We start from the raw sequence: 282,649 nt of genomic DNA on the forward strand, positions 1-282,649 counted from the left end.
GGCACAAGTAAGGAGGGTGCTGGGTGTATTCTCCAAAGCATGGTCTCCCTGAGGGAAAGTGACGGGGGGCTTTCTGGGTGATGGAGAGGGGAAGGGGTGCATCACAGCATACAGAGGAGGGGTCCCAGTTGCACAGATACAGTGAGTCATCATGCGGCACATAGGTCTCATGTGCTGGTGATGAGGCTACAACTCCTTCTGGGCGGGAGACTTCAGCATGGTTGTGAGAAAGTTCACTGGGGTTCATCCGTAAGTTGCCGGTGTCTGTGGGGTGCCCGTTTTAACCAACTAGGCGACTGCATCCCACATAGGGGTTTTTTTTGAGACGGAGTCTTGCTCTCGTCACCCAGGCTGGAGTGTGATGGCGTGATCTCGGCTCACCGCAACCTCTGCCTCCTGGGTTCAAGCGATTCTCCTGCCTCAGCCTCCTGAGTAGCTGGGACTACAGGTGTATGTCACCACGCCCGGCTAATTTTTGTATTTTTGGTAGAGATGGGGTTTCACCATGGTGGCCAGGCTGGTCTTGAACTCCTGACCTCAACAGATCCACCCGCCTCGGCCTCCCAAAGTGCTGGGATTACAGGCGTGAGCCACCGCACCCGGCCCCACATAGGGTTTAGGAGGAAATGGGCTGCAGAGTGGGAGGCTGTCCAACAGGCTGACTGCCAAGTTGATCATGAAATTTCTATCGTCCCTGGAACCCTCCCTGTCTGTGTACAGAGACTTTTCTGTTTTTATGTGAATGTGTGCACACACCCACATACACACCCATGCATACCCTTACACTCACACACGCACACTCAGACTCACACTCATTCACTCACTTATATACTCACACACATGCACAACTCATAATCTCAAAATCGACGCTTCGTACACATCATTCTTCATGTGATGAGTAAATGCCTCAATGCTGCAGTTCTTGGAGGCCTCGCCCACGATGGCTGCTCCTTGGGGGCTGAACCTTCTCCAGGATCTAGAGCTGCCACCCAGCTACTCTTTAAAGGAGCAGGAAGACATGCATGAGGGCATCCTGCCTGCCCCTAACAATGTACTGCTGCCACCAGACAAAGGAATGGACAGCCATCCCTCTGCGGTGGAGCAGAACTGTCTCCTCGGGCCCGGCTGGGCTGAGGGGTCATGGCCACAGGCTGGCAGCCCAAGGACGGGGACATGGGACATGAGGGCACTGAGGAGAGTGTGGGGACAGCTTTGTCCTCAGAAAGAAGCCACCCTTGACCTCATTTTCTGGTGCCACTTCCAAATTTCACATGTGCTCAACTCCTGTTAAGCATCTACTGTGTGGGGGGCACTGGGGACACTAGAGTGAGGAAGACCCCCCCCCTTTCCTGTTGGGACACGGATTATTCCTCTACAGCATGGATGCAGCTTCTTGTTAGCTTATCCAGCAGATTAGCTGTCCTGAATGCATACCCACTTCTCTGTGCCAGCCAGGCAAATCTCACGGGAGAGTGGGCAGACGTGGGAGAAGCAATCCAAGATGGCTTCCTGGAGGAGGGGGTCTATGAGCCCAGGGCCAATCAGGACCTTTGTGTTTGGAGAACAGGACCCTGTTCTCTGCCTGAGAAGGCCTTCCCCCAGATGGAATGCCTCTCCCTCAGGCTCTGCTTAGATATCCCCTCAAATACCCGGTCACCCCTGGCCTACTTTATCCTCTGATAAGCCCTGACTTTAGATAGGATCGGGCTAGGGGAGGGAAGGTGGCTCATGAAGGTGCCTGGGCACACAGAAAGTTCTCACCAGTTGCAGACACTCCATGGGGTAGGTCGGCTAGAAGCCTGGCATTGCCTATCACCCACAGAAGGCAGTGGGAAGGCAGGGGGCGGCCGGCTGACTCAGCCTATGCCCTGTCTCACGGCAGCCTCCTGGCCACGCATGTCCAAATCCTGGTCTCCAAAAGCATCTGGGAGCCGCTGTCCTGCCTGGTGAGCCAGGGGGCCTTTGCAATTCCACTCATTCCTGTTGAGCCCAGAGAGGCTGAGCCATGGCCAGGGGTCATAAAGCACACTGGAGAGTGCCCGGCAGGCCACCATGACCAGGGACACACTCCTACTTTGCCCCGGCTGGTGGTGCTGCCTGTGGGAAGAGAAATATCCCAGGACCCAGAAACTGCTTGAGGCACCCAGAGGCTGTGCTCAGTACCCCAGAATACTGCAAGGAAGGAGAATAATACTGCAATGGGCTGAGCAGTGCCCATTATTCAGATGAGGAAACTGAGGCTCAGGAGGTGATAAGGATCAGGTGGTCTGGGGGCATGGATATTTTGGAAAGTAGGGAAACTGAGCAGACCCAGGGGCCCAGGGATGTAGGCAAAACTCTTGCTCACTCGCTCGGTTCTCAGGTGGGAAGAGAGCTGTGCTTTGTGTTGGTGGCCTGGCCTAGCACCCTACCCCCGTTTCCACAGAGTTCACAGCAACACTGCAGGTCAGGGCAATTGCCCAGAGATGGAATGGGACCAGGCAGGGGCCACACAACAAATCAATGGTAGGGCCGGGTCCAGGTCTCAGCCCCATCCTGGCTCCACCGTTCAGACTCCAGCCCTGTCTCCGGCCTCCTGAGCCCCTGGCTTGAGGCTGGTTTGGGGAGGCTTGGGTGTGGGATCCCTCTTCCATGGTGGGCTTGTCCTGGTCTGGGTGGGGCTAAAGTGCTGAGCTGCAGGGTCCAGGGGACACCAAGCCCCCTTTCCACCCTCTGGTTTTCTTGTCAGTCTTAGGGAAAGAGCTTAGGATCTGGGGCCAGCAAGCCTGGGTTCGAGTCCTGGTTGTGTGACCTCAGGTCAGAGACAGCTCCTTGCTAGCCTCATCTGCAAAACTAGGGTGGCAGTACTGCCTGTCTCATGCCCGTTATGCCTGGGCATGCTGCCTGGCACACAGCAGCTGCTGGGGAAGGGCCGTGAGGTGGTTTCCCTTCCTCCCAGTGCCATGGGCAGCATGGGGTGGGTCAGGCTGCAGGCTCCAGCTATCCCTTTGAGGTGCTGTGGGAGCCCTATGAGGCCCTTCCCTCCCTGAACCTCTGTCTCCCTAGATGGGGTACCAGCAGGTGGGGGCCTCTGTGCTCAACCGTGAACCAACGTGGGCATGGGATGGGGGTGGGAGACAAGGTGGGAGGCCCAGAGCGGGAGGTGAGGGGCTGAGGGCTCAGCTGGGACAGGGAGGCAGCCACAGGGTCTTTGGAGTGCCCCCAGTGAGGCAGGAAAATAGGGTCTGAAGGCAGGGAACATAAGGCCAATTCCCACTTCAGCTAGGACAGGAAATATCCTCTCCGTGGGGTGTAGGCCAAGTAAATAACTTTGTAATTTTACTTCATCCTCTCTATTTACATAGGGTGTACCCCAAGTAACCAGTGGAATCCTCTAGAGGGTATTTAAACTCCCAAAAATTCTATAACGGGGCACTTGAGCCGCTACGCTCGGGCCTGCTCCCTCACTGTGGAGTGTACTTTGATTTTCAGTAAATCCCTTCACTCCTTCCTTGCTTTGTTTGTGTATTTTGTCCAATTCTTTGTTCAAGATTCCAAGAACCAGGACACTCTCCACCATTAACGCCATCTCCCTGTCCTGTTCCACTTCCTGCCTCTCTTTCCCCCATCTCTGTGTCTCTAGCTGTGACTCTGTCTTCCTGTTTCTCCATCCATTCTCTTTCTGCTTCAGTCTCATTGCCTCCTGTCTTTGGCCTTGTGTTTTCTCTGTCTCCACTTCTTTGCTCTCTCAGGCACTGCTTCTCATCCTGATTCTCTCTCCTCTCAGGAATCCCAGAGTTCTAGTGTTATCGGCGCCCTGGGTCCTTGTAATCTGCCAGGATAGAAATCAAGAGCGATCACCAGACATAGCAGCAAAGAGAAAGAGCTTTATTTAGCTTGTGCACGAGGGAAGTCAGCAACATGAAAGGAAGAGGGCAGGCTGCTCCCCAGGGGAGTGTGTGGGTTAGATTTCTAGGGCCTTTCTATGGAGAGGGGTTTCAGGGTTTCTCCAGGGGAGTGTGTGGGTTAGATTTCCAGGGCCTTTCTATAGGGAAGGATTTTGCCAGGGCATGTATAGGAGGAGGGGTTTCTCTAGCACTTGCACAGTGGCTCAACACACTTTTTCAAACATTGCATGTAACATCAGCATTTTAAATCTCCATGCTTGGGCACGATTTGCAGCATTAAAATGAGGAAGAGGGTAAGTTGAAGTTTAAGTCTAACTGCACATGCGGGGCCCCAGGGAAGTCCCTAGCCCCCTAGAGCAGGAACTCGTGGTGAATAGTTTCCTGGGTCTTTGGCTGCTGATTGGCTGGAAGTTAGGTGAGCTACAGTCTGATAAGGGGTTTTTGTACTTTTTCTCTAAACCACATCAAAACCAGGAAACCAGTCAGCCTGCCTGTCTCACGAGCCCCTATTTCCTGTTGTAGATGGTGACCAGCTTGTCCTGGTTTGCTTGGAACTGTCCTGGTTTTCAAATGTAAGGTTCCACATCCTGGGCACCCCCCAGTCCTGGGCAAACCAGAATGGCTGGCCAGACTGTTGCTGTGACTGGAGTGGGGCATACCCTGCCTGCTTTTTTCTGGGCCTTACCTGCTAAATGGTGTCCAAGGAGAGGCCCTGGGGGTCTGGGTGTGGGATGGGCTGGTGACTCGTCCCTCTGTGCCCTTCCCACCCACTCTTGCCCTCAGTGCTGGTGCCCACCTGGCATCCCGGACACCATCCAGGGCACCCTGGCTGGATGGCCTGTCTTCATGGGCCATGGTGCAGGGCTCAGGCTAGTGATGAGTGGGGGATGGGGGCCCGAAGCCCCTGCTGTGCCTGATGTGCCTTCGGTATGTCCCATCCCCAGGTGGCTCTGCACTTGATGTCAAGGAACACAGCCATTGCACCACAGCTTGGTCCTCTGACAGTGGCCCAGCCACGGCTCTGAGGATATGCGCCCTCCCTGGGCATTTCCAGGCCTTCCTGTTGGCTGTGTTCTTTGTCCTGATCAACGTCCCCCCGCAGATCCCTCCCTGCACGCAGGAGTGGGTGGTGAGGGACTGGCCCTGCGCTTCGGCCCCTAGATTCTCCATGCAGCAATCACAGCCCAACCACCAACTCCTCACTCATCAGGAGCTCACACTTGCTGCAACCTCAGGCTTCTAGACTTCGGCTGGGGCCATGGATCGTGGCCTCTGAGCTCCACAGGTCCTCATGCATGATGTAGGTGAGATGTGTTTTAAGTCCTCTCTTGGTGCCAATTTACTCAATATGTTCACAAGTTCTAACCACCTTGGATACGGGTTTTTCAAAGCTCAGAGCATATTAGGCTGGTGATGTAATATAACTGTTAAGGGCATGGACCCAGATGGCCTGAATCTGAATTCAAATTCTGTCCTGTATTAGACCCTTTTTTCTAAGCCTCAGTTTTCTCATCTATAAAATGGGTTCAATGATATTACCTACCCCATGAGATGTTGTGAGTATTCAATGAGATCATCACAGTGCCTGGCATGGAAAAATAGCAACTTTTTATTGAGTAGTTGTTTTATGCAAGGCAAGACTACATTTATCCCCCACACCCATGGGATTCAGAGAGGTCGGGTAATTGGTCTAAGGTCACACAGTTAGGAGGAAGCTACATCCCTAACCAGCAGGCTATCCTGCCTCTGCAGTAGTAATGACTAACATTTACGGAGCACTTGTTATGTACCAAGCACTATTCAAAAGGCTTGATATGTTCTAAAGATTTTACTTTTAATCCTCACAATTCTGAGAGGTAGGTACTAATATTATTCCAATCAGTTAGGTAAGGAAACCGAGGCAGGGGGAGGTAAAGTCTCTTGTCAAAGGGTCACATAGCTGGTTAGTGGTGAAACTGGGATTTGAACCCAGGAAGAAGCCTAGCTGCAGAGACAGTTTTTCTTTTTTCGTTTTTTTAGGTGATGTTTTTAACCACACTGTTTTTTCTTTTAAAACAGCCTGTGTCTTTATCTTGATCCTCTGAGGGTATCTAATGCCCAAGAATTATGAGCTGTTATTGTCATTATTATAGACAAGAAGCTGGAAGAAGGTGCAGGAGGCTTTGAGGGTAGGGGCATGCTGACAGCAGAGCATGGAAAACTAAGAGCAGAGCTCAGGTGCATAGGCTGGACATGGTCCCACGGCTCAGCAGGTGAAGGGGTTAACAGCTCTTCTTTATGGCTGAAGGAGCTAAGTCCTTTCTGGAAAGACTTCCATCAAGTTAGGGAGAACAAACAGAGCTGTGACACCATCAGAGTGGGCCCATGAGGACAAGAAATTGACATGGGGGACGTAGCCATGAAGTGGTGACTGCCAACGCCCCTCTGATGTTTGCTGAGAACTTTGTGCCTCTTTCCATAGCCTCATGGCTGCAGTCCCATTTGAGCCTCAGAATGGTCCCTGTCAGGCAAAATGACTGCTCTGTTTTATAGATTAGAAAACTGAGGCTCAGAGGGGAGCTGTGACTTGCTCAATGGCACACTGGCTCCTGTGCTGAGCTCCAACCCCAGGCTGGAATGCTCACACACCCAAAGGTGGGCACTGTGTGTCAGGCCTCTGAGCCCAAGCTAAGCCATCATATCCCCTGTGACCTGCACGTATACATCCAGATGGCCTGAAGTAACTGAGGAATCACAGAAGTGAAAATGGCCTGTTCCTGCCTTAACTGATGACATTACCTTGTGAAATTCCTTCTCCTGGCTCATCCTGGCTCAAAAGCTCCCCCACTGAGTACCTTGTGACCTCACCCCTGCCAGCCAGAGAACAACCCCCTTTGACTGTAATTTTCCACTACCTACCCAAATCTTATAAACGGCTTCATCCCTATCTCCCTTCGCTGACTCTCTTTTCAGACTCAGCCCGCCTGCACCCAGGTGAAATAAACCGCCTTGTTGCTCACACAAAGCCTGTTTGGTGGTCTCTTCACATAGATGCGAGTGAAACTGTGATCCTGGTGTCACAGGCCTGGGGTGTATAGAGAAGTCAAACATGGCTTTCCGTGTAAACTGTTAGTGTAATGCGCAACCTTGTTTTTACTAACCCTATTTTTAGACTCTCCCTTTTCCTTTAATCACCCAGCCTTGTTTCCACCTGAATTGGCTCTCCCTTAGCTAAGAGAGCCAGACAGACTCCATCTTGGCTCTTTCACTGGCAGCGCCTTCCTCAAGGACTTAACTTGTGCAAGCTGACTCCCAGCACATTCAAGAATGCAATTAACTGATAAAATACTGTGGCAAGCAATATCCGCAGTTCCCAGGAATTCATCTGATTGATAACGCCCAAAAAGCCCTGCGTCTATCACCTTGTAATAATCTTAAAGCCTCTGCACCTGGAACTGTTTACTTTCCTGTAACCATTTATCCTTTTAACTTTTTTGCCTACTTTATTTCTGTAAAATTGTTTTAACTAGACCCCCCTCCCCTTTCTAAACCAAAGTATAAAAGAAAATCTAGCCCCTTCTTCGGGGCCGAGAGAATTTTGAGCGTTAGCCGTCTCTTGGCCGCCGGCTAAATAAACGGACTCTTAATTCGTCTCAAAGTGTGGCATTTTCTCTAACTCTCTCAGGTACAATATCAGTATTGACGCCGAGACAGGGTTTGACTATCAGGGCCTGGCATGTTCAGTTTTCAGAGCTGCTGAATCTTTATCCCAGTGGTAGAATCACAGGAAGAAAAGGCCCATGGAGGCTTGCACTTATGCCCATTTCTACCATAGACACGCTGGGTACCCTTAGGCAAGACCTTGCTCCTCTCTGGGCCTCTGTTTGCCACGTGGGACTTGAATTAGATCAGCGTTTCTTAAGATGAGGATTCATTTTTCTCAACATGAGATGTCAGGATGGGGAGGACCCTAGAACGGGTAGTGTCTCAGGGTTGAGCTGATGCTCCACAGAACGTGGGCTCCAGACTTGAACTGACTGACTTGGGTTCAAATCCCAGCTTCTCTACTCACTCCTGGTGTGACCCTGAGGAAGCGTCTAAACCTCTTAGAGCCTCAGTTTCCACATTCATAAAATGGGATGAATGATTGGCAGCTGAATTCCCTGGTGGGGAGAAGACATGGGCTGGTGGCGGGGCCTTTGGGCTCTCACAGGGCTGAGGACAGCCGCAGGTACCCCACAGTGCTTACGGCCGCAGGCACCCCACAGTGCTTACAGCCGCAGGTACCCCACAGTGCTTACAGCCGCAGGCACCCCACAGTGCTTACAGCCGCAGGTACCCCACAGTGCTTACAGCCGCAGGCACCCCACAGTGCTTACAGCCGCAGGCACCCCACAGTGCTTATCAAACTCGCCAGCAGTGACCTTGGGGCTAAAGCTGACTTGGGCACACCCATGGTGCTGTTGGAGGAGGGCCCGTGGATGGTGGAGATGTGCACCCTTGCGGAGCTGCTGCTGTGTGGACCCAATGGTTCGCTGCCTCCTGCTGCTCGGACTCAAAGAGGTGAGTGCTGCATGAGGCACCCTCACCCTCCAGCTCCTCTTCTCACTGTCCCTGTGCCATAGGCCCTGCCGGACTCCTCCCCACTGAGGGGTGAGTGACTGAGAGCAGCACAGACAGGGACAGAGCTTCAGGCCAAAGGCACGTGATGGGAATGGAATGATCTCAGCAGCAGGCCCACAGGAGCTGCACTTCCAGGCAGAGATCACAGGTGTGGGGTGGGGGTGGAGGCCTGGGAGGGCCCTGAGCGGTGGGGCGACTCCTGGATGTCATCTGCACGGACCTTGGGGGACCGAACAAAGGATGACAAACGTGGGAATAAAGATAAAGACAAAAGAGTATATTTGGAAGAAGCGGTCAGGGGGCTCCTTGCTTCTAGTGAACAAGGGCTCTGAGCTTTAGAGCCCTTCGCATTTGATTGGGTAAAGGAGATAGGGAGAAGGGGGGGTGGTTGTCGATCAGGGGCTTAATTTACAGCAGGCTTGCAAGACTGCATCCTTCAAACAATAGGTTCTAGATGTCCCAGTAGATAACCTCAATGAGCACGGTGCCAGGGCCCTCAGCAAACCTTCTGGCAGTAGGCGCAGTCGTGAGTTTGCCCACATCCTGCATTCATGATAAACAGTTTGCTGTTTGATCATATAGCCAGTGGAATGCTGAGTTGGTCACGATTCCTTTGGCCTTTTCAGCTCCAAACACCTGGGAGCTCCTCTTTGCCTCACCCCCCATCCCCCTTGCAGGATCTCATCCTCAGAGCCATGTTTGTGGTTGATGGATGCAAACTCACTGTCTCTGTGGACATGAAGAGATGAGCAGGATGGCTGCAGGCACAACCCAGACTTCCTGGGGAGCAGAGGTTAGGCAGCTGGCAGGCTCCACAGTCACAGTTGCTCAGGGAGTCCTTTCTTATTGCTGTTGTTCCCAGGAGGCTGCCTCTCTTTCTGTCCCTCTTTCCCTGTGGATCCAGGGACTGGGTCCAAACCTAGCAGGGCCAGAGCTCACTCCCTCCTTGCTCCCATGGCGTCTGGTCACATTGATGGAAATGGAGGCTCAGAGAAGTTGAGACTTGCCCTCAGCCACACAGCAAGCGACCAGGGCTGAGTGCTGGATTCCTGTCCCAGGCTGTTCCAAGGCAGTCCCTCTTGGGGAGAGCCTCAGAGATGCCCTGTCTCTCTGCTGTGCCTCCCTCACCGGGTCCTCACCTTCCATGAGGAACGTTCCCGTAAGTGAGGCCAGGGCTTGGGGATTCGGGCACATTCTCTCTGAAGGATGAAGGGTTGCTGGTGGAGGGAGATCTGCTCTGATGCTTCCTCCCTCACCAGCCCAGGTGTCAGACCTCAGCCTATGAACTCCCAAGCTCCAGTGTGACCTCCTGGTGCCCAGCACTGATGGTCAGCTCTGACCTGGACTTCCTGGTGGGGTTGTGGTCGATAGCACTGCCCTGCCTGCCTGAGCCCCACGGCCGACCTCTGAGCTAGCTCCACCGGCTTCAGGACCCCACACAGTGCCCAGCAGGCCACTCAGGCATCCACACCTGAATGGAAGGTGAGGCGTTGGTCTAGTCCTTCCTGCATGAACCAAGGCCCTGCGAGGGATAGGGACCGGTGAGCGGTCACATAGCTGGGAGGTGGTCGAGCTGAGGCGTCACTTACCCAGCTTCCCCCTGGCAGTGCCGGAGTGCTCATGTCCTGCAGCCCAGCAGCCTGCATGTGGCAGGGCTCTTGTGATCACCGGATCCTGTAGCGACCTCTGGTCTCGGGAAAGGGGGAATGAGCTAGATTTGCCTGGTGTGGACACCGAAGGCAGAACCTGGACTCGGTGCCTCAGATACTGGCTGAGGCCCCCCAGCTCATGAGGGCGAGGGAGAGGCATTTGGAGGGTGATGAGAAGGGTGGCCAGTGTGGGTCTGATCTCAGTCTCTCTGAAGGCAGCTAGCTGGGAGCCCACTGGAGACATAGCCCAAAAGAGTGCAGCAGAAGGCTCTGATTCTTTTACGCAGATTAGCCTGATTTTGGCCTTCTACCCCATAATATAATTTAATATGGAAACACTCCTTAACAGCTGGGAGCAGTGGCTCACGCCTATAATCCCAGCACTTTGGGAGGCTGAGGCAGGCAGATCACTTGAGGTCAGGAATTCCAGACCAGCCTGGCCAACATGGTGAAACCCTGTCTCCACTAAAAAATACAAAAATTAGCCAGGCGTGTTGGTGCATGCTTGTAATCCCAGCTACTTGGGAGGCTGAGGCGGGAGGATTGCTGGAACCCAGGAGGCAGAGGTTGCAGTGAGAAGAGATCACACCACTGCACTCCAGCCTGGGCGACAGATTGAGGCTCCATCTAAAAAAAAGAAAGAAAGGAAACACTGCTTAAGTACTTACAGGTAAATTTCTTTACCTTGCTCTGCATGAGATTGCCACCCTGTGTCACTTCCCAACTTGCTGGCTTGGCCAGGGCATTCCTAGAATGTTTTGGGGGCCAGTGTGTATCATGGCTTGCTTGGACATGGTGGGGATAGGTTCTAAGTCTTGATGACTTTATACTTTTTTTTTTTCCGAGATGGAGTCTCGCTCCGATACTCGGGCAGGAGTACCATGGCGTGATCTCAGCTCAGTGCAACCTCTGCTTCTCGGGTTCAAGCGATTCTTCTGCCATAGCCTTTCGAGTAGCTGGGATTACAGGTGTGCACCACCATGCCCAGCTAATTTTTTGTGTTTTTAGCAGAGACAGGGTTTTGCCATGTTGGCCAGGCTGGTCTCAAACTCTTGGCCTCAAGTGATCTGCCGGCCTCTGTCTCCCAAAGTGCTGGGATTACAGATACAAACCACTGTGCTGGCCGACTTTACACTTTCTAACTCTGGCCAAGATTAATAGGGTTGGTGTTTATTTCTTTCTTTCTTCATTTCCCCCTCTCTCTCTGCCCAATGTCCTGGGTGTCAGCTGGTGGGCACCATTGTGAGGCCGATAGAGTAGGAGGTGGTGTGCCCATTGTGTAGATGGGGAAACTGAGGCCCAGAGAGGGCCTTGGCTGGACTCCAGGGCTCCCACTTCTCAGCCCTTGCTTTTCTCCCTGTCCATTTGTGGACGAGCCACCATGAGATTGTCACCCTGAGATTGTCTTGTCCAGGGAATGCTGCTGGTATGCTTGTGACCCTGACCCTAGCCTCAGTGAGGACCCTCAAGGAGTGTCCCCTGGGGACTTGGGTGAGGGCAGGCTGTGCCAGCCCCCTGCCCATCCACAGCGGGCCTTATGCTGCAAATAAACGTCGCTGTTTGCTCCAATTCCTAGAACCTGAACCTGTGCCGTCTCCTGTGCCGTCAAGAGCCCTCCTGTTCACTCACCCGACTTCTATTTATGGGGCAGTTCTTGCATGACAGGCTCCGTGCTAGGCTCTGGGGACCCCACTTATCACACAGCTGGCAAGAGCCTTTCACACTGGCATCCTGGGGGCCTTAGGCCACTTCTGGCAGGGAGAAGGTGAGGACAGGCATCTCCTGGTGCAGATGAGGAAAGTGAGGCTCAAAGACTGACTCCCTTGGGCACTCAGTGAAGGGGCACAGGCCAGGGGAAGGGCCTAGGCTCTGTCTCATCACTGGGCCCTTGCCACTGTCTGTCCAGGGGTCTCGTGCAGGGGTCTCTGAGTCTCATCACTGGGCCCTTGCCACTGTCTGTCCAGGGGTCTCTGAGTCTCATCACTGGGCCTTTGCCACTGTCTGTCCGGGGGTCTCTGAGTCTCATCACTGGGCCCTTGCCACTGTCTGTCCGGGGGTCTCTGAGTCTCATCACTGGGCCCTTGCCACCATCTGTATGGGGTCTCATCACTGAGGCTCTTGCCACCATCTGCCCAGGGGTTTCTGAGTCTCAGAGAAGCAGCCTGCCCCAGCCATGCCTGGTCTGGCCTCCAGGGATTAGCGGATTAGCTAAAACCTCAGGGCTTGAACTGGGCTTAACGGAGGCGCCACTCTGGCGGCCCTGTGGGTGGTTGGCACTCTGCACCTCTGGTTCTTGTCTTGGTCGCCTTGGATCCCACCCTGGCTGGCAGCCGACTCCTCTGCTGCAGTCCAGTGGGTGGGCTGAGTGGCGGGCAGGCGGCCAGCCTTGTGCATTGTGGACCTGGACTGGGGGTGGGTGGGAGGGAGACTTTTGTTCTCCTGCTGTCCCAGAAACGAGCCCCTCCCCCTGCTGGGCTGAATCAAAGTCCTATTGTGGGACTTGGGTGAGACTGGGTCCCTCGCAGGGCCTCAGCCTCCTTGTCTACGCAGAGAGGCTATTCAACTGCACTGTGAACTGTAATGCTCCATCCAGGGACTGCTGACCTTGGAGGACAGGAGGGAGTGTGCAGAAGGGGTGGGTGGATAAAGGGTACCTGATCATCTGGTCAGGGGGCTGAGCTGCATGCAGTGGGGCTCCTCGGATGTATGACAGAACTCCCATTCATTGAGCGCCTGTCCATTGTTTGTGCGACAGTCTCAGCCATCTGGGTTGGGGGAGGGGGTGGGCCACCATCTGCTCCCTTGGGCATCACTGTAAGAACCAGGGTTCAACCCTCTACTCACGGCTCCGCGGAGTTGGCTCAGCCAAACTTACTGGGACCTGAATGGCTGTGGGAAGGGTTGAGGGGGGGAACCAAGCATTTTGGGGCCTGGCAGGTCTGGATTGGGGGTCAGAGCATCACTGTGACTCACTGTGTGACCTTGGGAAGCTGCCACATCTTTCTGTGCCTCGGTTTCCTCATGTCTAGGGGAATGTTCAGTCCCCATAGTCGGGTGGAGATGTGGTGACAGGTGTGACACACCGTGGATTATGTAGTGTTTGTGGACCGGGTGTCCCCCTGGGAGAATTACATGAACCCTCAGGAGGGTGGCATGGGGTTGGGGGCAAGTGCCACATGAGTGTCAGGCAGCAGGAGCTACCTCCACCACAGCCCTGACCACAGAGAATGTCACCAAGGGTAAGGATCCCATTCATCATAGTCCTAAAACTGGTAAAGTATCCAGGATTAAATCTCGCAAGAAAAGCGCAGAATTCATATGAAAAAAGCGAGGATACCTGACTGAAGGACGTTGAAGGAAAACCATAAGAAATGGGAGAAGAATCTATGTTTTGAGAAGAGCTGACATGGCCAAGAGATTTGTTCGTCATGCATAAAACCAGGGCCAATTCAGCAGCATTTTAAAAATGCAAGTTGACAAGCTGATTCTCAAGTTTGCCTGGAAAAGAAAGTGGATGAGAATGGCCAAGGAGGTTTTGAAACAGGAAGAAAGAGGGGGTGCTGGTACGTACCAAATATATTCCAAAGCTGGAGTCACAGAACATGGTGGTCATGCAGGACGAGACAGGGCTCAGTGAAACAAAAAAGAGGCCAGGCACTGCATGGAGAGTGTTTCCAAGCTCTGGGAAAAGACGAACCATTCAATGATGATCCCATATTGTGGTCTTTGGGTAGTAATACACAAAAATTAAATTAGATTCCCTACCTCACACCATGCACAAAAATAAATTCCAGATGCATTAGGAGCTTTTATACATTTATATATTGTGTGGGTTTATGCACCAACAAGTGTATATATATTCATATATATGCATGTATAAAATGCGTGTATAATAAAATTAACAGAGGACCAGCCTGGCCAACATTGTGAAATCCCGTCTCTACCAAAAAGTACAAAAATTAGCTGAGTGTGGTCGTGGGCACCTGTAGTCTCTGCTACTCAGGAGGCTGAGGCAGGAGAATTGCTTGAACCTGGGAGGTGGAGGTTGCAGTGAACCGAGATCACACCACTGCACTCCAGCCTGGACGACAGAGTGAGACACTGTTTCCAAAAAAAAAAAAAAAAAAAGATTAGCAGGAGAAAGTACAGGAGTATATGTCTATAAACTTGGAACTGGGGACGTCCTTCCCAACAATGCACACAACTTAGATGCCATAAAGAAAAACATTGAGGTGATAATATTTTCAAGAAAATCTGTTGAACAAAAGACACTTAAAGACAAATGATTGGGAAAAAACACAGACCAGCTGGAGGAGTGAGCCTGGGAGGGGCATGTGGGGGTGGGGGAAGTGGGGTTTTTCAATGGATTCGCTTTTTAGCAAACCTCAGTTTGATTTGGCTTTTTAATAACAAGAATGGTTTACAGAAAAACTACCCTAATGATGCCAGGCTGGACGTGTATGGCTTCCAGGTGCCCTGATTGCTTGGAGGAGCAGGGAGCAGCAGGGATGTGAGGCGACCCCTTGAAGCCCATTCCACTGTGAGGCCCATCAGAGATGGGCCTGGGTCAGGTGCTGGAGGAGCCCCGGGTGCTGGCGTGGAGGCCTGGCAAATGGCCAGAATGGCAGATTCTGCAGCAGGACGGGCTGGTGCAGGGTGCCCTCCCTGGAGACAAGCATATTTCCGATCTGTCCACCCTTCTAATGCCCAGCTGGCCCTGTGCCAGAGTCTTCACTTCCCTGCCCTTGCCTGCTAGGAATTCCCTCCCTCGAAGGCTCCAGTTCCTGCTGCCATTCCAGCTGGGCCAGCCTGCCCTATTCTGGAGCTCAGCCCCTCCCAGAGGACTAGGCCTCCTATCACTTGCCTGGGGCCAGAGGTTGACAATAACCTTGAGGGTCATTTACCCAGCACCTATCATGTGTCATGCTCTGTGCTGAGAGCTTTGTGCACACAGCTCCTGTAGGTACCAGGAATAGGCACTGTTTTTAGCACCTCTATAAGCTCTCAAGACAATGCTAGAGCAGGACGGACCTCAGTTATGGCAAAGATTACACAGACAAAATATGAGTGACTGAAGTTTGGGAAACACTACTTACATACCTGGAAAAACTGAAGTCCAGAGAAGGTGTCTGACATGCCCAATGTCACACAGTAAATTGTCAGTATGATGTTGAAACACTCCATAGTGGGTAGGGTTGGGACCTCTCATCTATCACCTTGTCTGACTCGATAGTCATAATCCTGTCCCTATTTTATGGCTGGGAAGACCAAGGCTCCTAGAGGGTAGGGTCTTGACCGATGTCACACGTAGTTTGGGGACAGAGCTTAACTTGAAGCAAGAAAGGCTTCTCATGTGCAAGAGTCAGACTGCTTGGGTTTGAATCCTGGAGCTGCCATTTGTTGTCTGTCATCTGCAGCAAGTCAGTTTGCTGCTTGGAGCCTTCACTGTCCCCATCTGTGAATGGGGTCTCCTGGGGCTGCTGAGAAGGTGTCTGGGCACCCGGAATGGGATCAACCATTGCTAACCATCAAATGCTCAGATGTGAAAGGCTAGCCTACTCCCTCTTTTTGGGGCCAAAAGACGCTCAGACTTGGTCTGGGGGTAAAGAATAAATTTTAATCTCTCTCAGGGTAGGGGTTCTGGTGAGGCTGCTCTCTGGGCGGGGCCACAGAGCCATGCACTCGCACGCGGTACAGGCAAGTGAAGCCTGGGTTCCCCCAGTTGCTTGAGATCTTCACCTTGACCGCACCGAAAGCCCGGGCCGGCTGGTTCTGGAAGAGAATCAGTCACAGAGGCAGCTCACCCATAGACTCCCACCCTGCCTTTCCAAAGGTGGGGAGTGGAAGGGAAGTTTCCCATTTCATAGGTGGGAAAACTAAGGCCCAGACAGGAGGATGGACTGTCCCAAGGCCTCACAACAAGTCGATATTCAGGAGCTCTTACTGAAGATGCTGAGGCCAGAAGGACAGACATGCTGTGGGTAAGGAAATGTCCTGGCCTTAATGCTGTGGGATCTTGGGCAAACCTCCACCCTTTCTGGGCCTCAGTCTCCCACTCCTGCCCTGCCCCGCCCGTAAGATGGGAGTGGTAATATCTGCTTCCCAGGATTGCCATGGGCATGAAATGAGATTTTGGGGCCAGGCGGCCTCTAGAAGAGAATCATTCACAGAGGCAGCTCATCCGCAGACTCCTGGCACATAGTAAGTGTTCTGTAAGTGAGGCCCCTCCCCGTTTTTGCCAAGCAAGAGGGAGTGGAGCCTGTGTTTATTACTCTCCCTATCTAGTGTAAAAAGTGGGGCGGGCTTGGCCTTCACTGAATGTTTTCAACCTCCCAGGGAATGACAGAAGGGGAAAACTGAGGCTCCAGAGAAGCAGGGCTTGGCCCAAGCTCACACATAATTTGTGGTTGGGCAGAAATTCGGGCCGGTATGGGTTTGATTCCCAAGCCTGAACATTCATCCTGTCAAGCCCCAGGGCCATTCCAGTGGTCACTCCTCCGGACCTGCTTCTGTCTCCAAACCCCTCTCCTTCAGGCCTCAGTTTCCCCACCTGTGGTTGGATCCAGTGATAATTATGGGGCCACCCACTATGGAGACTCTACCTTTGGAGCCAGCAGCCCCTGCCCAATGGGAACCTCTTGCTCAGCATCTGCTGTCCCCGGGAAGAAACACAGCAAGAGGGCTCCTGGGCTCATCAGGGAAAAGGGGACATGGCCACAGGCGGTGGGATCTCCCTGGAGTCCCATTTGGCCCTGGGTAGTGGCTCCTACTCTCTGAGCCTCAGTTTCCTTGCCTGTCAAACAGGTTAGTCATGACTGGGCACCTCCTGGGGATACTGGGGGATGAAGAGGGGATCCCTGGGTACAGACTGCACACTGTGCATTCAGCAGGTGCTCAGCACAGGCAGCTCTTCGCAGGTACCTGGAGTGGGAACATCTGGATGATGTTTTCTGGCTGAAACTGAAATGCCCCCAGGAACACCTCCTCCTTGGGGGAGCCCTCCATGCCCTGTGGAACCAGAACCAAGGTGAAGGTGTCAGATACAAGCAGGGCCTTCAGAGGGTGTCTCCCCTCTCCAGTGGAGACAGAACCAAGGTGAAGGTGTCAGATACAAGCAGGGCCTTCAAAGGGTGTCTCCCCATTCCAGTGGAGACTTGCACACTCCCCAGGATGGGAGCTCACTACCTCTTTGGGCACCGTTTCACTGTGGTACAGTGTAATGAATAGGAAAGAGCACTGGCCTGGGAGTCAGAGCCTGGGGGTCTATGACTAGCTCTGCCATTGACTTGTAGGATTAGGGTGTTTCCCTGATCCTTCTCTGGACCTTATTTCACCGAGACAGTTCAGATAATGCTTCGGACCTTCTTAGCAAAATGGGGGCTCCATGGTCTCTGAAGATTATCTTGGCTCTGAAAAGCTTGGTTTAAAATAGAGTAGCTGTTTATCCCCTACCCTTGAAGGCTGAAATTGGACCCCAGCCCTGGCCACTTCCAGCCTTAACCAAGCTGCATTCAGCCCTTCCAGCCTGCAAGCGTTGTGCAGACACTGTTTACCCCAGGCCTGGAATATCACCATTGGAAGGTGGTCCCTTTAGCTAAGCATAGCTCCCTGCCGGGGAGTGCTCACATAGATGACGAAGTCCTTGGGGGCGGTGTCCAGGCTGCCTGACAATGAGATGGTCTTGGGGATGTGCTGCAGCGTGACGTTGGACAGGTAAACCTTCTGAGCCAATTGGATGGTCACCTGGCCGCGGTCACCCTCAAAGGCCCAGCAATTGCCAGGTGTCACGTTGGGCTAGAAGAGGCAAGTACAATAAGGGATATGCTGGGTGGGTAGGGGGATCATCCCACCTTTGATCCCTTGTACTTCCTGGGCCCTCCTGGGTGAGCCAGTCCTTTCTTGTCTCCAAAGCTTGGCTCAAGTGCCACCCCCTCCAGGAAGCTCTCCTGACTACCCATGCAAGGGTAAGCCTTACTTCAGTTCAATGCAGTAAGGGAGGGGCCTGCTTGGGACCTCCCAGCCTCCACCCGCTCCCCATTGGCACCCATTCATTCATTCATTTACTCACTCACTCATTCATTCATTCACTCATTCATCCCTCCCATTATTCTTTACATGGTCTTACAATCACCCCATGACTTAGGCATCATCACTATCCCCGTTTTGAAGGTGAGGAAACTGAGTTGGGGGAGCAGGACAATGACTGGTCCAGGGCCATGCAGAGCTGGAAGTGCAGCCCAGGGAATCTGACCTTGTAACTTGCCATTAAGCACCACGATCTCCTGCCCCACAGAGGGGGAAACAGGCCCAGGGAGAGAAAGAGGTTTGATGGAAATCCCCAGGAAAGGCGATTACTTGGTCGGTTCTGAGCTTCTGGAGCCATGGCATGGACAGTCCTTATCTGAACAGTGAATGCTAGCCCAGGGGTGCAGGGGGCTGTGGGTGTCAGGGAAGGCCTCCTGAGGAGCTGGGGCCAGGGGAGATGAGGAGCCAGCTGGGAAAGGGAGCTAAGGGAACAGCACGGGAAAGGACCAGGGGCGAGCCAGGCTTGATGATGTGAGGACCTGGAGAGCTCAGTCAGGCTGGAGCTGGGAGAGGGCCCAGGAGGGGCAGAGTCTTGGCTGGGCTGCTTTTCACTACTGCTCCAAACCTGACTGCAGCCAGCGCTTTGCAACCCAGCCACTGCCCGCCGCGTCCCCCGCCCCAGCCTGGATGTGTGCACCACCCCGCACTCCCCGGCCCTGTGCTTGGCCTGTGCCCCTGGGTTCTGTCTGCCTGCAGATCTGCTAGTCCTCAGCTGCGGCCACCAGGAAGCCCCTTGCCCTGTCCAAGCTGAGCAAGGTCAATGCCCCAGCTTGACCTCGAGTGCCAAGATCTTGGAGCTCCTTAAGGTAGAACCCACGGATGAGTGGCCTGTGACCTTTTGGCATCACCCAGGGCCTGCCACTGGGATGACACTCTCAGCCAGTGTTCACTGAATGAAGACACCTGCTTTGTGACCAGGACAAGGCGTTTCCTTCTCTGGGCCTCATTTTCCTTCTCTGGGCCTCATTTTCCTCATCTGTGAGGCAGGATCCTGGAGGGCTGAAGAGCTCAGGTTTGAACTCTGGCTCTGCTACATACTAGTGACCAGCTCTGTGGCCGCAGTCAAGTGACCTGGCTCTTTGAGCCTCAGTTTCCTTTTCTGCAAAATGGGTCTATGATGGGCCCATGCCCAGTGTAGTCCTGAGGTTTCTCTGACCCCAAATCTTAAGGGCTGAGTGGTGGGGTCCCTTGCAATGCCAAAGCAAGCTGTCCCTCTGTTTCGCTCCTACCCTAGCCCCAGCAGCCCCTGCTGTCTGTTCTCACCTCCTGCCCCCTGCCTTCTCCCCAGCCCCCGCCTTGTCAGTAGCCCCCTCCTTCTGCTCCCTGCCTTTGCCCCTGCTCTGTCTCCTGCTCCTACCTCTAACCCTGCCCCTGCCCCCACTCCCTTTGCTCCCACCCCCTACCTCTTCTGCCAGCTCCTGTCCCCAAACCCTGCCCAGACCACTCCCCTGCCGCTGTCCCATCTCCCGCCATCCCCCCTGCCTCAAGGATCACGTCTGGGGGCTGTGCGTAGTTCCACAGCTGGATCCAGTTCCAGTAGGAGTGGGCCTTCTCATGGTTATAGGTGGCTGACGTGTGCTCAAAGTCAATGCTGGCCCCTGTATAGGAGAAGGGGGTCTCAGCCAAGCAGCCGGGCTTCTGCCTGGTGGAGGGGACGCCACTGATGGGCCCTGACTATGTGCCGGGCGAGCATTTTGGATGAGTCACTGGCCCTGTTCTCCTCTAGGAAATGGGATTACAGCCATGTTAATAATGGTAATCATGGTGGCTATTATTTTTTATTTTATCTTATATTTTTTGAGATGGAGTCTTGCTCAGTCCCCAGGCTGGATTGCAGTGGCGCGATCTTGGCTCACTGCAACCTCTGCCTCCCAGGTTAAAGCAATTCTCATGGTGGCTATTATTAGCAGAGCCATGGTGGTGGCAACGGTCCCCACGTCATAGGGCTGCTGTGGCGCTGAGATGAGTCATCAGAGCACATTTCCCAAAGTGCCTGGCACAGGGTAAGCGCTCCCCACGTAACAGTCTTGTGATGACGACCGACACCCATTGTGCAGAGGAGGAAATTCCAGCTCTGAGAGGCTAAGTGAGGCCCAGCGTCACTCAGGGGCTGGGCTGACACTATCTGACCCCGCGTCTCACTGATCCTGGGGGTGCCCGAGTTGGAGGTGCTGCCTGGTAGGGGTCTGCGTTGGGGGCAGCCTGCGGCCCATACTTTGCCTCCTCTCAGCTGTCCCTGAATGGCTCTCACCGGCCTCCTCACAGCCTCCCTTGGTCTGGAGTACTTTCTCTCCTCACCAAGTCTCAGCCCAAACGTTCTCCCGAGAGGGAGGCCTCTCTGCCCAGGTCCCCTCCCTCCTCGCCACCTGCCTTATTCTTCCGGAAGCACTGATTATTATTTATTTATTTATTTATTTATTTATTTATTTATTGAGACAGAGTCTGGCTCTGTTGCCCAGGCTGGAGCGCAGTGGCACGATCCTGGCTCACCGCAACCTCCACCCCCCAGGTTCAAACGATTCTCCTGCCTCAGCCTCCCGAGTAGCTGGGATTATAGGTGCCCACAACCACGCCCGGCTAACTTTTGTATTTTTAGTAGAGATGGGGTTTTACCATGTTGGCCAGGCTGGTTTTGAACTTCTGACCTCAGGTGATCCGCCTTCCTCGGCCTCCCAAAGTGCTGGGATTATAGGTGTGAGCCACCACGCCCAGCCCTGAAGCACTGATTCTTTTTTTTTTTTTTTTTTACTTTTTTTATTTTTTGTGAGAAGCAGTCTCTCTCTGTCACCCAGGCTGGAGTGCTGTGGCGCGATCTAGGCTCACTGCAAGCTCTGCCTCCTGGGTTTACCCCATTCTCCTACCTCAGCCTCCCGAGTAGCTGGGACTACAGGCGCCCACCACCACGCTCAGCTAATTTTTTGTATTTTTAGTAGAGACGGGATTTCACTGTGTTAGCCAGGATGGTCTCGATCTCCTGACCTCGTGATCTGCCCGCCTTGGCCTCCCAAAGTGCTGGGATTACAGGCGTGAGCCACCACACCTGGCCGAAGCACTGATTCTTGACTGCGGGTTGGAGATGGCTCTGTCTTGCTGACCTGTGTGCCCAGCATCGGGTTTGGAGAAGAGTGGTGGGTGGGGGTGGTGGAGAGGTAAAGCCAAGAACAGCCTAAGCACATAGTAGGGTCTTTATAGATCTTCTATAATGTTGAGGGCCTGTGGATTCCCGTGTTCCCTCCCACCCCACCCCACCCCTACCCCCATACCCCACCCCATCCCAGAATCCCTTGAGAGAAAACAAAATTGTAGCAAGAAAACCAGCTTGGAGCAGAGGTCAGCTCTGAGGATGAACTTCCCAGTGGCAGAGGGAGTACCACACCAGAACTGAAACCCACCCTGTGTACAGCTTCCGAGGACACTTGAGGCAGTCAGATGGTGGGGAAGGGGGTCACCTACCTATAGACTTCAGGGCAAAGTCTGGCTTTTCGATGTAATCTCCGTGTATCATCTTCATTATTTTCTGGGCCATTTTTTGCTGAAAAGGCAGAAAACACAAGTTGTGCCCTGGTGTGTTGTCACGGACTGTGATCCCCACGTGTCCACGGGAGGTAACAGGGGGCTGCAGGACGCTGTCCTCTCCCTAACAGCCCACCCCTGCCTATGGAAGCCTGTGGCTCTGTGAAAGCCCAGGTGACACAAAGCCATCCTGACCCCACCCTGGGTTCACTGGGTGCTTTCAAGTCCACTGTGACCAGATGTCATATGGAGGTCCCGGAGTCTCAGTGAGGTTCAGGCAGGGGCTCTGACGTCAGGCCAACCTTTACTGTTGTGGGGCCTTGGGCAACTTACTGCCCCTCTGAGTCTCGATTTTCTCACCTGTAAGACGGGGACAATAATCGTGTCTACCTCCCACTGTGGATCTGTAAAGCCCCTACTATGTGCCAGGGCTATCCTTGGCTTCACATATGCTCACCCTATCCCCTCCCAGCACCCCTAAGAAGTATGCACTATTATCATCCTTGTATTAAAGATGAGAATACTGAGGCACAAAGGTGTAGCTTGTTCAAGATCACCCAGCTGGTATGAGGCAGAGCGATCACTGTGGTTCCAGAGTTCAGGCCCTTAACCACTCCACTCTGCTGCCAGATGCGGGTGGCAAAGCACTTAGCACAGTAGGTGCACAATAAATACCAGCTGTTCTTTTTATTAGACTCTTCACAGTGGTGGAAGATTCTGTATTCCAAAAATGGCTGCAACAAGGTCTCCCATTCCAGGCTCTTCTTTCACTGTGACCTCCCACTGAGAGTTGGGGTCTAAGCTCCCTTCCCACCAGTCTGGGCTAATGACTTGGCAGAAGTGATGCTGTGTGACTTCTAGGGCTAAGTCCTAAAAAATGATACAGCACTGCCTGGTTCTCTGGGGACAGCCACTCCTGGAGGCCAGCTGCCATGTTGAGAGGAAGCCCAGGCCACACGGAGAGGCCACAGATGGGTGCTTTGATCAACAGCCCTAACTGAGTCCCAGTTGATAGCCAGCATCAATCTCCAGTCACGTGAGTGAATCCAGATGATTCCAGCCCCAGATGTAGAGTCACCTCCAGCCTTCAAGTCTTCCCAGCTGAGGCCCCAGATACCATGGAACACAGACAAGCCATCTCCACTGTGTCCTGTCTGAATTCCTAACCCACAGAATCTCTGAGCACAAGTGGTTGTTTCACACCACTAAGTTTTGGGATGGTTTGCTATGTGGCAATGGTAACTAGAACAATAGCCAGGGTGTTACAAGGCAGTGATTATGATTCTATTTTGTTGATGTGCAAACTGGAGGCTCAGGGAGGTTGATGACCTGCCTGAGGTTACACAGCTCCAAAAGGCAAAAAAATCCCCAACTCCTCCCCTCGTTGACTGGGGACAATAATCTCACCTATTACTTTTCAAAACTGGGTCGCCAACCCCAAGGAATTTCCCCGATGGCCCCCACTCTTTCTCTGCCCCAAGGCTGAGTGCAGTCTTCTTCTCTGGGATCCACAGGTGCTGGAACTGCCTTGAGGGCAAGGACGAGCCCTAGTTGATCCCCGATCCTGGATTCCCAGCACGCAGTAGGCACTTAATGATTGCACAGTGATTAGTGCATGCCTTTGGATTCTGCCTTTGTTTAAAGGCAACATACATTTAGGGAGCACTCACCATAGGACAGACATTAGTCCAAGTTTACATGAATTACCATGTTTAATCCTTACAACTCATCTTCTAGATGAAGAAACTGAGGCACAAAGACGGTAAGTAAATTGACCAGAGTCACACAGCTTATAGGTGGTGGGGATAAAATTCAAAGCCTAACAGCCTGACTCTAGAGCCAGTCCTTATAATCACTATACCTTACTGCCTTTGTAAGTCATAGCGGGGCTTCCCTCCCCACTGCAGAGGAAACACCTGCCAAGAGCCTCACTTGACAGTGAGTGACTGACACGGTCTCTCCTCCTGGGTCTGTCTGAACAGAGCTTAGAGGGGAGATTCAGGGGCACTGGAGACCTAGGACTTTGGGACAATAAAAGATAAAGATGAGTTTTAGCAAATTTTGCTGAATCTTGCACAATGGAATTTATCTTTGTGAACTCTTTTAAAAATTCAACTTCTAGGTAAAGTTGATGGATCGAAGACATCATGTAATTTTAGTTTCTCCCAACACTCCATTACAGCTTCAGTAAAGGGATTTGAAAAGACCCAAACCCATATGAACAGGAAGCACAGGAGAGGAGAAAACCAGGCTGCTGCGTATGGTTGTGCACGTTGTGCACAGCAGAAAGGTTCCCAGTTGAGGGGCCCTGTGTGGGTGCTGAAACCCAGCTCTTCACCTATTCTTTGATTTGGAGGAAGGTGCATTTTGCAAATTCATCTGCCCAGCACAGATAGCTTTTCCCAGTCTGCAAAAAGGCACAATGTGTCCCAGCAGTGGCCCTGGAGACAGCAGCAATATTCTGGAAGTTGTCCTACACCTTGTAGGATGTTTAGCAGCATCCCTGGCTACCCACTAGATGCCAGTAGCGTCTCCTCCTCACATTGTAACAACCAAATATATCTCCAGACATTGCTGGATGTTCCCCAGGGGGCAAAATAATCCCCAATTGAGAACCATTGATTTAGCAGAAATGAGAAATCTGAATCCGAAACTGGCCATCCTCAAAAAGCTCAGGATTGGTGGCCTTAGGTGCCCCTGAAATTGGGGTAGAGAATTGGGTGTTAAGACAGTTAAGAGGAATCTGCATATTCCCTGGGGACTCCCTCTCACTCTGAGAAGCTGAGTGGACTTCTCTGTTCCCCAGTAGAAGACTAGAAGTTATTCTCTGGAGAGGGTAAAACAGAAGGGCTCTGTTGGGACAGGTGAAGGTTTCTCAAATAGGATACCCAAAGCACTGCACAAAAAACATAGATACACTGGACTTAATTAAAATTAGACATTTTTGTTCATCACCATTGAGAGTGAAAAGCCACGCTATAGCCTGGGAGAAGATATTTGCAATATGTACATCCAATAAAATATGTTTACCCAGAACACAGAAGAACTCCGACATATCAATAAGAAATGGCATTCTCCCCCAAAAGGCAACAGACAAAATCCAAATGGCCGCTGGATACATGAAAAGACACTCCACATTATTAACAACCAGAAATGCAAATTAAAGCCATAGTGAGATACCACTTCTCACCCTGCAGAATAAAGTAAAAAAGACATATGACACCAATTGCTGGTGAGAATGTGGGACAACTGGAATTTGCATATATTTTTCATGGGAGCGTAAATTGAAAAACTATTTGGCAGCATCTAATAACATGAACACACTCATACCTCATGATCCAGGAATTCCACTCCTAGTTATATCTACCGCCAAGATCAATAAGTATATATGTTCACCCAATGATATGAAAAAAATTATAATTGTTCAGGAGCAGACATTCAAACAACAGGAGCTTCAAAAATAAGAATAGAGCAAATGCTGCTGTGGGAAATCATCAATTTAGTCACATGAATAAATAACATTTCTTAGGCCCAAAGGCCAGGAGTTTCCAGATTGACGGATTCCAAAGGGTGGCCAGCCCATAGGCACATCTGTGGAAGCAACAAGGACCAGATGAACTAAAATTCTGCAGAGCAGAAAACCATTCTGAGATGTGCTGGCATTTTTTGTCCGTTTGTTTTAAATCTCTGGGGGTACTTGACGATTCTAGGCATGGGCTAAGGATCTGGGCTTAGGCCAGACAATGGGCTGCTGCTACCGGTGAAAGAGAAGGAAGCAAAGTTCTTAATGGTGACAAAGAGCTAAAGTAACAAAACTGGGGACTTGAGGAGCCTCAAATATGGCCGCTTTTCTTCACAAGGTATTAACTGAATTTCAAGACTATAGGAGGCTATAGGCCACTTCAAGCATTTCTGAAAAGCAGAATAAAACTTCATATCTTCACAGTGCTTAGGAAATGAAGTCCCTTTGAGGGAGGGCACCGCAAAACACAACAAGCAAGAGATCAAGGCCTTAGAACAGTGATTCTCTCTGGTATATGTCAGAACCACCTGGAAGGCTTGCTGGAACACAGATGATTGGTTTGCATCTTCAGAGCCTCTGATTCAGAAGGTCTGAGTGAGGCCTATTAATTCGAATTGTTAACATTTTCCCAGGTGATACTGATGATGCAGGCACGTGGGCCGTGGGCCGTACTTTGAGATCCATTATCCTAGAAGGGGTGGTGATGAGTCAATACTGTGCTTCAGCTGCACTTCACCTGGGGGCACTAAACCAATCCTGGGCACAGTTAGAACCCAGGAATCCAAGTTTGCTCCTGGCGGAGAAGGCTGCCACCAGGCCCAGAGATTTTTGCGTTCATGCAGGGGTGAGAGACACATTTGGAGACTTGTGAGGCCTCAAACATACGGTAAGTCTGCCACTAAGACAGTTGTCAAATTTTTGAAGCTGCATGGGAAGGAGTCTAAAGAGTTAAGCTTAAAACCTCTGGATAAAGTTTTTTAAAATTGTGATCCAGGTCTGTCTGAACTAGCTTAGTGCATGTCTAGATAGAAGTGACCAGTCTATTTCATCCTCCTTATAAAGAAAAGGGGAACTTTCTCTAGTGGAATTATAATTATTTGGAACAGCTACAGTTCTTTTGTATACAATGTTGAGAAACCACTAAAAGTTACTAGACTTGAAGAGGCAAGACCATATCATTGATACCCAAGATAAAAAGCAGAAAACAGAGGGAGGCCACAGATGATCCAGACATTGGAGTTAGCAGACAAGGATTTTTAAAATAACTGTTGCTAATGTGTTAATTAAAATAAAGGAAAAGATGGACAACATAGGTGAAATGTTGGGGAATTTCATCACAGAATTAAAGTCTGTGAAAAAAATCAAATGTATATCCTAGAACTAAACAATGCAGTATCTGAAATTAAGAACTAAGGCTGGATGCAGTGGCTCACGCCTGTAATCTTAGCACTTTAGGAGGCTGAGGCAGGTGGATCACTTGAGGTCAGGAGTTCAAGATCAGCCAAGTCGACATGGTGAAACCCTGTCTCCACTAAAAATACAAAAATTAGCTGAGCGTGGTAATGTGCACCTGCAATCCCAGCTACTCAGGAGGCCGAGGTGTAGGATTCGCTTGAACCCAGGAGGCGGAGGTTGCAGTGAGCTGCCTGGGCGACAGAGGGAGACTCCATTAAAAAAAAAAAAAAAAAAAAAAGAACTAAATGCATGGATTTAATAATAAATTGGAGAGACAGAATGATGCAAGATTATTAGTAAACCTGAAGAAAGGTTAATAGGAAAATATCAAAACATAAGCACATAACAGAAAAAGAATGAAAAAACAAACCAGGTAATAGCGTAGGAATCACATAAAGCACTCTAAAGGCTTTCAAAGCATAGGCCTAGCATAGTTGTAATTAGAATCCAAGGAAAGGAGACAGATAATGGAAAGAAGAAATATTTTAAGAGATAAAAGGTAAAAGTTTCCCAAAACTATTGAAAAATATCAACCCACAGATTTAATAAGCTCGGCAAACCCCAAACCAGGTTATATGAGGAACATTAGAGACAAAAAGATTTTTCTACAAGCTCCCAGGGATAAAAAATAGATCATACTCAAAGGATCAATAATAAGAGTGCCATTAGACTTCTCATTAGCAACAGTATAAACTATAATAGAGTGGTGAGCTTCCTTCAACATTCTCAGGAGAAACTATTTCATATTTAGAATTCTGTACCCAGCCAAACTATCAACCAAGTACAAGGATAGAAAAAGATGTTTTTAAACATACAAGCACTAAAAATATACTTCTTTCACTGTTTTCCTGAAAGTCACTGGGGGATGTGCTCCCTCAAAATGAGAGATACAACCAAGAAAGAAGACTTGAGGTATAGGAAACAGGACATCAAACAAAGAGAAATTAGATGTTTGGGGCAGAATGGCCAGCGTCTCACCTCATCGGACATGGCTTCCATCTCCTGGAGCTTGGCAATGAGCTGGTTCATGCTACCTCGGAGGTCCTGGATTTCCCCACTGTGATGTCGCACCTTCTCCTGGTACAACCTTATCAGGAAGGAGTGATAACAAGAACAGGTTGATTTGTGATGCGTTGTTGTTACCCTCAGATTTTCCCTTTGCTAGTTGGCTCTCAAAGAATGAGTTTCAGATTTTCCTAATCTCTTGGGCCCATCCCTGGACCCATTCATCAGGTTATTATCTCTAAAACATTACTCATTCTCTTCTTTCTGCTTGGAATATCTTTATGCCCAGCTCATTCCTTCCAAATATTCCTGAGTATTTTGTCTGCAATTAAGGATGCTGCCATCAGGTGGTGTCTTGGTTAAAATTTCTTCTCAGCTACCATTTGCTGAGCACTGACTATGGGTCAGGAGCTATTCAAGACACTTTGCATCTTCTTTAGCACCCATAATTGCCAAGAGCAAGATGGGTGTTATGCTTCATCTCATAAATGAGGAGTCAAAGGCCCAGAGAGAAGAGGTGACTTGCCTAAGGTCAGCCATGTAGAAGGCATGGGAGTTAGGATTTAAACCCAGGTTGATCTGACTGCAGAGCCTATATTTGTAGCCAATACACCCCAGATTCTGGCTATAGCTCTGCTTTTTAGGTAATAATATGGTTACCCAGAAGATTCCTCTTACCTCAAGCTCTGCAGTGGGCCATTTATGCTGTCATCCTGGTGGAGTATTGAGAAAAGTAAGGGGTCTCCTTCAGATGGCTTAATCTGGCCCCAGGAGAACTTCATCCATCTATTCTCCCACAATTATAAACCCATACATTCATCCACTTTCCTGTTGACTCTTCCACCCGTCTACCCACCTATCATTTCTCCAAACTCTAATTTACTGCCCTTTTTATTCATCCATCCAGACTTTTATCCATCCATCCACACCTTCATCCATCCACCCTTATACCCACCTACCCTCCCTTATCCATCTGTTCTTCCAACTCCCCAACTTCCCCCATCTATTTACACTCCAATCCATATACCCTAACCCATCTACCCACTCTTTCATTCATCCATCTATCCACCAACCCACCCACCCACTCATCTATCCCATCTGCTCTTGCATCCACCCATCATTTCATCCACCTATTCACCTATTCATGTATTCACCTAGCCTCCTATCTCTTTCCCCTAGTCCTACATCCATCAAATCCAACCTTCCATCTGTCCATCCTCCCATCCATTCTCTCTCCATGCACACTCCCATCTGGCCATCCAGTCATCCAACATTGATAGTGGCAACCCTGTTGCTGGCACCAAACTAAACATTGCTGGGGTGAATAGGACCTGGCTCCTTCCTTCAAGAAGCTGCCAGTACAGTTGGAGAGACAGTCATGACCACAGAAAATTATAGGAGGAAAGAGGAATGTGACAACTTCTGCCTGGGTGTTTCTAGAGGAGGTGATATTTTAGCTGGACCTTGATGGACCTTGATGGATATGAAGGGGTTCATAAGGAGGAAAAGAGGAGAGGGAGGGACAGGCCTTTCAGATTCCCTTTCTGAGGTCCTCTGAGACTTTTTGCAGACCTCATGTAGGGAGTTTCGCTACTTATTTCCTCCTCCTTCCTCCTCAGAAACCTGAAAGCAAATGAGTATCATTGCTGTTAAGCAGAAGGACAAGCTGCCTTAAGTACAGAAATGTGTTCCCTGTTATCACCACCCCACTTTAAGTGGGGCCTTGAGAAAGGAGAGATGGGTCATCTCTGAGAGTCAATACAGGAGAGCCATCTTGGAGGAGGGACTATCGCATCCAATCTTTGAAAGTCACCTCTGGCAGAGAGATGGGTTCTAGGTGGGTGGTATGATGAAGGGTGAGATTTGGATCTGGGTCAAGTCAGGAACTGATGGGGGGCCCGATTTGGTGAGAATGAATGGAGCTGTGGAGGTGATATTGACTGGTTAGGGTGAGACCTGTCAGCCGTGGGGCCTGAGGAGGGTGCACACTCACCTGCCAGACTTTCATTTTCGATGGTAAGTGAATAGAAAACATCCAGAATCCTGTGAGGCCATGAGAATAAGAATGAGCCATTTAACATGCAAGATGAAGAGCCTAGGTGCTGGAGTTAGGACATCTGGGTTCAAATCCCAGCTATGCCACTTGCCAGCATTGTGCAACACTGGGGGAATTACTTAATGCTCTATGCCTCTGTTCCCTCCTCTGTAAAATAAGAATAACAATAATATCCACTTCATGATCAGATGATATCAAATGTGTAATACATGGCACATAAACCAAGTCATCTGTGGCTCCCCCTTCCCTGTTCCAACTCTACTGGGGATAACTGGCAAAGAGAAGAAGGCGCTCTGCATTTTATGATCTCCATGCTGGCTGAAAAGCCACCATTCAAGCCATTATTTAAAAGTCTTGGCCGGGTGTGGTGGCTCACGCCCATAATCCCAGCACTTTGGAAGGCCGAGGCAGGCAGATCACTTAAGCCCAGGAGTTCAAGACCAGTCTGGCCAATGTGGTGAAACCCCATCTCTACAAAAAAAAAAAAACCAAAAATTAGCCAGGTGTGGTGCACGTCTGTAGTCCCAGCTACCCGGAGGCCGAAGTGGGAGGATCACTTGTGCCAGGAAGTCGAGGCTGCAGTGAGCTGTGATCCACTGCACTCCAGCCTGGGCAACAGAGTTGAGACCCTGTCTAAAAAACAAACAGCTTTTACTGAGGCAGCAGAATCGCTTGAACCCGGGAGGCAGAGGTTGCAGTGAGCCGAGATCATGCTGCTGCATTCCAGCCTGGGCGACAGAGACTCTGTCTCAAAAAACCCCAAAAACCAAAAAACAAAAACAGCCTTTAAAATTTATTTATTGTTCTTGATAAAACCCTCAACGAACTAGGAATAGAAGGGAAACTCCTCACCATGATAAAGACCATCCATGAAGAGCTCACAGCTCACATCCTATTTAATGGTGAAAGACTGGGCGCTTTTCCCCTAAGATCAGGGATGAGACAGGGATGCTTCCTCTTGCTAGTTCTATTTAACATGGTACTGGAGGTTCTAGCCAGGCCAGTTAGTCAAGAAAAAGAAGTAGGCCAGGCGTGGTGTCTCACACCTGTAATCCTAACACTTTAGGAGGCTGAGATACGATGGTTTGAGGCTGGGAGTTCTAGACCAAACCGGGCAACACAACAAGACTCAATCTCTCCCAAAAAAAAAAAAATTAAACAAAAATTAAAAAATTAGCTGGGGGCGATGGTGCACGCTTATAGTCCTAGCTACTCAGGAGGCTGATGTGGGAGGATCACTTGAACTCAGGAGTTCGAGGCTGCAGTGAGCTATGATTGCACCACTGCACTCCAGCCTAAGTGACAGAGACAGACCCTGTCTTAAAAAACAAAAAAGAAGTAAAGGTCGTCCAGATTATCATGCAGAAAAGAGTTAAACTACCACTATTTGCAAATGACATGATCTTGCATTAGAATTCTAAGGGATCCAAGGTTAGGTGTCTTGCCTTGTGTTATAACTAAAAATCGGGTTCAGCAAGGTTGCAGGATACAAGATCAAGGTACAAAAAGTCAGCTGTATTTCTATATACTAGCAATAGATAACCTGAAAACAAAATTAAGAAACCCATTTCTAATAGCATCACAATAAAGGTGTTATTTAGGCTGGGCGCGATGGCTCACGTCTGTAATCCCAGCACTTTGGGAGGCCAAGGTGGGTGGATCATGAGGTCAGGAGTTCAAGACCAGCCTGGCCAAGATGATGAAACCCCATCCCTACTAAAAATACAAAAATTAGCAGGGCGTGGTGGCGCGCGCCTGTAGTCCCAGCTACTCAGGAGACTGAGGCAGAGAATTGCTTGAACCCGGGAGGTGGAGGTTGCAGTGAGCCGAGGTTGCGCCACTGCACTCCAGCTTGGCAACAGAGTGAGACTCTGTCTCAACAACAACAAAGGTGTTATTTATCGAAGTCCTAGTTGTTGGATTTTAAAGTGGGACGGTTCTCTAGGCTTCACTGTCTATTTTCCCATGGGGAGCTGATTCTCCCTCCCTACCCCACCCCCAGCCTCCACTCCAAAGCCAGTATATGTCAGTGGAGGGAGGAGATTCCTTTGCTTGGGAAAGCTAAGCTGTGTTGTGCGAGGTGGGGGTGGTGGCTGGAAAGAAGCCATGGAAACCCAGAAAGCGGAAGTAACAATGTTCATAACACGGTTTGGGGAGAGCTTTATAACTTCTGAAGCATTTCTTGGCTTCTACAATATTTTCATGGTCATCATTTCATTTCATAATTCTCACAGCAACACCTATCAGGCAGATGGGGAAACTGAGTCACGTGGCGGTGCAGTGTCTTGCCCAGTGTCCTATAATCAGTGCCAGGGCCCAGGGATACCTCGACCTGGGACTGGGCAGGGCCCTGGGACACACCGAAAGCACAGAGGAGCAGAATGCCTGTCTTCTCCATGAGCTTCTGGCACAGCAGCTTGCATCTGGAAGGCAGGGAGTGGTGGTCAAGATCAGGTGGGCAAGGCCCTGCCAAGTGTTCACCCTCCTCCTCGTCACTCTCTTTCTCCGTAGGCATGCTGTTTGCCCTATCCCTTCTTCTCTCCCTGGTAAACGTGTCCTTCAGGATTCAGCTCAAATGTCCCCTCCTCCAAAGACCTCCACAGGCAATGCTCCCAACCCTGTGAACTTGGCAATGTTTTGGTGCCTGCCTTTCCCACCTGACTGGGAGCTCATGAGTGGCAGGGCTGAGCTAGGCTCAGAATAGATGTTAAGAAAACATTTAAAATTTAAACTTCAAATGAATGAATGAATGAATGAGGTGGATATGTCTGCTGGAGTTTGGAAGAATTTCCAAGGACAGCAAAGGAAAAGGGAAGGAAAGAATGGGGCAGGCCCTCCAGGCAGGAAGAAGAGCATGTGCTGGGCTGGGTGCGGTGGCTCATGCCTGTAATCCCAGCACTTCGGAAGGCTGAGGTGGGAGGATCACTGGAGTTTGAGACCAGCCTGGGCAACATGGTGAAACTCTGTCTCTACAAAAAATACAAAAATTAGCCAGACGTGGTGGTGTGTGCCTGTAGTCCCAGCTACTTGGGAGGCTGAGGTGGGACGATTGCTTGAGTTCGAAAAGTAGAGGCTGCAGTGAGCCGTGATGGCACCACCGCACTCCAGCCCTGGTGGTAGAGTGAAACCCTGTCTTTAAAAAAAAAAAAAAAAAAAGTTAACAGCACGTGCAAATGTGTGGAGGTGGGAATAGGAATAGGAATGGTGTGCCCAGGGAGTGAGAACCCTGGCCTTGCTGGCCCAATGGGTCCCTGGCAGGAAGCCAAGTGAGAGCAGCTTGGAAAGGAAGGGTGGGACAAGATTCCAGGACACTGCAGGCTGAGGGGCTGGAGCAATGGGGGGCCACAGTGGGTTCTGGGGTGGGAATGTTTGATAAAAGCCAGGTTTGGGATAGCTTTTCTGGTCTGGCTACCAAGGGGAGATCCAAACTGATGGAGGGGCTGTTATGGTCCCCAGCTGCCATTTCCCACTCCCCATCCACCCTCCCCCCTGCCTTCCCTGCTCACCTGCATGTGTTAAACAGAACCTGCTGGGCCTGAGTTCTCAGGGAGCAGGCAAAACAGGTGAACCAGGCTGCACGGGAGACAGAAAAGCAGTGACTCACTACACCCTCATCTTTGTCCCACTACAAGGACCTGCTGACCTTTCTGGGGCTAGGGGAGGCCCTGGAGCTGGGAGACCCTCTTGACTTGTTGGCCGAGCCTGGGACAGAACCAGGCTCTGCTTATGGGTACGCACTAGCCTGGAGTGAGTACAGGTCACTACAGGTGGGCACTGCTTGCCACTGGCAGTTAACAGACATATCTTTCTTTCTTTCTTTCTTTTCTTTTCTTTCTTTCTTTTCCTCCCTCCCTCCCTCCCTTCCTTCCTTCTTTCCTTTTTGACAGAGTCTCACTCTGTCACCCAGGCTGGAGTGCAGTGGCATGACCTCGGCTCACTGCAACCTCCGCCTCCCAAGTTCAAGCGATTCTCTTGCCTCAGCCTCCTGAGTAGCTGGGACTACAAGTGCGTGCCACCACGCCCGGCTAATTTTTGTGGGGTTTCACTGTATTGGCCAGGTTGGTCTCAAACTCCTGACCTCGTGATCTGCCCGCCTTGGCCTCCCAAAGTGCTGGGATTACAGGCATGAGCCACTGCGCTTGGCCAATAAACACTTAATCGTGACTCAGGAGCACAAAAGGCCTGGAATGTAACAATGCCCATTTCTAGACACTGGGAGCTTGGCAAGAGCTGGGGCCTTGTCTGGTTCATCCCAGAATGCCCACTATGGAGCTAGGCAAAAAGTAGGGGACTCAGAATTGACAGGAAGGTGAGAGGACACAGGGGTGGATGGAAGAAGGAAGAAGGGAACGGCTGTCTGGCTTGGAAGGTGGATGAATCAGGAGATAGATGAGAGAATGGGAGACTGAAAGGATGGGTGGATGAACAGAAAGAGGGATGACTGGATGGATGTACCTATGAAATAAGGTCTGGGAGAACTGATGAACTCAACAGGTGGATGGATGGGTGAAACCAGCAGCCAGACTGGTGGTAGAGGAGGGTTGGCAGTTAACTCCTCCTCCAGACAGCAAGTCTCCCTCCCAGTTCCCCTCTCCAGCCACCAAAGACTTTGGCAGGAATGATACCTCCAATGGGTAGAACTCCAGAGTTCAACCTGCAGCTCCCCACCACCCCTGCAGTCCAGGGCAGGCATTGCCACCCCCAGGTCAGCCTGGGCCAAGGCTGGACCCTCTCCCCAGACCCATATTGATGACGAAGGTGATTATTCAGTATATACGTACACACACATCCCAGCACGCACTGAGTCAGGCCTAGGGCTTGGTCATTGTTGCGGACAGGCAACAGGATGTTGTCATCTGCAGAGAGCACAGGACTGTCATGTCACTGCCAGCCTCTTGATTTGGTGCTTGCAGAGACCTAGGGAGCACCCAGAGCTTGGTGCGAACATCCCTGCCCCTGCCCCTTGCTGGGTAGCCCCAGGTTGCCCGTTTGACATCCCTGAGCCTCAGCCCCTCAGCTGCCCATGAAAATACCAGGGCACCTGTCCTTGCTCACTCATGTTTGGGGAGGTGTCCTCTGCCATCCTGCTGGTGTTCCGGCCTCGCTGGGCAATCCTGGGGATGATAAGATTCATAGTCGCATTTTACAATTATGAGGAACATAGTGTCCTTGGAATGTGCATACCACGTTCCAGATTGGGAAACTGAGGTACAGAGAAGGTTTCCCAACACCACCAGCCTGTGATTCAGGGACAGACCCAGGTCTGGCTGACCCCAAATCCAGGTATCCATCAAGGAAAAGACCCAGGTTGCTGTGGCAGTCACAGGCGGTTGTCGCCATGTCCCCGAGGTTGGCAGAAGCTTGGTTTTGTTCCTTTGTCTGCTCCTACCCCATGTGATTTTAGGCCATTTTGATTGGTCGAAGCCTGCTGTTGTGCTCCCATTCCCTGTGCTGTGATTGGTTCAAGGGTGAGGAAGTCTGCAGGGGTGAGGTAGGGTGAGGTAGGGGGGTGGTTATGAGGTAAGGGACTTGGGGGAAAAGTTAGGTTTAGGATTAGCTAAATGAGACCCACAGAAAACGATGCTTATTCTCCTTCCCCTAGACGCCACATTTCTGCGTGACACCTGAAACTGTGGTGGCCATCTTGTGACCACGAGACGGGGCTAAAAGAGCAGAATGATGACAGGAACCTGGGTCTTGGGTGGCAGAACTGAGGAATTAACACACTCCGGAGCCCCCTGCACCTTGGGACCGCTTGATATGTGAGATTTAAAATTTTCCCTTATTTCTTAAGTCAAAGGTCTTTAAACATTTTTGTTTATACCACCTCAGAGTATTTATATTGGTTTATTAATAAATTATATATACACCCAATTGTACTAATACATTGTTTACCCTTCCCAAATGTACAGATTTATGATAACATTCCTGAATAATATAAATTAAAAGAGGATGAAAGACATACATTCTAGCCTGGTTATTTCTTTTCTCACCCTTGGGGATTGTTTGGTATACTCTCTTGGGATATACACCCAGATTTGGGTGCCCAGAGATAGGCATCATTTTAAGTTGGAATTTCTGTCACCTGCATTCAGAGGCTTTCTGACAGATAAACATGGCGAAATACTTGTTTCCTTGTTTCATACCAGTCTCCTGCACTAGACTGTGAGCTCCATGAGGGAACGGAGCACATCAGACTGGTGCCACACCGTGTTCCCCGTCCTCTGTGCATTTCCCGGCACACAGTAGATGCTCAATAAATGCGTGCTGGAAGGATGGCTGCTTCACCACTTCCTGGCTGGGAGACTTTGGGAATACCACTGCCAAACCTCTCTGGTCTTGGTGGCTGTCTCTGTACAGTACAGTTGACAATGCCACTCACCTCCAAGGACAGGGTGGAGGGGCAGCATTTTGTAAACTGTAAAGGGCTGGGAAAAGGGAGGGGCTGCCATCCTCACCTCCGGGGTCTGGGATTGTGGGCCACATCTTCGAGTAGGGCGCCTGGGTCCCCAGGGCTCCTTGAGGACCGTGGCATCGATTTCCTTCTTTAGGATTGGGGATGGAGGCGGGGATCTCTGGGAGCTGGTGAGGAGGAAGTGGCTGATGCCTCTGAATGTCCCCTGAAAAGTGCCAAGTGGAATCTGCCAGGATCAGTGGAGCAGTTGGCATTGTGACCTCACAGAGCAGGTGGGTGGAGAGGCAGGGGATGGGGCTAGTCTCCAGCTTGGCCCTAGAACCTCCCCCAGAGGAAGCCATTGTGACCCACTTTCCTTTCTTAAGATGGGGAAATTGAGGCATCAAGACAGGAAGGGCCATGCTGGGGTCTCAGAAGCTGGACAGGGGCGAGAGCTGAAGCTCCAGTAACCCAACCATGCTTTTCCTTGTTTCCTAGATCCCTTCCTGCCCCAAGCTTCCCAGGCTTTTCACCTTCTTAGGTTGCACCTGAATGCATTTTGTAATGCTGAGCTTCTCACTGGTGGACATTGTGCATAACACAAAATAACATTGCATGTGTTGTTGCTTTAATAAAGTTCTACTTTTTGTTGGGCGCGGTGGTTGATGCCTGTAATCCTAGTACTTTGGGAGGCAGAAGCGGGTGGATTGCCTGAGCTCAGGAGTTTGAGACCTGTCTGGGCAACATGGCAAAACCCCTTCTATACTAAAAATACAAACAATTGGCTGGGCGTGGTGGTGTGTGCCTGTAATCCCAGCTACTCGGGAGGCCGAGGCTTGAGAATTGCATGACTCGGGAGGCGGCAGAGGTTGCCGTGAGCAGAAATCGCGCCATTGCACCCAGCCTGGGCAACGGAGTGAGACTCTATGTCCAAAAATAAAGTTCTACTTTTTTACTGGGGAAAATAAAAGCATAACCGAGTGGAAATGTCGGGCTAAGTTTTTTCTGTTCGCCCTGCCTGTAGGGAGCTTGACTATTTGGATAGCAAAGCTAAAATGAATTCACTTTTGCCCCCTGGTGGCAGTTGCTTAAAATTGCAGGCTAATTACCAATGCGAAGTGGTACGATGGTCCCTCAAAGAGGCCCACACACTAAAACCTGAACATGTAAATATGTTAAGTCACAAGGCAAAAGGGAGTTAAAGCTAGAAGAGCAATTTAAGTTGCTAATCAGTCGATCTTGAGATGGGAAGAATACCCTAGATTACCCATGTGGGTGCAATGTAATGACAAGGGTCCTTAAAAATGGAAGAGGGAGGCAGGGAGATGGCAGCACAAGAAGCACTCAGCCCAACATGCTGGCTTTGAAGATGGAGGAAGGGACCAGGAGCCAAGGAATAAGGGCAGCTTCTAGAAGCTGGAAAAGGCAGGTGGACAATTCCTCTCCTACAGCCTCCAGCAAGGAACACAGCCCTGCCAATACTTCCTTGATTTTAGCCCAGGGAGACCCATCTGGGACTTCAGACTTCCAGAATGGTAACATGATAAATTGTGTCTTAAGTCACTAAGTTTGTGATAATACATTATTGCAGCAACAGGACACCAATGCAAAACCCCTGAGAATATTCAGTGAAGGGGAAACTCTGAAATGCCACCACTACAATTGTTACAAGGGTCTTTCAAATGTATACTCATTCATTTATTCATTCAACAAATATTTATGCACCTAGTATGGTCCAGGTGCTGGAAACAGGGCTGAGCAGAACCAGCTCCCATCCCTGTGGATGCAGGCAAAGTGGCTGGCAGAACATTCTGCATATAGCAGGTGCTCACCAAACGGTGCTTGCCATTGCTGTCAGGAGCCGGTTGAGATCTGGGATGGGCTGGTGAGAATCTCCCTCTTTTATGTCTACTGGCTGTCACCCAAATGGCTCTTGTGCTGGAAATATTTAAGAAAAGGAAGTGTCCAGGCCAACAGCAAACACCGAGAGTGGGTTTGGTCAATATTTGCGCCTCTGTCCACTGAGTCTGCTGTTTGCATCAGCTATGGTGTGGGCGCAGGAGGGCCCAGTCTTGGGCATTGGTGGACAGACCAAGGCCAGGAGCAGGGTGTCAGGGAGCTCACAGCAGGCTCTTCTCATTCCTCTTTGCATCTAGAATAGGGGCAAGGGAGCACTGGTTGGGAGGCAGGGCTGGTTCAAGTGAGCTCCAGCTGCTCAGGGGAGGGCTTGATGGTGTCTGTGGTCAGCTTTGTAGACACTGGTGGAGGCCTAGCACAGGGTGGGCCTGGGAGCTGGGCCTGATATTTGGGCTGGTGTGGGGTCAGTGGGAGTCAAGGAGTGCCCTGGAGTTGGGGAAAGGCCCCAAGTCATCCTGTGCCAATGAAGAAAAATGGAAAGGCCATCGCCTGCTGTGCACACATATATGCACACACACAAGAACATATACACATGTACCTCCCCATCCCAGGAAACAGTCCACTTGCATACACACATGCACCTAACACCACACACTCACAGACCCACAAACACTCAGTAGGCCAAGCCCACACATGCATACATGTACACAAAACTCCCCACCTCTGTGGTCCTGTTGGATTGTGTGAATAGACACGCAACACCATAAACCAAGATGCCAACGTGCCCATTTCATGTCCACACTCACACATAAGAGCACACATTTTCCCTGTACATGTGACTATGCACACACACTCACATGCATGTATCAACACAACCCTCATCCACACATGTGCATATGCAAATTCCTTCATGCGCACACACAGTTCCTTGGGTCCCATCCAGCCAAGGTGGAGGCTGACGTTTGTAATGTGGAAAGAGACCGTGGACTAATCCATTGTGAGTGGAATGTGCATTTGGAGAGAGGCTGGGATGTTAAGCTGTGGGGACAGGTCACGCACACTTTCTCTTCTGTTCCCTTCTGAGTTAGGGCTCAGTTTGTGACTGGGATCAGGGCTCAGCATGTGATCAGGGTCAGAGCTCAGTAACTGGGGTCAGGGCTCAGTGTGTGAATATGTGACAGGGTCAGGGCTCAGTCAATGACTGAGGATGGTGCTCAGGTAGCCTTCTGCCCCTCCTAAAAGGGTCATGTTTCCGAGAGAGCTTGGAGGTACCAGGCTTGAGGGGTCATTGCAGCCATCCCCTTGCCTATGGGAGGGGGGATGGGGTCCTCATGGGCCCCATCCTCCCAGGCCTTGGCTGGGCATGATAAGATACCCTCCTAGAAGCAGCTTTCCTTCCAGAGATCTCCTGGCCCTCACTAAGGCCATAGCTGCCTAGCCCCAGGGGCTTGTAGTGGTTGGGAGCTGGGCCTGGCTACTGGCTACGTGGCAGCCCCAGCGCACATGTGGGATGAGACACTTTGGCAAAGGCCATGTTTGCAGGGAAAACACTTGCAACCACAAGCAAACTCGCCGCTCCCTGGGTCCCTTCCCAGTGGACTCTGCACATTGGGAGCCTTATAAAGTAGCCTCTGCATCTGCCTGCCTGGGGCAGAGGAGGGCTACCCTGGGGCTGAGAGTTCACCTGTCTCAGGAACCACCTGAGGTAGGCATGGGGCTGGGCTGGTACACCACTTCCAAGGAGGCTTGGCTTCCCTATCTGTTCAGTGGGGATGCTACCTCCAGCCACCCTCTGCAGAAGGGTCCTTCCACTCCTGGCCTTGCTGTAGGACCTGGGCAAGTGCCGCCATCCTGGGTCTCAGCAGACCCACCTGAGCAGCAGTCCCTCATTCCTGCCTGGCTCTCTCTCCCTGAGTCAGACACAGATCTGCCTATTTGGCCAGACTGAGTCAGGAGAGGATGGGGGCCATGTGAGAGGCCTACTCTTAGGCCATTTATCACCTGGCCAGGAGGGGATGAGGACAGGAGCCACCCTGGGTCCTCCCCTGGCTGAATTTGGTGGACAACTGGACACCAAGCTGGCTGTCACACGGGGCTGGACTCCGGCATCAGGTGATACAGTCCTGGGCATCTTCTTGGGACAGGAAACTACCCGCAGTCTCCCCATTTGGGAGTCTCACCATCCTTCTATGCCATGGCTTGGGTCCTGCACCTGGTCCCAGTCCACTGTGTGGCCCTAGGCAAGACCATTTCTTCTCTGGGCATTGGGGGTCATTTCCAGAAGGGACTCCCCCATGATTCCTGATGAAGCAAGCAAGGCAAGGTGATGGTTCCCAATGCAGAGATGCAAAAACTGATGTCTGTGGGCCTGGGGTAGGGCTGGGATCACCAGTCAGGGCTTGTTCCCTCCAGGCTGGAGTGGGGTTCGGGTGGCTCAGGGGTGGGCTGTTTTGGCTGAGCTCCCTGATGCTCATTTCTACCCCAGCCCACAGATCCTGTGGGCAGCGGCCAGGGCAGCCATGGCTTGGGCACGTAGGCTGGGCCTGCTGCTGGCACTGCTGCTGCCCGTGGTCGGTGCCTCCACGCCAGGCACCGTGGTCCGACTCAACAAGGCAGCATTGAGCTACGGTAAGCGGTGTGTTACCCAGTGAGTGTCTGTGAACCTGTACATGCGTGTGCAATCCTAAGTGTGTGTGCGTATCTGTGAACTCAAAAGCCCCATGAGGACCCAGATTTTAATTGGAAGTTGTGTGCCTGGCACCCAGACAGTGCCTGACACATGGCGCTGCTCAACAAATGCTTATTACATAAATGCGTGAGGGGGGAGTACGTCATGTGGCCAGTGTGCAAGTGTGCACATGTGACTTGCTCACATGCTTTGGTGATGTGGGCATAGGTCGGTTTGAGGGGCTATTTTTACCTGTGTGTGTCTACTTATGAGTTTGAAATTTCATAGAGCTGTGCCCACGTGTGTACTTAAGTGTCGGGGAGGGTGCAAGCCCATGATGCTGCCTGGATGTGTGTGCACAGGTACAGCTGTTCACCCTGGGTGTACACGTTTGTGTCTGTGGTGTGTGCACGCACGTGTGTTCTTGGGAGAGGTCTGTCTAGCACCGTGATGCAAGGAGTGTTCTAAAGTTACATCCCTTCTGAGCTCAGCGTGAGAGAATCATCCGCTCTCTGGGTCCCACTTGTGCGAGGGCTCTGTCTTATGGCTGTGCTGCTAGATCCTTCCAAGTCTTGCCCCAATCCCCTAAGGAGGGCACAATGAAGAAACTTAGGCCCAGGGAGGGACAGACATTGCCAAGGTCCAGGACGCCAGCACAAACATGTTTATTCACCTCGAGTTGCCTCCCGGTGAGAATTTGGTTTCCCACCAAAGCCAGGAGATCAGAAGCGGTTTCCCCCAAGGCCAAACTCAGATTACAGTGTGAGAAAGTCAGGTCAGACAGTAGATGGGACTTTCAGTGGCCCAGGACATGAAGCAGTGGCTCAGGGAAGTAGCAGGTTTCCCCCACCCCTGGGTAAACACAGCCTTCCGGGACCTCATATCCGGGCTGATGGGCAGGCAATGAAAGGGGTCAGTGATCCGTGCCAGAGCATGACATGGAGCCATTCATGGATGCCTGCAGGTAGGGCCATGAGGCCCGCGCCCTCCGCCGCCTTCCTGCCCTCTGCCCATCCTGTGCAAGCCTCCTTTGTCCCCAGGGAGCCCTCCCCAGCTTGCCTGCCTGTGTTTGTTTTTGGCAGAAATCTGGCTGGAGGCCCACGCTGGACGCATTGCTCCCCAGGCTGGGCTGAGTGGCTACTTCCAGTGTCCTCCCCACCCCATCCTGCAAGCCCCAGAGTTCAAACCCTGCGTCAAGGGAGCACTGTAGATGGAGTCTGAGGTCTGGGTGTGAGTCCCAGCTCAGCTGCAGATGGTTAGGTGGGAGAGGGGTGCTGGGAAACATGGAAACCACCGCCTTTATGCTTCTTGTTGGGGGAGACTAAGAACCAGAGAGGTGCAGGGACCCCTCAAGTTCCCACAGTGAGTCTGAGCAGTGGGCAGGCCTCTTGACTCCTCATTTGAAGCTCCCTTCCAGCACCATTACCTCTTATTCTAATTCAACTCCTGCTTAATTAGCACCTCTCTGGGGCTCAGCAGCACAGGTGAGTGAGGATGCCCAGAGGCTCGGGAGCCAGGTCCCTCGGTCCAAAGCCAGCTTTCCCTGGCCAGGTGCCCTCACCTCTCTGTAAACTGGGCACGATAACAGGAAAAGTAAAGCACTCAGAACAGGGCCTGGCACTACAGGATCACAACATAAACGATTGCCGCTATTATTACAAAAATAAATAGCAATGGTAGAAGCTAGCATTTGCTGTGCACTGAGTGTTTACAATGATCCTATGTGACAGATACCATTAGAATCATTGCAGATGTATAGATGGGGAAACTGAGGCACAGAGTAGCCACACAGGCAGTGAGTAGCAGTGAGCACTGCGGTTTGAAACCAGGATCTGAGAGACTCTTGAGTCCTCAGCCTCCAGGTGAGGCTGTCCCCTCCCCTCCCAAGGGACGTCCCCTCTGCTCCCATGGGCGCCTCCACAGCAGGCCAGGGATGACTGGGAGATGCCCCTTCTGCTTGGGAACTTAGGGAAGGCTCCCAGAGGAGATGGGATCTGGTTGGAACCTTGCAAGAGGGCAAAGGATTTTGTTGCTTTTGAAGGACGGGGTAAATCAGCAGGATTTTGAGAGGCAGAGGGGGAGAAGGAGGTCATGCCCAGGTAGAGAGGGCCTGATGCGAGTGGTGCACCCAAGGTGGGCTCATGGGGAGTCAGCTGCCCTCCCCATATGCTTGGAGTAAGCCTACCCCTTCCAGTCTGAGTACCCTCTGCCCAAGGTGCAGGGTAGATGGCAGGCAGTGTGTTCTTGCTACTTGGTGGTTCCCGAGGGCACCCTGACCTCACTCTACCCTGGCCCCACAGTGTCTGAAATTGGGAAAGCCCCTCTCCAGCGGGCCCTGCAGGTCACTGTCCCTCATTTCCTGGACTGGAGTGGAGAGGCGCTTCAGCCCATCAGGTGAGTGCTCCCCTCCTCCAGAGAAGGTGCTCCTGCCACCAAGTGGAGTGTTCCTGCTTGCCAGGTGGGTGCTTCAGTCCACCGGGCATGTGCTCCTGCCTGCTGGGCAGATGCTCCTATCCATGGGGCAAAGTGTTCCAGTCCACCAGATGAGCACTCTCCACTGAAGGTGAGTGCTCCCTCCCACAAGATGAGTGGTCACAAGATGATTTAAGAGAGGGACTCAAGATGGAGAAGCCGGGGCCTGGTGCCTCTGAATTAGTGAATTTCTGCCCTCAAGGGCTAAGACTGGCTCCTGGGTCCCCAGGGCTGGCAGGACCCTCTGTTTCTAGAAACTGGATACTGAATTTAGACGTGAATCTGAGCCTCCTTTACCTCCACCCTACTCTGCTTAATGCAGAAACTAAAGGCATAGGGATGTGGAGCATCCCAAACTTAGACACCCCTGGGCTGGTCAACAGTCACCTTCCACATAGGAACTAGGGCTCACTACTGTCAGACCTTTGGGTTTCCAAGAGAAGATATACATCTAGAATCCATCAAATTTGGAATGATAGCAACTAATTAAAAAACATTTAAAGGCCAGGCGCGGTGGTCCACGCCTGTAATCCCACACTTTGGGAGGCCGAGGTGGGTGGATCACCTGAGATCAGGAGTTCAAGACCAGCCTGGCTAACATATGAAACCCCATCTCAACTAAAAATACAAAAATTAGCTGGGAGTGGTGGCGTGTGCCTGTAATCCCAGCTACTCAGGAGGCTGAGGTGGGAGAATCTCTTGAACCTGGGAGGCAGAGGTTGCAGTGAGCCAAGATTGTGCCATTGTACTCCAGCCTGGGCGACAAGAATGAAACTGTCTCAAAACAAAAAAACAAAAACAAAAACAAACAAACAAAAAATATTTAAGACTTTAAGACCCTGGAACAATGGGTGGATGGTGAAAAAAACATCTGGCTTGGGGGCCACCAGTTTGAGATCCCTTAGGAAGAGCTGAAATGCAGTTCATGGCATGGTTAATAAAGGTGGAGAACTGGACATAAATACCCAGTGACCAAAGATGCCTAAATCACTTGTGGTCTGGCCACACAATGGACACCATGGGGCTGTTTGAAAACAGTGCCCAGGGCTCTTGTTTGTAGACGCAGGATTGAACCCAGGATTGTTGAGTGCACAGAAGCAGCTTCTGTACGGGGACCTGAACTGTACAGTGCAGAAATGACTTTCATTTAGGAAATAAAATAAATCACAGGTTAGCTGGAGAGTGCTTGGAGCTTTGAAGTGGGGGAGTTTGTGTTGCTGTAGGCTACGAGCTGCAGACATTGACTAGGATACCAGAGAGAGGATTTCTGCCTTCTGTGGTTCCTGAAGTTTTTCTTTTCCAACCTTCCCAACTTTCCAGGCAGGGGTCGGAAACTTTCAAAAACCTGAGCAATCATCTCACCCAAGTCCTGCCCGAAGCGGGGGCCCTTCTGCATGTTCTCCCTACCAGCTGGTGTCCAACCTTGGTTTGCATGCCCCGTGGTGATGGAGAACTCACCATCTTCCCCTTACCTCATGGTTCCAATTGTCAGAAAGCCCTTCTTTATAACATCGTGTGGGTATGGCTCAGAGCACCCCCCCCCAGAGTTGATCCCATGGTTTAATGGGGGCCACTCTGTCACCTTGATTACTACCCTGCAGGATCCGGATTCTGAATGTCCATGTGCCCCGCCTCCACCTGAAATTCATTGCTGGTTTCGGAGTGCGCCTGCTGGCAGCAGCTAATTTTACTTTCAAGGTCTTTCGGTGAGTGGATCTCCTTGTTAGGGGGTGAGAAGGGTTTTGGGGATGCTCCGAGGGGTACAGTGGGGGGACGGGGGATAGCAACTCCTCCAGGGCCCTCATCCAGGCCTCTTGACTCTCTGTCCAGTGCTCTCTCTCCCCTCATGCTTGGAGGGGAGCAAGATAGTGAGAACATTTCTGAGAACCCTGCTCAACAGCTCTGCAACTGGGCAGAGTCACTTGGCTTGTTTACCCCTCAGCTTCCTCATCTGTAAAATGGGATTAACTTCTGTAAAGTGCCAGTGACGGTTTGGTGAATGGGTTCATTGCTGTGATTATAATGACTGTCCTCTCTTTCCCAGGGCAAGGCACATGAGAGACGCTCAATAAGCATAACGATCAGAGTTATTTTTGTGTGCCTGGCATCTTGTATGTTACTGCATTTAATTTTCACACCATGAGCTGTGCAGTCAGAGGGGTCTCTTATCTAGCTTCTCTACCCTGACACTATGATTTTATGATTGCTTCCTGTGGGCCAGGCTCTGTGCTGGGTGTTTTCACATGATTATCTCACAGGAAACTCAGCACAGCCCTGCGAAATAGGTCCCACCAACCTTATGTCCATTTTACAGAAGAGGAAACTGAGGCTCAGCATGGTAAATGACTGGCCCAGGGTCTCACAGTGAGAGGCTCCGGACAGCCAGTGCTCACACCCACTGCTGCAACGTCTATGACCCCAAGTGGAGTCTTGAGGCTGGGGGCTGTGGGCCTGCCCCAGGTAGGGCCATCTCACTCTGGGAGTGGGGGGCCTGCCTGGGCCAAGTGGAGGGCAGGCAGGGGCTGGGGAATTTGTAAGATCTATCATCAGTCATGGTGGGCTCTGCTGGGCGGTGCTGCTCGGGCTCAGGACTGGCATCCCTACAGCGCCCCAGAGCCCCTGGAGCTGACGCTGCCTGTGGAACTGCTGGCTGACACCCGCGTGACCCAGAGCTCCATCAGGACCCCTGTGGTCAGCATCTCTGCCTGCTCTTTATTCTCGGGCCACGCCAACGAGTTTGATGGCAGTAACAGGTGGGTGCCTGGTGAGGGCAGGGTGATAGGAATCCCAGATGCCAAAGCTGTGCTGCTGTTTCCTGAGCTGCCCACTCAGGACTTTAACCAATGGCCACAAGGGCCTCAGGGGCCCCCATTATTGTGCTTGTTTTATGTCGGAGGACACTGAGGCTCAGAGAGGGGGAGAGGCATGCCTGAGGTCACACAGCAAGTGAGCAGCCAGAGCCTGGGACCTTTCCATCCCCTGCACCACTTGACAATACACACTAGCTATTAGCATACTCTTTGGGGAGGGATTTTGGGTGGATCAGACTGGCTGTTAGGACCTCGGAGACCCACCCCTCCTAGCAGAGATGAGGGAAAGGAAGCCAGGGAGGGCCTGGGACCCACCAATAGCCAGCTCTCGCAGGCCGCTCCCTTCTGCATAAAGGCTGATGGCAGCTCCCGCCTCCAGAGCACTTATGTGTGCTGAGCATTTGTTCAGGCCCTTTCCGTAGATCATTTCGTTTGATCCTCACAGTATCCTACCAGGTAGGTGTTAAGTATTTCCTGCATTTTACAGGAGAGCAAATGGAGGCCCAGAGCAGTTAAGTGACTTGCCTAAGGCCACCGGCTGACAAATGGTGTAACCAGATTCAGGCCCAGGCAGCCCGACTAATCCCATGGCTTGCAAATCCCCCTAGACCATGTCTGCACCTTCCCAATGTGAGCGGGGCTTGCTGAGGTGTTGAGCATCTTGGAGGCTTAGAAGAATGCAACGTATGCATCAAGACTGAGCTTTCTCCCCAGAGAGGGATGTGGCTGCGTAAACCCATTCACACTTGTGTCCCATGATCACCATGTGTGACTCATGACCCCTCACTGTCCTTATAGGCAGGGGATGCTCACAGCTTATTGAAGGGGAAATGGAAGCCCAGAGGCTTTGGGAACACAGAGGCCACCCTCCCACCTCCCCAGGGAGCTGGTTCAGCAAGGTTGGGCTGTGGCTTGGATCGACATTTTTGCAAATCAAGGAACCATAGGTGCCTATGGAGCACTGTTGAGTTGTTTAGAGGGGAAACGGAGGCCCAGAGGCAGGAAGGGATTTTATTAGGTGTGTCACAGAAAATTGGACCCAAAGCATGAAGCAGACCCAGGATCCCAGCTCTACCCCCTAACCCAACCTTTACTGGGCTTAGAGTGGCCACGAAGCCAGCTGGCCAAGGTCATGGCCAAGTCTGGCTTTTGCAACGCCCTCTCTGTCTCACGCGCCACATTCTTGGCCATTTCCAAACCTTGAGATAAATGACCCTCTCTTTTGAGACTCAATTTCCTCATCTATGGGGCCAATTATGCCAGCACTGTGTCTGGCAGATGGCAGGGCATCGAATGGAATTGATTGGCCTCCTGGCTGAGGATAGAGACTTCTCTTCCCAGACATGCGACTGTGCTGAATGACGGGACCTAATATGTTTGGGAGCCCGGGAACTCTTTCTGTGTTTCTCCCTCAGCACCTCCCACGCGCTGCTGGTCCTGGTGCAGAAGCACATTAAAGCTGTCTTGAGTAACAAGGTAAAGGGCTTGCAGATTTCTCAGAAAGGAGGGCATGGCTTCACCAAGAAGGCACAGTGAAGAAAGAGTGGGATTTCAGGCAGGGGGTACTTTGCTTGGGATTAAAAAAAAAAAAAAAAAGATGCCCCTTCATGGTCCCCATGAAGGCAGGGAAAAGGCTGGTGCCAGGTCCAGGGGAGTGATGGGGAGGCACAAATGAGGGCAGAGTTTATGGGGTTGGAGGGGAGGGGGAGGTTCATCCTCTTAGGGCAGCCCCAATTTCATGCTAGAGGGTGGATGGAGTGGGGTTCATGGGCCTGTGGTTTGTGAAAAGAAGACAGAACGAGAGTGAACGAGGGTGTGGGCATGGGGCCACCTGTGGCCTGGACGGGTCCTGGTCCTTTCCAGATGTGCAGTCTCTGCTCCTGGTTCCACATCTGTACTGAAAGAGACAAAGCCCCTCCTCCGTGGGGTGGTTGCAGGCATGAAATGCATTAACATTTCAGAAGAGTTCGGGACAGTGGTTGGCAGAGTGGGTGCTGCTATTATTATTACTATTTTAGCTCTTGTCATTGTCTGCATGGAGCTGACTTGGTGAGAGAGGGTAGCCCAGGGGCTAGGGTCCTACTGCCCAGGGGGAGCTCATTTTCTCCCCGCCCTATCCCATCCCAACCCCACTACTGCTTTAAGGGGCAGTAGTAGAGACGAAGTCAACCTCCTGCATGCCACCCCACACCCCCCAGAGGGCGACTGCAACATGCCCACCTTACAGATGAGAAAACCGAGGCTCAAGGGGTGAAGGTGGGGCAGCTCCTCTTGAGAGTCCTGCGGGATGCCCAAGTGGACAGCTTAACTTTGTCTGTTGGTCCAGCCTCTTCCTCTCCCTGTAGTCCCCCTGCTGCCCTCATAGCCAGTCTCTTCTGGGCAAGGGGCTTCAGGCAGCACTGCAGGAAGGAAGACCCACCCTCTCCTCTTCCTCTCGACCTCGCCCTGCCCAGTCTCGCCAGCTCTTGCCTGGTTAAGGCTGCGAGTGCCCCTGGCCTTGCAGTTCCTCCTCTGCCCCCATCTTCTATCACACTGATCCCAACATAATGTACTTCTCTGGCTGCCCATGGTGCCCAGGGAAAACCTCTGTAGCTCCCTGGCCTGGCATCTGAAGCTTGGCCTGGTCTGGCTTGCTGATCACTGCCTGCCTCTGCATGGGCACCACCCTCTCACCAGCTGAGCTTCAAGACTGAGCTCTCAGCCCCGTTGCAGCAGATTCCCTGCCTCCGTTGCTCAGGCCCAGCTATGACCACCTGGGCTGGGCTCCACGGCCTCTGTTCTTTCTTCCGTGCCTGGGGACCTATGCTCACACTGCCATCAGCCTTTGGGTTGCTTCTCCTCTGTTTCTTCGGTGCCTGGAAGGGGTCCCAGGAGATGCCCACTGGCGGGTGGAGGAAGGGATTCCAGGCATGGTGTATGGGTTGGGGAGGCTTCTAGACAGGGACTCTAGACCCCTCTCAGCCTTGTGCCCTCCAGCCTGAGGGCTGCCCTAACCCCAGCCTCCTTCTCTCTGTCTTACCACAGCTGTGCCTGAGCATCTCCAACCTGGTGCAGGGTGTCAATGTCCACCTGGGCACCTTAATTGGTAAGATCTGGGAGCCAGGGGAGGGGGCTGGGGCCTCTGGGACCCCCTGGAGCCCCTAGAACCCTCCAAAGGCTCCACTCTGGATCACGGTCGACCTCTAGGAGAGTCAGTTGTAGGGTGACTGAATTGTGAGCTCCCAAAACAGTGTAATTATTCATGAAATCTGGGAATCTCCAAATTCTAGAACCAAAACCAAGTCTTTGATTCTAGAATCTGTGTATCTTAGATCAAAAAATCTGAAAAACAAAATACAATTTTGAAATCATGAGTCTTAACATTGGAGAATCCAAGGACCATTGACACTTAGAATCTGGAATCATTCTAGAATCTAGAATCATCATTCCAAAGACCAGCTCTTGCCTCGGCTTCCCAAAGTGCTGGGATCACAGGCATGAGCCACCGCGCCTGGCCTCGCCCTTTGAAACTTCCCTGCAAGAGTATTCTGAGGCTCAGAGGAGTTGGGCTCTGAGCCATGCCTCCCTGAAGGCTGCTCGGAGGGTCTGTTAGGGAAGCTGGACTTCTGTGATCTTGCATAACTGGCCCCAGTGGGGTGTGCTCTTGGAGTTCTCATAGGAGACAGTGTGATGAGGTGGGAAGAGCATAGCTTTGGGGTCAGACTGACCAGGTATTACACTCCTGGGCAAGACTGAACCTCACCAGACTGCGTGTGCGTGTGTGCATACGTGTGTGTGTGCATGTGTGCATATGTGTGTATAAAATAACCCTACAGGATTGTAACGAGGATTGAATGAGATGCTGTAAGTCAAGCATCTGGACCTTGATAAGTGAGAGTTCTCTTCTTTTTCTGTGGTTGCTTCTCACCTTTGTCAGGGGATATTTGTGCCTGGACTGGGCCCTTCTCCTTCCTTCTAACTTGGGGTCAGTAGTCTCCCACCAAGGGGGAAAGCAGAAAGCTTACCTGTTAGAATTGTGCCTAAACTAAGAGTCAGCAGGCTGTGAGTAGCTCAATCCTGGCCATGTGCACTTTGCCACTTAAATTTGCTTATTCAGAGGCTTGCTCTGCCTCTTTTGTTTCGTGGCCTGGCTCTGGCTAATCAGGGTAATCAGACAATAAATAAACTTTTCTGGATAGATGAAACGTTGGTGAGCAGTGCTAAATATGCCATCTTTTCTTCTCTACCCTGGTTTCATGAAGGCCTCAACCCCGTGGGTCCTGAGTCCCAGATCCGCTATTCCATGGTCAGTGTGCCCACTGTCACCAGTGACTACATTTCCCTGGAAGTCAATGTAAGTGCCTCCTGGCCAGCCCAGAGCTGGGGGCTTGCTGCCTCTGGAGTCCTTGGTGTTCCAGAAGATTCCTAAAGGAGCGGGGGAGTGGGAAAGGAGAGGAGGAGCTGGAATAGTGTCCCAGCCGGGAGCATGCCACACAGGCAAAAGTGTGAACTACACATGTGGCATCTTGCAGGGGCTGGGGGGCAGGGAGTGGCATCTAGGAGTCCAGGTTCTGCCATGGAGCCACCTCCGTGCTGAGGCCCTGCTGCTTTTCTCCCACTTCCCCCTCCCACCCCTACAGGCTGTTCTCTTCCTGCTGGGCAAGCCCATCATCCTGCCCACGGATGCCACCCCTTTTGTGTTGCCAAGGCATGTGGGTACCGAGGGCTCCATGGCCACCGTGGGCCTCTCCCAGCAGCTGTTTGACTCTGCGCTCCTGCTGCTGCAGAAGGCCGGTGCCCTCAACCTGGACATCACAGGGCAGCTGGTGAGGGCCCAACCTGCAGCCCAGGGCCTGTGGGGCAAGAGCTCCCTGTGGCCCAGCCTAGGGAGACCTCCCAGAGGTCAAATCATGGGTGGGTGGGGCCGCTGAAGCTGGCGCCACAGGGTGGCTGTTGGAAGGGTTAAACGGGGGCTATGGGGAGCGATTGCTCAGGGGGAAAGTGGTGATCTGTCTTGGGGAGCAGCTGTCCTAAAACCTGTTGTGGCCTGGGGTGCTGATTTCAGAGGTCGGATGACAACCTGCTGAACACCTCTGCTCTGGGCCGGCTCATCCCGGAGGTCGGTGATGTTTCTGATCATTCCAGGGACTGAGACAAGGGACTGGGGTGGGGGTTCTCTGGGTCATGGGATCTCTGCTGGCTCTTATCTGTCCCAAGTGAAGTTCAGCGTCTGTCCTTAAACCTACTCCTCCATCTTGGGGAGGCTCTAACTTCTGCCCAGACATCACACTCTGTCTCTCTGTGCCTTTGCTTGAGCAGTGTCTGCTGTTTGGAATGTCTTTCTCCTCCCTTTCCCTTATCCTTCTTCAAGACCAAGCTCAAGGTCACCTCCTCGGGGAGATCCAACCCCCTCGTCTTGTCCAGCGGCCTGTAAGACCCACTGGCTTACACAGAGGGGGGACCCACCTCTGTGCCCAGTCACATACAGCGCCATGGTGGCCCAATCAGCATTTGAGGAGTGACTGACCAGAGAGCCCGCCAGCCGCTGCCTCAGCAGGGCCTCCTCCGCCTCTGCCTCCCCAGGTGGCCCGCCAGTTTCCCGAGCCCATGCCTGTGGTGCTCAAGGTGCGGCTGGGTGCCACACCTGTGGCCATGCTCCACACAAACAACGCCACCCTGCGGCTGCAGCCCTTCGTGGAGGTCCTGGCCACAGCCTCCAACTCGGCTTTCCAATCCCTCTTCTCCCTGGATGTGGTGAGTGCGGTGGGGCCGGTCGGAAGGCAGGCAACTGTCACAGAGACCTCCCTCCCTGCTTCACTGTCCCCTCATCTTTGCTCTACTCACACTATTGTCTTCGCTGTTCCTTGAATGTGTCAGGACACTCCCGCCCCAGGACCTTTGCATGTGCTGAGCCCTCGGCCTAGGACTCTCCCACCCTGGCTCTTGGCATGGCCAGCTCCCCCTCCTCTTCCAGGCCTCAGCTTAAATGTTGCAGCCTTCCTGGTCTACCCTGAGTAAGAAGGTCCCCATCAGCCTTCTCGGCACCTCCTCTCTGCATTTGTGGCCCCTGCCACTCTCTGAAAGGATGGCGCCTGGTTACTGTGGTTACGGTCCCCCTCTCCCACAGCTGGCAGCTCGTTCCCAGGACAGGGAGCTGGTCTGCCTTGTTCACACTGTGTTGTTGCCAACATTCAGCGTGGGGCCTGGCACATAGCAGGGGCTCCACAGACACCTGCTGCCTGAATGAGTCGGGAGATGGGTGGGAGGCTGGGTGGCTGGTGCCCCCCTCATGGCTCTGTACCCTCTGACCCTGCTCTCCCCATGTGCCCAGGTAGTGAACTTGAGACTCCAGCTCTCTGTGTCCAAGGTGAAGCTTCAGGGGACCACGTCTGTGCTGGGGTAAACGAGCCCACCTGGACCCAGCAGCCTCAGTGTGTTCTTCTGTGCAATGGGTCCATCACCACCCTGGGTCACGGTGTTAGCCAGGGAGCCTGGGCGTAGGGAGGTGCCAGACCCTGTCCTGAATTCTCCTGCTTCTCTTTCAGGGATGTCCAGCTCACGGTGGCCTCCTCCAACGTGGGCTTCATTGATGTGAGTGGGGGGCTGGGGCCTCTAGAAACCCCCGTCCTGGGTAGGGCACACCTTGAGCCTGGGGAAGGGATGGCTGTGTACATGTGCTGACCCGTGTGCCTGTGTGTGCCACTATAGTCAGGCTTCCCCGGGCTGCTTGGGGACAGTGGCCAGTCAGTCCATCTGCCTGATACTCTGCCTGGCAGTCGATGACTTGTCACCCAGCCCTCACCCCAAAAGTCCATTGGTCAGTTGGACAAAGAATGTCAGCTGTCCCTTCAGCCAGGTGATGTGATTGGGTCATCGGCCACCATACATCCACTTGTCAGCTGGCATGCCATCAACATGCCCCCCTTCTACCCAGCTGTCAGTCTGTCTGTCTGTCGGTCATCTGCGTCAGGCAGTCTGCTGGCCAGTCCACCTGTTGGTCACACAGTGCGTGAGTGTCCACAGTCAGTGCCTGTCCCTCAGCCTCCACTCCGGTGAGCACTGCTGCTGGGTGTGATCCTGCGAAGGCTGAGCCAACCATGGGGGTATTTCTGGGCCCCACTTGAACCCAGGACATGGGTGATCTGCCTTCCTCCCTGTGCCTCAGCCTCTGCCATCCATCTGTTGTCTGTCTGTCTCTGTGTATATTTATGTATGTGCCTGACTGTCCATCTCTCCTGGCCCTTCGGCTGGGACGGGCCCATCTCCCTGGTTCCGTGGCCACAGACAGATCAGGTGCGCACACTGATGGGCACCGTTTTTGAGAAGCCCCTGCTGGACCATCTCAATGGTAAGCCCTGCCCTCCACCCCAGCAGGGCCCCTCTGGCCCCCTCCATACCCCACATCTGCTCAGTGCTCAATCCCAGCCCCCTTCCCACCTCCCAGGCTCACAGGGTGAGAGGGGGCCTCTGGAGTCTAGCAGCCCATGTGTGCATGCTCCTTGGCACATATCTGAGTAGCAGCTGTGTGATCTTCACCAAGCAGCTGTGTGATCTTCACCAAGTTCCTTTTTCTCTCTGAGCCCCAGCTTCCCCTTCTGTAAAAGGGGTATAACAATAATGGCATCCATCTCCCAGATGCCTGCGAGGACTCAGTGCTGTGATGCACATGAGGGCTTCAGCACAGGCTGGCTCCAGGGGACGATCCTTTCTTCTTTCTCGCCTGCAGCTCTCTTGGCCATGGGAATTGCCCTCCCTGGTGTGGTCAACCTCCACTATGTCGCCCCTGAGATCTTTGTCTATGAGGTGAGAGCCTTTGGGTGTGACCAGAGGGGCCTCCTTCACTCAGAGGGACTGATTGAGGTGGGGGTCACCTCTCTCCCTCCCCCTCTGTGGCTGCCAAAACCATGCCATGAATCCTTAACTGCAATGAAATGAAAAGTCCGGGATGCCAAGAGATGCTGGGTCAAAGGTTTCACCCTTACTTTAGTCCTCATAAAATATCACACCAGGCCACACTCGGACAATTGGGGCCTTCACTTGTCCCGTGATCCTGTGCCCTGGAATGGGCACAACCCCTTTGATATCTGGAGCAGATGACAGTGGGACTCCTTCCACTTTGTAGACAAACTGTGCAGGCTGGATGGGAGTAGGGAACTTCCTGAACTTTCTAAAATTGCTTTCCCTGGATCTGAAATTGTGGGCCCAGGGTGAGATTCAGTCACAACACTGCCCAGGGTGAGATTCAGTCACAACACTGCCCAGGGTGAGATGCGACAACTGCTTTCTTCTGCACCTGGGATATAAAAGGAAATTCAGTCAGCAAGACATGCCTAAGACAGAAAGCTGAACCCAGGTCTCTCAAGCCCAATGTCTCACGTGCTGTTCATACCCGATGAGTGTGACCTGCTGATGTAATTCCAGGGAGGATGCCCTTGTTCCTTAAGAACTACTGTCTCAAGGCACTGGGGTGATCATCCGCCCCCACGAGAAGGAACGATTGGTACACAGAGGAGCAGGGCTCTGTGGGAATTTCCCTAGGACTTCCCAAAACAGGCAGTTAGTGGCTGACCCACCTTGACACTTGACCCAGTCACTGGGTCAGAGGTGAAAAGTCCCTAGTCCAGTACTGTTACCAATGGAACTTTCTGCAAGGATGGAAATTTATACTGTCCAAAGCAGCAGCCATGATAAGCCACAGGTACATGTGGCTACTGAGCACTGAAATGTGGCTAGTGCAACTGTGGACCTGAATTTTTTATTTTGTTTCATTTTAATGAATTTCCATGTAATTAGCCATAGGACTAATTAATTAGCCATAGCCACTAATTGTGGCTGCCTTATTGGACCACAGAGCCCTAGACTACAAGCTACACTGGGGCAGGAACTGGGTCTGGCTTGTTCTCTGCTGGCTCCCCAGCACCTGCCACAGGGCTTGGCTTATAGTAGAGGCTTGATGAAGATTTACTGAATGAATGAATGAATGAATGATCGGCAGCCCTCCAGAATGCTCCTGCAGTGGAGTGTAGCATAGGGGAGCTGTGGGGGGTGCCTGAGTCTGCTGGAGAGAGTTGGACTTGGAGAAGATGCTCCACGGTTCTGGGCTCCCATTCATAAAGCATCAGTGGTATCCACCATCGGAGCAGCAACCAGTGCCTTCCATGGGGGTCTCACTGCATCCTCACAGTGACCTTGTGAGGTGGAGGCTGTTACTACCCCCAAAGTGACAGACTGGTAAACTGAGGCCCAGAGAGGCAAAGGACTCTCCTCACAACCCACAGCAAGAATGGCAGAGCAGAACTCAGAGCCAGGCTGAGGGGGCGGCTGGGGTCCTGCCTGTGCCTCCTCTGACCTGGTCCATGGTTTCCTTTGCCCTTCAGGGCTACGTGGTGATATCCAGTGGACTCTTCTACCAGAGCTGAGGCAAGACATGGGCCAGCTCGCTGCTCAGGCGAATTTCTCATTTCAAGCCACTGGGGAAACTGAGGCAAAACCATACTTAGTCATCACCAACAAGCTGGACTGCTTAGCTGGGCTGTTTTATCTTCCCTGAGTGCCTGGGTCTCCCTCCCTCACTTCTGCCCTTTCCCTTCCTCCTCCTCTTCTCCCTCTTCCCTCATCTCCCCCCTCCTTCCTCTGCCCCACCCCAGTGTGGAGCAGACTGCTCCTCCAGGCTGTATAGACCTGCCCTCTTGCATTAAACAACTTATCTTGAGCTGCAACTTTCAGCCAAGCCCAGCAAACTCTTTGCATACCTAAGGCCAGTTCCCTACATGCAGTCTCCAGGTTCTGTCTGTCCCTGGAGCCACCAACGCTGCCTGGGAGAAGAAGAAGACATAACCACATCTCTGTTGATGACATCTCTGTTGATGACATCCATTGACTGTGTCACCTCTTTGCCTGGGGGAGCTCCTGTTTTGAAAGAGGACCCTGGAGAGCCGCATGGATGAGCCTGAAGTTAGAGCACCATGGTGGCACTTTGGGCACAGTGCCCCTTGCCTGGCAGCTTGCCCCATCTTGTAACTAGAACCTCATAAGAGCCCCATGAATCAGGCAGGCAGAGACTGGAGTTCCACTTTATGGATGTGGGGACTAAGGTCCACTGAGGAGGGGAATGCACGGTGCCTCAGAGCTGGATGGTGACATGACCTTCCTTCAATCCAGACATGAGATGTCTGGTTCCCTCTGCCATTCTCCGGCTCCCAGAGCTGGACCTTGTCCCTGAGTCATGAACTTCAGGTGATGGGGAGTTCATTGCTCTTCTAGGCAGCTTCTCCATCTTTGGTTTCTCTACCTTTGGTTTTACGAGCAAGTTTTTTGTTCTAAAGAGGCAGCATCTGCTTCCTGGGCCTCTGCCCTTCTGGTCACACTGAACATGTCTAACCCCTTTAGCCTCTGAATGCCCTTCACACCCAGTGAATCACACAGAACAAGATGACCTAAGGAACACCAAGGGATGTAAATGCTGGCAAGTCAAAGCCATGTGATTTTCTACCTCTGATAAGCTAATCTCTTAGCCAGAGATAGGATTCCTTCCTGCCTAGATATATGGGGTTTATGTTCTGTTTATGTTTCCTTTGGGGAGTAAAAGGTGCCTCAGTTTTTACCACCAGTAAGCAAAGCCTTTGGCACGGTGTGACCCTAGCCACTCTTCCTGTGAGGGTTCAGGTTCATTCCTAAAGTTTCCAGCATGAGAGATCGAAGGTACTGGACCAAGCCCAGAGTCTTGGTGGTGGAGAACAGGTTGGGGGTGGTACTGAGAGAGTGGCAAGGGGCAGGTTGGAAAATCCACCCCCATGATTTTGCTCAGGACAATGTGACTCGTATTTCATTTGGTTGTTTGGTTAATTAATTCATTCATCCTACTTTTATTGAGGGTTAAAATAGGCTGAGCTCTAGAAGTGAGGGAGGGAGACCCAGGCACTCAGAGTGGTCTGCAGTATGAGAGAGACAAAAAACTTAAGACAGAGCCATAGTCCATAAAGGAAGTTAATAACCTAGGAAAAGATTATGAGCTCAATATGTCAGTCCAGTGATCCATCTATCTATCCATCCATCCATCCATCCATCCACCCACCCACCGATCAATCTATGTAACCATCCATCCATTTATCTATCATCCATCCATCCACCCATGCATCCACCTACTCACTACCCATCAATCCATATAACCATCCATACATTTGTTCATCCATCCATCCATCCACCCACCCATCAATCCGTATAACCATCCATCCATTTGTCCATCATCCATTCATCCATCCATCTACTCACTACCCATCAATCCATATAACCATTCATCCATTTGTTCATCATCCATCCATTCACCCATGCATCCACCTACGCACTACCGATCAATCCATATAACCATCCATCCATTCGTTCATCCATCCATCCATCCACCCACCCATCAATCCATATAACCATCCATCCATTTGTCCATCATCCATTCATCCATCCATCTACTCAATATCCATCAATCCATATAACTATTCATCCATTTGTTCATCATCCATCCATCCATGCATCCACCTACTCACTACTGATCAATCCATATAACCATCCATCCATTTGTCCATCATCCATCCATCCATCTACTCACTACCCATCAATCCATATAACCATTCATCCATTTGTTCATCATCCATCCATCCATCCATCCATCCATCCATACATACATCCGTCCGTCCGTCCGTCCATCCATCCATCCATCCATCCATCCGCCCATTTATTCAGTCATTGTTTCCAACCAGCCAGGCTTTGTTTGTACCCATGATGTACCTATTTCAATAATATATGTTCTTTTAGGTGAAGGGGGGATGAAAATGCCTCAGTCAAGCTCCTTGCCCAGAAGGAAGATGGTGGTCTGTCTAAGGAGAGTTGCCCTCATCCTAAGGGACACCCTTTGGTCATTCAGTTAGGTGCCTGCTGGGCTCTGGCTGCTGAGAGGGACAGATGGGTGTAGCAGTTTGAGTCCAGTTAGAAGATAGAAACCACACAGGAGCTCAAACAGGGGAAGTTTAATATGAAGAGTTATTAACTATGATAAAAGAGTCGCTGCAAGACATAAGGAAACTCTATATGGTCCTCTAGGGCTGAGGTAGAGTACCCAAGGAAAGACAAACTCGGAAGGGCTTCAGGCCTTATTGGAGAAGGCATTGCTCAGCCTAGTGGATAGCACAGATGTTGGCTGGTGTGGCCAGGTTGGAGATGGCCTCAGCTGGCCTAGAGTTGCTAGAGTTGCTGGACAAACAACAGGAAACTAAGACCTTGGGATCCAGTGTGCAAGCAGCATGGGGTGACGAAAGAGGGGAGCTCTGGGGTGTGGCTTGCACATGGAGCAGCTCAGGGTGTGGCTTTCTGGACTATAGGCGACTGGATAGAGGTAACGTGGGGCTACTTATGGAGGAGTCTGGGCACTGGCATGGGCAAGAGGCCTTCAGAGGGGTTGGGCCAGATGGGTGGGGGCATGGAGAGTAGTTCCGATTTCTGTTTGGAAGGGCTGGCCCCAGGCTGAGGTTGCAAGTTTGCAGAGGGATTGAGTTCTGGACCCATGGCTGGGATAGGCTTCACCTGCACACACTCACATAGCCAACTCCAACCCACATTGGAAACTGCAGGAAGCCTCTTCCTCTTGTACTGCCCTCTCGTAAGAAAGGTTGACATCATGCTCACTTTAAAGGAGAAATACTTAAGTGAGTCCCATTGCTTATCATGGAACATACACTGAAGGGTGCTTTTGGAGCTGAGAGGCAGTAATAAATTGCTAACTGACACAGTGGGGCAGAGGAGAAAAGGACCATGTTTTCCCAGGTCAGGTGCCTTTGCAAATCTCTCACTTGTCCACTTGCATGGCCACTCTTTGCCCTGAATGTCTACCCTGCATATTTCCTTGCTAGGCTCTTTGCCCAACATGCGATGTCTTTACCGGAGCCTGTTTACCCCCACGCAGCAGCTCAGATGCAGTCTCCCCTGGCCACAGCATGGGGAGACCTACCTGCCTGGTTTCAGTCTCCAAACCCCTCCTCCTCAATCACTGTGTTGCCCTTTGATTGCACACCATGGTTATTGGTGTCCATGACTTCCTTCCCCACCGCACCTCCCTGACCCTTCCCAGAGCCCAGCACACAACAAATGCATAATAAATGTGTGGTGAGCGAGCTGTTTGCACACATACATGGTGGAGCTCTGGCCCAGGCTTGCCTCAACCCTAAGCCCTGGGCAGGCCATGTGGAAAGCCCCATCCTCATAGGCAGGTGGGGGCTGCTAGACTTGGAGTCCCCTGTGTTGGGTCCCCAGAGGGTCAGTGGGGAAGGGAAAAGATGACACTGAGCTTCAGGACTGGCCCAGTCTCTAGCGTCTGAGAGTTAGAGAGGAAAGGAGGCTAGGGAAGGCTCCCTGGAGGAAGGAGCCTCAGCTCGTCCTGGAAGCATGGCTGAATTTAGAGCTGGGGGTTGGGAGGGCATTATAAGGAGCCAGGCAGGGCGATTCTGGGGCCCGGAGGAAGAGAGGAGCCCTGTTGAGTATGCCTTGGCAGGTGTTGGCCTGGGCTCTGGAGCCCTTGGATCCACATTCAACCCCTAGCTGTGCCATTCACTTGCTGTATGACCTTGGGCAAATGACTCAACCTCTCTGAGCCTTAGTTTCTCTAGCTATAAAATGGGGAAAATTGCTGAAGTGCCTGCCTCATAGGGTAGTTCTGAGGATTAAATGGGTAAGTGTAAATAAACACTTAGCGTGATGCCTGGTACAGGGGGAATGCACAGTAAATGGGTCCTACTGTTATTGTCAGCAGCATAGAGTTCTACCCTCTCATCCATCATAAAGAGGATTAAACAGAAGTGGCCCAGAGAGGTTGAGGGAGCTGCCCAAGGCCACACAGCTTGTGAGGGAAGTGGCTGGGACTGGTGTTCAGGTCCCTAAACCCATTCAAGGGGCTTCTCCTCTTTCACCCACCCCATGTCCTTTCTGCTCTCCACCCCAAATATGCTCTGCCCTGGTGGGAGGCAGGGAGAGCCAGGCAACTGCAGTCAAGGTGCACTGGGGTGGATTTGTGGGTGGTGAGAGAGGATGCAAGGCCTGCCTGTCTGTTGGGGGCAGGTCAGCAGGGATAAGACGATGCTATCTGTGGATCTGGCTCCTGCACCTCAGGGCCTGGATCAGAGTAGAGACTATCTGGCCACCCTGGGTCCTGCTCTTGCTCTTCCCAGCCTGGCTTCAGCCGCGGCATGTGACCTCGGGCAGGCCCTCACTCCCCTCTGGCCTCAGTGGCCCCAGATGCACACGAGCACAGTGGCTTCCTCCATCTTCCTGGACGTGTGGAGTCCGTGTGGGGTGGGAAAGGAAAACCCCAGGCCCCCAGCAGCCTCCCGGGGACTGTTCCTCAAGCACAAAAGCCCTCAAGGGGCCTCTGAGCCAAGCCTCCCCAAGAAGCTCATGATGGGCAGAACAGAGGCTGGAAACCCCAAGGCCCGGTCCCAGGTCTGTGGCCGGCTCCCCCTGTGCCTCTGAAGTCACCTCCGCCTTCATTTCTCCCAGATTTGGACCTTGAGAGAAAGCACCCCTCCACCTGGTACTGCATGGTAGCATCTTCAGGGGGTCCCTTTGAAGACACCTTACTTGGCCATTAGCTCCTTGTGTCCCCTATGAATGAACCTTGGGGGACACAAGCCCCAGTGGGCTTAGCCAGCATCTCCTAAGCCTTGTGCACTTGCTGGCCCCTGCCTGAAACACCTTGCCCCTGTATTGCAGAGCTGGTTTTGTTCACCCCCTGGCATCAGCTCCAACAACCCTTGCTCACAGGTCTCCAGGTTCTGATGATCACCCTGTTCTTTCATCTCTGTCCCATCTCTCTGGTTTAGTGGCTCTCATCACCCTTGCCTCCCTCGAGAACGATAGGCTTTGTGGTTGTTGACCTGCACAGTGCCCGTCTCCCCCTTTGGCCTCCAAGAACTCTCTCAGGGCAGGAACCCCAACTGCCTGTTCACTGCACAGGCGTGGCACACAGTAGGTGCTCAATAAATGTTTCTTGAAGAAACAAATGCATGTCCTCTGTGTGCCCAGACTTGTGGGAGGTGCTGGGTCTAGGAAAAGGGACAGTGTGAGCACTGACGGTCCCTTGGGCAGCCACATCCTGCCCCTGGTACCCGCCCTCATGTGGCCACCAGGATTCCCAGCCACTCTTGTCTTCCATACTATTTACATTGGAACAGACTGAAACGTCACGTGAGCAATAGGGCTCCTGTTCTTCAAGCCTCTAGATAATTATCTGGGCCTTATTAAGCCCTTAATTATTCCAAGCCACTAATCAGGCTCCCGAATATAAGGGCTTCTTCAGCTCAGGGTCACGAGGCAGGGGTCAGTCATCTGCAGAACTTCCCTAAGCTCAGCAAGGTAAGGACAGTCCCCCAACTGTGGAATTCTCCCCAGAGAGTGTCTTTTCCAGCTTTGTCATTTTACAGATGAGAAAACTGAGGCCCAGAGAGGGGAAGAGACTTGCCTGAGGTCACACAGTAAATGGGTGGCAGGGCCAGGGCTTGGATCTATGTCCTGACCCCCATCCAGTGCTTCCCACCTCACAGGTGATCACTAGGCATTGCAATTTTCCGATGCTGTAGGAGTAAGGAAAGATCAAGGAGACAGCAGATCCAATGGGTCTCCTTGGTCTCCATCTGAGGTTGAAGGGAGACTAGGGAGGGAAACCCCAGGCTCTGCTTCGTAAGAGCTCAGAGCCAAGCTGGGCACCCAGGAGTGGGAGTATGTGCTAGGCAGAAAGAGGGAGGAAGGGACTTCTGGTGGGGGAAACCATGAGCAAAGGATGGGGGTGGTTGGGGGTAGCAGGAAACACTCATCACAGGTAGGGTGGATTATTTGCACGGTCAGGTTCAATTTGTGATTTTTGAGGCTCAGGGCAGTCGGGGGTTGAGGAAGGCTTCCTGGTGGATGAGGCAAGTGCTGAAATTAGGACTTGAGGGTTGAGTCAGTGATAGATGGATGGAGGGAAGGCATTCTAAAAGGGAGGGGCAGCTTAGGACAAGCACATTCAGAAACAAAACCCTAGCATTAGCCATTTGTCCCAGAGACACCCGCATGACCACGTTACCTGAAGCCACTTATTATTCTGAAAGGGCAAAAAAAGACCCTGCCCTGAGTGACCCTAACACCTGGCATCAGTTCTGGCCTGGGGACGGGAGACTGGGGTGAGGCTCAGTCACCCCGTCTGTGAGATGGGGCTGGGGCTGGAGGAGACCTTCACCAAGCCCCTCCCAGCTCTGTTGCCTGGCTCAGAATTTCACAGCCCCTTTGGGGATGATTTTTAAAGAGATTTGACATGGGGTGTGCAGGGACATGAGCACATGTCATGGCACGCACCTGTGCATTCACAGTGGTCGAGAAGCGCTACTGTGGATTATTTTAAGCCCAGATATATCTTCCATTTAGTGAATATTGACTATTGGCTTGAACGCTTCTCGATACTTAAGCTCCTTTTCATCCCTCAGGTCTCAGCCTAAATGTTTCCTCCATAAGGAGTCTGTCCCTGACCCCTTTATCCCATATCCCACCCTATTGCTTCTCGTTCCCTGCCAGACTTTAGGATTTAGGAGGAGCAGGGCTGTCTCTGCCACCGAGATAAAAGAGACAAGCCCGGTCTGCTTGGCACAGAGAAGACACCCAATAGATGTGAGCCGAATGAATAAATGAGTGAATGAGTGAATGAATGCAGGCATTGGCTTGGACTGGGAAGGCAGGCCCATGGTAAGGGCCCATCTTAGTTTGTGCATTAGGTGAGCCCTCAGTGACTTAGCCCGCTGAGAGCAAGAGAGAGTCTGGTGGGAACCTCCCCTCTCTGGGTGGACATAGGCCCTGCTCCCATGGGCCCTGCCTTCATTCTTTTCAGCCAAAGCTCAAAACTGAAATATACACTTGGCCCTTGGTTGGAAGAGTTTCAGATCTTGGTAAGTAAGAGGGAAGGATTTCTATGGGCCCGGGGTGGGGTAGGGCTTTCCTGGGAACCTGAAAAGGTCTGGGGTGGGAGGTCCTTATGCTAGGAGACCTAATGTCTCTGCCTCAGTTTCTCTATTGGAGAGGTGATGTCTCAAGAGGCCTTTCAGGGCTCAGAGTTGAGCTTTCTGAGTTCCACATGGAAGTGAGCTGAGCTGGAAGAGGTGGGGAGGGACCCTGGCTGTAGGGTCAAGGTGGGGACACAGGGCTCCCCACTCCCACAATGCAGTGTGGGGCTCAAGGAAAGTCTGGAACTCTCTCTGTGGCTCCAGCATTCAGCCGTCCTTGAACCCATGAAAAACTGCAGTTGAACCTTCCTCCAACCCCATCTTGCAGGCTGGTCAGAACACACCATGTCCATGGGGAAACTGAGGCTTACAGAGGGAAATGAGCTACCTGGGGGTGGCTGGAGGCCCTGTGTTTAATCTGGGGGTTCCTCAATCCCTTGGAAGAGGGCAGTGCTCATGTTTGCTGAACTGGCTGGAGTCTAAAGGCTCTTGGACCCCAGAAACATCCAGGGGGCTCAATCTGCTCTGAGACAGAAGGTCCCCAAGAGGACCAGGGTCTGGTGGGCTGCACCCAATTCAGGCCCCTTGGCACAGGTGGTGCCATGCTGCGGATCCTGTGCCTGGCACTCTGCAGCCTGCTGACTGGCATGCGAGCTGACCCTGGGGCACTGCTGCGGTTGGGCATGGACATCATGAACCGCGGTGAGCTTGTGGGCCCGGGCGTGCGGCTGGGAGGCGGTGCTTGGGGTAGGTGGTAGGTAGTCACTGCTCTTGGTTGCACATCCTGGAGCATCCCGTGAGCTCCAAGTAAACTTATAAGCAAGTGTTATTATTATTCTCCCACTTTACAGAGGGGAGAAACCAAGGACCAGAGAAAATGGGATGATTTTCCCATGCTCCCCCTGCAAGTTAGAGGCAGAGCTGAAAATCCTGCTCCTTTGGAGTCTCTCCTTGGCCCTGATGGCAGGGGTTTTAGCCACAAGTGGGCTGTGGGAGTGACAGACAAGGGTCAAATCCCAGCAACAACTTGCTGTGTGACCTCAGGCAAGTTACTTGGCCTCCCTGTGTTGCTGTTTGCTCATCTGTAAAGGTGAAATGTAAAGAAATGTAAAATAGGGTGACCAGTCTGTCCCTAGCAGGATAGAATAATCTCTTGGAGGAGACCTTAGTAAAATGTGTTTTCCACCTCCATCCCCCACTCCACTAGCACAAGGGAAACCGAGTCACATCCAGGTACAAAAGGCTAATGACTGTTCTACCAACTCAGTGTTTGTGCCCTCTCTGGAATTAGCTTGTGACCATAATGGAGGTGTTTCTGGTGGGGTGTTACTTGGGGTTGGGTCCTCTAGGTTTGGGGAATCAGAATTTCTCTGCTTCAGGCCCAAAGTCTGCATTCAAGTCCCCAGAGGAGTCCCCTAATCACCTAGGCTTGGGAGTGGCTGGTCCACAGGATAAAGTCAGTACCCTAGGGTTCAAGAGCTTCACTACATGCCCCCTGCAAACTGCTCCAGTTTCTCTGTCGTGTCTGTCCTCACCCTCCAGCCATGCTGAAGCTATCCTCTTCCCCCAACTGTGCCACCTTCTCTCCCACCCACCTTTGCACTTGCTGTGCCCTCTGCCCAGACTGATATCTTTTATCCCTTTGCTTCCTGCTGAAAATTACTATTCCCCTTTCAAGTACCAACTGATCTGTCACCTCCTCCTGGAAGCCTTCCCCAGCTCTTCTCTTCCTGCCTAAACCCTCGTGCGGCTCCTACAGCTTGTTACTGTCATTGCTGGTGACTCCATCTTCCCCCATTAGGCTGGGGCGCTGTGGGACTCATCTCTGGGTCTCTGCCATTGTCCAGCCCAGGGTGGGGCACAGTGACTGTGAGTGGCCTGGGATACCTGAGTGATTGGCCCAGGGAAAATCTCTCCAACTAAGTGTCTCCACTCCAGAGGTCCAGAGTGCCATGGATGAGAGTCATATCCTGGAGAAGATGGCAGCTGAGGCAGGCAAGAAACAGCCAGGGATGAAACCTATCAAGGGCATCACCAAGTGAGTAGGGGAGGGGAGCTGGAGGGTGGTGGTTAGGGCAGAGGGTGGTGGGGAATGCTGTGCCCAAGATCTTAGCAGGCCAGGTAATGGAGCTGGTGAGGGATGTGGGGTCTCTTCCCTGCCTTGTGCTGTCTTGCTGTGTGGCCTTGGGTGGGTCACTGCTCCTGCCTGTGCCTGGACCTCCTCAGCCATTCACTGGGGACAATTTCTGCTTTGTAGTGAGCAGGGTCATTTTGAGGAGGAAATGAGGTTGGAAAGTCAAATTTCAACTCTGCATGCAACATGAGCTCATTGAATGTACGTGAAATTAAATGAAAACATCCTCAAATGGTAGAGCTGGAAAGGCATCAACAATCATCTAATGACAAGAGGAAACTGGTTCCTCTGCCAGTGCCACGTGAGATTGATCAGTAGGGGCTGCCTGAAACAATGCACTTGGGAGGGCTCTGAGGCACTGTCTGCACTCGGCAGGAACTAGGACTGTGATCAGCTAGCAATGTCTGCCAAGAGCTCAGGATGGGCAAGTGGGGGTATGTGTGCCACATCTTTTTGTTACTCTGGATCTCAACTGGTGACTCTCAAACAGGGGTGATTTTGCCTCCAAGAAGACATTTGGCAATGTCCAGAGACATTTTTCATTGTCACAAGTTGCGGGGACTGGGGGAATGCTACTGGCATCTAGTGGGCTGAGGTCAGAGATGCTATTAGACATCCAATAATGCACAAATCAGCCTCATGACAAAGAATTATCCTGCCCAAAATGTGGATAGTGCCACTTTTGAGAAACCCTGATCTAAGCAAGCCTCCCATTTTGTTGATGGGGAAATTGAGGCCCACATAAGGAAATGACACAGCCCAAGGTCACACAGAGTCAGCCATGTGTCCCACCTCCCATATAATGAGTGCTTTCTATATACAAATTGATTCATGTCCAGCCTTTTGTTTGCATTTCATAATGGCCCCATGAATCATGCTTACCCCCATGACATGGGATAGGGGGCTGGGGTTATCGAAAGTCTTCCCAGTAAAGTGGTGAAGTGGGTGGAGGTCCTGGGTCTTGCCTGCTCAGATCTTATTGGTGTGGCTGCCTGTCCCTTCCCAGTTTGAAGGTGAAGGATGTCCAGCTGCCCGTCATCACACTGAACTTTGTACCTGGAGTGGGCATCTTCCAATGTGTGTCCACAGGCATGACCATCACTGGCAAGAGGTGAGTGTGGCAGGGGAGGGGCAGCGGGGAGGAGAACAGCCTTCCTGTCTCATCCTTACATGCACATATATTGAGTGCCTACTGTGTACCATCTGAGTGTTGTAATCTGGGATGATGTAGACTTGGTCCCTACCTTTGTCAGGAACCAGACCTAAGCACAATCACAGACTGAGTGACTGGTCTAGGACAGAGGAAGCATTGAACAGTGGTGGGGGATGGTCAGAAAAGGTTATGGGGAGGCAATGACAGCAAAGCAGATTTTAAAGGGTGTGTAGGGGTTCACCAAAACAAGGAGGGAGGGAGAAAAGCTGGTTGTGTCACGTGGGGCAGGTCCCATCCCCTTTTCTGTCTTGTAGGGGTGGTCTCCTACCCTTTCCCCCTCTCAGCTGCTCAGATTGTGAGCAAAGAGAAGGCAAGGAGAGCGGACACCATGGCAGAGATGCCCATGGTGCCCTCCTGCTCTGTCCTCCAGCTTCATGGGAGGGAACATGGAGATCATCGTGGCCCTGAACATCACAGCCACCAACCGGCTTCTGCGGGATGAGGAGACAGGCCTCCCCGTGTTCAAGAGTGAGGGCTGTGAGGTCATCCTGGTCAATGTGAAGACTAACCTGCCTAGCAAGTGAGGGGCTCTGTGGCTGGGGAGGAAGGCCGGTCCATATTGCTATACCCCCCAGCATATCACTTCCTGAGCCATGGAACCTCCTTAACCATGCCCCTTCATGTCCTGTGCCTAAATTCCTGCACTGGTGCACCTGCCCACCTATCCTCGGTGCCGGTGTCCATCTAGCATGCTCCCCAAGATGGTCAACAAGTTCCTGGACAGCACCCTGCACAAAGTCCTCCCTGGGCTGGTGAGTGACCCAGAGAAAGCCTCCACCCCTCGTTGCTGGGACTGCTTCAGGGCTGGCAAATGCATTTCATGTTGGGTGCTGACCCTGATTGGCTGATAGTGGCTGGGAAGGGTTCTGAGACTGTGGCTGGCTCAGTGGAAGAAAGTGCCACAATCATCTAGTGATGTCTGCCATGAACAGAGGAGGAGAAAATGACAGCCTACATGCACAGCTTGCCAACCGTGCTTTGATGTCCAGTCCCAGGGAAAGAGTCCCGGCTAATTTTTGCAGACTTTGATTTGGTCAACAGATCTGGACTCTAGTCCGAGCTCTGCCATTTACTTTCTGTGGGACTTGGGACCTCAGTTTTCTCCCCAGTCCCTGTCCCACCAGGGCTCTTGGGATGGCCCGTAGTGTACCATTCAGCTGTGTGGAGGCTCTCCATGCAGGGACCCTCTCAGCCCAGTGCCTTCTCTGCTTCCAGATGTGTCCTGCCATTGATGCAGTCCTGGTGTATGTGAACAGGAAGTGGACCAACCTCAGTGGTGAGTGTAGCCCTACCCACACCTTGCCCCTACCTAGGGATATCAGGATAGATGGACTTTGATGTCCCATTCCCCTTCCTAGTGCCTGCTTCCAGCCCAGCCTTGGGACTAGAGGAGGCTTGAAGTCATGATGTTTATCCCCCCACTGTCCCGATGGGAGGCCTGAAGTCCCCGGGGAATCTGGGTTCCTTTTCTCTCATCTCCCTATTCAATATTGCATCCCGAACCCCACAAGACTCCAAAGACAGCAGCCCTTCTTTGCTCGTCCACAAGCCTCGTGCCTATGTAGTAATCCCGATGGTAGTAATGCCTGAATCGCCTTTGCTGAGGGGATATACTGCCTCCATCATTTTGTGGTCCCATTTTGGGTCCCAAAGCAGGAGAGAGGAAACCTCAGTGACTGGAACTGAAGAAAACTCATTCATGTCCCCAGCAGTGTGGAATGGGAAAAGTCACTTCACTCTTCTCAGCCTCGGTTTGCTTAGCTGTGAAATAGAGCTGATAATCCTGACCATGCCAGTCTGTTGCAAGGTCCAAGCAGTGATGGCCTTTGGTGAACTCTCAAGCTCTGTGCTGGCTGAGTGATGTGATTTTCCAGGCCAGGAACCATGGCCTCTATTCTACAGATGAAGTTACAGAGGCCCAGAAGTGCTAAGGAATTTGCCTTGAGTCACATGGAAGGCCAGGTGCAGGTAGCAGCTGGCTGGTGCCAGCTTCTCTGGGCTGTTCCTGGGGTTGGTGCCTCTTTGAGTGGAACCTCCTTTTCACACAGACCCCATGCCTGTGGGCCAGATGGGCACCGTCAAATATGTTCTGATGTCCACACCAGCCACCACAGCCAGCTACATCCAACTGGACTTCAGTGTAAGCGCCTAGGGCCACCTGGGAGCTGGGGTCTCAGGCTCACTGGTCTGGGTAGTGGGTGATGCTTCTGCCAGGACAGGTGGCTGGACTAGGGCTGTGGAGGGAGGGAGGCCCCTCAAGCCGTGGAGGCCAATGCCATGTGGGTGTTTGTGGACCCTGGGCCTCTCCCTCTTTCTGCTCTAAACGTGAACCTTCAGTGCCCCAGCTGGCTTCTGGGGCTGCTGACTTCACACTCATGATCCCCGCTAGGCTGTTTGCTTCTCCTAGTGAGTGAAGCAAATATTGTGCCCAGTGAATGGCTGAGGAGGTCCAGGCACAGGCAGGAGCAGTGACCTACCCAAGGCCACACAGCAAGACAGCACAAGGCAGGGAAGAGACCCCACATCCCTCACCAGCTCCATTACCTGGCCTCCTGAGATCTTTGGCACAGCATTCCCCACCACTCTCACCTCACCCTCACCCAGTTGTATCCTGCCATTTTACGGATGGGAACATTGAGACCTTGGGGGAGGGTAGGGCTGGGCTAGGGTCCTGCAGTGAGTTGGTGTCAGAGTTGGGCCCTCACCCAGATCTCCAGAGCTCCAGGCGAAGAGGTGAGATGCATCTTCCAGGAACATGAAGTAAAATGCCAAGATGTCACCTCCCTGTGAAGTCTTCCTCCAGCAGGATTCTTACATGCCCCGTGTCGATTTCCGCCTGTCTCTTTCTCTTGAGAACAAGGCAGAAATCATGTTCTGAATAAATGAAGCCTCCAACCACTCAGAGCAACTGAGGCTACTAAAGCAGTGCTAGGAGAAAGTGCCCGTGGTTTAGTGACTGACTCCCTTATCCTCCCAGGCCTCAGTCTACCCACCTGTACACTGGGAGGTTTGGCCCACTGTAGCCCATTGTGGTTCTCTTAATAAGATTTAATGATTTGCTGACTTTGGGTTTGGCTGGAGCCCCATTTGCTTGGAGGACTGAGACACTCCTGGCCAACATCCCTCTCGGCCAAGGCTGAGTGTCTCCCTCCTGCTGCCCCATAGCCTGTAGTGCAGCAGCAAAAGGGCAAAACCATCAAGCTTGCTGATGCCGGGGAGGCCCTCGCGTTCCCTGAGGGTTATGCCAAAGGCTCGTCGCAGCTGCTGCTCCCAGCCACCTTCCTCTCTGCAGAGCTTGCCCTTCTGCAGAAGTCCTTTCATGTGAATATCCAGGATACAATGGTGAGCTGTCCAGTTCCCCATTTCCATCTGCCTCTGTCCATTACAATGCAGTCCCTGCCTAGTTTTTCTGTCATGAGAATTATCCTGGCCTTGTGGGCAACACTAGGACTGGAAGATGCAGGACCGATTTGAGTTTCTCTCAGCAGTTCATCTCACTATCCACCATCCCTCTGTCCATGTAACTACCATCTACTCATCTGTACATCCATCAGTCCGTACAACCAACAATTTATCAACCTACATCTCTAATGTCTTGGCCATCCATCCACCTTCCTTTTATCCAAGCAACACCCACCCACTCATCTTTCTAGCTGTCATGTATTCATCATACCCTAGGTTCTATCCTTCCAACTAGCATCCATCCATCCCTTCATATCATCCACATAACACCTACTACAAAGTCTGATACTGTTGAATGAATGAATGTATGCACCTGCCATGTACCACCCAAACACCACTACATCCACCCAACTTTCCTTTATCCACCCTCCTACTCATCCACTCATTCAGCCATCCATCCATCCAACCATCCATCCACATGTCCATTCATTCCCCACTGATCTATCCATTCATCTTCCCAACCATCTGTTTACCATTCATCCATGTACCTTTCCATCCATCCTCCCATCCATCAGTCCATTCATCTATTTTCCCATCCATTTATCATTCTACTCCACCATATTCCCATCCACTCATCCTCCTATCCATCATTCCTTTCATTCATCCACCCACCCATCTTTCCGTCCACACATCATCCATCCATGTATTCTTCCTAGATTTCCACCTACCCATCCATCCATTCATCATCCTCCCACCCATTTACCCACTCCTCTGTTTATCCATTTCCCCATCCATCTGTCTATTCATCTCCAAATATGTCTACCCATCCCCTTTACCCATCACATCTACCCATTCTCCCATCTATCTTCCTGCTTTTTCATCCAACAACATTTTCTTAGCATTTGACCTTGTGCTAAGAGTTATGAGCATTGAAATGTGTAAGTCATCACCTGGGCTTCCCAGAAGGCACAATATTTAGTTAAACTCAGAGCGTTAAGTATTGTGATGAAGGGAGCCTCAAAGGGTACACCTTATTAAGTCAGTGGAGATGTTTGTTAGGATGGGCCAGGGAGGACTCCAGCAACCCTAACCTTGACTTTTATTCTGTAGATTGGTGAGCTGCCCCCACAAACCACCGAGACACTGGCTCGCTTCATTCCTGAAGTGAGTGCCTCACCTCCCCATCACCACTGCACCCTGTCCTGCCCTATTGTCCTCCAGTCTGTCCTGCAGTGGGACTTGGGAGACAGCTTTTCATGCCACATATTCCTTGTCCAATGCTGAAACACCTTTTCTTCTTTATAAAGTACTTTTTGGGTCCAACATAGAAAACAGCTCTACTTTTGTGCATTGTACTTTCTGTCCAATAGAGAATAGCCAAATTGTGTATTTTGTTTCTTTTATTTCCTGATAGACACATCCTGGCCTTTGCATGTTGTACTTCCTGTGTCCAATGTAGAAATCACCTATGTCTTGAGGGACCCCTTATTTCAACTGAAGCCACCAGTCTAAGGACTGGCCCTGAGTGAAGTGTTCTGGTTTCTGTAGGCGGCTGTAGCTTATCCCAAGTCAAAGCCCTTGACAACCCAGATCAAGATAAAGAAGCCTCCCAAGGTCACTATGAAGACAGGCAAGAGCCTGCTGCACCTCCACAGCACCCTGGAGATGTTCGCAGCTCGGCGGCGGGGCCAGGCTCCAATGTCCCTCCTTCTCCTAGAAGTGGTGAGGGAAATCGTTCCCTTCCCCATTTATTCCCAATCTCTTGGATATTCAAGGCTGGGGGATGGGATTTTTCGTTGACAGCCAAGTCATGGATCAGAGGGATCAGTTAATCTTGATTATGTCTGATCCTTGGCTCTGCCACTGAACCTTTGAATGGCTGGAAAGCCCAGAAAATGGAGGGTCAGTGGCTTAGTCCTTCCTTTCTCTTTCCTCCCTCCAACATTCTTCAGCAACTACAAAGGCAGTGAAGGGTGCACTGAAGGGACTATGGGTGCCTAGGGAGATTCCCAAATCCAATTTGGGGAAATCACAAAGGGCTTCCAAGAGGAGGTGATAGCTGAGCTATGTTTTGAAGGTTGAGTAGGAGCTTGCCAGAGAAGGGTTGGGGACAGAGAGTCTTACCAGGGAGACTGGGGACAGAGGACACCCCAGGCAGAGGTTCCAGCATGTGCAAAGGCCTGGATCAATAGTATGATGTGTGCAGGGACCTACTGACAGTGCCAGGTATTTTGGGGGATGCTGCCCTGACTCAGGACAAGGAGGGATGAAAAGCCTGGGCTGGCGCTACAGGGAGATGGCTGGGTTCAGTTCCTGAGGATGGGCAGAGAGAAGATCCCCTGCTTTGTCTTGGCAATGGTGATAGTGCTGGGAGGGTGGCGGTCTCTGGCTTTGCCAGCCCTGATGGTGGGGAACCCACTGCCTTCTCCCTGCTTCCTCCCCACCATGCCAGCACTTCAATCTGAAAGTCCAGTACTCAGTGCATGAGAACCAGCTGCAGATGGCCACTTCTTTGGACAGGTACGACCCTGCTGCCCTATGCTGGCATCCCTGTTACCTTCACATTTGGCCTTCTGCTCTAGCACACCCCACACTACCGAGCTGATCCACCCAGCACACCCCCAACTACCAGGCTGCTCTAGCTACTTTTCCTGCTCTAGAACCCTCAATGGCTCCTCATTGTCTGCATAATCTTTTCTCAAATCTTAGCCTGGTACTCAAGGCCCTTCTCAAGTTCTTCCACCTCTACCCTCACTCTTCCCCTAGGCTCTTTTACAGTGAATCTGGTCATGGGCCCATGCCCCCTTTTCCATTAATAAGCCTTTACCCATGCCATTCACCTGAGAGTCAGGGTCCAGCTAATGCCACCTCCTCCACGAAGCCTTTCCTTATACTAATAGCCGCTAACATTTATTTATGGAGCGCTCTCTATATGTGAGGCACTGGCTGCATACATTATATTCATCATCCTATTTCATTCTTACACTTTGGGAGGAGGGTACTACAAACAACTTAGCTTAACATTCGGTCCCTATTAATTCTTGTACTTGCCTTAATAATGAATCACATCAGGATTAATTATGTCAGGATTCTTTCCGTTGCAAGAGAGAAAATTCCAACTTTAACTGGCTTAAGCCCCAAAGGGAATCCTTGGCTCATATAATTGAAAATTTTAGGGGTAGTTCTCTTTTTTTTTTTTTTTTTGAGACAGAGTCTCGCTCTGTTGCCCAGGCTGGAGTGCAGTGGCGCAATCTTGGCTCACTGCAAGCTCCGCCTCCCAGGTTCATGCCATTCTCCTGCCTCAACCTCCAGAGTAGCTGAGACTACAGGTGCCCACCACCACGCCTGGCTAATTTTTTGTATTTTTAGTAGAGATGGGATTTCACCCTGTTAGCCAGGATGGTCTGGATTTTCTGACCTCATGATCCACCCGCCTCGGCCTCCCAAAGTGCTGGGATTACAGGCATGAGCCACCACACCCAGCCTAACTTTAGGGGTAGCTCTGCCTTCAGGTGTGGTTGGATCCAGGCACACAAACGAACTCCTTGAGAATCTATCTCCTTCTTCCTCTTGACTTTGCTACCCACTTTGTTGACTAAATTCTCAGGCAGCTTCTGGGTCATAGACTCACCCGAGGGACTTTGGGTTTAGCCCATCTGAATGACTTGGAATCAGAGTGGAAAATGGAGGATGTGTTACTGGAATAGAGAATAGATGAGCAGAGCCACCAGATGGCCATCACATGGCCTGTTCTGGTGGCAACATATGTTAGTGCCTCCTGGAGGCTGTACAGGGAGGGGGCTGGGGGAAGGCCTCCTGTTCTGTGTCCTGCAAGGATCTGAGACGGCCCAGTTGGGCTGTAAACCTCTGCATAGCTGGCCTTGGGCAGGAGCAATAGACACAAATGGGGGTCCCAGAGGGAACAGTCAGGACCAGTCTAGTGGTTTGAGCTTTGAGAAATCATGTGCTGTAAGGAAAGGTAGTGAGTGTCCCATCACAGGTAGCAGGCAAGCAGACTCAGGAGCACCTGGTCTGAAGGCTGTAGAGGGGACTCCTGCATCAGGGAGGCGTTGGGGTGCTTGGGACCCCCTTCTCCAGGGCCAGGGCCCTGGCTCTGACCGTTCTTTCCCCTCCCCGCCTGGCTTGCTTCCCCACTCCCCCACAGATTACTGAGCTTGTCCCGGAAGTCCTCATCGATTGGCAACTTCAATGTAAGTGTCCCAAGTGCTCTTGCCTGTCCGGCGTGAGGACAAGACTGGGCCTATTCTCCCTCGGAACCACAGGGCCGAGGCCCTGAAATGGAGGCAGATGAACAGAGCAAGGCCACTGTGAGGCGTGGCGCACCTGACTTGCCGTGTGAGCTTAGGAAAGTCCCTTAGCCTCTCTGAATCCCTGTTTCCTTTTCTGGATAGAATCTGGACATCTCCCTGGATTGGTTTTAAAAACATTGTCATGAACATAGGCAGCCTGGGTTGGCCTTGGTTGGCCAAGCTGTTATTTTTATTAGTCTCTGTAGCCTCAGGGCCCAACACAGAACCTGACCCCAGGAGGTGCCAACACCACCACCACTTACTCTGTGATCATGTGCTTTATCCAAACTCTTTTAATCCTCATGGAAACCCTGGGAGCAGGTGCGATTATAGTTCACTTTCAAAGATGGGGAAACTCAGCTATAGAGCGGTGGTAAGTGAGTGACTCATCAAAGCTACTGAGTTTCTGTAGGACCAGGAGTGGGGTCCACAGAGCCACTTCTTGTCTCATGAGTTTTCCTGTTCCTGCACCATGGCCCAAAGCCCCACATTTCATAGGTACTAAGCAGAGGTGAAGGACACGGGTCTACAGTCCAAACAGAGCCAAGGCCAGGCCCAGTTTTGATGCCAGCTGGACAAACCATTTGATGTCTAATATTCACTTCTGTGGTCCCCAGGCCTAGCCAGAGAGGGCTGAAAAGATCTGTTGAATGGTATTGGACTGAATGGAATGTGGATGCTTTCTCTTTCTTCTTTCCAGGAGAGGGAATTAACTGGCTTCATCACCAGCTATCTCGAAGAAGCCTACATCCCAGTTGTCAATGGTGAGGGTTCCAAAAGGCTTTGGACCATGGTGCCAAGAAGCACTTTCAGCAATAAGGGATGCCACCTGGGTGGTCTCAAAGCCCTATCACTGGGCCCAGATGGGGGAAGCTAAAAGGGAATGGAAGATAATTGCTGAATCTTTGAAGTGAATATAGTCTTAATGTCACCTGTCTGAAGACAAATGCCTCTCCCACAATTTGGGCTCTGACTTTTGACCCCATATCATAACCCCACATCTTGACCTGGGATGTAAATACATTGCAAATCAGGCTTATTAGCTCTTTGCTTGTACAGCTGGCAGGCATCATGAATCAATCACTGCACTATTTCCCACTATCCCTACCCCAGGCTGCCACTCCTTAATCAACTGCACAGCAGTCAGGCTGATATGACTCTTACTGTATTTCTCAGATGTGCTTCAAGTGGGGCTCCCACTCCCGGACTTTCCGGCCATGAATTACAACCTGGCTGAGCTGGACATAGTAGAGGTGAGAGGAGGGGCTGGGGGAGGTCATGTCAATCAACACTGTCAGCCAGTGAGTGATGAGCAAGAGCCTACCTCTCTCAAACTGGAACGGGTAGAGCCTGGGAGGGCAGGTGGCCATCAGTATAATCCTGCCCCTCAGAACCTAGAACGCTCCTTGACCAGGGATTCCATAGAAGGATACTTGGACTCTGCTACTCTCTTGTTCTGCCATCTTGGGCCAATTACTTCACCTCTGTCTGTGTCTCCATTTTCCGGTGCATAAAATGGAGATGATAATACATATATTGTCCTCACAGAGCTGTTATTATGCTTCACTAAGATCATTTACCTAAAGGCACATAGTAAGTGCTGAATAAATATTACCTTTGTATTGCATGCCAGCCTTTGAGCTTGGAGTGGTAAATGTACATTTTTCTTATCTGATCTCTCTGCTCTGGGAGGTGGGGGTGCTTGTCCTCACTTAACAGTTGAGAAAATTGAGGGTAAGAGAGGTGAAGTGACCTCTCCAGGGTCACAAGGCAAGTCTACTTCAACCTTTGCTTAACCACCACACTGGTTTCCATTTCCTGACAAGGGGCCCAGTTCCATTCCATCCCTGGGCCTAGGTGGTCCCTGGTCATTGCTCTCCTACCCCTTTGCCTTTTGCCAGAATGCCCTGATGCTGGACTTAAAGCTGGGCTGACCATGGCAGGACTCCCCCGCCAGCTGCCTGCTTACCACCAACCACCTGCACCCCATGGAGGAGACCCCCTGATTGGAGCCAGGTGGGCCTGGCCCCCTACCACTGGTGGCTGCCTCCTTTGACAAGGAGTGAATGGGTCAGGCCTGGGCTGGAGCCTTGCCAATAAACAGGAGAAAGGCTCTTACAAATATCTGATACTTCGGTCTCTTTATTTTTTTAAGTGACAAATCTGTGTGTGGTGATTCTTTCCTTTTGGTGGGTTTTGGGGTCTAAGACCAGCTTGGGATCTGGAGGGAAGCTGGTCACAGCTTGGGGGAGTTCTTGGGCACATATTGAGTACCTGCTCAATGCCATGCCCAGGGCTTTACTTGTACCATCTCGTTTAATCTACACAATAACTCTATGGGTGAAGGGCAAGTGTCATCCCCACCTTACAGATGAGGAAATTGAGGCACAGGGAGGCCAACTCCCTTGTCCAAGGTCACATAGTTTAGCAAGTGGCAAAGCTCTTCCCACCTTAGCTATGTGCAAAATCTTGGCAACTTGAAGATGGCTGTATTCCCTTGGAACCTGTTACCCCAGGAGCCTTCCCTGTGTCACCTTCTTTAATCCTCACAGCAGTTGAGGGGGGTGAGAAAGGTCCTCATTTCACTGATGAGATTGAGGCTCAGAGAGGTGGCACGACTGGCTTAAGCCACCTGGCAAGTCAGGAGGCAGAGCTAGGATTGGAATTTGGGCTGTGAAGCCAGCTTGCCTGGGTTCAAATCCTTCCTCTGCCTCCTCTTTGCTGTGTGTCCTGGGCAAGTCACATCACCAATCTGAGCCTTAGTTTCCTCACCTGTAAAATGAGAATGATGGCAGTACCAACCTCTGTCGCGGGAAGTCAGGGAACCCGAACGGAGGGACCAGCTGAAGCCATGGCAGAATATAAATTGTGAAGATTTCATGGACATTTGTCAGTTCCCCAAATTAATACTTTTATAATTTCTTATGCCTGTCTTTACTGCAATCTCTGAACATAAGTTGTGAAGATTTCATGGACATTTATCACTTCCTCAATCAATACTTTTATAATTTCCTATGCCTGTCTTTACTTTAATCTCTTAATCCTATCATCTTCGTAAGCTGAGGATGTATGTCGCCTCAGGACCCTGTGATGATTGTGTTATCTGCACAAATTGTTTGTAAAGCATGTGTATTTGAACAATATGAAATCTGGGAACCTTGAAAAGAACAGGATAACAGTGATTTTCAGGGAACAAGGGAGATAACCATAAAGTCTGACTGCCTGCTAGGCCGGGCAGAACAGAGTCATATTTCTTTTCTTTCAGAAAGCGAATAGGAGAAATATCGCTGAATTCTTTTCTCAGCAAGGAATAACCCTGGGAAAACGAATGCATTCTCAGGGGGAGGTCTCTAAAATGGCCGCTCTGGGAGTGTCTGTCTTATGCAGTTGTACATAAGGGACGAAATACGCCCTGGTCTCCTGCAGCGCCCCCAGGCTTGTTAGGATTGGGAAATTCCAGCCTGGAGAAATTCTAGTCAGACCGATTGTCTGCTCTCGAACCCTGTTTCCTGTTAAGATGTTTATCAATGACAATGTGTGCCCAGTGGAACATGGAACCTCATTAGCAATTCTAATTTTACCCTGGCCTTGTGATCTTGCTCTGCCCCCATTTGTCTTGTGATATTTTATTGCCTTTGAAGCACGTGATCTCTGTGACCCACACCCTATTCATACACTCCCTCCCCTTTGAAAATCACTAATAAAAACTTGTTGGTTTTGCAGCTTGGGGGCATCATGGAACCTGCCGACATATGATGTCACCTCCGGAGACCCAGCTGTAAAATTTCTTTCTTTTGTACTCTTTCTCTTTTACTTAGGGAAAATAGAAAAGAACCTACATTGAAATATTGGGGGCTGGTTCCCTCGATAAACCTCAGTACCAACCTCAGCAGAGTCATTGTGAGGATCACATGAGTGAAATCTTAAAAGGTACTTAGTACAGTGCCTGGCACAGAGTAAGTGCTCAACAAATGTTAGCCACAGGTGGGTTTTTGAGTCAGAGAGATGTGCACAAGTGTTTTTGTGTTGGTGTGTGGGCAAGTAACTATGTGGCCCTGAACCAGCGCACATATCAGTGTATAAATAGCCTGTGGATGAGTGACCTGGTGGGTTTGTACAGAGGCAGCGCCAAGAGTGGAGGTTTGTGTGTGAAAGGCCCCTGGTGTCCATCCGTGTCTGTGTGTGTCTGTGTTCCCATGTTCACTTGCACATAGTCTGTGCCAAGGGTGTTTCTATGTCTTTCATTCATGTGAGGATCAGCTCCCTGACATTTGCCATATCTGTCCCCAGTGCCTCTCCTGGGATTCACACTGATGCTATTCTTTAAACTGACTCCTTTTTTACATAAATTATGTTTACATGTAATCAAGTTAAAATACATCTTAAATATATTCTTTAAAAAAAATCTGTCAAACGATTAAACTAAATCAATTTGTGAAGGAAACAGTAAGATGTTGCATCTAGCTTGAAGGAGAATTCAAAGTGCAGACACATACACAAGCCATCAGGGATGTGGAAACGAATTTGCCAGAGGCTTGTTCTGTCCTTCACATGCATTCCTATGGTTCATCTACAGCTTCCAGAGTTGAAGAGTAGCTGAAAAATACACTATTGATGATACAGCTCAGAGGCAGGCAATGAGTAAAGATCCAGAGATATTCTGAGGTAACAAAAATAATTTTAACGCTAGTTAATGAGGAAAATTATTTCTTAGTGCTCATCAAAAACATGACTTTCCCATTCAGGTTTATTTGTAAATCAGATAGAACTACCATCTCACTTTATCAGTTCTATCCAATGTTAACATTAACACCAAGAAGAGGAAGCAGTATATGACAGAAATATATGTGTATGTGTGTATATATGTATATATATACACACATACACACATAAATTGTATACATATATGGATGGTTTACATTTCCCAGGCAGTGTTCAGAAAAACTAAAATAAGAAAGAAACAAACACAAATATAATTTTATTTTGTCTTAGGACAAATATAATTATTTTGTCTTAGGAAAATCATATATTTTACATATATATATATACACATACATATATATAATGCCTACATGCATATTAATATATATGTATGTATGTACATTCACTTTATCATATGCTACATCCGATTGATTTTTTAGATGGTAATTCAAGTTTGATCTTTGTTCTGGGCTACTGTGTTTTCTCTCAACTGTCAAGTTACATCTTATCAATACTTTAGAGAGTGGGTCAAGGCAACACGGGATGAAAAGGCAGACTTCAGGAGGCTAAAATCACTAGTGATGTAGGGGGCAATGTGGGAGTTATCAACTTCCTCTGTCTTTCCCCCAGTAGTGTTGACCATGAGAGTGGCCTAAGAGGACCACCATGTAGACTCCCTCTCACTCATAGTGGGGCAAACCAAACAGCTGGGGCTGGAAGTCCTGCAGGGAACTCAGCAACAGGGAGGCCTTTCTGGTCAGGTCTTGGCTCAAGTTTCCATCTGGAACCATGACCACCTGCATCCTGGCGGCCAGGGCTGCCTACACCTTGTTGGGCACATCTTCAAAGACAGGGCACTCCTCCACAGGAGGAGGAAGAGAGAACCTCCTGGCACAAGTCAGGAATATGGCAGGGTCGGGCTTGCTGCTCTTCACTTCGGGTCGTCTCCCAGCATGATGTGATGGAAGACTGAAGAGTTCTTGTGCCTGCTTGTCTTCACCTCGAAGGATGCAGACTTTGAGCTGGTGGCCACGGCAAAGGGGATGTTGTGTTTCCGAAGGTGGAGGATGAGTTTCTCAGCCCCCTGGCATGAGCGCTGCAGTGGGGAACACATCCCTTGGCCCGGCTTGGCTTTCTTCCAACACCTCTTCCACCAGAAGCTGCAGGACATCCACGACCACCTGCGCCACCTCCAACGCCTTCTTACCCATGACCAGGGACTTCACATCCCCGGTGTATTCCTTTTCATAGCGATCACATATGTCTTGAAACACCACTGAACAGAGCCTTTCAGTGTCCAGAAGCAGGCCATCCACGTCGAAGAGGAGGTGGGTGGTGGGCCCCAGGGGTACAGCCATAATGCCTCTGCCTTGGGCTGCATTGGGGCAACCAGGAGGTGTGCACATACCCACCAGCCCCGCACACGCACTGCAGGTTCCGGAAAAGGACTTCTAAGTGGAGCCTGCAAATCAGTGTCACTTGCTTAATGTCTTTTTTAAAAATCTAGACTGGGTGCAATGGCTCACGCCTGTAATCCCAGCACTTTGGGAGGCCGAGGCAGGCGGATCACGAGGAGATGGAGACCATCCTGACTAACATGGTGAAACCCCGTCTCTATTAAAAATACAAAAATTGGTTGGGTGTGGTGGTGCGCGCCTGTCGTCCCAGCTACTCTGGAGGCTGAGGCAGGAGAATCACTTGAACCTGGGAGGTGGAGGCTGCAGTGAACTGAGATCGCACCACCACTCCAGCCTGGGTGACAGAGCGAGACTCCATCAAAAAAAAAAAACAAAACCTTTAACTATGGGGAAAAAAAATGTATCGGGGCCTCCTATGATCAGCTGGTGCCCCAGCCCTGGAAATTATGGGGGTGGCGGCTATGTGTGTCCATATGTCTGTTGGTGTGTGTGTGTGTGTGTGTGTGTGTCAGAATGTCTGTCTCCCTGGGGTGAGGCTCTGGATGTGGGAGATTGGGGGCGTCTTTGTGAGTGGGTCTGTGTCTGGGCACATTCATGTGTGTGTGGGTGGTGTCATGTAGCCAGAGGCCTGATTAGGTCACTGCTCCCCTAGCCATGGGGCCCTGGCAGGTAAGCCCTCTCCCAGCCTAGCCCAGGCCCATGCCACAGAGGAAGGAGGGCCCATCTTGCCTCATCCCAGATGCCAGGGCCGTTCCCTTGTCCCTCACCATGAGCTCTAATCCCGTCACTAATCGTCTCCCCAGCTCTGGGACAATGGCAGCCTTGAGGGAGGCCTGGCAGGTTCAGATGCCAGGGTAATCCATGGGCTGCTGATGCCTGGCCCTGGGCGTGCCAGAGACGCCCCTCTGCCCCCAACCCACCCTTGGATGTTCCCACAGCACACTTATGGCTACCTAAATCCTTGCTGCCACCCTCTCCAGGCTCAGTGTGCTGATGGGGAAACCAAGGCACAAGCTGTTAGGGTTTGAAGGCCTGGCTTCTTGCCAGGCCTTGGGTACTGTGTGGCCTTGAACAAGCCACAACTCCTCTCTCAACCTCAGTTTACTCATCTTTACAGTAAGGAAGGGGTTGGATGCTCTGACCTCTAATCTGATGTCAACAGTCTTTGAGTGGTCAGTTCCTCCAGATTCACCCTGAGCAGAAAATGTGGGCTGAACTGGCAAGGGATCCCTACTCCATGACCCCACTCCCTGGGGAGGCAGTGATAGGAGGTCTGCTGGGCACTGCTCACCTCCCAAAATCCTCCAATCCCAGATAAGGAAGTAGAGGCCCAGAAAGATGAAGTGGCCCGCCCAAGGGCACGTGGCACATGTGGAGCTGGACTTGAACCCTATCTTCCTGAGTTCAAGTCTCTTCCTCACTCCTTCACACCACACTTAGCAGTGGAATGCAGTGTTCTCCTTTCAAGAAAGTGAGGCTCAAGGCTACAGAGTCAGAAAAGAGCAGAGGGAGGTCTTCGATTCTGGGCCCACAGCTATTGACCCTCCGGGACCTGCCAGACAGCCTCACCCTGGGAAAATGAAGCCACACAATGTTCCCCACACCTGTGTTCATACCAGTACCCACCTACCTTGCCTTCTCCCTTCTCAGCCCACTCTCAGCTCGAGTAGCATGGGGAGGCCTCCCAGGGATCTCACCACCATCTGCACCCTTGGCCCCCCTCCCTTGATGCCTTAAAGTTCATTTCTAGGATACCTGTCCTCACAGCCATACCAATTAGGTGAGGAGGGCCACCTTTAATATGAGCCCATTTTGCAGATGGGAGAACTGTGGCTCTGTGAGTTAAGTCACTCAATTGTGAGTGACAGAGCCAGAATTTGGACCCAGAAATTTTGGCTCCAGAGCCTTTACTCTAGGAACTAATGCCCAGGGGTATTTCTCCTCATCAAGTCCCTCCCCTGCTCTAATCCCTTCCTTGGCTTCCCATCACCCTCACCAGGGATATCAAAAGGGCTGCACATCATATTGCCTTGGGGGCTTGTTAAACGTCCCCCTAGGTGCTTGTCAGTGGAATCAGTGTTGCCAAAGGTGAGGCCAAGAGATATGTATTTTAATGAATCCCTTCCTGTGGGCAGGCCCAATCCCTGACCTGGCTTTGGTGCATGAGGGGATATGGGGACGCCTGGGGAGCTTATGGGTGTGTCAGAGTCCCCTGTTGGGTGGGGATCGGGAAGGAGGAGGAGAGACGAAGCAGGCCAGAAACAACTAGGTAGCATTTTCCTCTCTTCCAAGAGGCTAGGCTGGGCAGTGGTTAAGACAATGAGTGTTAGACGGTCTGGCTGGACTCCTGTGTGACATCCGGCAAGCTGCTTACCCTTGCTGAGCCTTGGCTTCTTGAGTGTAAGAAGAGGAAATAATAACAGCACTGATCTCACTGGGTCTTTGTGGTGACTAGATGTGCTCACATACAGCAGGTGCCTTGTACACGGTATGTGCTGAATAAATACTAGTGTTAGTTTTCTTTCCTCTTCCTTCAAACAAATGCCTTAAAAACACTGGGGATACCCAGCACAGATGAGGCTGTGGAGTAGCAGCATTGACCACGTGCAATGGCATAATGCTCAGGGGAACCATAGCCATAGAGAGTATGGCTAAACATGCGCATGCATGCTGTGCTCCAGCAATTCAGCTCCTTGTTATTTACCCAAAAGAAATGAAGAATAAAAACATAGGCCCAAGCTGGGTGGTGGCTCATGCCTGTATTCCCAGCACTTTGGCAGGCTGAGGTGGGAGGATCACTTGAGGTCACGAGTTCGAGACCAGCCTGGCCAACATAGTGAAACTCGGTCTCTATGAAAAATACAAAAATTAGCCAGGTGTGGTGGCAGGTGCCTGTAATCCCAGCTACTCAGGAGGCTCAGTCAGGACAATTGCTTGAGCCCAGGAGGCAGAGGTTGCAGTGAGCTGAGATCACACCACTGCACTCCAGCCTGGGTGACAGAGCAAGACTCTGTCTCAAAGAAAAAAAAAATGTCCACAAACAAGAGTGTTCATAGTAGCTTTGTTCATAATAGCCAACACCTGGAAAGCCCAGGCACCACTGGACAGGAAAATGGATAAGCAAACTGTAGGGATTCGCATAATTGAGTAGTACACAGCAAAGAAGACCCAGTCACTGCCTCACACAATGGGAGCAAGGAAGCCACGCACATAAAGCACACAGCAGTTGCACTTAGTGACCCCCAGAAGCATGCTGGACTCAGCACTGAGTTAGCGGTCAGGACAGTGGTCACCACCAGGAGGGCAGTGACTTGGAGGGGACACAAAGAGGGCTTTGAGAGGGCTCCATTTGTAAAAATTCATCACACTGTATACTTGTGATCTGTGCCCCTTTTTGTGTACATGGTTTAGATTTTAGTAAAAAGTTTATCTTTTAAAAAAGTGTGGTGTGGTTGAGTAACCTGGTCCAGGGCCTAAAGTCATCAGAATGAACATTGTAGGGTGAGGGCTTTAGAGATGATTGAGGTAAACAAGGCAAATGCCATCCTTCTTCCCCATCTTAGCAGGCAGAGGTTCAGGGCCCCACGCAGGAGACAGACCCACAGACTCACAGAACCACAGACACAGTGACAGCTTGGCATGTCACAGATTCTGAGAGAGGAAATCCCAGGGGACTGTGGGAGCTCAGAGGTGATACCTCATGCAGCTTGGGGCTCATGAAGGCTTCCTGGAGGAAGGCATGCCTGAGCTGGTGCCTTCAGAGGAATTGCCAATGAAAGCCAAAGTCTGTAAATCCATACAGTAGCTTCCAGGGCTTCATCACACATTGTTTACCACCTATCTCTCACTCCCCTCCAATCACATGGCCCCCCTGCTGTTCCTGGAACACCACCCTAGGCCTTTGTGTGGGGGTCCCTCTGGTCAGCAGTCTCTTCCCAGACAGCCATCTGACTCCTTCCCTCTTCTCCTTCTGGTCAAAAGTCACCCCTGCTTCAATATGAGGCCTTCCCTGACCACGCTATTGAAAATGGCACCCACTCCCCACACTCCTGAGCCCCTTCCCTGCTTTATTTTTGTCGTTAGCTTCCGACTTACTGTATTTTTTTTGAGATGGAGTCTCACTCTGTCGCCCAGGCTGGAGTGCAGTGAGGCAATTTTGGCTCGTTGCAAACTTCATCTCCCAGGTTCAAGTGATTTTCCTGCCTCAGCTTCCCAAGTAGCTGGGATTACAAGCATGCGCCACCAAGCCTGGCTAATTTGTGTATATATATTTATTTATTTATTTATTTATTTATTATTATTTTTTTATTTTTTTTGAGGCAGAGTCCCTCACTGTCACCCAGGCTGGAGTGTGATCTCAGCTCACTGCAAGCTCCGCCTCCTGGGTTCACGCCATTCTCCTCTCTCAGCCTCCCAAATAGCTGGGACTACAGGCTCCTGCCACCACGCCCAGCTAATTTTTGTATTTTTAGTAGAGACGGAGTTTCACCATGTTGGTCAGGTTGGTCTTGAACTCCTGACCTTGTGATCTGCCTGCCTCGGCCTCCCAAAGTGCTGGGATTACAGGCGTGAGCCACCGCGCCCAGCCCCAACTTACTGTATTATGTGCTTATTTGTCCCTTTCAGAGCTGTGCTTTCCAATATGACAGCCAATAGCCATACAAGGCGATTGCCTGAAGTGCGACAAGTCCAAATCTTGGTGTGCTGTAAGCAGATTTTGAAAACTTAGTATGAGAAAAAGAAAGTAAAGTACCCCATTCATAATTTTCTGTTGGTTATATGTTAAACGAGAATATTTTGGATTTGGTGGGGGTAAATAAACTAGACTATTATAATTAATTTCACCTGTTTCTTTTTACCTTTCAAAAAATGTGGCTACTAGAAAGTTTTAAATTGCATTGCATTTCCACTAGTCGGCTCCTTCAGGGCAGGGGAGTTTGTCTCTTTTATTTACAGCGATTTCCCCAGCATCTAGCAGACAGTGGGTGCCTCACAAATGCCTGCAGTGGAGTGAATGAATGGACGCATTTCTCGTCGCTGTCATCTGCACCAGCCTCGGAAAGGGGACAAAGCTCTGGAACTCTAGGGATACTGAGCCTTGGGAGGTGGGGGTGGAGTTGATGCCCCTCCCCCAAGTGTGCCCAGAGTCCCTGTCTCCAGGCCCATAGCCCTCTCCATGTGAGGCCTGGTGCGGGGGGAGAGTGGCGGAAGGTAGAAGACCCAGCAGCTTTAAGTCCCTTCTTTCCCTCCGTAGGCCTTCGCTGGGGAAGGGGTGGGGTAGGCAAGGTAGATTCTGTGCCATTGGAATGGCTCTTGGGGAGCCTTGGAGGGAGCCCAATAGGTGGCTGAATGGGTAGGTGGCAGGGCCCCACACCTCACCCCTGGCTCTGAGGGAGGTGGCTGCCTGTGCAGCCCCCACGCCTTCACTCCCACTCCTGGGCACCGACCCCAGTCCCCTTACTCGCCTCCAAGGAGGAAGGCTTAGCCCAGGCCGTCGGGGAAAACCGCAATTTGCTTCTGACATGACATATTGACGGGATTCTGGCGGCCGTGGCCCCTTTGTGTCCTCAGAGCCGCGTGGGCATATAAGGGCCACCCCTCAACTCGGGTGGGTGGAGGAACCGACAGGAGGCCGGGAGCCCCCACCTACCCCTTGTGGAGCTGCAGGAGCAAGGGTAAGACAGCCTGAGGCAGCCCTGCTCTTGTCTGTCCTGACGCCCAGCCGTTGACCCCACTGCCTTCTGCCCTCCCATATGAATGATGGGCACGGAAAGAACTCACCCTAGGAGGAGACTGGGGGTACCAAGAGGGTGGATGAAGAGAAAAACCATGTTACAGATCTGGGGCCCAGAGAGAGGCAAAGACTTGTATATATTCACAGCCGGAGGGGTGGGCAGGGGATCCCTGTCCATAGGATGATCCTATGGAGAGAGTCCCAGGAGTGCCCATTTTTCTCCTGGCCAGTGACATGCTGCTGAATTTCTATCCCCTGCCCCCTCAGCAGGGACCCCTTCTGACACACAACCACGCACAGAGGCCTTAGACATGGTCCCTGCCTTCATGGAGTTTACAGGGAAGAGAAATAAGGACACAAACAGATGCATAATTGCAAATGGAGATCAGCACCTTAAAGTAAATATTCTGGGTGATGTTTAGTGACAGACGGATTTCTTTAGACAAAGTGAAGGACGGAGGCCTCTCCAGGGAGGCAATGTTTATCCAGAATCTCAATGATAAGGAGTCAGCCATGCAAAGAAGCAGGGAGGAGCCTTCCTAACAAGGAACCGCATGTGCAAAGGCCCTGGGGTGGGAAGGGGCCTGGCATGTTTAAGCTCAAGGAGGTCAAAAAGGCAGGCAGGGATTTTGTGGGTAATGGCAAGAAGCCTGGGTTTCAACCCAGGGCAGCGGGGAGCCACTGAAGGGTTTAAGCAGGAGTGATGGGTGGGCATAGATGGATATGTGATTGGGTGGGCAAATATGGAACTGCTTAAAGAAAAATCCCACTCTGTGAACTTAGCAGATTAGCCATGCCCCCACCTGCCACCCCATTCCCTTTTTCAACAAGATTTGGGGTGGAGGCGGGGGAAGGAGAAAGATAAGACATGTTAAGTCTAAGTGTTGGGTGTCCCCAGTCAGCTAGACCTTCTGAAACAGCCTCATGAGCCAGTGGGAAGCAGCTGCTGGAAACAAAGCTCTCATCCTGCTGTCCTGGAGGGGGAAGCCCCTCTGTCTGCAGCTGTCACTCCAGACACCTGGCCAGGCTCACTGGGCCTCTGAGGATGAAGATTTTTATGTCAGATGGACTCAGGCTTGAATTCTGACTGTCTCTGATTAGTTCTGTGGCCTTGGTCTAGTCCCCTACCCCTTTCGGTCTCAGTTTTCCCAGCTGAGAAATGGAACCCAATGAGGGAGAGGCTTGGAAAGTGCCTTGGAGACTTGAGTGCATTGGCAGCTGCACCGTGCCACCTGCGTGTTAGCTCTGCTTACATTTGGGAGGAGAAGGCTTTCCTGGGAGTGAAGTTCAATTTGGGCTGTGCCAGGTGGGCAGGAAGGGGGAAGGCTGATAATGGGAACAGAGAGGGGAAAGGCTTGAGCAGGAGAAGGGTCTCAGAGTTCCTCCTTCTGCCCCTTATAGGCATGCAGACAGCCATGCTGGCCCTGTGGTCCCTGCTTCTGCTCTGGGGCCTGGCGACTCCATGCCAGGGGCTGCTGGAGACGGTGAGCACGCTCGCTCGGATTGACAAGGATGAACTCGGCAAAGGTGAGCCCCAGGTGGGCAGTCTGTGAGGGGGCTGCTGCAATGTCAACGACTCAATCTATATGCTTAGAGCATCTGCTTTAAGAGCAGATAAGAGCAGGTTGTGATTCTCAGCTGCTTAGAGAGCACATTCTCCTGGGAGTAGCTGTGCAGGAGTGAAAGTTTCCCTTGCAGGCTTGAATGGGCGATGAATTCCCTCTTACGGGAGGTGGACTGGGTGATATGGGCTGAGGCTGTTTGGGGACTGTGTGTGGCTCAGGGACAGGGACAGAGTGAGGTTGAAGAGGTCGAGAGGAAGGTGCTAGCTGGGCCAGTGTCTCTGCCTCACATCACTAGGGTAGGGGAACTGTACTTGGCATTTGGTACTACAGAGCCCGGTGGCCTGTGGTGACAGTCTCAGGGATAGAGTAGATTGGTCGTGAGCAGGAAATGCTTCAGAGAGGCCCCCTGGCCTGCCTCTACTTCTACAGGGCCATTCCTCCATCCTGCCCTTCCCACAGTCTGCACAGAGTCAGGCCTGGAGTGCCCAGGAGAGAAGCAGAGACCATCTCCTCCAACTTGATTGAGCCCTGGTGGCTACAAGCTCCCCCTTCTTTGCCCTCCCTTTCAGTGCTGTAGGGCAGTCCGGGATCAGGAGCCAAGTTACACTACTGACCCCAACCCAATTTGCTGTGTGACTTTGGACACGTCTCTGCCCCTCTCTGAGCCTCAGTTTTCCCACTGGTAAAATGAAGGGATTGTTATGAGATTTGCTCATTCATTCTCCAAACACTTACTGGGTACCTCCCACATGCCAGGCAGGGAGGGTGGCCACAGGCCCTGCGGTGGGAGTAAGAGGCTGTTATGGCTTAGTGGGTTCCACCATTTGAGTGTAACCTCTGGGTTAATTCCATTTTTAAAAAGAAGCCTACTCAATCTCAGAGGAAGGAGGCAGCTGCCATGGTCCTGGGGGTGAGGTTGGAGTTTCTAGTACCTTCCTACTTCCACTCTCTCTGCAGCCATCCAGAACTCACTGGTTGGGGAGCCCATTCTGCAGAATGTGCTGGGATCGGTCACAGCTGTGAACCGGGGCCTCTTGGGCTCAGGAGGGCTGCTTGGAGGAGGCGGCTTGCTGGGCCACGGAGGGGTTTTTGGCATTGTCGAGGAGCTCTCTGGGTGAGTCCCACCTGCCGCATGCCCTACAGGAAGACTTGGCTTTGCTTCCAGGAATTGAGGAGAGATTGGCTCTTTTTAATTTGTCCAATAGGCAGTGAAGGTTGTGTGGGAGGGTTGTGATCCGGGTCTAAAAATGATGACTCTACTGCATGCCTGGCAGGACAAGAACAGCAGAATGCCACTGTGGTTGAGGGTTCCAGCTCTGGGGTCAACACTAGTTACTCACTGTTTGACCTTGGGGAAGTTGCTTAGTCTCTCTGGGCTAATCTAGCTATCAGCATGGTTCCCTTTTTCACCTCCTCCAGGTGTCCGCTCAAAAGAGGTGTGCACTGATTAGCCCTTTCTTATCCCCACCATACATTTTACAGGTTTATTTTATGTCTCCTTTGCTAGATTATAAACCCCAGGAGGGGTAGGATTTTTGTCTGGCTTGTTCACTGTTGTGTCCCCGGGATCATAAATAGGGACACAGTGTATGCTCAAAAAGCTTTTTTTCCCCTTTTTTTTTGAGACACAGTCTTGCTTTGTTGCCCAGGCTGGAGTACAGTGGCATGATCTTGGCTCACTGCAACCTCCGCTTCCCGGGTTCAAGCGATTCTCCTGCCTCAGCCTCCCGAGTAGCTGGGATTACAGGTGCCCACCACCACGATGGGCTAATTTTTGTAGTTTTAGTAGAGAAGAAGTTACACCATATTGGTCAGGGTGGTCTTGAACTCCTGATCTCAGGAGATCTGCCTGCCTCGGCCTCCCGAAGTGCTGGGATTACAGGCGTGAGCTGGGGTCTGAATGTTTGTCCCTCACATAGGATTCCAGAACACTGCTAAGATAGTCTGAATGTTTGTCCCTCACATAGGATTCCAGAAGACTGCTACAATTGTCTGAGTGTTGGCCCCTCACACAGGATTCCAGAACACTGTTACCAGGTTCTGAATGTTTGTCCCTCAAATAGGATTCCAGAACACTCCTGCTGTGGTCTGAATATTTGTCCCTCACATAGGATTCCAGAACACTGCTACTAGGGTATGAATGTTTGTCCCTCACACAGGACCAAAGAACACTGCAGTTAGGGTCTGAAAGTTTGTTGCTCATATAGGATTCCAGAACACTCCTGCTGTGGTCTCAATGTTTTCCTAAACATAGGATTCCAGAACACAGCTTTTTTTTTTTTTTTCATTTAAAAAAAAAAAAAGTATTTTTGAATGAATGAATGAAGAGCATCACATTATAGCTAATATGCACTAACTCAATGAGCACCTATTCAGGGTTTTCTGTGTGTCTAGCACTGTGCATTGTAAATGAATTATCTCACTGAGCCCAGAGGTAGGACTAATATGAACTGCATTTAACAGGTGAGGAGATAGAGGCTCCTGGCAGTGAAGTGACCTGCCCAAGCTCACCCAGCTAGGGCAGGAGCGGGGAATGTGTCTGTGTGTTTCATCACAGCCCATACTGCCTGGTCAAGTCCAGTGGAACCAGTCTATGGCTGGTGGGTGAATTAGGGGAAGGTCAAACAACAGGGCCCAGGCAAGGCTGAAGCCCAGTGTATGGAGAAGAGTCACTGGACAGGAGGCAATGGGGTACTGGGAGCGGAAAGAAGGGCTGATGGGTGTTCACTTCCCTAAATGGAACATAATGTCCGGAAAGCAGGCTGGTAAATATTGATGTTGCTCGAGGTTCGCTGTGTGTCATTCTGTGGTAGGTGTTGTCAATGTCCCTATTTTACAGATGGGGAAACTGAGGCACAGCAGCACTGTGACTAGCCCAAGCCCATCCAGTCAGTTAGTGGCAGAGCTGGAGTTTGAACCATCTGCCTTTTACTGGCTGCAGTATTAGCAGCTACTCATGGGGTTGTTGCCAGGACAGTGAGTTAATCTGTGCCAAGCAGCTGAAATAGAGCCGGGCAGAGAGTAAGTGTTGGATAGATATTATTGTTATTATTAATGCAATATTTACTCTCCCTCCCCTGTGAAATCCGCTTTCTCGGTGAGGCTGGAGTCTCAGACATGAGCTTGGCATTGTTCGTGCCTTGAAGAGCTCCTCATAGGTGGTGGAGTCTGACAGCGAAGATCCCATGGGCTCAGGGCAGTGATGGAGGCAGCCCAGGCAGGGTGGGATAGGCGCTCAGAGGGCATCTGCCCGAGGCAGAAAACCAGGATGGAAGGCTTCCTGGAGGAGTGCACATGAACTGGGAGGAGTCAGCAAGCTGAAGAGGGATGCAGAATGGAAGAAGGGTCAAGGGAAGGGTGTTCCAGACAGAGGAAATGGCCTGGGCAAAGACCCAGAGGACAGAGAGTAATGACTTGTGAGGAGTCGTGTTTGAGAACCCACTCGGGTTGCATTTGTGTGAGTGTGCAGGGGTATAGCAGGGCGCAGTGTCAAGGCCAGAAACCAAACCAGGGCTGAGACTGTGGAGATGGAGTGAGGAAAAACTTTAATTCCTTGAGCCTCTAGCGGTGATGATGATAGGACATTTGTTGAGCACACACTGTACCAGGTTCTGCACTCGAATTATCTCACTTGTCTTTGCAACACTCCTGTGAGGTAGGAACTAGTATTGCCCCACTTTACAGATAAGGAAACTAGGCCCAGAGAGATGAAGTGATGGGCCAAGGGCTCGCAGCTGGCTCTGTGGGTTTGAGGTGAGATAGGGGACACCACCAAGAGCCACTCTGGGCGCCGCCTGGGCTGGGATGGTGGAGGCACTGGGGGGTGTCTGGGAGTGAGCAACTCTCTCCCTGACTCCCATCCTAGTCTGAAGATTGAGGAGCTCACGCTGCCAAAGGTGTCGCTGAAGCTGCTGCCGGGATTTGGGGTGCAGCTGAGCCTGCACACCAAAGTGGGCATGCATTGCTCTGGGTGAGTGTGTCCTGGGGACCTCTACCCTCCTGCTTCCTATCCCACCCCCTGACCTGTTGGAGACTCCTACTCTGCTGTCCCCCCACTCCCACCCCTCTGTATCCCCCATTTCCTTTCACCCTATTTCCTCCCCAAGGGACTCCCAATCCTACTGTTTCCCCCCTGGATCCTATGCCATTGCCCTTCCCCAGGGACTTCCATTTCACTCTTCCTCCAGACCCGGACCCCACCGCTCAGGCTCACCTGAGAGGGTCAGGGAAGAGGGTGCAGGGAAGTGCAAAATGGGGCAGGGAGGCAGAGGCTGAGAAGGGGGCACAGAGCCTAGGCCACTCGCAGGGCCACCCTGGTGGGCGGGGCCAAGGGTGGGAGCTGGCTGCCTGGCCACGCCCCCAGTGTCCTTTCTTGCAGCCCCCTTGGGGGCCTTCTGCAGCTGGCTGCGGAGGTGAACGTGACATCGCGGGTGGCGCTGGCCGTGAGCTCAAGGGGCACACCCATCCTTATCCTCAAGCGCTGCAGCACGCTCCTGGGCCACATCAGCCTGTTCTCAGGGTGAGTCTGCAGGTTCCAGCCTGCAACCCTGACCCGCTCAGGATCATCTCGCACCCATCTGGGCATCTCCCAGCTCTCCCTGGAGCTGCCAGCTGCGTGGGCCTGAACTCATCCTACCCCTGCTTGTCCCGCCGGTTTCAACCCACTGCACAGACCGACAGATTGAGTCCCACCACTGACAGGGACTCCGGCTTAATCCATAGCTTGTGCCACCCACTCCTGGGCAATTCCCCTAGTTTGGTTCATGGGATCCTGCCGTCCCCTCTCCCCCAGAGCGGGCCCAGGGTCAGCTGGGATCCCTCCATTTGCGGGATTTCAGCCCCTGCTCTCAGCACATGAGACCCAACTCTGCCTCTGACTTGCTGTGTAACCTCAGGGAGACCCACTCCCTATCTCCCCATTCTGGGCCCCCGTGTCCCCATCTGTATATGTGGAGCTGGATTTGATGATTCGGAAGGGGCTGTGACTTCAGTCTCTTCCCAGGGTCTGTCCAGGTGGCCCTCCCTACACCTTGCTGAATCATCACTTTTTTCTTTTTCTTTTTCTTTTTTTTTTCTGAGGCAGAGTCTCACTCTTTCACCCGGGCTGGAGTGCAGTGGTGCCATCTCGGCCTACTGCAACCTCTGCCTCCCGGGTTCATGCAATTCTTCTGCCTCAGCCTCCCAAGTAGCTGGGATTACGGGCGCCCACCACCATGCTAATTTTTGTATTTTTAATAGAGACGGGGTTTCACCATGTTGGCCAGGCTGGTCTCGAACTCCTGACCTCAAGTGATCTGCCCTCCTTGGCCTCACAAAGTGCTGGGATTACAGGTGTGAGCCACCGTGCCTGACCTCTCAATCATCACTTTCATGGGACCATGGAGGCCCAGAGGTCTCCTTGCCTAGGATCACACGCACAGATCCGGCAGGGATGGAGAGGGGCTGCGCTCTGGCTGGGTCCAAGGCCTCTGCCAGCACTCTGAGCCAGCCCACAGCTGCCTCCCACTTGTGTCTCCTCGTTCTGTGTCCACCTTCCAGGCCCAATCCCAATCCCGGCCCCTGCTCCATCTTTGTTGGGTAACTCTGAGCAGTGGGGGATCATCAGGCAGTTCTGTGTTAGCTCCCAGGAACAGGGTAACTGGGTTGCTCCTGTCTCCACGAGGGCCCTAAGAAAGGGATTCCAGGCAAGGGCTTTGGGCTCCTTAAATTCCAGTGGTTCCATCCTGCTCCTCTGGGATGGAGGGGCCCTGGGGAGGAGTGGAGCCCAGGATGGTGTTGGTGTCCTGTGTTTGGGGCTCTGTGGTTGCCATCCTGCACCCCCATGGTCTCCAAACAGACCTGAGCCTGTCTACATGCACTTATCCTCAGGCCATCATTCATTCATTCATTCATTCATCTAACAAATACTTGTTGAACCCCCACTCTGGGGGCTCAATAACAACCATTGTCCTAGGCCTAAATGTCTCTTGTCTACAACTGTTGGAGGGACAAAGGAGACAGACATTTGTCAAGCACAGATTTTACACCAGCCACATACACACTCCCATGTAACCCGGGCAGCAGCAGCTCTCTAAGATGGGCATTGTACAGTTGGGGAAAATGAAACCATCCCCTGGGTCCCCTCGGGAGGAGGAGCCAGGATTTAACTCAGGTCTCCAAAGCCGCAGTCAACACCACCCCCAAGAGAAGGGACAGGAGAAATCCAGAGCCCCTAGTGTCCGCCCGACCCTGTCATCTGGGTTGAACCGTCCACCTGGCAGCCGCACCCACATGTGTCTCCCTCTGCTCAGGCTGCTGCCCACACCACTCTTTGGGGTCGTGGAACAGATGCTCTTCAAGGTGCTTCCGGGACTGGTGAGTGTGCGGGCCGTGTGCCAGCATGCCCTCTCCCAGGACTGGGCCTCTTTCCCCCTCTGGTTTTGGGTGAAGTTTGGCGCCAGGCAGGATTAGGCTGTACTTCCCTTCCACACCCACCTGGTAATCCCATCCGGGCCTGCTGACCGGCCTTCCTGGTGCGCCTGCTAGTCTGGGGGTGGATGACACGATCCTTTCGGCCTGGGTCCCCTGCTCCCAAATCGTAGGCTCCTTCTTACCCCTGCTCTGTTTCTGCCATTTGTATTAGTACCGACTTTATGTTTTTCTTTAAATTAGCGTGAAATGAAAATTGGATCACTTGGTGATTTTAAACTGAGCCCTGTGCTTGGCAATCATGTCTAGAAAAACACATGTACCTTTATTCATACATCACAATTAAACATATTAAGATTAAAGGATGCCTGTCCATGGCCTGCCCCAGAACATCCTGGCTTCCGCACTCAAGAGAGCTGGTCTGGCCCAAACCCCATATCACCGAGGAAGAGGGGAGGGCCACATAGGCAGCAAAGGGCAGTCAGGCCTCCTGACCGCACGGCCTAGCTGGCTCTCCCTGTGCATTCTTGCGAACGCTGCTGGGGGCAGCAGAAGAATGGGAGCCTAGGGTTGGCAAAACTGCCCTGGGCTTGAGGAAGCCAGTTTGGAAAAGAAGCTTAGCAGGAGGAGGGGCCCCTAAGCAAGACCATGTCAGGCAGGTTTCCACCAGGGCATGAAGGTGCATTTCAACGGGAGCCCCTAACTTAGTCTCTGGGGCAATTGGCCAGCAGCTAGGTTTTGTGTGATACAAAGAGGTTTTGAAAATGAGCATTCATTGCCAACATTCAGCATTGAAGATTTCTCGTAACAGTCCAGATTTCTGGCTTCTGTTGTGCAATCAGCCATCCTGGCTGCCTGATACCTCCCTCCTGTAAGTGGGAAGTACCTCTGGTACCTCCCATCTGGTGCTCAGAGGGTTTGCTTTCTCCATCCCCAGCAGAGCCCCTCTGGTCTCCTCTCATTTCTGTGACTTGCCTGACCCCAGAAATCCTGGAGTTTGGGGCCCCCACTTGACGTGTGACAGCCCTCTTTTGTCTCTCTGAATACAGCTGTGACCTTGGACAGGCCACCTTCTTCTCTGGCCTCAGCTGGAGGATGAAGGGGCTGGACTGCATCCTCTCTGAGGCTCCCACTCCAGTGGGCTATGGGACTCAGGTTCTGTGATTCCCAGACTTGGATTCTGAAAGTTGAACCACTTGCTCCCTATTCTCCTAGCACAGGGGTTAGGAATGAACACGTGGTGATATGCAGAATGGACACTCCAGATCCAGGCCTGACTCTCTGGGTGGAGGAGAGGAGGTGCCCCTCTGTGGGGTCTTGATCCTAGGCTTCCCAGTGCCCACGTAGAATGGCAGGGGATGGCCTGTGACTTTATGGGGAACCAAAGCCGCTTTTGCCTCCTCAGGTAAAGGCCTTGTCCGCATGCCCAAACCAGCCCCTGAAATGTGTCTCCCATGGTCCCCCAGCCACCTTTAAGGGTTTTCTAATGGGGCTCTTGTAACCAAGGGAAGACAGCTTGGGGGCCACCCAACCCTCTGACACCTCAAGCCCCAGCCCCTTCCCTGCCTCCCACCTGTGTGTCTTCTGTCTGTCTCTGCCTTCCGCCTTGCCTTGGTCCCCAGCACCACATAGCAGCAGATAGCAAAGCATCTAAAGAACATGCAGCTGTCCTCGCAGTGAGCTCTTCTTTGCCCTGTAACATGTGTCTCCCTGACACAGCTGTGCCCCGTGGTGGACAGTGTGCTGGGTGTGGTGAATGAGCTCCTGGGGGCTGTGCTGGGTAAGTCAGGGCTCAATGCCCTCCTCTTTGCCCCTTCTACCCGTCTCTGTATGACCCCAATGGGGTAGGGTACGAAGGGGAGCCAGAAGCGGCAGGATCTCGGGGTCCTTTAGTTCCTCCTCACACTGACAGGCTGCCCCTTTGAGGAGCCTCATGGAGGAGGCCTGGGCTGAGGCCGCCTAGCAGGGCATGCAGACCCAGAACCATCAGTTCTCTCTATGTTGGGTGCTGCAGACCAACACTTACTGAGCACCTAGTGTGCGCTTGGCACTGTCAGAAACAGGGGGAAGATATAATGATTACCTAGTCAGACTAGATGACCGAGGCCCAGAGAGCTCAAGTAAGGAACCCAAGGCCCCGCAGCCACAGCAGACCCCAGTCTCTCTGTGCCTTATGGAGACACAAGTGCCTTCTGTGTTCACAAAATGGGTTTGGGAAAATATTAAAAGGCACAACCAGGAAAAGAATAGAAAACTTGGGGCCGGTATGTCTCTATGGGTGGTGTTATGTAAGAGAGGCAGGGTAGCAGTGTGTTAGTGGCATCAACTCTGGAAAACAGGAATCCTGGTTTTGAACACCGTGACTGTGTGGCCTTGGCCTGGTGACTTCCCCTGTCTAAGCCTCAATTTCCACATCTGTAAAATGGGGATGACAGTAGCAGCCAAGTGAATGCTTAGTAGAGTGCTAGGCATTCAGCAGACACTCAATAAATGGAAATAGGGGCTATTATGATTGGGAACTGGGCTTATAGGGTCGTTCTCGCCCCCACTTTCCCACGCAGGCCTGGTGTCCCTTGGGGCTCTTGGGTCCATGGAATTCTCTCTGGCCACATTGCCTCTCATCTCCAACCAGTACATAGAACTGGACATCAACGTGAGTAACCAGAGGGGCCTCTCCTCCTGCTGGGGGTGGCTAGATAGGGGATGCCGGATCAAGGCAGGTGGGTGAGCACCTTAAGACCCTCCTCGGCCCTGTTTCCTGCCCCTGCAGCCTATCGTGAAGAGTGTAGCTGGTGACATCATTGACTTCCCCAAGTCCCGTGCCCCAGCCAAGGTGCCCCCCAAGAAGGACCACACATCCCAGGTGATGGTGCCACTGTACCTCTTCAACACCATGTTTGGACTCCTGCAGACCAACGGCGCCCTCGACATGGACATCACCCCTGAGCTGGTGAGTGTGGTGCCCGGGGGATGGGGATGGGGGCTCCTTGCCCTGCTGTGCCTTGGCATTACTAGTGTTGACCTAGGCCCTGATCAGCCTTGCTGAGCCCTCCTCTCTATAATAAAAGGGAGTTGAACAAGTTTAGAGTGTGTACACTGCTGTTCTCCACTCCTGTACTTAGGGGAGACATTGCTAATCGATCGTGGTCCTCTACCTGGTTAAACCTGACTGGGACTTCTGAATCCTTCTCAACTTGGCACTCCAGGAGGTCACTTTCAATTGGTCAGGACTGGCATGTGGAATGAAGCCCACTTTCCATCCCTGTATCAGATGAGCCTTTCTAGAGTCTAAGCACTAAAGTGTGAACCACTAAAATTTCCACTGCTTTCTCAAGAGCAGATTTGAGTGGGAGAAAAGAAAACTAGGCAGGGTGGCTCATGCCTGTAATCCCAGTACTTTGGGAGGCTGATGTGGGAGGATCTCTTGAGCCCAGGAGACACCCCATCTCTACAAAAAATACAAATATTAGCCAGGCATGGTGGTGCATGCCTGTGGTCCCAGTTACTTGGGAGGCTGAGGTGGAAGGATCATGTGAGCCTGGGAGGTCAAGGCTGAAGTGAGCTGTGATTATGCCACTGCACTCCAGTGTGGGCCACAGAATGAGACCTTGTCTCAGAAAAAGAGAAAGAAGGAAGGAAGGAAGGAAGGAAGGAAGGAAGGAAGGAAGGAAGGAAGGAAGGAAGGAAGGAAGGAGAGAAAGAAAAGAAAAAGAAAGAAAGAGAGAGAAAAGAAGGAAGGAAGGAAGGAAAGAAGGAAGGAAGGAAGGAAGAAAACTAGGGTTGGATTGTACCAAGAGTTACCCAAACATTTGTTCTGAAGCTTCTAGTACCTCCCAACTTCCATTCTGTCCATTCTGGCCCCTCTGACATCCTGGAAAGCCCAGACCCCAGAAGCCCCACCCAGAGGCATTTATTTTGGTCTCAGCCTGGGCTCCCCACCTGTAGCTCAGGCCCAAGGAAACAGGGGTTGGTCACTCACTTCTTGCAAGTGGGGTCCAGACAGCACTCTGAAGGCCTCTGGGAGGCTGGAACAGGACCCTGAGCTGGGGAGAGGGTGTCTTCCAGCTGGGGGATGGGGGCAGTCATAGCCAGGCAGAGACTCTGCGTGTAAGAACGTGCATGTCTGAGTGGCCTGCGGATGTGGGTGTGTGTATAGGAGCATTGAGTGTTTGCATATGAGCATCGTGGCAAGAGAGAGGAATGTCAGAGGCCTCGTCCTGGTGCTGCATGTATGCTTATCCTGTGTGAACAGGGCTGTTCTGAGAAGTGGGCATATGTAGTTCGGTTGGAGGGGGGGTGTCTCAAACATCAGGGCCCCCGGAGGCTGGGCCATCAATTAGCAGCCTGATGGGACTATAGTGAACTGGAGACCCTGTGCCCCATTTCTCAGGCAGTTGCCACTCAGCTGCCACAAGGGGAGGGGGTGCAGGCTCAGTGTGACCAGATTTTCCAACTCTTTAGCCAGAAACTGAAAAATTTACATATGACTTCCTGATTTATAAATACTAGAAATAAATTCATAGTTTTTGAAAATACTATTTGGGTAAAAGGCAAAAAGATCTGGGGTCAGATCCCTGGGCCTTTAGATCGTGAGCCTTGGCAGAGTAAAAGGTTTTGAAGTTAGCCTGCCCAGGTTCAAATCCTGGTGTCACCACTTACCAATTGTGTGACCCTTGGCAACAGCCTCAGTGTCTCCATCTGTTAAATGAGGGCAATGGTAGCACCCACCTCTTTGAGCTGTTGTAAAGGTGAAATGAGCAAAGGCGTGCAGAGCCCCTAGCATCTGCCTGGCATGCAGTAAGTGCTCAGTAATCGCTAGCTGATAGAACAAACTTGAGTGTTTGTAGTGATATATGTATGAAATTGGCAGGGTAGGGGGAAGAGTGGTGAACGAAACTGCTCTGAGTGTGCTGAGGGATTCCTGTTCTGTCTCTGTGCTCACCAACCCTCTCTCCCATTGGGGGTCCAGGTTCCCAGCGATGTCCCACTGACAACTACAGACCTGGCAGCTTTGCTCCCTGAGGTGAGTGACGCTCTCATGGGTTTTGATCATTGTAGCTCTTTCCTGATGACCATGAATGGAGTCCAGAATCTTTCTCAATACAGCTCTCCAGGCAACTGCAATTCAACAGTTGAGTCCAAATTCACACTAAAGTGTGAATGACTAACACGGCATCCTTTCCTGATAGCAGATTTTGCTTAGAGAGTAAAGGATTAGGGCTTGACTGCCCCAGAAATCAACTGGGCATTTATCCTATGGAAATTGTTTCTGTAGCACACAAGGACAAAAGTCTTTTCAGGTTACTGAGCTCCCTTCTACCAACTGGCTTACTTCATCCTGACCTTAGTCTTCAATGTCCCCAGAGAAAAGACTAGGGCACTTGTCTTGGAGAGGAAAGAAAAGGGAGAGTGTCAGGTAGGTCTCACTAGTGGACATAAGTACATGACTTCCAGGCCAGGCCTCAGCTTTCCCATCCTTCAACTGGGGCTGGACCAGCTGCTTTCCAGCTGTGAGAACTGGAATTCGTACTGAAGTTAAAATGTCTACTACAAGGTCCTTATGTAACAGCAGGTTCTGAAAGAGGTTGGAAAGAGGCCTAGGGGGCCTGGGCTCTCACCAGAGAGGATGGAAATGAAAGCTGGGTTTGGGGGCACAGAGGACAAACTCTGTGAGTTCTTGAAGTTGGTGATTCAAAGCAGTCTGGATGAATGAGGTCGGGGCCTCAGCTTTCCAGAGTCCCTTGGCTAAAGGGCATAGGAGCCTCATGGAAGGGATGCGATTGGAGTCAGACATTCAGAAGAACCTCCAGAGAGTAGGAGTGGAGAGGGACATGGGGCAAGTGGAGTTGGCTGGGGCAGGGGTATCCAGAAGCAGCAAGCTGGGCCTGCCCCTCCAGCATGGGGAAGCTGGGCTTGTCTCTGGAGGCTGAATCCTTTGGTCTCCATTTGCTGGCCTCGCAGCTTTAGAGCCCCATGTGGCTTCAGATTCTGTGGCATGTGAGGGTGGAATCAGGTGATTCCTGGTCCTGATGATCCTGCCCCTTAGGGATTCTGGGCTTGAGGAAACCTAGACTCAAATTCCAGCAGGCAAGGGACATGCTTATGTGTTCCAAGCTTCTGTGGTTCTGTAATTTCCTTAGTCTCATGACGTTGCAATTATGAGACTCAGAATTTCCTGATTGTGTGCCTCATTTAGGCAGTCAGCGTATATCCACTGAGCACCTACTGTGTAACAGGCCCTGCAATGGAACAAGGGCATACCTGCAGCTGGGGCTGCACAAAGGGCAAAAGATGAAAGGAGGGAAAAGCTTGTGCGCTCAAGGGGTTGCCATTCTGCTGGAGGTGACAGACATTGCACAAATAAACAGAAACAGAGACAGTGTTAGAAGGTGGAAGAGCATGGAGTGGGAAGGTGGCTTAGGAGTGCTGGCTGGTGCTTTTAGACATGGTGCTTTGCAAGGCCTCAGTGAGGAGGTAACATTTGAGTGAAGGAGGTGAGTGAGGGAACTTTGCAGTTCTCTGGGAAGATATTTCCAGGCAGAGGGAGCAGCAAGTACAAAGGCCCTGGCGCCTGCTGGGAGCATCCCTGGCAGCTGGAGGAGCAGCCACGTGGCCGGTGAGTCTGGAGGGAGAACGCAGGGCAGCAGCGGGAGGAGAGCAGGTGAAGTGGAGAGGCGGGCAGGGGATGGAGGACACAGAGCCTATGGCCTCGGGGAGGATTCTGACTCTGCTTGAGACAGGAAGTCTGATTTGGCAGTCCTGCAGGTCGGTGTCTCCACACCTGAGTGTCAGCCTCATGGGGGCTGAGCCCAGGCCTGTGTCTTTCAGGCTGTAACCTCGTTGCCCAGCACATTGCCCGGTGCCTGGTAGGTGCTTAGTGAGTGTTTGCTGACTGACTGACTGATTGTAGTCCTGGGGCATCTAAGTTATGCCCCTGCATTTCTCCAGGCCCTGGGGAAGCTGCCCCTGCACCAGCAACTCCTACTGTTCCTGCGGGTGAGGGAAGCTCCCACGGTCACACTCCACAACAAGAAGGCCTTGGTCTCCCTCCCAGCCAACATCCATGTGCTGTTCTATGTCCCTAAGGGGACCCCTGAATCCCTCTTCGAGCTGAACTCGGTGAGTGGTCAACGGGTGGCTGGGGGCCCGGCTTTGGGGTTCCAAATGGGGGTGACTATCTCCAGGACTGTGGAGGTACCGTCCCCCTGATTTCAGGGTGGGAGCCCCACATAGTCCAGCACAGGAAGCCCCCCGCCCCACAACCACTGTCATCATCTGGGCTGAGACCCAAGCCTCTGCCTCAGTTCCTGCCTGCTCCCTCCTGTCATGTCTGCCTGGGCCTGTTCGGGCTGCCCACACTGCTTCTTGGGGATCTCAGACGTTGCTCCCCATCTCCCCAGCCTCTCTGCCCAGCTACCTCCCTAGCTATCTCCCTGACGACCCTCCAGCTTCCTCTGACCCTCCCGCTCCAGTCAGCTTCCTCCACCCCACCTCTGCACACATCTGGACCGAGGCAGGCCCCTCCCCCGATCCTCCACCTTGGCTCCCCATGGCCAAACACCTGAGCCTGACATTCATTGTCCTCCTGCCCCATCCTTGCCTTGCCTGTCCTTGTCCCCTAAGCCTCAGCTACTCAGGTCTACCAGGTCCTCCCTCCCTGGCTTGTCTGTGCTAGGTCCACCACCTGGAGTACCATTTTCCCCTTCCTTCCACTAACTCCTCATCTTTCAAGATTCAACTGTTACCTCACTGGAAAGGCCTTCCCTCACCGCACAGCAGGCATGCTTGAGGGGCTCTCCAAGCTCCTGCAGCCCCAGAGCTTCCTCTCCTACATTACCAATTGCCCTCAATTTTAATACTGTGGTTCTCTGCTGTTCAAGAAAACAGCAAAACCTTCAAATTACCTTCTCAGGGCTCAGCACAGACCCTGACACACAGTAGGGCCTCAGTAAGGGTTAGTGGACGGAACAGATGGATGGAGGCAGACCCGTCCTCAAGCTCCTTCTGCCGATTGGGGGTGACCTCTGCCTGCTTTGCCCATGCAGGTCATGACTGTGCGTGCCCAGCTGGCTCCCTCGGCTACCAAGCTGCACATCTCCCTGTCCCTGGAACGGTAACTTGGGATCCTGGGGACAGGATCTTGTTCTTGTCTTTAGGAACAAGAATTAGGGGCTGACAGGATCCGCCTCCCGTTTCTTGAGCATCAACGCAATTCCAGGTGTTTTTCCAGCATCCTCCTTGCCTTCAGGACCCGCCAGGGAGGAGACAGTGTTAGTCCATGTTATAGACAAGGAATCGGGGGCTCAGAGCAGCAGGCTCAAGAGTGGGCTTCTTCCACGGCACCCTTTTGCTGCTGAAAACCTGCCTCTGAGAGATAAACCTGCTGCCAGGATGTGGAGTCCAAACTCCTGAGTTATCAGCCCCAGAGGCTAACCAAGAGACAACCGGCCTTGAGTGTCAGGAAATGTGTTGTTATTTATGGGGACTTGTTAACTTGTTACTTCTCTATTCTCCTCACCCCTGTGGTAACTAGGCATCCATCAAGATAATCATAATGACCAGAATGATGGTGTTGGTGACAGTCCTTCATCTACATGCACAGTACTTTACAGTTTGCAAAGCACCATCTACATGCACAGTACTTTACAGTTTGCAAAGCACCGTGCTGGCCCAGGCTCACACGGCAGGCCGTCCCTAGAGCAGGTGTGCAGTCTGGGCCTCAGTGCTGTCACCATGGCGGGGCCCCGGCCTGTCTGTCCCTCCCCTGGCAGTAGAGACTTTCCTGGAGATTGCTGGGACCTGACGTCCTACGCCACAGGCACCCAGTGCTCCTCTGACTCCGTCTTAGCACCCCCACAGGCTCCTCAGGCCACTGCTGGCACCTGCCTTCCATTGTTGCCCCATTGCCGACTTTGATGGAGGGCCTCGCCTGCTGCCTGGGTGCACCTCCACTTCCTGATGGCAGTTCACGCCTCAGTCTTTTAGGAGGTAGAGATGCGTGCCCAGGCTCTGGCCCTGAATCTGCACTTGGGCCAGATATGATCCATCAGTGAGTTGCTGCCTTGAGTGAGCACCTGCTGTATGCAAGGCACTCTGTGTCCAGTGCTCAGTCTGGGGGAGGGTCACTCCTCTGAATGGTTCAGCCACCTGCCCAGGGTCAAATAGCTGGGAGTCAGACAAAGGCGCCAAGGCCAAAGGTGGTGGTCATGATGCCTCAGAAGGGAGGTTAGGTCCCTTTGGGTCCATTTTACAGGTAGGAAAACTGAGTCTCTGAGTCAAGGCTGGATAGAGGCAGAGTGTTGGGCCAGTAACCCTGTTTCCTGATGCTGAGAGCTATGGTGGGGCAGGCTGGGGGTGGGACAGGGGTGGTTGGGGGTAGCAGGGGCCCCAGCATCTCTCTTCTCTCCACCAGGCTCAGTGTCAAGGTGGCCTCCTCCTTTACCCATGCCTTTGACGTAAGTTCCTGGGAGCGTGAGGGGCTTGGCGGTGATGACAGTCTTCAGGTGTGGCATGGAAAGGGGGTGGCCATGAGTCATGGGCCATATGGCTGAGCTGACCTCAGGACTGGGCTCCGCCCCAATTAAGCCAGAGTGGGCAAATATCAGGGTGGGTGTGTGTGAGAGAGAGCAGGGGGTGTGGGCAGTAGGGAGAGAGAGAGAAACAGTGATCATCTTAGGAAAGTGAATCTCATGATCTTCCACGGTCTTGGAACCTCACAAAGTTGTGGACATCTAGAACCTCACAAGGGTCCATCATTCTGGAACTTCTCCCAAGTAATAAATTTCCCGAACTCAGCAAGTTCCATTTCAGAGCTCACAGAGCCCCGAGGTTCCTGCTTCTTACAGAGTTCTGAGGTTCTGGAATCTCACCATGGGCTCAGGTTCTAGAACATTCTCAGAGTCCCTAAACTGACAGGAATCTAAGGTCAGACCCCATAGACTGGAGCTGGGCACATTTCCTTCCCTCTTTCTTAGGCACTGCCCACCTCCAGCCCCAACAGAGTCTTACAGGAAGGCACTTCTTCCAAGCTCATGGGGCCTGGGGTAAAGCCAGCCTAAATCACAGAATCTCTTTCGGGGTCACTGGTGGACAGCCCAGGCCACCCCCAAGTGCCCTGTGCCTGCCAGGAGCTGTGTCCTCAGGCTTGGGGGAGGCTGAGGCAGCTGGGCCCCTGGGTTTCTCTCCCTGGGAAGGGGATGCTGCTGCCTGTAAAGCCACACCCCAGAGCACCACCCCCACCACCCTGTGTGTTCTGTTGCAGGGATCGCGTTTAGAAGAATGGCTCAGCCATGTGGTCCGGGCAGTGTATGCACCAAAGCTTAACGGTATGGCAGGTTTTGCTCTCTTGGACACATGGAGTGTCTGAATTTGGGATTGTCTAGTCTGTTGCCTCTCTTTATGGTTCTGATGGGGACACTGAGGCCAGAGAGAGAGGTTGATCCTCATTCGCAAGATGCAGAAACTGAGGCACCAATTTTTCCATTTAAATGACATTGATTAGCACCTACATCTTGCCAGCCTATGGACTTCAAGCGCTGATCTGACCTCAGTCCTGGCTTAAGCTCCCACAGTCTAGTAGGAAATAATCGTATAAACAAATGATTAGAATATAGATGACCCAGAGTGTGTAAGGGATTGATGAAGCCTTTAGGAGGCTTGACACGGGGGCACCACTGACACAATACAGAATAGGGACATTTTTGTTTGGGTGTAGGAGGATGAGTAGGAGTTTGCCAATAAGAAGCTGATTCTGTGAGAAGAGAACTGGCTGGCTAGTGAAAGTGATGGAATAGGGTCAGCAGGGTCCGAGGGTCCCTAGGGTCCAAGAGCTCCTCACCAATGTACCTTCGTTTTCAACGATTCTCTTTTCACAGTGGCCCTGGATGTTGGAATTCCCCTGCCTAAGGTTCTTAATATCAATTTTTCCAATTCAGTTCTGGAGATCATAGAGGTGAGCCTTCTCTGCAGATATGGCCCAGATGGGCCTTAAGCTTGTCTCTGGAAAGCTCTGCTTGAAGCTAATGAGGGGAATGCTTTGCTTCATCCTCTTGTCTGTCCCTGACCCATTTTCTAAATTTCTCAGTGAGTTACAAATTACCTAACTTAGGAATGGCAAATATATGACATGTGTGCTACCACTCCTCCATTTCTTGCCCATGGCAGACATCATCAATCAATCATGGAGTTCTTTCCCATTGGATGCAGAGACATGTCTGGCCTCTAGAATGGAACCTAAGATTCACTCACAGAATCACAGTTCCCCTGGTCCAACAGCAACAAATACATATGCCATCTCTCCCTTATCTTGTGTCTGCAGCAGATATGACCAATGGATCATGACCCTTTTTCTTGTGGAATATTGATATGGCCTCACAATCCTTTTCAAACCAGCCCAACTTTGGGTGGTGGAATAGCTCTAGGAGGTGGGCAGAGCAGAGAGTTCTGTACCCATTTCTCAGATGAAGACTAAAGCTGAAGTAGGTCAGATTTCTGGCCCAAGTTCACACAGTAAATTAATAGCAGAAATGGCAGTTGAACTTGAGTCTATTAAGTCCTCAAGTCAGAGCCTGTCCCACACTGGATGTCATTTTTTCATCATTCATTTATTCATTTAATGAGTGCCTGCTGTATTCCAGGTACAGGGCCAATCCCAGGGCAGGGGAGTAAAGATGGCTGCAGGGATGGGGCATTGCAGAGACTCAGGGGTGTAACCACGAGTGGTTGTTCCTTACAGAATGCTGTTGTGCTGACCGTGGCATCCTGAGGCTGAGACATGGCCACCAGCCTTCCCTGTTGACTACTAGAGACCACCTGTCTACTCTGCCTCAATTTCCCTCCCAGTCTCTAGCTGATGTTGGTGACAGTAAAAATGCCCTCTGGCCCTGAAGCTCTACTCCAAGTTTGGGGTAGGAACTGCCTGGCTAATCATAGAACTGCCTCAGAGAGAGCTCTGGGGTCTCAGTAGCAAACCCTGAGCTTTCAATAAATGACTCCTGTATCTGGGTATCTCCTGGCTGGTTTATTCCCCAGTCACATAGGACTTGACTTGGCCTTTGCCTCCAGTGCCCTCCTTAGCTCCAGGTAGGAGCTTCTGGGAGGTGAGGGGACTCAGGGCCTTGTCATTGTAGCTTTGAGTCCCAAACTGACCTTGTTGGCCTGGGCAGCCTCTGTGTCCTGTTCTGCCTTCCTCTCTGTCCCTGCCCCCCTTGCCTCCAGCTCTTTCTCTCTTTCTCTAAATACTTCTACTTTTCCCTCTCTCTCTGAGTCTGCGTTTTTCTCTGTTTCTGACTTTGGGATGCTTATCAGAAGTGACATCTGAGCTGAATTTTGAAGGGAGAATAGGAGCTTTCCAGGAAACAAAGGCACTAGCACCCCAGGAAGCAAGGATGAGTGAGACTTGTTCTTGCCCTGTGGTGTGGGGGGTTCCTATTGGCTGCACATCCGACATGGACACAGCTCAGAACAGAGCTGTGTCAAACGCTCTTGGTGCAGATGGGGAGACTGAAGCCAGAGCAGGGCTTGGCTCGCCCTGGTCCACACAGCGGCAGAGTTGGGATGAGAGACTAGGTGTCCTGCCTCTAGGTCCTGGGCTTCTCCCCACTGCTTACGATGGGCACCTTTGGTGAAAAATGTCCCCAAGTTGGCACTTACAGATGGCCTGAGTGAAGAAGTGCCAACCAAGTTTTGATAACTGGCTCAGAGGATTTGAGGCTAGGCACTAGGCAGGGGAGACTTGGAGCTCATCTGAAGATTTGTCCACAACTCATTCATTCAGCCGACCAGCCAGCCAGCCAGCCTCCCATCCAACCATCCATCCATCCATCCATCCATCCATCCATCCATCCATCCATCCCCCCTCCCATCCAGCCTCCCATCCATCCATCCACTCACCCTCCCATTTAGCCTCCTATTCAGCCATTCATCCACCCTCCCATCCAACTTTCTACCCATCCATTATTCTATCCACCCACCCACCCATTCTCCCATCCATCCATCCATCCATCTATCCACCCATCCATCCTTCCATCCATCTATCCATCCGCCCATCCACTCCTGCATGCATCCATCCATTCATGCATCCATCCATCCATCCATCCATGCATCCATCCATCTTCCCCCCTTCTTCCTTGCTTCCCTTCCTCCTTCCCTTCCTCTGTCCCACCCTCCCTTCACTTTTCTCGACCTTTCTTTTCATTCATCCACCCTACGTTTATTGGTGCCTGCTACATGCCAGTGCCGGGTGACATGCTCGGGTTTATCTTCCTGTGTCTGATTTCCAGACACTTCCAGTGCTACTGATTCCCATCATGGTTAAATGAGTGGCTTGAGTTAGCTGCCCATGTTCAAATCCCTTCCTGGCTTCTGGTTAGCCATGTGGCCTCAGGCAAGTCATTTCCTCTCCCTGAGCCTCAGTTTCTTCATCAGTAACTTGAGGATGTCCTATTATGGCTTCGAGGATTAAACCAGCACTCAGGATGGTGACCCATCCGTAAGAAGCCCCCAGTTCCAGTTAGCTCTTGTTACGGTTGCATTATTCTATCTCCTCTCCATGCACAGCCCCAGCTGTCCCTCCTTATCTCTCACAAGGAACACCCTTCCCTGACTCCCACCCTTCTCTCTTTCATCCCATCCCCCTCCTGCCCATCCTTGACCTCCTCTGACCGTCTCTCACTGTCACAGACAGCCCTGCAGTGGCTGGATTCCTGGCGCCAACAGGAAAGCCTCCAAGCTCCGAGGTTTGGCATTTAAGGCTGCCTGTGACCTGGCCTCAGCTGATTCCTCCTGGAGCATGCAGAGGGAGCAGAGCTGTCTCTGTGCCTTGGGCTCCTCGTCTGCGAAGTGGGAATATTATAGTATTTACTCACGGGTCATCTAGGGATGAAACCAGACAATTCTTGTAAAGTTCTGAGAAGAGTGCCTGGCACCTGGAAAACGAGTAACAATGTGCAGCCAGGCCTTTGCATGGCTCTTCCCTCTTCCTGGAACATTCCCTCTCCTCTCCTCCAAGTGTGCCTGGCAAACCTGTGCCATCCTTCATACACAGGACAGCGCCTCCCCATGTGGCAGCAGGGCCCAGGATTGTATGGGCCACACTGGTCACTGCCTCAGTCTCACTCTCCCACTTGCCCAAGAGCTCCTCAAGGTCAGGGACAGTGTCTGCTTCATCATGGTGAGTCCTGCAGCTGCAGAGAGTAGAGGTGAGAGCGGTTAACCTCTGATGAGCGCTTACTGTGTGCTGGACGCTACGTCAGATGCTTAGCATCCCTTACTGCACTTAACTTCACAGCCCCCAGGATGGGTGGATATTATCATCCTGTTCTACATATAAGGAAACTGAAGCTCAGAGAAATGGAATCAGCCAGCTTCTAAGTGGCAGAAGCAGGATTTGAACCAGATCCCTCTGACTCGAATTCCAAAGTCTGGGCTTTCACTGCTATGCCAGAAAGTTCTTGCTGCATTTATTGCACGCTTACTAAGTACCAGACACTGTTCTAAGTGCTTTAGGTATGTCATGTCATCAGCTTCTTGAATCAGGCCTGCTTTCTAGGAACTGTCTTCACCTTCATTATACAGTTGAGGAAACCAAGGCATAGAGAAGTTAAGTGGTATGCTCAAGGCCACACAGCTAGGTCGTGACAAGGTTGAGATTTGAACCTAGTACCCACCCCTGCCTCTGGACCCCAGTCTCCGAACTCCGCCCTTAGGGCGAGGAATCAAGCAAGACTGAAGAGAGCCCCTTGCAGCCCTGGAGGGCTGACAGTTCATGGCAGGGGGGCAAGGGCTGAGTGGAGTTTTGGTGGTGGGTCTGATCTGTTTTCTAATCTCAGCAGCCCCAGTGTGACCGCCTGGCCCCTGTGTGGCTGAGTCACCTTGGAGGTGAGTCACCTCCCAGGGAATCTGGATGTCCTTCCAGCCGTCCCCCACTAGGTCCTTCCAGCTCCAGACAAAGGTACCTTTTGGAAGCTAAGCCCAGGTGATCTCCCTGGCGCCAGGGCTGCCCTAATCCTCTCAGGGTGGCCAGGAAGGACCCAGGGGACAGGCTGGCCTGAGGACTGAGAATGGGCACAGAACCTTGGGTGACTGGCACCACCTTCATGTGTGCACTGCCCTCTACAGTTTATAGTGTGCATTGGTTCCTGCCCTCTTAGGAGTGGGGAAAGGCACAGTTGCCCTCTTTGCATTGTATTCCATTTAAAACTGTCATATATTTGTATCACAAACATTTTTATCACACTTACTAAGTGCCAGGCAATGGGGAACCACAACGACTTTAAACAGGGAAGACCCAGGAGCTGAGTTACTCAGATGAGTAGCATCATTTTGAAATGTCCTTTCTAGTTTCCCCATTTTACAGGGGTGCAGACTGAGGCACTGAGAAAGAGTCATTGTCACAAGTTTATGCTGCTAGCAGGCCGGGCAGAACTTGCCCCTACTCAGTGTCTGCTTTCATCAAGGGAAACTAAAGGGGGCTGCTGTTTACGGAGCTCCGAGGCTCCAGGGACATTCCACACATTTCCTATGTAACTCTCAAAACCCTCCTGGGAAAGTGTGATTATGCCCATTTTGCAGGTGGCCAGACGGAGGCCAGGGAGAAGTGATTGTTGAGGCTAAAAGGGCAGATGAATGTGGGAACGCAGGAGTGTATGACTCTTGGAGTCCCTATTTCACATTCCAGGAACCCCTCCAGCCCGCACAGGAGGCAATGAGGTGGTCTGGGCTGAAGCTACTTCTTCATGCTCCTCATCGCCCTCCAGACTTGCTGCCGCGTGGGACCCAGGATGATAAGGATGTAAATGCCACTCGCTGAGCCCAGCTGTGTGCAAGGCCCTGTTCCCAGAGCTTTGCAGGTCAGGACGGTTCCAATCACAATCTTACAACCAAGGAAACAGCGAGAACTGGCAGCAGAAGTCAAGCCCAGCAGCCAGCTCTAGAGCCTGTGCTCTTAACGGTTCCATCAATGCACCCACTGCAGATGGGGAAACTGAGTTCCAAGGTGGGACTGGCCCAGTGGCACAGAAGTGAGGGGTGACATCGGTTGAGCTTGGCAGGACTTATATCAATGACGCCTGCCTTAGAGTCCCCACTGCCTCCAGGGAGGAAGGAGGAGGCATCTCCTTGGGGAGTCGGGGGCAAAACACGTTTATTCCCAGTTTGACTTGAAAGCAGGCCTTGGTGGAGACAGAAATGTCTCCTGCCTCTCAGAATTCACAGACGGGCAGGGTTGGAGCAGGGAGGAGGTGGCATTGATTAAACATGGAGGTAGGACCTGGGTTGGGGCTATGGGGTGGGAAGATAGGGAGCACTCTGTCCAGTGGAGAGCGAAAGATGAGTTAATTAATTCATTCACTTGTTCATTTGTTACACTGGCATCTATGCCTGTGCTGGCCTAGGAGTGGGGCACATAGCTGGTTCGCCTGGAGAAACAACACTTCACTATGGGCCCCAGGGATCTCTGGATGGGCCAGAAGAAGTGTAGGGGCTGGGGGAAGCTTCCTGCAGCTCCTTACCTTTCACCCTTTGAATCTGGAGAGGGCTTTGTAGACAGCAGGGACTGCACATGCAAAGGCCCAGAGGCAGGGAGCACAGGGGGTGATGAGGAGGGGATGGAAGGAATGAGTAGCTCTGTGTGAAGAGAGGACTGGGATGTGTGTATGGAAGGCCTTGGATGCCAAGTGAAGTGGTCTGGGCTGTGTCCCAGCAGGTTTTGGAGGGTGCAACTGGGAAAAGGCAGACGGAACATTCTGGGGTGGTGGAAATGTTCTATATTGTGATAGGAGTGTGGGCTGCATGACCGTAAAATATGGTCAAAACTCAGCAAATGAACATTTAAGATTTGTGCATGTCACTGTATTTAAAGATATAAAGAAAAGAATCTGAATGGCATGCAAGGTGAAGTGTTTAGTGGTAGTATACTGATGTCTGCAACTTTCAAATGCATAAAAAATAAAAGATGGACTAACAGATGGATGCAAATATGACAAGAATGTAAATGGTGGGTATAGTTGGTGGGAACAACGTGACAACCATGTGTGTCCGCTGTACATTTCCTTCAACTTTGCTATAGGTATGAAAATTTCATGAGGAAATAGTTGGGGAAAACCTTGTTGTATCTCATACATAGTAAACACTCAATAAACAGCAGCTATTGTTATTACTTTGGGACTATTATTTCAGACCCCTAAGAAATGAGTGAGGAATATTTTTCAGATTAAAAAAATGCACATTCATGCACCAGTCCCAAGTTTGAGGAGCTGGATTCATATTCGTCTCCTTTAGTCCTAAAATCAGCCCTGTGAGGCAGGTATTATACTCATTTGCCAGATGGAAAGAATGTGAGGCTCAGAGGAGGGAAGTGGCTGGCCCAAGGTCATACGGTGAGTTGGGGGTTGAGCAGGGTTTGAACCTGGGTCATCCTGATGCTGAGTCCAGCCTGGGCACCTCCTGTCTACCCAGATCATCTGGAATGGCTAGTGCCTGCCTTAGAGTTAGAAACTAGATGCATCTGGGGGTGATTCCAGTTCCCCAAGCTTGAGGCCTAGCTGGGGTCTCTGGGAATGTGCCCAGCCCAAGGGCTGATAAAACCCAGCTCATGTGACACCATCTGGGGCTGAGTGCCAGTCTTGGAATTAGCCACAAACCGCAAACCTTTATGGTTTTGGGGCTCAATGCCCAATTTGCAGAGCAAATCTGAATTCCGGTCTCTTGTAATTACACAGTATTTCCCTCCTGGGGTCTGGGCTCAGCCTCAGGCTGCTATATAAGACTGATCTGTGACCAGACTCAGCCAAAAGCAGAGGGGCTGGGGAACAGGACTTCTCAAGACTCAGCGGCAGGGACCTCCTAGGGGTAAGGAGGCGCACCTTGTCTACTCAGTGTCCGGCAGGGGAGGCACAGGCCTGGGAAGGTAATAACGAGAGGGAGTCCCAGCCTGGAGATCCATCAGGATGGCCCCTCTCCAAGTTCAGGAGTCTTGTCTGTAGCATGGGCCTAGTCAGGAGAGCCTCTTGGGAATCAACAAAAAGGCCTGGTCATGCCAATTACATGCATGCGCAGAGCTGCACTCATCTTTCCCAGGGACGTTGGGTACCGAGGGCCTTTGCTACCTCCTGGAGACGCCTCAGCTGTTTGCTGATGCCAGAAATCTTCCATCGGTGCCCATCTTTTTAACTGAAAGGGGTGATTCCTTTTTGAACACAGCTCTCTGGAAAGTGAGGTTAGGATGAGGTGAGGAAGCCAGAAAAAAAATTTATTGCATATAGTAGTCCTTTATATTCTAGTGTAAATGAATGCCTCTAATATTCTTCTGGGAGCAGATAGGAGTAGGGAAAGAATTTGGGGGCTCTGTGAAGTCCAAGAGAAATGGGGACAGAAAAAAGAGGAGAGTGTGCCTAAACAAAGGTGGCTGAAACCAACAATTTCTTGGCTCAGATGAGAGGCCATGCCCTGTGCTGACTCTCTGAGGTTGATGGATGTGTAGCCGGGGCTGATGGAGTGAGAGAAGTGGATGAGGGCACAAAAGGAGCAAAAGAAAGTTTCCCAGAGGCTATGCAGCTCATTCCAAAATGCATGTTTCACCTCCCCAATCTCATAACATTCCTCACCCACTTCTTAGGGGTCTGAAATAACAGTCCCAAAGTAATAACAATAGCTGCTCTTTATTGAGTGTCTACTATGTATGAGATACAACTTGTTTGTGATTTGGGAGCAGAAGTTCAAAAAGGTAAAGTCCCTTTCCTAAGCATTAAGACCCAGATATCTCTGACCTAGAGCCATTAATATTAACCACGTGGTGTAGAACTGACTCCTCCAAAGAGATGGGAAGAGTGTTTGCTGGTGAGCTGGATGTGTGGAAGGGTGGCTAGATGAATGCATTGATGAGTAGATAAACTGATGGAAAGATGAATGGATGGATGGATGGATGGATGGATGGGTGGATGGATGGTTGGTTGGATAGATGGATGGGTAGGAGGATATATGGCTTGCCAGCTGTTTGGATGACAGATGGATGATAGATATATGGGAAGATGGATGGATGGTGAGATGGGTGGACAGATGACTAAATGGAGGAGAATGAGTTGATGAGTGGATGGATGGTTGGTTGGATGGATGGTTGGTTGGATGGATAGATATATGGCTTGCTGGGTGTTTCCATGACAGATGGGTAATAGATAGATGGAAAGATAGTAGGTTGAATGTATGGGTGAACAGGAGAATAAATACGAAGGGGAGAATGAGTAGATGAGTAGATGGGTGAGTGATGTAGAGGAATGAGTAGATGAGTAGATGGGTAGATGCTGGAGAGAGTTCCTTAGAACCTGCGAGCTCCCAGTTTGGTGTTTTTGTTGGAATCCCTATTACCCATCTCCCTGATGCTCAATTTGTCAATTCCATCATGGGAGATAATTAGACATCCATTCTCTGAAACAGTGTGTTTAATGGGTCTGCTTTGTGTCACCAGATTCATTTCAATTTGAAAAACTGAAAAGGTAGTATCTGGAATTCTGGACCCTGCCTTCATATGTGACCTTGGCTGGTTTCCCCTCTCTCTCGGTCCCAGGGTCCTGAGATGACTCTTGGCTGGGGCTGCCTAGTGCTACCTGCTGGCCAGGGTGGTGGCGCCCAGCCACATCTGCATCTGCACTTTCTCCTCCACAGGGAAGCAGTGCCAGCATGTGGATGGCCTGGTGTGTGGCTGCGCTGTCTGTGGTGGCTGTGTGTGGCACCAGCCACGAGACAAACACGGTCCTCAGGGTGACGAAAGATGTGTTGAGCAATGGTGAGTCCAGCCCCGAAGGGGTGAGGGTTGGCATGGGGCAAGCAGGGCAGCTCTGCCAACTCTGAAGTACCCAGGAACCTCCTCCTGCTAGCAGAGTTCACATCGGGAGGCTGGGTGAATTCTACTCTCTGGGCCTTAGTTTCTCCTTTTTCTTTTGACTACCATTTCCTGAGCACCTACTATGTGCCAAGCACCATACTGGTGACTTTATGCTCATTCTTTAGAGGCAATAGAGAACAGTGATTAAGAGCCCTGGATCAGCCTTCGTGGGGTTCAAATCCTGACTGTGTGACCTTAAGTTCATGACTTGAGTTCCCTGAGCCTCAGTTTCTTTATCTGTAAAATGGGTGTAATTATGGTCTCTATCTCAGAGAACTGATATGAGAATGAAATGAAATGACCTTTTGAAAACTTAGCACAGCTCCTGGGACTTAGAAGGCCCTCAAAAGTGGGAGCTATAATTATTCCTGCCTCCAATTCTTAGGACCTTGCTTTTGTCATCTAGCATGTGAGGACATACTTTCTCCCTCCACCCATCCCAGGCTATCACGAGCATAAAAAAATGAGATTATTTCCTATTTAAGTGATCTCTGAGTACCTCACAGGCCTCAATCTTTCTATCCATCAGACGGGTACACTTCTGGCCTTGACTATTTCCCAAGAATCAGTTGCGATAATACATAAGAAAGTTTATTTTATTTTATTTTATTTTATTTTATTTGAGATGGAGTTTCGCTCTTGTTGCCCAGGCTGGAGTGCAATGGTGCAATCTCGGCTCACTGCAACCTCCTCCTCCCCGTTTCAAGCGATTCTCCTGCCTCAGCCTCCCGAGTAGCTGGGATTACAGGTGCCCACCACCACACCTGGCTAATTTTTGTATTTTTAGTAGAGACGGGGTTTCACCATCTTGGCCAGGCTGGTCTGTAACTCCTGACCTCATGATCCACCCTCCTCAGCCTCTCAAAGTGCTGGGATTACAGGCATGAGCCACCACGCCCGGCCTGAAGTCAATTTTTTAAAGCTGTAAAGTGCAGAGCACTTAGAAGGGAGGGCGATGAAGAAAATCCATGAAGGGCTGGCTGATGTCCAAATCTAGTTAAAGTAAGACCAGACAAAACCCAGCAGAAAATGAGCTGGCCAGGATGCCAGGGCTAGATCAGCCTGGAGAAGTCATCCCGTTCAGCCTCTGCTCTTCGCTGGTGGGAAAAGTGAGGCCCAGGGAGCTGAGCAACACTGTGAGGTGCTGCCTGGGGGCTGGAGGCGGAAAAAAAAAGGGAGGAACCCTGGACTGATGCCCTTGCCTCTCTGCAGCCATTTCAGGCACGCTGCAGCAAAGTGATGCTCTCCACTCGGCCCTGAGAGAGGTGCCCTTGGGTAAAGCCCGTGGTGATGGTGGTGGGCCTCTCCTGGGCAGTCTGCTTGGTGGAAGTGGAAGTGGAGGTGGTGGGGGAGGTGGTCTCCTGGGGGGCCTGCTTGGTGGTGGGGGTGGATGGGGTGGCAGTGATCTGTTGGGTGGAGGCTTACTGGGTGGCAGTGGCAGCAGTGGTGGGGGGTTGCTGGGTGGAGGAGGTGGCAGTGGTGGGGGGTTGCTGGGTGGCAGTGGTGGGGGGTTGCTGGGTGGCAGTGGTGGGGGGCTGCTGGGTGGCAGCGGTGGGGGGTTGCTGGGTGGCAGTAGAGGGGGGCTGCTGGGTGGCAGTAGTGGTGGTCTTTTGGGTGATGGCCGACACCATTACAATGACTACAGACGCACTGAATTCCCCCGAGGTGTTGGTGATATTCCCTACAATGACTTCCATGTCCGAGGACCCCGCCCAGTATATACCAACGGCAAAAAACTTGGTGGTAATTACAAGTATGGTCACATTGAGACCAGCGACAACACTGCTCAGCTGGGGGGCAAATACCGATATGGTGAGATCCTTGAGTCCGAAGGAAGCATCAGGGACCTCCGAAACAGTGGCTATCGCAGTGCCGAGAATGCATATGGAGGCCACAGGGGCCTCGGGCGATACAGGGCAGCACCTGTGGGCAGGATTCACCGGCGAGAGCTGCGGCCTGGAGAAATCCCAACTGGAGTTGCCACTGGGGCGGTGGGCCCAGGTGGTTTGCTGGGCACTGGAGGCATGCTGGCAGCCGATGGCATCCTTGCAGGCCAAGGTGGCCTGCTCGGCGGAGGCAGTCTCCTTGGTGACGGAGGACTTCTTGGAGGAGGGGGTGTCCTGGGCGTGCTCGGCGAGGGTGGCATCCTCAGCACCGTGCAAGGCATCACGGGGTAAGGAGGGGACGGGTTCTCCCCAGAAAGCCCCCATACACCTCCAAATGGGGGTGATCACTCCCTAAAGCTGGGGTTGCCGGAGGGAAGGTCTTCAGAGCCCCACACACTTCAGGGCTTGGCCTCAGGATTGGAAGTTTTAAGACCCCCAAGTTACATGGTTTGGGTCTTGGCATGAAACAGTCCTAAGTTTGAGACCCAGTTCAACTTTTCATGTTTGTGTGTGACTTTGGGCCATTGACATCATCTCTCGAGTCTCAGTTCCCTCATCTGTAGAATGGTCATAGTAATACAGTGTAGTGGAAAAGACCCCAAGGATTTTAAAACTATACATATATATCATAAGTTCTATGCTCAGCCTGTTCCTCATAGTCGATGTTTAATTTAACAAATATTTAAAGCTCCTGCGATGTGCAGAGTACTGTGTTGGCAGTGGGGACATGACCCAATGGTAAGCCAAGAAAAGACACATTCTCTGTCTCCATGGAGCTCAGGTTGATAGGGTACATGGGCATTGATAAGAAGCCTAAACATAACCATGCAGTTTCAACAGTGGCAAGAAGTTCATGGAGAAATAAGAATCTCTATAACGGGGCAGCTCACCTACTTAGGGAGGTCAAGGGAGGCTTCCTGGAGGAAGAGGACCTTAAGTTGAAATCTGAAGAATGTATAGGAGGGAATTAAGCAGGAGGAACCTATATGTATAGGAGGGAACCAGGCAAGAGGGGCAGGGATGAGCAGAGAGAGGGAATGGCATCTTGACATGCAGAAAAGATTCAAAGGAAATATACGGAATGCACACAGCGGGCCTCTGGGCATTGTGATTACAGGTCATGGCATTTTTGCCTTAATTTCTCTGTTTTCCACATTCTGTCCTTGAACTGCAGGTGTCTAGTGTCTTTAGAGTCAGAAGGAACAGACGGGGAGCAGAGAAAGGGGGTGTAGGGGAGGGTGCTCGGGTGAGTGGGTGGTAGTTGGGGTGGCCGGCCTTCTCACCACTCTGTGTCCCGAGCAGGCTGCGTATCGTGGAGCTGACCCTCCCTCGGGTGTCCGTGCGGCTCCTGCCCGGCGTGGGTGTCTACCTGAGCTTGTACACCCATGTGGCCATCAACGGGAAGAGGTGCGTGCCCTTGGCCCTGGAGGGGTCCCCACCACCCTATGGCCCAACCTCTGTATCCATAACACAGAGGCTAGGAAGAACTAAACTTCTGCCAGTGCATGCCCACAGACTTGCACCAGAGGCCATCTGTCAGTGGTGAAAACAGCCTAGCACAGTGGTTAAGATCTGGGAGGCTGGGCTGGGAGTGGTGGCTCATGCCTGTCATCCCAGCACTTTGGGAAGCCGAGGCAGGCAGATCATCTGAGGTCAGGAGTTCGAGACCAGCCTGGCCAACATGGTGAAACCCCGTCTCTACTAAAAATACAAAAATGGGCTGGGCGTGGTGGTGGGTGCCTGTAGTCCCAGCTACTTGGGAGGCTGAGGCAGGAGAATCGCTTGAACCCAGGAGGCGGAGGTTGCAGTGAGCCGAGACCTCGCAACTGCACTCCAGCCTGGGCAACAAGAGCAAACCTCCGTCTCAAAATAAATAAATAAATAAATCTGGGAGGCTGGAGTCAGGTGACAGCTTGGGTTCAAATCCTGACTCTCTCATAAGCTGTGTGACCTTGGGCCAGTCCCCCAATGTCACTAAACCTTAGTGTCTTCACTGGCAATGGGATAATGAGGTCACCCCCTTTTCCAGGTGACTGTGGCCGTAAGTGGGGAAAGGCAAGCAAAATGCTTCCTGGAATAGGGCCTTCCATGCACTAGGTGCTGACTAGAGGACCTCAGAGGGTGGGCTTCTGTGTGGACTTATCCCCGTGGGATGAGGTCGTGTCCACCAAGCTAGGCAATTGGGAGTCACCTTGGAAACCAGAATGTGTGCTGAGCCCTGTTCCCAGCCTTTGAAGCTCATGGGCTGAGGGGGAGATAGACTTGTTCACGTGTGACTTGAGGGACCAGGGAAGAGTTCTGGGTTGGGTTCCTTAGAGATGAGCAAGGAGCATAGCAGATGGCAGGAACAGCAAGGACAGGCCTGGGTAAGGGTAAGCTCCTGGCGGCTGGGGGTGACTCATGGTCTCCCTGGCCCCTTGGCCTCCTCCAGTCTTATTGGCTTCCTGGACATCGCAGTAGAAGTGAACATCACAGCCAAGGTCCGGCTGACCATGGACCGCACGGGTTATCCTCGGCTGGTCATTGAGCGATGTGACACCCTCCTAGGGGGCATCAAAGTCAAGCTGCTGCGAGGGTGAGTGCCAGCCGGCAGTGGAGTGCCTTGGGGGTTGCTGGAATGGTCTGTCTTTGGCAAACAACATGACGTCACCCACCTGCCCATAGGCACTGGGGTGGGCAGGACGATGATGCTGTGGGGTGGTGACTACTCACGCTGAGCCAGCTGTACTCTCACCTCTGTCCCTGACCTGGCACATGCCTGATGGGAATTCATGGGCTGCACCTTCAAACCCAGGATGGGGCCTTTGACCAGCCTGGAAAATATGTCATTTGCAACACACATTCTTTCCAGCTTTGAAAAGGTTTCGATCTGAATGGTCAGGAGCATGCCTGAGACTCACATCTCAGTTCCATGGTTCATTGCTGTGTGATTTTGGGTAGCCCTCTTGCCCTCTCTGAGCTCCAGTTTCCTCATCTGTGAAATGGGTAATTCTTTTTCCTTCAGGAATTGAGATAAGGAATGGAAAACACTTAGTGATCAGCTGGGATATCTTGAGAGCTGATGAACGTACGTCCAACAGGGATTGTGTGCGTTGGTGCCCCAGATCACAGGGGCATTCCCCACTTGGTTCTGCCCAGTTCAAACCTGGTGAGGGGATGAGAGTTTTCCTATGACATGCTCCTTACAAAATGTCCAAGTCTCCATCCTCTGGCGAAGTGGTGTCAAGTGTTCGTATACTGGCCAGCACGCTGTCCCCAGGTGGTGCTCTTGGATGAGCACACACTCAGAGCGGTCTCTTTCTGTTCACTCCCTGCCCTCTTCTTTGGCTTCTCTCTTGGAGGCCTCTGTCCCCACTTCTTCCTCTCCATTATTATCCATCTTTTGGCCCAGTCCCCCCAGCCCTTGAAACTCATTGTGCAACTTGAACCCCAAACTTTCTGATTCCCGTGGGCTTCTTGGAGACTTTACTTCTGCTTTAGAGACGATGGAGGCAAAGAAAATCAGCTCCCAGGGTCCAGGCAAGGAGAGGAGGGTGAGGAAAACCATGGAAACCTCACAGATTTTTAAATTTGCATTTTCACTAGGAAATATATATTTGGTAATGCATGGTTCACAAACATAAAATAGCAAAAAGGCACAGAGCACAGGGCCTCCTCCTATCCCACCTCCCTCTGCCTCCCTCCCACCAAGCTCACCAGTTATTCATCTCTCAATTCTCCTTCCAGTTTCTTTGTACACATGAAACAAATATGAACATAGATTCTCATCTCCCACCCTCCTTTTATGCAAAGGGGCACATACTATAAATACTGTTTTGCACTTTGCTTTTTTTCATTTACCCTATTGGGAGAATTTTCTGCATCCAAACATCGAGAGCTTCCTTGTTTAACTTTTTACAGCTGCGTAATATTCCATTGCCTGGATGAGCCATCTCTTATTTGGCTGGTCCTCTATTGTTGGATATAATTTGCCTGATCTTGTGTCCTGACAAGTAAGGTCACAATGAATAACCTTTTACATATGTCATTTCACAGGAGGGTCGATGAACCTGTTGGATAATTTCCCAGAAGAGGAAAAGAGTTTATGCCCTGAATGTACATAAAGGAAAGTCCAACTATCCCCTCAACACACACACACACACACACACACACACACACACACACACACACACACACACAAAAGCATGCATGCATGCATACACACACATATATATTCTCAAGGCCCTTATCATCTGAGGAGAGGTGGAACCAGGATAAGCCCGTCAAGGTGAATCCACTTAAAAGGGGGACCGAAATGCATAGTTAGCTTTGGGAGAAATGTTCTAATTAGGGCTTTATTTCAAGAAACTCTTTGCTTTGCTGAATTGGCGCAGTTCTGAACAGTCAGCCACAACCTCAGAAGCGGGGACCCAGGCAGTGTTCGGTGGCGAGGGACGGAGTGAAGTTCTCAAGAGGTCCGGCGGTCAGAGACATTTTGGTGTAGGATGATCATGTTTCCTTCGTCTTCTTATCACTGCAGGCCCCTGGAAACAAATTCTTAGACCAAAAGTCTGTCTGCCCATCTATATATCTTGTCTATCATCGATTTTCCTCCTTGACTCACAACTTGTGAGGGTTAGTTAAGAGCTGGCTACAGTTGTGTGCACCTGTAGTCCCAGATACTCAGGAGGCTGAGGCAGGAGGATTTCTTGAGCCCAGGAGTTCAAGGCTGCAGTGAGCGGAGATTTTACCACTACACTCCAGCCTGGGCAACAAACTGAGACTCTGTCTCAGAAAAAAAAAAAAAAAAAAAAAAAAGAGCTGCATGGCTTACTTCTGTGGACCTCAGCCTCCTTGTCTGTAAAATGGATCACCTCTCCCAATTGTTTGAGCACCAACTATCCATCCTCTCTTGTGGATCACATGAGCACATTTTATTGGCCAGTATTTCTCCTTCCCTCCCTTCCACAAACATTTATTGAGTACCTACTATGTACTAGATCCTGAGTCAGATGCTTAGATAAATAAACACGTTCATTTTCCCTTTGGAAACACAACATAAGGCTGCAGCAAATGACCCATTTGAGGGTCAGATCAGCAGGTGGGAATGACTTTTGCAGTTGAAAATCAGCAACATTACAGCCTGGGCCTGACCCATTGTAAAGCTCCAGACACTTTGTTTATTGAATGAATGAATGCATGAATTCATGAAAAGCCAAACAATTTGCCTGGGTGGCCTGTCTAGTCAGTCCAAGGTGAATGTACTCACTCTGTCCTCCCAGCTTTCGAACAGTTTTCCAGCACTCAGAGGTTCTCACTGTTGAGAGCCTGGACTAGTGACCCACAGGGTGGACAGCCTTGGTGAGCCCCACATGGCTGCGAGCCTTGACCTCATCCTGCTCCTGCCTCCTTAGGCTTCTCCCCAATCTCGTGGACAATTTAGTGAACCGAGTCCTGGCCGACGTCCTCCCTGACTTGGTAAGAAGCTGTCCCAGTATGGGAGCAAGGGGCACAGGCTTCCCCCAGACTGAGGGGCCATAGTCCAGCCTCCATCCCTGGGAGCCTGCAGGTAACCCAGAGGGACAGAGAGAGCCAAGGCCTGGGGCATGTATTTGGAGGGTCTGGGGAGGACCCTGAGGAACACAAAGGGACAGATTAGTGAAGGGCTAAGGAGAGGGACCTTGAGAATTGCACAGTTCCGGGTTTGAATCCCGGCTTGGGCACTTCCTAGCTGGGTGCCAAGTTGCATCATCTTTCTGAAACTCGATTTTCCCATCTGTAAGTGGGAATTAGAGACAGCCTTCCCCACAGGGCTGTGGTGAGGAGAGTGCCTGGCACAGAGCAAGCAGTCAGTAAATTTTAGCTATCGTTACTCTTGCGTCCCCGACTCCCTTGCTCCTACTCCCTGCAGCGTCAACAAGGCTTTGTGCCATTTCTCCCCTGCAGCTCTGCCCCATCGTGGATGTGGTGCTGGGTCTTGTCAATGACCAGCTGGGCCTCGTGGATTGTAAGTCCAATACACTTTCTCCAGCCTGGGGAAGGCACTGAGGACCGGGCCCTTTCTGGGAGGAGGGCTCAATGTGGTGGGGGCCACAGACCTGCCCTTAGGCCCTTGAAGTGAGGAGTGGCTAATGCCACAAGGGAGGTGCCACCTGGCTTTCCCTCTTGCTCCCAAACACCCCCCAAGTACCAGAGGGAGGAGCTTCCACCAGGGTCTGGGAGTCAGGGGTCTGGGAAGTGATGGCTCTGTCCTGGGAGTCAGGGGTCTGGGAGGTAATGGCTCGTCCTGGGAGCCAGGAAGCTGGGTTTGAGCCCCGGTTCTGCCCTGGCAGCTGTGTGGACTTGGAGAGACTCTTCCCAGTTTCCTCATCTCTCAAATCTCTCAATTCACAGAGGGGTTGGAGAGTGACTAGCAGGAGACACACTGTGGAGACTGACCACGGCCTCAGAACCAGGCTCCACCACCAACTCGGACCCTGATTTCTGAGTGAACATTCCTGAAAGCAAGTCCGCCCTGTATGGCTGTGCCATTTGTGCACTGCAGCATTCCAGGCACCTCCTTTCACATGGATTACAGTGGAATGGCAGCGCCTCGAGTTGTGCAGTGCACAGCCTCCACAGCCACACAGGGCAGCCGTCTCTGATAGTGTTCCCATTTCTCTGGGACTCTAGGCAGTATGAGAACGGCTTTCCAAGACAGGGAAATCTCCTTCCCTTTGTGGCCAGAGATGAGGAAGGAAGAGCCCAAAAGCTGGGGCTGTTCATTACACAGTCAAGGAAATGACAGATTCAACTAAGCACCACATTGTGGAACCCTAAATTCCTTCCCTGGTGCACAGCACTTCACAGTTTACAAAGCTCATCAACATCCAGGATATTGCACCCCCCTGCCCCCACCAACGTAGTCCCAGAGGTTACAGTAAACCCATTTTACAGAGGAGGCAACTGAGGTTCAAAGAAGTGCAATGACTTGCTTGGGTTCACACAGCAAGGAAGAGGCAGAGCTGGGATTCAAACCCAGAACTTTTGCTCTTTTCGTGGTGTCTGGAGCTGGAGCGTGGGCCTACCTTGTCCATCCCCAGCCCCAGTGTATGAGGAGGGAAGGCATCTGGATGGTGAGGGGATCTCCCTGTGACCCTCTCCTTTGCCTGCAGCTCTGATTCCTCTGGGGATATTGGGAAGTGTCCAATACACCTTCTCCAGCCTCCCGCTTGTGACTGGGGAATTCCTGGAGCTGGACCTCAACGTGAGTGCCTGGGGTTCAGGGCAAAGGGTGGTGGCCCTCCTCCCAAAGGCAGGAGTATCAGTGAGGCCCTCCCAGGGCTTCTGCTGAATGCCTGGGAAGCAACACTTGACAGGACCCTCTCGATTAGAAGAAGGCCTTCTAAGAGCTGTGTTAGAAAACATAATCATAGCCAGCATTCCAAATGCTTACTGTGTGCCAGGCACATTCTGTGTGCTTTGTGTCGATTAACTCAGCCTATCTTCACAGCAACCATATGAGGGAGGCACTTCTTATTGAGGAAACTGAGCCACAGAGAGGTTAAATCACTTGCCCAAGGTCACACAGCTAATAAATGTGGACCTGGGATCTGAACCCAGGCAATCGAGCTACTAGGTGCTAAAAGAGCTGCTGCTATGGGATTGGGTGTACTGGAGGAATAAATGTGGCCAGAGGCATGCTGGTAAGCATTTAACCATCATCTCTCCATGATTTAAAAAAAAGTCCTGATTTGTAGCATTGGCCAATATCCATGGTATCAAAACTCCCATCATGGACAGCTTCAAGTTACCAACGTGACGTCAGTGGACGCAGAGTTGGGAAGAGATGTGTGAAATCTGACCGTGTGAGGTGGTATGAGCTGGCTCCTCCAGCACTGGCCTGCATCTGGCCCCTAATTTTGTATGGGGCACGCACACATATGTACTTTCCCTAGGCTTCATGAACACAGATGACTGCACGCTTGCTCCAGCAGATACAGAGATGCAGGAGTGCATCCGTGCTCCCGTGTATACAGGCGCACCTGCGCATGCATATATATTTCCAGCACCTGTGCATGCACATCTAATATATTCATAAACATACATCTGTTCAAGAGATATTCATTGGTCACCCGCTGTATGCCTGAGCTGAGGCTGAGTGAGGCTCTGGGCTGAGTGCTGGAGGTACAGTGATGAACAAGACAAAGTCTCTGCCCTGATGGAGATTAGAATGTTTTGGAGGGGACAGGCCATAAAGAATCACTCAAACAAATATGCAATTCTAAGTCATGAGCACGGTGATCAAGGATCCGAGGCTATCAGAGCCTAAAGCAGGGGGTATATGATCCACCCAGGGAAGTCAAGGAGGGCTTCCTGGAGGAGGTAACACTTGAGCTGAGAGCTGCCAGATGAGTGGAACTTAACAAAAGAAGAATGTGGGGAAGGGAATATCCTGTGGGAAGGCTCCATGGTGGGGGTAGTGGTGTTGGGGGGAGACTGCAAAGGCCCTGGTGGCTGTATAGCGGGAAGGTGAGAGACAGAGTGGCTTGGAGGCTGGAGAGGTCTCCTGGAGCAGATCACCTAGCACCTTGTAGACCGTGGAGAGGAGTCTGGTCTTTAGAGGGTAGATATGCATTGTACAGATGCATACATATGCTAGTTCATCACTGCAGGGCTGAGTTTGGAGAGGATCTGTCATACCATGGCTGTAATTGTAAGTGACCATGAAGCAGGAACTGCGAAAGGTTCCATTGCATCATAAACTGGAGGACAGCGGGGACCATGCATCAAAGAGCCACTGAGACTCAGTGGGTTTAACCAAAAATGGCTGCCTGGAGGCAGATTCAGGGCCTCACTCCAGCCTTCAGTCCCCTTCTTTCCATCTTCTCCCTCCCCATGACCCCTTTCTTCTCTTCTCCCCCAGACGCTGGTTGGGGAGGCTGGAGGAGGACTCATCGACTACCCATTGGGGTGGCCAGCTGTGTCTCCCAAGCCGATGCCAGAGCTGCCTCCCATGGGTGACAACACCAAGTCCCAGCTGGCCATGTCTGCCAACTTCCTGGGCTCAGTGCTGACTCTGCTGCAGAAGCAGCACGCTCTAGACCTGGATATCACCAATGGCATGGTGAGTCACAGCCCCACCAGGGGGAGGTGGCTGGGCAGCAGACAGCTGCCAGTGACCCTTCTCAGTCTCCACAGACTTGGGGAATTTGCTGTGAAGTGAGAACTGCAGATGGTCCACTGGGTGTGCATCAATTACGTCAGTACTTGCCAAAGTGGTGCTTGGGAGGATTTCAGGTGGTCCACAGACCAAATCTCACGATGAGAAAGTTGCTCCCTATTCAATTTTATTTAACTTTATTTCAATTGTTTTTTAAAAGCATAACATATATTCACATATATGAACCTCAATATAAATGTTTAGAATGTTTTCATTTGGTAAACACTAATACATAAGTAACAAAATGACACATAACAAAATATCACCCTTAGGCATGCTCCAGTCATTTTCTTTCCAAACTTTTTCTTTCGAAAACTTTCAAGCTTTCAGAAAAGTTGCAAAATGCTACAACTGATGGACATATATCCTTCGCTTAGATCCACTAGTTAAAATTTTGCCACAGTTGCTTCATACCTACCTATGCATCCATTCACCCTCCTACCCACCCACTCCTCCACCCATCAACCCACCTATCCACCCACCCATTCATCCACCCATACATCCATCTATTTATTTATCCATCCACCCATCCACCCACCCTCCCATTCATTTGTATATCCATCTATTTATCCACCAGTCCTTCCATCTATCTATCCAGCCATCCAGCCAACCATCCACCCGCCCACCCACCCACCCATCCACCAATCAAACCATCCACCCATTCATCCACCAATTCATCCATCTATCCATCCGTTTATCTATGCATCCACCTATCCACCCACTCACCCATCCATTCACCATCAACTCATTCATCCATCCACTCATCAACCCACCCGTCCTTCCATCAACCCATCCATCTATCCATCCATCCACCTATCCACTCACCCATCCACCCATCCACCATCAACCCATCCATCCATCTACTCATCAACCCAAACATCCATCCATCAACCCATCCATCTATCCATCCATCCACCCATCCACTCACCCACCCACCCATTTACCCATCAACCCACTCATCCATATCCACTAAACCATTCACCAATCCATCCATCCATTTATATATCCATCCACCCACTCACCCATTATCAATCTATCTGTCTGATCTGTCTGTCTGTCTCTCTGTCTGTCTCCCTGTCTGTCTACCCATCTATCTTATCTGTTTTTGAGCAATTTGAGCTTTCGGAGACATCATGACATTTCATTCCATAAACTTCACTGTATATCTCCTAAGAACAAGACATTCTCCACAAAACCATCATACAAATGATGCCAACATTTGCTTCCATTAAGAGAAAAGTATCCACTTGGTGTCCGTGTATAGTTAGCCCTCTCTTGCACTTGTCGTTGTCCCCTTTTTAACTAAGAGAGAACAGAGCTTATGCCCAAAGCTCTCCACAGACAATGATATCCATGCAGAAGGTAATGGCATTATTTTGTTTTTATTGTATTTGGTTTTACAGTTGCCATCTCTTTGTGTCAAGTGGTACTGGCTTTCCATTTTGAGTATTTGAGGTCTTAAGAAGTAAGCCAATTTAAAGATGCTAAGTAAATAATAGTACAGGTGGTTCAAGGATGTGACAGAGGTCATGAATTTAGTGGACACTGAGTTATGCAAATGGACTTGATGCTGGTCTCCTTGTTTTAATAAGGAATGACATTTGTTTCTTTTCTTTTTCTTTTTTTTTTTTTTTTTTTTGAGACAGAATCTTGCTCTGTTACCCAGGCTGTAGTGCAGTGTTGTGATGTTGGCTCACTGCAACCTCCATCTCCTGGGTTCAAGCAATTCTCCTGCCTCAGCCTCCCAAGTAGCTGGGATTACAGGCATGTGCCATCATGCCTGGCTAATTTTTGTATTTTTAGTAGAGGCGGGATTTTCACCATGTTGGCCAGGCTGGTCTCAAACTCCTGACCTGAAGTGATCCACCTGCCTCGGCCTCCCAAAGTGCTGGGATTACAGGCATGAGCCACTGTTCTCACCCAAGAATAACATTTTTAGAGGAGAAATATTCAGGTTTTGCCTGCTGTTCTTTGAAACACTCCTTGGTCAGCTTAAGTCAGCCCAGGTCACTTAACCACAAACTGGCTACGGTGATCTACGTATGGTGATGACGGCTGGATAGGCAGGACTTCCCCAGGGGTCTTTAAGGGAGAGAAGACGCCCTGCTGGGTGTTGTAAAACATGTAGGAGTTTAATCACTGTATTAGCAACTCCTGTCTGTACCGATAGCCTCCAGGATTCACATGGCCCTTCTTCTTGTCCTATAGTTTGAAGAGCTTCCTCCACTTACCACAGCCACACTGGGAGCCCTGATCCCCAAGGTATGTAAGGTGGGCAGGTCCCATTGCCTTCAGCCTCATTCTCTATCTTGTTTGAGAAACTGGATTGGAAGGGAAGATGCTCAGCGCTGGGGTGGGGTGCTCTCTCCCGAACCCCTGCTTGGGAGTGCAGTGACAGTAACAAGGGCTTGCAGGCTAGACCCCCATGAGTGGGGGCGGGGGAAGACACAGAGGGTTGAGGTGGAAAGACCCTGAATTCTATAGGTGGTCCAGCCTGCATAGGCCTAATCCTAGCCTGGCCGCTTCCCTTGCTGTGTGACTTTGAAGAAGAGTCTTAACATCTCTGAGCCTTAGCTTCCTCATCTGTCAAAAAAGGCTGCTGATACCTATTCCATAGGTTATCATAGGAAGGTAAATGAGATGATGCGTGTAAAGGTGTCAACGCGGGCCAGGCACACTCGGGTGCACAGCTGCTTAGAGGGAAAAGCCAGGCCTTTGGAACAGACAGACATGAGTCAGCACATCCCAGTCATATGACCTTAGATGCACAATTCCTCTCTCACAGCCTCAGTTTTCTCATCTGGAAAACGGGGTAACCATGCTCACTTCAGAGGGTGGCTATGGACCTGGAGTCTGCACCAAGGCAAGGAGCAGGCATTTGATTAATGTGAACTATTATTGCTGTTGTTAATAATTACACATTACTTCTTTTTTTAAAAAAAGCAAGTGTGCTTTTGTCCAATTAGTGACCATATAGAGTTGGAACAAAGGCCTTTCCCACCCCAGTTCTGGTCCCATGTCTGGTTCTGGGCCTATTACCTTGCACCTGGAAGCAAAGGGCTCTGTACCTAGTAAGTGTTATGCAGGTGCGAATGATGGCTGCAATCTATAGCCATTTTAGACACTTTTCACCTCTTTTCTGCCTGCCCTGTTTAGTCCTGGGTGGAATTCAAAGGCTCTAGGGGGAGAACAAACTCAACACGTGGTCACTATTGCCCTCATGTGGCTGCAAATTGAACATCGGAAGGATCATTCTCTAGGGTGGTAACAGTGGCAGCTCCAGCCAGCAGGTGGACCCCTCAATCAACTGGACTTTTTATTTACTGGGTCACTTCCTATGTACACTGCACTTTACAGCTTATGAAATTGTTTTTTAGAGTATACTTTTTCTTTCTTTTTTTGAGACAGAGTCTTGCTGCGTTGCCTAGGCTGGAGTGCAGTGGCACAATCTCAGCTCACTGCAAACTCTGCCTCCCTGGTTCAAGCAATTCCCCTGACTCAGCCTCCTGAGTAGCTGGGACTACAGGCATGCGCCACCATGCCTGGCTAATTTTGTATTTTGAGTAGAGACAGTATTTCGCCACGTTGGCCAGGCTGGTCTCGAACTCCTGACCTCAAGTGATCTGCCCACCTCGGCCTCCCAAAGTGCTGGGAGTACAGGCATGAGCCACAGTGCCCAGTCAGAATATACGTTTTCAATTGGTTCTGATCATTCCTTCTATCCACAGGACCAAAGAGGAGAAGCACACCATTTACAGATGGGGAAACAGAGGCTCAGAGAGGTCACATGATGAGGCAGTAGCAGAGCTGGGGTAGAATAGGGACTGAGTCCTCAGTGGCGCTGGGACTGCAGCAGGGGGGATTCAGGCTGGACACAGCAATGTGTCCTGGAGACCTGGGCTGCACAGAGTCACCAGGGGAGGGGACTTCTTTCTGTTTCTTTTGAAAGTAATATTGTGGTTTTGCCCATTTCTCTATGGTCAGTTAACATATTTAAGAAGTATATTCCTTAAAGTATGTATTTTTGGTAAGTCAATCATTTGATAAATATGGCAAACTGCCATTTTATGAATTGTCCCTTTAGTAAATTAGCTTTCAGGGAATCAAACTGCAGCAAACAAGCTCAAGTCCCTCCAGCAATCCGGGCCCGGGGGCAGCCTGTGCCTTGCCTGGGACCTCCCTGTGGGATTCCCCAGGCGTGGACTTCTCATTTCAGGAACAGTGTTCAGAGGCTTTGGGAGGCTCTGGGCTCTGAGCCCACAGACATGCACTGGAATCTTAACCTTCCTCGTGGCCTTGGACAATTTCCTTGGCATTCCCCTCTGAGGCCCTGTTTTCTCATCTGTAATGTGGAGAAAAAAAAATACCCCATGGGTTGTTGTAATGACTGAATGAAATTAAGACTGTCCATTCAGCACCTGGCCAGCATCTCTGGGAGACCCCATTTCACTCAGTACCAAGTTTTAAGCATTTCCAGGTGTCAGGCATTGAGCCTGAATTTTGCCGGCATGATCACAGTTATTTCTCATAGTAACCCCATGTGCAAGGCTTGGAGAGGGAAGCTCCTTGCCCAGTTCTCACAGTGGGTCAGTGGCTTTGCCTGTGGTTTGTTAGACTCAAGCAACATGAGACCCTGGTGCTCTGTGTTTAGAGGTTGGCTGATAACCCCCTGGGTACCTCCTATGCTAAGGGCCCTGTCCATCTGGCCTGGTGCCTGCCCACAGGTGTTCCAGCAGTACCCCGAGTCCTGCCCACTTATCATCAGGATCCAGGTGCTGAACCCACCATCTGTGACGCTGCAGAAGGACAAAGCGCTGGTGAAGGTGTTGGCCACTGCCGAGGTCATGGTCTTCCAGCCCAAAGACCTGGAGACTACCATCTGCCTCATTGACGTGGTGAGTGTCTGGAGGTACTGGTGGCCTCCAGCTGGGCCTCAAGACAGAGCCACATGGTCTCCTGGAGCCCAAAGACCCCTTCAAATCCCCTCAATCTCCACCATCATGAGTATGGGCCCAACTTTGGGACCAGAGGCTCTAACCCAAATCTAGCCTTTACCACTTCCAGCTACATGACTTTGGACAAGTCACTCCCTATCTCTAGACTAGAATCTTAACTCTCTTGCTGGCCTTGCACAATTTGCTTGGCATTTCCCTCTGAGCCCCAGTTTTCTCATCTGTAACATGGAGAAAAAATACCACATGGGGTTGTCGTGATGACTGAATGAAATTAAGACTGATTTTCTCCTCTACCACAGGGGGATGGCAGTAGGGCATTAGTAAGATGCTCAGAGCAGTGCCTGACATACCCTAAAGGCTGCCCAAGTGTTAGCTGATATTATTCTCACAGGTTGCATATACCCAGTGTGTGGCCAAGCCAGTCTTGATCATTCATTCAGCAATATTTATTGAGCACCTACTATGTGTTATGCTTTCTACTTGACACTGGGGAAAGGGGAAACGAGACAGATGGTGCCTGCTCTCTTGTACCTGGTACCTAGCAGGGGACAGATACAAATACAACAATTTTCACAATTATTTCATAGAAAGGAATCCTCTTAAAATGTGAACGATGGCCAGGCATGGTGGCTCACACTTGAGAACCCAGCTCTTTGAGAGGCTGAGGTGGGTGGATCACTTGAGGCCAGGATTTCGAGACCAGCCTTGTCAACATGGTGAAACTCTGCCTCTACTAAAAATACAAAAATCAGCTGGATGTGGTGGCACACACCTGTAGTCCCAGCTACTCGGGAGGCTGAGGCACGAGAATCGCTTGAACCTGGGAGGCAGAGGCTGCAGTAAGCCGAGATCGCACCACTGCACTCCAGCCTGGGTGACAGAGCAAGACTCCATCTCGAAAAAAAAAAAAGTGAACCATGTTTCTCCTCTGCATTCCTTCAATTCTGGAATAAAAGCCCATCTCCTGACAATGGCCCACAAAGTCCTCATGACCATCCCCTCATCACCTCTGAGCTCCTCAGTGTTCCTCCAACATGTCAGGCACTGTCTGACCTCAGGGCCTTTGCACATGCTGTTCCCTCTGCCTGGGATGCTCTTCCCCCAGGTATCTGCACAGTTACTCCCTTACTTCCTTTTTTTTTTTTTTTCTTTGAGATGGAGTCTCACTCTGTGGTGAGACCCTAGGCTACGGTCTAGCTTAGGGCCCAGCACATAGTAGATGCTCAGTAAACATTGGTCACAGGAATGTGTTAAGCTGTGTTAAATGCCATTTCTCCCTCCATGATTAAGGCTTCAGGCTTTGGACTCAGACACTTGGGACTCTGGTCCCATCTGCTGTCTTCCTGCTAGTCCCTCCTACTCCCAAAGCTTGAGACCAAATAAGCCACTTCTAGTTGGGAATCAGGTGCTCTAGGCTGGAGCATGCCAAGCCACAGAGTGTGGGGGTTCTTGTGTGGGCCTTATAAGATGGTAGATTAAAGGGTCGATTCTAGCCCACAAGTGGGAATGGCTGTCCCAATCTGTCCTCCATCAATCAGCCTCTACTGTGTGGAGATTTTCCATCAGCAGCCCAGAGGTTTGTGTGAGCCAGCCCAGCACCCTGAAGTGACTCCTGCTGTCCCAGGGATGCGGCCCTGACTCCTCCCCAGCACACAGCTCTGCCTGGCTTGGTCCCTTTTCACTGTAGCCTCATGAACACTTTTACCTCTTTGCTCTCTGGCCTCGTCTCTACCTCTCTAATGCCAACCTCTTCCCTGCCTCTGGGCCTTTGCCCATGCCCTCCCCACTGCCTGGATTACTCTCCCACCCTCTTTTCATCTGGCCAAGTCCTACATACCTTTCAGTCCTCAGTCCAAACACCATTTCCCACACCAGCTTACACCCCTGGCACGTGCACCCAGAGCCCCCAGTTCTTCATCAGGCCAGTCATCGTGGTCATTGTTATCTACTAACATCACCTGAATTTGTCGGGAGCTTACTGTTTTTCAATAAAGCCAACTTTTAAATTCAATTTATTTTGGGTGGAAGGCAGCGAAGGAAAAAGGGATTTTCCTACAAAAAGGCCTCTACTTGGAGAGAGAGAGAGAGAGGTGAGCCTGGGCCTTTTATATCCTCTCCTGGGGGATGGGACAGTTATGATTGGCAGTGGTGATGCCCAATCTCGTCATCTAAAGTGAGTTTCATAGGCTACGAGCCACTCCCCACCCACTCCGAGGCATTGCAGAGACACCTGGTAAACACCCTCTATAAATCATGGGGATCCTGTGACTGTTGCCTTACTGAGAAGTGTTCACTCAGCCCTTACTGTGACTCACTTGCAAACGATAGTTAATGTTGGCAACTTATTATTCCGAACTCCTTCTCTCCAGAGGTGGTGCAAATCCAGTGCATGGTGAGTGTTAACCAGGAGTCTCGTGCTTATAAAAGGAGGTCTGACCCAGGCCTCGGGGAACAACCTGCCATCATGCTCAGGGTTACCGAAGCCCTAGCTAGCACTGGGCACACAATGAGCCCTTGGCAAGCACTGGCCAAGACATGATGGCAGTGACGTCTTTCTCCTTTCCTTTCCCTCCAGGACACAGAACTCTTGGCCTCATTTTCCATAGAAGGAGATAAGCTCATGATTGATGCCAAGCTGGAGAAGTAAGGGGCTATGCTGCCTTGGGGTCCTGATGGTGCTGGTGCTGCTCATGGAGGAGCCACCAGGGAGCGGGTAGAGGTCTCCTGTGTGGCCATCAGGGCTGGGTAAACCCAAGGGGCTGCAAAGGTGACGATGGCTCATGCCTACCATTACCACTGTCACAAGCCAAGCAAGGTGGGTGAAGCCGTGAACTTAGAAAGAAACTACTGCCAAAATCAACAGTCAGTAATAATAATGATGCTGGGGTGTGGGCACAGTAGCCCATGCCTGTAGTCTCAGTGCTTTGGGAGGCCGAGGCTGGAGGACTGATTGAGGCCAGGAGTTTGAGACCAGACTGAGAAACATAGCAAGACACCATCTCTACAAAAATAGAAAAATTAGCTGGGCATAGGTACACACCTGTAGTCCTAGAAAAAATTAGCCGGGCTTGGTATCATGTGTCTGTAATCCCAGCTACTCAGGAGGCTGAGGCAGGAGCGCAGGAGCTTGAGGTTGTGGTGAGCTATGATTGTGCCACTGCACTCCAGCCTGGGCAACAGAGCAAGGCCCTGTCTCTAAGTAACAATGATGAGGAGGAGGAGGAGGACGAGGAGGAGGAGGATGCTGGTGATGATGATGTACCAGGCTCTGCTCTATGTACTTGAAGTGTACGTATTATCTTGTTTCTCCCCTCTGATGGTCCCAGTGGAAGTCAGGGCTATTATTCTCCCTTTGTAGGGAGAAAACTAGGGCTGGAAACAGTGGATTTACTTACCCAGGGCCACCCAGCAAGTACATAGAGGGGCTGTGAGCCAACCCAGGTTCGTGTGACCTGCTGCATTGGATGGGTACAATCATGCGCTTTGGAGCCAAGCAATATGGGTTCAAATCCTGATGTGACCACTGACTGACTGTGTGATATTGGCCAACCAACTTCACTCTGAGCCTCAGTTTTCTCATCTGAAAATGGGGATAATAGTCACTACCTCGTAAGATTCATAAAAAGAATAATTATTATTCATTGGATGCTTTCTGTGTGCCAGGTATTTGGCTAAGTCCTAGGTGTGTCTTCATTTAATTCTTTCTTTTTCTTTTCTTTTGAGCCAGGAGCTCACTCTGTTGCCCAGGCTAGAGTACAGTCGCGGCTCACTGCAGCCTTGACCTCCCCAGCTCAAGCGATCCTCCTACCTCAGCCTCCCAAGTAGCTGAGATTACAGGCATGCACCACCACGCCAGACTAATTTTTATATTTCTAGTAGAGACGGGGTTTCGCCATGTTGGCCAGCCTGGTCTTGAACTCCTGGGCTCAAGTGATCTGCCTGCCTCGGCCTCCCAAAGTTCTGGGATTATGGGCATGAGCCACTGCACCCGCCCTTCCTTTAATTCTTGATATAAGCCTATGGAAATAAGTACTATCATTGTTTCCATTTCAAGATTAAATGAGGTCATATGTAAAATTTTTATCATGTGACTAGATCATTGTAAGCTTTTCTTTTACCACCAATATTTCTTAAGCCCACCAATGGCAGTTACTCGTGATTAATATAGTGCACATCAGAGACATCCAGGAGTTCCCAAGGAGGCAAGATTCAGCCTGCGGCCTGGATAAGGAGTAGGGGCCAGCTGGGCAAGAGCTGGGTATTTCCTGCAGGGAGAGCAGCATGGGCAAGCTTCGCAGAGAGGAAAAGGGCACGGATACTGTGGGGTGCGGTGCCTGAGAGGGAGAGAGGCTGGGTAAGGAAGTCAGGAAGGAAGAAAACATGTCCCAAGCGGAGAGTCTTGTTTCCTTAGAAGGTACCTTTATTTCCCTCCTGCTGGACAACGAGCTGATGCTTCTGAACAGCCCCGAACGATTTCCGCCCCACGGGCAAGCCCGGTCTGGCCTCTCTCGGGTAGGACTGTCAGCTGTATTGAGATTCAGGTGCAGCAAGACGGAGGCCCTTATACAGCAGAGCGAGACCTCAAACCCCGGCCTCAGCCTCCCATCTCAGAACAGCACAACAGTGAGAGTGCAGGTTCAGGGTGTGAGGCCTGGGCTATCCCTCCCTGGCTCTGTGGCTGCAGTAAATTACCCTGGAGCCTGCTCCACTGGAGGGCTGGAAGGATTACACGAGGTGATGGTGATCACTCATGCACCTATGGCAGGGCTCTGGAGCAGTGCTTTACGGAAATATCCCCTTTAGTCCTAGCAGCCACCCACTTTGCAGATGAAGAAACTGAGGCATAGAAAGGTAAAGTACCTTGACTAAGGTCACAAAGCTAGTAGGTGGCAAAGCTATGATTTGAGCCTTCTCCGTGTGGTGCATGAAGCCCTTAGCATGGTGTCCGACGTGTAGTTAGCGCTCAGCATGTGAGAGCCAGCATTGTTCTTATTAAATCACTGCAGATGGAGAGTGATCATGAGGATAGTGGAGGGGCTTCTCACAATTTGTCGCAATGCAAGAGCCTTATGATTTTCAGGCAATCCCTGCTTCTCACAGGCTGTTTTCTTCGTCTACAGGACCAGCCTCAACCTCAGAACCTCAAACGTGGGCAACTTTGATGTAAGTACCACGCTTAGTTCCCAGGGCAAGATTTTCTGGGAAGGAGCCCAGGACGGGTCTTCCGGGAATGGTGTTCCTGTGAGGCTGGCTGGGCATGGGGAGTTTGTGAATTCCAAAGTGTTCCCGTCAACACCATCAGCCCTCATTTTGCAGATGGACAGATGTAGAAACTGAGGCCCACAAGGCAAGTGAGGGGCAGAGGACAGACTCACAGCTCCTTCTACTCTGCCTCGGGTGCTGTCCCATGTTAACTGGCTGCCCCATGGCGGGCCACTTGGCCCAAATCGCTCCATTTCAGGGTGGGGAGGCACAGTGGCAGCCTTGTCCTACAGGACCACTTTCCTCCTGGAGTTAGGAGCCCACTGACTCCTGTGTGACCTTGAGCGATATCAACCCACTCTGAGCCTCAGTTTCCCCATCTGTAAAATGAATACAATTTGAGTTCATTTCTAACCTCCCTTCTTGCCCCTGGGTTATGGAATTCTGCTTTTCCAAGGGTCCAGAAATCTGAGATGCTCACATTCTAGCGTTGGGTCCTGTTTTATCTCTTTGTTCACTCTTGGGTGCCCCACCCCCACCCAAGGCTTCAGAAACACTCCTTCCTCCCCACCCCCCACCTCCGCTTTTTATAAATTGACAACTAAGCATCTGCTAGCTTTCTGGGACAAGCTTGGATGAGATTTCCACATGTGCAGAAAAAGTCAAACCCATTCATTGTGTTGCTAATTTTATAGCTTTTCTAACCCAAAAAGCTACAGCCTGTGAAGCTGATCTTGCCAGCTTCATTTTATAAGGATAAACTGCCCAAGGCTTCCCAGCTGGTTGGGGCAGAGTTGGGATTAGAACTGAAATCTCTGGACTCCAAGTGAAGAAAGGGGCTGACAGTGTAAAATTAATGAATTAATGAAGCTATCGAGATGGGCCCTAGGCACTAAATTATGTTTTTTTTAATCTTTTAATGAGGTTTTCTCATTTAATCCTTACCACCGTGTTATGATTTGGGTATTATTATTACACCCATTCTTCCAAATAAGGAAGGTAAGCTCAAGTGACTTGCCCAAGGCAACAGAGCTAGGAAGAGGCACCGCCGGAAAGTGAGTCCATGCCCTCACCCTCTGCAGACTGGAACATCAGGCATGTTACATATAGGGGCTTATGTCTGATTTTTATAACCACCCTATGAGGCAAGGGTTACTCACTCCTGTTTTCAGATGTGGAAACCAAGGCTTAGAGAAGTTAAGGGAGGTAACATATGAAAAGGCTCAAGGCCAGGAGTTTTACATGATCTACCCACCATCTTCACCGCATCCTTGCAAACTCAGCTCACTGACCCATTTTACAGCTGAGGAAGCTGAGGGTTAGAGAGGTGAAGGAGCCTGCCCAGAGGCCCACGGAGGCTGAGCTGGGATGGGAACCTGGGGTGTTGGCTCCAGGGCCATTGGGACTTCTGTGATGCCATGACAGTGCCATCGGGGCCAGGCCACCCTGAAACCTGTGCTCTGTGCCTCCCAGGGGAGGAACTAGGCCTCCCTCAATCCCTGCTTCATAGGGGCCTTGGGCCACCACCCATGCTGGGCCTCAGTCTGCCCATCTGCACAATGTGCAAGTTGACAGGGGGCACCTTAAGGCTGCCGGTGAGAAATTCTGGGGTCTCAGGGGTTCTGACTGCCAGAACCTAGACTCTCCCAGAGCAGGTCTGTGTCTCCACCTTGAGCCAGGGGAGCAGACCCAAGGGGCCCTCTGGAGCTGAGCAAACCCCCTGCCCAGGCTCTGTCCTCCTTCTTCCTCTGCAGATTGGCCTCATGGAGGTGCTGGTGGAGAAGATTTTTGACCTGGCATTCATGCCCGCAATGAACGGTGAGAGCGGGTGCCTGTGCCTCTCTGGGAGCTTGTGGCTTGGGTACTGGGGGATACTGGCTTGTTGGGCATGCTGGATGTGCATCTATCCTACCTCAATAGTATTTCTGAGCACTTCCTTTGAAGCGTGTCGATGAAAGCCTCCAAATCCAAACGTGGCCCCCAAAGTTCCAGCACCTTCCTTATTTGCTTCTTTCTTGTTTGGCTGATTGTTTTATTTTTCTGATTATCTATGAAAATTCCGATTATGTATTAACATTGTATGTGTGCAAATTTTAGAAAATATAAAACAATTTTTTAAAAAACTCACCTCGCAGAGGCAATGAATCTCAACATCTGAGTATATTTCCTTCTAAACTCTTTTTCTCCATTTTTTTCCCATATGATTGAGATCTTTCCTGACTCATATTTAAACATGTATTTATTTTTAATGATACAGGAACTACAGGAATACATTCTTATTGTGAAAAGTTCCATTGGCGCAGATACAGCTAAAGTTGCTCTTATCGACATCCCCAGCCTCCTTCCTAGCCCAGAATCTGCCCCCCTAGGGAACCACATCAAGTTAGGAGGTTTTCTTGCCCAACTTTATAAACAGAGTAGACTGAGCTTGCTTTGCTCTCTGGGGCGTCTCAGGAATGTTACTGGGAAAGCTGCTTGTTGAACTATGGGGGTCATTGGCTACTCACATACTGGGACTGGGAAACTGCCCAAGCCCTGGGGCCACTGGGCCCCAGACTCTCTCCCACTCCTGCTTCCTGGATAAGAAGACAAGGAGGGCTGGCACATCCCAGCCGATGTCATCAGCTACACCAGCGGGGGTTCTGTTGGAGCCATCTTGATGTCAAACAAACCCTTGTTCTGGGCCCTGTGGCCAGAGGAAGCCGAGTCTCACTGGTGGGGAAAGTGGTGGTTTCTCTGTGAGAGGATGGGGTCAGGGGCTGGGCTGGGCTGACCTGGGAGGGAAGAGACGGAGCGTCTTGCCTGGCTTAATCACTAAGAGTGGTGTGAACTTGGGGGCGAGTCTTTTAATCATACTGAAGTGCAATTCACCATTTTCAAAATGAGAGCTTGGACTAGGTCCATAGTCCCCAAAGTGAGCTCCGTAAAGCAGTCCCACAAAATACCCTGCAAAAAGTGTTCCATGGCCGAGCAAGTTTGGGAAGTGCTGAAGATACTCCTGCAGGGTAGATTCACAATGTCCTTAGCTTTTTGAAAAGTCCTGCTGGAATAGAGAAGTCTGTTAAATTTCACTTAATTTACTTCCCCCATCCACTCTTTCCTACCCCACTTCTTTTTCTCTCTTCCTGCTCTCTTTCTAGAACAGTAATTAGCAGGTTTACTTAGGCTCTGACAATCTGAAAACAAACAGCACATCCCATGGCAGAGTCAATGGCTAGGGCTCCACGTGCACTTTCCATTACTTCACTCGGCCAACATTTGCCATCTCCTCTATGACTGGCGAAGGGCTGGGTGATGCTGGGGACACAGCTCTTTTCTTTCTTTCTTTTCTTTTCTTTTTTTTTTTTTTTGAGATGGAGTCTCACTCTGTGGCCCAGGCTAGAGTATAGTGGCACGATCTCGGCTCACTGCAACCTCTGCCTCCCAGGTTCAAGAGACTCCCCTGCCTCAGCCTCCTGAGTACCTGGGATTACAGCTGTGCACCACCACACCCAGCTAATTTTTGTATTTTTAGTAGAGATGGGTTTTTGCCATGTTGGCCAGGCTAGTCTCAAACTCCTGACCTCAAGTGATCCACCCACCTTGGCCTCCCAAGGGGACACAGTTCTTGCCTTCAGGGAACTCACAATGTGGTGGGCGTGACAGATACAGAAACAGATAATTAATATTTTATGGTTTCTCTAATAGAGCAGTTCGGAGGTGGGATGGGGGTGCTGCAGGAGCCTAGAGTCATTTGGGGTCCAGAAAGCCTCGCAGAGGAGGTAACATCTGAACAGTCTCAGAGAGGGCTCAGAACTCACCAGGGATGCTAGGGTGAGAGAATGTGCACCAGGCAGGAGGAACTGCAAGGACAAAGGCCTAGAGGCATAAAAGAAATTGCCAGGGCCGGGCACAGTAGCTCAAGCCTGTAATCCCAACACTTTGGGAGGCCAAGGCGGGTGGATCACGAGGTCAGGAGTTCAAGACCAGCCTGACCAATATGGTGAAACCCCATCTCTACTAAAAACACAAAAATTAGCTGGGCGTGGTGGCGCACGCCTGTAGTCCCAGTTACTCAGGAGGCTGAGGCAAGAAAATCATTTGAACCCAGGAGGTGGATGTTGCAGTGAGCTGAGATCGTGCCACTGTGCTCCAGCTGGGGCAACAGAGCAAGACTCAGTCAAAAAAAAAATGAATGAAAGAAAGAAAGAAGGAAGGAAGGAAGGAAGAAAAGAAAATAAAAGAAGAGAAAAGAGAAAAGGGAAAAGAAAAGAAAAAGAAAAAGAAATTGCCAGGTGTGGGCACCATGGCTCACACCTGTAATCTCAGCCCTTTGGGAGGCCGAGGTGGGGGCAGATCATCTGAGGTCAGGAGTTCAAAATCAGCCTGGCCAACATAGTGAAACCCTGTCTTTACTAAAACAAAAAACAAAACAAACAAAAAACAAAACAAACACACAAACAAAAAAAGCAAAAATTAGGCGTGTTGGCATGTGCCTATAATCCCAGCTGCTTGGGAGGCTGAGGCAGGAGAATCACTTGAACCTGGGAGGTGGAGGTTGCAATGAGCTGAGATTGTGCCACTGCACTCCAGCCTGGGCAACAGAGCGAGACTCTGTCTCAAAAAAAGAAAAAAGAAATTGACAATCTTCTTACAAATACTGCCGGCTTCTGGTGAGACCAACACCTCTTGGACCACTGACCATGTCTGACTGTTTTTTATTTTACAGCTGTGCTGGGTTCTGGCGTCCCTCTCCCCAAAATCCTCAACATCGACTTTAGCAATGCAGACATTGACGTGTTGGAGGTAAGAGGAGATCGAGCTCCATTCTGCTTTTCCTCCCTGCCCTTTGCTCATCACCTTTGACCACTGCATTCAGGCCAGAAACTTGGAAGAGGAAGAGAAGAGGAGGGAAGGGGAGGAAACAGGATCCTCTTCCTTCCAAGTATGGGGCTGAGGGAACAAGGAGCAGAGCTGTTAAGGATCCTTGAAGACACTCTCCCATTCACAGTCTCATTTAGCCCTCACCACAGGTGTCATTGTTGCCATCTTACAGATGTGAGAACTGAGGCTCACAGCAGTAAGGGGCTTGCCCAAAATGGAATGTGGTATAGTTCATTGGAGCAACTTTTATTGAGCACCTACTGTGTGCCAGGCACTATGCAGGGGCCTGGGGATCCAGCAGTGAACAAGGACAACCCTGGCCCTTGCAAAGCTCTCTTAGCCCAATGGGGAGATGGCCTTTTGGTAAATATTCCCGAAGTAATTGGCTAATTATAATCATGGCAGGTGCTTTGAAGTTCACATGCAGGGGTTCTTGTTTCCACTATAAAAACCACCTGTGCTCAATATCTGAAATTTGGAAAATATGGAAAAGATTAAAAAAAAGTATGCATCCATATATATATGTCTATATATATATATGTCTATATATATATATATAGACATATATACAATCCAGCAATTCCCCCTGAGAACATTTCGCTGCTTTTCATTCCAGTCTTTCTGAAGTTTTATTTTTAAACATGGCTTTGCTCAGGGAATCAGTAGAGCATTGGGGTTAAAGAACGAGGGCTTGGAGCCCAGTGACCCCAGTTCAAATCCTAACTCTGCCAGTTTCCAGCTGGGTAACCTCTCCAAGCCTCCATTTATTTCCTCTATAAAAAGGGGCTAATCATAGTACCTACCCATAGGGCTGCTTTTAGGAGAAAATGGGATTCTGTGTGTAACGTGCCTTGCACAGGCCTGGCACATAATAAGCACTTCTGGAAGTGTCCACCATTATAAATACCATCACCGTAATAAAGGATGCTGCAGTGAACATCTCAATGCATAAACTGTTTCTTGATTCTAGATTTAGTTCCTTGGAACAAATTCCCAGAAATAGAATGAATGGGGCCTTTGCGCCAGATTGACAATTTCCTTGCCGAAGGAAATTGCCCCTCACATTTGCCCCTCACATTCATGACAGGCTCAGACCCAGGGAACAGCCCCCTTCCCACATTAGGGAGTCAGTCAAGGGAGGTGGACAATGACCTTGGATGGGCAGTGTGGGCAGGGGTCAGATGCTGGCTCTGGGACAGTCCCCTGCCTTGGCCCAGTCTCTTGAGATCCTGCAGGACCTCAGCACTGCTTTGAGCCTCAGTTTTCTCATCTGAAAATGGGGAACAATAATGGCCACCTCATACAGTTTGTGGTGAGAAATTAAACGAGATACAGCATTTTATTATAAAATGTTATTATTCACTTCAACAAAGGGGTTAGGAAACACGAACAGGATTGGCACGGGTTTATCTTCATCATCATCATCATCATCATCTCTACTATTTACTGAGATGTTCAGTGCCCCATACATAGTCTTTCATGGACTTGGCCTTACCACATGACCTTTCATGGACTTGGCCATCAACAGCCCTGGTTGATGTTTGCCCTCACTTAGTAGATGAAGGACTTGAGTATCAGAGAGGGTAGGCCACTTGCTCAAGGTCACCCAGCTGGTGAGAATTAGAGTTTCCACCAAAACAGTGTGAAGCAGCTCAAACCAATGGCTCTCAGTGGGGCTGTACTACACCCTCCCTGGCCCCCAGGGCCTTTTTGAAATTGGTGGAGATGAATTTTTCTTTCCTGAATGTGTGCATATTTTCATATCAAAATACATATTATTTTATTATAAATGACTTACCTTTTCTTTCTCCTTTATATTCTGGTAAGGGAATTATACTGGTTTTTGAAATATAGGTATACACAGGTTATAGAATCTGTGAACCTTATTCCAGAATAATAAGGGAGATAACACAAATGCCTGTAATAAAATGTGTAATGGGTATTGGGTTTGAAAGGTTTAAAGAAAACCTCAGTCCCAGGCTTGACCCTGTAGGCCCCCTGTAAATGGCAGCTGCTATTATTATTATTATATAGGTCTAGCCATTTATTTTAACTTTTTATTTTGAAATAATTTTAGGCACACAGAAAAGTTGCAAACATAGTACAGACAGTTCCAGAATACCCTTCTCCCAGCTCCCCCTAATGTTAGCATCTTACATAAACAGAGTACCATGATCAAAACCCAGAAATTAACATTGGTACAAAACCGTGAAGAATCTGCAGACGTTTTCACCAGTTTCCCCTCTATTGCCTTTGGTCTGGTTCAGGGTCCAGTCAAGGATCCCCTCTTGCATTCAGTTGTCATGTCTCTTTAGAGTCCTCCAAGGTGGGACAATTCCTCACCTTTTCCTTGTGTTTCATAACCTTGACATTTCCGATGAGTCTGGCCTATTTTGTGCGATATGCCCTGGATTTGATGGACACTTTTTTCACAATTGGATTGAAGTTTTGTGTTTTTGGCAAGAACACTACAGAAGTGACGCAGTCCCCGGTGCATCCTTTCAGGGGATACCGATGTCCATGTGACTTATTCCTGGAGGTGTTCACTTTGAGTGCTTGCTTAAGTGCTTCTTCACTGTAAAATTACTATTTTTCCCTTAGTAGCTAATCAATCTCTTGTGAGGAGGTACCAGGAGACCATGCAAATATCCTGTTTCTCGTTAGACTTTCTCCCACTAATTTTTGCCATTCAGTGTTCACGGTTTTGTCTGCAACTGTTATGACTGTGGTGTGTGCCTAATGGTGATATTCTGCTTCTCCAATTCCTTTGACATGTGTCAGCTGGAATTCTACCGAGGAAGAGCTGTCCCTTCTCTTCCATTTATTTATTTATCCATTTAATTATTTATTTCTGTCGATAGAGACTCACGAATTATTTTTTTTTTTTTTTTGGTCTATGGGTTATCATCTCTTACTTTTATTATTTATTTTGTTGAAGATTTTTTTTTTTTTTTTTTGAGAGGGAGTTTTGCTCTTGTCACCCAAGCTGGAGTGCAATGGCGCGATCTCGGCTCACTGTAACCTTCACCTCCCGGGTTTAAGTGATTCTTGTGCCTCAGCCTCCCAAGTAGCTGGAATTACAGGCACGTGCCACCATGCCCGGATAATTTTTGTATTTTTAGTAGAGATGTGGTTTCACCATGTTGCCCAGGCTGGTCTCGAACTCCTGACCTCAGGTGATCCACCTGCCTCAGCCTCCCAAAGTGTTGGGATTACAGGCGTAAGCCACCACGCCTGGCCAAAAAATTTTTTTTAATTATGAAAACTGGATTTTGGAAGACTGTGAAGAGGGACTCAGGCCTACTTCTCTTATTTTGGGGAATAAGGGGATGGGAAGTGTCTTGCCCAAGGTCCTCTGCACAGGGCCAGATAATGACCTGGCCAGGTGCTCCTCGGGCCTGCATGACCCCTTTATCTCCGCTGTTCAGAGTTACTGCTTCCTAGAAACATGACCGGCCAGATCCGTAGGCAGGTGAGTAGCAAGGCTCTAGCCAGAGCCACCCCACCCATCACCGGCTACTCTGTTCTGCCATCCAAGGACCTTTTGGTGCTGAGCGCATGAGTGACAGAGGCAGAGATGCTGCTGCAACTGGAAGAAGCTGGAACCAGTCCCAGAGAGGCTCGGCCTGGAAACAGTCCCCTGCCCAGAGTCCCCTCAGCCTCCATGACAGGTCCCTCCCTGGCCCCCCAACCCTCTTCCTCCCTTGCCCCAACCCTGAGAAAGGATCCAGCCACTACCCTGTTGGCAAACATTCCCTTCCATGGTCAGCCTGCCAGGAGGAGGGGAGTCACCTTGGGGCTGGAGGCCTCTCAGACCCCATCCTGACAGCAGGTTGAGTATTCCCACTTTCAATAAAAGACTCCACTTTCCTGGCACTTGTGACGAGTTTCCATGAAGGACCCTCCCTCAGGGTCTGGATGGTTTGGGTTTTTTTCCCTCTTTGGCTGCGCCCGGGCACTTGGCAGTTGTAGCTACAACTGCGGGAATGATGGTCCCTCTGGGGACAGCGGGGGAAGCAACCTGTCTCTTCATATTAAAACAACCACACAGCATTCTATGGAGAGGGTCCCCTGCCACCAGGACATTTTCGTACTTCACTACTCTCAACTCTGGCATCAGGAGGTCATTAAAGTGCAGGAGTTTTGGAGTAGGGAGGATGAGGTTCAAATCCCAACTCTGTCACTTGGTTGTGTGACTTGATGAGGTCCTTAGCCTTTCTGAATCTCAATTTTCCCATCTGTAAAATGGATAATGGTAATAATTATTATACTCCAAAATGAGTGTGAGGATATTAAATAAGATCAAGTATTTCTGAGGCACTTAACACTGAGGCTGACATGCAGTAGGTGCTCAATATGTGCTCACTGTGGTTAGTAACAGAGTCCACTAATTCCTAAAGTGTGAGCTTGTGGAACCCCTTGCCTCTAGTCAGAGGTAAACTGAGGACAAAGAGTGGTCCTTGGCATGTCTCTTGGCCGAGACAGTGCCCAGGGGACCCCTCCTAGGGACAGTGCCACATCTCCCTGTAGAGCCATAGGGCACATTCAGAGCAGTTTAGGAGAGTTATTTGATCCCAGCCTTGAAGGCGTGCAGAAATACTGAAGTCCCTTTTACATAATTAAGGATTTTTTTTTCCTCCTAGTGATTTTTAAAAAGACTTTTTTTTATGTCTCTGTTGTTTTCTTTTACTTAAATATCAGGAATCTAAGCTACTGGGTTGTCGGGTTCAATAGTAGATTTCTGGCTTCACCATCCATCCATTCTTGCATTCACTGACTGTCTAGCAATGATTTAGGGACTGGGATTTCTACACTTGACAAGGGATACAGGGCTTCCTCATGAAGGTTAGGTTCTAGTCCATGAGACAGACTTTAAGTAATTACGGCCTAAGTAAACAATAACGAGTAAATCAATAAACAGAGGCCATTTGAGATTGTCATGGGGGCTATAAAGGGAATAAACAGGGACTCCTATTGAGGAGGGAAGGGGAAAGGAGGTGGCACCATTGGGTGGTCAGGGAAGGCGTCTCTGAGGAGGAAACACATCATCAGAGACCCCTCTGGGGGCCTTCACAGCCCACCACCTTTCCCTCCGCAGCTTCCTGGGTCTAGGTGCCTCCTGGTCTCCTTGGTAACGGCCAAACCCTAACCCCTTGGAGGAGGAAGGGGCTCAGAAAGAAGCAGGGTGGGACTTCCTGTCCAGCCTGCCCAGGGAAGGGCTAAAGGGGAGGAAGTCCTTACTTAGAGGGTGGTGCTTGGGGAGGAGGCTGCTCCTTTCCTGTCATGGCTGCCCTCTCTTTCCTTCCACTGTGTTAGAACCACCTGCTATAAATCCTCATGAATTCATCCATTTGTTTCCATCCCTGCACCACCCTGGTTCCACTCCCATCATCTCTCCCCTGGGCCACTGCTCCAGCCTCCCCAGTGCTCCCCCACCTTCCACTCCTGCTCTGACTGATGGAGGGCAGGTGAGCCCCAGAATTGGGGCTTAACCCAGGCGGGTTCTTGGCTTCTCCCAGGAAAGAATTCAAGGGCGAGCTGGTGGTGTCAGACAGCAACTTTTACTGAAGCAGCAATGCATGGCAGCAGAGGGACTGCTCCTTGCAGAGCAAGGCTACCCCACAGGCAGTGTGTGCAGAGGAGCAGTGGATGGGCTTTTGGCAGCTGTATGTCAACCCACTTTTAATTATATGCTAGTTAAGAGGTGGGTTATTTGGAACTTTCTGGGAAAAGAGCTGGAAGTTTCTGGAACCATTTAAGTAACTTCTGAGTTGTTGCCATGGCCCATTGCCATGGCATTTGTAAACTGTCATGGCCCAGTGGGAGTGTCCTTATGCAGTGAGGGCAACTAGAGTTGCCTTCGTGGCCATCTGCTGGTTTTCCCTGGCTTCCTCACTGCACCCTCTTTTGACCAAATCCTGCTCTGATTAGGAGGGTAATGATCAAAGTTATGACCAGTGCTCGGAAAACAAGTCCTGGTGATCTCCTACCTCTGTACCATCTATTCTCCAATCAGCTGTAACAGGTCTGGATTTTTAAAACTGCAGATCCAATCACTTCCCTCCCCAGGTTTTCCTTCCGTGAGCTTTTCATGGGTGCAGAGCAAAATCCAGACCCTCACCACTGCCCACAAGGTCCTGCAGGGTCTTCTCCCATCCCCATTCCCCAGCCCACCTCTCCCTAGTCCTCTGCTGAAGAAGGGAAAGTGAAGCCCTCCACGGGGCCCTCCCACCCTTTCCTCAGGAGGCTTCACACCAACTTATGTCGGACATCTTAAAACATACCCACATCCTTTAACAAGTTTGATTTATTCTGCTATTCAGTTTTTGAGAGGATTTTTGAAACTTTAAAAAAAGTTTTGGCATTATAAATAACTCATTTCAGCCAGGCATGGTGGCTCATGCCTGTAATCCCAGCACTTTGGGAGACCAAGCCAGGTGGATCACCTGAGGTCAGGAGTTCAAGACCAGCCTGCCCAACATGGTGAAACCCCGTCTCTATTAAAAATACAAAAATTAGGGCAACACACTTGGGACCCCTTCCACACCATGGAAGCTTTGTTCTTTCGCTCTTTGCAATAAATCTTGCTACTGCTCGCTCTTTGGGTCCACACTGCCTTTATGAGCTGTAACACTCACCGCCAAGGTCTGCAGCTTCATTTTTGAAGCCAGCGAGACCACGAACCCACTGGGAGGAACGAAGAACTCCAGATGCGCCGCCTTAAGAGCTGTAACACTCACCGTGAAGGTCTGCAGCTTCACTCCTGCAGCCAGCGAGAGGAGACCATGAACCCACCAGAAGGAAGAAACTCCGAACACATCCAACCATCAGAAAGAACAAACTCCGGACACGCCGCCTTTAAGAAGTGTAACACTCACTGTGAGGGTCTGCGGCTTCATTCTTGAAGTTAGTGAGACCAAGAACCCACCAATTCCAGAACCAAGATCATGACATTGCACTCTAGCCTGGGTGACAGAGTGAGACTCCGTCTCAAAAAAAAAAGAACAAGGCTAATCTTTCCTGAACATTAAAACTTTGCACCCGGTGCTCTCCCTCTCCCTCTCCCTCCCCCTCCCCCTCCCCCTCTCCCCACGGTCTCCCTCTCCCTCTCTTTCCAGGGTCTCCCTCTGATGCCGAGCCGAAGCTGGACTGTACTGCTGCCATCTCGGCTCACTGCAGCCTCCCTGCCTGATTCTCCTGCCTCAGCCCGCCGAGTGCCTGCTATTGCAGGCGCGTGCCGCCACGCCTGACTGGTTTTCGTACTTTTTTGGTGGAGACGGGGTTTCGCTGTGTTGGCCGGGCTGGTCTCCAGCTCCTAACCACGAGTGATCCGCCAGCCTCGGCCTCCCGAGGTGCCGGGATTGCAGACGGAGTCTGGTTCACTCAGTGCTCAATGGTGCCCAGGCTGGAGTGCAGTGGCGTGATCTCGGCTTGCTACAACCTCCACCTCCCAGCCGCCTGCCTTGGCCTCCCAAAGTGCCGAGAGTGCAGCCTCTGCCCGGCCGCCACCCCATCTGGGAAGTGAGGAGCGTCTCTGCCTGGCCGCCCATCGTCTGGGACGTGAGGAGCCCCTCTGCCTGGCTGCCCAGTCTGGAAAGTGAGGAGTGTCTCTGCCCGGCCGCCATCCCATCTGGGAAGTGAGGAGCACCTCTTCCCGGCCGCCATCCCATCTAGGAAGTGAGGAGCATCTCTGCCCGGCCGCCCATCGTCTGAGATGTGGGGAGCACCTCTGCCCCGCCGCCCCGTCTGGGATGTGAGGAGCGCCTCTGCCCGGCCGCCCCGTCTGAGAAGTGAGGAGACCCTCCGCCTGGCAACCGCCCCGTCTGAGAAGTGAGGAGCCCCTCCGCCCAGCAGCCGCCCTGTCTGAGAGGTGAGGAGCCCCTCTGCCCAGCAGCCACCCCGTCTGGGAAGTGAGGAGCGTCTCCGCCCGGCAGCCACCCTGTCCGGGAGGGAGATGGGGGTCAGCCCCCACCAGGCCAGCCGCCCCGTCCAGGAGGGAGGTGGGGGGGTCAGCCCCCCGCCCGGCCAGCTGCCCCGTCCGGGAGGTGAGGGGCGCCTCTGCCCGGCCGCCCCTACTGGGAAGTGAGGAGCCCCTCTGCCCGGCCAGCGGCCCCGTCCGGGAGGGAGGTGGGGGGGGTCAGCCCCCCGCAGGGCCAGCTGCCCCATCCGGGAGGGAGGTGGGGGGGTCAGCCCCCCACCCGGCCAGCCGCCCCGTCCGGGAGGGAGGTGGGGGGGTCAGCCCCCCGCCCGGCCAGCCGCCCCGTCCAGGAGGTGAGGGGTGCCTCTGCCCGGCCGCCCCTACCAGGAAGTGAGGAGCCCCTCTGCCCAGCCAGCCGCCCCGTCCGGGAGGGAGATGGGGGGGTCAGCCCCCTGCCCGGCCAGCCGCCCCATCCAGGAGGTGAGGGGCGCCTCTGCCTGGCCGCCCCTACTGGGAGGTGAGGAGTCCCTCTGCCTGGCCACCACCCCGTCTGGGAGGTGTACCCAACAGCTCATTGAGAACGGGCCAGGATGACAATGGCGGTTTTGTGGAATAGAGAGAGGGGGAAAGGTGGGAAAAAGATTGAGAAATCGGATGGTTGCCGTGTCTGTGTAGAAAGAAGTAGACATGGGAGACTTTTCATTTAGTTCTGTACTAGGAAAAATTCTTCTGCCTTGGGATCCTGTTGATCTGTGACCTTACCCCCAACCCTGTGCTCTCTGAAACATGTGCTGTGTCCACTCAGGGTTTAATGGATTAAGGGCGGTGCAAGATGTGCTTTGTTAAACAGATGCTTGAAGGCAGCATGCTCGTTAAGAGTCATCACCACTCCCTAATCTCAAGTACCCAGGGACACAAACACTGCGGAAGGCCGCAGGGTCCTCTGCCTAGGAAAACCAGAGACCTTTGTTCACTTGTTTATCTGCTGACCTTCCCTCCACTATTGTCCTATGACCCTGCCAAATCCCCCTCTGCGAGAAACACCCAAGAATGATCAATAAAAAAACAAAACAAAACAAAAAAAAACTTTGCACCCATATCACAGTTTCTCTTCATGACCTAAAGGAAAAGATCTGAAATCAATTCAAATTATTAAGTGAATTGAATTTCTTTGGAAACAAACACCACTTAGAAAATCTTATTCTCATCTACTTTTCCAAATAACAAGATATATAATGTACTATTTCTGCTTAGAACTTATAAAAGTCTTTTATGTAATTTTTTTCACCAGGAACCCTAAAGCTCTCATAGCTCTCAGGAGCATCAGAAGTAGCAAAACCAATCAAATTTCAAATACCTGGTATCCTCTATCAATTTTTAGAGGCTTGATAATGGTAGCTTAGGAATTTTTGGATAAATAGAGCAGATAGTGAATTCTTGGAAATCCATAGGAAACAAAATGACTATTCATAGAACCAAATAAAAGCCTTCCGTTAGAAACTAAAAAAAAATCAATGGTGTTTTATGTGTTTATATAAGCAAAATGCAAAGGAGAAAAAAACAGCAAATAAATGAAAATTAGAAGAAAAAAAAACAAACAGGAAACCACTCCCCAATTTTTCTCTTACTTGGTTTACCCAGGAGGCTATAGTATTGCCCAGAGCCTACAAAAACAAATGATGAATATTTTGTTCCTGGTACACAATTTAATGTCTTTAAGTCCACCAATACCATTATGTATTTTTTGCAATTGAGAAATTCACTTTAGGTACATGACCAGTAAGTACTTTAGTGCTGAAACTGTCTATGCAGAATAGCAAAAATAGTGTGAAGCAATGCAAGCATATATGTGAAATTTGGCTCCATGCTAACTAAATCTGGCTTCATGCTTAACTTTATTAAAAAAGAATGGCCAAACTGCCAATGTATTTCTTTACAATATTTTTTATTTTACTTTCTTCAAGATTAAGAACTTTATGAACAGTGTTAATTCACTGGATTTCTCCAATTTTCTATCAGCTTTTAAAGAATATTTTACTATCTAAGCTTTTTCAACTTTTTTTTTTTTTTTAAATAACCAGTCATTTTACTTTAGGACAAAAATTTACCTTACAATTTACCATCCTTTCTCATATGAAAGTATTCTCTTTTCTTTATACCCTTCCTTACCAAAAACACATCTTCATATCTGTAACTTTCTTTTTTTTCTTTTTTTTTTTTTGAGAGGGAGTCTCACTCTGTAGCCCAGGCTGGAGTGCAGCGGCGCCATCTCGGCTCACTGCAAGCTCCGCCTCCCGGGTTCACGCTGTTCTCCTGCCTCAGCCTCCCGAGTAGCTGAGACTCCAGGCACCCGCCACCATGCCTGGCTAATTTTTTGTATTTTTAGTACAGACGGGGTTTCACCGTGTTAGCCAGGATGGTCTTGATCTCCTGACCTCGTGATCCGCACCCCTCGGCCTCCCAAAGTGCTGGGATTACAGGCGTGAGCCACTGCGCCCAGCCCATATCTGTAACTTCTTCACATCACTCTCCCCTACTTACTGATTCCTTACTACTTTGTTTCATGAATAACCTTTTCAAGTCCATATTTTGAATTAAACTTTAGATAACTTCTGAATTAAATAAAAATTATTATTTTTCTCACTAAAAAAAAAAAAAATACAAAAATTAGCCAGGTATGGTGGCATGCCCCTGTAATCCCAGCTACTTGGGAGGCTGAGGCAGGAGAATTGCTTAAACCCAGGAGGCAAAGGTTGCAGTGAGCCAAGATCATGCCACTCTACTGCAGCCTGGGTGACAGTATGAGACACCATCTCAAAATAAATAAATAAAAAATAAAATAACCCATTTCATTTTCCACTGGGTCTGATTTCTCAAAAGTCAAATGACATGCTCATGTGTTCTTGTAAAGTGAAAAAATGGAAGGATTTGGGAGACCAGGGAAGGAGGAAGAGACTGGATTGGGCCAGATGAGAATTTGGGCAGAGCAGCATGGGGCTGAGTGCCCAGATGACGGTGGATGGTCAGGAAGGCTTGGAATTCTGGAGAAGAGGAGTGAAGCAGGATGTGATTAGTGCTGCTGACTCAGGAGGGGGGCCTCAACACCCAGCCTGATGGTCCAGGGCTCAGACCACACTGCTCCATTCTTGCTCATGACAGTGGATCAAACCATCACTGCACCCTGCATTGACAATGACAAAACCAAGTGAACGGTTGTTTTAAATTTAAACACAAGGAAAGCCTCACTGAGCATCTCCACCAGTTTGGGATGATACAGAGGTTTCACTGATGATCATAGATGCTCCTTAAAATGTCAGGATTCCAGCTGTCTGTGTGTAAGTGCTGTGGGCTCCTGGAAGCCCTGTGTGGCAGCAGACTTCATGGCAGAATATGCCATGTATCTCCACTAATGTCTTAATTCAGTTGTAGATGACAAATAACAAACTCGAGCAGCCGCCTAAAGACTTCACTTAGTAGATGTTTCTGCTATTAATCCTGAGTAACAAACCATCTCAAAACTTAATAGCACAAAACACAATTTTAGCTTCCTCACAGATTCTGTGGGTCAGAACAGCTTATCTCTGCTCCGAGATGTCTGGGGTCCTCAGCTGGGAAGACTCAAACAACTCGGGGTGATTTGAGAGCAGGGGGTTGGAATCATTTGGAGTCTTCTTCACTCACCTGCCGGCTGGTTGATGTTGGCTGTCAGCTGGGACACCTACACATGGCCCCTCTGGGTACTGGGTACTAGTATCCCAAGGGAGCAAAATGGAAGCTGCATGGTACTTTTGTGATCTGGTTTTGGAAGTCACGTAGTGTCACTTCTGCTTATACACAGTTAGTCAAGGTGGTCACAAGAGCCTTTCTAGTTCAACAAAGTGGCCACTTCATCAGTCTTATCACAATGGCATACAACCCTGATGTTACCGGTGGGCTGGGAGAGGTCCCCAAATGTCAATGGGACCTTGACTCCAGCCAGCATCCAGGCTCTTGACACCATTGCAAGAAGGAATTCAAGGATGAGTCAGAAAATAGTGAAAGTATGGAGATTTATTGCAAAGTGAAAAGTACTCACTCGAAAAAAGGGGAGTGCAGGTGCACTTAAGAGAGTCATGCGAGGGGCTTTGAGGCTGCTACCTTTGTGGGTTTCTTTAATCAAGGGGTGGAATGTTCATAAAGATTCCTGAAAAAAAGTGGACATTTCTCAGAACTGTGCTGCCATTCATTTTTACACCAAATATGGGTGTTCCTGGAACTGTCATGGTGCTGGTGGGTGTGTAATTTAGTATGTTAATGATCATATAATGAGGGCCTAGGTGAAAACTAGGTCAAATCCAGCGCCATGTTTGGTCCAGTTGGTCTTAGCCAGCTTGGTGCACACCATTTTTCACCATCTTATCAGCTATTTCAACAGTTTCGTTTTACTAGTCATGTGAAATTGCTGCCTGGGATTTTCTGTTCTCTTGCAACCACCCTGTATTATTCATATCTCATTTTCAGTGACCCTAGCATCTCTGAAGTGGTTCACTTTGTTTCTTCTTACCTTCACCACCCTAACCTTCAATCCCACACTGATAATCTTATTTGCAGGTTGACTACTAAAAAGAGTACTATGCTACTCCAGTCCTCCTATTTTTCAGATGAGGCAAGTGAGGTTCAGAAAGACAAAGAGCATCCCCCAGAAGCAGCAGGCTGGTGATTCCCAGGAAATACTTGGTTTTTTATTTACAACTGCATCAGAAGCCACCTCGATATTCAGTAGCTTAGTAAACCCAACACTTTATTATTTTTCATGCTTCTGTGGATTAACTAGGTAGTTCTAAGTGTGGCGTTGGCTGGGGCACTGGGATAGCTGAACAGTCCAAATGACCTCACTCACACAGCTGGTAGTTTTGTCAGCTGCTGTTTAGGAGCTCAGCTGGGACTCTTGGCTAGGGAGCCTCTGTTCTCCTCCACATAACTGCTTGAGTTTCCTCCTAATATGGTGGCTGGGTTCAAAACAAAGACATTCCAGAATGGCGAAGGTGAAAGCTACAGATTTGACACTTGTAATCCTAACACTTTGGTAGGCCAAAGCAGGCAGATTGCTTAAGATCAGGAATTTGGCCCTCTCCCATCTCCCTCTCCCTCTCCCTCTCCCGTCTCCCTCTCCCTCTCCCGTCTCCCTCTCCCGTCTCCCTCTCCCTCTCCCTCTCCCGTCTCCCTCTCCCTCTCCTTTCCACGGTCTCCCTCTCATGCCGGGCCAAAGGTGGACTGTACTGCTGCCATCTCGGCTCGCTGCAGCCTCCCTGCCTGATTCTCCTGCCTCAGCCTGCCCAGTGCCTGCTATTGCAGGCGCGCGCCGCCACGCCTGACTGGTTTTCATGTTTTTTTGGTGGGGACGGGGTTTCGCTGTGTTGGCCGGACTGGTCTCCAGCTCCTAGCCGCGAGTGATCCACCAGCCTCGGCCTCCCGAGGTGCCGGGATTGCAGACGGAGTCTCATTCACTCAGTGCTCAATGGTGCCCAGGCTGGAGTGCAGTGGCATGATCTCGGCTCGCTACGGCCTCCACCTCCCAGCCGCCTGCCTTGGCCCCCCAAAGTGCGGAGATTGCAGCCTCTGCCCAGCCGCCACCCCATCTGGGAAGTGAGGAATGTCTCTGCCTGGCTGCCCATCGTCTGGGATGTGAGGAGCCCCTCTGCCTGGCTGCCCAGTCTGGAAAGTGAGGAGTGTCTCTGCCCGGCCGCCATCCCACCTGGGAAGTGAGGAGTGCCTCGTCCCGGCCGCCATCCCATCTAGGAAGTGAGGAGCGTCTCTGCCCGGCAGCCCATTGTCTGAGATGTGGGGAGCGCCTCTGCCCCACCGCCCCGTCTGGGATGTGAGGAGTGCCTCGGCCCGGCCGCGACCCCGTCTGAGAGGTGAGGAGTGTCTCTGCCCGGCCGCCCCGTCTGAGAAGTGAGGAGACCCTCCGCCCGGCAACCGCCCCGTCTGAGAAGTGAGGAGCCCCTCTGCCTGGCTGCCACCCTGTCTGGGAAGTGAGGAGCGTCTCCGCCCGGCAGCCACCCCGTCCAGGAGGGAGGTGGGGGTCAGCCCCCCGCCCGGCCAGCCGCCCCATCCGGGAGGGAGGTGGGGGGCTCAGCCCCCCGCCCGGCCAGCCGCCCCGTCCGGGAGGTGAGGGGCGCCTCTGCCCGGCCGCCCCTACTGGGAAGTGAGGAGCCCCTCTGCCCAGCCAGGAGCCCCTCTGCCCAGCCAGCCGCCCCGTCCGGGAGGGAGGTGGGGGGGTCAGCCCCCACCCGGCCAGCCGTCCCGTCCGGGAGGGAGGTGGGGGGGTCAGCCCCCCGCCCGGCCAGCCGCTCCGTCCGGGAGGGAGGTGGGGGGGGTCAGCCCCCCCACCCGGCCAGCCGCCCCGTCCGGGAGGGAGGTGGGGGGCTCAGCCCCCCGCCCGGCCAGCCGCCCCGTCCGGGAGGGAGGTGGGGGGCTCAGCCCCCCGCCCGGCCAGCTGCCCCGTCCGGGAGGTGAGGGGCGCCTCTGCCCGGCCGCCCCTACTGGGAAGTGAGGAGCCCCTCTGCCCGGCCAGCCGCCCTGTCTGGGAGGGAGGTGGGGGACTCAGCCCCCCGCCCGGCCAGCTGCCCCGTCCGGGAGGGAGATGGGGGGGTCAGCCCCCCGCCTGGCCAGCCACCCGGTCCGGGAGCTGAGGGGCGCCTCTGCCCGGCCGCCCCTACTGGGAAGTGAGGAGCCCCTCTGCCCAGCCAGGAGCCCCTCTGCCCAGCCAGCCGCTCCGTCCGGGAGGGAGGTGGGGGGCTCAGCCCCCCGCCCGGCCAGCCGCCCCGTCCGGGAGGGAGGTGGGGGGCTCAGCCCCCCGCCCGGCCAGCCGCCCCGTCCGGGAGGTGAGGGGCGCCTCTGCCCGGCCGCCCCTACTGGGAAGTGAGGAGCCCCTCTGCCCAGCCAGGAGCCCCTCTGCCCAGCCAGCCGCTCCGTCCGGGAGGGAGGTGGGGGGCTCAGCCCCCCGCCCGGCCAGCCGCCCCGTCCGGGAGGGAGGTGGGGGGCTCAGCCCCCCGCCCGGCCAGCCGCCCCGTCCGGGAGGTGAGGGGCGCCTCTGCCCGGCCGCCCCTACTGGGAAGTGAGGAGCCCCTCTGCCCGGCCAGCCACCCCGTCCGGGAGGGAGGTGGGGGGGGGTCAGCGCCCCCTCCCGGCCAGCCGCCCCGTCTGGGAGGGAGGTGGGGGGGTCAGCCCCCCGCCCGGCCAGCCGCCTCGTCCGGGAGGGAGGTGGGGGGGTCAGCCCCATGCCCGGCCAGCCGCCCCGTCCGGGAGGGAGATGGGGGGGTCAGCCCCCTGCCTGGCCAGCCACCCGGTCTGGGAGGTGAGGGGCGCCTCTGCCCGGCCGCCCCTACTGGGAAGTGAGGAGCCCCTCTGCCCGGCCACCACCCCGTCTGGGAGGTGTACCCAACAGCTCATTGAGAATGGGCCATGATGACGATGGCGGTTTTCTGGAGTAGAAAGGGGGGCAAGGTGGGGAAAAGATTGAGAAATCGGATGGTTGCCATGTCTGTGTAGAAAGAAGTAGACATGGGAGACTTTTCATTTTGTTCTGTACTAAGAAAAATTCTTCTGCCTTGGGATCCTGTTGATCTATGACCTTACCCCCAACCCTGTGCTCTCTGAAACATGTGCTGTGTCTACTCAGGGTTAAATGGATTAAGGGCGGTGCAAGATGTGCTTTGTTAAACAGATGCTTGAAGGCAGCATGCTCGTTAAGAGTCATCACCACTCCCTAATCTCAAGTACCCAGGGACACAAACACTCTGCCTAGGAAAACCAGAGACCTTTGTTCACTTGTTTGTCTGCTGACCTTCCCTCCACTATTGTCCTATGACCCTGCCAAATCCCCCTCTGTGAGAAACACCCAAGAATGATCAATAAAAATAAAATTAAATTAAAAAAAAATTTAAAAAAAAAAAAAAAGAAAGCTACAGATTTCTTAAGGCCTAGCCTTGGAAGTTATACAGTGTCAATTCTACTATTATTTTTGTCAAAATAGCCCATGAGTCAGCCCAGATTCAAGGAGACAGGAAGTGGACTCCACCCAGCAATGGAATGAGTGGCAAAGAATATGTGATCATCTTTAATTCACCACAGGTTCTCCAGTTGGTAGTGAAGCAGGTGAGCAAAGTTGAAGGCCCAGGTGTCAATCCCAGAGTGGTTTGTAAACATGAGGAACAACTAATGACCAACAGGAGGAGGATAGTTAAAATAATTATGTTCAATATATGCGGTGGAGTACTCTATCACTGTTAACAAAAGACACAGAAACGTATTTGTAATACATTGGTACATGAAAAAAGAGCTTATAAAAACACTGTGCAGGGCATAATCCCATTTTTATTTAGGGAAAATTTTACCCAAGTTTACCTGTATGTGCACAGAAAAGCTCTGGAAGAAGATACACCATCATTCTTGTGGTGGTTATCTCAGAGGGTGACATTGATTTCTTTTTTTCTTTTCGCAAATTTGTATCTTCTTTAAAAAATTACCACAGAAATTGATTTTTTTTTAATAAAAAAGAAATTCCCGAAGGGCACCAAAACAACCCAGTTATTCCCTCTGGGAATTGCAGCCAGGCACTGCGCCTGAGGCCTTCCCTTCAGTGTAGCCCTCACTAGTGTCAGTGCGGCCCCAGCTCAAGAGAGCCTCTTTGAGTAAAGACTTCCCAAGGCCTCTTCTCCTGCCCTGTGCTCCCAGCCAGGATCCTCTCCTAGTGACTTGGGAGTCTTGGACAAGGCAGCACCCACAGCTCAACCTAGGGGCTCTTTGGGTGAGAAAATCCTTGTGCCTTTTGGTGTTAGTGGGTTAGTTTTTGGATTAGGTGAAGTGACCTCTTGAGTGTAAATTCACGGACACAGGGCAGGCGTGACAGAGAAGAGGGTAAATGGGAAGGAGCTAGTGTTTATTAAATGCCTAGCAAGTGCAAGAGCAGTGCCAGGCATTGCCCATTGATATGGTTTCGCTGTGTCCCCACCACAATTTCAACTTGAATTGTATCTCCCAGAATTCTCACGTGTTGTGGAAGGAACCCAAAGGGAGGTAATTGAATCATGGGGGCTGGTCTTTCCTGTGCTATTCTTGTAATAGTGAATAAGTCTCACGAGATCTGATGGGTGTATCAGGGGTTTCCACTTTTGCTTCTTCCTCATTCTCTCTTGCCACCGCCATGTAAGCAGTACCTTTCACCTTCCGCCATGATTCTGAGGCCTCCCCAACCATGTGGAACTGTAAGTTCAATTAAACTTTTTCTTCCCAGTCTCAAGTATGTCTGTATCAGCAGTGTGAAAACAGACTAATAGAGTAAATTGGTACCTGTAGAGTGGTATGTTGCTGAAAAGGTATCCGAAAATGTGGAAGCGACTTTGCAACTGGGTCATAGGCAGAGCCTGCAACATTTTGGAGGGCTCAGAAGAAGACAGGAAAATGTGGGAAAGTTTGGAACTTCCTAGAGACTTGTCGAATGGCTTTGCCCAAAATGCTGATAGTAATGTGGACAATAAGGTCCAGGCTGAGGTGGTCTCAGATGGAGCTGAGGAACTTGTTGGGAATTGAAGTAAAGGTAACTGTTGTTATGTTTTAGCAGAGACTGGCAGTATTTTGCCCCTGCCCTCAGAGATTTGTGGAACTTTGAACTTGAGAAAGATGGTTTAGGGTTATCTGGAGGAAGAAATTTCTAAGAAGCAAAGCATTCAAGAGGTGACTCGGGTACTGTTAAAGGCATTCAGATTTATAAGGGAAGCAGAGCATAAAAGTTTGGAAAATTTGCAGCCTGATTATGTGATAGAAAAGAAAAATCCATTTTCTGGGGAGAAATTCAAGCTGGTTGCAGAAATTTGTATAAGTAGCAAGGAGCCTAATGTTAATCCCCAAGACCATGGGGAAAATGTCTCCAGGCCATGTCAGAGACCTTCATGGCAGCCCCTCCCATCACAGGCCCAGAGTCCCAGGAGGAAAAAATGGTTTTTTGGGCTGGGCCCAGGGTCCCTGTGCTGTGTGCAGCCTGGGGACTTGGGGCCTTGCATCCCAGCCACTCCAGCTGTGGCTGAAAGGGGGCAACGTACAGCTTGGGCTGTGGCTTCAGAGGGTGGAAGCCCAAGCCTTGGCAGCTTCCACATGGTGTTGAGCCTGCAGGTGAACAGAAGTCAAGAATTAAGGTTTGGGAACCTCTGCCTAGATTTCAGAAGATGTATGGAAACGCCTGGATGCTCAGGCAAAAGTTTGCTGTAGGGGTGGTGCCCTCATAGAGAACCTTGCTAGGGCAGTGCAGAAGGGAAATGTGGGGTCAGAGCCCCCACACTGAGTCCCTACTATGGCACTGCCTAGTGATGCTGTGAGAAGAGAGCCACCGTCCTTCAGACCCCAGAATGGTAGTTCCACTGGCAGCTTGCATCATGCACCTGGAAAAGCCACAGACACTCAATGCCAGCCAATGAAAACAGCTTGGAGAGAGGCTGTACCCTGCAAAGCCACAGAGGTGGAGCTGCCCAAGACCGTGGGAACCCACTTCTTGCATCAGTGTGACCTGGATGTGAGACATGGAGTCAAAGGAGATCATTTTGGAGCTTTGAAATTTGACTTCTCCACTAGATTTCAGACCTACATGGACCATGTAACCCCTTGGTTTTGGCCAACTTCTCCCATTTGGAATGGCTCTATTCACCCAATGCCTGTACCCCTATTGTATCTAGGAAGTAACTAGCTTGCTTTTGATTTTACAGGCTCATAGGCAGAAGGGACTTGCCTTGTCTCAGATGAGACTTTGGACTGTAAACTTTTGGGTTAATGCTGAAAAGAGTTAAGATTTTGGGAGACTGTTGGGATGGCATGGTTGGTTTTGAAATGTGAGGACATGAGATTTGGAGAGGCCAGGGGCTGAATGATATGGTTTGGCTGTGTCCCCACCACAATCTCAACTTGAATTGTGTCTCCCAGAATTCCTACATGTTGTGGGAGGGACCCAGGGAGAGGTAATTGAATCATGGAGGCTGGTCTTTCCCGTGCTGTTCTCATGATAGTGAACAAGTCTCATGAGGTCTGATAGATTTATCAAGGGTTTCCGCTTTTGCTTCTTCCTCATTCTTTCTTGCCACCACCATGTAAGAAGTGCCTTTCCCCTTCTACCATGATTCTGAGGTCTCTCCAAGCATGTGGAACTGTAAGTCCAATTAAACCTCTTTTTCTTGCCAGTCTCGGGTGTGTCTTTATCAGCAGCATGAAAATAGACTAATACACCCATTGATTATTTTGTGAAACTCTCACAGCCATCCTGGGTAATAAGGGGTCTTATCCTCACTTCAGATGAGGATGTGAGGCTCAGAAAGCTTAAGCGACCAGCTCAGGTCCATCCAGCAAGCAAGTGGAGCAGCTGGGACATGGCCCCAAGTATGACCCTAGAACCTGCTCTTTTTCACTGCTCCATAGCAAGTAGAGGCACAGATAAACAAGAAGGAAAAACAAGAGGGTTTGGAGAAAAGAAAAAGGACTAGTCTCATGAGAACATGTGAGCAGCAGGAGATGGGTATAGTAAATTGGTGCCAGATCATGAATGCATGGATGCCTGGAAGGCTGGCTGAAGAGTTTGGGTTTTCTCTTGCAGGCAGTGGGGAGCTATGGAAGTTTCTTGGGGAGGAGAGGTACCTGACATTGGTATTGGATATGCTGAGATGGACAAAGTAGACTGGAGTGAGAAAGGCTGGAGTTAGGGCCTTGGAGGAAGACAGGAGACCCCTGGGGGCAGGGGAGGGGATCTGATCAAGTGGACATTGGCGTTTCATTTCATGAGACCTCCTTGAGTGAAGTGAGTGCTACCGCCTGGATCCCTGAGGTGTCCCCACTTCCAAGCCCCAAGGTCTGAGCTCAGGCATGAAGCCCCATCCCATGCCCCAGCTACCACCTTCTTTCTGCCATGCCTGAGGTTCTCCGACTGGATGCAGGCACCCTGCCAATGTCACCAATGCTTGCTCTCAAATGATTAAACTTTCCGTTTTGCACATGATTCTGGAGCAGAGTGAGTGTCTGTGGTTCACTGACACCATCAGCCTAAAAGTCCCCAGCATGGAGCTCAAGAAATGCAAGTCCTCTCCTGCTTCCCCCCATAAGACCTTTAATTTTTTGTGGAAACTGAGGCCCAGGACATCAAAGGGCCACTTACCAGGAGTAGTACGGCAGGGTCAGGACCCAGCCTCTGAGTCCTCATCAAAGTTTCTCTCACTTCATCATAGAAGCCCCAGGGCAGCAGGTAAAAAAATTGCAGATCCCCAGGCCCACACTCCCCAGAGCTTCTGCCTCAGTAGTTCCAGGATGGAGAACTGGAATCCAAATTTAATAAGCTGCATGGGTGGGTCTGATGCAGCTGGATTGGGGGACACTTGGAGAAACATTGCTTTAGTCGACTCTTGCCTTTAGGCAGTCAGGGAAACTAAGGCTTGGAGAGGGCAAGGGGCACACAGCAAGCAGGTGATGGAGTTGATTGTAGAACCAGGTATTTGATGCCCACCTCTAAGTCCAGGTGACCATGACTTACATGTGATGGTGTTCCATGGGATCCCCCAAACCCCAAGAGTGTCTCCCTCCCCTGCTCAAGGTATGAGCCAAGTGTGACAGCTCAGCTGTCAACTCCCAGCCCAGCCACTTTCCAGGCAAAAGGTGACTCGGAAAAGGATGAATACAGAAGCTGGCATGGCCCAGGTTTGATAAAAACAAGCCAGGGATTTGCCCAAAGGGAGCCACAGGGGCTCAGCTCTAAGGGACACTTGTTCTGAGCCCTGAGCTGACTCCAGACCTGCCTCCCTCCCCGCCCCACCTGAATGCTGACATCTCACCTGTTGGCCTCACCAGATGCCATATATCTGCCCCCTGGGGGATTCCACACCTCCCTCCCAGTCTCTCAAGCCACACTGCCATGGCCCTCTCAGTCCTCCTCCACCTGCTCTTGTCCTCACCCAGTCTTGCCACAGCCCTCTCCACTTCAAGTTGCTGGGACCCTTTTGTCATCACTGTTCTGGTTCTGGACCTTCTTTCCTAGTTTCTGGACCCGAAAAGACTCCCAGGTCCTGTCTTTGCCCAGATCTGCCCTGTCATGAGTCACAGATCTGAGCATCTGGTCCTTCATCCAACGAGCATTAATTGAGCAACTACTATATGCCAGGTTATGTGGTTACGTGGACAGCCTCCCTTCCCTATTGTCCTCCAAATTTAGGCAGCTCTACTATTTTGTGGGCCAAGTGTGGACCTGGAAATCTTTGCCAAGTCTGTGATTCCCCCCCCAACCTCCATCCACTAACCCCTGGGGGTCTATTATTTCTCCAGTGTACTGCCAGGGGTCCAGGAGCAGGTTCCCATGCTCCTCCCCACACTTGGGCAGTGCCCTACCCCACAGGAGGGTTATAAACCATGTTGTGGTTGCAATCTCACTTGACCCTCATCTGGGAAGTGAGAGAGAAAGCAGAGATTCGAATTCTCATTTCACAAGTGGGGGAACTGAAGCATGGGAAGGTGATCTGGTGAGGAAAGGCAGTGTTGGGATGGTGATTCAGGCCTCCTGATCTCGCCTGCAGGGCTCTTTCCTCTGATCATTACAGCAACAATGGATCGAGTCTACTCGGTGCCCAGCTTAGTGATAAGCTCCTGGCATGCACTCATTCAGCCATCACAACGGCTCCTCAAAGCAGGAACAACCATTATCTCTACTTTACAGGTGAGGGAATTGAGGCCCAGAGAGGGGAATTGAGGCCAGAGAGGGGACTTGAGGTCACCTGGTGCATGATGAGCAAAGTTAGGTTTCAAATGCAGGTTGTCCTGACATCAGAGCACCAGATCCTAACCTAAGCCACAGAGATTATGGGGGGAAATTTAAATCCAGCCATAGGTGTGGTCCTGGAAAGTGGCCAGAGGAGGTGGGGGTGAGGTTAGGAGTCAGTCCACATTGCGCTATCAGCATTGAAACTGACACTTGAATAATCCTATACTCAAACCTATGGAGAGTTTTCTTGTATCCCTACTGCAATTCACCTGATATAAGACACAGCATGGCCGCGGCTTCAGATGGGGGTTTCTGGGCTCCCTGATAGAAAAACAGGTGGAGCTGCTTGGGTGCAGGAGGGTGGGGCTTGGAAGCCCTGCCCTGCAGACCCTTTCACCTCCAAGACTGCCCCTACTTAATGAGGATAACACGGCAACCATGGTGATAGCTCTCTACTAAAGGAAGATGGACAGGATGGTCACAGTCGCAGCTCAGATGTTCCGAGCACTTGCCATGTGCCAGGTGCCATGTGGCCAAGCCCTCTATTTCCCTATTTCTTTACTTTTTCTTGTCCTCATTTTACAGATGAGAAATTGAGGTTTAGTCAAGTTAGCTGACCACTTCAAGAGCATACTGCTCATAAATGGAAGACTCAGGATTTAAACCCAGTGCCCACAGATGCCTCGACCATCTTTAATCCAGTGGATTGGAGCAGGGATACAAGAAAACTGTCCACGGATTTGAATGTAGGATTATTTAAATGAATCAATTTCTGCAGTGTCGTCATTCCTGTGTTCTCTTTTCCAAGAATCTTCCTTTTAAGGGTGGCTTCTCCTTTCCCATCTTTTTTTTCCACATTCTTTCTCCTGTTTTTTCTTTTAAGTACAGGGATAATCAAACATTTTGGGAGGCCAAGGTGGGCAGATCACTTGAGCTCAGGAGTTCGAGACCAGCCTGGGCAACATGGCAAAACCCCATCTCTACCAAAAATACAAAAATTAGCTGGGCATTGGTGGTGCGCACCTGTGGTACCAGCTACTCAAGAGGCTGAGGTAGGAGGATCGCTGGAGCCCGGGAAGTCAAGGCCAGAGTGAGCTGAGATCATGCCACTGGACACCAGCCTGGGTGACAGAGTGAGACCTTGTCTCAAAAATAAATAAATAAATTAATTAATTAAAATACAGGAACTCGCTCTGACACTTGGGCTGGAGTGCAGTGGTGTGATCATAATTCACTGCAGACTTGAACTCCTGGGCTCCAGCAATCCTCCCACCTCAGCCTCCTGAATAGCTGCGATTACAGGCATGAGCCACCGCATCCAGCTAACATATTTTTTGTAGAGATGGGGTCTCACTGTGTTGTCCAGGCAGCCTGCCCACCCCTGGCCTTAAGCGATCCTCCCACCTAGTGCTGGGATTACAGATAGGAGCTGCCACTGAATCTTTCTGCTTCTTAGCATTTCTCTCTTTGTCCCCAACCCCTACTCAAGTGCATTGCCTGGGGGGCTCAACCTCCAGGGCTCTGAACAAAGGGACAGAGTGATGCTCCAGTGGCCAGGAAGCAAGCCAGGTGGTTTCCAATTCGCTTTCAACAAAAGAGGAGTGTTGCTGCTGCTGGTGGTATTAATCTGCTGGAATTGTTGCAAAACCATTTTTGATAAAACATCATCACATGATTTTTGGCATTTACATTGAAAGCAGTTCAAAGAATTGAGCAACACTGTTTTACCAAAACTCTGTTCATTCTTATCTGCTGACCTGTATTTGCTAAACAAATAAGCGGATGTTTTTTAAGAGCACTTAGGTCTCTAAAAACGAAAATTAGGTCTCTGATGAGTGCTAAACACTGCCTCCTTCTAGCAATAAGCAAATTATAAATCTGTTAAAAGAACTAATTGGAAAAAAGCCCAATCCATGTCATTAACACATCCATTTCCAAATCAATATTACTTTGTGTTTAATTATTATCAAAATTTGTTTTCATAAATTGTATATCACTATCAATAGTAACAATCTAAAAGATTATTTTAAATACATAGTGTCCACTGGTCAAAGGATATTTGAAAAAAATTTAATCAAGATACATATATTTTTTTAATGTTTACTTTTTAAAAAATTTTTATATTTCCATAGGTTTTTGGGGAATGGTATTTAGTTACAAGGGTAAGTTCTTTAGTGGTGATTTGTGAGATTTTGGTGCACCCATCACCCAAGCAGTATACATTGGATCCGATTTGTAGTCTTTTATCCCTCACCCCCTTCCCACCCTTTCCCCCTGAATTGCCAAAGTCATTCTTTTTTTTTTTTTTTTTTTGCTCTGTTGCCTAGGGTGGAGTGCAGTGGCACAATCTTGGCTCACTGCAGCCTCCACCTCCCAGGTTCAAGCAATTCTCCTGCTACAGCCTCCCAAGTAGCTGGGACTACAGGCAAGCGCCGCTAACGCCTGGCTAATTTTTGTATTTTTAGTAGAGATGGGGTTTCACGATGTTGGCCAGGACGGTCTCGATCTCCTGACCTCATGATCCACCCGCCTCGGCCTCCCAAAGTGCTGGGATTACAGGCGTGAGCCACTGCACCTGGCCGCCAAAGTCATTCTTATGCCTTTGCATCCTCATAGTTTAGCTCCCACTTATAAGTGAGAACATACAATGTTTGGTTTTTCCATTCCTAACTTTACTTAGAATAATAATCTCCAACCCCATCTAGGTTGCTTCGAATGCTATTAATTCATTCCTTTCTGAAGGAATGAATATGCCCGGCCAGTTCACATGTTTTTAAATGGATGAAGGTGCTGAGTAGTATTCCATCGTATATATATACACACCACAGTTTCTTTATTCACTCATTGATTGATGGGCATTTGGGTTGGTTCCACATTTTTTGCAATTGTGAATTGTGCTGCTATAAACATGCATGTGCAAGTATCTTTACACATAATGACTTCTCTTCCTCTGGGTAGAAACCCAGTAGTGGGATTGCTGGATCAAATGGTAGTTCAACTGTTAGTTCTTTAAGGAATCTCTATGCTGTTTTCCATAGTTGTTGTACTAGTTTACATTCCCACCAGCAGTGTAGAAGTGTTTCCTGTTCACCGCATCCACACCAACAAAGATAGATATTTCTGATGCAGAAGAGTCTACCTCTCTCCTTCCCTGTTCAACTTCATTCTCTGTTCTTTTTCCATTTGCGAGCTTCACACCAGCTTTGCTGGCCTCCTAACTATTCCTGTAATGCACCAGCACCTTCCCCACCCCAGGGCCTCTGCATGTACTGTCCCTCTGCCTGGACTGGTCAACCTTCAATAGTATTATGGCTGCCTCTCTCACCCTCTGCAGTCTTCACTCTAAGTCACCTTCTCAGGGAAGGTTTCTCTGACCTCTGTATCTAAAATTTCTCCTCCTTCCCCTCAACTCTTTTCTCCTTCTGCCCTGCCTGCCTCCCCCTCACTCCACCAATCACTGTTATACTTATTTGTTTTGTTTATATATCAACTAAAATGTCAGTTATATGAGAACAGGAGCTTTTGTCTGTTTTGCTCACCTGGTGACCCCAGTACAGAGCCTGGCTTGTAGCAGACGTTCAATACGCTGTATTGAGATGAATGGAGGAATGAGCAAATGAAGGAATGGATGAATGAGTTTAATCAACATCGGACTTTCAAGCATAAATATCTATTACATTAGACTAAAACTCTGTGGGGACAGTGCTTTTCGTGCAATGCAAATACAAATTCAAGGAGAAAAAAGAATGCCACAAAATTTCTGACTGTTAAAGAATTTGTTCACGTTTTTGTTGTTGTTTTTTCTTTTTTGTGGTTTTTTTCTTTTTTGAGATGGAGTCTCAATCTGTCACCCAGACTGGAGTGCAGTGGCATGATCTTGGCTCACTGCAACCTCTGCCTCCCGGGTTCAAGTGATTCTGCTGCCTCAGCCTCACAAGTAGCTGGGACTACAGACATGCACCACCACACCCGGCTAATTTTTTGTATTTTTAGTAGAGATGGGGTTTCACCATGTTGGCCAGGCTGGTCTAGAACTCCTGACCTTGGGTGATCTGCCCACCTCAGCCTCCCAAAGTGCTGGGATTACAGGCGTAAGCTGCCGCGCCCGGCCAGTTCACATGTTTGTAAATGGACGAAGGTGGAAATCAAACCACTGTGGAATTTGTAGTCCATTGGATACATGTATAAATGCATATAAAGAAATATAAATGTATTCCTTTTAAATGTCAGTATTTGCAATCCCCTGAAAATAAAATTGACAACTACTTCAACTCATGCTGAAAATTTGAGATGTCAACTTGCAAACGGGTGAGGGTCATGTGATACCACCAGAATGGCTAAAGTGTAAAATGGGAAATGCCAAGTGCTGGCGATCAGAACTTGCCTTCATTGCTGGTGAGAGTATCAGATGGTATATGTGGAAATCTGCTTGGCAGTGTCTACTGGAACTGAATACTCACAAACCGCAGGATCCAGCCATTCCACTCCTGGGTACACACCCAACAGCAATAAGCACACATGTTCACCAAAAGGCACCAGAAGCTTTGCAGCAGCATTGTACGTAAGCCCCAAACTGGAAACTGCCCAAACACCCATCAACAGTAGACGGAAAAACGACATTGTGGTAACTTACACAATGGAGCACACTCAGGCATTTAAAATGAACAAACAAGGCCTGCACACAACCACACGGATTAATCACACAACTGTGATGCTGAGTGAAAGAACCAGGCACAAAAAGGCTCGTTCTGCACGATTCCATTTACGTAACACTCAAAACCCAGCCAAATGAATCTGCAGTGTGAGACGTGAGAATGGTACTGGAGTTCCCTTTGGGGGCAAGTTAGAGACTGGGAGGGGCCTAAGCGGGGCTCTGGGGATGTGGACGATGCCATATGTTTTGCTTGGATGCTGGTTGCGTGGCATGTTAGCCTGCTCAGGCTGCGATAACAAAGTACCCCAGACTGGGTGGATTAAACAACAGGTGTTTATTTTTCTCATTGTTTTGAAGGCTCGAAATCCAGGCTCAAGGTATTGGCAGGGTCGGTTTCATTCCAAGGCCTCTCTCACTGGCTTGCAGATGGCCGTCTCCTTGCTCCATCTTCCCATGGCCTTGCCTCTGTGTGTGTCTGTGTCCTCATCTCTTCTTATAAAGACACCAGTCATACTGGACTAGGCCCCACCTCATGAGCTCATTTTAAATGGATTAATTACCTCGTTAAAGACACTATCTCTGAATACAGTCACATTCTGAGATACGGGGGGTTAGGACTTCAACATATAAATTTGGGGTGCTGGTTGGGGACACAGATTAGTCCCTAACCCCTGGGAAGTTTCACTTTGTACAAATCCCTACAGCCCTCTGCCTATGGTATGGGCCCTTTATGTATGTCTGTCCTGCTTCAATAAAGATGGTGTGAGGGGCATATGGTTTTAAGGAATTCTGAACAAAACACAGAGGTTGCTCTGACCATCAAGTATGGTGTTTCCTCCAAAGGCTGTAGAAATATGCCTGGCATAAATCACAGAAGGCTATGAACAGCCAGAGAAACGGAGCATCCACCAGGACTCTGCATCAAACTCCAGGGAAGAGCTCCCTGGAGGTGGAGGCGCTGGCCAGGCTGGTCTGCCCCATCCCCAGCAGACCACCCTCTGGCCAGCCCTCCCACAGGGAGCTCTCCAATCCCCAGATGCCTGCTTTTCTGATGGTGCAAACCAAGCTTCAAGCATGGGAGGCCCTGGCTCCTTGGCCGTGAGCACTCTCTCCCCGACTCAGCCTGGCCCTGCTGTCCTGTCCCTCAAGCCTGGCATCACCCCACCCTGGTGGGGCCGTTTTTCTTTCTCCTGCTGAGTAAAGTGTGAAACCGGTGAAAAGGCTGCAGACAGATAGGAGGCCAGCCAGCCAGCCCCAGGCAGTGCCCCAGCCACCTTGTGGCTGACTCCCATTCCCATACCAGTGACACTCAGAGGGCACTGGGTAGAGCCAGGGTACCTGAGAGGGATGGCAGGGGGGATCAGGAGAGGCCCACTGGGGTCAGTGCTGTGTGACATGGCTCGGCCTCTCTGGGCTGCAGCCTCCTCCTGCTCTGACGTTCCTCAAACCCCCAAGAGGGTTTCAGGAAGAGTCACACTGAGGTTGTGAATGGTGACAGAAAGACCAACAGCCCCTTCAATGGGTACCACCCTTCACAGGTGGCAAGTTGTTCTCCTTGTCCCTCAGGGAGCAGGTGCTAAGGCCAGCACCAAGGGGGAACCTGAGACAGAGAAGAGTCAGTCCCACGACTGGCCAATGGCAGAGCTGAGACCTGCCCTGAAGCCCTGGTGCAGATTCCAGATCTGGCCTGGGATGCTCCGAGGGCCCTGGGTGCCCCTGGTGCGGAGGGAGAATTCCAGTGCAATGACTGGCATTTCCAGAGAAATGGTGACACTTCTGTCAGCCAGCACCAGGATTCCCTCAGGAAAACCGGGATCCCTTGGGAACATTGCCAATTCCCTAGGATTCCTGCAGGATTTGTACAGTATCTTCAGAGACATTGACATTCTTATGGACAATGATAGCTCTGAGGAAACACTGAAGTGTCATTAGAATTCCTTCAGAAACAAGTGAAAGGTCTTTTGGAAATAGGGACATTTCATAAAGAAAGGCTGGCATTCCTCAGGAATTTGGGCTGTCCTCTCAGGAATGTGTGCATTCTCATGGGAATTTTGAGATTTCTCTGAGGAACGATGAGACCCTCACAGGAGGGCAGCGGGCTCCCCCAGACAGTGATTCTCTCCAAGAACACGGAGAGACTCCCCAGGGAGCTGCCTTGGAGTCTGGAGCTGGCTTCCCGGGGCTTAGGACAGCTTGAGCAATCAGGGGAAAGGGGTGGGCTCTTCCCCATGCATTGTGGATATTCACTCAGAACAGAGACCCGCCCCCCCAAGAGACACACAGACAAGTGCACACACGTACACACACACAAAGCCACATACAGTTACATGCACAGATGCAGTCCACACAGACACACACAGGCACCTGCACAAAAGCACACGCAGACACAGACACACACCAGAACATACATGGACTCGCTGTGGCTTCAGGAAGTCACACTCCTCCCAAAGTTGCCAGCCCAGATGACTTATGGCCTCATTCCCCTCAGGGTTCCAGGGCAGGGCCCTGGATGCCCTCCCCACCTCCGTCCTGGTGTCAGCCAGAGTGACTGGTGCTCCAGGAGCCCTGCTCAGGCCTCTCAAGCCTCTGCCCACCCCTGGCCCTGGCCCCCACTTGGCCTGCCTACCTGCAACTTAAGCTTCCCTCTGCTCCTGGATCTTACTCCGGAGGCAGATGCAGGAGTCCCACCGGTCTTGGGTGGCCGGAACCACATCCTAGGTAAGTGCCCTGCCCTCCCTGCTTTCAGAGCCCTGGGGAATGCGCAGGTGATGAGGAGGAAAGAGTTGGAGCCCTGGGTCCCAGTCCTGGCTTTGTCACTGACCTGCCAGGGAACCCAAGGGCCTCAATTTCCAGATCTGCAAAATGGGCACCCTCGGTCTTTTGTATATTATGTCTGTCAAACAGCCGATGCCCGACCTGAGGGAGAACCAAAGCCCACTCAGCCAGGGACCCAAACCATGTCAGCTCATGGATGTTTTGTGTTTATTTTGCTCATCTGTGGTCCTTTTTAAGACAATGCCGTTAATTTTGGGGACAAAATTTCTTGCTCTGATAATCAAAAATAATTATTCCAGCTAGGCACGGTGACTCACGCCTGTAATCCCAGCACTTTGGGAGGCTGAGGCAGACAGATCACCTGAGGTCAGGAGTTCGAGACCGACCTGGACAACATGGCGAAACTCTGTGTCTACTAAAAACATAGATTGGACGGGTGTGGTGGTGGGCGACTGTAGTCCTAGATACTCCGGAGGCTGAGGCAGGAGAATTGCTTGAATCTGGGAGGTGGAGATTGCAGTGAACTGAGATTGCGCCACTGCACTCCAGCCCAGACAACAGTGTGAGACTCCGTCTCCAAAATAATAATAATAATAATAATTTCATCAGCGGCAGAAAATTGTAATCTGTCTAACATGACTAAGAAAAGCTCCTACCTGGGGGCAGGGACATAAGGACTCAAAGAGATGGTGCAAGAGTGCTGTGTACAGGGCCTGGCGCTTAGAAAATGTTGTCGTCATCACTCTATGGGCTCCCCCATTAGCCCCAAAGAGAACAGGGTCCCTGCTTTGCACAACTGCTTTGTGGGCACAGGTCCCAGGTGAGAAGGGAGCACCCTCACTTCCAGAAATGAGTTCGTGCCCATACTCTGCAGGGGGGAAGCCGCATGAGGAGCCATTCACGGGGGTGATGGGTAAGTTGAGTGTTTGCAAACAATAGTTGTTGTCGTTCCATTTCTCTGTCCAATTTCTGAGAAGAGAGAATTTCCGCCTACTTTGTCTGTAGGGTTCTAGAGCAGACATGGAAAGAATGCCATTGACTGTACAACACGCCACTCTTTTCTATGTACTAGCAAGAAAAAAAACACACAGTTACCTAAACACGTTGATGGTAAGATGCATTCTGATTTCCAAGAGAGTAAAATGAGAAAAAGATATGTCTTCAAGCCAATGAAACATGGTGTAAAAACCATGACGGGGTCATCAAGGTAATTGATACGACCTCCCAGCCCTTAAGGGGCAAGGAGTGTCCTCCTTCCCACTGTAGTCTTTCTTTTTTTCTTTATTCCATGTTTTTGTTTGTTTGTTTGTTTGTTTGAGAGACAGAGTCTTGCTCTGTCACCCAGGCTGGAGTGCAGTGTTGCCATCTCGGCTCACTGCAACCTCCGCCTCCTGGGTTCAAGCCATTCTCCTGCCTCAGCTTCCCAAGTAGCTGGGACTACAGATGTGTGCCACCACGCCCAGCTAATTTTTGCATTTTTAGTAGAAACGAGGTTTCACCATATGTTGGCCAGCCTGGTCTCGAACTCCTAACCTCAGGTGATCTGCCCACCTCGGCCTCCCAAAGTGCTGGGATTAGAGGCGTGAGCCACCCTGACCAGCCTATTCCACATGTTTTAAATGGAGGTTTAAGTTGCATACAGTAAAAGATGCAGTAAGAAAGATAGGTTTTTGCTTATGTGTGCACCCTTGCAACCACCACCCAGATCAAGGGACAGGACTTTCCCAATACCCAGAAAGAGCCCCTTTTTGCCCCACTGCAGTCAGTACCTGCCCCCAGAAGTGACCCCTCTTCTGACCTCTATCTCTGTGGGCAAGTACTGTCTGCTCCTGAACTTCATAGAAAGAGCCATACAGTGTGAGCGATTCTGTAGCTGGCTTCTTTTGTTCAATGTCATGTCTGTGAGATCCCCCTATGTTGTTGCCTGTGTCAGCTTTCTAGCAAATTTATCTGTTTTTCTACATCACACTAAACCCGGTTCAGAATGGGTACAAAAGGGCATAGAGAGGGAAATAATAGACACTGAGGACTCCAAAAGGGGGGAATGGGGAAGGGGAGTGAGGGGGGAAAATTACCTATTGGGTACAATGTTCACTATTAGGGTGATGGGTACATTGGAAGCCTAAACTGCACCATTGCACCATTTGTCTCGAACTCTTGTCCTCAGGTGATCCACCTGCCTTGGCATCCCAAAGTGCTGGGATTACAGGCGTGAGCCACCACACCTGGTCCATTGCACCATTTGTTATGTGCAATATATCCATGTAATAAACTGCACAGATAACTCCTACATCTATTTTTAATGAAAAATTAGAAAAAAAATGGAAAAATCTGGTTCAGGAACCCAGGCTTCTCCTCTCTCTTGCCCTCCCCGCTGGGGTGCACTCTGGCAGCAAACAATTCCCCCTGGCCTGTGCGTTGGCTGTGCCCAAGGCTCCCCACTCCGTCTGCAGGGTGGCCTGAGGGGATCCTGCTGGAGCCTCCATCCCTCAGCAACCTGAGGCCTGGACCATTTCTTTCTAGCATGTGTCACCGCCCTGCATGAGGGCCACACATTCAGAGCTTCATCAGCATCCTTCAAGCGAGAGCTCAGATTTTCCCGTTCCATGTCTGCCCTCCTTATGCCCCACATGGGCAAGATCTGCCCTAGCTTGCTGTTCTCCAATCCCAAGCACGCTGGGCCCACCTTCCTCCTCCACCCATCTCACTCAGTCCTAGGCCTGGGTTTGCTTGAGCTCTCAAACTGGCAGTCCCAGGGATGTGTGCGGGTGTGTGTGTGCACGCGAGAGAGACAAAGTGTATTTAAACAATTTTACAATTTTGAATTAGTTTATAGTGTTTTAAAACCAACAGCTTTAATGCATCCTCTTGACAAATTGTTGTTGACTGTGTGCTATGATTCAGGCCCCTTTTCAGAGGCTGGGAATACAGAAGTCAACAAAACAAGGACATAGCCAAAAAGAAACTGACATTTTACAGGTGTTTGCATTAGAATAATAAAAAAAAAATTCCTGCTTCTCCTAATAATGGAACATTTCATCCAGAATGGGTACACATATCCTACCTGGCAACAGTAAGAATGGATCCCAGATCAGTGGTGACCTGTTGACCAACTGTTGTCTCCGCAGGCACCTGCTCTGAACATGGGGATGTTTTTGTGGACTTTCCTCCTCCCTTGGTACCTGCTTAGCATAAGCCATGCTCAGTTGGGAGGTTCCAGGTCCCAAACAGGTAAGCCATCCCATCTTTCCTGGAAGCTCCTTCCAAGGAGATTCCAAAAGAAGCAAGTTTACCTCCATTGGACATTGTCATCAAATCTGATTCATTAGAAGAGCTTAGATTTGCAAGTGTCACAAGAGGCAACTGGAGGCAACTCAGAGGTTCCTAATCTCCTTTAGATCACCTCTTGGTGTCTAGATTATGTATTATATTAACACAAACCACATGCACTCTCTGCTATCTTAATCATAGTATTCCATTCTTACACTTAGTTCCCAGGTAAATCTTTCTAGCCTTAATCACTGATGATCTGAGTCCCATGAGATTGCAAATAAGAGCTTGACCAGTTGCTTTGGGACCAAATATCACAGATTTATAGCTTCCAATTTTACAATAAAGAACTCTTTAAAAATCACCCATATGCTTCGAGTCCACAGCCTGACCCACGTTTTCTCTGAAAATTTCTTATCTGTAATCCAACTCCTGGTACCAGTTTCTGTCTTAGTTATTGGTTTGGTTGCAAGGAACAGAAACTTTTCTGACAAAAAAGAAAACAGTAAAAAAAAGTTGTGAAAAGGGAAGTAGGGTTATCTCACTGATCTCAAAGTTTATACATCCCCTGGACCTCCCAGGGCATTAAAACCAAGATCTGGGAAGCTAACAACAACTAAAGCAGCCACGATGCTTCTTTCTGATTCTCTGAGCATAACTATATCATTGTTTTCTCTTTATTGTTTATCCATTCCACCATAGATGGCCCAAGTGTGGTCACCACCATGTATCTGACTTTTCATTGCCTCCTGGGTCAAGTGCTCAAGAAAATCTAGTGCAAGATTGAGTCTCAGTTCTAAATTTGCAAGGGTAATTCTTTTTTTTTTATAGTGCTGATTTTATTTTATTGTATTTATTTATTTTTATTATACTTTAAGTTTTAGGGTACATGTGCACATTGTGCAGGTTAGTTACATATGTATACATGTGCCATGCTGGTGCGCTGCACCCACTAACTCGTCATCTAGCATTAGTTATATCTCCCGATGCTATCCCTCCCCCCTCCCCCCACCCCACAACAGAATTCTTGTCCTGATTCCTGAATGTGGTCACAGAGCTGGTTCTGGGTTGAGCTCCTTACTCCTATGTTCCTAATGGGAGCGTGTAGCCTTGAGTTCACCTATGTGTCTCTGTCCCAACAGGTAGTAGAAATGGAGGTCTCCTGGGCAGCAGTGGTCTCTTGGGTACAGGACTTCTCAAGAATGGCCAGGTGCTCAGCAATGGTGATGTTCTTGGCACAGGCCTTCTCAGTGGGAATAACCATCAGGCTGGGGCCAACAGTGGTTCCCCAACTACAAGAGTTGCTGCTCACCTCTCTGAGCCAAACCACCTTGAGAATGACCAGGAATACATTTATCTGAGTTCCCCTCACACCGAAGATGCCACTGAGTACAGCACCAAGCCTGGGAAATCCAGTATGTTCCAGATGCCCACTCTGCTGCCCACACCCCCAGTGAGAATGGCTGCTGCTGCTCCTACTCCATCTGTGAGAATCCATGTGACCAATCAAGACGCTATGGGTAAACTTGGTCAGAGTGAGATGGGTGGTCCAGGCTCTACTGACAAAAGTGCTGTGATCAGTCAAGGATCCTTAGGTCACAAAGGAATGACTACCCCTGGACAATTAAGTCAGAAGGTTATAAAGAGCCTTGGCTACTCTGACCACAAGTGGATGACCCCATCTGGCCATACAGGTGTGGGTGGTATGAGCTTCTCAGGCAGTGGTCAACCTTCAGATGCTTCTTTAGGAAATGCTGTTGTGTCTGGGGTGGCTTCACCTGGCAGTTACGGTCAGTATGGGGCTGAGTCATCTGATGGTTTGGGTCAGTCTAGAGCAGGACTAATAACTGATCATCCTGGGACTGGGAAAAATGATGATTTTGGTCAGTGTGAGGCAGGGTTAATGAGTTATCAGACTGGTGGTAGGTCATCTGGTTACGGTCAAACTGGGGATAGGTCATATGAGTATGGTCAGCAAGGAAACAAGTCATTTGGAGGGTATGGTCAGTCTGAGGTACAGTCAATAAACAGTCAGCCTGAGCCTGGGTCATCTGGTGGCTTGGGTCAATCTGAAGCAGAGCCAATGAATGGTAAGTATGGGGCTGGATCATTTAGGGGTTTGGGTCAATCTGGGGTAGGTTCAATGAATTCTCAGACCGGCAATAGGTTTCCTAGTGATTATGGTCAAACTGAGGCTGGGCAATCTGGTGGCTACAATCAGTTTGGGACAGGGTCACTTGGAAGGTATGGTCAGTCTGAGGCAGGGTCAATAAATGTTTAATCTGGGTCTAGACCATCTAATGGTATGGGTCAACTTGGAGCAGATTCAATGAACAGTCAGCCTGGGGCTAAACCATCTGGTAGCCATGGTCAGTTTGTGACAGGGTCATTGGGAGGGTATAGTCAGTCTGGGTCTGGATCATCTGGTTCTTTGGGTCAATCTGGAGCAGGGTCAGTGAATGATCCAACTGGATATTGGTTATCTAGTGCTTATGGTCAAACTGGGGCAGGGTCACTAAATGGTCAGTCTGGGGTTGGGTTATCTGGTAGTCTTGGTCAATCTGGGGCAGGGTCAATGAGTGGTCAGACTGGGGATAGGTTATCTAGTGATAACGGTCAAACTGGGGCTGGAGTATCTGGTTGTCTTGGTCAGTCTGGGACAGGGTCAATGAGTGGTCAGATTGGAGACAGGTCATCTAGTGGTTATGGTCAAACTGGGCCAGGGCCACTAAATGATCAGTCTGGGGCTGGGTTATCTGGTGGTCTTGGTCAGTTTGGGGCAGGGTCAATGAGTGGTCAGACTGGGGATAGGTCATCTAGTAGTTATGGACATCTTGGGACAGAGACATCTGTAAGCTATGGTCAGTCTGGGGCAAGGTTAATGAATGTTCAGCCTGGAGATGGGACAACTGGTAGTATTGATCAATCTGGGGTAGGGTCAATGAATGGTCAGCCTGGGCCAGGAACATATGCTAGTGACAGTCAGTTTGCACTAGGAGCATCTGGAGGATATGGCCAACCTAGGTATGGGTCACCTAGTCGTTTTAGTCAATCTGAGACTGTATCATTTAATGGTCAGCCCAGAGTTAGGTCATCTGGTGTGTTGGGTCAGTCTAGGGTTGAATCAATGAATGGTCAGCTTGGGGTGGGACTGTCTGATGGCTCTGTTCAATCTGGGGCAAGGTCATCAGGAGGAAATGTTCAACTTGGAGAAGGGACATCTGATCATGATATGCATTCTGGGGCTGGATCATCTGTAAATTCTGGTCAGTTTGGGGCTGGGATATCTGTTGGCTATGGTCAGTCTGGAGCTAAGTCACATGACAGTCATGGTCAGTCTGAAGCTCGGTCAATCTGGAGGTTATGGTCAATTTGGGGCTGGAGTTTCTTTTAGCTATGGCCACTCAGGAGCTAGGCCACCTAATGATTATGACAAGTCTGGGGCTGGGTTCTACTTAGGTCATGGCCAGCCTGGGCGTGGCATCCCTGGCCCCTCTGGTCCACCTGGGGAAACACCATCTGGAGATCTTGGCCACACGGGATCCCCAGTGGATGATAAGGCTCCCCAACACAGGAGTCCAGTCAATGGCAACACACTGTCTCCCCCGGTTCATGATGGTCAAGGAGGGGATATAGGAGCAGGAGCTGGAAACACACTCAGTCAGCAATTGCCAACAACTGCCCTCAACAAAGACCTCCTGGCTCAGGAAGGGCTGCTTGGAGCCATCATTCTCAACAACCAGAATCTGGTTAGGGAGAGAGAGAGATGCTACTTAAGATCCTCCTGGGCACCAGGACCTTACCTACTGGAAAAGATCACCTGCTGGAGGCAGCAGGGTCTCTGGCTCTGGAAGGACTGCTCTGCAAGGGTTCTCTGGGGGGCCTCTGTGGCCACGGGAGTCTTCTTGGCATCAACAATGTTCTGAAGAGCACTCCTTTCGGGAAACTCAACAGCTGGTAAGTTTAAGTCCTTCATCAATAAAACAGTTTCCCAATGCATTGATCAACAAGGGTTCTAGGTGCTCACTATGTGTTAAGTGTTGGAGTCTGACTCACCTAATTGGAAGGCAGACAGTAAGAAGGCAGCCTCAGATGCCGCCTCCTCCTGCAAACTCTCAGCCCACTGCCCAGCATTCCGTCATTATGGCTTCACCCCTTGAATTTATGAAGGTTTGTCTAAGCCTCCACTAAATTACAAATAGCACTGAAAAGGGGTACAGCAGAAGCTCTTCCCAGCTAGTACTTTAGTTATTATTTAATACCCCAGTGGTTAAAAATAGCATCTTTGTATGCTAACACTGTAATTTCCAACTGATGCTTTGAATTTGACATCTTAATTTTCCTTTAACATCTTAATTAACTACAAAAGTGTTAGTTATCAGCTAATGCTTTTCTTGTCTAGGATTTGGAAATGGGATTTAGAATGGAAATCTAGGTCAAGGATAGGAAGGCCCAGGATAGAAGAAAAGCCATGTTGAAGTTTGAGTAATAAGTCGAGAAGACTGGGAAGTTCTGCTTTTCCACTTCACCTTGCTCTTCCCATTCTTCAGGCTCAAAATCATCAACTTTGATATCATCCAGGTGGCGTGGAAGAAGGTCTATCCTTTATCCAACCTCCAACTAGAATTTCAGACCAGGTTGACTATCAAACTCCCAGGGTGAGTAACTTATTCATGGTAAGAGAAGCCAGGTGGAAGAGAATTATTGGAGACAGTAGGCAGTTTTTTAAAATGTTTAATTTTTGTGGAAACATAGTAGGCATATATACTTATGGGTTACATGAGATACTTTGATAGGGGCATGCAATATGTAATAATCATATCATGGTAAATGGGGTATCTATCCCCTCACACATTTATCCTTGGTGTTATGAACAATCCAATTATGCTCTTTTAGTTATTTTTAAAGTACAATTAAATTATTATTGACTATAATCACCCTGTTGTGCTATCAAATACTGGGTCATATTCATTCTTTCTAATGATTTTTGTACCCATTAATCATCCCCTCCCCACTCCTATCACCTCACTACCCTTCCCAGCCTCTGGTAACCATCCTTCTATCACCATGAGTTCAACTGGTTTAATTTTTAGCTGCACAAATAAGTGAGAACATGCAAAGTGTCTTTCTGTGCCTGGCTTATTATACTTAACATAATGATCTCCAGTTCCATCCAGGTTGTTGTAAATAACAGGATCTCATTATTTTTATGGCTGAATACTACTCCATTGTATGTATGTACCACGTTTTCTTTATCCATTCATCTTTTGATGGACACTTAAGTTGCTTTCAAATCTTGGCTATTGTGAATAGTGCTGCAACAAACATGGGAGTGCAGATATGCCTTCAATATACTGATTTCCTTTTTAGGAGTGTATATACTCAGAAGTGGGATTATTGGATCATAAGGTGGCTCTATTTTTAGTTTTTTGAGGACCCTCCAAACTGTTCTACATAGTGGTTGTACTAATTTATATTCCCACCAACAGTGTACGAGGGTTCCCTTTTCTCCACATCCTCACCAGTATTTATTATTTCCTGTCTTGGATAAAAGCCATTCTAACTGGGGTGAGATGATATCTCATCGCAGTTTTGATCTGCATGTCTCCAATGATCCATGATATCAAGCACCTTTTCATATGCCTGTTTGGCATTTGTATGTCTTCTTTATAGAAATGTGTATTCAGATCTTTTGCTCATTTTCAAATTAGATTATTAGATGTTTTCCTATAGAGTTGTTTGAGCTCCTTATATATTCTGGTTATTACTCCCTTGTCAGATGGGTAGTTTGCAAATATTTTCTCCCATTCTGTGGGTTGTCTCTTCACTTCATTGATTGTTTCCTTTGTTGTGCAGAAGCTTTTAAACTTGATGTTATCTCATTTGTTCACTTTTGCTTTGGTTGCCTGTGCTTGTGGGGTATTACTCAAGAAAGTTTTGCCCAGACCAATGTCCTGGAGTTTCCCCAATGTTTCCTTTTAGTACTTTTATAGTTTGAAGTTTTATATTTAAGTCTTTAATCCATTTTTATTTGAGTTTTGTATATGGTGAGAGATAGGGGTCTAGTTTCATTCTTCTGCATATGGATATCCAATTTTCCCAGCACCATTTATTGAAGAGACTGTCTTTTCCCCAGTATATGTTCTTGGCACCTTTGTTAAAAATTAGTTCAGTGTATGGATTTGTCTCTGAGTTCTCGATTCTATTCCATAGATCTGTGTATCTGTTTCTATGCTGGTACCATGCTGTTTTGGTTATTGTAGCTCTGCAGCATAATTTGAAGTCAGATAATGGGATTCTTCCAGTTTTGTTCCTTTTACTCTGGATAGCTTTGGCTATGCTGGGTCTTTTTTGGTTCCAGATGAATTTTATAATTATTTTTCTATTTCTTTGAGCCATGTTATTTGTATTTTGATAGGGATTGCATACAATCTGTAGATTGCTTGGGTAGTATGGACATTTTAACAATATTGAGTCTTCCAATCCATGAACATGAAATATCTTTCAATTTTTTGTGCCTTTTTAAATTTCTTTTGTCAGTGTTTTATAGTTTTCATTGTAGAAATCTTTCACTTCTTTGGTTAATTCCTAGGTATTTAATTTTATCTGTGGCTATTGTAAGTGGGATTACTTTATTTTAATTTCTTTTTCATATTATTAACTGTTGGCATAAAGAAATATTACTCATTATTGTATGTTGATTTTGCATCCTGCAACTTTACTGAATTTGTTTATCAGTTCTAATAGTTTTGTGGTGGAGTCTTTAGGTTTTTCCAAATATAAGATCATATCATCTGCAAGAAAGGACAATTTGACTTTTTCTTTCCAACTTGGATGCCCTTTATTTCTTTCTCTTGTCTGATATCTCTAGCTAGGACCTCAGTACTACGCTGAATAACAGTGGTGAAAGTGGGCATCTGTGGCTTATTGCAGATCTTAAAGGAAAAGCTTTCAGTTTTTCCCTGTTCAGTATTATACTAACTGAGGATCTGTACATATGGCTTTTATCTTGCTGAGGTATGTTCCTTTTATACCCAGTTTTTTTTTGGGGGGGGGGTTTATCGTGAAGGAATGTTGAATTCTACCAAATGCTTTTTCAGCATCATTTGAAATTATCATATAGATTTTATCCTTCATTCTATTGATATGATGTATAATACTGATTGATTTGCATATGTTAAACTATCCTTGCATCCCTGGGATAAATCCCACTTGGTCATGATGAGTGATCTTTTTGGTTTGCTAGTATTTTGTTGAGGATTTTTACATCAATATTTATCAGAGATATAGAGATAATGGCCTGTAGTTTTCTTTTTTTTTGATGTGTCTTTGTCTGGGTTTGGTATCAGAATAATACTGACCTCATAAGAATGACTTTGAAGTATTCTCTCCTGCTCTATTTTTTGAAATAGTTTCAGTAAAATTGGTATTAGTTCTTCTTTAAATGTTTGGTAGCATTCAGCAGTGACGCCACTGGGTCTCAGCCTTTCTTTTACTGGGTGATATTTTATTATGGCTTCAATCTCGTTACTTGTTATTGGTCTGTTTAGGTTTTGGATTTCTCCATGGTTCAATCTTGGTAGGTTGTGTGTATCCAGGAATGTATCCATTTCCTCTAGGTTTTCCAATGTATCAGTGTATAGTTGCTCATAGTAGCCAGTGATGATCCTTTGAATTTCTGAAGTATCAGTTGTAATATCTCATTTTTCATCTCTGATTTTATTTATTTGAGTCTTCTCTCTTTTTTCTTAGTTAGTCTGGTTAAGATTTTGTTCATTTTATTTATCTTTTCAGAAAATCAACTTTTGTTTCATTGAACTTTTGTATTGTTTTCTTCATTTCAGTTTCATTTATTTCTGCTCTAATCTTTACTATTTCTTTTTTTCTATTAACTTTTGGTTTGGTTTGCTCTTGCTTTGCTAATTCTTTAAGATCCATCATTAGGTTATTTATTTGAGATTTTCTTCTTTTTCTGATGTAGGCACTTAGAGCTATAAATTTTCCTCTTAGTACAACTTTCACTGTATCCCATAGGTTTTAGTATGCGGTGTTTCTATTATCATTTGTTTCAATAAATTTCTCAGTTTCCTTCTTAATATAGTCATTGACCCACTGGTCATTCAGGAGCATATTGTTTAATTTCCGTGTGTTTTTACCGTTTCCAAAATTCCTCATTATTGATTTCTCGTTTATTTCATTGTAGTCAGAGAAGATGCTTGATATTATTTCAATTTTTAAAAATGTTTTAAGACTTGTTTTGTGACCTAACATATGGTCTATCCTTGAGAATGATCTGTGTGTTGAGTAGAAGAATGTGTATTATTCAGCTGTTGGATGAAATGTTCTATAAATATCAATTAAGTCCATTTGTTCTATAGTGCAGATTAAGTTCCATGTTTCTTTGTTGAGTTTCTATCTGAAAGATTCGTCCAATGCCAAAAGAGGAGTGTTAAAGTCGATCTCTCAGCTTTATATACCTGGGTGCACAAGTGCTCAGCAACCTTAGAACTCTACCAGGAAAGTACACACCTTCCCTGACAGTGCCCTGCCTATAGCGAGTGTGGTGTGCTCCCTTTTCTGTGCTCACGTCAAGAGATCCTGGACAGGATCTCTGTCAAATCACTTCCCATGCCATGTTGTAATTGCCTGTATATTGCCTGTGTGAGCTCTACAGGAGCAGAGACTGCCTTAGACTTATGCCTTAGCCCACGGGAGCGCTGCCAGGCCACCATCCATGTTCACTTAAAGCCCAAGGGTGCTTCAGTCAGCTTGTGGTGAATGCTGCCCGTGCCTGGGACTCATCCTTCAGGGCAGTGGCCTCCCGTCTGGCCCAGTGCAGGTCCACAAATGTCTAAGAGCCCAGGTCTGGATTTGGGGACCCCAAGAGCCTACGTGGTACTCTACCCCTCTGTAGCCAGGCGGGTACCTAAGGTGCAAGATGGAGTTCCCTTTATGTTTCCCTCTTCTTTTTTCAAGCAGAAGGAGTCTTTCACCATTGCCACCATAGCTGAGAGTGTACTGGGTCTCACCTGAAGCCAACACATCTCAGAGTCTCACCCAAGGCCCTGACGTAGCACCTGGATATCACTGCTGGTTATTCAGGGCCTAAGGGCTGTTTATTCAGCAGGTGATGGATCCTCCCAGGACTGGCTCCTTCCCTTCAAAGTAGTAAGTTCCCTTCTGGCCTAAGGTGTGTCTAGAAACATGGTCCAGGAGCTAGGGTCTGAAACGCCAGCCTCACAACTCTGCCTGGTGCCCTATCCTATTGTGGCTGAGCTGGTATGCAAGATGCAAGACAAAGTCTTCTTTACTTTTCAGAAGGCAGTTTTTTAACAACTGACAAAATGGCCTTTGGTTATTCTTAGCATTTGCTGACAATTCTTGACAATATCTGCCTAAACAGCTTCTTAGAGATGGCTGTTAACAGAAAGTTAGGTGTGAGATTAATTTTTTTCTTTTTCTGCTATTTCTTTATGTCTTATTGTAACAAACTTGGGGAGAAAAATAAAATGTGGCAGAAAAAAAAAATCTCTAATCTGGATGGGCACGGTGGCTTACGCCTGTAATCCCAGCACTTTGGGAGGCCAAGGCACGTGAATCACCTGAGGTCAGGAGTTTGAGACCAGTCTGGCCAATATGGTGAAACCCCCTCTCTACTAAAAATACAAAAAATTAGCCAGGCATGGTCGTGGGCACCTGTAATCCCAGCTACATGGGAGGCTGAGGCAGGAGAATTGCTTGAACCCCGGAGGCAATGGTTGCAGTGAGCCAAGATCGCACCATTGCCCTCCAGCCTGAGCGACAGAGCGAGACTCCGTCTCAAACAAACAAACAAAAAAAATCACTAATCTTGCAGCTTGGAGACAATGACTATTAACAGTTTCGTTTGCTTCTTTCCAGACCTTTTCCAGCACTATTTTGAATGTCAATAAATATTCCATACGTAGATGCACCATGATACATTTTAAACCATTCTACTGTTAGATACTTGGGTTGTTTTCAATTTTCATGCTTACAAATAACTTTGTGATTAATATCTTGAGGAATAAACCTTTGTTCATATCTCTGTTTACTTACTAATTCTCAGAAGGGTAATTTATAGCTTTTGATAAGTATTGCCAAATTATCCTCCAAAGAGATGATGGTGGTGATAAAACATGACCAATGTTACTGAGTGCTTAAAATATTCTAGGCCCCTTGCTAAGGGTGTTTATGAATTGTCTCATATGATCCTCACCAGAACCTTAGAAACGAGGTACTGCTATTCTGCTCATTTTATGGAACAGGAAAAAAAAAAACAAAACTCAGAGAGGTTAAAGTCAATTGTGCTTGGGGATGTGGATGTGCATATATCTCCAGAAGGAGGCATGAAAAACATCAGTTGGGTAAGCATAGACACAGAATACACAAAGAAAGAGAGAATGGAAGGAGGGGAGAAAGGGAGGAAGGGAGGAAGGAAGGAAGGAAGGAGGGAGGGAGGGAAGGAAGAAAGGAGGGAGGGAGGGAGGAAAGGAAGAAGGGAGGGAGGGAAGGAGGGAAGGAAGGAAGGAGGGAGGGAGGGAAAGAAGGAGGGAGGGAAGGAGGGAAGGAAGGAAGGAAGGAGGGAGGGAAGGAGGGAGGGAAAGAGGGAAGGAAGGAGGGAGGGAGGGAGGGAAAGAGGGAAGGAAGGAAGGAGGGAGGGAGGGAAAGAGGGAAGGAAGGAGGGAAGGAAGGAAGGAGGGAGGGAGGAAAGGAAGAAGGGAGGGAGGGAAGGAGGGAAGGAAGGAAGGAAGGAGGGAGGGAAGGAGGGAGGGAAAGAGGGAAGGAAGGAAGGAAGGAGGGAGGGAAGGAGGGAGGGAAAGAGGGAAGGAAGGAAGGAGGGAGGAAGGGAGGGAAAGAGGGAAGTAAGGAAGGAGGGAGGGAGGGAGGGAAGGAAGGAAGGAAGGAGGGAGGGAAGGAGGGAGGGAAAGAGAAGGAAGGAAGGAGGGAGGGAGGGAGGGAAAGAGGGAAGTAAGGAAGGAGGGAGGGAGGGAGGGAAGGAAGGAAGGAAGGAAGGAGGGAGGGAAGGAGGGAGGGAAAGAGAGAAGGAAGGAAGGAGGGAGGGAGGGAGGGAAAGAGGGAAGTAAGGAAGGAGGGAGGGAGGGAGGGAAAGAGGGAAGGAAGGAAGGAGGGAAGGAAGGAAGGTGGGAGAGAGGGGGGAGGGAGGAGGGAGGGAAAGAAGGAGGGAAGGAAGGAAAAAGAAAGGAAGGAAGGAAAGAAGGAAAACATTGGTGAGGTGTGTGATCTCAACAGGGTTACTGGGTAGCTAGGGGACATTGGTGGGGGCCAGGCTCTTCACTGTAGGTTTTTCCATCTTTTGAATTTTAAACCACAGCAATGTATTCCGTATTCAAAAATAAACTAAAACATTTACTTAACTCACTTTCTATATACATTCAAAAACAAATCAAGACTGGATGTGGTGGCTCACACCTATAATTCTAGGACTTTGGGAGGCCAAGGTGGGAGGATCCCTTGAACCCAGGAGTTTGAGACCAGTCTAGGCAACATAGTGAAACCCCATTTCTACATAAAATTTAAAAATTAGCCAGGCGTGGTGGTGCACACCTGTAGTCCCAACTACTCAGGAGGCTGAGGTGAGAGGATTGCTTGAGCCCAGAAGGTCAAGGCTGCAGTGAGTTGTGATCACACTGCTGCACTCCAGCCTGGGCAACAGAGCAAGACTCTGTCAATAAATAAATAAATAAATAAATTTAAATATATATACTGAACAGCAGGCATCATTTTAAAAATTTTGTATATGGGCCACCTCTCTCACACACAAATGCCAGTACTTGTTTCTGAGTTTGAGAAAAGCCTTTAGAACATCTCCAGACACCTGCTCTGGGAGGAGGGTGTTGCTTACATCACTGAGGTGGAGAAGAAGAGACCAGCGATTTGTCCCGGACCTTTCCTGGAACTCTGGGTGCACCCTGGCAGGTGACATCCCAGGCCATTCTTGCTGGGCCCTCCCTCTGGTGGGTCCCTGGGCTCAGCTCAGCCAGCCCTCCTGCTGTGTGCACAGGTTGCTTGGCTTCCTCAGTGGCTCCACAGTGGACGTGAACATCATGGCTCCCTTTGTGCTCTCCCAGACCAAGCTGGGCCAAATCTCTCTTGACCTGCAGAACTGCCAGCCAGTCTTCACTAGGATCCACATGCGAGCAAGGTAGGTACTGTGCAGGGCAGGCTGAGTGCCCTGCAGGGTGCAGTTCGGGGACAGTGCCATGCTGCAGTGATCACCAGGCTTACTGGGGCCAGAGCTCCAGCAAACTATGCCACCAGAATACCTCTCTTCTTATTTCAGAGTCCCCTCTTCTGCCCAGGTTTCTCTACCAGGGAGGTTAGATTTCTAAGCAGGAGGAATGCCTTCTTTCTGAAAGCACATGCCTTCCTTGATAGTGCCCCTGCCTATAAGGAGTTTGGCATGCTCCCCTTTTTGCACTTACATAGAGAGATCCTGGACAGGATCACTGTCAAATCACTTCCCATGCTGTGTTGTAATTGTCTGTATATGCCTGTGTGAGCTCTATAGGAGCAGAGGCTGCCTTAGACTTATCATTTGTTTATTCAACAAATATGGAGCCAAGTAGGCACTGTGTTGTTCCTGGACAACAAGACGGAGAAAGATGGATGGATGGTTAAATGAATAAATGAATGAAAGTGAGGATGGGAGGAGGGGTGGCTGGGAGGATGGATGGATGGATGGATGGATGATGGTTGGATGGATGAATGAAGGATGGATGAGTAGGTAGATGGATGGAGGCAAGGATGGATAGAGGGATGAACTGAAGTATAAATAGAGCAAATGATGGACTATAGTAGACTTTAGTAGACTCCCCTGAAAACTTCAGTAGACTACCCTGAAAAGACTTTAGTAGACTACCCTGAAAACCTAAGCTTGGCTCACGAGATGAGGTCTAAAAATACATGCTTACTTAATTTAAGAGCCATGAGCTCAGGGTTAACCAAGTTCTATAGCGCTGTATTTCAAACAGATCATTCTCTAAAAAAGCATCCAGAGGCTGGGCTGTGTACCCAATCACCATGATGATCTCTAAGGTCATTATTTCATGGTTGAGAAGGATGCTGTAAGCCTCAGGGAGGTGCTATAAATCAGGAGTGCTACAGTTCAATTTCATCATGGGTTTAACAAGGTAGGCAGGCTAACCTGAGAGTTCAACCGCATGTTCTCTGAGATCCTTTCTAACTCCCAGATTCTGAATTCATTGCCTTAGAACATGGGTCACATGCTCAAATGCCTATTCGGGGTAGGAAAGTAGCATAAATTAGTAAGCGGGGTCCAGTTTAAGGAAATACAACATTCAAGTTCAATTTCAATTTTCGGGATGCAATAGAGAGTGGTGGGCACTGTGGCAAATTGGACAGCACATTTCTCATCTGAAGCGGGCAGCCTCTCCTTGGCTCCAGTTGACTATGGCCATACGGGAAGATGGACCCAGTCTTGCCAGTTTTCTGTATTTTGAAGAAACTGGAACGCAAATTTTGAAACTTCACTGTAAAAATTTAAAAGACTATTTTTGCAAAAGAAAACACACCTGTGGGCCTCGTGTGGCCTGCAGCCTGCCATTCTACAGTCTCTATTTTAGAACATGATTTCTAAGGAGAAATGCCCTCTAAGTGCCTTAGCTCAAGTCACAAAGAATGTAAAACACACCCCTTGTTTAAGAGAAGGCAGGTACCCTGTGGTAATGGGTTGAATGCACTCCAGCCAATTTCTTTTCTTTCATTCATTTAGTCTTCACAACAACCCTATTTTACATTTTATAGATAAGAGGCACAGAGAGGTTATATAAATTAGACAAGGTCATATAGCCAGGAAATAGTGATGCTGGGATTCAAGCAATCTGTGTTTTTAACTATTCTGGTAGTTTGAGTTAATATATGCCATGAATTTAGCTGGGTGCGGTGTCTCATGCCTGTAATCCCAGCACTTTGGGAGGCCGAGGCAGGTGGATCACGAGGTCAAGAGATCGAGACCATCCTGGCCAACATGCTGAAACCCTGTCTCTACTAAAAATACAAAAAATTAGCTGGGCGTGGTGGCGCACGCCGTAGTCCCAGCTACTTGGGAGGCTGAGGCAGGAAAATTGCTTGAACCTGGGAGGTGGAGGTTGCAGTGAGCCGAGATCGCACCACTGCACTCCAGCCTTGCGACAGAGCAAGACTCTGTCTAAAAACAAACAAACAAACAACAACAACAACAAAAAATATGCTGTGAACTTAGACTAGTCCCTGGAGCAAAGGAAACCTTTTGTAACCTTTAGCTATAATTGTTATTGTTTCTAATGCTCCTACTCCCCAGCCTGCTCTCTGCAGTGATGGAGACCATGTTGAAATGGATGCTGGACACCTCCCTACCCAACATGGTAAGTTTGAAAAGGGAAACTAGGTAGACCCTTTGCAGCTGAAGTATGGAGGGGTAGCCAAGATGGGAGAGGCAGCTATGCCAGTTTTATTCCTGGGCTCTCTAATCTCTCAGAGTTTTCTTTCCTGTCCTTTTTATGAGTCCCTGATACTGGGCAAGGCGGAGAGAAAGGGACATTTCATGAGGGACAACTATATACCAAGTAGTTTACACCTGTGGAAGATGAAGATTTGCATTGTGTTACAAAGGAATCTGATAGAATCATTTAATCTCATCTGATAAATTTATTCTTCAAAGAGAAAGGCATACAGATATTTTCTTATCAAGAGAATTCAGCATCTGTTTACTGGTTACAATTTGATCAATGAGATTTCCACCAGCAAGTTCATTATTACAAGGTTGGTAAACAATCAGCTTCTTCTGGCAAACATGGGTTTACAACTTAAACAAACAATCGCAATTCCCTACAACAGCCTGTCTAATAAACGCAGTGCCTCCATCACAAATATGTTTGGATTAAGGGTATAGGTTGCAATGCTTGCAAAATAACTTAAGAATTTTTTTTTTGAAAAAGAGCACTGTGTCCTACTGACCAGGTTTGGATTCCTCCAGGAGCAGACACTGAAACAAGGGTTTGAATTCAAGCAGTTTATTTGGGAGGTTGTCCCAGGAAGCACAAGTAGGAGAGTGAGGATTAGAGACAGGGAAGAGGAGGCAGTTCATATGGTGTGATATCAAGCCAGTTACCATTATGAGCACTGGAGCTTAGTCTTCTTGGGGAAACCTGGTTCAGTGCACGGAACATGCCTTAGAATTACCCCACCCAAGGGTGAGGAAGCTGGGGTATTTATACACCAACTCCCATCAGTCTTTGGTTGAGGGCTGCTCCTGGGAGCATTGATTCCATGGTACTTCCAGCCTATGCACAGGCAGGAAAAGCAGGTTTTGGAGGCTCCAATAGACAGATGCAAGTGGAAGCTGGACTCAAGTGGCAAAGGAAGGGAGTATGGGGAGGTATGAACAATGTTTTCCTGACCTTCTTAGCAACCCAGCCAGAAATCCAATTTTATGATGACAAGCTAGAGAATAAATATAAATTTCATCTAAAGCATTTACCCCACCTGAATAAAGCTATTTATCCTTGTTTCTCTTACACTGTTATGTGAATCTCCAACTTACTCCCTTATCTTTTAACTAAAGGTAATAATTAGCTCTTAGGATGCACTCACAAAAGCATTTTGTCAAAAGTCTTTTTCTTAAAAGTTTCTCATTAAAATGCCATCACATCTACTGATTTGTGCTTCTGTTCTTTAAATTTGTCGAACATTGAATTAATGCATTTGAGGCTTATCAGAATATCCTATAATTGGCTGGGCACCATGGCTCACGGCTTTAATCCCAACACTTTGGGAGGCTAAAAAGGGCAGATCACTTGAGGTCAGGAGTTCAAGACCAGCCTGGCCAACATGGTCAAACCCTGTCTCTACTAAAAATATAAAAATGAGCCTGGCATTGTGACAGGTGCCTGTAATTCCAGCTACCTAGGAGGGTGAGGCAGAAGAATCACTTGAACTCGGGAGGCGGAGATTGCAGCGAGCTGAGATCGCGCCACTGCACTCGAGCCTGGGCGATAGAACGAGACCCCATCTCAAAAAAAAAAAAAAAAAAGAGAATGCTATAATAATTAAATATTTGAGGCTTATAATTTTGTCGCCCACATGGCCATGCTATGAGGTGTAGACTATAATTCCTTCCATTTTTGAGATGAGAAAAAAGGCTCAGAGAGGTGGGGTGACTTGCCCAAGGACACTATATAAGTGTTAGCTGTTATCATTGCTAAATAGTTCATTGCTGAGTGGAGCTCAAACTGATTAAAACATTGGTTCTCAACTCAAGGCAAGTTTGCATGCCAAGGGGTGTTGGCAGCATCTGGAGACATTTTTGGTTGTCACAACTAGGGGAGTGCTCCTGGCATCTAGTGGGTAGAACCCAGGGATGCTGGTAAAAATCCTACAGGGCATAGGACAGCCACGCATGACAGAGAATGATCTGGTCCAAAATGTCAATAGTGCCAACACTGAGAAGCCCTGAATGAAATGGTTGATGTTGATGGTGGTAATGTGATGATATTTCTATCATGCAGAAAATGGCAGAGCTCAGACTGGATTAGATTGATTTAGTCCCTTGATGGGGACCTGGAGGCCCATGGAGGGATAGGATCTATCTAGGGTCACACAGCCAGGTGGAGGCAGCTGGGCTGGAAGGGTAGCCCAAGGCTCCTCTCACCGAGATCTCTGTTCCTCTGTATTTCAGCTGTGCCCAGTGGTCCAGTTCTGGTTCTACATTATCTATCAACAGTTGAACGTTCTGAAAAGTGAGTTGTGCCAATGGCTTGAGACCAAATCTGTTTAGACCATTGCATACCCCCTTCCCCCACTCTTGCTTTCTCCCCTTCATGGCTGCCAGAGAGATTTTTCTGGATCACATTTCTGATCAAAATCTTCTGCAGATGACCAGGAGGATCAAGGGCACACCCCCAAGGCTGGCAGTTGAGATCTCTCCTGCAACTGCTCCATCCAGGCTTAGTCTTGTCTTTCCTCTTGCTGCTCCAGCTGGTTGGCCTCAGCCACCACCATACATGCCAGCCCCTTTTGAGACACAATGGCTTTGCTCTTGGAGACTTCCTACACCCTCTTTCTGTGCCTGGAAAACTCTTTTACCCCTTCAAAGTGTGACTCCAATGATTTGTCCTTCCAAAACCTTTGCAGATCTCTCCAGGCAGAAGGACTCCCTCCTGAGGACTTCTGCAGGACTGTGCACACCCATCTGGTACTCATCATATAGCTTAGTAACTCTCTGTTTCTTGGCTGTGTCTTTAATCTAGACCAGAAGCTTGTTAAGGGTCAAGACTTTGTTGTACTCTCTCTTGTATTTGTCTCACAGTCCTTGTTGGGCACAGAGTAGACCCACCATGTCAATTTTGTTGGCATAGGAACTGGAGATGAAAGGAAGGAATGTGGATGGACAGAAGTATGAATGAATGATAAAATAGAAAAATGAGAAGATGAATGGAAGAATGTACAGATAGAAGGGTGAATGAGTGATATTTAAATAGAAGGAAGTATGGATGTGAAATGATGGATGGAGAACAAAGGAAGGGAGGGAGAGAAGGAGGGAGGGAGGGAGAGAGGAAGAAAGGGAGGGAGAGAGGGAGAGAGGGAGGAAGGGAGGGAGGGAGGAAGGAAAGAAGGAAGGAAGGCAGGCAGGCAACTTAGATGGATAAAAGATGAAGAATACGTGGATGGATGGATGGGAGAAGCAAAGGGAGAAAGTTGGCTAAAAGTATGGAAAGAAAGAAGGAAAGAAGGAAGGTTGAATAGGAGGATGAATGGATTAAAGTGTACATAAATGGTGGTTGGAGAGGTGAGTGAATGAGTGAAGGAAAGATTTATTACTGGATGTGTGGGAAGATGAATGGTGGCTAGGTGGATGGATAAATAATAGATGGATTAATGAATGGGTGAAGGAAGAAAAAAGCTATAGAGATGGATGAATGAAAAAAAGGAAGAAAAAAAGGAAAACTTGGTGGCTGGGTGGATGGATGGGAAGATGTGTAGAAAGATGCTGGTTAGGCAGGCAGTAAGGAGAGCTTCGTGGCTGGACAAGGAAGAGAGATGGATTACAACATGCCAAGTTGAGAATGTTCCACTGTCTGAGCCAGAAGACAGTGGGCTTTATAGCTGCAATGTAACAGTTTGGGAATAATCTCCGTCTCCTGCATAAATCTATGGATGACACGGGAAAATGAATGAGCTTCATAAGTCTCCACCTCAGTTGACTTATCTCTTATGTTTCTCTTGTCCGCCCTTCCCGTCGCCCCCTGTCTCCCTCTGTCTCCATCAGATGTCCACTTACTCAGATTATTTAGGGACCACCTCTCACCTCTCTCCCAAATACCCCTGTTGTCTCAGCAGTATCACTGCCTGGAGTTTCAGGTAGGAGCAGCTGCTTCTCTCCGAAGGAATGCTCTGGGAGTCGCCTCTGAGATTTTCTTCACATCTGAAACTAGCTCAATGGTGCCCCATCACTCACTTGAGTCTCCCAAGCAAATGTGCCCACAGCTGTCCCCTTAAAAGAGGGAGTAGGTGCCATGGCTTCAGAGCCAGGCAGGCTCTGCTTCTGCTTGACTGTGCAACCCTGGGCAAATCCCTTTACCTTTCTAAGCCTCGGTTTCTTCCTCTATCAGGTGAGGATGATTAGCATTCCCCATATAAAGCTAATTCTTCACTTGCAAGACATGCATTTTCCTTACATTGTAAATATCTTAAATTGGAATGCATTGTATATTCAATGGCATTTCATAATTTAATTGGCAATTTAAAAATTTCTTAGTGGCACATTAAATAATGCATATCTTAATCAATGGTATTCTAGTGTGTGTGGAATATAATATGATGATTAGATGAGAACGTGCTTGGTTATTTACCTAGCACAGCCTAGGAGCTCAAACACTAGTGGTTTATTCCTCTTTACCTTTATTATTATTATTATTATTTTGTATTTATTTATTTTTGAGACTGAGTCTCGCTCTGTCACCCAGGCTGGAGTGATGCAATCATGGCTCACTGCAACCTCCACCTCCCAGGTTCAAGTGATTCTCCTGCCTGAGCCTCCCGAGTAGCTGGGATTACAGGCATGCGCCACCACACCTGGCTAATTTTTGTATTTTTAGTAGAGACGGTGTTTCACCATGTTGGCCAGGCTGGTCTCGAACTCCTGACGTCAGGTGATCCGCCTGCCTCAGCCTCCCAAAGTGCTGGGATTACAGGTGTGAGCCACCATGCCCAACCTGCCCTTAGTTTAAAATGTTAAATTAAGTGAGTTACTTGGCATCACCATATTCGGGGGTTTTAGGTCCATGGTGGGCCTGCATCCCTTTCCTCTCAGCTTCTCCCAAGCCTTAGCATAATCCTGCCTGCCCCTCTAACTCATAGGAATTCTTGAATTACAGAGAATGTGTTTTGTTCCACAAAGTAGAACCTTCAGGGATCTTGGGGCAGAGCCATCTCTGAGTCTCCTTTCCTTGTCCATAATTCTTATATTGCAAGGTTGTTGTGAGGATTAAATGAGAGGCACAGAGTCTAGCATGCAATAGGTGCTCAACTAATGTGGGCTATCTGGTTTTTTCCCCAGGACAAATACTTCCCAGGCTCTTTCATTAACTAGCTGCTTGAAAGTAAGTTTTGTTTTCTCATATCCACCCCACTGTCTCCCAATCCTGCGTCCCTCTTCAGGGCAGAACAGTCCTTCCTCAAACATTGGTGTAAAACTGTAGGACCTCAGAGCACCTACCTGACACAGAATTTGTGCCCTGATCAATAGCACCAAAGCAGGGTTTCTGAATAGTCAATTTCATGGTGACCAGTGTTGCGGTGTGGTTCCTGAGATAGCCCACTCCACGATGATTACTGTTACAATGCATTCTAGGGCCATCCTATTCCATAGTGGTTCTTGTTATTGAGGGATCTCTGGAGTGTCCATCCCATAGTGGCCAGTGTTAGGTTCGTGGGATAGCCCACTCCACAGTGATCAGTGTTAGGGTGGGTCTCCTGAACTGACCTACTGCGCAGTGAAGGGTTTTATCATGAGCTTCCTGTGATCACGCACTCCAGGATGACTAGCCTTCTGGTGAAATTGCTGAAATTTCTCACTTCATAATGATCAGTGCTGTGGGATTCCTGGGATAGCCTGCCCCACAGGGAAGACTATTATAGTGAAATTCCTAAAATATTTCACTACTGTGGTCTGTTATTGAAATAACTGACTCCGTAAAGAAGGTATTACCATCGTACTCAGGACTAGCCCCTTCCCTTGGTGTTAAAGTGAAACGTTATGGTTATTATGGTTTTGGTGTTATAGCTACGTTCCTGGGTTATGCCAGTTTTTGGTGAAGAATACGGGGCTGGAATTCCTGGGATAGCCCACTGCTCTATTGTGAGAAGCTTTCCAGAACTGATTTCTGAGTCTGGAGGAATTTTTTAAAAATCACTGTGCTTTCATTTCATTTCCCAAATCTCCTATGCTTACTGTTGGGGCAAGAGCGGAGGGAGGTAGGCAAAGAAGGAGAGTTGTCCTGGACCAAACTTCTGGACTAACTGCCATTATAGTGTGCCTTGTGCCACTTCTCAGTTTCTTACTGAGGCTGGGCCCCAGGCAGGAGGCAGGAGAAAAGATGGGACACTCCTCTCCCCCAAGCAGGCAGGGAAGCCTATTGTTCCCCTGGGGAGTCAGGGAAGGTTTTAAGCCCTCTTGCTGTTTCTCTGGGACTTCTCCAACATTATGGTGAAAGCCAGAAAAGGTGAGCAGAAACAGCCCTAAGCCGGGCATCCTGAGACCTAGGTTTAAGACCCAGTTCAGACACTAACTCTCTGGGAGAACTTATGCCAGCCCCACCCTCTCTCTGGGCCTCTCTCCTCTCATCTGTAAAATGTGCCCAGTCTCCAAAGGCCTTTCTTTCAATAAGAGTGTTGGGAAGGTGGAAAGCAGGGCAAAACCTTGGCCGCAACAAGTCTTTCTCATGGTGGCGTCTTCTAATGTCTTCTGTGCTGTCGGTTGCAGTGACCCCTCAGTCTTCCTATTTCTAGGATGAGCATGGGACCCCGCCAAGACTATGGTAAGGATGTTCAAATGCTGGAGCATCACTGTGGGACTCTCTGACCCCATCTAGGTGGCTGTGACCTTGATCTACCCACCAATGATTTCCCGCAGCCAAACCACTAATAGTTCCTTCATTAGAGCTTACGTTTGGATATGCCCAAAGCTGATAAGCTGGGAAATTTCCCAAGGGAAGGTAATTCAGCATGGAGTTGATGGAGGTAGAAGAGCCTCTAAGAAGCAGACTAAAGGAATGGTGCCTGACAGGGGAAGGGAAGTGAATGTCCCTTCCACTTCATACAGGTGGTCGGATTTATAGCTTAGGATTTGAGTATTCTTGAGGACCATCTGAAGCTGATGAGATGTTCCATCCAGCAGGTCAATGGCATTGCAGTAAGATATATGAAGCCAGGTTGCAAGCCTGACTCTAAGTCTTTTAGAACTAAAGGAAGTAGAGGCCAGGCATAGTGGCTCCTGCCTATAATCACAGCACTCCAGGAGCCTGAGGCAGGAGGATCGCTTGAGCCCAAGAGTTTGAGGCCAGCCTGGGCAACATGGTGACATCCTGTCTCTACAGAAAATACAAAAATTAGCTGGGTGTGGTGGTGTGTGCCTGGAGTCCCAGCTACTTGGGAGGCTGAGGTGGGAGGATGGCCTAAGCCTGGGGAGGTCAAGGCTGCAGTGAGCCATGATTGTACCACTGCACTGCAGCTTGGGTGACAGAGCAAGACCCTGTCTCAAAAAAAAAAAAAAAAAAAAAGACCTGAAGGAAATTGGTGCTAAATGTAAAGTTACCTGGAACCCTTGGACTGTCTGCATTTCCAATTAACCACATCTCTGCACTCTGCTTTCCTCTCCTGCATAAGCAAGGTGCTCCCAAGACACTTTCTCAATGAGTAAGGTTCACTTTAGGATCTGCCAAGGGAAATAAAGTAAAGAATGCCAAGATTATACACATTTAGAATTCCAGAAGGTCAGAATCTTGGCCTTAGAGATCCTGGGAACTCCAAGACCTTGGCAATGGGTGGGAATGAGCAGAGGTGCTGGACCTGCTGGGTCCACAGGATTGAAGCCCTGCATCCTTTAATTGCATGAAACTCTCATGATGCAGAAGTGTGTTGGGAAGTGGGTGGCCCCTGTCATGGCTTTTTGGTGTGGCAGTGAAAGGGACAGGCTTTAGGGTCAGGTAGACCTAAGTTCAAATTCCACCCTTCCAATGACTCGGAATCTCAGGTTCCTCTTCCACAAAATGAGAGTGAGAATGGCACCTATTTTATAGGAAAATTGTGGGAAAATGCATGAAGAAAGCCTATGCTCAGAGCCTGGGTGACAGCGTGAGATGCTGTCTCAAAAACAGAAAAGAAAAAGAAAAAGAATGAAAGGAAATGAGCGCTAAATGTAAAGTTACCTGGAACCATTGCATTTCCAGTTAACCACATCTCTGCACTCTACCTTTCCTCCAGAGAACCAGAGGGTGGTAAAGCAGCTCCACCTCAAACACCCCAATCCCTGTGGTACTAATGGGGGAAACAGACCAGAAGGGCATGGAAGACTCAGCGAAGACACTGTAGGGTGCCCCCTGCCTGCGGCTCTGGTCACCTATCCCCTCCTGCAGCTCCTGCCCGCTGTCAAGAGGACCTGGGTGTGAAGCTCAGCTCTGCATCCTTCCAGCTGTGCAGAAGTGGGCCAGGCACCTCACCTCACTGGGCCTCAGTTTCCTTGACTGTTAAACAAATATGACCACTGGCAGATTGTCTAAACACCACCAGGCAGAGGGAACAGGCAGCTTGAGCTAAGGTGTGGAGTGGGGAACCGCAAGGGGCTGTGAGAACCCACAATCACACTCTCTGCCTCTCCCTGTTCCCTGTAGATAAGCACAGTCACAGAAGCTGGACACTGCGTGTCCTTCTGCATCTCTCCCGCTGCTGGCCACACACAGGGAGCAGCAGGTATGGCCTGGGCACCGGCAGGGCTCCCAGGCGGATGGATTGGGGTGAGAGCAGGCACAGTTCTCAGATTTTGCCACAAGGTGGAGTTGTGACCCTGCTACTCCATGTTTCTCATACCTGTTAGAATTTAAGGATATTTGCATAATGCAGCATTTTATTTTTATTTTTATTTTTTATGCCAGGCACTGTGCTGGTGGGCATTTGGCTTTCAGGATCGCATGTGATTTTCACAGCCACCTCTCAAGGTCAGCAGTATCATTATCTCTATTTTAGAGATGAGGAGACTGAGGTTCAAAGTGGTGATGGGACTGCATGGATGGACTGGGGAGTCTGACTGAGGAGTCAGAATTCGGCTCAAATCCCAGCTCTTCAGCCTATCAGGACACATAACCTCTCGTGCCTCAGGCTCCAAAGGGGAAAAATGGGGCCAATGATAGCAATAATATTTTGAATAGACCTTAGCTCTTTGTGGATTGTTTATCCTATGCCCAGCCATGGATCATTTCATTCCGCCCTTTACCCCCCTTAAGAGGCAGCTGTTGATACATATTCATTCTGCAGATGAGGAAACTGAGGCCCAGTGAGGTTAGCTGCTGCCTGGCCCACTTCTACACAGCTGGAAGGAGGCAGAGCTGGGCTTCACACCCAGATCCTCTGGCAGCGAGCAGGAGCTGCAGGAGGTGGTGGGTGTCTGGGGCCTGGAGCAGGGGGGACCCTACTGTGTCTTGGCTGAGTCTCCCATGCCCTCTGGCCTCAGTTTCCCCACTGATACCACAGGGATTGGGATGTTTGAAGTGGAGTGCCTTCACGGTCCCCTGGTTCTCTGGAGGAAAATGCAGTGCAACAGCCAAGAAGCCATATCCAGGAGGCTCCTGGAGTTGCGGGGGTGGACCCTACAGCAACAAGAGGGCCCTCAGCTCCTGGGTGTTTCCCCATGCCCCAGCCAAAGCCACCCAGAGCTCAGTCCACGCTGGGCCTCCCTAGTGTCACTTGGGTGCATGGCTGATGACACATATGACCATATTTGTTTTCTCAACCTTTTTGTCAGGACCGCCTTTGTGAACAACCTGAGGGCCCTGCAGGCTGCGGGGAGAGTCACGTGGAGCCTGAGGGTGGCACAAGGAAGGCAGAGAAGAAGCAAGTGGAGCTGGCCTTCAGGGTTCCTGAGTCTCCACAGGCCCAGGGCACCTGTTCTTGGTCCAGCAATAAATGCTCAGATGGATGGCGAGGACTTGGGTCACCACAGGATCCACTATGGGAGGCTCCTGGGAAATATCACCATCACGACATTCATTCTTTCAGGCAGTAAGCATAGCCAGGTCCCATTTGATATGAATCTGACCTGCAAATCTGCAACAGTGTCCTGCAACATATTAAGTTTTACATGGTGACCAGAAAGTTAAATAAAACATCCCCTCCCCCAACCTTTTCCATTGTTAAGAACACACACCTAACTTGCTCAAATCCCTCCCTTCTCAGGAAGAATAAAGGTCCCTTCTGTAATTCCACACTCCCTCCACCAACCTCCTTCCCTCTCTCGTCCCCTTCGCAGCCAAAGTTCCTTAGAGCTGTGCTTCTCCACCTTGAACACACAAATGAGCCACCTGGGCTCTTGTTAAGATGCAGGTTCTAGAGCAGTTGGTCTGAACTAGGGAGAGGCCAGTGGTCCATGGGCCACCCTTTGAGCAGCGTGCTTATTTTGGATACATCCACCCCACCACCCATCTTGTTTCCACTGGTTGCCCCACCAAACTCGGCCTTACCAGGTCCTCCGTGATCACCAGGTAGAGGAAGTCAATGGACCATAGATGAGGTCAGCCTCATCTTGACCATAGCACACATACCACTTCCTCCTCCATGAATCTAGTTCTTCCCTTGGCCTTACTCCCCTGGCTCTCCTCCTCCTCCTCCTCTGACCATTCTACCTCTGCCTTCTTTGCAGATGTAATATTTTCAAATCGGCCAACCAGTGGCTTCCTTCACCCTGGCCACTTTGATTGGTTCATTGCTCCGCATGTAAACCCAGCAGGACCAATGGGAATCAGTCCTATAACTTGTGAAGAGATATTAGGAAAGACATACTTTCTTCTGCTAGACTATTAAGAGAGAATGTGGACCTGAATCTGTTGGTGGCCATCTCTGCCACCTCTTTGGGGAAGTCAGTTTGAGGAGAAACCCAAGCCAAGTCATGGAAAGAAACAGAGGCCTGGAGATTTCTTTTGAGCACCTAGATTCAGCCATGCCTGAAACCTGTTGGCCTGCTAGTTACATGAGCCAATGACTTTCTTTCACATCTAAGTCACTTTGGGTTGTGTTTTCAATTACAAATATAACCGAAAGAATCCTGACAAATGCAACTGACAAACATTTCAGTTTATTGGCAAGCCATGGTGGGAAACCAGAGATGAACCCCAGAGAGAACTTGGCCTCCTGGAGTTGACAATGGAGGAGAGACAGCTGTGGGTGTGTAGGCAAGGAAGACACCTGTTCAAAAATGACAAGGCAGAACGTGAGAAAAGGTCAGCTGGGTGGCTCAATGAAGGCTTTATATAAGAGGTGCTTGCTGGATGGGGAGAATTTGCAGGGGGGTGACATCCTCAGACCTGGCCCTTGGCACTGGGAAGAGTTGATGCAAAGAAATTCTGCGAGGCCAGAGAGGAGGCTTTGGGAATTGTCCAGCAGAAACAGAGAAGTCTGAGGTGGTAAGCCAAGACCCCACAGACACAAGTCCTTCGAGGGTCCCAGACGAAAAGACAAGGAGCTATGGTACTTCTCCCATGGTTTTGATTTTTTTGTTTTTTTGAGATGGGGTCTCGCTCCGTCGCCTAGGCTGGAGTACAATGGTGAGATCTTGGCTCACTTCAACCTCTGCTTCCCGGGTTCAAGTGATTCCCCTGCCTCAGCCTCCCAAGTAGCTGGGACTACAGGCACCTGCCACCACGCCCGGCTAATTTTTGTATTTTCAGTAGAGACGGGATTTCACCATGTTGGCCAGACTGGTCTCGAACTCCTGACCTCAGGTGATCCACCCGCCTTGGCCTCCCAAAGTGCTGGAATTACAGGCATGAGCCACTGTGCCCAGCCTCTCCCATGGTTTTTATTCCCCCTTTTGATTGAGTGGCCACCACACGATGCTCCAGGATTCTGCATTCCCCCTTTTATTTAATGCCTCCCCAGTCCCTACTAGCCAGGATTAGCACCGATTTTAGAGAGCAAAAGACACTGTCTCAGACAGCGGCCATGCCTTGCCTAATATCACACAGCTGGCCAGTGGCGGAATCTAGAATGAGGCTCTGCCCTCTTTCCCACCCTTAATCCTGCCGCTGGGCACGGCACTTCTGAGTTATCTTTACTGAGCACTTATGATGTGCCCGACACTGGGCTAACTCTTTTCCAGGCTTAAGTCCCATGTCAGCTATGTCAGGCAGATGATCATGGTCACCATTTTGCAAATGAGGAAATGCAGGCCCAGAGAGGCAATGCCACCATTCCAGAGTCACACAGCTAGAAAGCAGCAGGGTTAGGACCCAAACTGATGTCTGGCTGGTTACCCAAAGCCCCTGCAAGATAAATATACCCAGACTTAGCCACGTTTTGGAATCTTCCCATCATTTGTCTTCTATATGATCTGTCTCCGCCTACCCCACAGTGTCATAGCACTTCCTCTTTCAACTCCCAAAGTGCTCAGTTCGACCCCATTCAGTGCTTAAAGGAAGGATCTTCACCAGGGCTGGGCACTGTGCCAGGGACAGCAGCTCCCCATTTGCTTGGGGCCATCAATGCACAGAAAATTTGCAAGAACTGTACCTGCTTTGTGGAAAGTAATTGTCAGTGTGCGTGTTGGCCTCTGCCCCTGCCGGTGGGTTCTAAGGATGGACACATGTGGGGGTGCTCTGTGGGGCCCAGAGCCCCACACAGGACAGGACCCAGGTGAGACGCTCTGTAAGTGTGTGATGAATGAATGAATGACAGGATGAGTGGGTGGAGGGAAGGAAGGACTCTTCTTGCTGATTCTGGGTCTCATCTCCTACATTCATCTATTCAGTCTGTGGATTAACTTGCTTTTCTCACTTTAATTAATTGTGGTATTTATTGGGATCCACCAAAAGCCAGGCCCCAGGCTGGCTGCTGAGGACACACAGATGGCAGAATCATGATCTCCAACCTTAAGGAGCCCCAGTCCAGCGGAGGAGAAAGGGCTAACCCACATCCCTTCAACCAATAAGCTTTTATGAAGGGATTTCTCTGACACAGGCTTGGGGCTGGGGGTGCTAGCGCAATGGAGATGAATCGGAAGGACCCACACAGCCCAGGGAGGATTCCGACGATTAGAATATAAATGGCAGTGCTGCCGGGCACGGTGGCTCATGCCTGTACTCCCAGCACTTTGGGAGGCTAAGGCAGGCGGATTACTTGAAGTCAGGATTTGAGACCAGCCTGGCCAAAAGGTAAAACCCCGTCTCTACTAGAAATACAAAAATTAGCAGGGCGTGGTGGTGCACGCTTGTAATCCCAGCTAGTTGGGCAGCTGAGGCAGGAGAATCACTTGAATCCGGGAGGTGGAGGTTGCGGTGAGCCGAGATGGACTTTGTTTAAAAAATTATATATATATATGTACAGTATAAATGGCAGTGCACTGTGAGTAGCTCAGAGCATGAACTCCGGAGCCAGGTTTTCTGAGTTCAAGCCCCAGCTCTGCCACTTACTAGGTGTGTGACCTTAGGCAGTACACATTACCTCTCTGTGCCTCAGTTTCCTTGTTTATAAAATGGGAATAAGACAGTCCCTGCCTCTGGTTGCTGGGAGGAGTAAATGGAGAGACTATGCCTTCTTGCCAGACATGGGCCGATCGAATCAGCTCACCTACTGCCCTGGAGTTGGCCTGTCTCTGGGACAAGGACTGAGCTTCAGACATCTTTGACCCCATCACAGGGCTTGGGGTGCCCACTAAAGGGTTGTCAAAAGCATGAGTGGCTCCAGCAGAAAATAATTTGCACTTGTAAAGTGAATGAACAATAAATAAATGGACAGATGACTAGGTACAGGGCCAGGCCCACTTTAGCAGGGAGGATCTGGAAGATGAGAAAGGGCACAGAGAGATTGAGGGGCCAAATTCCAGGGAGTGAGGTGAGAACAGGGAGGGACCCAGAGAGCTCGCTCATGTCAAGAGGCCCACCCACCTGGGGAAGACAGAAAGTCAATGCCCATGAGGGGAACCAGACCCTGTGCTGGGTACTGGGACCTCGGAGATGCTGTGGTCTTGCCCTCAGAGAGTGGGACTGGCGAGACGTGGCTGACCTCCCTCCCTCCCTTCTTCTCTTCCTTTTCTCCTCCCTCTCTTCTTCTCTCTCCACATCCCCTCTCTCTCTTTCTTTCTTCCTTCCCTCTCTCCTTTCCTGCCTTTCTTCCCTCCCTCCTTCCCTCTCTTTCCTTCTTATTTCCCTCCCTCTCTCTTTCCTTCCTCTCTCTTTTTTCCTCCTTCTCTCTCTCTCTTTTTCCTTTCTTTCTCCCTTCTTTCCTGCCACAAACATCATTTGACTCCTGCTGTAGACCAGACCCTGTGCCAGCTCTGGGGGAACGAAGGTGAACGAAGACAAGGTGCCCAGACTTCAAAGGACCCAGGGGAGGACCCTGACCCAGTGAAAACTCCTTTAAATTTTCTCTGGGAGTGTTGGATGAAGCATTCAGGGAACATTCCATGGGACAGGAGGAAGAAGACTCCAGCCTGCAGTGGGGCAAGGCCCCCTCCATCTGTCAGTCCATAGGAAGTGGCTCTCCATATTCTAAAGGCAGGACTTGAGGGGGGTCTATTAGTGTCCAGATGTGGAATCCGGGACTTAAGGAAATACTTGAGCGCTGAAAGAATAAACTGTGTCACCTCCAAAATCAGAAGAAAACCCAGCAAAGTCAAAATTACCAAAAGTTGAATTAAAGGTCTTCAGACTGTAACATTGTGACAACTTTATTAATTGCTCTATTTAGCAGTCATATGAAGGACAGTAACGTGTGAACAGGTTTTGTTGCTTTGATCTTTCTTATTTGCCCAGAATTCCTGAGTAGGCAGTTCAAGTGTGAGAAACTAGGACCTACTAGAAATTGGATGGATGATTCGTACTTGACTGATTTCACAGGCAAAATGGTGACAAGCCTTTCAGCAATTTTACTGGCAAAATAAGGCAATTACCTTTGATGGGTGCAATGGGAGTGCACATCTGTGTGTTTGTTATCTGGAGAAGGGGTGGGGGCTGCTTCTGTCCACGGGGAGAAGGAAGGTCAGTGGGGCAGTCTGGTCAGCTGAGCAACCCCCAGCCTGGCTGGCCCCTTGTGCAACCCCAGCCCTGTCACTCGCTTTCTCTGGTCTCAGTAGGCTGCGTGACCTCTTAGGCTGTTTCTAGCCAGGGCACTGAGCCAGGTATGGAAAAAGATACCAGCTTGGAGGTTAAGGCTGGGCCAGTGGGATCAGGAAGCTGCCCCAGCTGGGGATTAGCAGTCACGCAGCAGGTAGGATGTCCTAGTCTTGGCACAGCTAATCTTTAATGCCTCACTGGGAATTTTCAATAAGAAATTCATCTCGCGACCCTCATGGCTGGGGCCTTTGTCCCTAAGAGGCAAACATCTTCCATGTGAGAAGACTTTGTGTAACCTGGAGAGAGAAGAAGAGGAGGAGGAGGAGCACACAGGAGGAGTTGTCACTGTTTCTTTTTCCGGAATGACTCAGACCAGCCAGCCTGAACCTCGGGTGACCTCTGAGGATCCCAACCTCCCCACCCATCAAGGACCCTATATTATATATTATATAATATTAATCTTATGACAGATGCTCCTCATTTTATTTTATTTTTGTTTGTTTGTTTGAGACGGAGTTTCGCTCTTTTGCCCAGGCTAGAGTGAAGTGGCACAATCTTGGCTCACTGCAACATCCACCCCCTGTGTTCAAGTAATTCTTCTGCTTCAGCCTCCAGAGTAGCTGGGATTACAGATGCCTGCCCCCACACCCGGCTAGATTTTGTATTTTTAGTAGAGATAGGGTTTCACCATGTTGGCCAGGCTGGTCTCGAACTCCTGACCTCAGGTGATCTGCCTGCCTCGGCCTTCCAAAGTGCTGGGATTACAGGTGTGAACCACCATGCCTGGCCAGATGGTCCTCATTTTATAATGGGTTGTGTCCCAGTAAACCCATAGTAAAGTTGAAATATTGAAGTCAAACCATCGTAAGCAGGGACCATATGTGCACATATTCATCAGCATCATCTTCGCCATCTTTGCTGTTGCCGTGCATCATGGGCCTACCCTATGCTAAGCCTTCATGGGTATTACACTACTTTGACCTCACAGCATGCCCTTGAGGTGAGCACTGTTCTTAGTCCCATTTCACAGATAAAGAGCCTGAGGCTCAGCAAGGTGCGGTCTCTGGCCCAGGTCACACGGCCAGCAACCAGCAGAGAGCGAGTATTCAAGCCCAGGACAGCCCAGGCCCAGTGCCAGGCTCTGAGCACTGCCCTCAAAGCCCCTCACCATCGTTTTGATTTCCTAGGTCCTTGCCTGTCCACCATGCCTCTGAGATCCAGGAACAGCGTGTTTACCCATTTTACAGATGAGGCAACTGAGGCCTGGGCCAACACCAGGTCTTGAGGTCACTGCATCATGCTCAGCACCCTGGGCTATGTTCCTGGGCTGGGACAAACTGCCTTCACAAGACTTCAGCACAGCCCTTGGCTCTGTGCTTCACAACTGGGGGAAGAGCGGGGCTCAGACGTTTGCAGAACCCGGTGTCAGGCAGCCAGGGAAGGAGGTGTGACAACCATTCAAGACCACAGGCAAGACTGCAGCAGGGGTCTAATGGTCTGGGCTCTTGGGGCCTGGCCATCACCTTCTCCCTGCAGCCGCCCAGCTCTGTGCTGTAACAGTGGAGCCATGGTCAGTGTAGGAACAGCCAGCTCCTAGAGCCACTGGTCTTGTCCCACCGTTTGCTTGGTTGCATCATTTTGAGGACAGGCCCCCCAGGTCCTTGCTGAATTGCAGGTGGGTGAGCAGAAGGGCAGAGACCCATGGTGACCCTGAGCTCTGTGCCAGTCCTTCCCAGCCTGAGGCCAAGTGGGCACCCACCCGAGTTTCCTGTGCTGTTCCGGGTTGACACAGGCCCAATGCAGCAGGCGTTACAACCAACCCAAACATCAGTGGCCGAAGCAAAAACAGAATACTCAGGCCCAGGGACTCTCCCTCTCTGCTAACTGACCTCAGCCTGATATGGGTGGAAGGGTCTTCCCTGGTGGCCCAAATGCCTGGTTCCTGTCCTTGCAAGTATGGACAAGCCACCTCCCTCTCTGAACTTCAGCTTTCTCAACTGGAAAATGGAGCTCTGAAAACCTGCCTTACAGAGTTTTCATAAAGACTAACAGAAAAGTGCATCTAAAGTGCCCTTTAGGGACACCAAGCCCAGTGTCAGCACAAGCAGCTGCCAGGCATCTGCTGCACCTGCCGGGTGCAGACCCCTGGGGGCAGGACGCTGTGCACTGGGAGGCTGTCTGACTCCTTTTGGGCCACAATTCTAGACCCATCTCTGTCCCTGTCTTGCTGAATGACCCCAGGCTGGTGGCTTACCCTCTCTGAGCCTCAGTTTCCAAATGATGATGGAGTTAGACCGGATGGTCATTATGGGTCCTCCTGCCAGGACATTCTCCAATTCATTCGTTCTCAGTCTTCTCCCAGTCCTCACCCACAAGGACCAAGGACCACCCCCTCGGTAGCTGCAGGCTCCATGAGGACCTGGTCTTAGTCTTGGCGGAAAGCCCTCTCCATAGCCATCCGTTTCAATTCAAGCATCCTGGGTGACCTTTGAGTTGGAAATCTCTCTCTCTGCTCATCCTGGAGAGGGGTTATTTTCCTTGGAGTGTCCTTGGATGATCCCAGAACCAAGGCTTGCTTCTGTGGGCAGCCTTCCATCCCATCTCCACCATATAATAGCTGCCACCATTCAGCAGAATCCCAGCAGACCGTGCAGGGGGGCAAGGATTTCACGAGCATCCTCCTCTAAACCCGTGAGTGGCGTGCTCCCCCCAGTGGCACCACACATGGTGGTCTTTGGAAGGCTTTGGGGGCAAGAGGCAGAGGGGTGGGATTGCTTGGGTTAGCTAATATTTTGAATATAGCAGAGATAATCAATATATCTCTAAATGTGCTCTAAATGGCAAGTTCGTGATGAGTACTCACTAAAGATTCCATTTCCCTCTGGGCAATTCTTATTCCTGTTCTTCCCATGACTGTCCGGGTGTCAAGACAAATGGCAAATCAGAGTAAATTTAGAGATCTATAGATTATATTAAAATAAGTGTCAAACTAATGAATAATGCAGGGTCATGAGGTGGTCTCCATTGATTTGTTCATACTTTTATTCAACAAAGATTTATTCGTTTACTGTACTGTACTAGGTGCAGGCTTTTTACTGACGCCTGAGGATTCGACAGTGAAATAAGTCACAGTCCTTCCTCTAAGGAGTTCACAGCCTGGTAGGAAAGGTGGTCAAATCATCAGGGAAGTGTTATCCAAGACCTTGATCAGGATAATGAAGGCAGCAAGGTGGGACTCCTCCAACCTAGAATCTGGGAAGGGGCCTACAGTAGGCTTCACAGAGGGCATGATGTAGGAATTGACCTAAGTGGAAAAGTAAAGAAGAAAAATATTTTAGGCAGAGAAGACAGCATATGAAAAGGAACTTTGTGTCAAGAGTATGGGCTTGGAGTCAAGTCTGACTTTTCAAATCCCAGCTCCTCTGCTCACTGACTGTGTGTCTCCGGGCAAGTTGCTGTAACTTTCTGACCTTGGCTGCCCATTTGTAAAATAGGAAATAACCACATCTATCTTAATGGAATGCTAAATGTTAAGAGTGATGGGAACTCACTGAAGAGTCCATTTCCCTCTGGGCAATTCTCACTCCTGTTCTTCCCATGACTGTCCAGGTGTCAAGACAAAAGATGCTTCAGCTTTGGAAACTTGTTCTCCTGTGCGGCGTGCTCACTGGGACCTCAGAGTCTCTTCTTGACAATCTTGGCAATGACCTAAGCAATGTCGTGGATAAGCTGGAACCTGTTCTTCACGAGGGACTTGAGACAGTTGACAATACTCTTAAAGGTAAATCAACAAGGGTGATGAACAGTGTCACCTAAATTAGCCTCCTAAACACTATGCCTGCATTACCAGAGGCTGCCACCAGGGGCTACTCTTTATGGGCGGTTTACTGAGAAAAGTGGCTATTCAATTCCTGACTCATTCGTTTATCTTTCTAGAAACAAGCAATGCCACAATGAATAGCCTTTTACATATTATATCCTGATAAATGTGCATAAGATAAATTCCTACAAGTGGGATTTCAAAAGTTCAAAAACTATGCTGTTGACAAATAATCTCCTATGTTAACACTTTCTCCAACAGTCTACAAAAGTGCCTTTTTTCCCACTCCTTTTCCAGCACTGGGTATGCACAACTTTAAATATTCTGCCTGTCTCACAGATGAAAAGCTATAACTTATTTCACTTTGCATTCCTCTAATTATGAAGGAGCCCTCTTCTTTTTTCATATATTTACTATGTACTTACATATTTTAACTTGAGGATTTTGTCTATATTCTTAGCATATTTTTCTTTTGGGTTGTTTAATATTCTTTTATTGACTTGTGTTAATTCAGTGAAAATTAAGGAAATTATCCCTACCTAGCCTTGGTATCTGTAAAGCTACCTACCTTTATATTTATTTATACCTCCTTTTTATGCTAACCTATTAAAATAACTTGGCTTTCTTTTTGTTTTATGGAAACATTAGCAGCACATCAAAAACAGTTTTTGTAGGAGGTGGTAACTTCTGCAAATGGCTGCCTTTCAAACCTTGTCAAGGGCTTAGGTAACTTTCAAAGATGCAGAAAGGACTCACACTCTAATTTCACAGCTGAGAAAACTGAGGCCCAGAGACAGAAATGTCTAAACCAAAGTCACCTCATGAATTATACGATCAGAAGTAGTTATATCACCAATTTTATTTAAAGTGTCATTCTCTGAATCATTATAACTAGGTAGATATTGTCCATTACAGAGCCAAGTTACAATATTATGATTACATCTCTTTTCTTATACGGTATAGTCTTTTGTTTTTCCTTAAGTTAGTAATTGCCCTGCTGTTTCTCACTTGAATTATTTTCTTCTCATATATACTTAATTATTTTCATGAGCATCATCCTGTATCTATCATGACATTTATTATTTTTTGAGACAAGGTCTCACTCTGTCACCCAAGCTACAGTACACTGCCAGCCTCAACCTCCTGGGCTCAACTGATCCTCCCACCTCAGCCTCCCTAGTAGCCGGGACTACAGGTGCACACCACCGTACCTGGCTAAGTTTTACATTTTTTGTAGCGGTGGAGTCTCACCATTTTGCCCAGGCTGGTCTCGAACTCCCGGCCTCAAGTGATCCTCCTGCCTTGGCCTCTCGAAGTACTGGGATTACAGGCGTGAGCCACCACACCCAGTCACAACATTTATTCCCATCCCCCTGTTCTCCAGAGACCTATCATAAAGACACTTTGTCCTCCTCCTATAATAATTATTGCTTTCTTTTGGTGCAATTGCTTTTGGTGTCATGAAGTCTTTGCCCATGCCTATGTCCTGAATGGTATTGCCCAGGTTTTTTATGGTTTTGGGTTTTACATTTAAGTATTTAAACCATCTTGAGTTAATTTTTTAATAAGGTGTAAGGAAGGGATCCAGTTCCAGTTTTCTGCATATGTCTAGCCAGTTTTCCCGGCACCATTTATTAAATACAGAATCCTTTCCCCACTGCTTGTTTTTGTCAGGTTTGTTGAAGATCAGATGGTTGTAGACATGCGGTGTTATTTCTGAAGTCTCTCTTCTGTTCCACTGGTCTATCTATATGTCTGTTTTGGTACCAGTACCATGCTGTTTTGCTTACTGTATCCTTGTAGTATAGTTTGAAGCCAGGTAGCATGATGCCTCCAGCTTTGTTCTTTTTGCTTAGGATTGTCTTGCTATATGTGCTCTTTTTTTGGTTCCATATGAAATTTAAAGTAGTTTTTTTTTCTAATTCTGTGAAGAAAGTCAATGGTAGTTTGATGGGAATAGCAGTGAATCTATAAATTACTTTGGGCAGTATGGCCATTTTCATGATATTTTTTCTTCCTATCCATGAGCATGGAAAATTAACAAATGGGATCTAATTAAACTGAAAAGCTTCTGCACAGCAAAAGAAACTGGCATTAGAGTGAACAGGCAACCTACAGAATGGGAGAACATTTTTGCAATCTATCTATCTGACAAAGGTCTAATATCCGGAATCTACAAGGAACTTAAACAAATTTACAAGAAAAAAACAAACAACCCTATCAGAAAGTGTGCAAAGGATATGAACAGACACTTCTCAAAAGAAGACATTTATGTGGCCAACAAACATATGAAAAAAAGCTCATCATCACTGATCATTAGAGAAATGCAAATCAAAACCACAATGAGATACCATCGCACACCAGTAAGAATGGGAATTATTAAAAAGTCAGGAAACAATAGATATTGGCAAGGCTGTAGAGAAATAGGAACACTTTTGCCCTGTTGGTGGGACTGTAAATTAGTTCAACCATTGAGGAAGACAGTGTGGTGATTCCTCAAGGATCTAGAACCAGAAATACCATTTGACCCAGCAATCCCATTACTGGGTATATCCCCAAAGGAATATAAAACATTCTACTATAAAGACACATGTACACATATGTTTATTGCAGCACTATTTACAATAGCAAAGACATGGAACCAACCCAAATGCCCATCAATGATAGACTGGATAAAGAAAATGTGGTACATATACACCATGGAATACTATGCAGCCATAAAAAAGAATGAGATCATGTCCTCTGCAGGGACATGGATGAAGCCAGAAGCCATCATCCTCAGCAAACTAACACAGGAACAGAAAACCAAACACTGCATGTTCTCATTCATAAATGGGAGTTTAATGATGAGAACACATGGATGCAGGGAGGGGAACAACACACACTGGGGCCATTTGGGGGCTTGGGGGCAAGGTGGGGGAGAGAATTAGGACAAACACCTAATGCAGGTGGGGCTTAAAACCTAGATGACGGGTTGATAGGTGCAGCAAACTACCATGGCACATGTATACCCATGTAACAAACCTGCACATTCTGCACGTGTATCCCGGAACTTAAAGTTAAAAAAAAAATTATTATTATTATTGCTTTGTGGGCCTGCTGCAAAGCTGTCATTCTGGGACTCTCATTTTCCAGTTTCATGGATTGGAGCCATTTTTTCTCCTGGATTCTAGATTTTTCATTGCTTGAGTGTATTCTCTCATTCTTTCTAGTTTTTCAAACTCACGTGAGCATCTCACTTAGCACAATAGACCCCTAAGTCACTCCTAGACACTGGTGTACAATCAATAGCAATTGCCTGGCCAACTGGTTGATTGCACTGTTGATATATAATCAGTATATATTATTAATAGTGCGGAGGCAGTATGGAGGAAACAAGAGTTCCCTGGCTGTGTGGCTAGACACGTTTCTTAACCATCTAGAGCCTTTATTTCCTTAGCTATAAAAAAGCAGACAGTGACAATATCTACTTCACTGAGTTGTTATAAAGATTAAATGAAATAACATAGGCAAACAGTCTTACCCGGTACCTGGAGCATCGTAGCTACTTCGTAAGTGGGGCATGACACAAAATGGCGATTGTTTTTGGCAGGCATCCTTGAGAAACTGAAGGTCGACCTAGGAGTGCTTCAGAAATCCAGTGCTTGGCAACTGGCCAAGCAGAAGGCCCAGGAAGCTGAGAAATTGCTGAACAATGTCATTTCTAAGCTGCTTCCAACTAACACGGATATTTTTGGGTGAGTTGGTGCTTCAGGGTGGAGATCTTTGCTCTAAGGAAAGGGAAAACATATCTTTGAGGAGGTAAGTTTAAGATGAAAGACAGATGGACAAGCCTTATTCCCCTCCCACAGAGCCAAGGTGGTCTGAGCGAGGCCAGACCCACCAGAGCTTGAGTAAATTAGAGGCAGGGCTACAGAGTCAATCCGGGCATCTTATGGGTTCGGGCTTCCGCGTTCTTTAATTTCAGGGTCAGGGTGAAGGTTATATTCATCCTTACCTCTACCCGTTTGCTGGTACACAAAGTCCCTTTCCAAGGAATAAAACTTTCCTTTTCCATATATAACTGGGGGTAAAAGCCCAGATCCCCTTAGGGGAAGGGAACTGGAGTCTTCGCCACATAACCCCAGGCAGTGGATCCACTCGTATACTTTTATTATTATTATTGTTATTATTTTTTGAGATGGAGTTTCACTCTTGTTGCCCAGGCTGGAGTGCAATGGCACAATCTTGGCTCACTACAGCCTCGCCTCCCGGGTTCAAGCGATTCTCCTGCCTCAGTCTCCTGAGTAGCTGGGATTAGAGGCATGCACCACCACGCCCGGCTAATTTTGTATATTTAATAGACACAGGGTTTCTCCATGTTGATCAGGCTGGTCTCGAACTCCCGACCTCAGGAGATCTGCCTGCCTTGGCCTCCCAAAGTGCTGGGATTACAGGCGTGAGTCACCGTGCCCAGTCCCACTCATGAACTTTTAAAGTCAGATAGTTCTGGCCTCAAAATCTGCCTCTGGCACTTACTCCCCTAGGAATCTGGGGGAAAATCACACCAGCCTGAGCCTCAGTGTGCTGTGCCAAACCTCTGAACAGGGCTATAGTGAAGACTAAAGAAGGCAAGGCTGACGAGACCCAAACGCTCAGCTCAAGGCTGGCCCAGGGAAGTGCTTGGCAAGTGGCTGTCATGAGGAGTGACAAGGGTGAATTGTGGGTTTCACACAGGTTGAAAATCAGCAACTCCCTCATACTGGATGTCAAAGCTGAACCGATCGATGATGGCAAAGGCCTTAACCTGAGCTTCCCTGTCACCGCGAATGTCACTGTGGCCGGGTGAGTATGTGCTAGAATCTGAGATTTGGGAAAGGCAGTGCAACCTGGCCGATGGATGCCCAAGCTGGGAATCGGGCACCTCCTCCCGCTGCTGGGTGAACTTGGGCCTCAGTTTCCCAATCTGTGAGTGAGAGAACCCTTCTGGGTCTAAGATCTTAACCCTTAAAGTGTTCTAGAGAACTCTGGCCATAAGCAAGTGTCTTTTAAAAACAATGCTCCATTGAATATAGTTTTGAAATCATGACATTTATCTGGTTTTAAAATTTGCAAAGTTGAGAAAACAAACATTTATCATTCTTTGGCAAAATTTCCTCCAGCATTATTCTGTCCCTCAAGATTCTCTCTAAGTTGCAGTGACCATTACAGAAAAATTCATACAATAATACACAGTGTATAATAAAGTGCGTGTGTGCAAAATATAAGTTTAGCTGGGAGTGGTGGCTTATACCTGTAATCCCAGCAATTTGAGAAACTGAGGTGGGAGGATTGCTTGAGCTCAGGAGTTCGTGACCAGCCAGGACAATATGACAAAACCCTGTCTCTACAAAAAATACAAAAATTAACCAGGTGTGGCAGCACACGCCTGTAGTCCCAGCTACTTGGGAGGCTGAGGCAAGAGGATTGCTTGAGCCGGAGAGGTCGAGGCTGCAGTGAGCTGTGATTGCACCACTGCATTCCAGCCTGGGCGACAGAGTGAGACCCTGTCTCACAAAAAATAAAAAATTTTAATTTTAAAGGAGATAGACAAGAAATGAGCATGTGTGAAAGCACTTCTGTAAACTACATGCACTAATGATGCCACCCATTATTTAGCTATGAGATCTTGGGATAGTTACTTAACTTCTCTGTACCAAGGTTTCCTCATTCAGAAAATAGGGATAGTAATAAATGAATCCAGGTAAAATACTTTTTTAAAGTACCTACACATAAATTGTTGTCAATAAATGTTAACTATTATTATTTTACTTATTAGTGTAATGTTGTATAAAAAATTCATATGAGCTAAACCCAAGTGGCCAGGAGAAGAAGCCCCTAATATAAACATGTAAATCTCATAGAGGATATGGACCATGTTGATATTACCTGGGCCATGTTGACATTACACATAGACATTCTGACTCATGTCCACACAGGTGGAGGAACCCAACTGGGCAACAGGCAGGAACTTCTAGACTTTGTTCACTGTGCATCTTACTTCCCGCAGGCCCATCATTGGCCAGATTATCAACCTGAAAGCCTCCTTGGACCTCCTGACCGCAGTCACAATTGAAACTGATCCCCAGACACACCAGCCTGTTGCCGTCCTGGGAGAATGCGCCAGTGACCCAACCAGCATCTCACTTTCCTTGCTGGACAAGTAAGTCCCATTCATCTTAGTAGAGCTGGGCTCTCAGGGAACTTGAGGACCCCTAATTTCAGCTCTAGTCCTCTACCTAAGAGGAGGCCTAGTGGTGAAAGTGTTCAGGCTCTGGAGTCATGTTGACCTTGGTTTACACATCAGCTCTGCCACTAACTTGTAACTTTATCACCAACTTGACCCAGGCCTGTTTTCACATCTGTAAACTGGGGGTGTTCATAATAACTACTCATAGGCCTCCGAGATGTCCAGATGAGAAAATACAAATATTTAGCACGCAGCCTGGAACATGCTGCCTCTCTGCCTGCTGGTTCTCTCCATTACTGAGACTGGAGTGTTGAGCTCCCCACCATAATCATGGATTTGTTCATTTTGCCTTTCAACTCTGTCAGTTTCTGCTTCATACCCTTTGGAGCTCTGTTGTTAGGTGCATGCACATTAGGATTGTTATGACTTCTTGGAGAATTGTCCACTTTATTGTTATGTAATGTCCCTCAATAATAATAATAATAACGATAAAATTATATTTACCTTCTTGCCTCCAGTTGGGAGGGAGAGGGGACAGTAAGTGCCTGCCACGGGCTCTAATTTCAGATTGTCCCCAAATCATCCTCCACCCAGTGGAAATTTCCTGAAAGGAGATCTTGAAAACTTAATCCTCTCCATTTGACTCACTGATCCCTTTTAATCCACAAAATCTACATCTTAAGGTCTGTGCCTGAAAGAGCAGGTTTGACTCAGGCAAGAGAGTGGAAGGAGAAAGAGTGAGGCTGGCCGATGGCTGGGAGAGGATGAATGACCCAGAAGCTGAGGGCTGGGGCTACTTGGCCTTGGCCAGGAGCAAGGCTGGGTCCTCAGCTCTCAGCCCCTGTGGCCATGAGCAGAGGACACTCCACTCGCCCTGCACTGAGGGATCTGAACCCAGGTTGCTCAAAGACCCCTGAAAACCAAAGAAAGTTTCCATAGCCTGATGTGAGTTGCGAAGGCGGGGGTATAAATTCAGAGGCTGGAGCCTGGCTGGGTGCTATCTTCCCAAGTAGCCTCAGGGACGCCATCCTGCTGCACTAGGTCTGTGCCCACATCTGTGAGATGGCACCACTCTGCGGCTCCAGATCCTCCCAGGGTCTTTCTTTGCACTTGTGGTTCAATCCCAAGTGCTCCCCATGGTCATGAAGGCTCTGTTTGATCTGGCCCCACCCTTGTATCCCTGCACCCTCCCCTTACTCACTGTGCCCAGATACAGTGGCCTTTGTGCCGTGTCTCAGATAGGCTGTTTCTCAAGGCTCTTTCCCAGCTTAAGACCTTTGCCTGGGGTGCTCTGGCTACCTAGAGCACCTTCTTCTCACTCCACTTTGATGGACTTTTGCATCCTTCAGGGCCTTCCCAGGGCTCCTCCTATTCTCTCTCGTAAGAGTCTAACTCTTGCCTTTAAAGCACTTGTCACAAGTTCTCAATATATATTTAATTGTATGTTCACTTCTTTCATTCTTTCAGCCAAAAATGTATTGAGGCTGGGCACGGTGGCTCCACACCGGTAATCCCAGCACTTTGGGAGGCTGAGGTGGGTGGATCACTTGAGGTCAGGAGTTCAAGACCAGCTTGGCCAACATGGCAAAATCCTGTCTCTACTAAAAATACAAAAATTAGCCAGGGGTGGTGGCGGTTTCCTGTAATCCCAGCTACTCGGGACACTGAGGCACAAGCATTGCTTGAACCCAGGAGGCAGAGGTTGCAGTGAGCCGAGATCGTGCCACTGCACTCCAGTCTGGGTGACAGAGCAAGACATTGTCTCAAAAAAAAAAAAAAAGTGTATTCAGCATCTGCTATGTGCCAGGCAGGCACCATTCTGGGCTCTGGAGAACTGATTGGTGATGACAGACAAGGTCCCTGTTCTTGCGGAGCTTACCCAAGGGAAAGCTAAGCTGCCATGGATCTGTGTCCACATCTGTGAAATGACACCACTCTACAGCTCCAAATCCTCTCAGCGCTTTTCTTTGCACTTTGGATCCAATCCAACCCAAATTCAGTCCATCGGTAAAGAACGCTCCAGGGAAATGAGTCCTGCAGAAAGCATTACCCTTAACTGGGCACTGTGATAGCAAAGCTCTCTCTTAGGTAAGCAGTCAGGGAGGGGTGCCCTGAGGAGGTGGCAATTGTACTAAGAGTTGAAGGTGGGAGGAGCCAACTTTGGCAAGATTTGTTTAGGTACCACATCAGGGTATGTTTGGACCCTTAATGTTTAGGTACCAGGTTAGGGGATGTTTGTACTTTACTTATTCGGTATCCTCAGGGCCCAGCTAGGTTCCTGGTGCATAGCTGGTGCTCTGTAAATACGGGTTGAATGAGTGAACGAATAAGGTCTCTGTGCTGAGAACCTCATGAGGCACTGGGGTGAGCCGCTGGTCAGATGTGGGAGTCTAAGTGATGATCCATGTGGATGGGAGGCTCTGTCTGTTAAAGTGTCTCCATGTCCCTGGGGTTTATCTGACTCCACAGTATTTCCCGCACCACCCCCAACTTCTTGGCAGTTCCCCCATCTCTTGCCCACTTGACCAGACTTTAATAGTTCCCTGTGTTTTCCAGACACAGCCAAATCATCAACAAGTTTGTGAATAGCGTGATCAACACGCTGAAAAGCACCGTATCCTCCCTGCTGCAGAAGGAGGTGAGTCTCCCACTCCTTGGAGCCCAGATCCAGGCCTGGTGGGGGCAGGTGGGGGAATTTGCAGGCCTGGCTGTATCCTCTGAGCACTTTTCCTTCGGAGGTGAAAGCTTCTCCTTAGGAGGTCAGCTGGAGCTTCCTCCTCTACTAATCAGCCTGGTGGGTAGCAGGGGAGAGCAGAGGCCTGACATTAGCTGAAATTGCCAGGTCCCAAACTTGAGCCTCTCACCATATCCACGCACTACCAATATGCTTTTGTAGCTAACATCTTCAACACAATTTTACTTAAATATGTTTCTTTAGAAGCATTTATTTTTAAAAATAAAACTTTATATCCCTATCATAAATAGAAAATTAATATCACATATCATACAATCAATGGACTTATAAAATAGTTTTAATTTTTTTTCCATCTGTGCATCATCCAAAACCATAGGTACCATGTGCAGGATTACTAGGCCCAAAGTTGCAGAGATTCTAAATCAGTCATTCTGGAAGGGGACCCAGGAATGTGGGTTTATAAAAGAAAAATCCTCCGGATGGCTCTGTGACCCACTGAACCGGAGTTTAGTTATATTCCAAAAGCGATCCTCCACCAGCTTCAGCCTCAGCTGGGCGCTTGATAGGAATGCGGAATCTCAGGCCACACCCCAGACCTGCCGAATTGCAATCTGCGGGGAATTGTGTACACACAGGAGCATGAGATACTCTGCTCTACAACCTCAGGGCAAATGCCTCAGGGCACCATTTGACCCTTTAAAATTCCAGGGTTCCAAAGTTCAACATGGGAATGTTAACAATCTAGACTGTAGATTTTTGAGGTTCTAGAATTCCAGTCTTCTGAGGTGTTAGGATTCTAACGCCCTAGGGTTTCCAGATTTAAGACTGCTGGGATCCCATTGTTCTAAAATCCTAAGGTTCAGGCCAGGCGCGGTGGCTTATGCCTGTAATCCCAGCTCTTTTGAAGGTCAAGGTGGGCAGATCACTTGAGGTCAAGAGTTCAAGACCAGCCTGGCCAACATGGTGAAACCCTGTCTCTACTAAAAATACAAAAATTAGCCAGGCACGGTGGCATGTGCCTGTAAACCCAGTTTCTTGAGAGGCTGAGGCAGGAGAATCACTTGAACCTGGGAGGCGGAGGTTGCAGTGAGCAGAGATCGTACCACTGTACTCCAGCCTGGGCAAGACAGTGAGATTCTGTCTCAGAAAAAAAAAAATACAATAAAACAAAATAAAATCCTAAGGTTCAAAGGTTCTAAGATCCCTAGAAATGAGCTCATCTGTGGGTGGCAAGCAATTTGTTCCCAGCTGAGAAGAATGATCTGTTCTTCCTCCTTCTCCTGACCCTCCTCTTCCTCCTCTCTCCGCTGTCAGATATGCCCACTGATCCGCATCTTCATCCACTCCCTGGATGTGAATGTCATTCAGCAGGTCATCGGTAAGTCAATGGGGAAGTGGGGACCTTCTGAGGCAGGCATGGAGCTCTGTGCCCACCCCATAAGCAGTTCTGGTCAGAGGACCCTGGAGAAGCAGAAGGACACACTGTCCTAAGCAAACTGGGAGCCATGGCTTCCCCTCCACAGACACCTGGGGGCTCCCTTTGGCTTTTGGGTCTACAGGCATGGCTGGGGTTGCTGGGGAGAAATGGAGTAAGTAAAGCTGTCAAGACCCTGGAGGTGACCCTTCTATGAAAATAGCCACAAGTCAGCCAGGCGCAGTGGCTCACACTTGTAATCCTAGCACTTTGGGAGGCTGAGGTGGGCAGACCACTTGAGTTCAGGAATTTGAGACCAGCCTGGGTGACATGGTGAAACCCCATCTCTACTAAAAAATACAAAATTAGCCAGGCATGGTGGCATGCACCTGGAGTCCCAGCTACTCAGGAGGCTGAGGCGGGAGGATTGCTTGAGCCTAGGAGGCGGACATTGCAGTGAGCCGACATCATGCCACTGCACTCCAGCCTGGGTGACAGAGTGAGACTGCAATCTCAAAAAAAGAAAAAAAAAAAAGAAGAAGAAGAAAGGAAATAGCCACAAGTCCAGTCCCTTAGGCAGTCACTTTGTGCTCTGTACACACTATCTCACTGGATCCTTGCAACAACCCTGTGGGGCAGGTACTGTCATTGTACCCACTTTACAGATGAACAAACTGAAGCTCAGAGAGGTGGAGCAACATCCCTGGGGTCCCACAACTGTCAGGTTACCGGCTGGAGAGCGGCATCTTTTGGAGTCGGGTCTCTATTCAATTCCAGTGGCGGAGACTAAGGCCTGCTATTGATTTTGTTTCTTCAGATAATCTTCAGCACAAAACCCAGCTACAAACCCTCATCTGAAGAGGACGAATGAGGAGGACCACTGTGGTGCATGCTGGTGAGGAGCCAGACTCTGTGCCCCAATGCACAGGGGCCTATGGTGAAGTAAAAGTCAAGCGTGGCTTCCCTTCTTTTTGTGTTAGAAGACTGTGCCTTCATTTCAGTCATAGATTGAGCCCTGGCCCCCATCCCAGGCTAGGCCCTGATTCTGGTCACACTCTGAACACTGAGCCTTAATCACTGAACTCTGATTCTGGCCCCAGATTGAGCCTGGATCCTAGTCATAGACTGAGTTTGATGCCAGTTATTGACTGAGCCTTAGTCTTGGTCACAGAATGAGCCCCAACCTTGGTCTCAAATGGATATCCATGATTCTGATCACATATTGGGCCCTGAACCTGGCTCCAGTAGTGGCCTCAATCAATCTTTTCACATCTACCCTTGTTCTGAAGGAGGGTGAGGGGAATGAAGATGAGTCAGTGCCAGGTGCCAATGAAAGACCCCAAACCACAGATGCCAGTTTCTTCTTCCCAGGACTTAAACCACATGGGGTATTGTGGGAAAGAGCTGGGACACTGGAGCCAGGTCAACTTGGGTCCCATCAAGTGCCCAGTGGATGACTGACAGCTGGGTGTAAGGGCAGCCTAGCAGCAAATGTCCTAACCCCCTTGGTCTCATTCCAGATTGGTTCCCAGTGGCTTGCCCCACCCCCTTATAGCATCTCCCTCCGGGAAGCTGCTGCCACCACCTAACCAGCGTGAAAGCCTGAGTCCCACCAGAAGGACCTTCCCAGATACCCCTTCTCCTCACAGTCAGAACAGCAGCCTCTACACATGTTGTCCTGCCCCTGGCAATAAAGGCCCATTTCTGCACCCTTCTGTGTGGCTTGTTGCATTCCCTCCATTTGGGATTTGTTGGTGGGAACTGGGGAGGGAGGTTGGGGGCTGCAACTAGGGTGGGAGAGACCTGGATCCAGAGCTAGAAGGCTCAGTGGGAATATCCAGCCCCATCTCCTGGTTCTATAAAGGGGGCCACTGAGACACAGAGAGGGCAACAAACTAGCCCAAGTCACACAGCCAATCTGTAGCAATAGCAGACCCCTGATCTATCCATTCATGCATTCAACAGGTATGTAGTGAACACCTACTCTGTGCCAGACAGGCAATGGGAACTGGAAAGTCACATTCTGGGGACAGCCCCACCCAGCACTTTCCTCCATTCCTCTCCAGGGGCCCTGAGGATTCTTGGAGAATCAGGGGACACCTAGCCTGACTGGAGTCAGGAGTATGAGACAGAGTGATGCAGGGTCAGAGGCCTGTGGCCCCATCTCCACCTGCCCTGTTAGCCCTGCTGCCCTCTAGGGGTCCCACTGGAGCAGAGATGTCTTTTCCAGGTGGTGCTGAGAGTTCTCAGTCTGTAGCACCCTCACCCACCCCTCCCATCACCTGAGAGCCTGTGCACCCACTTGCCAGGCTGCCTGGAGGCCCAGCCTCCCTAGTGAGGTCGAGAACCCTGGGATGCTCACCTATCCTATGGAGACCAGCTTCTCCCTCCACCCAAGGCCCCTCCATCCACACCCCAGAATGCAGCTCGGCCCATGCTGCACCAGGCTGTGGCAGAGACAGCATCACCCTGCTCACGGCAACACGTCATGGGGGACTGCCTTTGTGCGGCCCACGGGCTCCATTGATTCCTTACCACACCCATGCACCAGGAGAGCCATTATCACACCCATTTGACAGAGGAGGACTCTGAGGCTGACGGAGGCAAAGTGACTCCTCCGGGTCACACAGTGAGCAAGAGGCAGAGCCAGGCTTTGAATCCACAGCTGTAAGACCCCTGAATTTACTACAAATGAAGACACTGAGGCACAAAGAGGGCCCAGGCTCAGAGAGGTGACATCCTGGCTTCCAGGCACTTTGGCCGCTACTCTTGCCAGCCTCCAGCAGGCTCCACTTCCCTGGCCCAAGACAGATGAGGTGCTCTGGGTGCTGTTCTTCTCCCCCATGTGTAGACCCTCGGCTCTTCCTTTGCTCTAGAAGGGGCAGGACACTGTCCGTTCCCAACAATCGCGTTGGCCTCAGCAGAGATGCAACACGGGCCACACACCAATGCACACCATCGCCTCAGGATCCCAGCAGCCTCTCCTTTCCAATAGGGAACCCAGCCCCGGGAACCTTTGCCGATTTTGCCAAGCAGCCATCTCATTACTCTGCACAACTCTAGGAGGCAGGAATGGCTCTTGTCCCCAAGAGAAACTCAAACTCAGAGAGGCCAAGGCCACACAGAAGCCTGCACCCAGCTGCTAATTCACTCGAGGGCCTCCTCTCTGATGAAGGCAGCCTCACTGAGTCAGGTGACCTACAGGGTCCTTTGATTCCTTGAAGTTGCCTAGAGAGCCTTGGACCAGCAAGCTGAATCCTCTCCTGAGCCCCTCTGCTGAAGACCTCAGCTCTGGTTATGACTGTGAGTTGCTTGACACAGGGTAAAACTGAGGACTTAGGCAGATCTGAGCTCGAGTCAGTCCCTGCCACTTTCTAGCAGTGTGATCTTGGGCAAGTTACTTAACCTCAGCTTTCTTACCTGTCAAATGGAATTAATAGTAAAATCTCCCTCACTGGGCTTGTGAGGATTAAATGAAGAGTCAGTGAGTGGAAAGTGTTTTACCAGGGCCTCACATCAAGTAAGCACAGCAGGATAAATGTTGGCCTCTACACACTGAAACTGCTGTTATGACTGCCATACTCAGGTTTGCTGATTGACTGATAAAAACACTAATATGGTAGAATAATCGTGGCCCAAGGAGATCTTGAGTTTCTACCTTGTCTCTCTGAGGGAGGACTGCTAACTAACTCCCACTGTGCATTCTTCTCTCCCCAAGTTTTGGCTAGACACACGGACCCCAGCCAGAGACCACATCTCCCAGCCTCCCTTGCAGCTAACTGTGGCCATGTGACTAAGGTCTGGCCAATGGCAAATAAGCAGAACTAATTACGCAAATTCCACTTTGGGCTTTAAAAGGAAGGGGATTCCCTCAACTTCCTCCTGGCATTCTCCCTCCTCTGCAGTTAGAAATGGGAGCAACTGGAGCAACTGCCCTGGACCCAGAGGTGGAAGCTCTGTGTTGAGTACAGTACAGCTACTCCAGCAGCCCCAGACCACTCAGCCCTGGGCTCCTAAGGGAGAAAGGAATGAACTTGCTTATTTAAACCATTATGTTGGGGTCTTTTTGCTAAGTCTGCTTTGTCTACATTGTACCTAACTCATTCTGCCAATCACATGCTGTGTGACCATTAGGCAGCCGACTTCCTCTCTCAGACCCCTGTTTCCATATCCCTGAAGGTTCTTCCTACTCTGACAGGACAGAAATTAATGTTTCTTCCATAACCGAAGAGGGAAGGAAAGAATAGACATTTGTTAAGTTTCTACTACATGCCAGACACTGTATTAGACTGATGATGACTTTGCCTTCCAGGGAACGTTTGGTAATGTCTGGTATGAACCCTGAAAATTTGAGACAGGTCTCAGTTAATTTAGAAAGTTTATTTTACCAATGTTGAGGATGTGTGCCCATGACAGTCTGAGGAAGTCCTGACGACACGTGCTGAAGGTGATGGGGGCACAGCTTGGTTTTACGCATTTTAGGGATATATGAGACATCAATCGATATATGTAAAAAGTACATTGGTTCTGTCCAGAAAACCGGGGACAACTCAAAGCAAGGAAGGGGCCTCCAGGTCACAGGTAGGTGAGACAAATGGTTCCATTCTTTCGAGTTTCTGATAAGCCTTTCCAAAGGAGGCAATCACAATATGCATCTATTTCAGTGAGCAGAGGGATGACTTTGAATAGAATGGGAGGCAGATTTGCCCTGTGCAGTTTCCAGCTAGAATTTTCCTTTTAGCTTAGTGATTTGGGGGCCCAAGATATTTTCCTTTATTTATTTATTTATTTATTTTTTATTTTTTATTTTTTTTTTTATTGATCATTCTTGGGTGTTTCTCGCAGAGGGGGATTTGGCAGGGTCATAGGACAATAGTGGAGGGAAGGTCAGCAGATAAACAAGTGAACAAAGGTCTCTGGTTTTCCTAGGCAGAGGACGCTGCGGCCTTCCGCAGTGTTTGTGTCCCTGGGTACTTGAGATTAGGGAGTGGTGATGACTCTTAACGAGCATGCTGCCTTCAAGCATCTGTTTAACAAAGCACATCTTGCACCACCCTTAATCCATTTAACCCTGAGTGGACACAGCACATGTTTCAGAGAGCACAGGGTTGGGGGTAAGGTCCTAGATCAACAGGATCCCAAGGCAGAAGAATTTTTCTTAGTACAGAACAAAATGAAAAGTCTCCCATGTCTACTTCTTTCTACACAGACACAGCAACCATCCGATTTCTCAATCTTTTCCCCACCCTTCCCCTCTTTCTAGTCCACAAAACCGCCATTGTCATCATGGCCCGCTCTCAATGAGCTGTTAGGTTCACCTCCCAGACGGGGTGGTGGCCGGGCAGAGGGGCTCCTCACTTCCCAGTAGGGGTGGCCAGGCAGAGGTGCCCCTCACCTCCCAGACGGGGCGGCTGGCCGGGAGGGGGGCTGACCCCCCACCTCCCTCCCGGACGGGGCGGCTGGCCGGGCCGGGGGCTTAACCCCCACCTCCCTCCCAGACGGGGTGGCTGGCCGGGTGGGGGGCTGACCCCCCACCTCCCTCCCGGACGGGGCGGCTGGCCGGGCGGGGGGCTGACCCCCACCTCCCTCCCGGACGGGGTGGCTGCCGGGCGGAGACGCTCCTCACTTCCTAGACGGGGTGGCTGCCGGGCGGAGGGGCTCCTCACTTCTCAGACGGGGCGGTTGCCGGGCGGAGGGTCTCCTCACTTCTCAGACGGGGCGGCCGGGCAGAGACGCTCCTCACCTCCCAGACGGGGTCGCGGCCGGGCAGAGGTGCTCCTCACATCCCAGCCGGGGCGGCGGGGCAGAGGCGCTCCCCACAGCTCAGACGATGGGCGGCCAGGCAGAGACACTCCTCACTTCCTAGATGAGATGGCGGCCGGGCAGAGACTCCTCACTCTCCAGACTGGGCAGCCAGGCAGAGGGGCTCCTCACGTCCCAGACAATGGGCGGCCAGGCAGAGACGCTCCTCACTTCCCAGACGGGGTGGCGGCCGGGCAGAGGCTGCAATCTCGGCACTTTGGGAGGCCAAGGCAGGCTGCTGGGAGGTGGATGTTGTAGCGAGCCGAGATCACGCCACTGCACTCCAGCCTGGGCACCATTGAGCACTGAGTGAACAAGAGTCCGTCTGCAATCCCGGCACCTCGGGAGGCCGAGGCTGGCGGATCACTCGCGGTTAGGAGCTGGAGACCAGCCCGGCCAACACAGCGAAACCCCGTCTCCACCAAAAAAGCACGAAAACCAGTCAGGCGTGGCGGCGCGCGCCTGCAATTGCAGGCACTCGGCAGGCTGAGGCAGGAGAATCAGGCAGGGAGGTTGCAGTGAGCTGAGATGGCAGCAGCACAGTCCAGCTTCGCCTGGGCATCAGAGGGAGACTGTGGAAAGAGAGGGAGAGGGAGACCGTGGGGAGAGGGAGAGGGAGAGGGGGAGGGGAGGGGGAGGGGAAGATTTTTCTCTTCATTTTCTGCCCATTGGAAAGCTCTCATTGATATTTTCCTTTCACACTGGCAATATTTTTGGTTGTCACAAATGGATGAGGTGTGTGCTACTCCAGGAGAGCACATGAGCAGAGGCCAGGGGTGGTGCTACCCATTCCATAATACACAGAACAGCCCCTCACAACAGAAGCATCCAACCTAAAATGTCACTAGTGTTAAGAAACCCTAGGCCGGGCACGGTGGCTCACGCCTGTAATCCCAGCACTTTGGGAGGTCGAGGCAGGTGGATCACGAGGTCAGGAGATCGAGACCATCCTGGCTAACGTGGTGAAACCCCGTATCTACTAAAAATACAAAAAAAAATTAGCCGGGCGTAGTGGCGGGCCCCTGTAGTCCCAGCTACTCGGGAGGCTGAGGCAAGAGAATGGCATGAACCCGGGAGGCAGAGCTTGCAGAGCAGAGATCACGCCACTGCACTCCAGCCTGGGTGACAGAGTGAGACTCCATCTCAAAAAAAAAAAAAAAAAAAAATGACAGGACCCACTCACCCCACCCACCCCTCTAAGCCACCAGGGAAGGCAAAACTAGGTCATGAAAAGTGCTGAAAGAGGCAAGGTTTTAGACTCAGTTAGCTTCACTTCCAGGAATCTGTCCAAAAAACTTAAGTACAGATACATTTAAACACAAAGACATAGGGGTATTCATGATGGGAATTTAAAAAACAAAAAACCTGAAACAAAAAGCTAATAATTAAACCCAAGTACAAGATTAGCAATGCTGACAACATTTGTAATGGTGAGAGAGTGAGACTCCGTCTTAAAAAAAAGAAAAAAGAAACCCTGTAGTAGGCAACTGGTATTGACTGAGGACAGTGAGGGTCAGGACCCCAGGGCGCAGCCTCAGGATTCCCCACGCTTGCAGATAGGGAGCCTGGGGTAGGCAATTTGTGGGTGACCATGTCTGTGAAGGACTTTGCCATCTGTGTTTTCGGACCTGGGGAGAAAGAACCCCATCCCCTACCCCTCCTCCACCATTTTAGATACCCCAGATGGACTCATTTTGGGGTTCCCACTGACATCCAGGAAGGACACAAACCCTTCTCTGACCCCAGCCAGCTCTAGTGGCCACCTGTCTTTGCCACGGTGACCCTGCTCCCATGACCCTGCGGTGTCTCGAGCCCTCCAGGAATGGCAGGGAAGGGACGCGGAGCCAGCAGGGAGACCACAGGGTCGCTGAGGAGCTGTGCCCGAAGGCGGTGCGTGTCCGGCAAGGCCCTGCAGGAGCTCCCACAGGATGGTACGGGGGAAATATGTCCACAGAGCCAAAGAGAAATTAAAAGAGGCACCAGGAGGAAATTCCTTGATTAGAGATAGCTCCCATTCAGACGACCTACTAACAATATCTGTTAAAACATCAGCTGGACCAACTAATCTTCCAATCAAATACCAAGATGGTAAATTCAGATTGCACTCTGTCCTATGTGGCAAGTATGGTTTCATCTGATTGACTGCTATGTTCAGATGTGTAAGGATGAGCAGACGGGCGGGAAGGCCCCAGAACAGCACTGCTCACCTTTACTGACCAAATCACTGTACCCATCAGCACTGATGAAACAGGAAAATAGGGTCTGGAGACAGGGAACATAAGGCCAATTCACACTTCAGCTATGACAGGAAATGTCCTCTCCATAGGGCCTACACTGAGTAAATGACTTTGTAACTTTACTTCATCCTGTTCATTTACACAGGGCGTACCCCAAGTACAGGGTATTTAAACTCACAAAAACTCTGTAACAGGGCCTTTGAGCCCGTGTTCGGCCCTGCTCCCACACTGTGGAGTGCACTTCCTTTTCAATAAATCTCTTCATTCCTTTCTTGCTTTGTTTGTGCGTTTTGTCCAATTCTTTGTTCAAGACGCCAAGAACCTGGACACTGTCTACCGGAAACACCATCTCTATAGCATCTCTGTGAACCCACTGCTAACAGGCAGTGATATCTGGGAACGGCCTTTACCAACAAGACTAAAAGTTAATTGGAAGAATATCAGTTCCAGGTATAAGTGGGTTTTTTTGTTTGTTTGTTTTCTTTGTTTGTTTGTTTTTGAGACTAGAGTCTTGCTCTGTTGCCCAGACTGGAGTGCAGTGGTGTGATCTCAGCTCACTGCAACCTTCACCTCCCAGGTTCAAGCAATTCTCCTGCCTCAGCCTCCCAAGTAGGTGGGATTATAGGCACCCACCATGCCTGGCTAATTTTTTGTATTTTTAGTACAGACAGGGTTTCGCCATGTTGGCCAGACTGGTCTCGAACTCCTGACCTCAAGTGATCCAACCGCCTAGGCCTCCCAAAGTGCTGGGATTACAGGCCTGAGCCACCATGCCCGGCTGTGTTTCTCTTTTCCTAAACATGCCTCACATAGTGTATCTCCAAATGCAGCTATGTAAAAGGGAACCAAAACTTGAGTGACTGCTCTGAATAGCTATGCGGAATTCTTTGTAAGAACTGCTAAAGTCAGTCTGATTTAAATACGCGAAGAGGGAGCTAGGTATTTAAAGTTTCCCCAGATATTTTCACCTAAGTGATACCTCCCTTCCTAAGACTGACCAAGGCCAGTTGATCCTTTTAAATTAAAAATAAAATGTCCCATGCAAAGACTGGAGGAGTGTTTTATCAGAAGGCCTTGCCTTTCTGAGGTTCCTTTCTATTAGGTCGAAGGTCTATGCTCCAGGAGGAGAGAAAGACCTCCTCATAGGAATGCTAAAGGGATGGCAGGAACTGAGCTGATCCCAGGCTTCACTGCAATTTTATATGCCTGTTCGTCAGTCTCTTTTAGGGCATTCTATATTTTGCATTCTGATGTACCTAGGAGTTAAACAGTTGTTAAACAGATCATGCTTGTGAGTATTTCTCTCTCATTTTCTACAATTAACCAAATAAACAACAACAACAAAAAGCCCACGAAGCCCTGCATTTGTCTCTTTTTTTTTTTTTTTTTTTTTTTTTGAGATGGAGTCTTGCTCTGTCACCAGACTGGAGTGCAGGGGCGCAATCTCAGCTCACTGCAACCTCTGCCTCCCAGGTTCAAGTGATTCTCCTGCCTCAGCCTCCCGAGTAGCTGGGATTACAGGCACACGCCACCACACCCAGCTAATTTTTGTATTTTTAGTAGAGATGGGGTTTCATCATGTTGTCCAGGATGGCCTCAATCTCATGACCTCGTGATCCACCTGCCTTGACCTCCCAAAGTGCTGGGATTACAGGTGTAAGCCACTGCGCCTGGCCTGTATTTGTCTTTTTACTACATGGATGAACTCTGTCATATGAATAAGTACTGTACTAATCCATTTTAAGGGAGGCTTATTTCAGAAATATTTCAAACTGGTGCAAATGGAAAAGGCTTTTTTTCTTTTAAAGTTAAAGACAAGAATGTCATGCTATACAGGTACAATTTGACCTCTGCTAATAAAAACCAATGTAGATATAGACATTTTGCCATTTGAAGTAGCTGTGTCCCAACATGTTGCCATTGATTTTTTGGAAATGGCTTTAGAAATGTCCAAGTTGGGCTGGACACAGTGGCTCATTCCTGTAATCCCAGCACTTTGGGAGGCCAAAGCGGGCGGATCACTTGAAGCCAGGAGTTCGAGACCAGCCTGGCCAACATGGTGAAACCCCATCTCTACTAAAAATACAAAAACTAGCCGGGCGTGGTGGCACATGCCTTTAATCCCAGCTACTTGGGAGGCTGAGGCAGGAGGATCACTTGAACCCGGGAGGCAGAGGTTGCAGTGAGCTGAGATCGCGCCACTGCACTCCAGCCTGGGTGAGAGTGAGACTGTGCCTCAAGAAGAAAAAAGAAAAAAGAAAAAAAAAGAAATCTCCAAGATGTCCTTGAATTGTCTAACCATGGACATTGTCAGTTCTCCCTTCTATCATGTAGAATACTTCGACTTAATATTCTTCCAGATACAGGGGGATACTTGCTTGTTTTTCAAAGTGTTTATTTACTGCTGCTACTATTTGATTACAATGTGTTAAATTTTAAAACCTGTGGGAGTGGTGAGGTGGGGAAGAAATCCTGTAGTGGATCTCATACACATTTATCTCATTGAATTCGGATTTTTTCTGAGTGATCCAGTGAATGAGTCTTTGGATAGGTGTGGCAACTCACGGTCAGAGTGGTGAAGTGACTTGTCTGAGGCCACATGGCTGGTCAGAGGCAAAATTGCATTTAATCCGAAGTTCATCTCCTCCATAGCTTTCCCGGCTAGCCAAAGATGAAGGATGTGAATTTTCCTTGCTGATTATAATTTGTGGCAATCCCACCTCCCACAGAAAATACACAAGGAGGTGCTCAAAATTTGGGGCTTCTTTTGGGCAGTAACTAACTCGGGTCGGTGCCAAGCCTTAGTCCATGCTGTACCAACCACCTAGGACACCTTTTCTTCTCCCTTATCTGCTGGTTAAATCCTCCTCAACCTTCCAGACTCACTGCTCAGGAGTCACCGCCCAGCTAAGTGGGGACTGCTCCTTAATGTTTCCAAAAATGAGACACTGTATTTCTCGACTTGCAGGTCTAACCAAGCTACCTTGTCACCAGCGTCCAATGCAGAGAGTACACTCAAAAATCATCAGCTTTCAATAGCGTGGCTTCCACTTTTCTCATTCACCCCTCTGCCCATCTGCCTGAGGGCAGGTGCTTCAGTCTTCAACAGCTCTAGTGCCTAGCAAAGGTGCAAGCAAATAACCCATGATGAATGAATGACTGAATGAGCGAATAAATGAATGAACCTCTTCTTGACTGTACATGGACACCATCTCTGGGGCAGCTGAATGGGTGAGTAAGCAGGAAAATTCTAGCAAACCAGGATTAGGGGGTATAGGAGACCTGCATTATTTTCTGTTAACCAGAGACAGATAATGGAGGACAAAATTGATGGACTATGAACCAAATGCATGGCTCCTAGGTGCATGACTCCAGGCTGTGGAGGGGCTAGGGCCAAGATCACCAGGACCCACTGAAGACTGATGTGGCCAATGTGGGGTGGGGGGGGGGGCGTTCCCCTCTGTGAGCCTCCCTGGGACCTGCTCTGGCTTCTTTTTCACCAAGCCCAGAATGTAAAAGTGGGGATGTGGTGAGGGCTTCCTGGAGGTGGTGATGTCCCATGAAGGAGGCTTTGGGTAAGAGGAGGATGCTTTGGGAGGGAGAGGGACACCTACCATAAGGGGATATGTGGGAAGAATGAAGGCAAAACCTAAGTGGACATGAGGTTATCCAGAGAGTAAAGCACTCAACTCTAGTGCAGGCTCTTTTGAAGCCTTTATTCAGTTAAATCAATGCTGCCCATTAATATGGATCTTTCCAATGTCTGCCTGATTTATACAGGATAACATTTCAGGATCCAAATTGTTAACTCTATGCCTTGGAACATTTTGTGACCCCAGGAACACATCACGAAATATTTACCAAACTGGATCTTTCCGTTTACATTACAATGATAGCGTGTACATATTTCACTACATCTTTACCAGCAGATGGAAGCCTTTATTGTAAATATTTGCTCTGTGGATGGGAATAGAATAAATTTAATAACACTGGAAAAGCCAAAGTTCTCAAATTAGGGGAGTTAATTGTTACACCAACTCGACAGACTGCTTTCTGAGCATTTTTTAAAATGGAAAAATAGCTGTAGTTTCCAGCTGGGTGGGAATACAGATCTAAGAATTTGCTTAGCTGGAATCACAATGATGCAAAAAAGTGGAACTGAGAAAAAACTGAAAAGGGATGCCAAAATTTGACAGAAGTTTATTTGTTAGACATGACTCTTATTTCTGTGTTAGTGCATGCAAGAAAAAAAATGCATTTTCAAAAAAAAAAATAGGAAGGTTGTTGGGTATCTAGCTGAGCCAAGCCTGTGCTGAGCAATTCAGAGGTGACCTAAGCAGTGCCTCTCCAACCTCAGCATGCAAGGAATATGTTCCTGCTACACCTGTTGCAGGGGCTGGAGGGACTGAGAGGGGAAAAGGGCTAGACTTGTTCCCACCATCAAGAAAGTACAGCCTGTTCCTGCTGCAATAACAAAATATCTTAGACTGAGTAATTTATAAATAATAGAAATTTACGTCTCACAGGTCTGGAGGCTGGAAGTCCAAGATCAAAGTGCCAGCAGACTTGGTGTCTGGTAAAGGCTTTCTCTCTGCTTCCAAGATGACACCTTCTCACTGCAATCACAAGAAAGAAAGGATGGAAGGGCAAAAAGGGACAAATGCTGTGTCCTCATATGGCAGAAGAGAAGTGGAGGGGCCAGGCAGCTATCTGAGGCCACCTTTATAAGGACACTGTCCTATTCATGAGTACAGAACTCTTATGACTTAATTGGGCCCAACAGGCCCCACCTCTTAATACCACTACTTTGGGGTTTAAGTTCCAACATATGAATTTTGGAGGGACACATGCATTCAAACCATGCACGTGTTTTAAGACATCTTTGCAATTAAGGCTTTAGTGGGGTCCCAACCTTTCAAATGGTTGAGCACATCTGTTCTGAAGTCTTCAAGGAACAAACATCTTCAGTGAGATAGAGAACAGTTACCCCTACCCTACAAGGAAACCACAGCTCTGCTTTAAAAGGAGGAAATCGTGATGTAGTATGAAGGTTACAAGCTTTCATAGAATGTAGAACTAGATTCAAATCCTGATTCTGTTATACACTAGCTCTAGGACCTTGGGCAAGATTTGTCTTCTCTTGAGTCTTAGTTTCCTCATCTGTAAAATCAGGCGAATTAGTTCTTAGATGATAAGGATGCATTTGTGAAAATTGCCTGTCAATGTGAGCTACTATTATTATAGATGGAGAGACGGAGACCATGAAAGGGCTTGGGAGCTGTCCAGCATCAAACAGCAAGAAATGGGCAGTGCCATGCTAGAATTCAAGGGTCTGGGACCACAGACCAGTAAACAGAAGCTAGGACACCCTCTGCCTCCCCACTCACAGAAGACCGAGTGGCTTCCTTCCTCGGAGTCACCAGGCCCATCTCACTTATTGTACAGATGAGAAAAGCATCTCAGAGCGGAGCAGGGATGTGAATGTGACTCCTGCACACCATCTTCCCACTTGCAGCCCCTCTCGGTGCTCTCCACACTCTCTGCACCTCTCCATTTGATGGCATTCGTGATGTACAGATTCAAATATGTTGTTGACATTCCCCCGGGCCTTCCAAGCAGGAATGTTTGCTTTGGAGGTATTGGATAGGCGTGGTAAAATCAAGGGCTTTCCATCAGCTTCCTAGCTGTCCATCACCCAGTGCCACGTCTCCCCCAGCAATGGGATCACTTGCCATTTATACAGTCTGCCCCCCTACAAAGTCGTCGGGAATCAACCTACAGAGGCCAGAGTGTCTCGACAGCACACCAGAGAAATCCAGGTAAGCACAAGGCAATGGCACTCTCCAACCAGCCTCTTCATCAGATGCTGAACCAGACTAAAGCTTTTGATACATGTTACCAGTTATTACCAATTGTGTTTGGTTCTAGCACAGAACATTAAAAATCGTGGCTTCAATCATGATGAGAAGCCCAGAGTTAGGCTGGCAGAGCCTGCCATCTCCTTTCTTGGCTACCCCTAGGATGTGGCTTTCATCTTCCTGCTAGTAAGATAACTGCTGGGCTCCAGTCGTCATGTCTTATGTGTAATCAGGAAAAAGCAGGAGAGGAAAACAAAAGCATGCAATTTGCAACTGGGTCAGCCACTCTAGAGAAGTTTTTAAGAAGCCCCGACCTACAATTTCCATTTATATCTCATTGATCATGCCTGGTTGCAAAGAAGGTTGGGAAAGATAATTTCTTTGTTAAGCACATTTCTTCCCTCAAAAATAAAAGGATTCTGTAAATAAAGAGGGAAGAATGGGCATGTGCCCTCGGCTCTCCAAGCTTCCGTTTCCTGCTCTGTAAAGGAAGCATGTCAATAACTGTCTCATAAGATTGGGATGTTGTAAGGAATTGGGGGACTCCTCCAACACCCAGCAGGAAAGATGCTCCCTGGCCACCCTCCCCTCCTTCAGACTGTCTGTGAGTCTTCCAAGGGTACTCACTGTCAGAACCAGGGAGGGATAAAAAGGAACTTTAATTTGCAAATCCAAAATTAACTTCTATTTAGTGGCACTAGGCTAAACAATTTTCAAAATGCTTCCTGAATTCTCCTAGTAACCTTTTTGAGTGAGATGCAGATTAAAGTATGAAAAACTAAAAGACGGGAGAGCCAGGTGCTAGCCACTAACTACAGCTGGCCTTAGGAAAACTTAACCCTGATCCCAGCCTCAGTGTCCCATCTGTAAAATGGGTATTGGGCCAGGTGCGGTGGCTTATGCCTGTAATCCCAGCACTTTGGGAGGCGGAGGTGGGAGGATCACGAGGTCAGGAGTTTGAGATCAGCCTGGCCAATATGGTGAAACCTGTCTCTACTGAAAACACAAAAAGTAGCTGGGCATGATGGAGCACACCTGTAGTCCCAGCTACTCGGGAGGTTGAGGCAGGAGAATCGCTTGAACCCGGGAGGCAGAGGTTGCAGTGAACCGAGATCGTGCCACTGACTCCAGCCTGGGTGACAGAGCAAGACTCCTTCTCAAAAAAAAAAAAAATGGGTGTTGGGTGGGTAAGAATGAGTCCAAATGACTCCTTTGCTTCCCCCCTATCTCCTTTAGCTCCATAGAGAACCTCTCAGAGTGACCCTGAAGCTGACTGTATTTACCTGGTATCCCACGGGTACTGCACCAAGATGCTGAAGGTCTCGGGCCTCCTTATCCTCTGTTGGTTTCTTGCCCTGTTGTCTGCTCAATATTTGAATATTTGACTTGCCTGTGGGTTTATTATATCGTATATTTTAATTTCTTGGCCTTTAGTCCCTTGGTCATTTTTTAAGCATGCATGCCTTGTAAATTTTTATTGGATGCTGAACATGGTGGTGAAATGACATTATCTTTTTTCCAGAAACGAAGATGGCAGAAAGATAGAGCAGAAATGGATCATGACCCTGCCTAGGCTTAGCTTTGTGTTTTATTAAGTAGAACTATTTTGGTCTTGTTCTTACTTTTAGAGGGAGACTATTTCTAGGGTGTGGCCCTTTCTCCTAGAGCACAGTGCTTTATGTCTTCACTGAGAGCTTAAGATGTGTACCAAGGTTCCTCCCATCAAAGGGGCCCCACCTCAAACTAGCGCTTCCTTCCCCAGCATCACACAGTGGATGTGCTGATGTCTCTGTTCAGCTTTTTAACTTTCACCTGCTATTTTCTGCCACATGGCTGACAGTCCCGCACTGCAAGGGTGCAGCTTAAAAAGCTGAGATTTCAAGGCTCCTTCCCTGGGGAACTTCCTCTTTGGGATTTTTGCCCCTCAAGTCCCAGCCACTCTGGTAGCCCCAAATTCCAACTTCTGTCCCCTCATCCCTGTAAGACTAGCTCTTTTTGCTTGGACCCTGGTTGACATGTTGGAAAATGACCTCAGGCAAAAGCTGGGGTGAATATGGAGCCCGCCTTGAATGATGCCTCTTTCTCAAGAATCACAGGGTTTCAAATTGTGCCCATGTAGTTGCTCATGGATGTCCTCCTTTGTTTTTACAGATTTCCATCTCTTATAGTTGACTTTAATTGGGAGTGTTAGTCTGATGCAAGATACTCTGTGGTGATCAAAACCAGAACTCTGCAGATGGAACTTGAACTTAGATTTCATAGGGACTGTGCAACCCCTCATTTGGGGTTCAGGGATAGGGTGAGAAGGATGAAAACAGAGAATGCTTCAATACTTATAAAAACAGGCTGGGCGCGGTGGCTCACGCCTGTAATCCCAGTACTTTGGGAGGCTGACGCGGGCAGATTACCTGAGCTTAGGAGTTCACGACCAGCCTGGGCAACACGGTGAAACCCTGTCTCTACTAAAATTAAAAAAAAAAAAATTAGCCGGATGTGGTGGCTTGCGCAGAGGTTGCAGTAAGCTGAGATTGTGCCACTGCACTCCAGCCTTGGTGACAGAGCGAAACTCCATCTCAAAAACAAAACAAAACAAGACACCACACACACACATAAACACACAAACAAACACACCAAATAAACAAACAAACAAAACACACAAACAAGCAAACAAAAAGAACTTCAGGTTTGGTTATTCCTAGAAAATGCTTCGTGGGTTATAATGTGGCAGGTAAATGCAGAAAAACACCTAAGGATATTCCTGCCGGTGCCATCTGGGGTAAAAACATGAAAATAGCCCAAAAGAGGAGACATTCCATGAACATCGGTCAATACATACCTTAGAAAATTCTGCAGACAAGGAGGTAGACAGTCCTGATGTACTGCTACTTGAATAAATGCTTCTGTAGAAGCATGACAGGCCAATCCTTGTTTCTCATCATGTTACATGAATGCACGCCTATGGAAAGAAAAACTTTCGAAAAAAGATACAACAGAACTTATCTCTGTGAACTTATTTTTATTTACTTTTTTCTCTTTGTGCATATCTTCATTTTCTAATTTTTCTACTTGCCTAAAAACAGAACACCCAAATTAAAATGTTAAACCAGGCCAGTTGCGGTGGCTCATGCCTATAATCCTAGCACTTTGGGAGGCCAAGTCGGATGGATCACCTGAGGTCAGGAGTTTGAAACCAGCCTGGCCAACATGGTGAAATCCCGTCTCTACCAAAAATACAAAACAATTAGCTGAGTGTGGTGGTGGATGCCTGTGATCCCAGCTACTTGGGAGGCGAGGCAGGAGAATTGCTTGATCCCAAGAGGCGGAGGTTGCAGTGAGCCGAGATCACACCACACCGCACTCCAGCCTGGGAAACAGAGTGAAACTCTGTCTCAAAATAAATAAATAAATAAATAAATAAATAAATAAATAAAATAAAATGCTAAACCAAATGGGTTATGAATTTACATGAGAATAGTGACCAGGGACTGGGCTGAGAGTCTGCTTGGAATCTGTCAAGTGTCGAAGGAGAGAATCGGTCCCTACCAGCCTCTACCTGTTAGTCTCAGGTCCTAATGGGACCATTTGCACTGGCATTTGGTTGAAGTCCCAGGAAGCCACACAAACATCTTCATGCACCTCCTTTCCAGGAGGTGTGGAGGGTGTGTCAAGATCCCGAGGGCCACTCCTAGCCCAGGGAGTGTGCCATTCAAGCGGGCACAGTAAATGGGCCTGCAGTGTCCACATACTCCAGGCCTGGTCCCTCAGCCTGGGCCCTTCTTGTCTGTGCTGTGGAGCCTACTCTCTCCCATCAGCTCAGGGAGGTAAGCCCTTGAAAATGTCAAGTGAAAATCATGATCATAATGATGCATCAGTCCAGTGGTGACCATTTGTGAAGCACTTGCAATGTGCAAGGTACTGTGCTAAGTGCTTACAACAAGAGCAAGAGGAAGGTATGAGTTTGGATCCTCTGCATCTTCCAGATGAGGAAAGCCTAAGGTATCCAGCAAGTAGGTGGCAGAGCTGGGATTCCATCCCAGGTCTGTCTGTCTCTGAAGCCAGGGCATATCACCACCACCATTTTGCTGTAAAATGAGGATAGTGTGTCCTGCATAACATCGTGTGGTGAAGCAACTTGCGCTAAATCCCACAATCCCACAGCTGCTAACAGGTGGGGGTCTTCAGAGACCATTGTCATAACTCTAACATTATGCAGCCTCTTGCAGCAGCCATGAGCAGCCCTGCTGGGGAAGGCAGTGTCCCTGCGGGAAAAACCGTATGTCCAGCTTTTGGGCATAAATACAGGTTGTGTGGTCTTGGGCAAGTGACTTCATCTCTTGGACCCTCCCTTTCTTGCTCTAAACTATGAGGAAAAGCAGGTCCCTCCCTGAGCCTCAGTAGACCCATCTGTAAAATGGACATAGGTGAATGGGTCCATATGAGTTCTGTGGCCACTTCAGATCTAAGCTCTGGGAAGACCCTCTGAGAAAGTGTCCTTGCAAATGACCTCTTTGCCCTGATCCTCCACAGGGACCTGACCCAAGATGCTGAATGTCTCTGGCCTCTTTGTTCTCCTCTGTGGGCTGCTTGTCTCATCCTCTGCACAGGAGGTCCTGGCTGGAGTTTCTTCCCAGCTCCTTAATGGTGAGACTGTCCTGCTTTGGGTCATGCAGAACCCTGAGCCAATGCCAGTTAAGTTCTCATTAGCAAAGTGCTTGGGACACAATTAACACTATTAATTATTAGCCGTCCTGACTGCAACATCGTTTAATCCTCATTTTCTGAGCACCCCCTCTTTCCTGTCTCCTTGCTGTGTTTTATCTATCAAGACCCACCATCAAAGGAACCAGCTCTATATGGACTGGTCCCTGTCCCAGCCTTTGTACCTGCTGTTTCCTCTGCCTGGGACACTCTTCCCCTACCTGTCAACATAGCTGCCTCCCTTCCTTCAGGTCTGCTCAAATGCCACATTTGCAGAAAGCCCTTCCTTGACCTCCTGCATAAATGAATCCCTCACCCTGCCTTTTATTTTTTCGTCATAGGATGGACTGATATCTAGCGGCATGGTCATCGTGGTTAAAACATTGAAATTTTGGGGTATACTATTTGTGAAGTATTTCCTGCTTAGAGACTCTCCAGGTGCCCGCCATTGCCCCAACCATCCTAGCTTCACCCCCAGAACTCTAGCTTCCCCATGAACGAAACAACTATGGAGTTAACACCTGGCACAGCCCGGGGAGCCCAGGACCTGGATCCAGAGCTATGACCAGTGCCCCTGTTGAGCTCATTGCTAAATACTTTGAAACCAACCCCTTCACAGCACTTGTTTGCACCGGAATCCTGCTTGTCCCTTTATTCTCCACTTTTTCATCTGTCTCTCCTCAGTCCCGTAAGAATGCCAGCTCCATCAGGGTGGTGCCCAGGGTGGTGAACAGACTGGGTGCATGGCCTGGGTGCATAGTAGGCCCCTGGGAATATTTGCTGGATGATTATGTCTAGAACTTGGCCCACAGTCCAGCAAGCCAGAAATAGCTGAACAACAAGTCAGAGCCACATAGAGGACATGCTCGGAGGTCAAGGTTGTATCTGAGGATCTTTGGCATCTAAATGTCTACTTGGGTTTGGGGGTGGGGCATTCTTTACAGATTTGACTCAAGGACTCCTCAGGGCAGACTTTCTTCCCAGCCTGCAGACAACTGGCCTCCAGAAACCATTGAGTAGTGCCTTCGATGGTGTATCAGGCCTCCTGGACATCTTTGGGCCTCCACTCACCAATGAGATCAACACTGTTAGGTGAGTGGTCTCTGATCACCAACCACCCCCAGTCCAGGCTGTCCTGGTTTGTTGGATTGTTAGAGCTCTCCCCACATTTCCTGACCTCACAGAGGCCCTTCCCTTGCAAAGAGCCTTTCCAACTCTGATGGCCTGAGATCCCCTGGTTGGGAGAAACTCCCACGGCAGGAGGCTAGGGGAGGGGCTAAAGATACAGGGGTTCAGTCCCCTTGTCTGGGAAGAGGATGGCTGCTCACCATCTGTGACAGCATCACCAATCTTCCCCTTTCTCTAAGCCTCAACATCTGCCCTGTTCAATGGGAAATAATAGCTTCTACCCCCATGGGGCTGTTGTGAACATTAAGTGAAATAATATGTGTAAAATGTTTGCACATCTTCCTCTCCTCAGTGAGCATCCAATCACAGGTAATAAACAGCAACAAGAAGAATGTGGTAATCCTAACATTAGATGATGCTGAGCTTTAGGGTTAGACTGGCCACCAGAATATAGAAGACCTGGGTCCCTTGCCTCACAAGCATCTTAAACTCAACATGTCCAAAACTCAACTGCTGACTCATACCTTCATCCCCGCCCCAACCTGTGCCTCCCCCTGCCCAGCCCATCTTACCTAATGACAACTCCATCCATCCAGTTGCTCTGGCCAAAAATCATGATGTCCTCCCTGGCTCCTCTGTCTCCTTTGTACCTGCTTCCAGCCTGTTGCCAAACCCTCCCTGTCACTTCTGCCTTTAAATCATACCCAGGCATCTCACCACTTTTTTTTTCCACCTCTGGTGGTCTGAGCCACCATTATCTCCCCGCTTGACTTACAGCCCCAGATTATTCTGCTTCCGCCCACCAGCCCTCATCTCCTCCGTTCTGTTCTGCCAGTATCCAGAAAAATCTTTCTAAGAAATGGAGCTGACCCTGTAACTCCCTTGTCCAAACTCTCCAATGTGTTCTCTTCGCCCTCAGAACCAAGCCCAAAGTTCTTACCACTGGCCCTCAAGGCTTCACGCAATCTGGCCCTGGCTACCTCGCTCACCTCTTCTACTAGTCTCGCATCACTCTCTGCCTGCTAGCCACACGAAGCCTGTTGCTGTTCCTCAAACACACCAGCCACATTTCAGCCTCAGGGATTTTGCACTTGCTCTGTCTTCTTTATTTTTACTATTATTATTGTTTTGAGATGGGGTCTTGCTCTGTCTCCCAGGCTGGAGTTCAGTGAGTGGTGTGACCACAGCTCACTGCAGCCTCAACCTCCTGGGCTCAAGCCATCCTCCTGCCTCAGCCTCCCAAGTAGCTGGAACCACAGACACATGCCACCATGCCCAGCTAATTTTTTGTTTGGTTGCTTGATTTTTTGTTTTGCTTTGTTTTGTTTTCGAGACAAGGTCTTGCTCTGTCACCCAGGCTGGAGTGCAGTGGCACAATCACGGCTCACTGCAGCCTTGACTTCTAGGCTTAATTGATCCTCCTGCCTTGGCCTCCCAAAGTGCTGGGATTACAGGTGTGAGCCACTGCACCCAGCCTTGCTCTGTCTTAAACCTGTCCTTTCCTTCTTCTGGCTATCTGCATGACTCATTCTCACTTCATTCGTGACTCTGCCCAAACATCACCTCCTATGATAAACCTTCCCTGACTACCCTGTCTGAAATTCCACTCTTGCCAATATTACCTTCCATCTTCCTGATCCTGTAGGGCCTTTTTTTTCATGGTGCCTATCACTTTCTATATGTATTTATTTACTGGATTTATTCTCCTATACATACATACCTGCTCCAAGCATCTGCTCTATATGGCTTTCAGTCTTATTCACTCATTGATTTCAGCCTGCTTGGTGCTGGGCAAAGTGCTGAACGTGATTATTCTGAGATACATCAAGGTAAGAGCTTCTTTTTGCTCAGGGATGTATTCCCCGTGCTTATAACACATAGTAACTTTGCAATAAACTACCTGGTTAATGAATGAGTAATGATCTTTGCATATATTCAGCTTCTTCTCTGCAAGGGACCTACCATTGCACAAAGTGAGGTCCACCTGCAGCAGGAGCCACAGCCTCCCTGTGTTGTGCTGTTTCTTCACCCAGCATACAGGTGAAAAATCCTCAACTCCTCCAAGTCTCCATCGAGAGCACCCCTCAAAGAAAGGAGGCCACTGTACGAGTACCATTCACGTCTGAGTTGATTGTGCAGTAAGTCACAGCTATGGGTCTCGCAGTCTCCATCGGCTTTTGCACAGGAGTCGGGGGATGTGGGCAGAGCCCTAACCAAAGGGCTCAGCGACGGACTCACTGTGTGGTTAGAGCAAAACATCCACCCTCTCTGGGCCTGAGTCGCCCCATGTGTAGAATGAGAGGCCTGCAGAATACTTGAGTGCTCCAAGCTTGGGGCCTCTCTGGGGAAAGCAGAAGAGTTGAGCAGATTTCCTCGCCCGACCTCATCCAGACAGCCCCCACCTTCATTTATTTGGACTTTATGAGTTCTCTTAGTTCTGATTGAATGTAACTGAAGACAAGAGCAAAGAATCACCTCTGGACCCCAATTCCGTGGCACTGTTGCCTAGAGATCACTCCAGGGGCTGCATCTGACCCACTGATCTATTTTATCTGGTTTGCATGGTGCATCTGCAGAGGCCAGGCATTCTCCAGTTCACCACAGCCTTTACCGCTCCCTGTGAAACTAATTGCCCATCTGCTTCATTCATTTCCATTTCAAGCCTGGCCATCAAGGCAATGGAGTTTGAGACTCTAGAAAACGACTTTCCAAGGTCAGATGCAGTTTCCCAGTTTTGATAAGATGTCATACTTAGAATCAACATTTTCCTTCCTAACTGTCCCCAGAGCCAGAGGTAGCAAGTATTAGTTAGACTCCCTGAGTGCAGAACCCTCTGACTTAGCCACTGGCTGGATGCATGACTTGGAGAAAGCCATTCCCATTCTCCAGGACTGAATGGCCTCTTTTGAAAAATGAGAAAATGACCTTAACAGGGTGGTTTTGAAGAACCCTAGTTCTAAAAACAAATGAGGATGTAGTAAGCTCTGAGCTTCTCCCCCATCTGCCTTACCTCTTCCCTCCTACAGGCTCCTGACCATGAAGCCCTTCACAGCTAATATGCAGTCAGATATAAAAGTCCAGATTCATTTGGAGAAGAATGTAGGTGGCAGATATGAGCTTGCCTTTGGGAACTGCAGGCTTTTGCCCAAGGCTATTTGGATCCAAACTGGAGTCCAGTGAGTTCTCAATCTGTCTTTCTCTGTGTCCAGCTGGTTATGATGACGTCCCCAGTGACATTTCACCTGAAAGATGTCACCAGAAAAACAATACCCTACCAAATTAGGCTTTTGTGTGTATAGTGATGTGTGTATAATAAATAGGACTTTCTGTGTCTTTAAAATTTTGCTTTTTACAAAAGTAATAATTCTATCGACATGAAAAGAGACTTACCAAATAGTACTAAGCAAAAAAAAAAAAAGAAGAAGAAGAAGGATTGCTTGGCCATTTGTTGATAGATTATTTCTAAACTTTTGGGCTAACCAGGTGGCTCATCTGTAACCTCAGTACTTTGGGAGGTCGAGGCAGGTGGATAGCTTGAGCCCAGGAGTTCAAGACCAGCCTGGGCAACATGGCAAAACCCTGTGTATACAAAAAATACAAAAATTAGCCAGGTATTGTGTCAGGCACCCATAGTCTCAGCTACTAGGGAGGCTGAGGTAGGAGGATCACTTGAGCCCAAGAGGTTGAGGCTGCAGTGAGCCATAAGCATGCCACTGCACTCCAACTGGGGCAACAAGCAAGACCCTGTCTCAAAAAAATTAAATTAATTCAAAAGATAAACATTTGCTAACATAAATAACCCAGAACATTTTGATACAGGAAACTTTTCCAAAATAAAATTATGTTCTTATTGTAGATTTTTAAGATTATTCCAAAAGTATACACAGTTCTACAACTTCTAAGTTTTAAGGCATTGCCAAACCACTCAACAAATGCCTTACCAATGGAACTGAAGCAAGTGGCATGTCTGTAGCTGACATTCGGCAGTTTTGTCCCATATACAATCAATCCCAATTATTCTCTTTTTCACAACCTTTATTCTTTTATACATACATACCTTCCCCAAGTATCTGCTATAGATGGCTCTCAGTCTTACTCATTCATTTATTTCAGCCTGCTTGGTGCTGGGAAAAGTGCTGAATATGATTATTCTGAGGTATGTTAAGACAAGATCTTCTTTTCACTAGGAGGAAAATCCCACGAATGCTATTGTTTTCATTACCTTGTCTACCAGTAGAAAAGAATTTCATCATTTCTTAGTCTCTGATATTTCCTCTTCAGAGAAACTGTCTTCAGAGGTTTTGCCCTTTTATTAACTAGAGTTTTAGTGTTTACTTCTAAATTTATAATTTCTTTTTAAAAATCTTCTTTGTAAATATTTTTTTTGAAACGAGATTTCACTCAGTTGCCCAAGCTGAAGTGCAATGGTGGTGCAATCTCGGCTCACTGCAAGCTCCACCTCCCCAACTCAGGCAATGCTCCCATCTAGGCCTCCTGAATACCTGAGATTACAAGCACAGGCCACCATGCCCGGCTAATTTTTGTGTTTTTTGTAGAGACAGAGTTTCACCATGTCTCCCAGGCTGGTCTCAAACTCCTGCACCCAACTGGTCTACCTGCCTCAGCCTCTTAAAGTGCTGGGATTACAGGCATGAGCCACCACACCTAGCCCTTTAAAAAAAATTTTTTTAAATTAAGGCTGATATCCACATTTAGCTGAATCCAGTGGTCATCACCAGTCCATTTTCTATCCTGTCTTCTTCTTATTTTGATTCATCTCAGTTGCTCACTCTTTCAGGAAAGATCTGGGTGTGGAATGCTTTCTGCACCCTTGCACACCTGGTCCTGTCCTCCTGACATGCTCAAACATAAGTGAGAACCAGACCAGATTCACAGCCCATCTCCCCTTCTGAAAACTCTGCAAATACCTCTCTCTCCCATGATATACTAAAGAAAATGTCCCTCTTTTGCAAGGAATTTGAGACCTCAGGTTGGAAGCAGTAGATCATAGCTGATTTCTATGCAAACTCTTTAAGAAATAAAGACATAAACCCTTTGCCTGAGAATAAAACAGATTTACCCTCACATGTTAAGGATTAGGGACTGAGTCAGGAACACAGAACACAAGGACACCTTTATGCTATTTCCTGCTTCTTTCTCCTTTCTCCCAATTAAAGAACGATGTTACACTGTTCCTTCCATGAGAGCATTGGCCCTCTGGCAGAGGAGATAAGTTCTACTGTAGCATCAGGTAATCAGAGAAATGGGAAAGTGAGAAGGAAGGAGAGAACTGAGAATTGGCTAGGATGGTCAAGAAGAGCTTTCTGGAGGAAACCAGTTGGCTGGGCCTAGCAAAGTGATAGAATTTGAAGAAGGCATCTCCAGAGGGAGATGCAAAATAGTCACAGAAAACATAATGGTGAGTAACAATGATAAGGGCAAGGTGATTTAAATTGGAAGATTAATTTTAAAGAACCCTAGAGTGTGGATTGGAGCGGTAGGACACAGCTGGGTGATGGAACGCCATGGAAACAAGGAGTAGACTTGAAGAAGTTCACGGACATTGAGCAAAGAAGTGATAGGGATAAAGGAGAGTCTGAGAGAAGTTAATCTGTTCTGCATATTTTCTGCCTCTTCATTTAGACTCGCCCCAGCAGCAAAATTTGTTGTGGCAAACATAGAGAGAAACCTGAAAAACATAGTAGCCCATGATCTGGGACGAAAAGTAAGTATGCAAACCCAGATTGCTTCCATTTTTGAGCTGAGACTCAAGGCATGGGGGAGGTTGGATCTTCTTAATGAAGTGGGAAGAAATCTTCCAGGAAGGAAAGTTAGAGAGAGATGGAGTGGCATCTGTTAAGTTTCCATTCTGCAATCAGGCACTGGTGAAGTATTTTACAGACATTATTTAATTATTCAGGTCAAAGTCAGCATCCATATGACCAGAAGTAAGTAGATAAATCTCCCCAAAACTCAGTTTCCTTATCTGTAAGATGGAGATAAGTAATCACAAAATTAACATTCACTAAGCACGCAAACACTGTGCTAAGTATCTGAAATGAATTTTCTTATCTCATCCTCCAAACAATCTCATACTCCAGGTAACAATATCATCTTCATTTTCCAGATTTAAGTTCCAGAGAAGGCCAATGACTTACTCAAGTCATAGAGCTACCAAGTGGCCGAGCTGGCTTATGACCCTAGGGCAGTCTGCCCCCAAAACCTATCTACTTGGTTGTCCCCAGAATGGGTTGGCTTGGGAGAACTTGCCTTGCTCACTCCCATTTAGGCTTTATTAGTGGAGCCCTCCTCTTGACTTTTGCCTATTTCCTTGTCTTTCAGGTGTGCCCTGTGATTAATAAATGGCTCTACAACCTGGACCAGCATGTGGTTAAAGAGTTGATTAGTAAGTGCTGGAGGTGGGAAGGGACAGGAACACTCCAGAAGAAAGCTCAGAACCCTCCCTCACCCTTTGTATTTCATTTCCCCTTACCTCACTCTGGCACTTCTCCTAGACCAAAAATCTCTTTCCTGCTGAAGTAGAATGGTCCCTAATAATAACAACCTTAATAATAAACTCAGCTGACATTAACTGAGGGAGCCCAGTGTGCCAACATGAAGCACTGTGCCTGCACTAGCAATTGAACGTGCACCTTTAGCTAAGGACGCGCTGGTTTCAATTCTATTCTTGCCCCCAAAGCCTAGAGCAGCTGAGATATGAATGGAAACTTCTCCAGGGGAGAAAATCTGCCCAATTCTGCCTTTGTCCTCCCCTAAAATTGTATGAGTTAAATGATGGGCAGAAAATTGGTCTGCTTTCAGCCCAGACAAACACTGCCTCCTTTCAGTAGTCGCTACCTCAAGCATCCAAAGTTTTCATATCTGCCAGAACTCAAAGCAAAAAGTGCAAGATTGAATCTCAGCAGCTCAGGCCCCCAGCAGGACTTCAAACTTCCACCACCAAAAAAAAAAAAAAAAAAAAAAAATGCTGAATTGAAAGGTATATGCCTTCATTCACTGAATATTCACTAGTCCTGCCAAGTGCCAGATGCCAGAGTTTCTAAAATTCCTCAAGTGGCTCTCCCAGCAAGCAATTTTCTGACTTCTGCCTATTCCATTGACTGGGAAGTCACTACTTTTTTTTTTTTTTTTTTTTTTTTTGAGATGGAATCTCACTCTATTGCCCAGACTGGAGTGCAGTGGTGCGATCTCGGCTCCCTGCAACCTCTGCCTCCAGAGTTCAAGCGATTCTCCTGCTTCAGCCTCCCAAGTAGCTGGGATTACAGGCAGGCATCACCATCCCTGGCTAATTTTTGTATTTTTAGTAGAGATGGGGTTTCATTGTGTTAGCCAGGCTGGTCTTGAACTCCTGACTTCAAGTGATCCACCCGCCTCAGCCTCCTAAAGTGCTGGGATTACAGGTGTGAGCCACCACCAGTGAGCCCGGCCAGAACTCACTACTTATGAGGTAGGAAGCTTGAGGCAACTAATCTGGATGAGCCTAAAAACTCCCAAAGCTTGTGTTCCCAGGCCCACTCAAATGAATGGGACAGCTCAACCAACACCTTCGCTCTACTATGGGCCATCACTTCAGAGAGATGGCCAGGTGAATGGAGACTCCGGCTGCAGCAATGGCACCTTTCTCCACTGTCTCTTTCCAATGTAGGAGCTCTTAAGTGATTAGCTTGGGAAGAAGTGGTTGTTCCCAATCTGTAGATAAGGAAACCAAGATCCAAGAACTTTAAGCAATTTATCCAGGATTACTTAGTAAAAAATAATAACAATACAAGCTAAATGCATATTAAATGCTTTACTATGTGCCAGGCTCTTTGCAGAATTTATATATGTTAATTTGATCTGTCCATACAACTCCGTGAACTAGGTATTATCACTATCTGCATTTTAAAGATGAGGAAACAGAAACAAAGGAAGATCAAAATGTTTGCCCATATTTCCATGGAAGAAAATGTCAGAGCCAGAGTGAACCCACATCCTCCAGCTACAGAGCCCGCACTGGTAGTCACTGTACTGCATGGATAAAGAACTGTCAGTTAAATCATACAAGACAGCCAGTGACAAATAAGAGCTTCCAGCCTCAGCCTTCTGTCTCCATACCTTGGGCTCATTTCTCATCCACATTCTGCTCCCAGTGCTGCTCCAAGGGGGAAACTTCCCTGGCCTCTCTGATCCTCCTCCACCCCCACAGTCTGAGGTATCTCTTTTGCATTCTAGATCTGGTCCTGCTGCAGGAAAAGTACCAAGTCACCATCTAAATGTCCCCAAAGTGAAGAAGCTATGTGTGTATCAATCCGGTGAGAAACCAGAGCATGTTTCCATTGCTTAGTGATGACCCTTGGCCTTTAGGGTCATTATAAATGTGTTATTCATTCATTTGTTAAATTTTAGTTAAGCCCCTACTATATGCTAGACTCTATTCCACATGTTAGGAATACAGCAGTGAACAAGATGGACAAGGAATCTGATTTCCTGGAGCTTGTATTCTAGTTGGGAATACTAACAGTGAATAAGGAAATAAACATATAGTCAACTAAATTCCAGAGGATTGTGGGTATTCAGAAGAAAACAAAGTAGGAGGATGTGGGCAAAAGTAACTGGGGTGGGGGCAGAGAGAGAGACATCAAATTAATACAGTCAGACAGAGGCTCTTTGGGGAACAAAGGGACAATTCAGCTGAGCCCTGAATGATAAGGCAGAAGGAGTTGTGCCAAGACCCAGGAGAAAAGTATCACAAGCAAGAGGATGAACATGTGCAAAGTCCCTGAGGCAGAAATGAATGAACTTACCTTTTTGAAGTAAAGAAAGGAGGCCGGCGTGGGCTGGAGTGTGTAGGGAGCTCAGTTGTAGGAGACATCTTTACAAGAGTGATATTTGGCAGAGAAAAGGAAGGGAGTTTCTATAAAAGGAGATGTCATTATTCATTCATTTATCATGTATGTATTTGCAACTCTTCAGTGCTGAATACACTCTGCTCAGGTGTCACCATCTCAAGTCTCTCAAAAATGGCACATCCACCACTCTCTTCCCTGCTTTACTTTTCTTCATACCACTCATTATTGTTTGACTTCCTACTATATTATATGTATCTTTTCTCTCCACCTCTTAAAAGAATGTAGACCTCATGAAGTCAGGGACTTCATCTATTCCCTGTTTTATCCCAAGTTCCAGGATTACAAAAACGAATCACACTTGGCCCCTGACCTCAAGAGCTCCCAGCCTAGCGAGAGATAAAACAAATAAATCTGCAATTTCATGTGCATTGAGGTGCTCAGTTAAGGTTCTATGGAAGTAGAGAGGCAAGACCCAGTAGCCAGGGGACCTCCAGGAGACTTTGCAGAAAAGGCAAGATTTAAACTGGGTATTGAAAAATGATAAAGACTCACTTTGTGGGAAAAGACATTATAAGCAGAGGATACAGCATGTGCAAGTACACAGAAGCAGGAAAGGGTCTGATGCTTTGGGCAATAGGGAGAAGCTCTGGGCAATGGGGAGAAGCTCTGGGTGACTGCCCATAGGAGTCATGGGGAACAGAGGTATCCTCCCCTGAGGAGTAAGGATAAGCATGTAATAAGCTATGCTGTACACATGCTTTGTGAGAACAAGGTCACATGTGATGAATCGGGCTGTAAGAAGGTACAGTCCATGACAGGGGACATAAAAAATTAAGTGCCCAACACCATAATGGAATCCACATCCTTGAGTTAATTAGCTTAGTTACATAATACTCTAAACCAATGTTATCCAATAGAAATATAACAGGAGACACACAAGTAATTTTGAATTTTCTGGCAAGGCCATCTTTAAAAGGAAAAAGAAAGAGATTATATTAACCTTACTAGTTTATATTTACCCACCATATCCAAAATATTATCATTTTAACATGGAATCAATATAAAAGTAATAAAATATTTTACATTCTATTTTTGCAGTAAGTCTTTCGTCTGATGTGTATTTTATACTTACAGCACATTTCAATGTGGACTAGCTGCATTTCAAATGCTGATATCCGTGTGTGACTAGTGGCTACCATACTGGACAATGCAGCTCTCTCTAAGTAAATTGGCTGGCAGATGCAAAACGTTGAAAGGTCTAGGGCATCTCATGTATTCCTGCCAATATATCTAGGCTGCCACTTAGCACAGAAGTCCCAAATCTGTGACACCCCCCCATATTATATTCAGCTCACAGACATGTTTGGTTTAGCCTATAAAGTGTTTTATACATGTGACTGAGTTGCCAATATTAAAAGTAAGAAATATGTCTTTTGATTAGCTAGGGCACCTGGTGATATTTTGTATTATTGTGTTGTGAAGTAGGCCAAGGCGACGAGGAAGAGCCACCTTAACTGATGAGAGGAAGTCCAGGGAAACAATGAGAAAACGTTATCCAGAGAGAGGCAGTGGATGGGTGTCCCGACAGGAATAGATTTCAGCACCACGGACAGCAGTCACGCCAGTGCGGAAGGGGAGGGCAGAAGTGGGAAAGGCTGTCCGTTCTGACCGGAAGAAAGGGTGTGAAATTTACTAATACCTGGATTATCTCACACAGAATCAGCTTCTGCATCCTAGTCTCCTCCCTGGAATGTCCTCCACACTCCAGGACACCACCTGCGTAGATCGTGTTGATTATTCAGCTGATGCCTGGAATTGCATGACACACCCTGGACCAAAAGATCCCCTGCTTCTCCGGGTATGGAGGTTATTTCCCTGTAAATCCTCACCAGAACCCATGTGCTGATTCCCTGTAATCTTCCCACAATAAATTTTTAGCAGCTCTGAACTGCAAACTGTCCAGCTTCCACAGCGCCATGTGGATGGGGGCAACGTAGCCAGAGATGGTGGTGGGTCTGGTCATGATAACAAAAGTATGAAAAGCAGGGGAGGATACTTGGGTTGATTTATCCATTATCTCATAAACATCTGAACACTCTGGTATGATGTTTCCCAAAGGCTAATTAAAATTTTTAAAAGGTTTCCTGTCTTGTCTGGGATGTTTTCTGAACTGATTTTTTGACCTTGAGTGGCTCCATCCTCTTGGCCACAGTCTCATCACTGTGCAGTGGGAATGTTGGTCTCATCTTCCCAGCGCCCTCAGGCAGGAACAGCCTACAAAGTTGTGACTTATGGGAGAAAGCTTATCCTGGCCCTGGTAACTCCATTTTTCTTCCCTGTATCACCAAACTTCCCAAAACATACGCTGCTATTCACTGCCTCTCCTTCTTCACCTTCAACCTCTGCTCATTTTTTAAGATGGAGTTTTGCTCTGTCATCCAGGCTGGAGTGCAGTGGTGTGATCTCGGCTCACTGCAACCTCCACCTTCTGGGTTCAAGAAATTCTCCTGCCTCAGCCTCCTGAGTAGCTCAGACTGCAGGTGTGTGCCACCATGCCCAGCAAATCTTTGTATTTTTAGTAGAGATGGGGTTTCACCATGTTGGCCAGGCTGGTCTTAAATTCCTGGACTCAAGTGATCCACCTGCCTCAGCCTCCCAAAATGCTGGGATTACAGATGTGAGCCACTGCAACCGGCCATCATTTTTTTTTCTTTTCTTTTTCTTTCTTTTTTTTTTTTTTTACAATATGGCTTCCTTCTCCAAAGTATTATTCTAATTTAATTCTCATGATAAACCTAGAAAGTAACTGTTGTTTTCTCTTGAATAAGTGAGAAAACTGAGGCTCAAAGAGGTGCAGTGATGTGTGCAAGCTGCACCTCTAAGAATGAGAGAGTCAGGACTCAAACTTACGTCTGCCTTAGAATGAAAGTCTGGGTCCTCACTGGGCCTGTGGGCACACTGTTTGTGTCCATATGCATGTTCCTGACCCCGTCCCCACCACTCTCCCCTTGTCTCACTTGCTCTGGTCACACTGGCTTTCTTGTGCTGCCTCCTCAGCTTGTTCCAACCTCAGGGCTGAACACTGGGCTGGATTTTTATCTGTCCTGTTCACTGCTTGGCACATGGAGGGGCTTAGTGAAACCTGCCAACTCCCTGATAAATGCTCCCTCCTGGGAGCTGCCACACACTGCACAATAGCATGGAGAATGTCACCCTCAGAGTCACACAATCCCTCTCCCAAAGACAGTTCCCCAATTCCCAGAGGATCCAGGTGAAGAAATTTAGTGCTGCAGCTATCTCCAGCAACCACGAGAATTTAGGATCAGCTAAAGCAAAATGAGCAAATATGGGGTGACACGTGTTGGAGAAAATTACTAAAAGGGGGATTGGGATCCAAAAGCAGAAAATGGAAGAAGAGAGAAAGCAAGTTTGAAAGCAAGTTTGGTCCCTTTGAGAAACGCAGCGGGAAGCAGAAGAGAAGCCAAGTTGCCTGAAGAATAAAATTAATGATCAAACAGGTTGAATGTGCATTTTTAAAAGAAGGACCCATGCCGGTTTCCTCTTCCTACTGGCTGACATTTAAGGGCAGGTGAGGCTGTGCCTGGCTGGTTATCCTTAATGACCTGCCTTCCTCCTTTCCTCCTGAGAACACTCCTGCTATGTAAGCCCCGGGACTTGACAGGTTGGTTCCTGCCCCCTTGTGGTCCAGAGTGTTCATGGTTATGGTGAGACCTGCAGTCTTCAGTCTATCTGGTGGATCAACTCACTGAAAATGTTGGTATTTGCCATGTGTGTTCCACGGAATCTTATTGGCCTCTGTAGTATATAAGAGGAAATGCAGCTGGACAGAACAAGCTTGCAGACCCCTGCGAGGGAAGGTTAAGGGCTGTAAGTGAATTTATCCAGAAACAAGGTAGAGCCTATCAGAGCCAGGCGGCCCAAGTTCAAATCCTAGCTCCACATTATCAGCTGTGTGTCCTTAGACAAGTGTCTCCAGAGTCAGGGCTCAACATCCATCTGCCCTTATTATTCTTCCTGCCTCTCCTTGCAATGCTTGTGGCTGGGGGAATGGGGGCTGAAGATCATGTTGGGCAGCAGAATGGGGTGTGGGATGAAGCAGTTGGTGGGGAATGAGCAACAGCTCCTCTGAGCTCCCTCCTGCAGGCCAGGCTACCTGGTTCCCATCTGAGCCCCACCCCTCCCCAGCTGGGTGGATTTGGGGATTTTACTTAAGATTTCTGTGCCTCTGCAAAAGGAGGCCAATAATAACAGTGCCTACTGCAAAGGGTTGTGTTGAGAATTCAGTAAGTCATTACAGGTAAAGCACTTAGCTTGCCCCTGGAGCTCAGTCAGCACTCAATAACTGTTAGCTGGTATCACTGTTATTATTTCAGCTAAGTGATCTTCACACACCGTGTGCATCAGAATTGTCCAGAAGCTTATTCCCAGGATCCCCCTCAGAGAGCCTGACTCAATTCATCAGAGGTGACCTAAGAATCTGCATTTTTACAAGTCCCATCTCTCCCTCCAAAATTCGGTGATGCTCCCCTGGAAATTCCAGCATTTCCATTTTCCCTTTGCCCTCTCCAGGCTACCCTCAGAACCCAGAAAAGGTCAACTCTTCCTTTGTGAAACCCAATATGCCATTCAGAAACGGTCCCCACTCTCTCTTCCCCTGCCATTTTAAGGAAATTCGCCTTTGGATTAAGGTTCCAGCCCCTAGTTCTGTATAGTTGTTAAGCATATGTATGTTAAACACATATATATGTGTGTGGGTGGGTGTATATATATATATATATATATACACACACACACACAAATATATATACATATACACATATATGTGTGTGTATATATATATATCTTTTATATATATATATAAAAGAATGGAACGAATGAATGACTAGATGAATAATGAATTCCATTCCTTAGAAGAGTAACTCTCAAAGTATGGACTGAACCCCCTGCATCATCTCTCTAGGGTGTTCATTCCAAAGGCAGCTCCCAGCACCTCCCCTCAGCCCCCACTAAATCAGATTCAGGAATCTGCATTTAGTGCTTCTGCCTCCTCTGCTGTTCCCTGGAGTTTGGGGACCTCTGCCTTTTGCTAGGGACCTGGAATTTCCTTACAGCCCCAAGGAGGGGAAGTGGACACCCCAATTGGCCGTTAGAGATCACAGGTGTGCATAAGCCTGCTTGGCCCGGAGTTCTGCCAAGGGAGGTTCCTGCCTCCTTGTCCCACTGGACAGCTCTTCCTGCAGCCAGGGATGTGAGACAGGCCCTCTCCCTGGGCACATGGGTACAGACTTCTCGCCCCATAGACAGCCACTACTGTCTTCCTTTCTTCCTCCAACCTGCCGAGCTCTTTCCCACCTGAGGGCCTTTGCCCTCATGGTTCCCTCTGCCTGGCTCCCCTTCCACATTTTTATACTCAAGCCTGGCTCCATCTCCTCCTCTCCTCCTGGGCTCTGCTCAAATGTCACCTGAGACCTTCCCTAATCCTGGTCTAATGTGGCCTCCTTGCGATTTCCAATCTTACAGTAAGCTTTTTCCCCTTAATACAATTTATGGTTATTTGGTTTCTTGTTTATTTCACCTTGTTCTGATTCCCTCACCAGATGATAAGCTGCTGGGGAATAGGGTGACTGTTATTCCCTAGAGTCAAGCACAGTGCCTGGCACACAGTTGGCCCACAGTAAATAATGGTTGGGTGGATGGATAAATGAATTTTTTTCAAAGCCAAACTCCTTGAAAGCCAATTTCCCAGGAGAGCAAGGGTTTTACCATTGAACCCATGGGCATGCCTTAAGAGGTCCATGGCAATCCTGGTACTGTGTGCAACATTGTTTGGCTTGGTGCGTTTTTTTTTTTTTTCCTAAAAGACAAACCAAAGCTTCCAGTGCATTTTCAAAATGTCCCCCAAGAAGGTAAAGAAGCTTGTTTTAAGGAAAGCTATTTGGAATAGTGAAGGAGGCTGCTAATGTGTGAGGCTCAGTGGTGTTCCACAGCGCCAGTGTCCAAGGAAAACAGTGTCTGAGGCAGGTCTGGGGAAGGCAAGACAGCCCACTGGGATGCCAGCTCAGCCTCTTCCTGGCTGGGAGCTTAGGCAGCCGCTGGGTTTCTCTGGGTCCCTGTCTCCTCACCTTTGTGGGATGAGGACGGAATGAGATAGACCACAGAGCAGGCTTCACACAGGGAACGGGTCCCAAGGGAGAAACGCCAGCCCCTCCAGCCTCCAAGTATTTGCTCATTAAGGAGCAGTCCTCAATCCACCACCATCCTTCCTGAGAGCACCAGCGTGGGGTGCCCAGCCACCCTGGGTTTTTTCCTTGAATGTCAGCTAAAGAAACTCCACCTCCTCAGGGAGGTCTTTTTCCTGACATCCCTTTTCCCCCATTGGCCAGGTATCCCCTCCCTGTGCCCTCTCACAGTACCTCCCACTTCCTTCACCCCTGGGCCATACTTCATAATCATATGCTCAGTTGCAGGGATAATTGAAGACTGTGTGTCTCCCCACTGGTATGTGAGCTCCATGAGGACAAGGACCCTGCCTGACCACTCTCTGTGGGATCCCCAGAGCCCACGGCTCCTGACACTCAGTGTTCATTGATTTTAGTGGTTTTATTCATTGAATGAATGACAGCAAAGCCCACCATCTGAACAGCCACGCGCAAGCTCACTCCAGGACCATCACACCCTCACTGCCATCTCAGCCTCTCTATCATTCCTGCCTGCCTTCTGGAGTTGCATTTCATTCATGAAAGTACTTGATAGAGGTGGCTCCTGCATTCATTGCACACGTGTCCCAGGAACCATCTTGGGATTCTCATGCTCCATGTCACTGACTCCATCAGCTTCCCTGGTTTACAGGTGAGGAAGGCTCAGAGGCGTAAGGACAAGGAGGAGGATCATCATAATAACATGGTTTTGGAGGACTGGCCCAAGCATGATTCGCTTTAATCCTCACTATAGCTCTGAGGTCTGCACTGTGATCCTTTTACAGACCTGGGAGCTGAGTCTGCCAAGAGACAGAGTCAGCAGTTGAACCCCAGTCTGCGTGACCCTAAAGCACATACTCTGGACTGCATGTGATCCTGCACCGAGTTGGCTTCAAATCCAGTCCCCAGCCCCTGAGCAGGGCCCTCTCATCCCTCCAAATCTGCTCTCTCTCGTCATGCATCAAGCTCTGAAAATCTATACCCTCCATGCTGTCCTTTCATTAGGCTCTGTGGCCCTGAGAACCACAGCCTGTGATGAGGTAGGACCAACAGCTCCCGCCCCATGTTAAGATGTCCAAAAAGCCAAGGACAACAGATTTGTTCCTCCCGACAATGCCCACTCTTCTCTGTTTTCTTGACAATAAATAACAAAATTCCAACCACTTACATAAGACCAGGAAGGCTAGAAAAATACATTTTGAAGTAAGTGATATTCTACAAACATCCCCAAGGGGAGCATGAACTCTGAGAAAGGACCTCAAACAGGGAAAGCCAACACACTGAACCAAGGCTTTCTCAGTACAATCTCTTACAAAACCAGAGTGAATTTCCCAAGAATAGTCCCAAGGCTTCTGTGAAATTTGCAAAGGACGTTCCCATCCCTCATCCACATGGGACCCTCTATGTCCCCCGTAGTATGGGGAAACAGCACAGGGACAGTGACAAACGCCTTTGTCTCAGAGCTCACAGCAATGGCAAGGTGGGGCCCAGACATCCGAGACCTGTGCTGCTGCAGTGGAGTGGGGAAGAGAGAGCTGCAGGCAGTGCAGTCCAAGAGGATGCAGGGACCCTCCTGGGCCTAGGAGGTGTTGCATGGAATGTGGCTTTTGCTCTGTGTGCAATAGGAAATGCTGGAGGGTTTTGAGCAGAGGAGTGGCATGGTGGTCTACCTTACATCTTTTTTTTTTTTTTTTTTTGAGTTGGAGTCTTGCTCTGTTGCCAGGCTAGAGTGCAGTGTAGTGTGATCTCAGCTCACTGCAACCTCTGCCTCCTGGGTTCAAGTGATTCTGCTGCCTCAGCCTCACAAGTAGCTGGGACTACAGGCATGCGCCACCACACCCAGCTAATTTTTTGTATTTTTAGTAGAGACGGGGTTTCACCATGTTGGCCAGGCTGGTCTTGAACTCCTGACCTCATGATACGCCTGCTTCGGCCTCCCAAAGTGCTGGGATTACAGGCATGAGCCACCGCACCCGGCCTACCTTACATCTTAAAATGACTGTTCAGGCTGCTGTGTGGAAGAGATTGTAGGTGGGCACAGTTAAAAGCTGGGAAACCAGCCGGGACCCACTGGCAATAATTCAGATCAAGCTGATGGTGGCTGAGGAGTAGTTGTTATATGCGGTCATGTTCTGGAAGTGTCAGCAGGATCTCCTGACAGATGGGTTGTGGGAGATGGGAAAAGGGGAGGAAAGGGCAGCTCCACCGGCTGGGAGTGGAACAACTAGATGGACTTGGCACCATTTCCTAAGAGTGAGGACAGAGGACTTAAACTGAATTCTCTCTGAATCCCAACCCCAGGGCTCCAAGGTCAACCTGATGCCTTGGCTTCAAGAGTCTGTAAATCTTATCCAGAAAGATAAGATCCATCCATCCAGTTATTCATTCATTTGTAGCATTAACAAACATTCACCAGTACTTACCATGTGGCAAACATGGGAGGCACTGTAGACATGAGGATTAATTAGACTCATACTCTGCCCTCAAGAAACTCATAATTCAGAGGAGATTCAGAGATCAACCATCTCCACTCATCAATTCAGTCGTTTGGTCACTCAACAAACATTCATTAACACTCAATTTCTGACAAGCAAGTATCGTGGTAGGGATTGAAGTGGTTGGTCTTGCCCTTAGGAAAGTCCTAACCCAATTGGAGAGCCTGGGGTTAGCCATCCTCACTCAAATGTATTCATTCATTGGTTCACTAAAGAGTCACTAACATCCAGCCTGTGCCAGGGTCTGGGAGAGGACTCCTGTTGGATGACCCAACAATAGACTCTGGTGAGTGTCTCCAAGCAACAAGGCCTCCCTCTGGAGCCCTGGCCTCCTCCCAGGGTTCCACATGTTGCTCTCCCAATGTGAGCAAGCCCTGGTGGCAGCTGCCAGGGTCCAGTGCAGCCCCTCCCCACAGCATGCTGGGGGCTAATTCTGATGTCATCTTTCTGCAGAAAACCATTAGCCCATCCCTCCAGACTGCCACCCTCAAAGCCGTCTGCCCAGGCCCCATCTGACACTCTTGACATCTGCAGGTCCCAGACCCTATGATGTGTCCACTCTGGAGGCTCCTCATCTTCCTCGGGTTGCTGGCCTTGCCCTTGGCACCACACAAGCAGCCTTGGCCTGGCCTGGCCCAAGCCCACAGAGACAACAAATCCACCCTGGCAAGAAGTAAGCTAAGCCCCGGGCTCTGCCTGCTGCCTACGGGGCTGGGGAGGTGGGAAGGTGCCATCTGGGCTCCACTGCTAACCCGCTGGGTGACTTCAGGTTAGTCACTTTCCCTCTTCTCTTTTTCTTAGACCTCAAGTACAGAAAATTGAGGTTGTGTTGATCATATGCCAATTTCTAGCACATCCTCATTGGCACAAATCACTGCAAGGTCCCCCTTTTGTTTTATTTTCTTATTTTCCCCCTTTATGCCTTATTCTCACCCCATATCCCTACTGCCTTGGCAGGCATTGCAGCGTGTTTAATGGATGTACTTAAATATGCCTGTGTCCTTGTATGTACAGTACTTTAATTTACATAAATTGTATTGTACTTTAATTTACATAAATTGTATAGTGTTGGGTTTCACTCAACACTATGCTGTTGACATCTATGTTGCTTCAGCTGGTGCAGAAAGAGCCATAAGATTCATCCACCTCAGTTTATTTGGCTGTTCCCCTCTGGATGGACATGCAGGTTGTCTCTAACTCTTCATGATTATAAACTACACTGAGATGAACCTCCTTGCAAGTGTCCCTGTTACAGCCTGTGGGAGAATTTCTCTGGGATAAACCCAGAAGGAGAGTGGTTGGGTCCTGGGATAGAGGTAAACTCAATTTAACCAAAACTGCCAGAATCCTCTCTAGAATGGCTGTGTGGTCTACACGTGCTCCAGTAAGAAATGAGCATAACTGTCTCCCCATGTTCCCCAGCACTGCCAAGTACTGAGCTGTATCAGTCAGCTAGGGCTGTCCTCACAAGACACCACAGACTGGGAATTAAACAACACACATTCATTTTCTCACAGTTCTGGAGGCTGGAAGTCAAGATCAAGATGCAAATAGGGTTGGTTTCTGGTGAGGCCTGTCTTGCTGGCTTGCAGACGGACACCTTCTCGATGTCTCCATACAGCCTTTTCTCTGTGCATGCAGAGAAAGAGATCTGTTTCTTCTTATAAGGACACCAATCCCATCAGTTTAGGGCCATACCCTAATGACCTCGTTTAACCTTAATTAGCTCTTTAAAGGCCCTACCTCCAAAGACAGTCGCACTGGGGGAGGAGAGGGCACAATTTGATCTATGACACTATTTTTCTACTTTTTTTTTTTGCCAGTTTGATGTGTAGTTGAGTGATAACTACTTGTTTTAGCTTGACTTTATCTGGTGAGTGGGAAGTTTGAGCATCTTATACTTTTGTTAACCATTTTGACTTTTTTTCTTGGAGACAGAGTCTCACTGTGTCACCCAGCCTGCAGTGCAGTGGCATGATCTTGGCTCACTGCAACGTCCACCTCCCAGGTTCAAGCAATTCTCCTGCCTCAGCCTCCTGAGTAGCTGAGATTACAGGTGCATGCCACCATGCCCGGCTAATTTTTGTATATTTAGTGGCGATGGGGTTTCATCATGTTGGCCAGGTGGTCTCGAACCCCTGACCTCAAGTGATCTACCCACCTCGGCCTCCCAAAGTGCTGGCATTACAAGTGTAAGCCACTGTGCCCAGCCCCATTTTGACTTCTTTGAATTCCCTGTTCTTACCTTTTATCCATTTTTAAATTTGCTTTTCTGGGTTTTTTTAATCCTCTTTGACTTGAAGAGACATTACTTAATTCTTGACATTAGCCCTTTGTCAGATTTATGCATTGTGAATATTTCTCCCAAACTGTCATCTGTTAACTTTGTAGGTCCTTCACTGAACAGGAATATTTTCAAATTCATCAATATTTTGTTTTATAGTTTGTGTTTGGAGAGTCTTAAGACCTTGCTCCTACCTCAGACATATTCTACTTTGTTTTTTTCTAATAGCTTTATAGTTTTACCTTTCACATTTAAGATTTTAACCCATCTCTAGAGGCTATCTTTATGTATGCCTGTGTATGTAAGGCCGAGATTCAGCTTCGCTTCTCTCCATATGACTCAGTTTCCCCAACTCATCTACTAAATGATCAAATTCCCAAAAATGAGGATTCACTGCTGAACTCCCTATGCTGTATCTGTACATCTGTTTTACACCAATAACATAATATTGTAAATACAACATCTTTGTAAAATGCTGTTTTATCTGACAGACCTATATTCTTCCAAATGAATTTTAGAGTGTGTTGAGTTCCTTTAAAAAATTCGTTTGGCCGAGCACGGTGGCTCCCTAGCACTTTAAGAGGCTGAGGTGGGAAATCGCTTGAGCCTAGGAATTCAAGACCAGCCTGGGCAGCATATCAAGATCCTGTCTCTACAAAAATAAAATTAGAAAATTAGCCAGGCATGGTGGCACACACCTGTAGTCCCAGCTACTTGGGAGGCTGAGGACTCCAAGTGGGAGGATCACTTCTGTCCAGGAGTTTGAGACTGCAATGAGTTATAATTGTGCCACTGCACTCCAGCCTGGGCAACAAAGACCCTGTCTCTTAAAAAAAAAAAAAAATCAGGGCGGGCGCAGTGGCTCACGCCTGTAATCCCAGCACTTTGAGAGGCTGAGGTGGGCGAATCACAAGGTCAGGAGATCGAGACCATCCTGGCTAACACGGTGAAATCCCGTCTCTACTAAAAATACAAGAAATTAGCCGGGCGTGGTGGTGAGGGCCTGTAGTCCCAGCTACTCGGGAGGCTGAGGTAGGAGAATGACGTGAACCCGGGAGGCGGAGCTTGCAGTGGGTGGAGATCATGCCACTGCACTCCAGCCTGGGGGACAGAGCGAGACTCCATCTAAAAAAAAAAAAATAAGTCTGGAAATTTGATTGGAGTTAAAATGAATTTGTTAATTTAAAGAGAGTTGATATTTTAGACTTCCCAATCATAAATTTAGTGTATCTTTCCATTTATTCAGATTTTACTATATATCCCATGAGAGAATTTTAAAGTCCTATCAATGTATTGAGCATGATTTATTAACGTGATTCCCAGAGAATTTATAGTTTTCATTGCCATAGTAAATGCTACCTAATCTTCTATTATATTTTCTAGTTGGAATTGCAGGTACAGATGGAAGGAAAGCTGTTGACTTCTTCTGATATTCAAAAGCCTTGCTGACCTCTTATATTTTTATTGTTTTATTTATTCTGTAGGTTTTTCTATCTAGGGGATTATATTGTCCATAAGTAGTAATAGCTTTATCTTTTCTCTTCTAAGCCTGACACTTCCTGTGCCTTTTTCTTATCTTGCATTGTAGCCAGAGCCTTCTACAGGAATGGAAATGAATCCAGAATTCCCCTACAAGTAAATTTTCTGTGGGTTTTTGGAATATAGTGTTTATCACATTAAGCCTGTTCCTTATGCCCCTAGCTTTATGAATTTTTCTTACTCATAAGTCAGTATTGACCTTTAACAAATGTTTCTCTGCATCTAAAAGTTAATCACTTTTTTCCTCCAACCTACTAAATGATAAATTGTATTAATAGATTTTTCTGCTGTTGAACCTTCCTAACACTTTTAAAATGAAAGTTTTTATGATGTACTATTAGATTTTTTTTTTCAATGGAGTCTTGCTCTATCACCCAGGCTGGAGTACAGTGGCGGGATCTCAGCTCATTGAAATCTCCACCTCCCAGCCTGGGTTCAAATGATTCTCCTGCCTCAGCCTCCCAAGTAGCTGGGATTACAGGTGCCCCCACTACCACGACCTACTGATTTATGTATTTTTAGTAGAGACAGGGTTTCACCATGTTGGCCAGGCGGGTCTCAAACTCCGGACCTCAGGTGATCCGCCCGCCTTGGCCTCCCAAAGTGTTGGGATTACAGGCGTGAGCCACTGCGCCTGGCCAAGATTTCATTAGCTAATAATTTGTTTAGGATCTTAGCAAACTTTTCATACATAAAACTAATATGTAACTTTCTTTTTTTGGTACTGTCCTTGAGGCTAGGAAAGTTATACTAACCTCAGAGAATGAATTTAACGTCTTTCTGTTTTTAAATTTTCTTTCACAGTTATCTCTTTATAAAAGTTTGATAAAACTCTGCATAAAATCTAGATCAAAAGCTCTCAGAGAATGAGATCTTCAATCATCATTTTTATTTGTTAAGAAATTTCTTAATTTCTTTGGTTATGAATGTTTTCTATTTTTCCTCATTGAAACTTGGCATTTTGTGGTTGGCATAAATGTATCCTTTTCATTTAGGTTATTGAATATATTGGTGTATAATTCTGAACCCAGGTAACCTCATTTATACAATAAGTGCAGTTAGAGTGTTAGTTCATGAAGCTGCTTTTCAAACTTAAATGCTGGAAAGTATGTGAAAAGTGCTTTGACTATGCATATGTTTATTGCTATGACCAGTAGCAGCTTCTCTGCAGTAACCCAGAGTTCTCAGTGTAGGGCCTGATCTCAGGTAGGGTCAAGGCAGTGAAATTATATTATCAGTTAGAGTACTTAGCTGCAGGCAACAGAAAACCCAACTCAACCTGGCTTACACAATAAAAAAAGTTGTCATTTTACATAACTGAAAGTCAGAGGTAGGACAAGCTCCAGGTTTGGTTCAGTCATGAGTTCAAAGTTTGCCTCCAGACTAGATTTTGTCTATTTCTCAGCTCTGCTATCATCATGGTTTTATCCTCATGCTGGTTCCCATTGTGGTAGGAAAATGGTGGCCCATGGCCATTGGCGCTATAGGCTGTCTTGCTTCTTTCCGAAAGGAGAAACAGAAAGGATTTTTCCCCTCTTGTTTGGTCTGATAGAGCCAACTGGGTCATGTGCCAACTTTGAACCCAAAAGAGTCAGTGAGGGTGAGGCACACCTGATGGTTCAGATAATCAACAGCCTCATCTAGACCAGGAATTTAAGGGAGTACTTGAATCAAATCAGGGTTCAGATGAGGAAAATAGAATGAATACATGGATAAATGGATGAATAGATGGACAGATGGATGGATGGATGGATGGATGGATGGATAGATGGATGGATGGATAGATGGATGGATGGATGGATGGATGGATGGATGGATGGATGGATAGATGGATGGATGGATAGATGGATGGATGGATGGATGGATGGATGGATGGATGGATGGATGAGTGGATGGACGGATGGATAGATGAATATTAGACTGGCAACCACTGGTGTCTGCTGCTCACAAATTCCCAAGCACCACTATAATCATGAACCAAGAACTACTAAGAGTTCTGGGCATACCTATAGGTTCACTCTATCCTTGAAACTATTTGTTTAATATATTTCTTTCCTAGTAGACATAAAACTGTTTTGTACCCTCAGTGCCCAGCTTGGGGCCTGACACCCAGTAGATGCTCAATAAATATTTGTTGGATGAATGAATGAATGGTCTTAATATTCCTCACAAGAACCCTGTGAGGTACTGCCCCTGTTATACAGATGAAGAAGCCAAGACCCAGGGAGATGATAGAGCCAGGATTTGAATCAAGATCTGCTACTCCAGACACATTCTTGTTTGTAAGCGACAGAAACAAACATTGCTGAAACAAACAACTCCAAGGTGCTGTCTTGGAGGAGGGGGATGGTGTATGACAAAGGTTTCTGCTGCTCTGGAGTAACCCAGAGTTCTCAGTGTGGGAACTGATCTCAGGGCAGGTCAAACCAGTGAAATAATGTGCCCTGTGGTACACTACGAGGTTCATCAGAGCTGGGTCCTCATCCCAGGCAGGAGGGTCTAGAGACAAAATAGGAAGGACTTAAGCATCTCCATAGCTTTAAAAATTCCTTCCTTTGGGAGATTTATTCCTTTCTGGTGGAAGCTCCACTGGGTCCTGCAATTTATTCTAGACATGGTGTGGAGCAATTTACATCTATTCTCTCCATGCTTACCCATCTAATTTTCTCTTCAACCAACATTGACTCTGATCTACATCCTGTATGTTAGCTCCGTGCTCCAGACTGAAATACAGTGTTGGGTGAACTTTCAACCAGAATACCCCACTTGGAGCAGCTGTTGCCTGCCACACCCTCTGCAGGTGTTTTTCTTTATTTCTCACATCAATCTTGCAAAGCATAATTTCATAGATGAAGAAGGTAGATCTCCATGGGGAGGTGGTGACATGCACCACTCACTAAGCAATCAGATCTTGCACCAGCCTGCAACCCAGGCCTCCGAATCCCAAGCCCCCCACCTTTTCCGTGACACTGTGCAAAGTCAGTGGTCCTTGTGCATTTCCAGTTATTGCTCAGGGCCTCATAAAGCACAACGCAGAAAGCCGAATTCAGAACATCCACTTTGGGGACAGACTAAATGCCTCAGCACAAGTGGCCCCAGGGCTGGTGGGCTGGCTAATCAGCGGCGGGAAACACCAGCAGCAGCAAGAGAGCAGGTGAGACCCTGAGTTCTATCCGTGGCCCTGGCACTCTTTATAGAGCTCTAGATCGAAGGGTAGAGCTGATGGGGGGCTGGGGAGGTGCAAGGCCTGTGAAGAGGGAAGGTAGGAAGATTGAAAGAAGAGAAGGTGGAAGGCCCACACAAGGAACAGTGGGGGCGGCCCAGCTGCACAAATCAAAACTGTGTGGCACTGTTAGGGCCACTCTGGGGCAGCTTGCAGTCCAGGGCTCCTGCACCTGACTCTTGCCCTCAGAGCATCTGTAAAAGAATCACAGTCCAAATCCCATTGCCAGGCCCTCTTTATAGTCGGACAGCCTTGTTTCTCAGCAGGAAGCCTTACCTGTTCTGAAGTCCCTCACCCTTGTGGGGCCTCTGCTCTTTCCTTGTGCAGCATCAACATCACCAACATTCAGCTGGACTGTGGTGGGATCCAGATGTCATTCCATAAGGAGTGGTTCTCGGCAAATATCTCACTTGAATTGAGACCGTGAGTCATACAGAAGCAGCATCTGAGAGTTGCTGGCCCTCCTCGCAGGGAACCTGGGAAATTCAGATCTTTCTGATCCCAACCTAAATTCAAATCCTGGCTTCCAAAGCCAACTTGCTGTGTGACCTTGGGCAAGTCACTTCACCTCTCTGAGCCTTGGTTTCTTCACCTGAAATATGATGACAATCATTAGTCAGTGGAAGGAAGTCATTTGCTCATTCAAACCTATGAGAGTTCACAACAACTGGGCTTGATTAAAGAGAGAAAGGGAGAACTGCTGTAATCATCTCATCGCCCCTGCTCACCATCCTCCTGTTCAAACTATCCTTTGACATCCACTGCCCCCAAGAAAGGGAGGATGCAGCTAAATGGGAAAGATTTTTGAAACAGAGATTAACTCTCAACGTTTGAATTTCCAAAGGCCTATTTAAGGGGTTTTCAAAGTCACTCTGGCTACAGCTGTTTTCTCTTTAATCACTGACTTCAGGATTTAACTGGGCCTAGTTTGTTGAAAGGACTCAGAGTGCCAGGGGAAGCCCTAACGGTGGACAGTGCCCATCTTTGCCAATACGGAGACTTCTACTCTTTCTCTACCTCCTCTTCCTCCTCTTCCTCTCTCATCTGCAGGTCCTTCGATAACGACATCATAAAGATGTGTGCACATACGAGCATCGTTGTGGAGTTCTGGCTGGAGAAAGACGAGTTTGGCCGGAGGGATCTGGTGATAGGCAAATGCGATGCAGAGCCCAGCAGTGTCCATGTGGCCGTCCTCACTGAGTAAGACCCCATCTGCCCCTCCCCAGAGCTGGGCCTCCTTCCTGATGAGCCCCAGCTGCAGGGTCACTTCCTGACCGTCTCCTAAATTAGTCCAAAGCAGATCTCATCCTTCCCCCGGGATCTGCTCCTCCTCCCATGTTCCCATCCGTGATGACCCTACCACCCTCCCAGAAGCCAGACTCTTCTCCCTCCTCACTCCTCAAGCCCATCATCACAAGTTCCCATCAATGACTTGCTAGTAGCCCTCAGCTTCTCTCTTTTATCTCCATCTCCTACTCCACTACCTGGAGCACTACAGGAAACTCACCTGGCTTTCCCTGGCCCGGATCTCCCCTCCTACACTCCATTCCTCAACCTGCAGCAGAAATAACTTTCTAACACAGAAATCTGGCCATGCCCAAGCCCCTGCTCCAAAGCCTCCAGTGGTTCCCAGTGCCCTCTGGGTAAACAGCAACTCCCAAATTTCACTCAAGGCCCTGCTTGTCCTCTCCCCTGCCAACTTTTCAGCCCTTTGTCCTCCACCACACACCGTACATTTTCACACCACTGTGCCTTTGCACATGCTGATCTTCTTGCCTGGAATGCCCGTCCCATCGTCTCTGAAGCTCCTCCTTATCACTCATTCATTCATATATTTCCCAAAAACCTACTGTATGCCAGCACCACACCTGATGCTAGGGATACAGTGGTGAACAAGACACAAAATACAGCTTTAATAAAGCTCCATAGACTGGCTGACCAAGTCTTTCAATTTCAACTGACTGTAAGTCCCTTGAAGGCAAGACTTGTGCCTGATTTATCTCTGTAATTCCGGAATGCTGAAAGCAATGAAGACCTCAGTGGATGTCTGTTCATTTATTCATCAGATATTCATTGAGTACCTAGATTGTACCAGACATTCATGGGAGGACGGTGTAAGGGAAAACTCTGGAATCTGGTGCTCTATTGCCATGTTTCTAGTATAACCAGCACTTATTAGCTGTGTGACCTTGGGCAAGGTCTGAGCTACCCCTTTGATGATCACTGACAATGATACTTCTGGCATGGGGCTGAGTGAGGACTAAAAGACTGTGGAAAGTATACTCAACACATACCTCCTGGCTTTAATATTGCCTGGATTGCTCTGTTCTGTTCTGTGCCTCTACCTTTCTTTCTAGGGCTATCCCACCAAAGATGAGTCAGTTTCTCTACAACCTCAAAGAGAATCTGCAAAAAGTTCTCCCACACATGGTAGAAAGTCAGGTAAGTTTAGAAAAAACTTTGCATCTTGAGCATCCTTGAGTCCGAGGGTTAAGGCATATCCACTGGCAATTTAGCAAAGGATTTCAAACACTGGATTTTAGAGCTTGAAAAATCTCAATTTAAAATTTCAGTTTGGCCATGAGTTTTGCCAGCCTATCCTTGAGCAAGAGACTTTGCCTCCCTGAGCCTCAGTGTTCCCACCTGTAGCATGGGAACCACCATAGTCTCTATCTTATATGATGAGGATTTGTGGAGACAAAGCGTCAAAGTGTTGTGCATGACACTGAGCAGGTAGTTGGCGCTCACTACAAGGGAGCTGCTCTGGCCACGATTCCTACTGGAAAAAATCCCATGGAGTTGAAGTTTCCTGCCACAGGCACTTCAGTTTTCCTTTTCCAGCCCCTGGCCTGATCCTTCTCTCTGTGCTGATGGTCCAGGTATGTCCTCTGATCGGTGAAATCCTCGGGCAGCTGGATGTGAAACTGTTGAAAAGCCTCATAGGTGAGTGTCTGGTCCATCCAGTGAGGACTTCTTAGGACCGGCAAGTGGCTGAAAGAGGTACCCCCGGCCCTGGAGCCCCCAGGGAGGCCTGCTAAGGGGCGTCTGCATGTGCCGTGAGAACACTTTAGAGGTGACCATATTATGATGACCACACTGTCCCCCAAGAGAGCTGGGACAGCAGAACGTACCCCTACCAAGCAGGCTGTGCCCTGCCAAGTCACTGAAGTCATCAGGTTACCAGAGATTCTAGCTGCTTCCAAGATCTCCACCCAATCCAGTAGGGAACACTGGCCCCATCCCAAACCTGAGACCATCTCTACTCCAGTTACAGATAAACAGTTACAGTCCCTGCCCATATAGAGCTCACAGACTAGTGAAGTGAAGACACCAAGAAGCAAACAATTCAGCATCATTTGGGGCGGTTTTTCACGTGAACGCTCCCGGCACCTGCCTTTGGTCACCATGGATGGATGAGGGTTTCCCTTCGGTGTGGGAGTTGGGAGGTGGGCACACTGGTGACAGACGCTACCTCTTCTCCTTACAGAACAGGAGGCTGCTCATGAACCAACCCACCATGAATCCAGCCAACCCTCTGCATGCCAGGCTGGAGAGTCCCCCAGCTGACTTCTGCTGATCAGAAGGAAAGTCCACATCTTGCGACCTTAAGTCTCCCTTAGAGTGGGGCTTCTGCTACCCTAAAAACTTTACCCCAGGCTCTGTGGACATCCCATCCTCTCCTACAATAAACTCTAGCTCTGAAGGGTGCACAGGTCCCTCCCGCCTGGGCCCTGGGGTTTAGGTCTAGAAGTCAGACCTGATGAAGTATCCTCCTGAGAACAAATATCCCTATGGTTGCTCATCAGCCCAGAAATACCAGGACAAAAAAAAAAAAAATGCAGGGAGGGGCCTGTTGAGATTTCTCATTCTTTCATTCTTTCATTCCATATTTACTGGGCACCTAATATGTGTCAAGAATACTCCTGGGCTCCAAGAGGGTGTAGAGAAAGGGTGAGAGAGTGGAAAAGTGAAACCATGGGCACAAACACATCTGAGCTCACCTTCAATTCAGCCCAACTGGCAGTTCCATGAGGGTGTAGGTGCCATGCAGCATGGTGACCCAAGAATCCCAGCCCCAGCATACAGCTGGCACGGAGTGAGTGCTCAGTAAATATTTGTGGCTCAATGAGTGGATGGATTCTAGTCTTAGGATCCACTAGCTGCATTTGAGACAAAGCTTGTTACCTTTCGGTCTTCATCATTTGCGAAATGGAATAGAAATCTTGCAAGATGTGGAGCAACAGAAGCCATCCCATGCTGCTGGTGGGAGATAAATTCTACCACCACTTTATAAAGCATCTCCTAGAGTTAAACATGGGCTTGCTTTACAACTCAGCAATTCCATTACCTAGTGTATTCTCAACAAAAATACATGCACGTGTGGAGCAAAAGGCAAGGAAGCTCATAACAGCAATGTTCATCATAACCCCAAACTCAACATCCTCCCATGCCCATCAAAAGAATGAATAAATAGAATGGGCAGATATCTTGTGGGATGGGCACCCACTGGAATCTCTATAGTGATGGAAATGACCTACAATTGCACACAGCACGTGGATGAATCTCATAAACAGAATGTTACATGAAAGAAGCCATACACAAAAGGGCATGTGTTGCATCTCCCATTTATGTGAGTCCAAAAACAGCAAAACTAATCTGTGCCGCCAGAGATAAGATAGTGGTTACCTTGGGGCAAGGGTTAGATGCTAGGAGGGCATTGAAGGGGGCTTCTGGAGAGCTGATAGCATTCTGTTTCCTGATCTAGGTGCTGGGTATGGGAAGGGATGTTTGGTTTCTGAAAACTCATTGAGATATTTACCTATACGCATTTTTCTTATGTGTAATGTACTTTAACAATTTTGACAATAAAAGTATTGGCCGGTTGTGATGGCTCACACCTGTAATGCCCACACTTTGGGAAGCTGAGGCTGGAGGATTGCTTGAGGCTAGGAGTTCAAGACCAGCCTAGGCAACACAGCAAGACCCTATGTCTACAAAAAGCTTGAAAAATTAGCTGGAGGTAGTGGCACACACCTGTAGTCCCAGCTACTTGGGAGGCTGAGGCAGGAGGATTGCTTGAGCCTAGGAGTTCAAGGTTACAGTAAGCTATGATTGCAACACTGCACTTCAGCCTGGGTGATAGAGCAAGACCTTGTCTCTCTAAAAAGTCCATATATGTATTTATAATGCAGGATGCTTGTAAGGAGTAAAGCCATGAAAAACCATTTGCAGTGTATTTCACATGTGATGGGTTCATGGGAAATGCTTATTAAATGTCACTTAATCCAGCCAGGCACAGTGGCTCATACCTATAATCCCAGCACTTTGGGAGGCCAAGGTGGGTGGATCATTTGAGCTCAGGAGTTTGAGACCAGCCTGGCCAACACAGTGAAACCCCATCTCTACTAAAAATACAAAAATCAGCCAGGCATGGTGGCAGGTGCCTGTAATTCCAGCTACTCAGGAAGCTGAGGCAGGAGAATTGCTTGAACCCAGGAGGCAGAGGTTCAGTGAGCCAAGTTCATTCCACTGCACTCCAGTCTGGGCAACAGAGTGAGACTCCGTCTCAAAAAAAAAAAATGTCAATTAATCCATTGTTAATGATTTGACTCTTGACTATTCAATTATTAAATATGGATTCCCACTCTCTTCCAACCAAGACTTGAAAAAGCAACCTGAGAAATCAACGGAAAATAACACACACATATTAATCACAGTAGCACACATTAAGCACTTGTTATATACAGAGATTCTTGGTGCTCAGAGCTTACATCCAGCATCTTATCAATGCCTCCCAGCAACCCCACCAGATACAAAATTTCAGCTCACTTTATGCATGAGAAGCCTGAGGCTCGGAGAAATAAAGTCACTTGTCTAAGGTCACACAGTAAGGAAATGGCCACAATGACTGCACTCAGGCAGCCAGCTCTAGAGCCCGCACTCTAAACCACTGTGAATCCTCCCTCCCAGTCTTCCCTTCCTTCCTTCCAACACCCCTCACCCCACCACACACACACACATGCACACACGCAAACGGGGGCTGATGAAATATGTGTTCAGTGGGACTGACAAGCTCAAATAAAGAAATGTCAACAGCTCAGAGATGAGAATAGGGCAGGAGAATCTCGCTTCTCTGTCTTTCAATTCAAGCTCCCTAATCCGAAATGCTTCATCAGGGATTTGCAACCCTAAACGCTAGTGTTCTCCTTGCCAGCTGTGAGCTTGTGGGGTTCTTCCTGCTCATGATTCAAAGAGCAAACACAGGAGGGCCAGGCCTGGTCCCCAACAAGGCTACCTGGTTCACTGGTGAAGGCAGCTTTTGTCTGCCTTCCTCCTGACTCTTCCTGGGCTGGTGCAGGGCTTCCTGTAGGGACCTCCTTGGGTTTCTGACATTCTGTTTTCATTTTAAGGTTCATGGAGCATGGACTCATTACATTTCCTCCCAGAAGGGCTTGTTGGACAATGGACCTCTATTAGGATACTGGGGTTCACACTGGGGGACGGTTTAAGGCCCAAATGCAGCCCCAAATGTTCAGAACCTCAGTCCTGGCTCTGCCCCTCTGAGCTTTATAACTTCCATGCCCTCCCACTACTGGGCACTGACTCTGTGCCAGGTATTGGGCTGGGAGCTACATGTGTTTCCCCAAATTGTAGCCCTCCTGCAGCCCTAGGAGGTGGATGTCCTTAGCTCCATGACATAAGCAAGGACACTGAGGCTCAAAGAGGGGGTGCAACAAAGCATTTCTAGAGATCTGTCATACCACATCGTGCCTACAGTTAACAATGCTGTATTGTACACTTAAAACTCTGTTAAGGCCAGGCGCGGTGGCTCATGCCTGTAATCCCAACACTTTGGGAGGCTGAGGTGGGCGGATCACCTGAGGTCAGGAGTTTGAGACCAGTCTGATCAACCTGGTGAAACCCCACCTGTACCAAAAATATTAATACAAAAATTAGCTGGGTGTGGTGGCACACACCTATAATCCCAGCTACTCGGGAGGCTGAGGCACGAGGAATCACTTGAGCCTGAGAGGCAGAAGTTACAGTGAGCCGAGATCATGCCACTGCACTCCCGCTTGGGAGACAGAGCAAGACTAAGAAAGAAGGAAGGAAGGAAGGAAGAAAGGAAGGAAGGAAAGAAAGAAAGAAAGAAAGAAACTGTTAAAAAAAAAAAAAAACTCTGTGGATCTCATGTTAAGTGTTCTAACTACATTAAAATTTTTTTAAGGCCATACACGGTGGCTTACACCTGTAATCCCAGCACTTTGGGCGGCCAAGACAGGTAGACCACTTGGGCCCAGGAGTTCAGGCCAGCCTAGGCAACATGGCAAAACCCTGTGTCTACAAAAAACATGAAAATTAGCCAGGTGTAGTGGTGCACACCTGTAGTCCCAGCTACCCAGAAGGCTGAAGTGAGAGGATCACCTGAGCTCGGGAGGTCGAGGCTGCAGTGAACTGTGATGGCGCCATTACAGTTCAGCCTAGGCGACAGAATGAAACTGTCTCAAAAGAAAAAAAAGAAAGGGGGTTGGCAGGGGAAGCGCTCCACCAACGGGAGGGCTCCAGGGAAGATGGGCAGGTGCTTTCTGAACTGAAAACTGTGATGCAAACTTGCACTTGAAGTAAGAGCACTGAAGCCCCAGATGACAGTCTGACTTCACCTCTTCCCAGCTGAGATGACCCTGGGCAGGTCACAGCCCTCCTTGAGCCTCAGTTTCCCCACAGGCTTGTTACAGGTGGCATAAAGCTCTAGTGTCTCACAAAAGGTTATTTATCATTAGTAGTAGTATTTTTTTTTTTTTGCACTTTAAAAGCAAGTGCAAAGATTAATCTCAAAAGCAAGGGGAGCTTGCCTGAAGCAAACTCTACTTGAGAATATATATTTTTTTCATCTAAGTTGGGGTTTCTGGCTCTCTGGGAATGCTCTGGAGCTTCCAAGGCCATCTGAAGACCCTCTGTAACTCAGTCCCCATGCTGACCTTTCTCCTGGGGAGGAGATCCTGCATCCCATTCTCACATTCTGGAGAACAGACCTTGCATAGGTCAGAGCCCTTTGAAAAATCAAACCAATTCTGCCCTTTAGAAATGGATCTTTTTTTTTTTTTTTTTTTTTTTTTTTGAGACAGAGTCTCACTCTGTCACCCAGACTGGAATGCAGCGGCACGATCTTGGCTCACTGCAACCTCCACCTCCCAGGCTCAAGCAGTTCTCCTGCCTCAGCCTCCCAAGTAGCTGGGTTTACAGGTGCGCACCACTAATGCCCAGCTAATTTTTGTATTTTTAGTAGAGATGGGATTTCGGCATGTTGGCCAGGCTGGTCTCGAACTCCCGACCTCAAATGATCCACCTGCCTGGGCCTCCCAAAGTGCTGAGATTACAGATGTGAGCCACCACACCCGGCCAGAAATGGATCTCTTGATTGACAAAACAACCTGAGCAAAGTCTCCCAAACACAATTGCAACCTGAGAAGCAGGAAGGAAAGGCACCACCTACAGTTTCTGAGAAACACATGAAGAGGGTATTGACATCACCAGAGTGGGGAAAACCTCTTGAAATGTTCGTGGTGTGTCCTTCCATTTGTTTCCTGGTGCCCTGAGACCTTTCCCCTGTTCAGGGCAGGGAGCATGCAGTCCCTGTGGCCACAAGGAAGGGCAGTTTCAACAGAAGCAGAAACAAGGCTCTTGACTTTCAAGAGCCTGGGTTTTTGATAAAGTGGTAGTGACAGAGAACAAACAGGTGGTTGCCAGCAGATGAAGGCAGGGTGTGACTGTAAAGGGACCCATGAGAGTGCCTTTGGGGGGATGGAACTGTTCTTTACCCTGATTATGATGGTGGCTGACTATACATGTGGTAAGACTCAAAGGACCATACCACTAAAAGAAGTCAACTTTACTGTAAGTTTTTTTGTTTTTATAGTCTTGGCTTTTGACTTGTTAAACTCAGGGCATAGGAGAGTCTGAGAACAGCATACACACAATGAAGTTGAAGCAAGTCTTCCTGCCCACAAAACTAGAAAATGCCCTATGTTGGGTTGGTGAAATGTGAGGGTCCAGGAGAACTGGAAGGAGCATAGTTCTGGTGGGTTCTGATGGTGCCTCTGTCCCTTGCTGCTCCCAGGCAGACCTGAGCATGGGATGAAGGGAACAGAATCCCAGGCACATGTATGGGATCCAGGGACAGAGGGCGTCTGTGTCCACACTCCCTCCCAGAGCCAGAAGAGGGCATGAGACCCCAGGGAGAGAAGGGTAACGGGAGGGTCTAGGTGGATCCAGGCAGGTGGGCTTGGGCAGCCCCTCACAGTCCTGTATCAGGCCCAAGGAACTGGCGAACAGCAGAACAATTCTGTGTCTTACAAAGGAGTTGAAAGTAAATGCTAAATCCGAAGGGACCTTTCACCAGGAGGGAAGTACAGTGTCTCTGCAATCTAGGGGCAGATGGCACATGGCTGTCTCCTATATTGCCAGCCAAAAACAGGGACAGGCAGCCTCCTTGGTACAAACAAAGCCCCTAGCACAGACATGAAACCCCAGGGGGAAATGGGGACATTTCTGTTCCTGAGCAAAATGGCATTTGAAATGGTAAAGTATAGATAAATCAGAAAGATGTGTGGACGCCTGAGTTTATGAACTGTGATTCATACCAGCTCCCCAGACATCATCTCCCCATAGCCCTGTGAGGCAGATTTTATGCTCCCCATTTTACAGGTGAGGAAACTGAATGAAGTTCAGGGAACTGGACTGACTTGCCCAGGGTCGTAGGATTTGAACCAGGGCTGTTTGAGCCCAAATTCACCCACTTTCTGCTGCAATACAGACACAGCCTCCCGGCCTCAAACCAGAGGGTGTAAGCTTTCATTAACTGGCTGCACAAACTCTACTAATTCCTTGCCTTATCTGCCTCAGTTTCCCCACAAGTATAGTAGCAACCTGACCCAACCCACAAGAGTTATACGATGGGACCACTGTGAGGATGATTGCCATGTACAAGATGTGGGCAGAGTCCAGCAAGTACCTTGAATGGATAATTAAGTTCAAAGCCATGGCCCCAAACCCTTGGGGGCACCACCCAGACTCTGGAGAGCAGTGGAGCAGGCCAGTGAAGGCCTAGTGTGAGGGAGGCAGTGTGGCCCACTGATTAGCAGGGACTCAGACAGACACGGAGGGTGGCAGGGTCAATTGACTCCAACACTCACTCGCTGTGTGTCCCCAGGAAGCAGTCACCCTTTCTGATCCTCAGCCTCCTTATCCAATGTATGAGAGACAACAATACCAACCACTCCTGAAGAAGATGAGGTTCAAATATGGAGAGCACCTGGCATGCAGTCAGTGCTTAATAAAAGCACATTTCTTCCTTCTCTCTCCACTTTTGCCTATAAGGTGTTAGGTTTTGCAGGGTAAGAGCTGCGCTCACTGGTCCAGGACCTTGGCCTTCCTGTGTCTTCATTTTTTCATCTGCTGAACAGACTCCAAGGGCCCCAGTGGTGGGGATAAATAAATGCCTGATTACTCCATTTAGGGAAAGGTAGAAGAAAGGGTAGGATAGAGACCAGGATGCCAAAGGATCCCTCAGGCCTGGGAACCTGGAAAGACTTTTCCAGGACATAAAAGAGAAGCGGCCGGGCACTGTGGCTCACGCCTGTAATCCCAGCACTTTGGGAGGCTGAGGTAGGTGGATCACCTGAGGTCAGGAGTTCGAGGCCAGCCTGGCCAACATGGTGAAACCCCATCTCTACTAAAAATACAAAAACTTTGCCAGGCATGGTGGCGCACGCCTGTAGTCCCAGCTACTCAGGAGGCTGAGGCAGGAGAATCACTTGAACCCGGGAGGTGGAGGTTGTCATGAGCCGAGATCACACCACTGCACTCTAGCCTGGGCGACAGAGTAAGACTGTCTCAAAAAATAAAATAAAATAAAAATTAAGTGAAAATTTAAAAAATAAAAAGGGAAACATGAAAGCGTAAAGTTCACAGGTGGGGAAATCAAAATGGCCAGCAAGTGTGGGGAGGCACCTTCATCTCTCAGCACAGTGATTGGGGGAAAGGACCCGAATGTGGATGTCTCACCCCAGGCAAGCACTGCATCTCTGGACAACTCGCCTCACACTCAGCCTCAGTTTCCCCCTTATAGAATAGGAGTACAGGGTTGTGAGGATTTTGTGAGATGCTGCCTGTGAACACCATGGCAGGCCAGGCATACAGCAGGAGCTCGGCCAGTGTCTGCTGTTGGCGTTGTTTTTGTTGTTTTCATTCTCCAGTCAGTTGCATTCTAACTCTGCTGCATCCTCTCTGGGTCTTTCAGCACTTGTCCCCACTAGATCTCAGTTTCCTCCTCTATAAAAGAGGAGGAGCCACCTCTCCCTCTCAGGGTTCTTGTGAGGACAGAGAGCTCCTGACGTGCAATAGGGGCTCTGAAAACAGGAGACCCTTGCCCTGGAATGGAGACACACCCCAGATGTAGGACGCAGTGTGACTCTTTTGACATTTTAGGAGAAAGAATCCTCCAATTGGAGCAAAAAAATTAGAGCAGGAGAGGAAAGGGGCCAAGAGATGAGACTGAGGTCCCTTCCTGGGCTCTGTCTGGCTGCTCCTTTCAATGCTCCAAGCTACCTTGGGAGCGTGGGTCCCCAACCTTGGCTCCGCTCAGGAAACCATAAAGTCTTGAGTAACATCCCATCTCAGGTTTTTCTCTGTTTATCTTGTCGACCAAATAGCTTAACTGTCTCACCTGCTAATGTGATTGGCAATTATTTACTTTGGAGAGCCCTGAAAGACACTGCCAGATTGCAGAATTCTCAATTATCTAGAAACCCATCACCCAACACATGCTTCCTCGTCCCCATACTATAAAAGAGGTTGCCTCCTCGGCAGAAGTGAGTGGGGGAGAGAGAGGAGACCAGGACAGCTGCTGAGACCTCTAAGAAGTCCAGGTAAGAGCCATCCATTCTGCGGCCCCTCTGCTACCCTTGACGGCAGGGATCTCAGGCTCCTCCCTGTGGGGCAGGCAGATCGTACTCAAGATCACTCACTGGGGGCTGTGCAAGAGAAACAGACCTGGCCAATGTCAGGGATGTGGGGATGGCCATTTGCTCTGCTGTCCTAAGAGACCAGTAACATTGATATAGAAATGAGCACTATTAATGCCGTAAATGAAAGCCTCTAAGGCATAAGTTTTAGCTTGAGGTTACCAGTGTGGATACAGATGATCCAAAAACCTCCTAAAATTCTTCACCCAATTTTATACATTTTGATGCATTTTTCTGAGACTAGGATCTTTAGCTTCCATTGGATTCATAAAGGGTCTGTTGCCCAAAAGAGATTCAGAGGCTGTGGTCAAAGTTACCTCCCTAAGAAGGGCACAACTGGCTCTTTGGACCAAAGACCTTTCATTTCCAGCCTTCCACCACAAGGATGGAGCTTTAGCTGAGTCAGCCAATAGATGGAATTTTGCACAAAGTCACCAGTTGTCTCCAAATTGTAGGTACTAGTGCTGGCTCTGGACAACTTTGCTGGCTGCCAAATAGACCTGTGAGAGGTCTGCAAGCCAAACCTCAGGGGTTGACCAGAATTCCATCCAGGGCAGCTTGAAGGAGAAGAGAAAGGTGTCAAAACGATAGAATGCATGTTTGTGTGTTGGGTGAGGGGAGGGTTGGGAGACCTTCCTTCAACCACAGCTCTGCCATCAATTTATTGTATGACCTTGGGAAAGTCACTACCCCTCTTTGGTCCCCTGGTTCTTTGCATGCAATGAAGAGTTTGATGGCCCCAGGAATTCCCCAACACAGGTCTACATGAGATGGTGGCTGTGGCCATGCGACCCCTGTATTGTGTGACTTTCAAGGGCGTCCACCAACCATCATGGCCTGAGCTCAGGCCAAAGGACTGAACAAGGATGATCTAAAACAGTTCAATTCGTCAGCACTTGCATGTTTAACCCTTCTCATTTACTTTGTCTGAAGAGCAGCAATGATTCAAACCATTGAAGCAAGCCCGATTGGAGAATAAATCTGATGGTTACTTAATTTAACCGAGGGTTCACCTGGCTCTAGCTTCTAATCCTCTGTCCACTGTGTACTTGTGACCTTGGGGAAAGTTACCCACACTCGGTAGTACATGAGTGGGTTTCAAGAAGGGATGGGAGTATATTTGAAACTCCCAACTGCAAACTCACTTGACCTCTGTGAGCCTTGGTTTCTCCTACTGGAAAATCAGACAAGTGAACTGTGGGCAAGATGGAGTGAGGTGAAGCTGGGATTCTTGGCAAGAAGGAAAAAAACCCTCTTCTTTGGAATGTGGTGGAGTGGGGCTGTCTCCTTTTTAGGCCCCTGATCAGTGGTCCTCACCTGTGCAATGCAGGTAACAGGTGCCCATGTCTTAGGGTTGTGATGAAGATGAAATTGTGTAAAGTGGTCAGCCTGTTGCCTGGCAAGGAGAAATTGTTCAGCAGTGTTAGCTATTACTAGTGACCCCCTGGTGTTCTGGGGAGCAAACAACCCCACCCCCCAGGTGTCAGGGGCAGGTGGTGGATAAATTCCTCTCTGATACCCATGCCATGTTGGACTTGTCATTCTGGCCACAGATACTAAGAGCAAAGATGTTTCAAACTGGGGGCCTCATTGTCTTCTGCGGGCTGTTAGCTCAGACCATGGCCCAGTTTGGAGGCCTGCCCGTGCCCCTGGACCAGACCCTGCCCTTGAATGTGAATCCAGCCCTGCCCTTGAGTCCCACAGGTCTTGCAGGAAGCTTGACAAATGGTGAGTATGTGACAACCTCTTTCAGGGGTGTATGTGTGCGTGTGTGTGTGTGTGTGTGTGTGTGTGTGTGTCCAACCCTGCAAAGCGGGGAGGGACAGGGCTGGATGGGGGAGGGGGCCTGAGGATCTGGAATTGTCAGATCTGACCCCCAGAGACCCTTACACCCATTTCCAGCCCTCAGCAATGGCCTGCTGTCTGGGGGCCTGTTGGGCATTCTGGAAAACCTTCCGCTCCTGGACATCCTGAAGCCTGGAGGAGGTACTTCTGGTGGCCTCCTTGGGGGACTGCTTGGAAAAGTGACGTCAGTGATTCCTGGCCTGAACAACATCATTGAGTGAGTTGTCCTAAAATAGAGCTTTGGTCTCCACCAGGGAACCCCAGGTGAAGATCTGCCAGCCCCAGGCAGTGACCCTGAAGCAGCGAGGGAGCGGCCTGAAGATGGAGCCAGGACTCAGTTCTGAGACCCATCTCCAGTCTGGCAGGGACACCAGTCCTCCCCAAATCAGCAATGCCCTCAGTTCTAGGCATGTCCTGAGGCCCCAGCATCATCTGTAATCCTCACCACAACCCTTTGAGGTCGATTTAATAATCTCCAGTTTGCAAATGGGAAAACCAAAGCACAGAGGTGCTTGTGTTCACGCTGCTAGAGTGATGCCAAGTGAGTAAGGCTCTCACTCTACTATCCTAACTCCAAAGCCAAGGCTCTTCCCACTACACTGTGGTCATTTTGTTCTCTGCACCTGCGAAATCCCTTAGAACACAGACGGCCTTTGATGTTAGTAAGAGTGTAACCTGCCCACCTTGATGATATCAATGTGATGAAAAACAGTGTGATGTCCATGGAAAGGTCTAACGTGGAGTTTCCCATGAGACACCCAAGAGCTCGCAAAGCAAAAAGCAAGAATGGAAGCTTGATGCCAGTGAGCCGGGAGACCTGGTTCCTGGATAGGACTGGATCAAAGCCATTTCCAAAATCCTACCCACCCAGGGTCTCACTCCCTGACTTGGAGACAGACAGACTTCTTGACTTCGATTTTCAAATGTACTTGTTGGATGACCTGGGACAGGACACCCTGTCTCTCTGTGCTTGGTTTCTCCATCTGTAAAATATAGATTATAGAACCCACAGAGAAAGTGTATTGTGAGGACTGGAAAAGGTGTAAATCACCTGGTGCAGTGGCTGGCTCAGTGAATGGCCTCACCCATCAAATGGCCTCCCTGCTTGATGGGTGAGGTCACAGGGCTGGCTTTCTCCTGGAGACAACAGGGTGTGATGATGGATGGATGGTTGGAAAGATAGGACAATGGGAGAATGGCTTCCTTCCACCCTTTCTGCACTCTCCCTGACTTCCTGCTCCTCAATTCCCATGATAAACATTGGTGATTGGCCACCTGACAGGGTGGGTGATTCTTACCCATAAATGTTTGTGCAGATTTACTTCCAGTTGCACCTGCATCATCCATTCATCCACTGACCAATCCATCATCCAGTTATCCATCCTTCTACCTAATCACTTACTCTTCCATCCATGCACCCACATATCCACTACCCACCTTCCCATCAATCCAGTCAACTAATATGAAGTAGCCACTTTCTTTGTAAGGCTCTTAGCTGGCATACAGGATGCAAATATAATCCAGACACAGTTGTTGTCCTGAATACCTCATAGACTGGAGATAAGGAAAGGGCCCTGTGTGTGTGTCAGATCTGTTCCAGGGCAGAGGCTGGAAAAGACCTGGTGTGTGACTCAGAACCCACGTGGCTTAGGCTGCAAGACTCCCCTCCCATCTCCCTATCCTGGGTGGGAAGCTCTACCTCTGGGATGGGTACTGTTAGGTTAAAGATGGTTTCTGGGTTTGGAGCTAGAGGAGCTAATGTTTCCCCCTCCAATATTACTCCCTGGACAGCTTAAAGGTCACTGACCCCCAGCTGCTGGAACTTGGCCTTGTGCAGAGCCCTGATGGCCACCGTCTCTATGTCACCATCCCTTTCGGCATAAAGCTCCAAGTGAATACGTGAGTGGGTCCCAAGAGGGGGTGAGAGGATGGCTCACCAAGGGAGACCCTGGTGACCGTGGTTAACCATAACGGGGGTATTGGAGTCTAACAGACCTGAGCCTCCAACTTCAGCTCATTTGCTGCTATGCTAAGTGGCCTTGGGTCACTTGGGAAACTCACTTGACCTCTTGAGTCTTTGTTTCTCCTGCTAGAAAATGAGATAAGTACAACTGTGGGCAAGATGGAGTGAGGTGAGGCTAGCATTCTTGGCAAGGAGAAAATAACCCTCTTCCTTGGAATGTGGTGGAGCTAGATACCAGTGGGGCTGTCTCCTTTGCAGGCCCCTGGTCGGTGCAAGTCTGTTGAGGCTGGCTGTGAAGCTGGACATCACTGCAGAAATCTTAGCTGTGAGAGATAAGCAGGAGAGGATCCACCTGGTCCTTGGTGACTGCACCCATTCCCCTGGAAGCCTGCAAATTTCTCTGCTTGATGGGTGAGGCCAGAGGAGCAGCTTATCCTGCCCAGAGATGACAGGGTGTGACGCCAGATGGATGATTGGAAAGCTGGGACAATGAGAGAATAGATGAGTGAGAGGCTGAAAGGGTGGGAAAATGGATGGGAAGGAGGGAGCGTGGAAAGATGGATGGATGGATGGATGGATGGATGGATGGATGGATGGATGGATGGATGGACAGATGGTTAGATGGTTGGGTTGATGGAGAGAAGGATGAATAGATAGATGGATGGATGGACAGATAGATAGATAGATAGATAGATAGATAGATAGATAGATAGATAGATAAAGTAGTACTTATTCCTTCTTAGACCAAGCTAACCAATTTTATGCTGGATCTAGCAACAAGAAATTGGAGTTTAAGCCCTGCATATTACAGGGGAATGGGGATAGAGGGCTTCCTGTGTGAACCTGGGTAGTGCTTCTCCAATTTAGTTCTAAGCTTACTTATCTGCAATATGGAACTGCACTGGAGTTACTGATAGAACCTACCAAGATAATAGGTGTGAAAGTGCTTTGTCCCAGTAAGGGGTAAAACAGACATGGATCCTAACTAGGTTATTTATTTCAGTTACCTGTCACATGGGGAGACTGTGTCAAACCTATTATGCAAAAGTTGCCCATGTGGTTAACTTTTAATGAACACATACATTGGGCTTCACATGTGTCATCTCATTGTATCATAATGACAACTACATACTAAGTAGTATCCATTCATTTATGGACTCTGCAAAGCCTTGTTGGCCCCTGCTTTTTCTGAGAACCATGTGTTTATCCTACACATACCTGTGTGTTCACTGCTGTACACAAATGTAACTCCCTTTCCATAAGACCCTTGCTGTTGGCCTGCACGTGGGTGTAGATAGACAAGGCTCGGCTTTAGTGACTGAGTGTTGAGACTGTGGGGTTCACAGTGGCCCCCTCTGGAGACTTCTCCACACCATCTCCAGGTCCCTGCATCACCCATGACTTTTCTCTTTCAGACTTGGCCCCCTCCCCATTCAAGGTCTTCTGGACAGCCTCACAGGGATCTTGAATAAAGTCCTGCCCGAGTTGGTTCAGGGCAACGTAAGTAGGCAAGGTGGGGATCCCCTGATCCTCAGGCTTTAGAGCTTCTTGCACTAAAACAAAGCCCTGAGCTAAGTGGGTCCAAGTCCCTCAATTTGATAAGTAACTTCCATTCATCAATCTATTTGTCCATTGATCCATCTGTCCATGTTTCTTCTTTACATCTTTCCAAATGCATTGATGAGTTTCTGCTCTAGGCTAGGCCCTGCCTGTCCACACTGAAGCTGAAATGGATTGGCCTCTGTTCTGAGAAATTGGAGAAGTTCCCTGTCCAGCCTTCTATGGCCACAGACAGTCTTCCAACCTATGCTTGGGTGTCTGCTATAACCAGGGCACTCCACTCCACTTAGAATCAGATGTGATGTCACAGGGTGAACACTGGGCTTGTTGTGTGATTTGGGGCCCTTCACAACATCCCTCATGCCTCCAGTTTCTCCTCGGGCATGTGTGACCATTGATCTGTGGGATTGCTTAGAATCACTTTCACACAGAAAAATCACAGGAAATTTCCCCATAGAACGCCCACTAGGGATTCTGCTGCTCCAGGGTGCCACTCTGCCTAACTCCCCTCTCTGCCCCCAGGGTGCCACTCTGCCTAACTCCCCTCTCTGCCCCTGGCCAGGTGTGCCCTCTGGTCAATGAGGTTCTCAGTGGCTTGGACATCACCCTGGTGCATGACATTGTCAGTAAGTACCTGCTTTCAAGCCCTCTGTCCCTCTCTGCAGGAGCAGCAACTTCCCCCAAGGAGTTTTTTCCCTGCACACCCTAGGATACTAGGTCCCTCTGGTCTCAACTCTCTCTATTTTGGGCTTCATTTTCCCCCAAATAATCCAGATAATTTTGAGATAGACACCTTGTCTCCTGCCTCAGCCCTGACACTGAGGACAGCTGGGCTGGTTGGTAGAAGGAGGCCTGGCTTCCTCCAAGCATGCTGAACACAGTCGGATCTCCAGAGGCCTCCATTCCCTGGCCCCCCACCTTGAGGAATGTGGACTCCTTCACATTGAGATCATGACTGTCGTCTGTTTTTTCATTGCTTGTTTGTTTGTTTAGACATGCTGATCCACGGACTACAGTTTATCATCAAGGTCTAAGCCTTCCAGGAAGGGGCTGGCCTCTGCTGAGCTGGTAAGTGCCCTTCCCCACACCCCAGGATTTTGGGGGCTGGTTGTTCTTCTCTTGGTAGAAGACAGACGGGAGCTTGGGACAATGACATCCAAAGAAAGAGACAAACAGCTACAGAGGTACACACAGGGATGCACAGAGAAATCCACAGAAAAGCTGACAGAGGTGGAAGGATGCAGGCAGCACAGCAACACAGCTACCAAGAGAAACACACACACAAATGCCCAGACACATGGCCACTGATACAGACGCACACACTCTCACACCAGCACACTCACACACATGCACACATCGGTGGACTCACCACACACAGACACACACACTCTCACCCAGCACCCTCACACATACACACACATCAGTGGACTCACCACACACAAGTACACGTGGATACACAGACACACACTCACTCAAACACATGCTCACAGAGCCCTGACTCCAGGCCTGATGTCTTGCCCAGGGTCTCAGCCTCCTCCTGTCCCTCTGGGGCATGAGTTTGATGATGAGTCAATACCAGTAACACTCACTGACCTTGAGTCTCCATCCTGATTAGGGTCTTCCCCCAACAGAACTATTTCTTGCTGCTCAATCCATTCCCTCTGGCCCAGCTTCCCAGTGCTCACAGATGGCTGGCCCATGTGCTGGAAGATGACACAGTTGCCTTCTCTCCGAGGAACCTGCTCCCTCCCCTTTCCCACCAGGTGTGTGTAACATTCCATGTGCCTCACCTAATAAAATGGCTCTTCTTCTGCATCAGGGGCCTTGTCATCCTTCACCATTACTTGAGGGCTCCTGGGTTGGAAACAGCCCTGGCCTGGGTGGTTGGGGCCATAGCATAGAGTTTGGCACCTACTTTGTAGATCTGAATAGTCTTGAGCAGGTCAGGGAGATGTTCAAGTGTGTGTGGATTTCAGAAGGCTTTCCCAGGTGTCCTTAGAAAGGGGGGATAAGGCATTCAGGGTAGATATAATACTTCAGGTACAGTTAATGACATACAAATTTGCCGCACCATGAATGAAAATGGCAAATTTGTGTTAGGGAAATGCAAATTAGAACTACAATGAAGGCCAGGTGCCATGACTCATGTCTGTAATCCCAGCACTTTGGGAGGCCAAGACAGGCAGATCAGTTAAGGGCAGAAGTTCAAGACCAGCCTGACTGACATGGCAAAACCCTATCTCTACTAAAAATACAAAAATTAGCCAGGGGTGGTGGCGTGTGCCTGTGGTCCCAGCTACTCGAGAGGCTGAGGTGAGAGAATTGTTTGAGCCCAGGATGTGGAGGTTGCAGTGAGCCAAGATTGTGCCACTGCATTCCAGTCTGGGTGACAAAATGAGACCCTGTCAAAAAAAATTAAATTTAATTTTTAGAAACACCCAGTAAGATATCATCTCACACCAGTCAGAACAGCTATTATTAAAAGGTCAAAAAGTAGCAGATGCCAACGAGGTTGCAGAGAAAAGGAATGCTTATACTGCTGGTGGGAATGTAAATTAGCTCAGCCACTGTGGAAAGCAGTCAGGAGATTTTTTAAAGAACTTAAAACAGAGCTACCATTCGGCCTGGCAATCCCATTACTGGGCATATACCCAAAGGAATATAAATCCTTCTACCAGAAAGACACACGCACATTCATTGCAGCACCATTCACAATAGCAAAGATGTAGAATCAACCTAGATGCCCATCAGTGGTGGATTGGATAAAGAAAATATGGTACATATACACCATGGAATACTACACAGTTGTTAAAAAATGAGATCATGGCCTTTGCAGCAACATGGATGCAGCTGGAGGCAATTATCCTAAGTGAATCAATGAAGGAACAGAAAACCAAGTCTCTCGTGTTCTCACTTACAAGCGAGAGCTAAACATTGAGTACACATGGACACAAAGAAGGAAGTAATACACACCGGACCTATCTGAGGGTAGAAGGTGGGAGGAGAGTGAGGACTGAAAAACTACCTATGGGTACTATGCTGATTGCCTGGATGACACAATTATCTGTACAACAAACACAGTTTACCCAGGTAACATGTACCCCTTGAACCTAAAATAAAAGTTGGAAAGAAAAGAAGAAAATGGCAGATTTAAGAGATGTTCAGGAGGTGGATCTGGAAGGATGTGGACAAGGGCGTAGGTGAGGTGCGTGTCCAGTGTCAGGCTGAGGAGCCAAGGGTACCTGGGGATCTGGGAGGATGAACTGATTCCGGCAGACAAAGTATGCCCTTAGCTGTGGCTACTCTGTGTGGAAATGCCTGGGACACCCGGAGGATCCATCCAGGAAGCTGACGGTACACAAGTCACCTACCGCCCATCTTTTGCTTCCTTGCATGCAGTCATACTGACCTCTTGTCAATTCTCTAAGTAAGAGGAGGACAAAAAATGACCAAGGACGAAATGAAAAGGACAAACTGGTGCAAAGTGTTCACTGCTGGGGGTTTGAGAAAGATACAACTAGAGTTGTAAGTAAGCAGAAGTTTCTTGATATCCTGGCTTGGAGTCATATTGTTGGAGGAAGAAGCCTGAGTTTAAGGAACTGAGAAGAGGAGGGGAGGTAAGGAAGTTGAGTCTGTGTATGCAGATAAGATTTATGAGGCCAGGCTCAGTGGCTCATGCCTGTAATCCTAGCACTTTGGGAAGCCGAAGTGGGTGAGTCGCTTGAGCTCAGGAGTTTGAGATCAGCCTGGGCAACATAGGGAGATCCCATCTCTACAAAAAAAAAAAAAAAAAAGATAAAGACAGAGAAAGAAAAATTAGCCAGGTGTGGTGACATGTGACTGTAGTCCCAGCTACTTGAGGGGTTGCAGCAGGAGGATCGCTTGAGCCCTGGAGGTCAAGGGTGCAATGAGCCATGTTCACGCCACTGCACTCCAGTCTGGGTGACAAAGCAAGACCCTGTCCCAAAAAAAAAGAAAAAAGAAAGAAAAGAAAAGATTTATGAAATACTGGCTGTGAGAAGGAAAAAGAATGGGGCTACCCAGAGTGAAGAACTCTGACCCCCCTCAAATAAAAAATACATACGATCTCATTGTTGAGGTCTTTAGGGACTAGTCCAACCGTTTCATTACACAGATGAGATACTGAGGCCTTGGGATTGTGTGAATGACTTGCCCAAGGCCACAGGGAGACAAAAGGGCCAATGAAAGACTGGAAACATCCCAGACTTTACAGAAAACCATGTCCCTTGCTCTTTGGAGCCTTTGTTGAGCTTGTGAGAATGAGCAGATTCAAGTTCATGTTTCTCAAATCTCTGATTCTAAACCAGGGACCTACCCATTCCCCAACCCCTGTCAAACATCAATCATCAAGTCCAGACCTGCCACTATCTCCACCTACTGTTGCCTCCAATCAACATGGCATCATAGAAGGACAGTTGCATAGCTCAGACTTCGAGATTTGTTGTGTGACACCATCATGTGTCTTCAGGGAGAATTTAAGAAAGAAAGCATATTCCACACCCACAAAAGTCCTCTGAGCTCAGATGAGTAATTAACTCCCAGCAAGCAGCTGAATGAGCCTGGGAAATGTCTACCTAGGCACTGACCGGAAATGCAGAAGGACCTTCCAGATAGGAAGCCAGCAACTGGGGCCTGCTTGTGCTAGAGAGGCTCCAGGAATCAGCTACCTTCAGGCCCTCTCAGGGCAGGCACTGGGTCAGCACTGAGAGTTGCCTGTGTCTGAGGCCCCAAGAACTGAGATGGATGGAGCCCAGGGACACACATCTAGAACCATCAGCGCTGGGCCTGCTGCCCTCTGGCCATTGTACTGACCCGTGTTCCTGCCTCACACCCATCCCCTGGCCATCTCTGGATATGATTTTCCCCCTGCTCCCCTGGACTTCTTCCTATAGCCCACAGAAGGGTCCTCCCCTCCCTGACAAGTTCAATTTCTAATTAGCTAATCTAGAATTCCCCTGGATGCAAGACATCCTGCCAGGTGGCCAGGCTAGTCAAAAACCGTTATGCTATTTAAAGAGTGGAAACACATTTTTAAAACTCTCTGGGATTATGTCAGTGAAAGTGGCAAAGGAAAGGTCCCTGAAAATTTTTTCCTACGTAAAAGCAATGAGAAAACTGACAGAAATGGTCTTAACTAACATTTTCAGAGCTCTGGAAATTAACCAAAGCTTGCAGCAATCTGGGGAGAGTTTATTCTATACAAATTATGGAATCTCAGCAAGAACAG

The 282,649-nt window shown here is 49.2% G+C and overlaps 9 protein-coding genes and 1 pseudogene across 12 annotated transcripts; 8 read left to right on the forward strand and 2 right to left on the reverse strand.

Moving 5' to 3' along the window:
• Positions 1-15,238: 15,238 nt before the first annotated feature.
• On the reverse strand, positions 15,239-36,423 carry SUN5 (Sad1 and UNC84 domain containing 5). Of its 2 annotated transcripts, none has more exons than XM_003814732.4 (13): positions 36,234-36,418; positions 34,831-34,889; positions 34,557-34,631; positions 33,282-33,348; positions 32,137-32,198; positions 29,713-29,762; positions 28,398-28,432; positions 27,693-27,801; positions 21,677-21,755; positions 19,706-19,821; positions 17,765-17,932; positions 17,060-17,146; positions 15,239-15,910 (listed from the first exon to the last, which is right to left on the reverse strand). In XM_003814732.4, exons 1-13 carry the CDS (start codon positions 36,308-36,310, stop codon positions 15,755-15,757), a joined length of 1,140 nt encoding a protein of 379 aa, XP_003814780.2. In that variant the 5' UTR covers positions 36,311-36,418; the 3' UTR covers positions 15,239-15,754. The 2 variants fall into 2 exon arrangements, with proteins under 2 accessions (XP_003814780.2, XP_054960452.1); XM_055104477.1 differs by having other exon boundaries at positions 15,731-15,910; positions 19,718-19,821; positions 36,234-36,423.
• A 3,251-nt stretch (positions 36,424-39,674) lies between these two features.
• On the forward strand, positions 39,675-55,674 carry BPIFB2 (BPI fold containing family B member 2). Its single transcript, XM_003814731.4, has 16 exons — positions 39,675-39,731; positions 40,512-40,654; positions 42,995-43,088; positions 44,768-44,872; positions 45,773-45,919; positions 47,392-47,452; positions 49,001-49,061; positions 50,218-50,309; positions 50,596-50,781; positions 51,021-51,074; positions 51,539-51,709; positions 52,287-52,354; positions 52,501-52,546; positions 53,240-53,303; positions 53,682-53,758; positions 55,333-55,674. The coding sequence occupies exons 2-16, from the start codon at positions 40,546-40,548 to the stop codon at positions 55,372-55,374; spliced, it is 1,377 nt and encodes a 458-aa protein (XP_003814779.2). The 5' UTR covers positions 39,675-39,731; positions 40,512-40,545; the 3' UTR covers positions 55,375-55,674.
• A 7,889-nt stretch (positions 55,675-63,563) lies between these two features.
• BPIFB6 (BPI fold containing family B member 6) lies at positions 63,564-75,954 on the forward strand. The gene is made up of 15 exons (XM_003814730.3): positions 63,564-63,660; positions 64,900-64,999; positions 66,102-66,206; positions 66,679-66,828; positions 66,997-67,060; positions 67,524-67,584; positions 68,357-68,448; positions 69,474-69,650; positions 70,821-70,874; positions 71,259-71,432; positions 72,163-72,230; positions 73,876-73,921; positions 74,721-74,784; positions 75,197-75,273; positions 75,922-75,954. The coding sequence occupies exons 1-15, from the start codon at positions 63,564-63,566 to the stop codon at positions 75,952-75,954; spliced, it is 1,362 nt and encodes a 453-aa protein (XP_003814778.3).
• A 3,447-nt stretch (positions 75,955-79,401) lies between these two features.
• LOC100968803 (pseudouridine-5'-phosphatase-like) lies at positions 79,402-80,079 on the reverse strand (annotated as a pseudogene).
• Positions 80,080-87,276: 7,197 nt separating this feature from the next.
• On the forward strand, positions 87,277-105,851 carry BPIFB3 (BPI fold containing family B member 3). Its single transcript, XM_003814729.6, has 15 exons — positions 87,277-87,400; positions 88,396-88,552; positions 91,304-91,408; positions 91,817-91,957; positions 93,729-93,792; positions 95,566-95,626; positions 96,408-96,499; positions 96,617-96,796; positions 98,816-98,869; positions 100,795-100,965; positions 101,892-101,959; positions 103,259-103,301; positions 104,108-104,171; positions 104,721-104,797; positions 105,581-105,851. The coding sequence occupies exons 1-15, from the start codon at positions 87,277-87,279 to the stop codon at positions 105,608-105,610; spliced, it is 1,431 nt and encodes a 476-aa protein (XP_003814777.1). The 3' UTR covers positions 105,611-105,851.
• Positions 105,852-111,639: 5,788 nt separating this feature from the next.
• On the forward strand, positions 111,640-143,685 carry BPIFB4 (BPI fold containing family B member 4). Its single transcript, XM_034947355.3, has 17 exons — positions 111,640-111,693; positions 113,503-113,623; positions 114,935-114,997; positions 115,388-115,895; positions 116,911-117,015; positions 118,040-118,183; positions 121,002-121,065; positions 121,534-121,594; positions 122,742-122,833; positions 124,493-124,693; positions 126,998-127,051; positions 129,514-129,684; positions 132,320-132,387; positions 134,865-134,907; positions 136,701-136,764; positions 139,655-139,731; positions 143,348-143,685. Exons 2-17 carry the CDS (start codon positions 113,518-113,520, stop codon positions 143,369-143,371), a joined length of 1,845 nt encoding a protein of 614 aa, XP_034803246.1. The 5' UTR covers positions 111,640-111,693; positions 113,503-113,517; the 3' UTR covers positions 143,372-143,685.
• Positions 143,686-204,182: 60,497 nt separating this feature from the next.
• Positions 204,183-217,400, forward strand: BPIFA2 (BPI fold containing family A member 2). Its single transcript, XM_003814727.5, has 9 exons — positions 204,183-204,233; positions 205,152-205,323; positions 208,955-209,099; positions 210,079-210,186; positions 211,391-211,543; positions 214,127-214,208; positions 215,580-215,643; positions 216,497-216,574; positions 217,200-217,400. Exons 2-8 carry the CDS (start codon positions 205,167-205,169, stop codon positions 216,535-216,537), a joined length of 750 nt encoding a protein of 249 aa, XP_003814775.1. The 5' UTR covers positions 204,183-204,233; positions 205,152-205,166; the 3' UTR covers positions 216,538-216,574; positions 217,200-217,400.
• A 12,100-nt stretch (positions 217,401-229,500) lies between these two features.
• Positions 229,501-247,525, forward strand: LOC100996211 (putative BPIFA4P protein). Its single transcript, XM_003814725.4, has 9 exons — positions 229,501-229,537; positions 234,104-234,217; positions 235,219-235,366; positions 237,436-237,540; positions 238,429-238,578; positions 241,046-241,127; positions 241,745-241,808; positions 243,635-243,714; positions 245,969-247,525. Exons 2-8 carry the CDS (start codon positions 234,118-234,120, stop codon positions 243,673-243,675), a joined length of 690 nt encoding a protein of 229 aa, XP_003814773.2. The 5' UTR covers positions 229,501-229,537; positions 234,104-234,117; the 3' UTR covers positions 243,676-243,714; positions 245,969-247,525.
• A 5,731-nt stretch (positions 247,526-253,256) lies between these two features.
• On the forward strand, positions 253,257-266,010 carry BPIFA3 (BPI fold containing family A member 3). Of its 2 annotated transcripts, none has more exons than XM_003814723.5 (7): positions 253,257-253,637; positions 259,791-259,941; positions 260,338-260,433; positions 261,061-261,210; positions 262,368-262,452; positions 262,890-262,953; positions 263,498-266,010. In XM_003814723.5, the coding sequence occupies exons 1-7, from the start codon at positions 253,511-253,513 to the stop codon at positions 263,575-263,577; spliced, it is 753 nt and encodes a 250-aa protein (XP_003814771.3). In that variant the 5' UTR covers positions 253,257-253,510; the 3' UTR covers positions 263,578-266,010. The 2 variants fall into 2 exon arrangements, with proteins under 2 accessions (XP_003814771.3, XP_054960454.1); XM_055104479.2 differs by having other exon boundaries at positions 253,283-253,733.
• Positions 266,011-271,721: 5,711 nt separating this feature from the next.
• BPIFA1 (BPI fold containing family A member 1) lies at positions 271,722-279,216 on the forward strand. Of its 2 annotated transcripts, none has more exons than XM_003814719.5 (9): positions 271,722-271,937; positions 273,587-273,761; positions 273,936-274,095; positions 275,670-275,777; positions 276,100-276,252; positions 277,257-277,341; positions 277,964-278,027; positions 278,395-278,469; positions 279,017-279,216. In XM_003814719.5, exons 2-8 carry the CDS (start codon positions 273,602-273,604, stop codon positions 278,433-278,435), a joined length of 771 nt encoding a protein of 256 aa, XP_003814767.1. In that variant the 5' UTR covers positions 271,722-271,937; positions 273,587-273,601; the 3' UTR covers positions 278,436-278,469; positions 279,017-279,216. The 2 variants fall into 2 exon arrangements, with proteins under 2 accessions (XP_003814767.1, XP_003814769.1); XM_003814721.5 differs by having other exon boundaries at positions 279,072-279,216.
• The last annotated feature ends 3,433 nt before the right edge of the window (positions 279,217-282,649 follow it).

The sequence above is a fragment of the Pan paniscus genome, chromosome 21 (assembly GCF_029289425.2).
Source record: "Pan paniscus chromosome 21, NHGRI_mPanPan1-v2.0_pri, whole genome shotgun sequence".
NCBI lineage: Eukaryota > Metazoa > Chordata > Mammalia > Primates > Hominidae > Pan > Pan paniscus.

Bases quoted from the DNA above. Each gene is read 5' to 3' on its own strand.
- LOC100996211 (XM_003814725.4), top strand. From the start codon at position 234,118: ATGCTGAATGTCTCTGGCCTCTTTGTTCTCCTCTGTGGGCTGCTTGTC. The intron at 234,218-235,218 runs GTGAGACTGTCC...CATTCTTTACAG, and splicing joins TTCTTCCCAGCTCCTTAATG to ATTTGACTCAAGGACTCCTC. The intron at 241,809-243,634 runs GTAAGTGCTGGA...TTTGCATTCTAG, and splicing joins TGTGGTTAAAGAGTTGATTA to ATCTGGTCCTGCTGCAGGAA.
- BPIFA3 (XM_055104479.2), top strand. From the start codon at position 253,511: ATGATGTGTCCACTCTGGAGGCTCCTCATCTTCCTCGGGTTGCTGGCC. The intron at 253,734-259,790 runs GTTAGTCACTTT...GTGCATTTCCAG, and splicing joins AACCCGCTGGGTGACTTCAG to TTATTGCTCAGGGCCTCATA. The intron at 260,434-261,060 runs GTGAGTCATACA...TCTCATCTGCAG, and splicing joins ATCTCACTTGAATTGAGACC to GTCCTTCGATAACGACATCA.
- BPIFB2 (XM_003814731.4), top strand. From the start codon at position 40,546: ATGGCTTGGGCACGTAGGCTGGGCCTGCTGCTGGCACTGCTGCTGCCC. The intron at 50,310-50,595 runs GTAAGTGCCTCC...CCACCCCTACAG, and splicing joins ACATTTCCCTGGAAGTCAAT to GCTGTTCTCTTCCTGCTGGG. The intron at 50,782-51,020 runs GTGAGGGCCCAA...TGCTGATTTCAG, and splicing joins TGGACATCACAGGGCAGCTG to AGGTCGGATGACAACCTGCT.
- BPIFB3 (XM_003814729.6), top strand. From the start codon at position 87,277: ATGCAGACAGCCATGCTGGCCCTGTGGTCCCTGCTTCTGCTCTGGGGC. The intron at 91,958-93,728 runs GTGAGTCTGCAG...CCCTCTGCTCAG, and splicing joins CACATCAGCCTGTTCTCAGG to GCTGCTGCCCACACCACTCT. The intron at 104,798-105,580 runs GTGAGCCTTCTC...TGTTCCTTACAG, and splicing joins CAGTTCTGGAGATCATAGAG to AATGCTGTTGTGCTGACCGT.
- BPIFA1 (XM_003814719.5), top strand. From the start codon at position 273,602: ATGTTTCAAACTGGGGGCCTCATTGTCTTCTGCGGGCTGTTAGCTCAG. The intron at 273,762-273,935 runs GTGAGTATGTGA...ACCCATTTCCAG, and splicing joins TGCAGGAAGCTTGACAAATG to CCCTCAGCAATGGCCTGCTG. The intron at 278,028-278,394 runs GTAAGTACCTGC...TTGTTTGTTTAG, and splicing joins CCTGGTGCATGACATTGTCA to ACATGCTGATCCACGGACTA.
- BPIFB6 (XM_003814730.3), top strand. From the start codon at position 63,564: ATGCTGCGGATCCTGTGCCTGGCACTCTGCAGCCTGCTGACTGGCATG. The intron at 71,433-72,162 runs GTGAGGGAAATC...CCACCATGCCAG, and splicing joins CCCTCCTTCTCCTAGAAGTG to CACTTCAATCTGAAAGTCCA. The intron at 73,922-74,720 runs GTAAGTGTCCCA...TCTTCTTTCCAG, and splicing joins CATCGATTGGCAACTTCAAT to GAGAGGGAATTAACTGGCTT.
- BPIFB4 (XM_034947355.3), top strand. From the start codon at position 113,518: ATGTGGATGGCCTGGTGTGTGGCTGCGCTGTCTGTGGTGGCTGTGTGT. The intron at 118,184-121,001 runs GTGAGTGCCAGC...CTGCCTCCTTAG, and splicing joins AAAGTCAAGCTGCTGCGAGG to GCTTCTCCCCAATCTCGTGG. The intron at 139,732-143,347 runs GTAAGAGGAGAT...CTGCCATCCAAG, and splicing joins CAGACATTGACGTGTTGGAG to GACCTTTTGGTGCTGAGCGC.
- SUN5 (XM_003814732.4), bottom strand. From the start codon at position 36,310: ATGCCACGGTCCTCAAGGAGCCCTGGGGACCCAGGCGCCCTACTCGAA. The intron at 34,632-34,830 runs GTGAGCAAGGAC...TGCTCTCTGCAG, and splicing joins GGACACCTCCCCAAACATGA to ATGACAACATCCTGTTGCCT. The intron at 17,933-19,705 runs GCAGGGGGGATG...TGCCTCTTCTAG, and splicing joins CCCCAGACGTGATCCTTGAG to CCCAACGTGACACCTGGCAA.
- BPIFA2 (XM_003814727.5), top strand. From the start codon at position 205,167: ATGCTTCAGCTTTGGAAACTTGTTCTCCTGTGCGGCGTGCTCACTGGG. The intron at 205,324-208,954 runs GTAAATCAACAA...TGTTTTTGGCAG, and splicing joins AGTTGACAATACTCTTAAAG to GCATCCTTGAGAAACTGAAG. The intron at 214,209-215,579 runs GTGAGTCTCCCA...CTCCGCTGTCAG, and splicing joins CCTCCCTGCTGCAGAAGGAG to ATATGCCCACTGATCCGCAT.